Source organism: Lipophrys pholis (genome assembly GCF_963383615.2).
Source record: "Lipophrys pholis genome assembly, chromosome: 14".
Classification (NCBI taxonomy): domain Eukaryota; kingdom Metazoa; phylum Chordata; class Actinopteri; order Blenniiformes; family Blenniidae; genus Lipophrys; species Lipophrys pholis.
This window is the reverse complement of record NC_137633.1, coordinates 20,127,893-20,415,080: the sequence shown is the minus strand read 5'-3', so window position 1 is coordinate 20,415,080 and position 287,188 is coordinate 20,127,893. Positions and strand designations below refer to the sequence as shown.

At 42.8% G+C, this 287,188-nt stretch overlaps 16 protein-coding genes across 26 annotated transcripts; 8 read left to right on the top strand and 8 right to left on the bottom strand.

Annotated features, from left to right (window-relative positions):
• Positions 1–38,529: 38,529 nt before the first annotated feature.
• Positions 38,530–59,653, top strand: cUnh14orf180 (chromosome Un C14orf180 homolog). Its single transcript, XM_080480540.1, has 9 exons — positions 38,530–38,963; positions 39,700–39,730; positions 46,078–46,164; positions 48,646–48,766; positions 51,805–51,835; positions 51,964–52,072; positions 54,605–54,768; positions 54,845–54,977; positions 57,712–59,653. Exons 1-9 carry the CDS (start codon positions 38,811–38,813, stop codon positions 57,915–57,917), a joined length of 1,035 nt encoding a protein of 344 aa, XP_080336666.1. The 5' UTR covers positions 38,530–38,810; the 3' UTR covers positions 57,918–59,653.
• Positions 59,031–64,522, bottom strand: tmem179ab (transmembrane protein 179a-B). Its single transcript, XM_080480541.1, has 4 exons — positions 64,145–64,522; positions 63,661–63,798; positions 63,497–63,575; positions 59,031–60,679 (listed from the first exon to the last, which is right to left on the bottom strand). The coding sequence occupies exons 1-4, from the start codon at positions 64,444–64,446 to the stop codon at positions 60,506–60,508; spliced, it is 693 nt and encodes a 230-aa protein (XP_080336667.1). The 5' UTR covers positions 64,447–64,522; the 3' UTR covers positions 59,031–60,505.
• Positions 64,523–70,195: 5,673 nt separating this feature from the next.
• On the bottom strand, positions 70,196–81,509 carry LOC308119369 (uncharacterized protein). The gene is made up of 20 exons (XM_080479326.1): positions 81,385–81,509; positions 81,030–81,141; positions 80,859–80,948; positions 80,578–80,721; positions 79,930–80,088; positions 79,764–79,845; positions 79,472–79,658; positions 79,233–79,376; positions 78,743–78,933; positions 78,518–78,653; positions 78,391–78,442; positions 77,189–77,330; positions 76,948–77,104; positions 76,516–76,867; positions 76,012–76,096; positions 75,875–75,939; positions 75,665–75,789; positions 75,308–75,593; positions 73,916–74,022; positions 70,196–71,545 (listed from the first exon to the last, which is right to left on the bottom strand). Exons 2-20 carry the CDS (start codon positions 81,118–81,120, stop codon positions 71,447–71,449), a joined length of 2,694 nt encoding a protein of 897 aa, XP_080335452.1. The 5' UTR covers positions 81,121–81,141; positions 81,385–81,509; the 3' UTR covers positions 70,196–71,446.
• A 1,872-nt stretch (positions 81,510–83,381) lies between these two features.
• prph2la (peripherin 2-like a) lies at positions 83,382–89,578 on the top strand. Its single transcript, XM_080479418.1, has 4 exons — positions 83,382–83,569; positions 83,873–84,659; positions 86,100–86,346; positions 87,331–89,578. The coding sequence occupies exons 2-4, from the start codon at positions 84,079–84,081 to the stop codon at positions 87,601–87,603; spliced, it is 1,101 nt and encodes a 366-aa protein (XP_080335544.1). The 5' UTR covers positions 83,382–83,569; positions 83,873–84,078; the 3' UTR covers positions 87,604–89,578.
• Positions 89,579–93,193: 3,615 nt separating this feature from the next.
• Positions 93,194–120,033, bottom strand: ubr1 (ubiquitin protein ligase E3 component n-recognin 1; the record flags this gene model as incomplete). Its single annotated transcript, XM_080479636.1, has 47 exons — positions 93,194–94,421; positions 95,449–95,550; positions 95,658–95,828; positions 95,916–95,993; positions 96,930–96,986; positions 97,064–97,172; positions 97,314–97,450; positions 97,654–97,741; positions 97,838–97,985; positions 98,985–99,052; positions 99,132–99,228; positions 99,311–99,366; positions 99,447–99,595; positions 100,672–100,771; positions 101,749–101,849; positions 101,941–102,093; positions 102,211–102,310; positions 102,399–102,607; positions 102,695–102,876; positions 103,720–103,800; positions 103,876–103,979; positions 104,057–104,156; positions 104,243–104,397; positions 104,468–104,516; positions 104,597–104,699; positions 105,555–105,607; positions 105,714–105,838; positions 106,150–106,213; positions 106,292–106,393; positions 106,485–106,550; positions 106,644–106,754; positions 107,764–107,816; positions 107,899–108,079; positions 108,242–108,370; positions 108,461–108,560; positions 108,643–108,800; positions 109,950–110,048; positions 110,143–110,231; positions 110,322–110,429; positions 110,921–111,044; positions 111,552–111,614; positions 111,719–111,857; positions 111,944–112,071; positions 115,083–115,193; positions 115,426–115,504; positions 116,361–116,620; positions 119,989–120,033. 47 exons carry the CDS (start codon positions 120,031–120,033, stop codon positions 94,280–94,282), a joined length of 5,226 nt encoding a protein of 1,741 aa, XP_080335762.1. The 3' UTR covers positions 93,194–94,279.
• A 1,751-nt stretch (positions 120,034–121,784) lies between these two features.
• atxn3 (ataxin 3) lies at positions 121,785–128,195 on the top strand. Its single transcript, XM_080479529.1, has 11 exons — positions 121,785–121,864; positions 124,072–124,236; positions 124,345–124,389; positions 124,501–124,586; positions 124,674–124,740; positions 124,819–124,906; positions 124,977–125,106; positions 125,203–125,366; positions 125,464–125,608; positions 126,247–126,308; positions 126,397–128,195. Exons 1-11 carry the CDS (start codon positions 121,838–121,840, stop codon positions 126,447–126,449), a joined length of 1,032 nt encoding a protein of 343 aa, XP_080335655.1. The 5' UTR covers positions 121,785–121,837; the 3' UTR covers positions 126,450–128,195.
• Positions 126,397–133,051, top strand: serpina10b (serpin peptidase inhibitor, clade A (alpha-1 antiproteinase, antitrypsin), member 10b). 3 transcript variants are annotated; one of them, XM_080479526.1, is made up of 5 exons: positions 126,397–126,698; positions 130,523–131,155; positions 131,241–131,514; positions 132,158–132,305; positions 132,376–133,051. In XM_080479526.1, exons 2-5 carry the CDS (start codon positions 130,555–130,557, stop codon positions 132,562–132,564), a joined length of 1,212 nt encoding a protein of 403 aa, XP_080335652.1. In that variant the 5' UTR covers positions 126,397–126,698; positions 130,523–130,554; the 3' UTR covers positions 132,565–133,051. The 3 variants fall into 3 exon arrangements, with proteins under 3 accessions (XP_080335652.1, XP_080335654.1, XP_080335653.1); XM_080479528.1 differs by having other exon boundaries at positions 126,397–126,841; positions 132,376–133,046; XM_080479527.1 differs by lacking the exon at positions 126,397–126,698 and adding an exon at positions 130,388–130,423 and having other exon boundaries at positions 132,376–133,046.
• An 805-nt stretch (positions 133,052–133,856) lies between these two features.
• On the top strand, positions 133,857–141,810 carry ddx24 (DEAD (Asp-Glu-Ala-Asp) box helicase 24). Of its 2 annotated transcripts, XM_080479959.1 has the most exons (9): positions 133,857–133,920; positions 134,134–134,994; positions 135,083–135,481; positions 135,572–135,725; positions 136,764–137,273; positions 138,606–138,681; positions 139,330–139,518; positions 139,602–139,731; positions 141,418–141,810. In XM_080479959.1, exons 2-9 carry the CDS (start codon positions 134,139–134,141, stop codon positions 141,675–141,677), a joined length of 2,574 nt encoding a protein of 857 aa, XP_080336085.1. In that variant the 5' UTR covers positions 133,857–133,920; positions 134,134–134,138; the 3' UTR covers positions 141,678–141,810. The 2 variants fall into 2 exon arrangements, with proteins under 2 accessions (XP_080336085.1, XP_080336084.1); XM_080479958.1 differs by having other exon boundaries at positions 133,858–134,994.
• Positions 140,684–144,613, bottom strand: LOC308119774 (ubiquitin thioesterase OTUB2-like). Its single transcript, XM_080479962.1, has 6 exons — positions 144,595–144,613; positions 144,339–144,425; positions 142,981–143,099; positions 142,802–142,886; positions 142,141–142,332; positions 140,684–142,055 (listed from the first exon to the last, which is right to left on the bottom strand). Exons 2-6 carry the CDS (start codon positions 144,423–144,425, stop codon positions 141,846–141,848), a joined length of 693 nt encoding a protein of 230 aa, XP_080336088.1. The 5' UTR covers positions 144,595–144,613; the 3' UTR covers positions 140,684–141,845.
• Positions 144,614–145,532: 919 nt separating this feature from the next.
• Positions 145,533–148,746, bottom strand: ccdc197 (coiled-coil domain containing 197; the record flags this gene model as incomplete). The annotated part of the gene is made up of 8 exons (XM_080479871.1): positions 145,533–146,505; positions 146,582–146,698; positions 146,768–146,878; positions 147,697–147,869; positions 147,969–148,051; positions 148,136–148,293; positions 148,403–148,579; positions 148,741–148,746. 8 exons carry the CDS (start codon positions 148,744–148,746, stop codon positions 146,326–146,328), a joined length of 1,005 nt encoding a protein of 334 aa, XP_080335997.1. The 3' UTR covers positions 145,533–146,325.
• Positions 148,747–156,539: 7,793 nt separating this feature from the next.
• On the top strand, positions 156,540–163,628 carry LOC308119897 (ankyrin repeat and SOCS box protein 2-like; the record flags this gene model as incomplete). 7 transcript variants are annotated; one of them, XM_080480173.1, is made up of 10 exons in its annotated part: positions 156,556–156,654; positions 157,141–157,252; positions 160,145–160,242; positions 160,510–160,679; positions 160,825–160,980; positions 161,088–161,333; positions 161,427–161,598; positions 162,176–162,767; positions 162,855–163,008; positions 163,136–163,628. In XM_080480173.1, the coding sequence occupies 10 exons, from the start codon at positions 156,635–156,637 to the stop codon at positions 163,264–163,266; spliced, it is 1,851 nt and encodes a 616-aa protein (XP_080336299.1). In that variant the 3' UTR covers positions 163,267–163,628. The 7 variants fall into 7 exon arrangements, with proteins under 7 accessions (XP_080336301.1, XP_080336305.1, XP_080336304.1 ...); XM_080480175.1 differs by lacking the exon at positions 160,145–160,242 and having other exon boundaries at positions 156,540–156,596; positions 157,082–157,252; positions 163,136–163,626; XM_080480179.1 differs by lacking the exon at positions 160,145–160,242 and having other exon boundaries at positions 156,541–156,596; positions 157,082–157,252; positions 160,591–160,679; positions 163,136–163,626.
• A 335-nt stretch (positions 163,629–163,963) lies between these two features.
• Positions 163,964–164,743, bottom strand: LOC308119896 (protein FAM181A-like; the record flags this gene model as incomplete). The annotated part of the gene is made up of 1 exon (XM_080480172.1): positions 163,964–164,743. One exon carries the CDS (start codon positions 164,741–164,743, stop codon positions 163,964–163,966), a length of 780 nt encoding a protein of 259 aa, XP_080336298.1.
• Positions 164,744–170,487: 5,744 nt separating this feature from the next.
• Positions 170,488–184,438, top strand: prima1 (proline rich membrane anchor 1). The gene is made up of 4 exons (XM_080480297.1): positions 170,488–170,975; positions 171,833–171,974; positions 174,362–174,494; positions 184,082–184,438. Exons 1-4 carry the CDS (start codon positions 170,694–170,696, stop codon positions 184,179–184,181), a joined length of 657 nt encoding a protein of 218 aa, XP_080336423.1. The 5' UTR covers positions 170,488–170,693; the 3' UTR covers positions 184,182–184,438.
• Positions 184,439–189,389: 4,951 nt separating this feature from the next.
• Positions 189,390–232,941, bottom strand: unc79 (unc-79 homolog, NALCN channel complex subunit; the record flags this gene model as incomplete). The annotated part of the gene is made up of 50 exons (XM_080479870.1): positions 189,390–190,023; positions 190,973–191,014; positions 191,098–191,175; positions 191,264–191,467; positions 191,546–191,729; positions 192,509–192,684; positions 192,794–192,883; positions 193,005–193,082; positions 193,193–193,297; positions 194,510–194,620; positions 194,700–194,768; positions 195,068–195,241; positions 195,633–195,718; positions 196,114–196,226; positions 196,338–196,376; positions 196,501–196,641; positions 197,243–197,345; positions 197,786–197,971; positions 198,193–198,294; positions 199,275–200,576; positions 200,719–200,868; positions 201,056–201,218; positions 201,300–201,482; positions 202,633–202,922; positions 203,958–204,140; positions 204,222–204,423; positions 205,219–205,400; positions 207,523–207,680; positions 207,809–207,957; positions 208,064–208,143; positions 209,390–209,531; positions 210,278–210,505; positions 211,325–211,540; positions 211,826–211,966; positions 213,719–213,842; positions 213,980–214,170; positions 215,671–215,901; positions 216,019–216,190; positions 216,351–216,580; positions 218,267–218,295; positions 219,764–219,804; positions 220,123–220,211; positions 222,452–222,516; positions 222,614–222,743; positions 224,498–224,553; positions 224,646–224,741; positions 224,880–225,050; positions 225,834–226,147; positions 229,484–229,604; positions 232,920–232,941. The coding sequence occupies 50 exons, from the start codon at positions 232,939–232,941 to the stop codon at positions 189,835–189,837; spliced, it is 8,121 nt and encodes a 2,706-aa protein (XP_080335996.1). The 3' UTR covers positions 189,390–189,834.
• Positions 232,942–248,331: 15,390 nt separating this feature from the next.
• On the top strand, positions 248,332–275,713 carry btbd7 (BTB (POZ) domain containing 7). Of its 2 annotated transcripts, none has more exons than XM_080480418.1 (11): positions 248,332–248,638; positions 257,886–258,113; positions 261,763–262,905; positions 268,708–268,916; positions 269,435–269,510; positions 270,713–270,873; positions 270,964–271,107; positions 271,468–271,657; positions 273,200–273,378; positions 273,585–273,989; positions 274,076–275,713. In XM_080480418.1, exons 2-11 carry the CDS (start codon positions 258,032–258,034, stop codon positions 274,862–274,864), a joined length of 3,378 nt encoding a protein of 1,125 aa, XP_080336544.1. In that variant the 5' UTR covers positions 248,332–248,638; positions 257,886–258,031; the 3' UTR covers positions 274,865–275,713. The 2 variants fall into 2 exon arrangements, with proteins under 2 accessions (XP_080336544.1, XP_080336545.1); XM_080480419.1 differs by lacking the exon at positions 248,332–248,638 and adding an exon at positions 255,593–255,606.
• A 1,492-nt stretch (positions 275,714–277,205) lies between these two features.
• On the bottom strand, positions 277,206–284,675 carry LOC308120044 (putative E3 ubiquitin-protein ligase UBR7). The gene is given in 12 exon segments (XM_080480420.1): positions 277,206–277,961; positions 278,509–278,570; positions 278,685–278,841; positions 279,485–279,546; positions 279,548–279,680; positions 281,360–281,523; positions 281,612–281,717; positions 281,797–281,850; positions 282,894–282,989; positions 283,062–283,122; positions 283,200–283,336; positions 284,471–284,675. Coding segments are annotated over 12 exon segments (1,233 nt in total). The 5' UTR covers positions 284,588–284,675; the 3' UTR covers positions 277,206–277,877.
• Between the last annotated feature and the right edge of the window lie 2,513 nt (positions 284,676–287,188).

Genomic DNA, 287,188 nt, shown 5'->3' with positions numbered 1-287,188 from the left:
AAACCTGCTTTAATAATTTTACATGAAGTGGTCAGGCACATAAGCTGGACTGGACACTTCTTGTTAACACCACGAGCATTTCTCATTTAACTCAACATGTTTGCTCTATTCTAGATTTCATAGGAAGCCAATGAAGAGAAACTAATATTGGCGAGAATTGATCTTTCCTCTCTTATTGATACTCTTCCTGTCTATTAAAGCAATCATTCTGATGGACTACTACCATGTGTTGAATATAAAAACTAAAAAATGACTGCGATTAAGGTTTTTCCTGATAAGGTTTCAGCAATAAAATCAATGTGTGTGCCTTAGAAATTATATTTAAACTTTACTTTTAAACAGCTGTTCCTGCTTTGACAAATTTCTACAGAAATCTCTTGGTTAAATCAAATCTGTGAGGGGATCTTGAACCCGATGAGTTCATAAGTCTTAAATACCTGCCTCCTGGGGCATAACAGGCTTTTTAAAGGTCTATGAATATAAATTGCAGCTTTGGCGAAATTTACAATGCAGGTCACGGTTGTGAAAGTTATCGGATCTTACTCATGTAAAACATGACGGCAAAGTATTTCATCCATGCTCTACATTATTTTAAAGATCCCCATTACAAAAAGTGACAATTATCAGCTTCCTAATCAAACACTGGCTGCTCTTCTCGAGTGTTTCAGCTCACTGCTAAAAAAAAGAAGGTGGCTTGTCCTCATTGTATGTTTCTTTCCTCGCCTGTGACATTTAAAAGAGCCGCTGAGGCCCATCTGGGCGAGGTTATGTGTAGCTCCCTTCTGCCACTTCCCCGCAGACCTTAATAAAGTGTTGCCTCCAGAGACAAACAGTGAAACAACTGCAGACATCTGGGGACATGAGGAGAAATCTGATTGCTCGAGGTTCTGAATGGAGGAGCATGGCGGGATGGCGATTCCCCTCCACGGTGTCCTGTTGACTCCTTCTTTTTAGTTGCACTCAGTGTTTTGTGTGTCTAAATGTTTGACAGCTGGCTTCTGGTTGCTTCTCATTAGGGATACTTTGTCCTCACCATTGTTAGTTCATAGTGTTCTCTGTGTGCATGTGTGTGTGGTTTCATCGCAAAAATGAACAGCAGCACCCACTAGTGGCCCATCATGAAAACGACATCGTTTTCAGCCTTTAAGCCATTTCTGTGTAAAAGGACATCGTTTTCAAACTAATAACGTGTAAACACAAAACTTTCTGAAACAAAAACTCCAAAAACGAACATGCACTCGGTACAGCACATACCTTCGCCACCGCCACATTTCTTGGCGGAACTGAGTTAGCATAGCTAAGTCTGTGTGTGTGTGTGTGTGTGTGTGTGTGTGTGTGTGTGTGTGTGTGTGTGTGTGTGTGTGTGTCTGTGAAAATGCATCGCTTTGCATTTTGCTTTAAAAAATGATGTTCCTTTATACAGAAATGGCAAAAACACTGAAAACGATGTTTTCAAATAAAGCAAAGTGAAGACACAGTTTTTCTCGTCTATATGCAAAATATTAGAGTTTCACTCCTCATTTCCTGTGGAGTGGGACGTGATGTTTAGGAAAACAAAAGCATGCAAATACCAGCAACTGTACTTGCTATATACATTTAAATTAGAAAATTGTAGACGTGAACTACCAAAGTCACTGGGTTTTACACCGGTAACAAAGAGAAGCTATCGCGTGGACACAAGCTTCTTCTTTCAGGAGGAAAACCAAACAGACAGTGTGAAACCTCGTCCTTATTTTGCACATTATTTTCCGGTTCTTTGCAATGCACATCTACAGTAAGCGAGCTGCCGAATGTAATGGCGGAGACAATGTTATCTGAAATTGAACTCAGGTTCAGTGCATGAAAGTTCCTGCTATCGTCAGGTGGAGATGGGATTGACCCACAGAGATAAATGGAGCGGCGTAATTATGTGTCTTTATCAGGTCCAGGCAGCCCTGGTGCTGGAAGAAGTCATTTGGGCTGTGTCCTTGTCATCTTCTCATGAATGGCACGTTGGCTGGGAAGCGCATGCCCAGCATGGCCCCCTTGGCAGTACAACAAGAAAGGTGCCTTTTAGGGTAGCTTCTCTTTTTATTGGGCATTAAATCACTGATGCGTGCTGGATGGGGCACCGGCTTCCAGAGGTTACACCAGCTTTCTTCACATCTCTGAAGCACCGTTTTTATTGCACAATGTACAATATAAATTTCCACAAAAGGAAACAGCATTTCACTCGCGATAAATAACATTTTATCCCTTAAGATGCCGAGAGATGTATTTTAAAACACTTATGTGGGCATTATCTTATGCAGTGCTGTCTGTGAGCTGCAGGGCACTCAGACATAAACATGGAGATATGTGCTGTACCTGCGATCCCTAATGGAGCCGCGGTCCTCCCAAAAAGGGTATTGCAGCTGATTAAACCCATTACCACTGGGCTTTTGTGCCCAGTCAGAGACGCACAGGAAGCAGTCATCACCCAGGAAGCATGTGATGTGAGCTGACAGCGAAACACTTACTGATGGCAGGAATATTCAGGCCAGTGAACCTCTCTGGCTGTCAGTGGGGCAACGGAACAGTGCGTTAGTGCACCGTCCTGGAAGACGGGGAAATGCCACCTGCTCCTTAAGTACAGCAGGTTGGGTTTGTGGAAACAAATGACATCATTGATGTTGAAATCTTTTTGAAATTTCTTATTATTATTGAGCTCAAAATCTGATCCACATTAAAAGAAAAAAAGGAGTGAAAAAGAGTCCCAAACAATGCCGTGGCAAGTTGTTTTTTGAATTTTTTCATAAACCCCACAACTAGTAAAACACAGCTGAGTGTGCTTAGGTAAGGCAACTCAGTACACCCCCTAGTGACTCCTGCTGGTAATGCAACTTCACACACTTTAAGCACGCGTGTCTAAAATACATACAATTCTGATTTGATTTAAATGTAATATTTAAAAGCAATATTCATAGATGATACCATTTCTAAGTACTTAAGATTTAAATGTGTATGTTTGGTATTAATGAACTGATTAATCTGCTTGATTTTGTGTAACAAAATAATACCATGTAACACATAACTTAAAGCAATTTAAATGCTCAAAAGAGTTTCAAAAAATACCATAAGATCAAATGATTTTGACAGAACACAAAATACCAGATGAGTTTTCATCTTTAAAAATAATAATACATCTCATTGTTTTACACATTTTGCAATTCCTACATAAGGTACTCACAACTCAATGTTTAGCACAGACATTTAGTCCTTTATTCTGGGTTAATTATCACCCTGTAGTTGTTACCTAACACTTAACTGAATTATTTTCTTTCATAAAATGATATCGGTCCTGTATGGACATGGAAAGAAGTTCACAGACGACATCAGAGCCACTGACCAGGATTCTGAGGAATCTACACTTTCAATCTACAGTTGAAAGTGTGTTGTAAGTTCAGTGGGTTGGGGAAGGAGAAGCACGTGTCCTTCATCGCTGCCGGTCGTATTCCTTGGTCTTCATGATGTTAATGTCCATGTTATTATCAGAACACTGTGTTGTTAAATGCTGTATTTCTTCTCTGCAGGCTGTTTCATATGAGTCACATACAGAGACACTTAATCAAACACTAAACAGAACAAATCAATAAAAGATAAGAATAACATAAGATTATGTAGGAAACCAGCAGCAAAGTTTAATGCGATGGACTTTACAGGTGATGAAGAAGACTTTAGGAGTAAAATCTTCTGCTGTTACAGGTTTTTCATGGTATTGTAGTGAAAGACACTTGTTATGGTTCAGATTTGCTTTATCTGACCCTGACTAAAGACTGCTGAAGACAGTGAAGTAAATACTCTATATGCAGGCTTGTGTGTGAAAGATGCTCTCGCCGGGTGACGGCACTGTGTAAAGATGAAAAGCGTTGATGAAGAACATGAATGTGAAGATCAGAGAGCAAACAAAGGCCAATTTAGACCATGTTCATTTCCCATCAAATGCCGCAAACCACTTGGGTTTTATCTCGTGCAAAGTAGCACTTCTTAAAATTACCAATAAATTAGTAGGGGAAAAAACAAAACCATTGTCTTGGATAGATAAGCTGTGTAATAACCCAGCTTTATCCCCGAGTATCAGCTGAGTGCATAGACGCCAATGAGATCAACATAAGCATGATTAGGCAATGAGCAGCTAGTCTTTTTCATAACTCGTTTAAGGGCCTCATTCCACTCTGGCTTGTCTTTGAGATAATGTCCTATTTAATTAGAAATTGGAGATATCACATTGTTTTTTAATGAGAGAAGCACTTTACCAGAGCGTATGAGGCATCAGAGAATCATACACAAGAAGGATAATGGCTGCATGTGAGGACTTGAGGGATTCGAATGCGATGCATTTTCACTCAGCTGCTCTTTATTCCCTCTTCTCTATTCTCACAATGGCGTCCTCCAATATACCTTAACATGAAGAAAGGGAGCACTTAGGGTGAAATATTCTGGAGAGGATGTGCAACACAAACAACCCAGATTTACCCATTACCTGACTTATTTTAATCTTTTTTTCTTCATTTTTTTTTTTTTAATCTGAACTGTTCAAACACTCAACACTTCTGTCTACTGTTTGATCCGTGTTCTCTTCAGCACGGTGGGGATGACATGCAAATGGATTTGGACATGCAAACAAAGTGTCGAGCCGTGAAAGGTTTTCAGCAGGCCTCTAATTTCTGTCCTAGCCCGGTGGTCCGTTCAGGGGCTTTGACCTTTTACTGTGTCGGTGTCATGGGGTGAGTGGATTTAGAATACAGTATATGCTTTTTTTTTTTCAACTAGGTTGTACAAAAAAAAAATGCCACTAAGTATTTTCCTTTCCTTGTATGTCCTGCCCCCGGTGGAGCTCATGAAACGGACCCTTAAGGAGCTGAAGGTATATTGGAATTTAAAGGTTGGTAAACGCTCCTCCGACCGCCGATGCATCTCAGTTAGCCAGAGCAGTTAATGACTTGTCAGCTGGCAAAGGTTAATGTATGATGTATCAGTGGAGCAAAGGGTAATTTATAATAGATATACCTTCTTAGGGGAAAGGCATGCTTTGGTTTCATATTCGATTAGCAGCACTGTCGAGGTGGAATTTGCTCCAAGAAGGTTAGCACGTCTCAGGGTGTAAGCACAATGAGGCTCCTTCGTGGCGTCCTGATTGCACAAGGGGAATCAAACCCACAGAGGAGAACTCCTTGCAGACAATTAAAAACGTTCCCTCTTTCCCGTGTTTTTCCTCACGCTAATCACTTTTGTCATCCGTCTTTCGTCCCCCATCAAGAGTTTATCTGGGACAACAGCTGTGCGCTCTAATCTGGGAAATGTGTCCTCGTTTTAGACTAAAAACATTAAAAAAAACATCCATTCTAAATGTGACACGTTGCGACGCCAAAGTCAACAACGATAGTTTTCCTTCTCTTTCATGATCCAAGAAGCAAGACAGTTTCGCAGAATAATTCATTCAACTGCTCCTTCGATGTGCGAAACCTGACCCAGCTGTTTCCATTAATGACAAGAGGAAAACTTTAAAATCCTCACATGTCGCTTCAATGTGTGGCGTTTTCGCTCGTCTTGTTCCGTCAAAACTAACCTGTTAGCACCTTTTTGTCAAATCTATACCTGATTTTGTACAAAGTAATGACGTGTGCATGCAGCTGTTGCAGATCTCGTTGTGTACATTGTTCCTGTAACAACAACAAAGCCACAAGTAACAGCAACATGGCCGCCCCCGCCACACATTGAACAAAGGAGGGGGTCAAATACAGCTCTGGCACATCAAAACAATCAAACTGTTCCTTCGAAAGCGTCATGATTTAATTTCCTTTAAAAGCTCCATAAGGTTTAACCTGATTTCACGAGTGTCAGAATGAACCAAGTCAGCATTTTATACCTCCTTCCAGTTTTAATACTTCTCTCATTTTTGCTTATAACAGCCTTGTTTCACAGCTGTTGCTGGCTTTTCTTTTAACATACCTCATAGATAAAAATATGAGATACTGAAGCTCACTTCCATCTGTCAGCATAAAACTAATGATCTCCATATGTGGACACTTGAAGACTAGTTGTTGCCGGCAGTTTTGAGAAGACAGTAGAACCTCTGGCAAAGTGGCCCGATAAGAGCGCACACCCTGTACTGAGTGGACGAATTGGCCTGCATGGACAGGTTTTTAACTGTTAACACACCCAAATGAGTGGAAAGCATGACAAATGTGGACAACAAACAGATATTCCTGGCACATTTCAAGCCAAGTTGACACTAAAATGGACAAAATACTACAGGTTTCAATGTCTGTCTTCCCGGTGTCCGCCATTTTGGATTTCTCTACCTGGCTGACAAGTGCATGCGGGGAGCGATGTGATGTTATTTTTTTTTTTTGACAAAGATTACCGAATGCAAAGAAAAAGTGCCGAGTCATTACAGTACATTGTTGTTCACAATTTCTGTTTTGGTTGTTATCAGATTCACAGGAAAGCACACACTCACATGACACAATGTCATGAAGTGAATCTTTCTGGGAGTATTGAATGTGAAGCGAGCGTTGTGAGTGAAACTCTGGACGGCTGCATGTATTCCCCAAGTGCAGCGAGGTTCCTCACGTATGATTTGTATTGCAGATGTGAGATATCGATGCTGTCGAGTTAATGATAAGAATTCTGTCAGCATGTCAGGAAGCCGGCTGCTAATGGGAGCTGTGCTATCATCACCGCGGCGCCCCGCAGGCTCTAAAACGTCAATGGCTGCATTGTGACTTGAATAAGAAATGTCCCTGTGCGGGGCGAGGCTCCAGCCATCAAACTGTGATCACTTGTAGTTGCAGGCAGAGGAAAGATAAAGCAGGGCAGCAGCTTCTGACAAGCTGCTGACAGATACCGTGCTTCGGCCGGCACTTCATCCCTGTGATTTGTCACCTCGCTGACACCATTGTGTCACGGCTTAACGGGGGGAAGAAATATGATTGACACGCGTCCCGGACAAAGAAACAAGGACCTCACCTGAGGATCCTCCGACTGCCCATTGCTCATTATGCTGTCTCTATTTCCTTCCTCTGTTCCTTCCGGCTGAAGGCAGAAATATGATGATTGGCAGGAATGAAACAGCTTTTCTTTGTATTTTCTTTTTTTTTTGCTTCTTTGTGAGCAGGTAAAATTTAATACTGGTAATGATACATTTTCACAAGTAGAGTCGTGTTTCAATAAATGTATCAATAAGCATGTATTTATGATTAAATTAATATTCTAAACTATGGAATTAAACAGTGTACAGAAATTTGTTAAAAAACAAAAAACGTGAGATGTACAGATGATACAATCCTATATCATTCTAATAATAATAGTAATAATAACAATAACAACAATAATACTAATAATAGCACTTTTAGCACTTAATTAAATAGAAGTTCAGTAAATATAATGAAAATCAATTATTATAAAAAGAGATTGAGTGCAAAACCATAAGTATAAGTAGTTTATTAATAAAGATGTAGGAGATATTTCCCAAAAAGCATCTTATTAAATAGAGAAGAGTCATTTTATCCGCCCATAAATAAAACATTTAATATCCTATCATGTAAAAAGCATTCAAAAGTATGCATGTGTGTGTCCTCCCACACATCTCTGGCCTAAAGTGAGAACATGACATGATGGAAATGACCATAAGACCTTTTGAAATTGTACTTTGGTGCAACACAACAACAAATAACAGCTTAAATGCATGACGTTTAAATCATTAAATCAAAACCTCTAAGGAAGGTGACAGTGAGTGCAGAGATCTTCAAAGATAAGTTAATTAAGCATTTGAGTAATGGACTTAAATTTAGATGATGAGAGTTGCTGTGATAGAGTTTGTGAAGAAGTCCGGGTGCAGACTGAAGACTGAGTCAGTGATGGTTTGAACTTTGACCGTTCAGGACACAGTGCAAGAGGCCCCTGACCAGTGGACTTATCGGAGGCCATGGAGAGCTTTAAAAGTTAATAACACTCCTGGAGTGTGTTTCCTGTGTGACAGTGAGCCGGTGTAATTGAAAGGCAGAGGGGAGAGGAGACATGTTCGGTGGACTTTGTTTGTGTATCGATCCGTGCCGCTGAGTTCAGAGTGAGCTGGACAGTGTGATGTGAGGACTGCGGTGCAGTCATCAAGCCGATGAGTCACCAGGGTGTTGACAAGGCTAAGTAAGAGATAAAAACCAGCGTACCTATTGATATGTAGCGTTTACGCTCACTCAGGCCACTTTATAGTCTTTGGTCTTCATCATTAAACCAATGAAAAGACCAACACACAAAATAAACAAATAAACAATAGAAATGTAGGTACAATATAGACAAACTCAAATGATATTGGCTCATGATTACATTATCTACAACACTGATGCAGCCTTATGTCCTTGTGACTAGAAATGGGGCGAGCTCCCAGTTGGGAAGGTCCCATTTCCCAGCTTACATCGACAAACAAGCGATATGGCCGCCTCCAACAGTGCTGCTTTATTGCTGCTGTCAGAGGCCAGAGAAGAAATGAACAAGCTCCTCATCTCACATGTCAACCAACAGGAGGATGAACTGAAAGTCAGGAGGTTTTGACCTTGTGTCAGGTGAAGGTTTCAAGGAGCAAGTAATCAAATGGACAAAAAAATAGTGATATAATAACATAAAATGAAGATGTAATGACCAAATTCTTCTATTGAAATTTGGTTTTGACTTTCTGGAAATCCTTTTGTCTTGTATTTGAGCTATTTGGATGTGCCAGAGTGGAGCACTGCAGCCAGTCTAGGAGTTTGACTAAACCTAGATGAGTCCGACTCAAGACTCAAACTCAATGATGAGTGAATGATGTATCGGATTCTTTGGTCACTGAGACTCAGACTCAATGACAAATATGATTTCCAGAGTCCAAACCAAATTTTTTCTCCATTTGCTCCTTTGTTTATAGCACATGTGTCGAACTCCAGGCCTCGAGGGCTGCAGCCCTGCACGTTTTGCATGTCTCCCAGCTTCAACACAGCTGATTGCAATGAGCAGCTCGTTATCTGGCTTTGTGCTGAATATGGTGATGAACCATCAGGACATTCAGGGGAGGGAGACATTGAAAACGTGCAGGGCTGCGGCCCACGAGGATCTGAGTTTGACACCCCTGGCTTATAGGTTTCACTCTAATTGACACAAGGGCTGGTTCTCCGAGGGTGAAAAGTAAAACCATGTCAAAAGACTAAACCATATGCATCATCTGAAAGGTCTTGATAAGTGGATTAGTGTCATAGAGGTTTGGTTGTTTTATATTGCTCCTGTTTTTAAATGTTGACTTTTGAACTTTTAATATAGGTACATATTGTCAGTCCTATAACTCTCTAACTAAATGAGATACAAGCATGAAATGAAGTGTTATGCGAAGCTCCTGGCCGATTCTACCGAGTGGGCTGTGGTTTGCAATGCTCACCCATAGGGGCCGCCACAAAACATGATAAAAATTTGATTTCCCATAATTGTCAATGCCAATTTTAAATTCTAACAAAACAGCTGTATTTCTTTCCCAGCAAAACCCTTCAGGGCCTCCCAACTTGTATATTCCACATCCCCATTTATGGGGAACAGTCTTTTTTTTTTTTTAAAGAACGACAATTCCCTAAAGCCGCTCTTCACTTTGTGATGGAAGAGGCTGTGAAATATGTAGTTCTTCTGGTTTATAAACCAGCAGATAATTTCTTACCAAGCGTTATAGTGTAAAAGCAAACTATGACAAAACACATGAATGTAGAGCAAAATAGCATCCTGTGTTATGATTTACGATTACACAAAATATTTTTAGAGCATTTGAGCGCGTTGCCTTGGGTAACCGTGATGACGCCTCGAGCGCTTTTCCTGCACACACAGAAGAAAGACAAAAGTTGAGATTGTCTGTTGTCAATAGCTGATTTACAACAACTCACAGACTCAACTCGGTTACAATAATAACAGCAATAATAACATAATAACAGCGTCACCTTCAACAACCTCAAAGAGCAGTTTCTCAACCTCCACACAGAAGTGAGCCAGAAGAACGAGGAAGTCACAAAGTTAAACCCCGTCATGGAGACCACTAAGGCCGAACAGGAGAAAGCGGTGGCCACTGTGTTGGAGGAGGAGGCTGCAGCTAAAGACGCTTTCCCAAATACCCATGAGAGGACTGTCGTGAGGCGAGAGAAAGAGAGGGGAAAACCATGAATTACGGGATACAAAGGAGACGCACAAAAAAAGAAAAGAAGTGGTGAGCACTGTTGCCTCGCAGGAAGCTTCCAGCCTGAAGGAATCAAATATAATAGAAAGGAAAAGAATACGATAGAAGAGACAGTGTCATTGTCACCAGTACAAAGAGATTAAAAAGTACCAACCCATCTGTGCATCATAAAATCAATAAACGTACATGAATGAGTGAATAACTGAATGTTTTTATGCACATATGTGCCCAGCCCACATGGGCTTATATATTACTGCCAGTGGTGTTTCTAGATGTAAATACTTGGTGGGACAAAATTTTTATTTCAGGTCTTGTGAAACCACTGAATTCCAAAGTAAAGTGGGTGCACAACGTTTTAGCCACAACATTATAATAACCATATAGGCACTGATCCCGTGAAAATGTTGAGTCTTTGAGATATTCGATCAAAGAAATGATTCAATTTAAAAAAAATTAAAAATCTTAGTTGTTGGAAGAATTGAACCAGGTCAAGTTATTTGTAAGAAAGAAGCCAAACCACCCAACCACTGGTGAAACTATGACTTCAAGAGATTTACCATGTATTTGAGTTTGCCACTAGTTACCTTTGCAAGTAAGAGTTTCAAACTCGTAAATAAGCCACCTATTTGGATTATTAACTGTTTGTTCGCTCTCGCTGGTCACGACTCGCTCCGGTTCATTGAAGCAGTGCCTCTATCAGCGCCAGCCAATCAGCTCTGAGCATCTAAATGACGTTGTCAGTGGGGCTTCAGGCTTCAAGCCCCACTCTGCATCAAAATCACGTGATCTGAATGAATGGAGCCACAGCCTGAGCATGCGCACTTACAGTTAACTGCCAGCAATACACATTGGATGGTGAGGGAGGGGCGAGCCCCACTAATGCAATCAGTGCAAATCAGGAGGAAACAGCCTGAAACAGAAAGAGGAGACCAATAACCAGGGAGTCCAGACCTCAAACAGTAATTATGTGCTATAAAAGAGGTTTTATTCACAGAAAAGAAAATATTGTAGATAATCTTAAAGAATCCTTTCTGACGACACCAGGTGGAGCTCATCAGTGGTCTGAAAGATCAAAACCTGAAATTAGTTTTGGAATTCTTGGGTGTCTGATTAGGACTGCCTTGGTTGCCTCCTCTTAGATGTTTATCGTGCACGTCCGACTGGGTTGCGCAAGCGTCACGTTCATGTATACGTTGCTAAGGGGGACAGTGGAAACAGTGTGTGATCAACCCAGTGCTGTGAGTGAGCTCCGCCCCCGCAGCCCAGACGTCAGACCAGCCCACCGGCAATTGTCCCCGTCCTCCCGATTAGCCACTCCGGGCCTGTCTTCCATTGCCGTGTAAACAGACATTGTTTTGAAAATGTTGCTGTCTAAACACGGAGCTTTTCTGTCATGAAAATACAAAATCCATGCATTTTACACTTGAAGCGATGTAAACGCAGCATCTCATCTACCTTTTGCAAAGAAATCAAACCTCCTTTTATGCTCTGACTCTGTGTTTTCAACTTATCTGAGAAGCCTGAATGTGGACATTTCCTCCTGCGGCCAGCCTCTCCTCACTAAAGTCCGTCTCTGCTGGCCAACACTGCTGGCTCTGTTAAGATTAGATTTGAATTTATGAAGATTGCCTCACCTGGCACACTGCTGTAATCTATGCTTCTGTAGTAATTCACGTTTAGGCCCTCATTTCCAATGCAGTCAAGAGGAATCGTATTTCACCATGACAATGTAATCACAGGTCCACATTAAAAAGTCATTATTGTTTAAAATCGTAGGCCTGACTGGAAAAACACTGACTATACTATATCTGTCTTTCCCATTCACGTGGATGTTTACCCAGGAAGAGAGGGCGCCGTGATTTAAGCACATGCTTACAACTTTATTGATCACAGGGGGGCTCGAACACACACACCACAGAGTAATATCATTGTCTGCTGGATCCACTTGTGCTTTTTGTGCTGATTAGCAGGTAATCTCAGTAACAAGCTTTGATCCCTGCAGATTAGTAGGAGGATAAGTGCACAACATGTTTGTTCTGATAGCTTAGACATGCTATAATCCGTCTCTGCTTGCTCGCCCAGTGGTCTTAGATGGCAAGTTTTTGTGTAATTTTCACTATTTAGATGCAGTAAAACCCGGCTTCGCTTAATGCTTCCGCTAAGATTATGTGGTTTATGAAGTAATGGGTCCAATTAGGCGATTTGTATCCTGTTAAAACCGTTTGTTTTAAAGTTTCCTGCTTAAAAATTGTGCTTCATTTTAAGCCCTTAACTTTCATTTCATAGTGAAAGTGATTTCGTAGTGTTGAGCTTCCCATCTTGACTTGATTGCAGTGCGTGGGGGGGTGGGGGTCCTTTCTTCGCTGTGTAAGTCCTCGGGCGCAGTGTTTTACAGTTGACGGCTCAACACATGAGACCGGCTTTGATCCCGAGCCTGGAGGTCCGCGTGCCTGGCTCTCCTTCAGTAACAAGGTACTAGTAAAGAACAAAGGAACGTTACTCTCATCTTATATGATCTTTCATGTTGTCTGCATGTCTTGGGGTGGTGACTTAAAGAGATTACGTGCTGGTGAGCATGTGAAGAGAAGAGCGCGCTTTCTTCTGAATGGTATACATGCACATTCAAACAAATGAGAGGTTGCTGTCGCTTCTTTTTGTAATATTGATCTACTTATAAAAAAAAATAAATGGTTGCAAACGTGATAATGAGCGCACACAGTGTGGAAGCTGACCTACTATCTGAATCAGCAAAATAAGACACAATGCATTTAGTGCCTCTATGAATATGGAATATCAGGTTTTTGCTAATTGATTAATGTGCAGCCTGCAATGTGATTTACTACTTCTGGAAACACTTGCGTTGCTTATGATTGCATCACAAACGTGGATATATACTGTGTAGGTCTACAGCAGCGGTGTCAAAATTCATTTTAGTTCAGGGACCACACACAGCCGAGTCGGCCAGGCCGGTAAAATAGTCCCATAAAAAGCTTTGAACTTTAAAGGTTTTTCTTTTTGTTGTTGTGGTGGCACAGAGTATACATGATGAAAATGTCTACAAAAATTACTACAACCTCAACATAAAGCCAATTTTAATGAAATCTGGTGCAAAATACAGTGAAATGTGCTATAGTTGTTGCATTACTCATGATTTTACTAACTGACCCTGGCAGCATGGCTTTGACGCGAGTTTGATAGCAACGCGCTAGCTAACGCTCATGCCGATATCTCAGCTGGAGTCTCAGTGTTGTGTTGTGTCTGTTACTCTTGAGAAATGTTAAAAAAAATCGAAGTTTTTTCTAATATTTTACTGTTTGGTTGGTGGTTTGGCGGCTGGATTTGGATTCTCTTTGGGCTGGTTTTGTCCCACGGGCCTCATGTATGACACACCCGGTCTAAAGCATGCAAACGCTGAATGAAATGTTCCTGTTTGATGTGACTCATGGAGTTATTCTTAATGAGTTGACATCAAAACGCAGGATCTTAGTAAATCAGGCCAATAGGATAGTATTGTCCCACTTCACTCTGACCTTATCAGGATGCATTCATTGGTGGGCCATTATTGACCTCGCACTCCACTCAGACTTTAATCAGCATGATTTCAGTAAGGATCGATAACTTCCTTTCATGTCTCGCTCTATTCACTTTTTTTTCCCCTTCTTACAAATCAATACAGCAGTTGGTGTATTGTTCTGTTACCACCTTCCCGTTCCGTGTTCTGGATGAACAGTCTTCATTGAGCTTTTACTCCTTCCTGTCAAAATGTCAAATAGCAATGTCTTTCCTTTTTTCCTGGTTTTTCCCCTCAACAATAAAGATAGAAAGTAGTACAGTTCAGGACAATAACAATGGTGTTCAATCTGAGATTGTCCTTGTAGTCTTATACAGAAGGTTTTACTGTGAAACGGAGGCCATCTTTCATGCTCCCTGATACTTAGAGTAAAACCAGATCCTCGATCTTCCAGATGTGGTTTCTATGAAATGCATATCCAAGCTGGAATCAATGGGAGCTGCAGAGCCTTTTGTTAGAGCTGCAGCTTTGTTTTCTTCTAGATTTATGATGGTTGTGGGAAGCTGGCAGGAGCCTGTGTGATTACTGCTTACACGCTGATTTATACCTCACTTTTAATTATCTGAGGGGGTCTGCAGCTTGCCGGTGCCAATGCGTGCTCTCTTTTGGGACCGGGGGGCGGGGAGGGGGGGGGCTGAGCCCTCTCTGGTTTCCGTCCCACCCATTCTGTCTTAAACAGGGATCGGCTGCACTTCTGGCAGAGCCCCGCTCCTCCCCAGAGCCTGCAGACAGATGCCGGTGACATTCATACCCAGTGTGGGATCTGCTGTCCACTGGACATGTAACTCTAGCTAACACTCCCCAACGGCCTGTGAATTATGTGGCCGTGGGAGCCCCACAAATCACCTCCGTAATCCCGTCTTCTACAGTTACTCTCCACTTCTTCTTTTTTTAAAGTAGTCCTCCACTGTGAAATTACAATTGGCAGGTCTCATTTCTGCACCAGGCCATAGATTTTCCTTAAGTCATTTAGTATTCAGTTTTCATCCATGGGTGTATGCAGAATTTGAAAATCCTATTAGTGCCCTAACACTGCTCCTAATTCTCAGAGTTAATTGGATGAGGACGCAACAAGTGACTGGTTCCGTCGTTTCAAACATCATTCCCATAATTCACTGCTCAAGTGTCATACAATCTCAATGTAATATATTGTTTACTGCATTGGGGGGAACCATTAAATCTTTGCTAACAAGATGTGCCTAATGAAATTAAACATGAAACTCGGCGCTCACACTGGTCAGCAGTTTCTTCTTTAACCACCTTCTGGAAAAAAACAAATATGTATGCAAAACACAAAACAGTGTACTTAGTGTTAAAAGTCCCTTAAGCAAAGTAAAGCCTCATTAATGCTGCAATTTAAGATGAACAATTAAGTGATGCTGTGCATGTTTATTCTTAAACATCTTTCTTCAGTCTTTATTACATTTGTTCTTCTCCATAAAAGTTATGAAGCCGCGTTATAGAGACAGCCATTAATTTGTGGTATGTTGAGTTTGAGGATTTACAGAACCTATAAACTATAAATCCACTTGATGATTTAAGTCTATAGAGTATAAAGTTTAATTAAATACTTTTACTAGTCAATACAGAATCCACACTCTGCAACATAGAATAACATTAAATGATGTTTAAAGTAATCGGGATGTCTCTGGATTTAAGGAGGGCTGATTTCAGCTGGACTGTTTATTCTTTCTTAATTGTTTTTAATGTCTCTCATTAGGGCGTCCAGTGGGAGAGGAAATCCAGTCATCTGTCTGTGTGAACTTCATATCAGCAGCCCGGCCGACTTCCTATTAATCCACCCGTTGTCTCAGAGAGCCGCTCTGTGTCTTCCCCACCGATCATCGGCACAAGGCCGGCGACAGTGAGGCCCGTTAATGAGCTGCGCGACAAGAGAGTCACACTGACAATGTAATCAGTGCTTATCGCTCCTCCATGTGCCGTTACACATATTTAAAATCTCTGAGGATGTGTGAAAGCTCCACTGAAGGTCTTTCTGTGGTGTCACGAGGTGAGTTCACAAATTAACCTCTAATGCATGCTCGCTCAGGGAGAACATGCAAGCTCCTCACAAAAAAGTATGCTCCCACGACCCCACGGCGAGGCTCTACAGGGAGTTCACTTCTGAGTGTGTTGTAAAATATTGAGTCACAGTTTTATCATGACCTCTTGTGATGATAAAAGATTGTTCCTGCTGCTGCTCTCCCTCTGAGCGATGATCTGCTGAAGGTTATTCCTGGATGGACGACTGTTTTTCCCATTAATTGGCACAATATGAGTGCGACTGAACTGAAATTAAAAAATCCCGCAAGATTACTAAGGATGACGCAGAATCGTGGATTTCTGCGCTGTCATGCACATTATGGTCTCATTTATTCTCTCATCTACTCGCCTCATTCCACTCCAATCCCAGTCGAAGTTCCAGAGCTGAAAATCAATAATGTGTGTGTCAGTCGGTGACATCAGTGTGCAGCCAGCGTCCACAGTGCTCAATCTGCACCTCCTCCACATGGAGACCTGTCGGAAGATCTGTGAAGATGAATTTATGAGGGGGAAGGACGCTTCAACTTGTGGAGAGACTTTCCACAGTCTCGCAGGAGTTACAGTTACAGGGAAAAGTGGCATCACAGTGATATAAATTCTCCACACTGGTGAATAAGTGAGAAGGAATGGAACTTGTTTTTAACAATGTATTTAGTAGTGACGTGTCGGTCGGGAGCGAATCGACTCTTTGAGACAAATCTTTGAAGAGAATGACGAGAGCCGACTTCCATCTATGTGTCACCACTGATTTTATTTTCATTTTCGCTGTTTAAGCAACTTGTTATTGGTCAGTTAAACAATTTACAGTGTCCCTGTGTATGCACATTTAAAAATGGATTTATTCATTTGTATTTATGTGACATATGTGGCAATGCAATGCATATAAAGTATAAATAAGACTTTATGGCATTTAATCAGAACTCGTATAGGTACTGTGTATCGGCAAATAGCAAAAGTGGTGAACTTGCCCTTTAAAAAAGTGTTATCGGTGCATCCCTAATTCTTTCAACGATATTTCAGTGTTGAGTCATTGTGAAACCATGTCAGTGTTAGGTCAAAGGCTTAATGATAAATATATGATAGAAGCCAGATAGAAAATAAACATTCACACAGCATACATATCTTGTGCATTAGTAGCTGTTTTCACACATGACATCACAATACTTGCGAGGAGCCGATCCAAAAGAACCGACTCACCCCGTGTTTGGATTTCGCCTCCTGGTGAATCCGTTCCTCGCGTCCACTCGTAGAGGTGTGTAAAGGTGTGTGCTGGGGGCGGTGGACACAGGTGGGGGTGGTGGGGGGGGGGATGGCCTGCTGCTGTCACAGTGATGGATTAGTCCTCTCATTGCTCGCTCCAGCGATTAGGTCAGCAGCCCAGGAGACAGCAACACATCCGCTGTGAAATGCTGATGCTAGACTTACTTACTGATTATAAGTCACTGCATCACTGCCAGGCGGCGCCGCACACGCTGAGTAATACCACCGTGCCCCCTCGGAGGGAAGGGCAGCAGACTCCACAGGGCCAGAGCAGTTTATTCAGTCAAATGTGCCCTCTCCGAGGAAGGCCTGAGGAGGACTCCTCTGTTTACAAAGCCGCATGCACGCCTCCGTTTTCTCTCCGTTAGAGAGAAAGTGCAGAGCGGCAACAAAGACACACATAAAACTGCTCAGCTTGGTTGTTTTGGGTTGGGTTTTTTTTACCACAATAATGCTATTCCCCTCCTCCCAGCAGCCCACTTTCATTTGTTCAGCAGTGAATTCTCTGGCTGTTAAACTGAAGGATTGACTGTGGTGCTTGTCAGGCTTTTATCTTTTGCCCTGATTCATTTTCATTTCCACAACGAAGGGGAGGACGAAGCGGCATCCGCTGCCATTATTTTGTCTGGGATAAGGCGATCTCGCCGCAGAATCCTGAGACAGATCATCTTGTGTGAGTCACACCATTGTTTATCAAAGACATTGCAACATCACAGCACTAAGAGAGATGATTACACTAGATTTTTATGGACTATTATAGTAAGAGCGATGGAGCGGGTGACCACAGTGTACAGACATCCATCTAGCCCTCGCCACTGCATTTAACAATACAGAAATGTGATTACAGTAAGAAAAAGTGTGGCTGAGATTACATTTCACTTTTTTAATCTTAACAATACATTTTCTCTGAAAGCACCATTCCATAAGTTAAGTTAAGGAGCTTGTCTCCCTCAATTTAAGAGCGGATTTCTTTCCCACTGATGGGCCGTTTCTTGTTTCTGCTGCTTCCAGCAAGTTCCCTAATGAAAGAGTCTGTTGGATTTCCTGAGATGTCCAATTGCCTTATTAGATTCTTTGTCATCAGCAGAATTTGTACTTTATGAGCAGAGGATTCTTGCAGTTCATTGCTCCCATTGGTGCAGACGACTGCTGTGGCCTCACAATAAAAATCGGACTATTTTTTTTCTGTTTCCATTGAGTGAAAATAATCCTGAAATGACCTATACATCAGGTTTTATTGTTCTATTAACATAATCACACACAGTGGATGTGTTTCACTGCATATTTAAAAGTAACACTATGGATATTCCTGTATATGTTGGCTGAAAAAAACTTAACAAAGGATGTGTGTGAGGGGAACTCCTGCAGTAGTAAACGTCTCAGCTCCAGCGCTGCAGCATCATAAAGATAAGGAGACAGGTGTTTTCTCTGCTCTCCAGCCATGTGCCACAGTGTGAACACACACACACACACACACACACACACACACACACACACACACACACACACACACACACACACACACACACACACACACACACACACACACACACACACACACTTTGGATGGATGCTTTTTATGGCTCACGTCACAGAGAAATACACTTCTATTTCGCCTGATTGCTGTTGCCTGCCGGGCAGTTGTCGCGCTATTGTCACTGTTACATTGGTGGAACTAATAGATCTGATAAGAGTGTGTTTTCCAAGCTCTATACATTTAGATAAAATGCTGTTATTGTAATGCAATGCGGCTACAGTGTCGAGCTCCGTGTTCAATTCTCTAAATAAATGTTGACAAATTACAGGGCAGATGCTGCATTCTGGGTCCGTCATAAACTAGGTGATTAAAGTGAATGAAGAATGGAGATGAGTGCGTCATAATGGGTAGAAACAGATTGTATTAGTGTTACTGTTGCATAAATACGCTCCAAATGAGCCGATTTTTCTGCCTCGTCCCGGAACGGCACACTGTGGGTTTGAAAAAGATTCTGCATGTGTAAGAATAGACTCGTCTGCCCTCTTCAGGCCTGGAAAATCCTTTGAACATTTCATTTAATGATACCGATTTAATGTCGATGATCAGATCCACCGCTGCGTTTTCTAAATGTCAGAAAATGCTATTAACCCAACAGGTGTGGCAGGTGCAGGACTGGGTGTTGCACAGCAGGTGTACTTTTATTTTTCTTCTTTCTGATACCCCGAAGGAGAATAGCTCAACTTATTTGCAATTAGATTGTTTTATTTGCCCCCATTTTTAGCCCACCAGCCTCTGTAGCTGCTGCAGGAGCCAATTACTCTTTTTTTTTTCTTTTTTTTTTTAAAGAGGAAAAGATCTGTTTTTTTGCTGTGTGTCTTCAACGAGGATCAGCAATACAGTGTGTGTGCGCACACGTGTGGCATCGACAATTTGTGACAATTCCCATCGGCAGGCCGGGATTCTCGGGGGGAGTCCCTGGAAATTACACCTTGCTCTCATATCATTCCATCTTCCCCGAGCCAGTTGAGCCGCCCACTTCCTCTCCACCCCCTCCTCCCCTCCACCCCCCACCTGACATACTTCCTCCTCCGCCGCGCGCCCGCCGAACGTTACCGCGGCCCAGTTTTTTGAAAAGCCATTTCATTCCTCACTGCTGTCTGGGACTTTGCGGTAATGGGCTCTTCTCACTCCGCACAGTTTCATCAGTGACACACATTCAGAGCAATAGTTGCCGGCCTCCTCTGACCTCAGATGGGGGGATGCAATTATGACACTGCCCTGCTGAACCGCACTGCCAGACGGCTTTTAGCAAGGCAGAGCTCTGTGCTGCACAGCACGTTGCACTGTGGAGTTAAAGCTCTCCAGGCCCAGCAAATTGAATTCTAAAATGGCATCATCATAAGTCAGAGGGACATTTTTGGCTGTGAAAATCAAGAAGAAATACAATACATTGCATGGGTATTGAGTCTTGGAAATGATGCAGTTTTTTTTTTTGTTTTTTTTGCAAGGGTTTAATCAGAATAAGAAAGATTATTGAATTATACACAAATTAGAATGTGTTAACTGAGAAATATATGAGAGTATAAAGCAAAATCTTTCAGCTGGAAGAGGATGAAAGCTGGGATCAGACCCCCCCCCCCACCCACCCTTTTTTCTTTTTTTTTACTTCCAAGCCAGAAATCAAGCAAATGTTAGCAGTGGGTAATGAGCAGGAAGTGACTTGACAGATGGATGTTTGGCTCTAGTGAACCACATGTGGCCTCAGATACGATTCCCTCTGTGACTCACCGGTGTCTCCTGGCACTAAATAAACTCAGTGTGAGACACAGACAATAGCCCAGTGGTTGTTTTGTTTTTTTCTTTTTTCTAAAGCCTCTTAATCTTGTGTGAGGAGGTGGAAGAGGTGCGTCTTCTGTTAGTGGATCAGTGTGAGGCTGGAGGTGGCATCAGTTGTTAACACTTGGATGCTTGTATTCGCTTGAACTTAAGAAACACAACGACTAAATTTGAGGGTCCAGCTCATACAGGAATGCATGTACACAAATGGCAAAGATAAAAATAAAAATAAATCCAAGCATTTTTAATTTTATGAGAGTTAGAATGTACAGGAGTTAGATATACAGTGCAACATAAAATAGATAGTAAATATCCAGCAAAAGTTTTCCATCTTTACTTGAAAACATGTAAACGGTGCTTGACTAAGATCCTGGATGAAACAAACTGAACAAACTGCTTTAGATTTCAGTGATCGCCTCTGACCACAATTAACAGCAGTGTCTCATTTGCACTTCCTCGTCAAACACGTCAAGACGAGGCTGTAAGTCACATTGATGACATATCCTCATGGTGACATATATAGTAATTGCATTACTCCAGAAAGCACTGGTGTTACCACAAAGTGTTACTTTAGAATACATTTCTCCACTCACAGTAGTTTGGTGATTCAGAAATGTGAAAGTGGCAGAAATAACTGAACACTGTTGCTATGAGCTCATCTCTTCCTTCGGTTCATTATTGTTCAGGCCGGTACTTTGTTAGTTCAGTCCGCTCTCGCTACACTCCCCCCTCTGTGATGCTGCACTGAGGCCCTGGAATTAAACCAGAAAGCAGCATGTGGTTGTGATACATCCTCCAGTAATAAAACCAATATTGCAAGATAATTATCATTGGTTTTTTTCTTTTTAATTTATTTATTTATTTTACAGTATGCCCAGCGCTCTTCTCCTGGAGGGGAAAACTGTCAAGCGTTTGCAGATGAATTTTGCTTTTTATTAGCTCACAGTAAAACACTGCCTTACTATCACAATAACCTCACTTTATTGTCAAGGGAAGGTGCAATAAAAGAGTAAATGCATCAGTGGTTGCATACTAATGTAATCTGCAACATAATGCATTTCATACAGTCTGCGGCCGTGTTGTTTGGATGTTTCGCGCCATATGGGAAATATAACTTGAGATGTTGACCTGAGAGGATCAATATAAAGACGGTCTGTACTCTCTCTGCAATGAGCTCACTTTGTGTGAGGTGTTCAACCATGGATCAATAGCAAGGCTGAATGATAGGCAGCACTAACACCAGAAAAAGACAAAAACAGGACAAGACGTGTTAATTTTCAGCCGACAAGAGGAACAAAGTGAACCACCTTCAATATGTTTCAGAACCTTTCCGAGAACATAACTTAACTTCAACGCCCCACAAGAGCTGGAGCTTTCGACACGATCCGTCCCACTCGTTCAGCCTTGATAAATTGGTCTTTGTTAAACTCAAATCTTTTCAAATCTTTATATTTACTGCTTTTGACACATCAACTTTAAGCACAAAATGTTAAGTTGCTGCCGAATGGGTCACACTCACTAATAGATTCAATCTTCGTGGTTGTAATGATTTGGCTGATCAGTGAATATTAACTGTTTGAATGGCTCTCATTGGGTGTTGGAAAATAATTAGTAGTCACTCATAAAACAGAAATATATGTTATTCATACATAATGACATATGTTGGAAGGTGTAAAATGGAAAACATTGCATTTCACAACTTAAGAGCCCATTTTCAAGTGAAAATGCAAATATTGCATTCTGACTGAAAACACAACTTACACACACAACTGTAATAACAATCAAACTATATTAATAGCGTATTGTTCTCTGGGCATGTGTGGTTTCATTACAAAAACAAGCAACAGCACCTACTAGTGGCCCTAGTGAGAACTACATAATTTTTAATGTTTCTGCCAATTCCGTGGAAAAGGACGTTGTTTTCAAAACGTTGCTGTGTAAACACAAAAATGATGCGTTTTCACTTGAAACATTGTCGCGTGAAGTAGAGAAGCTTATACCGGTGCTATTGTCCTGTAAAAAAAAAGTTTTTTTATCAGAAAAGTGTTGTGCTCTTATCGTAGTTCTAATACATTTATTTGTAAAAAAGAGGCCCAGATTCTTCCTGCAGCACCCGAAGCTCTCTGCTGCCCCATGTGGCATTAAAGGGTAATGTGAGACTTCGACTCTCCTTCTGAGAGAAGTCACATGAAACAAACTCCAACAGCTGTAGCTCTTCACTGTTCAGCCTTCCACATGTTTTCATGAATTTACTGAGTAGATTGTAGCTCAGTGTTGTGTGACACCGGAGCAGCGATACAGACCGACACTCAGATCACTTCTCCGACTGTCAGAATGAGCCACGACTGAGCAGGTGGGATCGTCCCACCTCAGAGACGTATGCGCCGGGAAGCTGTAAATCCTCCACTGCCCTCCATTTGTTTACGCCTCCTGTTTCCTGCCAAACAAACTACTAGATTTCCCTGGAGAGCGAACGACCCCCACACGGCGTCCTCATCGGGCCTGTAGTTTACGGGGCCTCGCGGCCAGATGAAGACTGTTAAAACACCATTTTTAAAAAAAGGTGCAGGGAGGCGGGAGAGAGGCTTATATTCAACTCAATTATCCCTACAAAACCAGAAGATGTGCCATAAATCGCCGTGCCGATCATCGCCGTCGCTCCCTTTTGAATAAACGCCCTGATTCATTTGGACGACAAAGCAATTACGCTCAAATTTTATTTTAATCCATTTCCTAATTCATGCATCAGAACCTGCAGTGCTGCAGGTGGCGGGGGAGCGGGAGCCACTGTAGTGTGGAAATAGTCTCACCTGCTATTACAGCTTGAATAACATTCAAACAATGTTTATTCAGCACGCCGCTTCACCCTGGAAACACTTTGCGGGGATAATTTGATGCACCAGCCGTGCGTTTTGCATGTAAGTTGTTGCTCTGGTGTACTTGATTATTTGTGATATGTTCAGGGTGCAGGGTGGAAGGTGTTTCAAGTCAAAACAAAAAACTTGCGTTGTGTTTTTGGGTGTCCGTTTAGACTCGCAGCTCGGAGCCACTGCTGGGTTTCCTCTGCAAAAGTGCCTCGAAATGACTGTGTTGTATTTGGCACATTATAAATACATTGGAATTTAATTTAATTGAAAATGCTTCTTTTCTTTTTTCGTTTTTTTTAAAAACCTGAGGCTCCCGTGGAAATGCTGCTACTATGCATCTTAACCTTGGCCGTACTAAATAGTTGTTCTGAACATGAGCGTGTAGACGGACAATAACAACAGTGTCATGACTCCCAGTCCATGTTCTCCTGGGACTTGGTAGTTTCATCATGAAGATTCTCTGGATTAACAATCCAACTTGGTCATCTGTCCATATGAATGTCCATGTACTCCCAATTGTCAATGCTTAACAGCACCCACTTCAGCATTTTTGCTGTTTCATGTAAACGTACTTAATTTGCAAAATGTTGCCGTGTAATCACAAAACCCGTCTAAAACAAAAACGTCAACATGACGGGGCTTTCATTTTAGGATTTCAAACTTCTCCAGTCAAACTGATGCATTTCAGTCTGAAGTCACTCCTGAGCTGGAGATCCAGAGTGAAATCTATCATTTTTTATGACTGAGCAACAAGCAATAAGTAATGTTTGTTGACAGCTGAGAACTAGTTACATTGAAATTAGACGCTGTAGGACATACTGTAGGTGTCAAACAAAAAAAACAAACCCAAGACGCTGTAATCCGGCCAAACCACCAAGCAAATTCTAAAAAATATTTAACTAAAAAATAAAATAAAAATTCTTGAGAGGTGGACACGTCACATTTATTGTTTAAGTGACACTAAAGCATTGAGTTGTTATTTTGGTCAAAAAGTTTTCTTTTTCATGGAAACCCTTCCCTCTTCTACTTTCTAAAGCTCTTCATTCACAGAATTCAAAATTATTTTTAACCTAATAATCATATGGACATTATTTAAATATTTTTTAAATCACATGCAGTTATTTGGACTCTGTCTTCATAGTTGTGGGTTCAAATCCAGACTGGTACTTCTGTACCTGTGTAGAGTTCAATTCAATTCATTTTTATTTATGTGTGTAAAGAGTTAAGTCCAGCTTCCTCCCACAATCCAAAAACATGCATTTGAGGTTATTCTGTCACTCTAAATTGCCCGTAGGTATGAATATGTGTGTTTGCCTCTCGTGTGTTGGACCGACGACCTGTACAGAAGATGGACGGACGAATTTATATGTAAAGCACCGTGACTATTGTCTGTGAGAATTTCCATTTAAATCCGTCGCTACAAAACATGAAATGTGTCATTTCAGCCATCTTTTTGTGAGTCAGGCGCAGAAAAACAAGCATCAACATCTTGTTATTTTTCCTGATTTGAGTCCAAGTGGAGCCAAACAGTCCGAACCTTGTTAGACTGTGTTTGTGTGTGCTTGTGCACCTAATATTTGAGTTTTATGTCTCGGTGCCAGAGTGTTTTATTAACGCGGGGCCTCGCGGACGAGTTGACATATTTCACCCAGTGAAGGACGTGACCCTGGTTGTTTATTTCCCATGATGAAATTGTCCAGAGGTTGATGACTCCGTAAATAAACAGTTCATGGAGCTGCAGCTCTCGGCTCCTGGTGACCAACACAATAATGACTGTGTGTAATCTTCACCGGCAGAACGCGGTAGAACGCGGCTGCTCCGGCGGAAGACAACTGGAGAATCCAACCTGTGTCCATTCAAGGGTTAATGTCTTTAATACAGCTTCATCACAGGCTTCGTTTTCTGAGTGTTTTCCTTTGAAGTTGACTTATTTATTTAGAAAGCGCCGATATACCGCTTTTTTAAATGACAAGTACAAGTATGAATGCTAACCTTTAGCCACTCGCCGATACCGAGTACCGGTAGTACTTATTAAATGCCATTAAGCCTAACTCATATTCCATTCGCAAATAATACACGAAGGCTATAGGTTGAAACGAAGCACTTTAATCATGCGTAAAGCATGTGTGAGCAAGCCCCGAAAGTCTTTAGCATGTAGCATGTAGCATGTAGCTCGGCTCGGAGTAAAATCCTCCTTGATTCACCGAGCAGTAAACTAAATGTCTCAGGTAAACTTTTACAAGTACGAGTACTCCATGCAGTATCGGGGCCCAATTCTGCTATCAGTATCATTGCATCCCTGTTGATACGTTATCACAGTTTGACATTAACTGATTTCAGAATTGAGAATAACTTTAATACTTTTTTATGATCTGAATCATCGCGAACAATGAAGCTACATTGATGCAATCATGTTATCAACACGTTATTACATTAAAAATACAGAAAACTATAACTTCATTGGCGGGTGCTACATTATCGGTTGCTTCACATCCTTACCTACAGGATATTTTATGAAGTTGAATTTTTTTTGGTGAGATAATATTTCATTGCGACATTGCTGTTTTTGTGTGAAACCTTCCTCAAGGTTTTTAAAGACATCCCATTCTGCCGTCCTCAGAAAACTGTTTTTGTCATTAGTTATTGTGTAATAACATTGTACACACCAGATCATTAAAAAATAGGTTTTTCATTTATACAAACCTGCAACAAAACCTGTTTAAGAGCTACTATCAGCACGCCAAACCTCAAGGCGGCAGTGTAACAGGAAGCGTAACGCCTCTGCGCCTCAACATAATGGAGGCTTTTTGATTCTAAATGCAAACAAGCGTAAAGAGTTTAACGTGAAAACAAACATTGATTTAACAACATCCACTGTCAGTCGTCAAACTGGAAACACACGCCGCGCACTTATATACTGTGACATTAAACTCCGTCTCCCCCCTGAGTAGCTTCTTCCAAAATCTCCACTTTGGCTGGAGTTTTCATATTAAAATCATTTTCAGTGGTTTCATTGTTTTTCACACTGACAATAAACACTCTTGTGATCCCTGTCGATTGTTCATACACTCAAAAAAACAGCAGAAAGTCTTTTCACTGCGTGTCATGAAAACAACACATCATTACTGCAGCCCAAACGGGATTAGTGTCCATAAGCAGACCTGTTCTCGGAGAATTAAATCAAATGTTTACAGTGAATGCACAACATGCGGCGGAGTCGACCTGCTAATCCCACAGCAGCTGAAAAAGAGGAAGTCTGGCTTCCAAAGCTGCAATTAGTGATTTCCATCTTGTTTCTCTATATATTGAGGAAATTAGTTTCCAGCATGACCTCATCCCCGGCCCTGTTATATGGAAATCTCTTAATTAGTACATCAAATGATGGATTCACAGGATTTATCTCGGAGCCGTGGTACCACTCCCCACACGTTGCCGTCTTAATTAAGCTCCGTTTCTGTAAGTCGACACTTTCTACATCAGCCACCTCACCGCGCTTTGTCAGCACAATTTACTGCCTATAGATCCACGGCATGGACAATCTATAAAGACCTCCCTCGTCACGCCCATGCAGCTGTTAGAAACTGTGTTGCAGCGGGAGAAATTAAAGGGCCACGAAAACACGGATCTATAAACATATTATAGCCTGTTGTTAATGGAAATGTCATCAGCAGAACTCTCACGGCTCTATTGAGTGATGAGCCAATTTTCCCCGAGTCTCTCCGAACCAGTCGCATGTAAAACTGCCCCCCCCCCCCCCCCCAAAAAAAATAAAAAAAATCCCTGGGATGAAGTGTGTACAGTAGCAGCAGTTTGCCACCAAAAACAAAATGACCAAATTTTCCAACCAATTAAATTTAAATGCCTCTTATCCCAGGTTTGAATGGACCGCCGTAAAATTGAGTTTGAGAATAAAAGTGGAGCGCTTCTCTTGGAGGACGAATAATGACACATAAACATTTACTGTGTGTGGTCACTCCCTGGTGGTCACTGGCCTTCTCTGCCCCTCCATTATAATAACTCTCACACACACACAGACACACAAATACACACACACACACACACTCACACTCACACACACACAAACACTCAATCCAGTTATCATAAAGGGAGGCGTGTGTCTCGGAAGTCTGAATCAGTGGTTGATTGACCGTGACGTGGTCGTATTTGTTGGTCAGGAAATGTGCTTAACCCTTTATTTTACGCGTCTCTGTTTATCATCATGGAATCAATCATGCAGGAACCAAACTGATCCACGCTTCCTCCGCCTTCCTTCAAATCCAGATTGAGTTTTTAGAGCTGTAATGATTGGCAGGACTGAGGACAAAACTGCTAATCTGATGGTGTTCAGTTACTGTTTACAGGCGGGGGAAGTTCAGCTGAAGTTAACGGAAGTGTCCCAGTTGTCGTGGAGAAGCTGAGATTTTTCCACCCGGGGAAAAGTCACAGATCAGAACTAGTTTTTGGTGGAGAATCCCAATCAGAACTGGATTCATTTTGCCAACTGGGTTCACAACTGCTCCTTATTTGTTTCGGTGCAATGGTTGCATGAATAACAGTATCAATAGCTGGTCTCAGATTTGTACTTGTTGCATAAATAACTTACAACTTGGAGAGGAAATCTTTTTTTTTTTTCTGTCATTATGGTGCCTTAATAATATGATGATGGTTGTATTATTGTGGCTCATTAGAAGGAAAAACAGCACAGTTTGGGTCGTTCTATTGCAGCGGTGTCAAACACATTTTATGTCGGGGGCCACATGCCGTCTCGTTCCACCCTGAGCAGGTCGGACCAGTAAAACAGTGTCAAAATAACTTTAGAATTTAACCTGGAATGTTTTTCTTTGTTGTGGCACAGAGTGTACGTAATGAAAAAGGACTTTATTGTTCGCAAATAACCAACGATCCGAGGGAAAGCAACACACTGTGCAATCAAAGTGTTTTGTGCAGCTGAAAGGAAGTGACTTCTGCATGTGAATGTCGACGGCAGCCGTGTTGATAAAACAGCACATTGTGTCCTTGTTGTGACTTTTCAGTGGATTAATAGAGAAAACACACCAGGGACTCATAGCAGCGAGGGGACAAACCCTGGGGTCCCTTTAGGGGGGGGGGGGGACGTCGTAAACATTTACATCAATAATGTTTTTAAAGTTAGAGACAGGTCATGATCGGGGTTGCGCACGCAGGCTAAAGTCAGGCTGAGGGACTTTGGAGGGCATCGTGTCAACATCATGTGCAACATACGCCGCACTTCTGACTCACTCAAGCAAGATTGGGATTATCCTAATTTCAAAGCTTGAATGTGTTTTTCACCTCCAGAGAAGTTACACCTGATCTGTAGAGTTAAAAACCGCTCTCTTTATCTAAAAGCTGTGCAGACATGTGCTCTGGTGAGAGTTATGGTAATTATCAGATAAAAACAAGATGCTGCTGTTAGAGTGAGGAAGTGCTCCAATCTGACCAAAGCACCAAGAAAATGATAAAAAAATTTTTTTACAGAAAACATTGATTTTTTTTTTTTTAAACACATTTTACTAGGATAGTGACCGTAAACAACACTGACACCTGAGCCCTAACCCGAGATATTGGCGACCGCTGCCATGAAAGCTTATTACTATCAGACCAGTACAAACATGCTGTGAAGTGCTCCTCACTTCTGTGAGGTTTCATTCTGCAGTTTCCCCGACTTGAAAGGGAAGCTTGCTTCGGGAGACACTGAATGGAATTCACTTAATGAACACTTTGTTTCATTCCTTTCTTTTAATTTGAAAGTTGTCCCGGCCAAACAGGTGAAAAACCTTTAAATACAAACAGACTTAAAAATAACTAAATTAACTTTTAAATTAAGTAGAAAATGGGTAATAAGTAGACATTTTCCATACTTAAAATGTTCAAATAAATGAAATACATTTTAAATCACTGCTCAATATTGATTTGAACTTTTAGCAGATTTTAACTCCTATAAATCCACGTTAAATTACTTTTAATTTTCCTCTTTAAAGATACAGTTGTTTTTTTTTTAAATGTCCTTCCCACCAACATGTTAACTTATAACATTTTAATGGCCTTTTAAACACATGGCTAACAACAGCTCATGGCAATCCAAATGCAAGAAACACACACCATGACCAAAGCTCACTGGCTCCTTGTTTTTAATGCACGCTTTTTCTCTCACAGCCTCTTTTGCCTCTTGGTTTTGCGGTCCAGAACTCCCTGCTCACTGCTCACTGCCTTCTGAGTGAACGCCTCCAAAGTCTTTCGCAGATCACCTCCACCTGATGTGATGGAGCTGCTGCCTTCAGCCTGGAAGCCACAGTCGGGCAGAGAGAGGGCACTGCAGCTCAGCTCAACACATATACAGCTATAGGAGGAGTTATTTCTGGACATTTCACTGTATTTCTCAACAGACAGTTTTATAAAAATTGGTTTTATGTTGAGAGATAGTAATTGTTTGGTTTTGTGAAAATATGGACATTTTCATTATGTAGATTCTGCACCACAATTAACAAAAAAAAAAAAAAAAGATAAAATTGAAAGGTTATTATAGCACTATTTTACTGGTTTGGTTCACTCAAGATGAAATTGAGATGAAACTAAAATACATTTGAGTCCCCGGAGTTAGATCATCAGTCTCCATGAGGACACTCCACAAAGATAGAGCCTGTATGCATTTATCTTTATTTTCATCTTCATCCTGAAGATCCTGTTGTTATGAAAGCCTCTCGGTTCTCATTGTTGTTTTCCCAGTCAGTCACTCTGAAGGAGGGGAATCATCCAAATGCAGCCACTTGGATGGATTGACCCACACCTGTATGATTACACAGAAGGAGAGCCAACGCGGGAGAACGAAGATGATGAAATGAGCAGAAACGAGTCCCTGCGAGGCTTCGATGTCTCATCAACACAGGTTCGGCGTTGGACCACACGGCCCAGAGAGGAGCTCGTGTTAATGGACGACCCAGATCGTCTGCATCATGACGTCTCAGTTAACATGAGTAAGCGGTGGGTGTTCGCGCCGCCGTCTCACTCCTCCGACATCGTGTTGCATTTAAAAGAGCCGAGACAAACATCAGGAAGACAAGAGAGAGAGAGAAGCACTTTGTGCTTTGAGGAGATGAGATTCATGCTCATATCTGTGATAGATTGCAGACTTTGAGCCGACAGAAGGAGTGGGAGTTGGTGACAATCTCAAAGAGCCAGCAGTCACGGCTGAGTGACTGTCACATGTGGTTTTCACCGTAGAAACGTCAGATTACTTTATTAAGAAATAAATTCACTGCTCTGACACTTGCTGTTGTGTCTTCGTTTACCTCCCACACAGGAACAACAAAGCTCCTCTCTTCTTCTTCTGTGTACCGTCTACCTCTGAGCGAGGAAGGCTGAATGGATTTCCAACAAACATTTCTTTCAGGCCATTACTTGTTTACCTCCCCAATTTAACCCTCTGCTGGGAAAGTGACCACGCCTGGTACCTTCCTCATGTCTTCCTGTTTCTTCCAAACTAACCTTGATGTGTTTCATGACCATCGCAGAAGACAAACAACAGATATGTGACGCGTTAGAAGTTTGTAGAATTTGTGTAAATAATAACAAAATGTGACTTTAAAGTTCTCGTGAAGTGACATGTTTTGCCCCTGTGCCTCAGAAATACTTATCTTATTCCCAGCAAGTACACAAGTTCATCTGCTTGGAACTAAAAGGATCAATGTGTAAAAATCAAACAAAATATGTCTCCTAACATATTACACTATAACACATCAACAGATATGAGAACAGAAATTAGAAGAAGAAAAAATCCTGAAGAAACATCATCAAATATTTCAAAATTTGAACAAGTTCATTGTTTAAGTTTTAAAAAGTATGCGGGATTTTCAGACATCACACTTTATTGTTAATTTCATATAATTTGATCAAATTTAATCAAATTGTATTTTATTCTATTTCATTTTATCATTAATATTTAAATTATTATTTATTATATTGTTATTAATCTTTATTTCATTAGTTACATTTAATTTTTAATTGATTATTATTTGTATTTACTTGTATCTTACTTTTGTGACTTAAAACAAATTACCCTTCAGATTATTTATTTATTTATTTATTTATTTATTTATTTATTTATTTATTTATTTATTTATTTATTTGTTTGTTTGTTTATTTATTTGTTTATTTATTTGTTTATACTTCCTCCGTGTTAAACATTTCCACTTTTTGAGAAAATTATCCCATTTAGAGATTTTTTCTAATGATAATTTTTAACATTTCTGTTGTGTGTTGCACCATATTTTCATTTCTTGCTTTATTGACTGAAACCTCATTCATCATGTATACATGTAGCATCGTGCTGCAGGGCAGACCTGAGCTGTTCGGCCACATGCGGCTCTGTGCTTGTCCCTGACCGGCCTGCTGAAGGTCAACAAGAAATCATGAATGTAAATTAGCAGAGCAAAGAAAATCAGCATCCATGATGCATGAAGTGCAGCTTTTATTGATGTGGTTCGTAGAAGTATATGTAGTTCATTTGTGGGCATAGATTTACCTGCCGTGTGTGTCCCGTGTGTGTCCCGTGTGTGTCCCGTGTGTACCCTATGTCACCGTGGTTGCTCGCAGGTCGAACCGCTTATATGTGTTTTAAAAGGAAGATTTTTCTAGACGACATTTTTAACATGACTTGGACCTCAAAGCACTAAAATTGTGGTGTATATTTGTGTTCAATTATCAGAAACTAAATCTCAAATACACACAGAAAGTGGGGAAAGTATCTTCACAAATATATATGAATGGTGCACAGTGGAGTAGTGGTTAGTACTCTCATCTCATCGTGAAAAGTCTCCGGTTTGAGTCCAGGCTGGGCTTTGGGGTCTTTCTATGCAGTTTGCCTGTGTGGTTTTCCTCCACCAATCCAAAAACCATGTATTTAAAGTTAACTGGTGAATCTGGAAATGAGTAGAATACACAACATGCTGCTGCTCTGTATATATAGCAGACCAAACACAGGACTGATTGTAACATTACAACCATTACATGTACAAATACATGGAAGTGTTAATCTAATTGAACACATGAGCGATGATTAACATTGAAAATATACATTGAAAGTTTTGTCTTTCCTTCCCTTCAGCCCTCATTCACACGTGTTTCCTCTGTTCAGGAAAGCTTTATTATAAAACTAAACTCAGACACTTCAACATCAAGAGTGTCCACTAGGGGGAGCAAGAGTAGAGCAAGAGACGAAGAGTGAGCGAGAGCTTTGTTTTAATTAATAATTCCCAATGAATGGATTTGAACAGACGCAAAGAGCGCTATAGACCAGCAAACATTATGTTTTCGTGAAGAGGTTTTAATCTAAACTTTGCAGTTTCATGCTGCCTGTCCCACGTGACCTTTGCACAAACACTCATTGATGAGGTTTGTAGTAATAATGCCTCCAGTGCTGTAATTGTACAGAGCGGTTGGCGATAACATCCCCAAGAAATGCCTGCTCCTACCTGAAGGATGAAATTTTTACTACAGAACACTGCTGGAATGAGAGCTGATCGAAAAGAAATGATGCGGCGTGAGATGATGTATGGACGTGTCATAATCTTAGCCGGGAGATTTGCGTTACTGTGTTTACCTGGACGGTGTTTGTCGGTAAAAGTCACTGGGTCAGATAATTGAGTAAAAAGAGACAGATGGTGGCAGCATTTACTGCTGATTACATGGAGGTCATAAAGTGCCTTTCAGTAGCTGGGGGTGTCAGGAGGACCGGGCCTATTAAACTGCCAGAGCCTGAATCTTCGAGGGCTGGAGCTGCACCAGCAGGAGAGACCAAGGTCTGGACACGCAGACACAAACGTCTCGCATCCGGACGGACTGCGTGCGCAGTAGAACGTTGACAAAACCCCGCCACGTTTCATATCGCGTGGGACGTTTTTGTGAACCCTCTGCCGCTTGAACTTGTCCTCATATCATTAGACGTTGCGTTCTGTACGTTGCTGTCGCTCACAGTGAGAAGAATGTTGCGTACCAGAGACCTGGTTGTGCACAATGCAGGAAATATAAATAGTATATGCTGATGTAGGGCCATGCGCAGTGTTGAGAAATGACACAAGAGAAGCAATGTTCCTTTGCAAACCGGGTGCACAGAGTTCACTCAGTTCTTAAGACATGATGCACCCGCAAGTGACGTACAGAAGAGAACAAATACGCTGCTGATAATTCACTACAACATTTTACATCTATCTTGAGTTTATTTATGAACTGAGGGGCCCTGTGCTATTTACACCAGCTCCAGGACACTGTAAATGTGCGTTACACAAAGCGGTAGCACTAATCCAGCATATTGAGGTTTACTGCCCCATAATAACCTGCTGAAGTTGGATTTATATCTGTAAGTGACATCCTTTTATTTCACTCTGCAATGTTCAACATTCATTTGTATTAGCCCGACGCGTCGGTGTCCCTGGGAATGTGTGTTTACTGATCACACTGATGTATTTGTCTGGCGACTCCACGGGACAGACGATCAATATTCCAATTACAGGTAGATTTCCATTCCTGCTCTGTAGAATATCGAGCCTCAGTCAATGTCTTTGTCAAAATGACCGCCAGCACATGTGAGGAAAGTTGTCGGGACCAAATGATGGACGGCCCGGCGAAGCATCCTACAGATCATTATTTTAAATTTATAAATTATTCCCATTGTTGAGAAGCAGCTGCGGCAACAGTTTTGTTTTTTGTTTTTTGTTTTTCACAGCGGATGTTTGGCCGGTCCCAGCAGGAATGGTACAGTTGTTACGAATGACATTATCAATGTTGTGCTTCTCTCTCGTCTGTCACAGTTTGGCATTGTGGCGCTAAACCGAAACGAGGACCCGAAACATAATCAGCCTTATTGAATCCACACATTACTACTGGTCTACTTACACAAGTGGAGAGAAAAATAAAACTCCTCCCACTGGGATCCAGTAAACCTTTAACAGGGCTCATTACAATATCCACCAATGAGAGAATATCAATATTTAACGTGCTGCTAAAGAACATTCTGATTCTTCGGGGTCAGATTTAAAAAGTCCTACTAAATAATCTTTAAGAATGCTTGCAAACATGTTACACACACCAGACACACTGATTATTGACAGATGTGAAAAATCACACACACTGTGTGAAGTGATTGAGCCTTCATGTATGTAGAAAATCAGATGTGTTGAAGACGTTATTCTGTTGCATAGTTTTCCCCATAACTTTGGCTTTGTGACCGATCATCTCTCCATTTATGTTTTTAATTTTCAGCCAAATCCCGATTTATTTGCTTTCATTTGTTTGATAACGTCCAACTCCGTCATATCATTTTGTTCTTGCGTTGACTCATCGGTCCGTCTTCTCACTGCATCCCGAACTCAAGCAAACAAACTCTTCATCCAGTTTCCATCAGACCTGCCTTGTGTAAACGAGGCCTCGCGAAGGCAAAACTTTCATTTGCATTTTACTCGTGGTGTTATCCTCAGTTGATCACACATGCAAAGGTAAAATCTGCTGACTGGTTTTCTGAATAACCCTAACCCTAACCCTAACCCCCCCCCCCCCCCCCCCCCCCCCCACACCCCCCCAGACCCCCCCAATGGAGGGTGACCACCATCGTTGGGTGGGGTTATGGTATGGGCGACGAACACAGGTGCATTTTATTGACCTCGCTGTCTCCAACACTGACAAAGAACGTCGTGTTTTGGCTGCAGAAGGGTGGGCTTGCAGCGTTTGACTCGATCTGGTGGAATGCGATCGCTTCCGGGTGCTTTGCCGCACGCCAGGCATGCTCACCCACACAGCAAGAAGAGCTGGAGTTCAAATCCAGGTTAGGGAGTTATTGCATGTTCTCCCAATGTGTGGTCGGGGATTCCTATGAATATTTCTCCAGCGTTCAAAGACATGCTGAGGTGAATTATTGTCTGTAAACTGATGGTAAAAGAGAAGGTGAGACTAGGGGCACAATTTCAAGTGAAAATGCGAAACGTTTGTCACGTTTTTTGTGTCGGTTACACCATGACAGTGGTCAGAGTAACTGAAAACGGGCGAAAACTTCACCTTCAGAAAACGCTTGGGGCCCATCTCCTTGTGGTAGTTTACACGGCACCAGTTTGTGGATGCACTGTATCCACAAGGTTTTTAATCTGGCTCCCAAGGTGGAAAGATTCTTTCAAGGCACAAATCCCTCCTGCAGAGACTGCCTGGAGGCAACAGAGCCTGTTACTGCGCATGCATATCTCTCCCCCTCCCTCCTGCTCATCCAGTTGTAAACAAACATGGCGGCCGCGTAGTGGTACGAACCGCGGTCTATATTCTAGTTTTACCCTCCAGATCAGTAGTTTAACAGTTGAGACTCTCCCCTGATAGCATCCGATGTGTCATCAGTCCATGCGGATGTCGGGTGCTCTCCATTTTCGTCACGTTTATAGTGTATTATTCTCTGCACACACGTCTGTGTAGTTTCATAACAAAATCAATTAACAGCGCCCTCCAGTGACCCGGCATACTAACTTCATCTTTGTCTCTGTGTCCGCTGCTGCAGTGTAAACACCCCCACTTTTTTTTTGCGGATTAGGTGTTGTCACGTGATGCGTTGGCGTGTGAACAGGGCCTGAAACTGAACATTTGAAAATTATTCGATTTCACGTCACAGCGAGACTGACACCAGATCTGCAGACCTGATTTGGATAAAGAAGCATACATTAGTTGCTATCAGTGTTTTAAAATGCTCAATGCTGCCAAGATATTCTCCTGGATAATGTTCGATGTGGTGAAGTGCTCAGCCCTCATCTCAAATCATCATCTCCGGGAGTTTGCATGTTCTCCCGGTGCATGTGTGGGTTTCCCTCACGCACCAACTCCACTGTTTTCTCACAAGAGTAGAAGATGTTTCAGTGGAGAATAAATTTCAAACTTTAGACCTCAAAGTTGTTGTTTTTTTTTCCCATGCCGGTGTGAATCCAGCTCCTCTTATTTATCGGCGAGTGTTCCACATCCCTGCCTCTGCAGGTTTCCTGTCGCGCCGTTGTCACATGTCGTTACCATGAAGAGGAGGAGGAGGACAACACGCGGCGCCGTCTCCTCACAGCTGAGTGTGTCTCTTCAGCTCGTCTGGCCGTAACGAGGAGATGGAGCTCACACTTTTTCAATTAAGGTTGGGCGCTGAGACTGAGCCGGTGGCCCTCCAACTCAATCACATCACAAGCTTTGCTCACCGTCCCGCCGCATACCGACGCCATTCTATTGGCAGCGGGCTAAGGCGAGCACAATTACCCGTCTGCTTTGCGCCAGCGTTTGGAGGGGATAAGATGGCCCGCATCGGCATAATCAAGTCTCGCGGCTGGACGCTGTTAGTCCAGAATAAGCACTCTTCACAGCTCCCCGAGTCTAACCTGCAAGTGCAACTTTATTGCCCTCTGATCTCCCGTCCACTAGCATCCACCATTAAAATCCCTCCTCGCTTTGCCCGGTGCATCGGACACTAATGCAGACTGACTCTGCCCATTTGCTTTGTGTTATCCCATTCATTACACCGCCCAGGCCTGTGTCCAAAAGCAGCGCGGGTGGCTGAGAGTGCAGCTCTCAGAGTCAAGACTCATTCCTGATCCTCTGGATCATTCCTAGATCAAGTGCTGAGGTCATATCTCTTCAGCTCCTCGCTGTCCCACCTCCCCACCTTCCCCAGGCACCGACCGGCCTCACATTAATGTTGATTAGCAGAGTGAGCAAACATCCAGAGGTACACCTCTTAAATAAATATTTATTGTCCTTGCTTGGACCGTACGGGTTCACACACACACACACACACACACACACACACACACACACACACACACACACACACACACACACACACACACACACACACACACACACACACACACACACACACACACACTTGAGATGACTGTGTCGCATGTGCCGTCTGGCTTTCTTACTACGGCAGCAAGCTGCGATTTTAACAATCTTATAAGTTTATAACTTTGGGCACGATGAAAGCACAGGCTGAATCACAGCCTACGATGTACATGAGTCAATGGATGTACGTGAGTCAATGTGATTGCAGAAGAATAAAACGTTATAAGTGTGCGCCATTCCATTCGGGAAAAAGAAAATAGCAATACATGAACGGAGCCCTTTTATGTTTGGAGAGAATTGATAAAGATGTACGAGATCTACTTAAGTAAATAAGGCGACTTTTCTTTTTATGTATGTTGATCAAGCAAGATTGTTCTTTGTTTAAACTCCTTGTTGTTTTTGACATGAAAAATAAAATCAATCCAAAGTGAATTGAGTGATTTTCCTGTCTAAGGATCCTGAGATCATCGGTATAAACTAGAGTCTCTGTTTCAAATATTGCTCGGAGTTTGTAGGTCTTCATTCTATTCGTCTGTGATGCTTGGGATCCCTGATGGCTTATTGGTTTTCTAGTATTCTGTGTTTTGAAATACCAAATAAAACACAGTAAAGATAACATTTTGTTGTGTTGATGAATTTAAAAAGATGTGCTTACATCACTTAAATTATTCATGTTCGCTATTTTTAACTTCAGTACAAGATATATTAGTGTGAATCAGTGTAAACTTTTTTTTTATTTTTTTTATTTTACTGATTCAAGTAAGTTCAATTTATTCCTCAGGTTTATTTTTCTCAGAGTGCTGACACTGTGTGAGTTTTATTGCAGGTTGTCATGACAACAGCCGTCCTCAAACTCCCTTAATGTGACGTTTAGCCACCGATTTAGAGGCAAGACTGAAGATTTCACCACGATTCTCTAATCATTGTTATTTTTCATCCGGGACGGCCAAAAATCGCACAGTGTGCAGCCGCTTGTACTAGATTTTGAAAAGCTTGTGTGCAATGTGGCAAAGTGAAGCATGCTTACTTGGCATTTAAACCTCTTATGCACTCCTCATCCATTAATCACAAGTGAGCAGTCAGATTCCAAAGGATTTTGTCAGAGACTATAAATCAGCATAATGCACTGCACTGTGATTAACAGTCGCAGAGATGAAAGGTTCAATCGCAAGATGAATTATGACTCTTGTTTGGTTTGTTTGGGTAAACTTCACAGAGCATGTGCCACTGTATTTGCCTCCCATCATCATAACATGCATCTTTGCAAATTCCCTGCGTGAGGATTGGAGGGAGAGCCAGTGTGCCGAGCACGCTCTGGCACAGCTACTGTATGTGATCCGAGCAGGGATTGGTCCACAGCTCTGCCACTCACAGAGGAAACACTCGCTGACTTCCTCTGTCCTCCTTTCCTGGTGCAGCCCAGGAGGAGGGAGGGGAATGGCTCTCTTCTGTGTGAGTCGCCGGCGCTCCCTCAGCCTGCTCCTTGCCACCTGTCCTTGACTCGCTGAGCACAGACGAGGCTTGAGAGGAGGCTCTGCTGCTCAGCTCTCCTGGCTGCCTTCACGTGAGCAGAGTCTTCCACACTGTGGCTGTTTCTCTCTACCTGTGGTGCTTCAGAGGAGTGGTGACTGGGGGGGGGGAAGGATCGTCCTCGGCCGGTGGGGCTCTGATGGGCTCGGGCTGGGACTGGGGATGCTGAACGGAGGGAGGGAGGGCCTGTTTGAGCTGGGACAGCAGCTCCAGCAGCAGGGGGAGTACCAGGCCGCCCTCCACTGCTTCCTCAGCTGCCTGCTGGGACTGACCCATGTGCAGAGCTTCACCTCTCTGCCCAACTGCTTACACCAGGTGAGCCACATGGGGATTGGGCTCTCACACTCACACACACTCACATATCTACATCAACGCACATTCTCACACGTGCTTTGTTGCTCTATTTCTTTTAATTTCACACACATGTTCAGCACATACATCCATAAAATCTGCAGTCTCATGTATTGGCACAGCAATGCAGACACATTTGCTTCACCTGCTCTTCTTGAGTGTCAAATAAATCATCCCACAGGACACGTTCAACCTTGATATCTTCAACACCAATGTCAAATCTAACAGCCCAGTCCATCATGTGGAGCTGTGTTGACTCTGGCGGAGCGACGGTGTGCATGCTGCTAAGTGAGGTTCAGGATGCTGCACTAATATACAGTAACAGTGTTACTCACAGTGTAGTATCCAGCGTATGACGGCTCTATTGTGTGCGAGCTGCGCCTGGCTATTTCCGAGGGCTTTATGTTTTGGCAGTGTGTCGCCAGGATTACATACGTAAGCCCGTCGACAAAGCCAGGTCATTTTGAATCTCTGTAGTAGTACCTAAAGGAATGTCCCTGATGTCAACACACAGCCGTTACTCCAGAAGTTTGGAGCGTACGGCATGACGCTGACCAGACCGACGGGCCGGGAGGAGAGCAGCGTTGCTTGTTTTGACAGCTCATGACATCATGCCTAAACACACCGGGGGGATGATGCTGGACATGTATTATTTAATGCCTAACCATGTGCCTTGGTTTGTTTTCTCTCTGCTCCACAGATTGCAGAAATCTTCATCACTGAAAAGAATTGTATCCTTTACCCACAAACTCAGGATTAAAAAGAAAGTCCACCTTAGATCTCGCTTGAGACACATTCCCCTTTTTTCCCGGAAGCCTTTTCTTTTTTATCAACTCTGAAGCTCGCCTTTAGCCGTGCGAGCTGAATTGTGTAAGGGATTGTGAGAGGAGGCAGGCGTAGCGAATTCCAGCACAAAGGAGGATGAGGCTCGTTTATAGAAAGCAGTGTAAACTGAAGGGGATGAGATGATGTCTTTGGCCGAGTTCATAATAACACGTTTGTCCCCCGAGTGCCACATGTTCCGTGTGCGGCCCAGGCTGTGTGTCTGTCTCTTAAGAGGATTTGTCGGCTCTTATCTCTGCACAACAGAGCGGAAGAGCACTAATTAACCTGTATCTGCAGCGGCTCGCCAGTGCACCGCCACTTCACTGCTCCTATAAACTATGGCTGTATAGGACATAGAGATAATGGAGAGGTGTTGCGTTTCGAGATATATTACCTCCACGGCTCCTCTGCCCCGTCACTGAGACACTCCAACACTTAACTTGCCAGCTCAGGTTATCCACCTCAGCAAAGATCTGCCTCTCACTGTCCTTTTTCCAAAATAGGTCGATTTGCTGAGCTTCACTTCATCAATAGCCTCGGCCGTCTGCCGCCCTCAGCAGGAAAACTTATCTACTTAAGAGGGCTCCCGACCATAACGCAGTCAAATCTTTTGACATGGCCGACCCTGTTACATAAGCTCATTAATAGTAACGCGGTCGCATCATGTCTAATTGTGGTTTTTGAGCTACTGTGGAGTTACATTGGTTTACTTTTACTGTTGGAGTTAAAAGATATTCCACTGTTTTCTATAAAAGTGGTCAGTGGGCCCAGATCCTTCTCAGTCTATTTTCCGCCTATTAAAAAGTGTGAGAAAAAAATAAAAATGGGCTTTTATTTTGTCTGGCTGGGCTTTTTCCAGGATGCTGTCCTCATCCAGCAGAATCTTTCACTTCTTTATGAGCTCATTTCTACTGAATTATTGCAGTCCTGTAAAAAAATAAATACATTTAAAAACACTATATGCTCAAACATTTTAAAGACATTGATACACTAATTGAAACATTGATTTTTATATCAAATTTCTTATGAGTAGCAGACACATTGCAACACTGAGACCAGAGCTGAGATATCGGTGCTGCTGCCATGAACGCTAACATAACTAGCTGCAGCCCTAAAGCCATGCTGTCTGGGTGAGTTTGTGAAAACATGCCTGCAAAAGGTTGGAAATGCAATAGTTATTGAAGTTTTATTCATTGTATTTTGTGTCAATAAAATTGGCTTTATGTTGAGCTTGCACCCTTTTTTTGGGACTAATTGTTCAGATTTGGAAAAATATTAGAATTTTAATGACGTATACTCTGCGACACAATAAAGAAAAAACATTAAAGTTTAAATTTAAAGGTTATTATGGCAGTATTTCACCAGTCCGACCCAGTCAAGATGAAATTGGGCTGCATGTGGCCCCTGAACTGAAATGGTAAATGGTAAATGGTAAATGGTAAATAGACTCACTTATAAAGCGCCTTTTCACTGACAGCAGCCCCAAAGCGCTTTACATGGTTCATCACATTCACACATTCACACACCATTGAAATGACATCCCTCCTCTGGCAAATATCGTATAAATGTGTTGAACTGTCAACTTGAGAGGAAAAACTCAATTTCACGTAAAGTCAGTGCAACTTTCTTAGAACTGATTCAGGGTGATTCAAGGTGGAAATTGTCACCAATTCACATCTTTTATCACACTTTTTGTATTTTCAGTTAGTGCCAAATACTCACAGATTGGTGAAAAACCGAATAAATAGGCTCAGTTCAATAAAATTTTCATTCTAAAGCATCAAATACAATACAGTTGTAGGAGGTTCAGACCACAAACTTGCGGTTCCACTGTCAGAAATCCTCCACGTGTATTTTTCTCTACTTCGGCGCTCTAAAGTGTTTTACACTGTCACATTCACCCATTCACACACAAACAGTGACCGCTCCACTGGGATCAATTCTGGGTTCAGTGTCCTGCACAAAGACATGTTGACTTATTTTGGGTAACCTTGAGTTTGGAAGATGGGAACCAACAACCATCCTCTGAAGTGGCTTTAGCAGGTCGGCATTAGATCAGAGCAACTAAACGCTGAAAGAAACATTCCGTTTCCTCTTCCAAGAGTCTTAAAATATGCAAACAGCATTTCCCTTTCGCATCATGGAGCTGAAGCAGCGATGTTGCGGTGCATTAGCAGCTCTCCTCCGGGGAGCGAGGCGAGAGGTCAGCCATGCTGGGAGCAGGATGTGGGAACTGGAGAGTTTCACACACACTTTTTAACAGAATTGGTAGGATCCCTGCACTAGTCGTCTCGTAGTCTAACCCTGCGCGCCGTAAAGAGGCAGAGCGAACTTTGCCCATTCAAAGCAAAGTATACAAAGTGGTCCACGCGGATGGATTGTATTAAGTGCAGTTGATAGTGATATTGGCAGCGCAATGGCCGCTTAAGGGCTGATGTCTCGTTATCAGAGCTGGCAGTATCCGAGAGTGACCTTTACTCAAAGCCAAAAGCTCTTTTGGCTTTCTGAGTGCTTGCTGATATGTGTTTCTTGGAAAGAATAACAACCCGCACATGTCGACTTTAATATGGAGTAAAAAGGAAGTGCTGCATTGTATTCACATTTCCATGTTGTGTGAAGAAAAAACTAAACTGATTAATTACAGTGCCGTAGTGGTATCACATGGAGGTGCTTCTCCAGTGGAGCCCAGTTTCCTGCCAGGCCAGAGATATTTGTTTACACCTTCTGGAGGTCATCTCAGTGCGTTCTGCAGTCACTTGGCACGTGAGAGCAGATGTATGTTTCAGGGAGTCAATGCAAGATGTTGTTGACTTTTTGAGTGAAGTCCAATTACCAGCTCTGTGTGTGTGCGTGTGCGTGTGCGTGTGCGTGTGCGTGTGCGTGTGCGTGTGCGTGTGTGTCTGTGCAGCCGTTCCCAGGAGGAGATTGTCTGAGGTTCTTGTTGCATTGTTGTGGTCCAGGCTGACTAAAAATAGCAGGTAGAAGTCGCACTGTGACCTTTAGTGATCGCTGCTTCACAGATGGCTCATACTCTTATTCCCAGCGGCCGGTCCGGCGGCTCCCAGGAGCCCGAGGCAGGAACAATACATCCAGGACCACTGGTTCAAAAGAATCTAACAAAAATGTAGGGGCAATGTCAAACATATGTTGTTACTTTTATAATTGTCCATTCTGTTCATAAACACATTCTTACCTTCTTAAAGACTTATAAGGTCAGTGATGAAAACAACATCATCTTAACGCATTTAAACTTCTCTTTAGGTGAACAGCTAACTTGACAAAGATGCTCTGGACCACTCGCGCTCAGTCTCCATGTGGCTGCGACTGTGCATGTGCACCATGGCCTTAGTAAATAGTTCTTCGAGTAGATGGACAATAACAACAACGTTTGCCTCCAGAGTGTCATGACTCCCGGTCCATATTCTCCTGGGACTTGGTAGTTGATCGTTTTCTTCCACGTGAACGTCCACGTCCTCCCATCGTCAATGTTTATAGCGGATTGTTCTCTGCTGCATGTGTGTGTGGCTTCATTACAAATTGCAATTTCGCTTGAAGCAATGAGTGACAAAACCCTCAATGACACTTATAAACAGGGTGAAAAAGTGAAATTTCTAAAAAGGTATTTGTATTGAAAATTGCGGCTGTTCGGAACAACTTCACCATCTACAACTGGACTGCACATCACAATATATTCAGTTATATCAGAGATGCCAAAAAACTGTTAAAATCAGTTTCCAAAATCATAAACACTTTGAATAATGTTTTTTGGTGTCCAGTTGTCACTGTTCTATAGAGCCCTTAAAGGGACAGGCAAAAAAAATAAACATTTAAAGGAAGAAAAAAACAACTATTGCGGGAGTTATAATGAAACACTGAGATCCAGAACTGAACAGCAAAAGACAACGATACTCGCAGTAATATAGCAGTAATAAATAACGCGACAGCCACCCTGATGGAAAACATGAAAGAAACAGGCTTTTGCCAACTTTAGTTTGAAGAGAAACACTATTGGACAAGAGTTCAGTAAAAAAAAAAAAAAGCTTAATTCAACAGCTATAAGAGATATTTTAGGGATATTTCCCTGTATTTTGCACCAGAATGTTTCATAAAAATTGGCTTCATGTTAAGATTGTTGTCATTTTCAGTAGTAATTGTTTGGTTTTTGTAAAAATAGAGACATTTTCATCACTCTGCACCACAACAAAGATAAAACTTTTTTTTTTTTTTATTCAAAGGTTATTATGGCATTATTTTACCAGTCCGGGCCACTACAAGTTGATCTTGCGCTGTTTGTGGCCCCTGCTGTAGATGTTGACCAACATGTTAACTTCCGTAGCAAAGTTCAACCTCAGTGAATTGACCTCGTGGCTAACACAGCCAAAACAACGTCACCAACCTTATCAAACCTGTTTGTCCAAGCTGTAGTTAGAGACGAAGCAGATGGGGTCTCTCCAACTACCACATTTGCCTAACAGGGCATGAAGAAGATAGAACCTGGTTGTTTAAGATCCTCCATGAAGCCTGCTGGGTTGAGCTTGAAGACTGCGTGTGTGGTTTTGCCGGTGATCTGCTAAGAATAACATCACATCCAGACAGGAGGGTTTTGCATTGTGGCCAGTTTATAGAGGAACAATCTGTGTTCATTTCAGTTCTTCATGGAGCGAGTATGTGGAGGGCGTATGAATATGTCAGTGCGGGTAAGATAACGAACGTATCAAAGCATTACAGCAATTTGGATTAAAAAAAGAAAAGGAATGAAGTTGTGTTTCCGTCCAATTACTCGACGGCTGGGGAGGAGCGCTTTTCTAATCTAACATAGTTAGTCAATGTTCTAGATGCGCCTGATATTCCATATTCATGCAACAAAACCAATAGTACATGTTATTTTGGAATCCCTGATAGTAAATCAGTTTGTATACATGTTAACTAGAGGATCAGGCCCTGAGGCTCATTTTACACAAAAACATTTTCACAAGTGAAAATGCCAAAAATTTATTGTTTTTTTAGGTGTTCATTTACACAAAAGCGGAACTTTTTTAAAATGCGCAATTTTGGAAAATCCTCCATCTCAGTGGAAATGGGGGAAACGCAAGTCTTCAGGAATGCTGCTACTGCGCACGTGCACGGTATGCATGCGCCGTAGTAAATAGCTCTTCCGCACATGCTCAGTAGATGGACAATAACAAAAATGTTTTCCTCCAGAGTGTCATGCCTCCCAGTGGATATTCTCCTGGGTCTTGGTAGTTTTAGAGTTGTGAGTCAATCCAACTCCATCGTTTGTCCATACGAATGTCCGTGGACTCCCATTGTTAACGGTTATGGTCCTTGGCTTAATCACAAAAACAAACAACAGCACCCACTAGGGGCCCAACATGAAAATTACATTGTTTTCAGCATTCATTTCTGTGTAAGCATTTTAGTGTAAACATGAATCTTTTCTAACGCAAAAATGCAAAAACAATGCGTTTTCACTTGAAACGTTGCCGTGTAAACGGGGCCTTAATGTCCAGGACTGGTTAGTTATAGTTATAACTCTCCTCTGTGGACTGCAGTGATAATCAGGCTGTTGATAAAGTAGAATAAATTCCCTTTGTTCAGAATCACATATAAAGTTGAATTCCCCAGGTCACAAAAGTTCTATCTCCGACATAAATGTTCCAGATACTGTGTGTCGCTTATATTAGAGGTTAATAGGCTGGTATTGTCAGGGCTGAGATGAAACGTGAAATACCCAGGATGGAATCTCAGTTAAGTAGGACATCGACACAGGCCCAGCTGTGTTTATTTTAAGCATCCTCCAGCTCATTGGTCTTTAAATGCACCTGACAAGAATCGGCGGTGTCAGTTTACAGTGGGACCAACACTAAAGCGATGGGAATGCTTTCACAAAGGAGACTATTTATAGGGGCGTTTTAAATAGAGACTCTTTTCATGGAAACAAAACACAGTGGCGCTTGGAATAATCAAAAGGAGAAAACACAGAAAGAGCCAGACATTGGTAGCAGGAATATGATATGTGAGACATACGAGACGTAATCTGGTGGATCTGCTGTGAAGCAAAGTATCTGAAACACACACATGACTAGACAAACAGTGACACACACACTGACGATTTCACAATCCATACAAGAGGGGTTGCTCCACTTTCTGTTTGCGTACAGTTCTCAGCCCGCATGCAAATAAAACGTGAGCAACACGGCAACTGACTAATCCTGCTGACAAACCGAGCCTGATCCTTCACCCATATAAACAGATGGGAAGGCCCTCCAGTTCATCCAGGCCGAGAAGATGTTCTACGAGGTGGCATTGATCGAGCTCACGGCTCTTCAGGGGAGCGCAGGCAAGTTCTTCTCACATCACACTGTCTGTCTGTACCTCCGGGGGATAAAAGGGCGAATGAAGATCTTGTGCTCCGACTTTGAGTCTGCATGTGGTTTTATCTTCTTGATAAGGGGAGTGGGATTTCTTTAAATCCAGTGATTTTTAGTGTTGAATGTGTGCCTGTGTAATTCAGCATGGAGGTTTTTAATCATGTGAAAGTTATCGGTCGGCATGAAACTTGATCATTTTCAGTAAAAGTGAGAGATTAGAAAGTCTCACATTACTCGTTCTTTTCACTGTTAAGCACAATTTACAGGTTTCTCACAATTCAAATGAACCCTTCATAGCTTTACATTGAGTGTTTTCATTCTTGTTAAAGGAATTTTAAGATTTTGAAATTGTTTGAAAAAAAAAGCTTTCACCTGAACGTGTTATTTTTTCATAAAATCAATGTTTGTTTGTTTGGGTTTTTTTTGTAATTGTCATGAATTTGTTATGGTTAGTACAGTAGTCACCCTGTTTGTTTATTGTTTATTGTTTATTAGGATCCCTATTTGCTGCCACAAAGTGGTTGCTTAGTCTTCCTGGGGTCCAATGATAAAAAGAAATATTACATTTTACCAAACATTAAAAACACATTAGAGTAATAATAATAATAGTACAAATAATAATAAATACAAATCTTTACACAGAGTGCAGTAGTACAAAGCAGTTAATGATTACATTTTATATAGAAGTTCTTTCTGTAAAGAGTTAATAATAAAACCTTTACATTTCTTTTTAGCTCATACATTCATTATTCTAACAGAGAAATGCCCTTCTTTATAATTAAATCTGATTACAAGATAAATAACCAGCACTTAATTTGACATATTTTGTGTTTGAAATATGGTTCGAAAGAAAGTAAGTTTAACTGGTCAGTTGAAACTCGGTGCTTGACAATGCAGTTAAATGCAGTAAAAAGTATTTTCCTCATGAGTACTCAATATTACTTTCAACTGAGTAAAATACAGAAAATGGACCAGTAGTTGTACTTGTGTTTTGGGTACTTTTCCCGCTTTATAGTTGACTTTGGCTCAACAGATCAATTAAACATGTTCCAGTCAAGACATCTAAATATTTAGTCTCGTTAAATACAAAGTCATGCAACAACTTTTCATAACACTGGTGGGGGAAAAGAAAATACATCAGTTCAATGTTCAAACAGAAAAGGCTTTAAAAGTAGATGAAAAATAGTAAATCAGAAAACAGATCTGCAGAAAAATGTGACGATAATTGATCACAATTGAAAATAAAGTTTAAAAATCAATCAAATGAACCACATTTTGAATTGTTGTGCGTTTTACCGCGACAAAGGAAAGAGTACTGAAATAGTTTTATATATAAGTACATCTACTTATATTTGGTGATTGGATCGTCAATTGCAGTTTGGCTCAGTTTACAAAACGATAAAGGATGTAACAGTTACACTTTGGCTTTATTTCTGGTAAAAGAATAAACTTGTTGGCTACAAAACTGCCTGTCCAGGAATCAGCTCCTTTCAGTCGTTGGGCTAATGTGAGCTGACTCCTCATTCTGCTGGACTCCATCTTTGTTTACAACGTACCTGCTGGAGCCCCATGCGGCACGGCCTCTCATCCATCACCCGCCGCTCCAGACGTCGGCTGCTTCCTCTCCGTCTGCTGCTGAGGCAGCACTGCGGTGGAGCCCGGGCTCCGCGGAGGGGATCGGGGGACGGACACGGTCCAAGACAAATGGCCACCAGTTCTCATTAGGAGCTGAGTGTCACCGGCGAACGGCCGGGCCCCCGACTCAGCACTCGCTCAGATTGAACGGTGGACTCCTCCGGGGGGCCGAGCTGCTGCCACTGGAGCTGCGAGCTCACATGCTTTCCTTCTTTCCCATCGATTTCCTCCCCTGGCAGAAGACATAATTGGCATTTTGTGGGAATTTGACGTGCAGATATGATTCTTTACTTTTTTGCAGTCGTGCATGTTTGCCTTTGTTTTGCATCTTGAGCCAAAGTCTTTCTTGTCTGAAGTGTACACAGTGTGTGCGTGTGTGTGTGTGTGTGTGTGTGTGTGTGTGTGTGTGTGTGTGTGTGTGTGTGTGTGTGTGTGTGTGTGTGTGTGTGTGTGTGTGTGTGTGTGTGTGTGTGTGTGTGTGTGTGTGTGTGTGTGTGTGTGTGTGTACAGTGTGCTTGCACAGTGCGTACTGTTTGTGGTTTTGTTACGGTCTCAGTGCTCTGGTGGTGGGTGTGGCGAGCGTGTTGTTTGACTCCCTTATCCGCTCTCTCCTGCCCTTATCTCTGCTCTCTCGTCCTCCCGTCCTCACTCGACTCCTCTGTAGCATTCAGGCGGAGAGTCGGCAGCAGTGGCAGACAGGTGGAGAGCCAGAGACTGCGCTTCATTTTTCCTGAAACGCTAGACGAGACGGACAGAGGCGAAAAGGACGGAGAGCGTCACTGACTGTGATTCCATGCCCTGTGTGTGTGTGACAGGGCCTCAGGAGGAGGCCACGCTGGGCTCGGTGGGATGGACGACCCCAGAGGAGCTCTCGGAGCAGGCCTCCCAGGCACAGCACCTCGAGCGGCTGGCTCAGCTCTGCATCATGAGCAAACAGTAGGTAAAACTGTGTCCCGTGAAGCTTCCACTGTGCAGTAATTAATGGGCTGTTTCATGTTCTGCGAGTTTAAAGGCTCAGTGGGACCATCATCAGAGGATTTATGGTTAAATAAATCCACTTCGCCAGCTTGCTTTATCACCCACACCATACTGTATGCATGTAAATGTATGTTTCTGCCGCATCGTGACTCTCACACGACCATAAATTGGTGCTGGTTGAGGTGAAACAGAGCAAACAATGAATCTGAAAGTTGTTTCTTTTAGCAGTTTATTAAAGCAGCAGCAGATTCACCTGTGTATCAAGTCAAACTCTCAGCTATTCGCAGAATGAATATTTTGCTGACAGTTAAATTGATGTTTTGCCATTTTGATACCCACTTTAAGGAAATATTCACTTTTATCTCTGCCTGCGCAAACATTTCGCTCTGTTTTTGGACGTTTCCATAAACACTCTTTATGAAATATGTGAATTTGGCCGGGCCTCCGGTCCTCCTACACGTACGCGCATTCACAGTCCTGCAGTGGAAATTCTCTTGCACCACATAAACCCGAACTCCGAGGCTTTTCAGCCCGAGTTGAATTTCCCCGTAGAAGCGGGGAAAAGAGACACCACACTCTATCTGAGTGTCACAGGAGGAACGCCTTCACTGGATCCGCTGTCTCCTGTTGCAGGGGTACTTTGTTAGGCCACGGCGTGCATCCATTCGCCGTGCCTCTGTTGTCATTGTTGGGATTAGGCCATTTAACCTGATTGCCGGAGAGGGTGACGGTCGGTGGAAGGTGTGCATGAAGGGCTGCTTCATGGATGCACGTTACATACAGTAGTTAAACTTAAATGAGCCGGTGCTGATGGTGCATGTCTGCACCCGGAGGCTTGGGTTCCCAGCTAAATACGTACGAGCAGGAATCTGATTCTGATCTTTGAGCTTTTCCTATACAGACTGGAGAAATGAAGCCTGCAAAGACTACAAAGGCTGAGGAAAAGGAAGAGAAACTGAACATTTGTCTTAGAAATAGTTGAGCGGCAGAAGCGCCTCCCTCAGGGCAGGAAGTCAGGATGCTTCCTAAATCTTTCAGCAATGTCGTAGGAAGTCTTTTGGGCTTTTCTGTGCCGATCAGATGTCCTCTGCGAAGGACCTTCTCAAGCAGAGCAAACTGACACCTGGCCATTACTAATTGAAAGGAAGTGTGGCTTTTGGACGAGCGAAGCTGACATCTGTCACACTAAACAGGGCTTGCTCTACATCTATATGCACACATGAGGGTGTGAAGGGGATGAATGTCCTCGCCGGGCTTTTCACGGAAGATATGACAGAAACAGCTGGCGGGTCTCGAATGAGACACATTGGCCCTGCTTAGCGCTAAACACGAGAGCGGCGGGGTGGCAGGAGACAGTAAGCCAAGCTGGAAGCACCGTGCCCTCTGTAAACTCACCCTGGAGGGGCCGGCGGGGCTGGCAGAAATAGAAGGTTTCCACTTCCACCAAGAGGCGCCCGACGTCCGGCTGTCCAATCACAGCAAATGTTTAGATTTGTGCCGCTGCAGTTTTCCACACGATGAAACAGATACTTTCAGCTCACAGTGAGGATCATGCTTTGTTATCATCTTTGTAACTACGATCGATTTGCTGGGAGGGATGGGAGGGATGAACGGCTTCCGGGTGGCTTGTCTTTACTAAATAAATGTGATTAAGACGCGAAGACGCGACAATGTTTGGCAAAAAATAGTGTTGCGTTTCGGGTGTCTGTTTACATGACAAAGGTGCTCGAAGCCACTGCAAATGCCCCGCCTCCGTCTCCGAGTGTGAGTAGACGAAACAATAAGAACAATCTTTACCTCTGGAGTGTCACGACTCTGAGTCCATATTCTTCTGGGACTTTTATAGTCGCCCGTGATCCAACTTGGTCGTCCGTCCATACGAACGCCCATGTACTCCCATTGTTAATGTTTATAGCGTATTATTGCAAAAACGAACAACGGCACCAACTCGTGGTCCAACATGAAAACAACATTGTTTTAAACATTAAAGTGCTGGAGGTGTGCTACTCAGAGGCTTTAGGAAAGCAAAAATCTTGCGGTTTATTATATCGTAGCTACTTATTGTTTTTTTCACGACAGTATCTGTACTGCAGTCGTCTAGATTCTCAACTGGTCGGTCGAGACCCAAAAGTGGGTCGTGGTCCATTTCCTGGGTAAAACATTTTTTTAAAGTTAACATGTAAATTAATGTAGTGCATCTTATCACACTGCTTGAGAGTAGCAGGTTGCAGATTACAGAATACTCTCCTGTAATCAGAGTTGATGACCATTTCACATTCAAAAAGACCCCAAAGTTTGTTTATATGTGCTAATTGAGCAAACGCTTAACAGAATATCAGACATGGATTTTATTATATTGAGGACAAAGTAGATGAAAATGTTTTGCGCAGCAAAGTGGAGAGTTTTAATCAAAATGCTACTAATGTAATATTTTCCTTTATATGGTCATTTGGTCAATTATTGATAAAAAAAAAAAAATTGTTTTGTTTCCTGCATCAGAATCAAAATTTATCCGATGAATTTGTACATTTGAACATGGTTCTTAAGTTTTGGTTGCCACACAAATCTCGCAGTTATGAAAGCAGATTTAAATCTCGCAGCTGACGTGTCACAACTGTGGCTCCTCGAGCAAGGCTCTTAAATCTCTACTGCTTTGCTTCATTCAGGAAGGACATGAAAACTTCTGCCTGATCAAATATGCAGATCACATGATCTCGAGACTCTGAGAAGCAAGACCACGTTATCACTGCTTATTTATAATCCTTTGTGGGAAACTTTTCTCCCTTTGGTTTCTACCAATTGAACAATGGTTCCTGTCATATTGAAAAAAGAAAGTCTGTTGATCAGGATGTATGCAATCACTGTATTGGAAAAATCAACAGTTCACACATATTTCAGTTCCTTCCTCCTTGTTCATTCATATTTTAGATGTACCGTCTATTCTTTTTTCAACTAGCATAGCGGCTTCATCCTTCTCTCTCTCTCTTCCTCCCCAGACCTCATCTTGCCCTAGAATACAGTGGTAAGGTATGTACGTTTCCATCCCTGCTGGGATTCCCTATGCAGACTTTAGAAGCATGTACATTATTATGACTCTTGTGAAGCCCGCGAGATGACAATGCTGTAAATTAAATCACATGACTGAAACATTTCAGGCAACAAAGATTCACCAGAGGGCCTTCGGTAACGACCATCCAATCACAGCCAGAAGCCTGGAGCTCATGGCAACAGTCTACGCGGAGATTGGCAAGACTGAATACTCAGGTAAACGATCACCTGGAAAAAAGAAAAAAAAACCTTGTTCGCTCTGATGCAACGACATGAAATGGAGGCCGAGTGCGTTTGGCTCATTAGCGGGAGGAAAACAAAGGCCAGTGTCTACTGCCTCTCTGCAGTCTGTCATCCACTGCTGTTAACATGCGGCCTGAAGCATGAGGGCGGAGGGAGGAGGGCGGAGGCCTGGTGATGCTGATCTTAGGAGAAGTTACCCCGCCTCTGCACCGCGAGCGTGCGCTCCAAAGCACTCCGGTTAGCCTGCACATGAAAATGTTGAATTAGTAAACACTGGCAGTCGTGTTGGACACAGCGGCGGCTTCACGTGGCGCAATAAAAGGAGAAAGTCTCTCTGTGACAGTTTGAGGCCGGGCTTTTGTTGCACACCGTGTATGCTTGGCTTGCATTTAGTTGCTCTCTGCCCAATTGTGAACTCTGCATTTTATTTATATATATTTTTTTGCTCGGGCTGCTCTAACGTCAAAATCAGCATTGTTGTTGAGTCAGCTTCCAGAGGCAACGATGCTGAACACAAGCTGCAACACTGATCCAGACGCACAGACCAGAGAGAGAGAAATACCTCTACAACTAATGTGAAGTTCCTTGCTCGGCTCAGATGGCCTCAAACACACCAGGACATTAGAGAAATGCTAATTCACATGAAAACGGATACATGCAATTCAGCAGATTACTTCTATTGTTATTGTGGACTTATATTTTGCTTGTGGTGTACATTAATCCATCTTTACTGACTGAATAAATGAGCAAAGAAATACAAGACGTTAAGAATAAGTAGCTCATGAGAACCCTGTAAGATGAAAAACACTTTATAATAGAAGGTACCTTCATCTTCATGTTGATATTTGAGTGAAACTTATTTAGGTTGAATGACTTTTTGAAACAAGATAGTACAGAAGTATAAAGAAATACAAAAAAAGGTAAAACTAGATCATGTAATATTGCACTGATATGAAATGCCACCTTTCCTCATCTGATTGATGACTGTGTGTCGAGAAGTTCATCCCTAGTTGTACTGAAATAAATACAAGTGAAAGTATGTGGTAATATTTAGTTAAGTGAGTCAAAGAATAATCGCTGTAAATCATATAAACTCGGGCTTTGTTGCTGAATCTGTTTTGATCGGTCTTGATATTTAAGGCGAAGTGAAGAAAACAGTTGTGTATCGCTGCACGCTGGAATAACCGACAGATAGCTCGAGAAAGGAGGAGAACAGTTCTGAAAAGAAAATTGAAGAAAGCAGTTATCAGCATTTATGTCTATAAGGAATAAGAAATTAAATTGCATCTATTTTGATTTCATACAAAGCTCCAGGGCATTTTGGTTTTTGCTGGGTTTGGGGGTTTTTTTGCTCTGGTTTTGGTTGTGAACGTCTCTATATTGGTAAATATTTATGTTTCTGGATCTTTTGAGTGGAAATTAATGATGTATTACTTTTCTGGATTAAGCAGTATCGAGAATTTAACTAATACGACCTTCTAGTGGGTCACTGTACTTTACTTTTCCTGAGTTTCCGTCTCAGTTTTGGTTGTTTGTTTTCAAGTTAGTGTTTACCATGACCTCCCGTCCCTGTATTTACTATTCAATGTGACATTTTTCTAGACTAGGTGCTGGATTGATGATAAAACTGGACATGTTATTCAGAACTGGTCAGCTGGATAACTTCATTGCCTTTAGGCGACATCATTTCAATTAATTCTTAATTTTGACATAGTTTATACTCTAATTCTCTATATATTTATAGTCATAAGTCACACTCACACAGTATTTTCCTTCTAAGCCCCACTTGCTGTAAATACCAAAGTCTGAAACCTTCATTTGTTAGTCTTGAGGCAGAGCCGGCCCTCAGGCTCTGTTGACAGGGGAAACATTCAGTAGGCAAAAGGGCAACTTCTGACACAGCAAACAATGTGTGCAGGCTGCGGTGTGTGTTTACCTCCGGGGAGCAGTCGTAGTCTAAAGCGCTGCGTTAGGATCAGCTGGCGTTGGATTTCATGAGTATCAACAGAATTATTTAGAATCAATATCCAGGGCAAAGACTCTGGGAAAAAAGAAAACTGATAACTTCATCCTGCTGCTCTGGAGGGGTAAACCTTCTGGGGCATTGTGGGGCAGCCCAGTGTAATCAGATTACACCTAAATTATCTTTGGTTTAAAGTGATATTGATCATTGTGTTAAGATGCAAACCCTCATTGTATTATAGAAATAACATAAAACCTTAACCCTGGAAGTAATGTCAAGAAATCAATGTCCTGCATTCTGTTTGTTTTTCACGTTGAGGAATATTAAATAAAACTTACTCTGTGGTAAAAGGCAGTAAAGTTTTGTAGTACTCAAGACGTTTGTAACCACCAGAATGCATCTATTCCATACATATGTCAAACATAATCAAACTCGATGGGTGGGTGGGCTCAGTCCCAGTCTTCCTGGCCTTTATCCTACTTGGTTTGTAACAACGAGAAACGGCTCTGGATGTGTCCTCATGTCCTTGTTTCTCTCTCCAGACTCTCTGGGTCAGTGTGTGTCTGCACTGTCCAAACGCTTCGCTGCTGCAGAGTCCCTCAGAGACACCGTCAACTGTCTTCCTCATTCCCACCGGGAGAAGCACTCAGAGGTACGCCACAGAAAGGACGGCCACCACCAACAGGACGACACGCTGAGACCGAAGGTAGTAGCCAGAGATCTGCTGTTTGTCTCCAGCTGGACGGGAGGAGGGTGCTCAGTCTGATTTGTGTCTGACGTAGGTAACCAACGGCAAAGTTCCCACCTCCATCCTCAAGAGGCCAAGTCCCAACTATGGGTCCGACACAGAGCCCATGCACAGACGGAAAGGCGAGCGGAGGGTTCGATTCAGGGAGCCAGAGACCACAGTACACGGTAAGAAAACGTGCCAGTCGCAAGGTTAGATGGATAAAGATGTTGTGTTTATAATCCACAAAAATCAAAGTGATTCACCAGAAAACAATTGTGAGATTTATTCAACTTTTTTATTTTAACAATTTCGAGTTTTAATCATATAAAATGCCCACATTTTACAGTGTGTGGGCAGCTCATGAATGACAAGAAATGATTTAAACAGCTCTGAGAAAGACTGAAAATGAATTGTGGTTTAGCTGGGTGTTAAATCAACATGCAAGACACTGTGATGGCTCATATGGTGATTTGGTTTGACATTCTGGTTTATCCAGGCCACTTGTTCTGATGGATGTGTTGATAAAATCCCCTCCTCTTGTTTACGTATCCTCTCTTCCACAAAAACATTTTGACAGCGTGCAGGGATGAAATGTGGCTGCATTCAGCTACTTTACCAGCAAACTGGTTAAAAAAAAACTTAAATAGATGTATTTTAAAGTCTAAATGAAGCAGTGCTCCTATCACTCATGAATCAAACCTGGTTAATTCTGAAGTCTAGATATAGTTTGACTCAAGTTGTCATTTTTGGTTAAATGTTGGACTTCCTGTTGTTTCACAAAGCTGAAAAAAATAAAAAAGATGTTAGCAGCTTTTGAGATCCATTAAGAATAAGGGCCCGTTTACATGACGAGGTTTCAGGTGAAAACGCATCGTTTCTGCAGTTTTGAAAACAAACTCTGTTTACACGGAAACGGCAGAAACACTGAAAACCATGTAGTTTTCACGTTGGGTCACTAGAGGTGGTTGTTGCTTATTTTTGTAATGAAACCACACACACATGCAGCAGAGAACAATACGCTATAAGCACTAACAATGGGAGAACGCTGACATTCGTATGGACAGACGATCAAGTTGGGTTGTTACTACGGTGACTGTCAACTATAAAACTACCAAGTGACGGGATAATATGGACTGACAGTCACGACACTCTGGAGGCGAAGATTGTTATTGTCCGTCAACTCACACATGTGCTGAAGATCTATTTGCTACGGCCGTGGTTTGCATTCGCAGTAGCAGCATTAACGGCGTTTTCAGCACAGTTGTCTTGTAAACAGACACCCAGAATATTAACTAAAGTTTAGCATTTTCACTTGAAAATGCCAAAAAGGGATCTCTGGAAGCCTGCTGGGAAATGTCATATGACTGTCACGCAAAGCTCCACAACCATTACAATTGTTACTCTTCCTGTTTTGTTCTAAAGTTTCTGGTCTCCCATAAATTCATTTTACATTCCGTTTGAAAAAGTGATTTTCAATTTTAAACTTCAATTATTCAAATTTTTTTATAATTTCTCCTCAGAAATGGAATGCAGGAAAAAACCTTTTGACTTCAAAATGGCTCCCTTCAAGTTTACTTTTCAAACTTTAACATGAAAATTGATTTTAAAACGGAATAATTTTGCATCTGCAACACCGAGAAATGGGATTCCAGGTTTTCTTCTCGTAACATGTTGCCCTCTGGTGTTTCATTTTACCGCTCACCATCAAATTCATGTTTTTGGAGTTTGTAGAACCTGTGCTTGTAAAAACAAAAACAAAAAAAAACAACTCATGCCCACACATTTAGAACATGCAAATTGCAGAGAAGGTCTAAACTTGTCAACCCAAGTGAACTCTGCATTTGCAGAAACATGAATGATTGAAAGCATTATCTGGAAATAATGAGGTCATTTCAATTGTTTATTAACATTATCTTTAATGTTACTCCACACAACCGAGCTCATTTGTAGCGGCTGCTCATGACGAAATCCAAAAACAAGCCCAAAATTGCATCGTAAACTATTTTCCTTTGGGGATTGTGCTCTATTTAAAAAAATAATGTAATGCTAAGAGATGTCCAAACACGAGCAAGTGATTTACTCCTTGTAATCAATTATGCATGCAAATGAGGCGGGGAGTGTGTTCCAGAGAGATAGTGGAGTGTGAGGCCACGGCAGCAGCTGCCGCGGCTGCTTTGTAGCCGCTGAGCATCACAGAGGTTGCCTCCGATTGACTGACTGGCCTCTTTCTGTCGGCTTCACAGAGATTCCTTACTGTGACTTTATAGACGGTAAGTCCGTCTGATGGAATCACTGCTTTGATATGCATGATGGAGTGTCTGCAGCACTGCACTGTGGAGCAGCAAAAAAAATAACTGAATAAAATCAGTTGGATCTAATTGCAGAGAAGCTTTGTGAAATGTATGACTTTTTACTGTCACGCCATTTTTAACAGTGTTTCACACCAAAAAAAAAAATCGCAGACTGTGTGACGATTTCTCAATTGAACTATACTGTATATATAGTGTATGTAATAGGCCAAAAGGTCAGTCAGTACAAAACCAAGTAGGGGAGAGATTCCATTCATCCATTCATCCATTCATCTTCTATACCGATTTATCCTGTCCAGGGTTCATCACAGGAAAAACACACACACACTCACACACACACACACACACACACACACACACACACACACACACACACACACACACACTCACACTCACTCCTCAGGGTCACTAATTAACCTCACATGCATGTTTCTGGACTGTGGGAGGAAGGAAACCCATGGACACACAGAAAGAACATGCAAACTCCACACAGAAAGGCCCCAGCTGGTATTTGAACCCACGACCTTCTTGGGAAAGATTTGTTCATTCAAATACGCAGCATTTACAAAACAAACTCAGGGGGAAAAAATGTGTTTTCTTTATCTCGCAGCCTACGACACGACGACGTCCCGCCCTCACCTCGCCCTCTTCACCTGCCTCTTCCTGCTCATGTCATTCCTGGGCGTGGCCATGTACTGCACGGACCGCCGGCGCCCGCAGCGGGTGTGCGAGGAGCTGGAGGCCGCTCTGGCCGTCTACCTGCTGCACGTCAAACAGCTTCTGTGGGGCTGCTGGATATGGCTGACCATGCAGTGACTGTGACTGACCACAGGGGGAGACAAGGAGCCTCTTTTATTCATACTTTCAAAACCCCTACCTCCCCTTTCTTCTTTTACCCTGAAGGGGCCCCACCCCCACCCCATCCCCCCACCCCCGAACGCCTCAGCCCTTCAGCACGGCTCTGTACGCTGTCTGTGGCATCGCACCACTGTCGCAGTGAGAACAGGAAAATGTGTAATCCCAGAAATATGTAGCTTCCATGTCTGTATGTATATACGTACGTACTCAGTGTGGCGGGCATGCCGCCACACGTTTAAGTTGTACTGATATTTTGCACATGTGCGTTGTTGATGCCCACACATGACGCTGACATAATCTCCACAGACTCTTCAGTTCCTGTCTGTGAGCGGATGTTTCCATGGAATGCTCAACTTTCTTTATTTCTTTTTTTTATTTTGTTACTGAACCTGACTTGTGTATATCAGATACTACACACAACTGAATGTGTATATATGGATCAATATACTAAGGACTATCACAGTATTTAGCCTTGTAATTGCACATAAATGAATGTAGAGATGTTTCGTAAAAAGGCTTTGATCAGCACGTTGCACATCTGAGAGATGTGACTGTTCATAACTAATCGGCGAGGAGGTAAACACAGGGCTGCGTCACTTCACAAGTACCGGGACGAATGAGGTGGAGGCGAAGAACACATGGTTATTTTTTCTCGGCCGGTCCGTGTGGATGAGTCTCATCTCATTCCCTGTTCCGCCGAGGAGGAACTCCGCAGCACAATATTATCCATCACCGAAGAGAATAATACTCAAGCTGAATGAACGCTGATCCTCTTTGTACCGGCTTGAATCTACCAAAAAAGAAACAAAAAAAAACCCTCAAAGCTATTTATCGCTCTATATTGTATTTCTGCATCTGCATTCAACTTTTCTTTATTAATTTTCTAAATAAGAAAAAAAAAAAACTTATTTTGTTACCTAGCATTTCTATTTAAAACAAGTCAGGTTTTAATTGTGATGTCAAATTCACAGTCTTTGAACGAGAGTGCGGAAGATAAAAGACAAAAAAAAAAAAACCTACTTTACTGCTATTTTTGAGGCCAAAAACAGAAATAGAGCAGACGCAGATATCGTATGAGTCCCTTTATCAAACGAAGCAATTAAAAGTCACACACAAGAGACGTAGCCGTGGTTTTCAAAGTGTGGATTTCGCTCTCACGCTGCTCGTTCTGTCTCTTTTTAGTTTAAGGTTCGACTTCCTGAAGTTTTTTTTATATAGATTATTATCATTATTACCCAAAAACAAGCTCCGCACTTTGAGAGCCGGCGGAACCAGAGGGGTCAAAGGGCACAGAGATCCACATACCTCTCACCGTGAGCAATAACACACATCACATAGTTTCCATTCAGACACAGTTCTTTATATAACAGGTTTCAGGGAACTCAGAAAACGAGACGCGTCAGGTTTTCCGGTGGATCGCGACACGCGAAAGTCGAAGCAAGAAACGACTCTGCACTGTCAAAACTAAACTGTCATCAGCAATAAAAACGATACCTGGTCAACTCGTTGTGCACATCCAGCTTCAAGCTGCATTTCACCGCTGTCCAAAACATTTACGGTCACTTTGAAAGAAGTGCCTTTATGGAGGGGTTATTTTTTTATTTTCTTTTTTTTTCTTTTCTTTGTTTCTATACGTTTTTATGATTTCAACTTGTTTAAAAATAAAACTGTCATTGCCTATCAAAGTCAAACCCACCATCTGCTTCCTTCTTGTAAACTCTTGAGTGCGGGGGGGGGAGCGACGCATGCAGGTACGTTGGAGTGTCTCTATTCACAGTAATGCAGTATATTGGTTTGTAGCCTATACAGTGTGTCGAGGAAGCCTGAGATCCTATTATGGCACGAGAGAGAGAGAGAGAGAGAGAGAGAGAGAGAGAGAGAGAGAGAGAGAGAGAGAGAGAGAGAGAGACTCGGGTGATTTAATCTCACGGATTGCTAAAAGCATTTTTGGACCGGCTGCCAAACGCACGAACGCTCCGAGCTGCGATTGATCATTTGTGAAACACCTTTTTTGTAGCTTGTTGATAAATGTGCGAATGACACCGCGAAAGCACACGTCAGTCTATTTTGCAGCAGCATGCAGAGGATTGCCACTTCACGGAAAGGCAGTGCGCATTCTGCCTGGACAAAAAAATTTTTTTAAAAAATAAAAGCCTACCTCAGGAATACATTTATTGGTGTAAAAAAAAAAAAAAAAAAAAAGCATCCCTTTAAATCTAAATATCACCCTATTAATTTGTCATGCATTAGATCCATGCAAGAGTTTCACCCACACAACATGATCCGTTGTTCAAATCGGACTATTAATACTGTGTACACTAAATATAGTTTGAATAGTTTTAATACGATCGCCGTTTGGCTGGAGTTGTGTTTGATTTAAGGGGGAATCCATTATCTCTGAGGAACAAAGGTGAATTAGTCCATTTCATTCAATCCATCGTCAAAAGGAGATTGTCTACACAAATACTGGAGGGTTTTTTTCATGGCAGGCAGGAGGGCCGTACGGTTAAGAGTGAACGAGTGTGCTCGGCTGCATCTTCCGGTTTCTAGATCAGGCCGGTCTTGATGTCGGAGCCCCGGCGCGAGGAGCGGCCCAGCAGCAGGTCCTTCTCGTGGATCAGGGTGTCCAGCAGGTCCTCTTGTCTGTAGTTGTGGTAGACCTTGAGGAAGGCCATCACGGCGATCCCCAGCCAGGTGAGCCAGGCAGCCCACAGGCCGAACTGAAAGTCAAGCAGCACATTGAGAAGTCAGACTCGGAAATGATCACAGTCACAGAGACTTTACTGAGGTGGAAAAACAGACTTATATAAAAGATACAGAGAATAAAAATGAGACTTTCAGGCTCATTATTCGTTTGGAAAAACGTCATAGTGTGGTTCATAACAGCTTTTCAAAAGAATTTCAGGACCAAATCTTTCAACTGCTGGAGACTCCTCATCATCAGTCATCATCGGGATTGAGCACGCTGTTTAATAAACAAAGTTAAAAGAGGATTCGCTTCCTAACTGGGGGGGGGGTAACCGCTATCTGTAGCAACACAGGTCAGCCTGCAGATTCATTTTCTAGTGGTTGTTAAATACGAGCCGACAAAATCTAGACAACATGACGAGGGAAAGAAGGAGAATGAGGAAAAAAGAGAGAGCACAGCTTTTAGCAGCTTTTAGCTTATCGTGACGTCAGTCACACGCCGATGACGAAGCGGTCGCATGGAGAAAAATATCCGAATCGGTCCCACATAGGGACCGATTGTTGGGTCTGGTGTGAAAAAAACATCACAATCGGAGCTTTCACACGGCCACAAATCAGGTGGGATATGGGTCACTTGTGAGTAAACAATGTGAATTGGGTCACATTTCCCTGCAGTGTGAACGAGGCCTAAATTGCCCCGAGGTGTGAATCTGAGCGTGTGGTCGTCTCTCTGCGCTCAGCCCGGTGAGCCGCCAGACGTGAAGCGGAGCTGCGCTTCTCCAGATCGGATTCCTCAACCAGCTCACAACCTGTGTCCTTGTGTTTGAACCACGACACAAAGGGAACGTTTTCACAAACACTGATGTTTTCACACGTGGTTTCGGGGTTTAGCCTTAAAGTGACGATGTGTACTTAACTTCTTATATAATTGCTGGGATTTTACCAAAATTCCACAATCATATATTTAATGTAGTTCGGCTTCAGGTCATATTCTTTAAACCTCCTGACAAAGTTTTCAACACCGGCTGCTTTCATTGTTAATCAAACAACAACAATCGTATCGTCTACGTACTTTAAATCAATATTTTCCGAAACCAGCTCTGACATAAAGCAACACTGGGCCAGACACGTAAATAATAACATTATAACCTATAAATAACTAGATCTCTAAATTTCTGTCTGTGTTTCAGTGCAACAAAGTATTAATATCATTAAAAACACATTTAATGAAGTATCCTTTTGCGACACATGACAAACCTGAAATTTAAAAAACAAACAAACAGTAATTTAAAAAAATATTCTGCCTCAGTTCACCAGCCGCTTCACACATCATAGTGGATTTTTACGTCATTTACATCTTTAAATTCATACAACCTTTGGCCACACGGAGCGGGAATATAATTGGCAAGTTCGTATTATAATCACAATAACTTGTCAAATTCTAGAAATGATCCTAATGCTGATCACCTGAACTGAATAGATACACTGCAGTCAATGTCGTCGTTTCTCGCAGCCGGAAAACTACATTTTGGAAGGATTGGACTCTCTGGCTCGTCGGTTCTGGTTCCTGTCTGCTGTACGTTTGACATCCCTGCTTTAACGGGACGCATCGAGGATTAAGTCTGACAGAATGGCAAAAAGACACACAATCGATTCAGCACGTTTGCCTTCAGGAATATGAAATATCAGCCACATTTTCCAGCGAATTACCCAGAGGAATATGTTAATATATTAAAGTACAACGCACAATGTCAATTCCACCAAAGATGTTAGTGTTGATTATTTATTCTAGTGAGAGACATTTCCTCAGCCGGCCCTCCATGACTTTTGTTGCCAAACTTTATTTTAAGATTATTAGAATTACTTTCTTTGTTGTTCCTCAGGTTTTCAACAGGTCATCATCTCCTGCAGCAGGGGTGTCAGACATTTCAGTGGGCCGGGCTGGAAAAAGAACCTTAATGACCTTTCAATTTAAACTTGAAACTTTTTCTTTGTTGTGGCGCAGATGTATACGCGATGGAAACGTTGATATTTTCCACAAAACCAAACAATAACAACCAACAGTGACTACAATCTCAACTTTTATACCAATTTTAATGAAACCTTGTGGTGCAACTTACAGCCAAATGTCAAAAAACGTCTTTGTTGCATTATGGGTGTTTGTGACCGCATGGCTTTGAGGCGAAGTCCAGTTTTCTATCTGTCGTGGCAGCATCACTGATATCGCAGCTCGTGTTGTGTTGTGTCCACTAGTCTTCAGAAGTTCAGTGTTTTCGTAGACATTTTTATTTATTTAGACTATTCCTTATGTTTGACACCCCTGTAGACCAATTTGTCTTTCTTTCTACAGAAAAGTACGATTCATTTGCGGCAACGCTTTCATTTGTTTGATAACTTTCTCCTCAGCGCTCCGCGTGAACACAAGCGAACAAGAACGGAGGCAAAACTATTTCAAACAGATTATTGTTATGTAAAGAAGCTCTAAATCACACGATGACTGGCAAAACTCACACAACCCGAAAGCATCTATTACCTTGAGCATCCAAATCACACATGACCTGATGATTTAGCTGTTATTAACTGAGTCTGGTTACTTTGGAGGAAACAGGAAGAAAGGTAGAAGGGTTGATTTCATCAGTCCAAAACCATTTGAGGTTAATTGGTGATTCTAAATTCTCTAAATCATTCCACATCCCGATAAAAACCTGGAAGGTAGATGGAAGAAACTGACTATCAACACCTTCTGTCATGGACTACCTGCAGAGGAGCTGAAATGGACAGAGAGAGACAATGTCCTGCTTTGAATAAGCCTGCAGGTGTTAACACAGACTGAATGGGACTGTCCTTACCTGAGCTATAGCGAACTGATCGTAGAAGGCAGAGTTGTTCACGCCGAGTTCCAGGTCGGTGTCCTGCAGGTCCTCGCAGCTGCACAGACAAACAGGAGGGAATTTAGGAGGATTCTCCCCACAGCTTCGTGTGGATCTTCAGTTTCGGAGGCTCTTCGCTTTACCTGCTGGGCATCGTCCCTCCCTCGGTGACGGCGTCGCACCACAGGTTGAAGCCCACGCTGATGATGGTGCTGGAGAGGAAGACTGTGAACACCACCAGCGAGCTGATCAGCAGGTTGAGGAAGGCGTTAAAGATGGAGCTGCAGGGGGATCAGACAAGAGAGCTGGAGGATTGAACCCAGCGACCTTTGAGAGACGACCAAACCGAGCCACAGCCGCCTACGCTCAACATTCCTTTCTGGACTTTTCTTCCCTTCAGCTTGCAGACCTGTACAGTAAAAACCTACATCACCATGCAGATGTGAGCAAATGACAGATGTGCTTCTTATATTCATCTTGGAGGATGACAGTGAATAGAGGTTCACATGATGCATGCAGGCTATGCTTCAGATTGCACATCATCATCAGGGGCGTGGGAGAGACGCACAGGAAAAGGCACATTTACATTAAGACCCCCGACAGGCGCGTGCATTATTTCCCACTCACTCGTCGTGTCCTTTGCACAGGAAGAAGAGCAGCCTCCACGCCTGCACTGCGGACAGGATGAGGGACGCGATGCCCACGAAGGTGATGAAGCTGCAGGAGGACTCGGGTCCCCACTCCTCCACGATGAAGCGCTGCTTCGACACCGTGATGTTCTCGTTCTGCCACATGCCGCGCGTGAACAGGAGGCATTTCCCGCCGAAGTCCTCCGTGTTCTCGGACAGCGGCACCACGGCGATGAAGCCGAACACGAAGGCTAAGAAATACAGGATGCACTGGGCGAAAATTAAATTGTCGAGGGCCATTTTTATTTATTTTTTTCTCCTTCTCGCCCTGCTCTGCTCTGCTCGCGGCGTCCTGGAGACAGTGCGCATGCGCAGTGGAGCCCGAGCGGCGCGGAGGCGCAACATCCGACGACGCGCTGCGCTGCAAGTTAATGAGCGAGGCTGAGGCCTTCGGGGCCAGGAGAGCATCTCCATCTTATCTCCATCTGAGCTCTGGACATGGTCCTCCCCGCTGGACATCCCTTCTGCAACAGCTTCGATATCTAACAGCCAATTAGGACGTTTTAAGTCTTCACCATGCAGCGATCTGGCTTCGCAACACATCTCTCTATCAATTGAATTCAATTGAATTCAGTTAAATTTTATTTACACAGTTCCAAATAGAACACAGTCATTTCAAGGCACTTTTACAGAGAAATACAAAACAATTCCACATGAACAGGAAGCGAAAAGGAAAATCTCCCTTAAACAGGAAAAAAAACCCTGCAGAACCAGACTCAGAGGAGAACTTATGCAGAACCAGACTCAGTCTCTCTACAATCTTTAAAAAGCAAATTTCATATTTTACTGGAGCTACCATATTTGGACACAGTGAAGTACTAAAATGATTGTAATTTTCTTTGCAATACTGACACATGGCTGCCGATTTCAGGTCTGTTTCATTTGATTTATTCATCTCATAGCACTTTATTTCCATAGACTGTATAAAGAGGAATCCAACATGAACAGAACAAGCAGCAGTCAATGGAGGAAGCTCCAGTCAGGTGCACAGTAGTGTCGTGGACTCTATAAAAATCATGGGTGCAGGTCTGGGCAGGGTCTATTTAAGATATTTACAAGAGTCATTTCCAAAAATTCAACTGGACAATATTAAGACTATCCTTTGTAATGTATGTGGGCGAGGGAACGGGAAAATCTGGGCGTCTCTAGGGTATTTGTATGCCTTTGGACCATGTAGGTGGAGTCTTCTTCTCTTCTCCAGATGTTCCACTCTTGCTGAAGCTTCATGGATTCTGATCTTAAGACCAGCAGGAGATGCAGCAAGGCAGGAGGGGTGAAGATGCTAGAGTGGTGTTTCACTTCACACACAGAACCCTGATACCACTAGAGTCTGGTCCACATTCTCTCTTGTGTGTGTGTGTGTGTGTGTGTGTGTGTGTGTGTGTGTGTGTGTGTGTGTGTGTGTGTGTGTGTGTGTGTGTGTGTGTGTGTGTGTGTGTGTGTGTGTGTGTGTGTGTGTGTGTGTGTGTGTTTTCATTTTTAATTTACTTTGCCCTTTGTGCCACAACCTTTTGTATGAAAATTGCTGTATAAATAAAGTTTGATCTGATTTGATTTGATATCTGCTTCGATTGTAGGACAACTCATCCACGGATTTCAGAATTACTTTGAGAAAATAAATCCTGTACAATATACTTTCACATATTGTTATTTCTAATTGATATTGTATAGATTTTTCATATAGCTAGTATATGTCCATATATTTAGTGTAGTATCACATAGCTTTGTTTCTCTTTGTTTACCATTCTCTTAATGCTAAACACATTTTTAGGAATTACTTTTGATGAAAAGCTCAGTTGGAAACCGCATTTAAAAATCCTGAAGTCAAAATTAGCAAAACAATATCGGCATAATCTGTAAAATGAGATCAGTATTAGATTATTATTCACTCAACTTATTGTATAACTCCCTCATTCCTCCATATCTGAGTTATGGTGTGGAAATATGGGGAAATAATCATAAAACAAACATGGATCCTATTTCTTTTTCAGAAGAAAGCCATTAGACGCATAAATCAAGCTGATTATTATGCTGCAACAGATCCTCTGTTTGCCATATCAAAGAAGCTAAAAGATACACAATATTGTCAACCTTAATTCACTAGCATGTTTTTGTGTCAAATATACTTGATAATCCTTCCAAATGTGTCAAAATATACTTTGAAATCCAATAATAGCATATTCTGATTTGTTATATATGATACATAAAATACACGCACACACTATGATGGAGACTCAGAAGCAGATTGGGCACTACACAGATATTTTGATACACACAAAAGACCGGTTTCTCTCAAATATGAAAATGGCGAATGTGTGTGACTGCCTATTGGTTAACACGAGAACTTCCACGACCCTGGACTGGGTAAAGACCGATTGTTGATTTGTCAACAATGTTTGTCTGTTTGTCTGATTGGACTGACTGATGTCCATCCTGTCCAACATGTTGTCCGCTGGTTCGAATGAATAGGACGTCATCAAGCTTTGCAGACGCTTGATAAGTGAGGGGCAAAAGAACAGAGAGCAACAATCAAATGGTGACTCTGCCTTGTGTCCCTGTTAAAAACCGTGTGTGAGCATCAGGTCATGAGCAATACAACCACACACTCACATTGACGCCTATTGGGGACATTTAGGGCCAGTTAACCTCCACAAATGCATATTTTTTTGGACTGTGGGAGGAAACCAGCGCTCACACGTGGGAAACATGCAAACTCCACACATAAAATAAAAATTCTCAAACGTTAGATGGATTCCTGATTTCCAGATCAGGGGGGTTCAGCTCCACGGCTCCTGCAGGAAGCAGGACAGTTACATAAATTGGTGACATATACAGTAAATGTCTAGACAGCCAAGTGAGGAGAGATGAACGCATTAAAGAAAGTCTCTCAGCAGTCTGAACAAACAGCTGAATACTGGCCAAGAGGTTCATGATGAGCTGTTCTGCGTGTTTTAATATCTCGTTTCTGCTGTAAAGAAAATCCAACACATGAAGCTCAAAGAACCTTATTTACAGACCTTCTCTGGTTTTTAAGTTTTTTGTTTTGTCTTTGAATTTAGAAATTTATTTAATGTCATTTTTGATTGTAAATTGCTACTCTTATTTCAGGAATGCTCGAGGAAGAAAATAATTGCTGTCCTAACAAACTAATTTTGAAGGTGTTAGAATACAATATATAATGTTTGCATGTCGCATATCTATCTATCTATCAATCTATCTATCTATCTATCTATCTATCTATCTATCTATCTATCTATCTATCTATCTATCTATCTATCTATCTATCTATCTATATCTAAAGAAAGAACGAAAGAAAGAAATTTGTGATGAGCGTTTAAAACAACATTTTGGACTTGATTCATGATTTATTTATCATATAAACAAAGACACACACGCACACTCGCACGCACACGCACGCACACACACGCACACACACACGGTGCGCTCACAGAATAGAGTAATGGTTTGTTTATACATGGTGACAGTCCTTAAGGAAGGGCAGGTAGCTGTCACAGCCATCTGACACGCTCCACTGAGTCCATCTGCTGAGCTGGCCAAGGTGTCCCCGACTCCCTGCACCTCCTGTGTGCTGCTCACAGCGCCCCCCAGCGGACAGGCACGCACCTGCACCCCTCTCTTCCCTCACCTTCATCCAATATCCTCATCACGTGATCACAGGCCTTGACAGGAAACTCTGCTCAAGCACACTGTTGCATATAATCACACAAGCGCTGTGGCTTTTTTTCAAAATATGTTGTAATAAACATTGGAAATGTGCAACCTGGGCGATGAAGCATCATCCCTGGTGAAATATTAATAATGCTGCACTTTTTCTCCGAGATGTTCTTGACTTGAGATGGCTATTTGTACCCATCATGCAAACTGCAGTATTCTGCATCGTGTCCCTGGCTCATGATTTATGTGTCGTTTTACGGCGCCGCGGCACACACACACATTTCCATGATGGTATCAGTGTGTGTGCGTGTGCGTGTGCGTGTGCGTGTGCGTGTGCGTGTGCGTGCGTGCGTGCGTGCGTGCGTGCGTGTGTGTGTGCGTGTGTGCGTGTGCGTGCGTGTGCGTGCGTGTGAGTGTGTGTGAGAGTGTGTGTGTGTGTGTGTGTGTGTGTGTGTGTGTGTGTGTGTGTGTGTGTGTGTGTGTGTGTGTGTGTGTGTGTGTGTGTGTGTGTGAGGCAGGTAGCATCATTAGACATTGTTTCCCATGTTTGATGTTCATTTCCTACATTTTTAACAGCACATCTTTTTCTCCTGTGAACATGATAAACAAGGGAAAGCAACTCTCCCTCTGATGAATCACTTTGCCCTTTATTTCTTCCACTGCTGCGCCGTCGTGCTGCTCCGAAGAAACATCTTCTACCACTGCACGTCCACTGAAATATTCAGCGAACAATAACAGCGCTAACTGGCTTATGTCCTGTTTGGCTGAACGCGAGACGTCATCTGGCATCGCGGGTGCCGCCGCAGACTGGACGGTCCTGGAGAAAAGGCTTGACAAGACGCTTTCGCTCACACAAAGAGGGAGGAGGCTGCAGGCGCACAACTCCAAACCTCACTTCTAAATAATACAGCATGTGTGGGCTCGTGAACTGGCCGCCCAGGGGAGACCCCGAGCAGAAGTGTGTCAAACTGAAATATGTGTTAAGTTATTCACCCCCCACCTCCTCCAACAAGCCAAGTGGTGGTCGGGGGGGGGATGCTAACCCAGATGCAATCCCTGGGCTCTGTGCAAATATGGGCTGCGATGGGCAGAGGAAAGCACTGGGAGGTCATCCATTTTTCATGAGCTTCAATGGCAGCAAAGCAAACATCCTTTTTTTTCTTTTTCTTTTTTTTTCCTCCAAGTGGAGGCAACCAGTAAAGAATCTAAAGTGCCGAATCATTTTCAGGGACACACTCGGTGAACTGTAAATGTGCTGCATTTATGCTTCAACCGCAACAACATGCATCGCCGTTGCTATACAACTGTTGACAGGAAGATTATAAAGCAACATCATGTCATTTCACTTTAATTTGCTGTATATTGAAGAGTTCATGTCACATCCATCCTTTCTGAAATATTTATTATTCCACGTAATTCCACTGTCTCTAAAAAAAACCAAAAAAACAACAACAAATGAAGTCACAATATTTTATCAACCAATTGTGCTTCATTAACTTTTATTTCTTTCACTATTTCTTTTTTATCTGCACTGAGATCATTTGAATACTTTACTTGAAGAGAAAACCTTCTGGGAACCACTCAGACATTTCAAATGCAACAAAGGTTCCGTTTTCCACAACGTTTCAAATGGAACACATCGTTTCAGAACGTTTTGCGTTTATATGGCAATGTTTTGAAAATGACCTCCGTTTAAATGGAAACAGAAGAAATTATGAAATCATGTAGTTTTCATGTTGGGCCATTAGTGGGTGCTGTTGTTTTTTTTTTTGCTTGTTTGTTTTTTGTAATGAAACCACACACCCATGCAGAGAACTATACTCTATAAACATTAACAATAGGAGCACACAGACATTTGTATTGGTAAAAAGTTGCATTTTCAGTGACTCTGAACACCGTTACCATGTAAACAGACATTTTGTGTTTTCATGCATTTTCACAAGTTGTAAACAAGGCTTAAAAAGATAAAATAAGAGAAGGGTGTTTTTTTTTATTATGCAATCTGTTGTATTACTAAAACCAGGTATACAATTTGTACATAGTGTAAACATTTCTCCGAAAGCTACATAATAAATGCGTTAAAGCCTAACATTGGTAGTGAAGGTAGCAAATTATTTCATTGAGGCACTATCACCTTCACTGCATCTACCGAGCTCCTCTCCGAATATTCAGCGGCATTCATCATTCCTGCAGGTTCTGTCCAACAGCTTCATTTCACAACACATTTCAGGCTTCGTTTGAAGGTAAAAAAGATTTAAAAACACACATTAATTGCAGTTTCACAATGTAACATCTTTTTTTTTTTTTCTTTTTTGTGGCTCACACTACTTCAGTAAGAGTAGCAGAAATTGAAAAGTAATGCGATTCAGTACTAAACCGGCGATCACAGCAGGTGATGCAGAAAAAAAATCACATCAGCGTCAAATCCAAACTGTGAGGGCGAATTTCTGAACGCCTCCGTGATGAACGCTGCAGAAATCATCCAGCCCGACAAGTGAGAAACACTTAATTTAACACTGTTTATTGGAAAGAAATTTATGGTTTCTACATTACAGTTTTTGTTAAAAAAAAAAAAAAGGTGCTTTTTATTTTCTGTGTACTTGGAATTCTTCGCAACAAATCTAAGGGAAATCTGTCGTCTTTTAAAGGTTTTCATGCAGTCATTCTGCAGATCTGGATAAGTGAGGTCCACCTGGGCTTTATGTATGCTCCAAATATTCATTTTTAACATCTATGCATAGATTGTTGAAGAACTTCAAGAGAAATGTGGGACACTATATTAAGAAGTGATGAGAAAACATGGAAAACTGAGTAGTGAAACTGTGTGATAATCAAGAGCACAGCTTGGAGTCATGTGCAGAGAAATAATTAACTAAAAACAGCAAGATGAAGAAATAAACACACAATATACAGTATTTTCTCGACTATAAACCACACTTTTTTAGTCTTCTCCTGCTCATTCGACTTATGTATGAAAATTTACCGTCTTTGACCACTAGATGTCACTGTATGACAACAGAAAGCTGCTACAGTATCATAGAAAAACATATTTTCTTCTATATTTGACTGACAGAGCAACAGAGAATTGATAAAAAAATGCATCAGAAAGAGTTCAACATGTGTGATAAACTTGTGAACGACTCGAGAAAAGAAACTGTTCCTGTGATGATGAAAACAAAGAAGACTAAAAGGTGGTTCTGGAGATTACATCTGGACACGGAAGGTAAATGTGTCTTATGCTGCAGTGAAACTTACATGTTGCATTATTTGACAGATGTGACTTACAGTCTACAAAATTCTGTATTTTCATCAGTAGACATTAGCAGCAGCACCCGTGAAGCTTTAATTCTAATGACCCCCTGCTGTCCTGCTCCGTCAATATTCCCAGGGGATCATTCCATATGGATTTACTTTATTTGGTGTTTCAGTGCATTATCAGGACGTGGCTGGTCAACATGGCCCAGCTGCTGCCATTCATACAGGTGAAAAAGAAAACAGATTTTTTTTTTCTCTCCCTAATTGTCTTATTCTATGTAAGAAATGATTCCGATGAAAGAATCCGTCTTCATGTCCTCTTCAATCGCTTCCCCTTTCTTCCACTCCTGATGGCTCCCTGTGAAGCTTTCCCCGAGCCACTCCAACCTGCAGCCTCGTCCTTCTCTGCCTGTGACACCAAAACACAAACAGACACAATTACAGCCTCATATCCTGGGCAGTGATGTGGAGGGCCTGATGAAATATCCTGTAGCCATTAATCTTTCCCCGGGGGGGCGGGGGGGGGGGGGGGGGGGGGGGGGGGACTGGGAGCACTGGGCCAGCCACTGATTAAATGCTCCTAATAGAGGCCATTCATCTCTCCTTGAATCTTCAACGTTTCAACATGCAACACGACCGCTCCCCACCTCTCACTGTGCAAATATTGGGATTTTAATAAAGACAGTAAAGGAGAGGGTTTTTAATTTCCTCATATCTTCCTGAACATGATCTCTCTGTAACGATTTGACTGATGACTTTGGCTCCGCGACTGTGTGAAGATCTTGTTCATAACTGTGGCAATAATCCTCATAAACACTCAGATCACGTGGGACAAGATCAAAACTCACATTTTGCACTAATAGCTACGTTTAATATCCAGACTTTATTATCTTCAGCTATTCTAACCCAGAGTAGATGGTAGTTTGATCAGTCTCTGAGGGTTTGTGTTACAATCATTTTCACACATTAATCTCTCCATCTGCCAGTTAACAAATCCTACAAGGACTTTTTCAGGTCTGGAGCATGTGCTGAGGTAAATTGTATTTTTTGCAGAAAATCAGAGACACGTATGAGATAAGATACGATACTGTCTTAGATATATGGCACACTTTATTGGATTGGGTGACATAAAGGTGTGAGTGTGTGTGTTGGGTTTCTCGATTTTGTGCCTTTTGTTGATAAATGAAATATTCCAGAAATGGCCGTAAGGTACACATTTTAGTTCAGGGGACACAAACAACTCAATTTCATTTTGAGTGGACCAGACAAGTAAAATAGTGCCATAATAACCTTTAAAATTAAACTTTTAAAGTTTTTCTTTGTTGTGGCATAGAGTATACGTGATGAAAATGTCTGTATTTTTGCTAAAAAACAAACATTTTGCTACATAAAATGACTACAATTCCAATATAAAGCCAATTTTAATGAAACCCTTTTGTGCAAAATACAGTGAAATGTCCAAACAACTTCTTCTATCGCTGACATTACATTATGCATGTTTTTATAGATTCCCCCTGACAGCATGGCTTTGAGGCTATAGAGCTAGTTAGCGTTCATGGCAGCATTACTGATATCTCAGCTCGGGTCTCAGTGTTTTGTTGCGTCTGCGAAATTTGTGAGAGGAAAAACAAAAGATGTTTTTTTTAAATTGTTTACTATTTGCTTGGTGGTTTGGCCGGATTGGAGCCTCTTGCGGCCCGGTTTGGCCCACAGGCTTTATGTTTGACACCTCCGGTGTAGAGTCTATATATTCTCCCTGTGCATGAATTTGAGCTTTTTGTTGTCTCTGCACGATGAGATCAAAACACTTTTACATGAGAAACCATTCTACCATTAAGAATCTGCGTTATATTAATTTTCACTCATTATGAATGAATCCCCCCCTCAATCTGCTAATTAAGCAAATCCTACAAGCATTTATTTTTCTAGCCCGTGCGAGCGATTAAATAACACTAACAACCCTCCTCGTGAAACGCAACGACAGTAAGGTAATGAATTTAACAACATCACTGCAAACATGCTCTGTACAACTAAAGGAGGCTGTGATAGACACACACAGTTTGTACAGTGCGGCCTGCTTAGGCATGCTCAGGTATAATCATCATAAATTAACACAGGCCTAATTATGTTTCACCTGTCAAACTCCATATGGTCCCCAATTCTCTACGAAATAATTAGGTGAGTAAAACCCAATCAAACAATTACCCAGTGAAACCTCAGTAAAACAATTACAGTGTCATATCCTCACAATGATATTAGACTGCTTAGCAGAGGAGCGCTCAGGCCAGCGCGCAGTAATTCACAAGCATGTAGGCAAAATGTGCTACTACAAAGAAAAGGTGACCATTTCATGTCTGACAAAGAAATACAAAGCTTTTCGTCATGCATAATTCAGCTTGTGCGCCAGAAAAGCATAAAATTGATACATCCCACTTTCGTGTGAGGAGAATGACATCAGCGTTCGGCGGAGACGTCGAGAGCAGTGATGTTTATGCTCGAGGACAGCAGAGAGAGGGATGGAGGGGAGGGGAGAGGGATGGAGGGGAGGGGAGAGGGGTGGAGGGGAAGGGAGAGGGATGGATGGGAGGGGAGAGGGATGGAGGGGAGGAGAGAGGGCACCTGCTGGGTTGTGATGTGGTAAAATCCTCCGGGACTCAAAATGACATCATTGAAACACCATCAAGTATCTGAAGTGGAACAATAGCGACCCCTACTGACCACTCTCACCACAACCTCTTTGTGATAAACCCTCCACAGATGCATGTGACAGTGTGTTTACCTGTTTCGCATCTCTGTTGTCTCCTTTCTGCTTTGCATTAAAGTCCATGAAGTGACCCAGGCTGTAGCTGTACGGCTGGCTCTGGACAAAAGAGGATCTCCTGTTGTCTGTAAAAGAAATGAGAAAGCAGCGTCAATCTCATCTGGACATCATTTAAACTGCATGCCAGCCCCTCTGACACAATGCTTTTAATCACAATGCACTGTTTAACCCTTGTCTCGGGGACAAGGTTGGGGCATCAGTGTGGGGCAACAGGCCACAGATCCCCGAGGCCCAGCGGTGATCAGCACAGCCCGGCAGATGGAGGGCAGTCTTCCTGCAGCGGTGCACAAGTGCGCCCCCCACACAGAAACCGTGGAGGAGAGAGGGGGGGGGTGGAGAGGGGGTAGTTTTATGGATGACTGACTGCTGCAGCAAGGTTAAAGGAACCAATCTCTGACACTTGACTTTCTCCCCCATTCTGCGTCTTCCAGCAGCCGGGCCCCCTGCCTGCCTTCAGTACATGTACCTGCATCCTGCATCCTGCACCCTGCAGAGGAAAACAGCTCCTCTCACAAATCAGTATATCTGCGCACACAAGGCCACTGCAGGAAAACAAGTATATCTAATTGTTTTTAGTGTGCAATTGATTGTGTTTTGTTTCTTATATCTTCATCCATCTTTTCACTGTCTATACCTTTTCATCAGAAATTAGGGTTAAATGTGTGGTAGAACCTGGACAGATCACCTGTCAATCCAGGGAGGCGGACATCCATGCACACGTTGTCATTCACACATATTGTCCATTTAAAATAGGGGTGTCAAACATAAAGCCCATGGACCAAAACCGGTCCCCATGAGGTTCCGATCCTGCCAAACCACCAAGCAAATAGTAAACGTTTCAAAGAAAACCTTGATTTTTACATACATTTCTTATCTAGCGGACACAACACAACACTGAGACCTGAGCTGAGATGTCAGCGATGCTGCCATGATGTGGTAGCGACCATGTTGCTCTCAAACTAGCCTCAAAGAAATGCTGTCAGGAGGAGTTTGCAAAAAAGAAAAATGCATTATGCAACAGCTAAAGGAGAAGTTTTTGGGACATTTCACTGTATTTTGGCATAATTAAAATTGGCTTCAAGAAGAGATTGTCATTTTCTGTAGTAATTGCTCTTTTTTTTGTAAAAGTATGGACATTTTCATCAGGTATACGCCACGCCACAACAAAGAAAAACTCACTCAAGATGTCATTGGGCTGTTTAGTATGTGGCCACTGAACTAGAATGTGTCTGACACCCCTGATTTAAAGTCACCTATTTATCTAATTCAACCCAGAAACTGGAGAACATGCATGCTAACCACTACAGCACTCTGTGTCGTACTATTTACACGTATGAAATCCATATCCACCTGACGACGCTCCTCCGGCGCTCGGTTTTATCAGGTTGTCCACTTTGCTGTGGTGGTCAGTTTTCACTTTGATTTCCGAGACACTCTCATTGGTGATGTTGGTGATGTGGAGAGGAGTAGGGAAGATGAAGGAGAGGAAGGAGTCATCCTGGTCGCCCGTCCTGAGTGCCGGCTCCTTCAGGCCCTGGTGGAGGTCAGTGAGCGGGTCCCGGTGGGTCTCAGTGGGGTCACACAGTGGCTCGTCACTGGAGGACAGCTTCTCCTGTCTGCGAAGCTCACGAGCTTTCTGAGCACATATGAAGTCAAATATCAAAGTACATACTCTACAGCAGTAATTCTTTATTTCTAAGTAGCTACCTGTAGAATTTCTCTTCCCGGGACACGATCAGATGTGGAAGTTCTGTTGAAGCTGAATATTTGTGAAGTGATGCATTCTGCTTGAAGCTGCTGCTTGACCGACACTGATGCTCCTTCACCCGTTTCTGCATAAAACCATTAAATTAATTCGTAGAGTGACATAAACCTCCAGTCATCATATTTTTGAGACTTAACCAGCAGAACACTCACCGCTGTCAGGAGGAATGAAGTCAGGCTCTGATTGGCTGTCTGCAGACTGGACATACAACCTGAGACTGGAGAAAAAAGACAAATGTTTTTAAAGTTGCTCACCATGGAGGGATGTGATGAATCGAATGAAGTCTGACCGTGTGTCTGGGAGATTTTCATCAGTGGAGGGTCCTGATGAAAGTGATTGAAAGCTGAAGGGATCCCCTCCTTGGAAAACATCCTCTAAACATAAACAGTTATTCATTTCTTAATAATCTTTTGATATACATGAGATGTAAACAGCTGGAAATCCCACGAGGAAGGTTGGCTATGGTGACAAGTGCAGCAAGAAAAACAATCATTTCTGTCCAACCTTTTGACTAACTTTTAATTTTCAGTTGGATCTAATTCGTGAGCACACAACCAGGTCACAATTTCATCACTTTATTAGTGAAGTTCAACACATTTTCAGTGTAAAAACTTGATAAATTACCACAATTTATTCACATTTGATTCTGAGAAAACTGGGTTTTACCCTACAATCCAACATCATGCCTTTTAAATCAATCGTCACACGGAGACTGTATTTTTGTTAATGTTTTTTCCCCCATGTTACCATTAATAAGATGGGATTTCCTCCATTGTGAATTCAAAACGCTCACCCTCTGCTAAAAGGCCTTTCTTGACCTGGTTGTCTTCATCCAGTCTGTGTGTGACTGAGTCTGTAGCGTCATCTGGTGTCTGCAGCAGCTCATAGCGGTCTGTCGAGCTGTCAGTGGATGACGTGATTTCACTCTCCTCCTCCTCTTCCTCCTCCTCCTCCTCTCCTTCACTGCTTTGGTTCTCTCCATCGGTGAGCAGAGAGGAAATCCTCTGCAGGGTCAAAGTTCTCTCGTACACGTAGGAGTGGTCCCGTTTCGGCAGAAGCAGGGATGACGCTGAGGTGAAGGACGAGGCAGAGTCAGATCCCAGGTCCTCAGAAGAAGACACAAGGTCCTGACTGTCAAACTGCAGCTGCAGCAAAAACACACAAAAGTGATTATTTACAAACTGCCCCTTCATGATGTCATCATTAATACTATAATAATAAGTACATTCTGAATAGCAGGCGGCTGCTCCTCTGTGTGCTGTGTTTTCTCGGCCATGTCCATGGGCGCAGGGCTGATGGACAGATGATGCAGTGCCTGGGTGGACAGAGACATCTCTCTGCTGTTTGGTTTTTCCTCTGCAAGCTCCGGCCACGCCACACGGCTGGAAACAAGCACACAGCTCTGCAATCTCCCAGGCATGGTTCATCCACATTTAGCCACCTCGATTATGCCGTCCGCTCACTACCTCATCTCGGGATTCGGTCTGCTCACTTCCATCACGGCCTTTCTCACGAGTTTGACAAGGTCGTCCGAGGACAGCGCTCTGACTTTCTGAGCCTGATACAGGCTGGCAGACAGCGGACAGGGCGGCCTCTCTGCATCACAGTCTGGGGAAATGAGTCATAATCAATGAGTTCTCACTCCCATTGAGCACCTCGGTGTCTTCAGAAACTCAAAAGTTAGTGACTATCATCATCAAGGTCATATTCATATCATGGAGTAAAACTTGATTTTAGAAAAAACATCTAATAATGCGAATAAAAACAAAAAGATAGAAAAGGTTTTTTAGGGAGGTAGCAATAGATAAAGAGCATTACTTTTGCAATAAAGCAACCAGTCTGTGATATGTAATGTAAATAAAATCCCTTATGTGTTGTCTATGTATGATAAAACACAGTGAAAATAATCAAACGGATTAAAATCACACATTTCTTTCGACCTGTACATTCAAAATTCTCTAAATTGAAGAAATATTCCAATGAATTTTGGTAAACCATCATCTCTACCAGTGGTGCCAAGCTTAAGGCCTAAACCGGCCCACAAGAGGCTCCAATCCAAACCACCAAGCAAATTGTAAAAATTGCAAAGAAAACAATGAATGTTTAACAAAGCTCTCACAAGAGTAGCGGCTATAACGCAACACTGATCTATCAGTTATGCTGCCATGATACCTGGCAACCTTGTAAAAACATGCATGTGAAATGCTGCAAAATGCAACTGTTCTAGATATTGTTTTGAACATTTGACTGTAATCTGCATAATTAAGATTTTGTTAAGAGTCCAGTGATTGTTTGTATGAATGGCTCAGATTTACAAAAATGTAGACCTTTTCCAAATGTATACTCTGTATATTTAAAGACTATTATGGCACTATTTTACCAATCCAGCTGTATCTAGCCCCTGAATTGAAATGTGTTTGACGCCCTTGACCTATACATCTATTACACTGTCCCACCATAAAAAGTATTATTTTCCACATATATGACTTCCATATTAGATGCACGGGGTGTGTGGGGATTTAACAGAGAACCCTGATCGCCGTGACTTTAGATGGAAGAAACATCAGATAACAATTAAAACACAAGACAAGTTTTATCACCTCACAACCTTCAGGATTGAAAAAAAATCCACTGCTGGATCTATTTCTGGAACTGATCAGTGTCTCACCTGTTTTTCTCTGCAGCAATTCTTTGGTCTCGACTGCGTAGTTTTCTTTACCCTGAAAGAGATTTTTGACAGCATCGTATTTTGTCGGTCTTCACAGTGGATGTTGCTGCCTGTGTGTTTCACTCACATTGTATCCCGCAGGAATGTACTTTAAAGCCTCTGCACACAAACTAAATCCCTCACAAGCCTGGATGAAGTACATGACCATGTCCTGACTTTCTGTGTGGCCTTTCTTCAACAGAGCCCAGGCTTCAGAAACGCAGCTGCTGGTTGTTGGACACATAGAACGAATTAACAGGTCAAAATCAATCATGAAGTATGTAGAAAATTTGCATTGGGTAACAAAAACCACCTGCTCTGGAGAAACACGTCAGCACAGAGCTTGGCATCTCCGGGGGTCTGTATTGTCGGTCTGGTCCACTGAAGGTATTTTAACGCAACGTGAGGCTGTTTCCTCTTCAGGAGAGAGTGAATGATGCAGCGATGCTGCCAGGAGAGGCAGGGAACCGTGGATCTGGGACTCAGAAGGATCTCCATCGAGGCCTAATGCAAGAGACAAGAATGGATGGATGGATGGATGGATGGATGGATGGATGGATGGATGGATGGATGGATGGATGGATGGATGGATGGACTACAGGTGAAGGCAGGTTATACCTGAACAGGTCACCAGTCTATCACAGGACAAACACTCACACATTCACTTTTATAGACAATTTAACCTCAGACAGTGAGGTTTTCTCACTGTGAAGGAAGAACGCCAACCACTCCTCCACCCTCTGGTCCTGAGAGCCCATCATTCACCCAATACATAAAACATGTTCCCCTTCTCGGGTACAGACCTTGATGTGTCCATGATCAAACATCCAGAAGGCTCTGATTTGCTGGGAAAAGCTGGAGGGGATGGTGAAGGCGAGGCAGAAGGACTGCAGAAGGTCGTCTTTACACTGAAGGAAATTTGCTACGTCCTGGATAAAGTACATGAGCTGAAACGTGGGAGTTAAGAGCCATAGAACCTGGATTGACTGCAGGAGCCAGGACTGAGCAGCATGCCCGAGAGATACGAGGTTGGAGAGGATACAATGGCCTGGACTGACGTGTTGTCGATACGAGGCACCAGCACAAGCTTCAGCAGGCCCTGCAGATTAGGTGGAGGATAACACTGATCTGCGCCGTCTTCAGAAGTCCAAATGCAGCCATGTTGTCTGTTGAGATGCATCACCATGCCCTGTATTAGAGAGCTAAATCTCTCTTTTTCTCTCTCATCTCTACCCGGAGTGGATGGGAAAGGAAGGGAAACAAGTTTAGAGAGAAAAGAAACAGTAGAATATCTATAAAACATTCTGGATTTAATGATATCCTGTCAGAGGTACCCGTGTGATTCAAGACTAGCTTTCCGGTGGCTGTGCTCCATGTCCCTCCACATCTGGGCGATCCGCTTCACCTCCTGGGCCTCTGACCGAAACAGGAGCGAGCATCACTTAGAGATATGACAAACCTTCCTCACGCCAGTTCTTCGGTGTGCGACGACAATCATACCAGGAAACTTGGGCAGAAGCCCCATGATGCCCCACCACTGAACCAGCTGCCCCAGCCAGATGTGCTGCCTCAGAGTCCAGTGTGCTCGGGTCCAGCAGCCCCGTCGGGCCTCGGAGGAGCCACACGAGTCCCTGCAGACCACACAGGGGACCCCGACTCCTGCACAGAAAACACTCAACCAATCACATTCTGAAAGAGAAATAAACAGGTGTGTGGTTGGAAGAAGCTTCAATATCAAGTTATTCTTCAGAACTTTGCACACGTGGAGCGCCAATGGGCGCAATTATTAAATGATAAACCTGATATGACATCTTTAATGCCATCTTGAATGTCGTTTCTACCCTTTATTGTTTTATCGAAAGGAAATAAAACTGTACCTGGTTAGAATTTGAACATGGACTAGAATTTAATTGAAAAGTTTAAGTATGTCTTTTACGGTTAAAAGGGCACACACACACATACACACAATGTTTTGTTTATATCTGTATTTTTTTATGTTTTGACATTTCTGCAAAGTATTAATCATTTAAAAATATATATATAACAATAATTGCACTGTTGACTGTGAAAAATGAAGACATTGTCTGCTATTTCTTTACAAATAGAAATAAACTGGACAGTTAAAAAGGTTTCATCTGCTCACGGTACCATGCCAAAGATGAGCAGAACAGAGCCGCCGTCGTGCCCACTGGGCCAATGTCAGCAGATTCCTCAGTCGCTGGAGCAACATGTGAACTCTGGTGAAAGAGTTCCGCTCCAGAAACATCCAGAGACCCTGACAGCGGCTGAAGCCTGTCAGAACGAACAAGAAGACCTGCAACATATCATGTAACTAAAACAGATACTGTAGTGATTCTACACATCCAGGCCAGACTTTCATTTCATCTACAAATCAGTGGTGTGCTAATTCATGTCTGATTCATACTTACATAAGGTTAATAACTCCTTTTTGGTAAACTCTGAGGTCCTCTGAACCCAGCAGCTGAATGCAGGCAGATTTCTATCCACATGCACATCACCTTGGACATACAACACAGAAGCCAACAATGAGTCCCTCACTTGTGTGAGACAATTATCCAGTGTGATGTTTCCTGTGGTACCTTCAGCTGTGCGACTCTCCAGCCAGCAGATGATGGATCTGATGTTGTTGCTGGCCAAAGCCTCTGACCAACAACCTTCAGTATCCAGCATGATGCTTGAATCAAGGAACCACTACAGAAAAAAAACCCGTTGCTTTGCTCATTAGAGGAAAGGAGCTGCGTATGTAGGCCAATGCCTTCTACAGATGTTTTTTTTTTTTTTACCAGAGCACTTCCGTTTCCTAATGAGTGGTTAAATAACTTGCACACTTAATCTCAGAGAACCTCTCTTCCACAAGGTTTCATGCATTTCCCGATCAAAGCACGCTGCTTGTGGTAATGACCGTAAAGCCAGCGCTGGATGTTCAGTACTTACTGGGTGCAGTGATAGTGGTTTACTCTGGTAGTGGTTGAAGTGTCCGTCTCGGTCTGTGCAGTGGCGAGCTCCGTCTGCTCCCTGGATTTGCTGACTGGCCTGGTGGCTAAGGTAACATTCTCTTCTTACACAAGCTACTTTCGTACACGTTAATCCTATAATCTCGCCCTCAGTTAACGTTTCATTGGCTGATTTGCAGCATGGCCGGGAGAGTGTATTTGTGTGTGTGTTTATGTACTGGGAACTGGGAACAGAATAGGGTCGAACCAGCAGACGATAGTCGGAGGTGAAAATTAACTTCTCAGATGACCGAGGCAGGAAATCGAGCCGGCTCATTACAATTTGAAACTCTCAGACATTTGGCATTTTTGGCGACATCCCAGTCTCTGATGTCAAGTTCATTTCTCACCGTTTGACTCCTGCTACGTTACCGAGAAGGTGTAACTGGAGAGGGGAGGTGTGTCTGATTCTGGTAAAACTTACACCAAGAAACCAGAGGGGGTTAGTAAAGGTGGAGCCTGTTTGTCTTCTGCAGACATCCACACACAGACAGACTGAAACCTGACGACACCGAGATGGTTAGAATCCTCATCACAAATGAACCATTTTTACATTTATTCACATGTTTATAGGTCAACTTTGTCTCAAGCTGTTCCAAATATTGTGAAATCCCTCCCTATTCTCCTTCTCTACAAACCATCATGTAGAGGGATTTACTTTTATGGAGAAATTCTGGCTATCCCTTCGCATTTGTCTAATTTTCAGTCGTACAAAATAAGGGGATTTCTTTAAACAAACTCTTCGATTCTCAGCATGTTTTTCTTCAAGCAAACTGGTGATCAAGTGTAATTGGTGAGAAACCTCGGGAAGCAAACTTTTTGGATGTTTCTTTGATATCTGCAAGTTACTGTCGACAGATAATCACGTGTACGTTCATAGAAAAACGTACAGGGTCCCAAAGAGGTGCATCACAGTTGAAAAACTTGAGGAAGGTATTTGCAACCCTATTACTTGCGAAAGCTATCAACTGCATAGCGACGGTTTCAAGTAATAATGTAAAACTTTTGTTGGGTTTTGGGTGTTCGTATACACAACAGTGGTGGTCGGCGCCACTGGAAACGCAACGTTTTGACTCCGTTGTGTAAACGGAGGAAACGCTGCAACTGTGCATGCACACCGCAGCCATGGTAAATAGTTGTTCTGCACATATTCAGTAGATTAATAATTACAACAGTGGCGGCCTCCAGAGTGTCATGACTCTCAGTCCATGTTCTCCTGGGACTTGGTAGTTTTAGATTTGTCAGTCACCTTAATAACAATCCAACTTTGTTGTCTGTCCATACGAATGCCCGTAAACTACCATTGTTAATGTTTATCGCGTTTTGTTCTCTGTATGCATGTGTGTGTGGTTTCATTACCCGCTAGTGGCCAAACAGGAAAATGACACCATTTTCAGCATTTCTGCCATTTCTGTGTTAACAAACATAATTTTCATAAGGTTATTGTGAAAACACAAAACTTTTCTGAAACAAAAACGTTTTCACTTGAAGTGTCGGGTAAATAGTGTCTTAGCATACAAAACTTAGCCTATAAACGAACGTTGTATAATCAAAATGTTTATACCATCTTAGTGGTTTGAATTACGAAGTGTCATCTTCACATTTCTGTAGTTTCCTTCTTTTTTTTTTATAATTATTATTATACCTGCAAGTCTCAGTCCAGTTCTAACCCGCTGACACGTCTCATTTTATTTGGTGTTACACATCTGAAGTTAATCTAAGAATCTAACCGGTTGAATTGATAAGGTGGAAATCACTTTTACCTTTAACACAAATCAAAACACACAAATCCACAGACCCACACAAACACACACACACACACACACACACAGGCCGTCTCGCCTGCTGTTACTTTCACAGTGCGGCCAGATTTGCGTAGGTGGCAGAAGGTACAAATCCCTTGTGGGGCCCAGGGCTGATTAATGATTAAAAGGGATTAGGAGGAGGGTTAGGACTTGGCCACTCGACTCACTCCGATGCTACTGCGGCTGCCTTCATGCTATCTGTGTCACCGCGACCACCCGGCTCCTCCAGGAATAAATCTGAGGATGTGATCGAGTCAACAAACTGAGAGTAAGGGAAGACGGATGTTAGATGTTGAAGGTGTAATTCCTGTACACACCGAGGTGAGTACACTCAACTGCTTGACTAGATTTCCACTGTGTCGGATAAGTCATTATTGATCATCTATTGGTTTTAAGAATTAAGCAGCTGATTGATTCACAGTAGTCTAGGATTATTGGTTTTAAAAAAGCGAGAGACGGATGCTTTATATTCTTAAACAAAGTTGTATGTCGACGATCTTGTTTTCTTCTGTCCTGTATGGTCATTTGGCAAATCCTCCTTGAGCTCACCTGATTAGCCATCACAGTGTCACACCGTTGCTTTTCAACTTTCTTTTTCACATTCTCAACATTATATTCTCACAGAGACGCTGCAGGACATAATGCAGCATCCCCACACTATCGATCATGAGCACCAGGCTAAGCTGCTTATAGGAGGACCTTCAGAGAGCCGCAGAACCTGCCCCCCACACCCCCTGCAGGATAACCTGTTCCCCTCCCCTCCGCTACCTGTGTCCCACCCTTAATCCCACCCTGGACTAATAAGAAGAAAAAAAACAACAGCATACCTGATGGCAGTATTGAAATTTAAGTTCACCAAGACCAAGAGGGACAAGTTGGCCCAGGTGCTATGGATCCTCAACTGGATCTCAGTGGTTACAGGGGTCATCCTCTTCAGCCTGGGCCTCTTCCTCAAAGTGGAGATCAACAAGCGAGGAGAGCTGATGGCCGAGAGAGACATCCAGTACGTGCCCAACATGCTCATCACCGTGGGCCTCATCGCGTGTGCCATCAACTTCCTGGGCGGGAAGATCTGCTACGACTGCGTGGACACGACCAAGTTCCTGCGCTGGAAGCTGATCATGCTGCCGTACATCATATGCACCTTCTTCTTCACCTTCTGCGTGCTGGTGGGGGCCGTGATGTGCTACAGCATGCACGGGGAGCTGGAGGAGGCCCTGAGGCTTGGGCTGACCGAGGCCATGAAGTTCTACAAGGACACGGACACGCCGGGACGCTGCTTCCTGAAGCGCACCGTGGACATGCTGCAGATACAGTTCCAGTGCTGTGGGAACAGTGGCTACAGGGACTGGTTTCATATCCAGTGGATAAGCAACCGATACCTGGATATGTCCCATAAGGAGGTCATGGAGTAAGTACACTGTTCAGTCATATTACAAGTATACTCATCAGTATTTTATTCAATGGTTATCACCATAGGGGGGTGAAACTGAAAGCGTCAATGTCTTCCATACTCATTGTTCACTTCCTCTCTATAAAGGTCTGATTAGATTATGATTGGAAAAGATTAGTCAGGTTTCCAGTGACATCCACCCCATGAATGCATCTTATGAGGTTTTAATTATCAAAGGTCTTGTATTGAAGGTTTTTCTGTAAATATTGTATTGACTTCATGAGAACCTGTTCAGATTTTGGCAGCATTCACTTTTGATGAATGAAGAAATAATAATATTGGATACTTTCGAGTACTCACTAAAGAGCAGATAGATCCTTCAGTTATCCTTCAATCGACTCTTTTCACATCATGGCACCTGTTAGTTAGTGGAAAGTAGGGATTTTATCCACAAAGTTAGAAGATATGTCATGGATGGTTTGAACGGGCGACAGGGCTATGCTGATCCAAATTTCATTGACGTTGATGGAGAGAAAAGGTGCAGATTCAGCAGACGAGCTACTGCTTGGGTCAATAAGTCAAGGTTCTCATGATGAGACTTTTCCACCACTGAAGCGCTGCGAGCAACAGAACTGCTCCACATGGCAATAAAACAAGGTGGTCTGCTCTGGTGAATCATGATGGCCGGCTGCGGGCTTGCGGAGGTCAGTCATGACACCCGGATGAAAAGATGGCGAGTCACTGGAGGCTGCCTGAGGCTTCGGATAATGTTTTAGGAGAAACACCTTTGGTCAGTTCTCCCATGTCGATGCTTCTTTGACACATCATGTCTACCCATCCATAGAAGTTTTGCTCCCGGGCACCAGTGGAAAATTCATCCTGCCATTCAAGCATATTGAAGATGAACTTTGCAGTACTCATGCACTGGGGTTTTTATTTAAAACGTACTTCTGTCTGGTTTTGTCTTCTTTTAGATGTGTATTTTTGATTGTATTTGAGATTGGTGACAAAGCAAGGATGGCTCAAAACATAACCAGTTTGATGTGCTGAATTAATCTCCAAATTCACCACATCTCAATCCAGTCTAGCTGTTGGAAGTCTGATCCATGGACGCCCCACCTCCCAGCCTTCAGGACTTAAAGGGTCTGTTGCTAACATCGTGGTGCTAGGTAGGACAGGTATGAGGTTATGGTTGAATGGTGCTTGATGAAGCTAACAGGAGAAGGCTGAGGTTAAAATGTGAATGCAAACGGTCAAAGACTATCAGCTGTTCTCATTAGGTCAGAAAGAAAATGGACACTAGACCAGAGAGTTAAAAATGAGACAGACAATCAAGAGTCAAAGTCTGCATAGTCTTAATTTCTCAAAACTAATCTGTATATAATCCCCAAAATTCTCACAATGTCTCAGCCCATTCGGTTCAAAACCCATTTAGACCGAATGTGTTTTGTTTTCCAGCCGATTGAGGAGTAACGTGGAGGGCAAGTACCTGATGAACGGAGTCCCGTTCAGCTGCTGCAACATCGACTCCCCGCGGCCCTGCATCCAGCAGCAGATCACCAACAACTCTGCTCACTTCAACTACGAGCATCAGACCGAGGAGCTGAACCTGTGGATGAAGGGCTGCCGGCAGGCGCTGTTGGAGTACTACACCCACATCGTGCAGTCGATCGGCCTCACGGTGCTCATCACCTGGCTGTTTGAGGTCAGTGACTAACCAGTTGACTAGTGAGGATTGAGAAGAGCTCAACTATTTATGGACGTTATGATTAGATTTAGTTGTATTGGTTACCAGAGAGAAGGTGTGAAACATTATGGCTCAGAGACTTAAAGTCTGATACGTTACCTTACAAGGGACAGTTCAGGGTGTTTGGAAACCATTTGCAATGTGAGAAACTTGGAGCATAGTGTCTTGTCCGAGGACACTGAGGACATATTTAAAGGGGTCAAATGAGAATTCAAACCATCGTGTTTGAGATTCTGACTCTACCAACTGAGCCACAGCCGACCCGTGTAGAGTATTTGTCTCTCATTCAGAAGATTGCAGGTTTGATTTCCCAACTCCCCCTGTCTTTGAGGAAGACACTAAACCCCAAAATGCTCCCATCGGATGGTTTGAGCACCTTGAATGGAAACCACATCCTTTGTTTGGGGCAGCGGTGGCCGAGAAACTAGAGAAGCAGATTTGGGATCACAAGTTTAAATTCCATAGTGAACAACTTACCACTGTGGGTCCCTGAGTATGACCCTTGGCCTCCATCAGCTCCCTGGACCGGGCCAACATGGCTGCCGACTGAGTCCCAGGAATAGGATTGGTCAATGTGGAAAAAGGATAGTTAAAGTGTGATTAGTTACTGAGTTAGTGAGTTAGTTAGTTATGCAAAAAAATGATGCCATCTATTAAAACGTATGTGAAGGTGTACCTCTGGGAACCATTCTGGATCTCCTCAAGGTTAAAGTCAATATTGCTTTCTAATTTTCCTCTGGCCTTTCATGATGTAAATCTTTGTATCTCTCAGGAACTTATGTAACTTAAGTAATTCAAGCCTTTATGCTGTTAGTTCACGTTCTGTGCTGATACTTGAGACTTTGGAGTCATTTATGCACCAACCATTAGCACTGTTTAAAATGTTTTTTGTTTTTTTGGTGTGTGATCCTCTCAGTAATCTGGACTCATTGTTTGTTTCAGCTGTCGGTGTTGACGGGGGTACGCTACCTTCAGACCTCTCTGGAAAACGTGCTAAGACAGGGAGACCCCAACTCAGAGTCGGAAGGCTGGCTACTGGAAAACAGCTTCATGGAAACGGCTCGCATCAACCTGAACATCATCAAGAACCTCGGGAAGAGCAACCAGATAGACACAGCCAACAACGGCGATCCCAACATTGATGTTCCCTGCACCTCCAAAGCTCAATACGGACCGGACAACGTTCCCCTCAAGCAAATAGCCGAGGGCAGCTGAGAAGCATCTATAGTCACTGTCAGTGAGAGTGTGCAGATTCTGGAACAGCAGCAAGTGGACGTACATTTTAATTTCAGGCGTGCGCAACGGACACAACTGCTGGAGGATGGAGTACAATGAATGTGTGTGATGAATAATCTACAACGGCGTATCAGGACCACGGTTTAAAAATGAGTCTGTCACTGATCTATTCTCCTGAACCACAGGGTCAATTTTCTGCTAAAGATGCCTTGTACGCAACCACAAGTGAGCCAGAATCTCTCTGTATTCGAAATCTCTGGTACAAACATCTTGTCTTTTTGTACACACTTACGAACTTCACTGTCATGTACTGTTTACAAATCATTTCTTGTTGCCTGATTGTTGTGTGGTCTTGCAACAAGTGGCCTGAACAGCTCCAATACATCCATTCATTACAGGACTTAAGTTATAGATAAGATACTTTTCATTAAAACAAATGAATGAAATGGGTCAGAAAATTAACTTTACAACTGTGCTTATTAGTACATCCACCGGAAGGAGAATAGAAGCAGGAATTTGCAGTGTTTATAGTTATTTTTGATTAGATTCTGGAATATTTAGAAAAACGTTTTCAGATTCTGAGTGTGTATTTTCCTAACATGCCTCGCTGCGTCACTGGTAGAAAGCATTGTGTCATTAATTGTGTCGCTTAAATCCAAATAAGCCCCCAAAAAGAGAAAACTGTGACTGATTGTGTGGACTGGAGGTTTTCAAAGTGTGGGGGGAGGACTCTCTTCTCTCCAAACTCTCCCGCTGTTGTCATTAAGAGTGTTTGGGATCCATAGGTGACATGTATGTTACATGTATGGGTCTGCCCTGAAGCTTACTTTGAATTAACACTTCTGATAAATTCTGCTTCATAAAGTGAGAGTTTTAATAAAATATCTAGACATTTTACCAGAAAATATTCATTATTTTCATTAGCAGTCAAAAAAGCCATGAAGGAAAAGGGCATCCCCCCCCCCTTGACCCTGCTACTTGAAGCTCTCTAGCTCCCCCTATAGGCGCTCTGCCCCACACTTTGAAGACCCTGCAGGAGAATATTAAAGCTCCAATGAATGTCAATGTGCCTCAGCACTGCCACCACTTCAAGAGAAATCTCTCCGCTGGGACAATAAACCATTTTAAACCTTTCTGTGTTTGTCTCTTTTAGCCTACAAAGCCTTTTTTTAAGCTTCTTGTGCATTTTTTAATTCATGATTATAAACTAATATGTGGTTTTGCAGTCCTGCTCACCTCTTCAGTTTTTTGCAATACCTGTATAATATCTGCAGAAATAAATGGACATGTACCAAATTTACATCATTGGGATCTTTTTATTGGAGGTCCAAAGTAATTTACCAAAGAATTTACTTATACATTTTCATTTCAAAGAAGAAAGAGAAATTAAGGCTGCAAGCAGCCTTGATCGGGACCTCGCACTCTGGCCTCTGGCCCCTGGCCCATCGGGTTCAGCCTTATCATGCCTCTGCCCCGTTTAAATATTGATCAAATAAAACTTTTTAAGGTATTAACAAAAAAGGGCTTTTATTAAGAAAGCCAACTCAACTCTCATGTAGCTCGTGGCATATAGGCCACCACCTAACCCCAACCCTCAACCCTAAATTATCAGTAATATTGTCTCTATCGATCTATCTATCTATCTATCTATCTATCTATCTATCTATCTATCGATCTATCTATCTATCTATCTATCTATCTATCTCTTTCAATGAGTACAATTAATACTGGAGTTGTCGGCGGGTACGCTCTGAACCTATACTGATTTTCTGATAATAAATTGTATTGTTATATTTATTTGTCTTGTCTGTCATTGAAGAGTTTTTCAAGGATTTTTTCAAATGAGCCATTTTGCTCAACGGGTCCCAATTGTTGTTTCTCATTTTGTTTTTACACTCAGGAGAACTGTTACTGAGTTCACGCACCAAATAAAGAGTTTTGCTCATTATTACTCAATTGTGACTTTATGCTTTTCTATTGAAATGTGAAATGAATGTCCTCATATGTGGACATAATTTTCTTTGGGTTGTCTGTTCCCTGGAGCGAGGTGGCGTCCACGGCTCTTAATCTTCATTCTTCCTCTTTCTGCCATGGAAGATAGTACACACACTTACTAGCTGTTGTCGCTCTGTTGATTGTGGTGGCTCATTGTGATGAACGGCTGGGAAAGGATCCCTGCAGGTGTGATCCTTTCCGAAGCATTCGGGTGGAGCATTTTTTCCACCAGGTCAATGAGCCGCATCCGGTCACAGTCCACAGCTGGGTCATCTTCTTTTGGGTTGACAGCAAGGGGCCTTGAAGGGACCGAAAAATAAAGCCGAGACAATTTAGCGAAAGTTCAGAAACACAGACGTTTTCCAAGAAATTTCACAAACTTTCAAAAGATTGGCCAGGCTGGTGTGCGGGCCCTGGCTGCATTGGGAGGCTGAAGACTTTTGAGGAGTACCTCCACCTGGTGCCTGAAGAGAGGAATGAATTGCTTTACTACAGATCCAGATGACAGTAGAAAAAAACTAAATACACAACTTTCTGGGATCAAACACTGTTAAAAGAGAGACGGCAAATTGTACCTTTAAAGTCCAACCCCGGGTCGGATCGCTTGAGCTTCTCTCTTGGAAGAAATCCTCAGTATTCAAGCCGAGCTGCAATACGTCGTCTGGAGGTTGTCCAACAGTGGATACGATGCGTCTCATAACAACTAAGTGCTTTAAATCACTGACTACAAACTGTTACACAGATTTCTGTCAAAGAGGTTGAAATGATTATTTGTGTTCCGTCTGAGTTGTATTACTGACCATGTCATTTTCGTCATGGCAGTGAAACCGTGGCGTTCCCAAGGAGCATTTCTGCAGTGACGCACCCTAACGACCACACGTCAATAGAGTGGCTGAAAGGAGCTCCCAGCAGAACCTCAGGCGCTCTGAAAAAGACAAACACAGGGGGGCGATGACGAGGTGGTCTGATGAAGAAACTGAGAAGTCAGCTCACAGTGCAGATCCAGATGTGTTCCAGGTGTGCAGAACAGGTTTGGTTTACGTACCTGTACCGCAGAGTCTGCAAGATTTGCCCCAACCTTTCTTCAGGATTGCAATGTGCAAAGCCAAAGTCAATCACTTGGACTTTTAATGGCTGTCGCCAGCGTTCTACCAGCATGATGCTTTCTGGCTTCAGGTCGCCGTGCAAAACTCCTGCATTCTCCAAGAGCCACAGGGCCACAGCAATCTGAAACAAGAGACACAACAACACAAACAATTTAGTGCATTTCAAACACTCCAATATGTTTACTGTGTTTTTAAAGAACTGAGGATACGCGTGATTCTACAACCCCTAAACACTACGCAAATACTTTACTCTAGATTTCATCCTTTCTTTTCGCTGACTTTAAAATGGAAACTATCATATAATGGAAGTTGCAACTGGGGATTTTTAGTCAACCAAAACATGGAATCAAGAGATATAAAACAAGATGAAAAGAAGAAAAGAGAATGAACAGAAGAAGGTGAAACCTGATGGAGGAATGGACGAATCTCTTCCAGAGGAAGAACCCCCTGGCCCCTGATGTAGTCGGACAGACTGATGTCCAGCTCCTCGAATTCAACAGACAAATGTCCATCACACATGAAGGCCTCATTGCAGCTCCCGATGTAAAGATACCATGAAATCTAATGGTTTATACACACATATGGTTTAGAGTGAAATGGTAATGAGTGTTATATTGTGTCACCTCCTGCAGAGCCAAATCGATGAAGCGTGTGTCTTTGATCATTTTTAAAGCCACACTTTCATTGGATGGTGTCTTACAACACTGGACCACGACTCCACTGGCACCACTGCCCAGTACAGCCTGAAGCTCATACTCTGAAGTGGAGGAGCGGATTGTCTTTTTGATCCAGGAGTTCGTGTGGGTCCATCGGTAGTTCGTCTACCTGAGAGATCACAAAGTAATTAGACGAGCAATGTACAGCCAGAGAGCCAAACATCAGGGATATTTGAAGAAGTAATAGACGCACGATTTTGCTCGCTTGAAATGGCTGGAACCAAAACAATGACGTTGTTCTCTCTCGTCAAAAAGGTCATGTTTTATGATATTTCCCCCACATGCGTTACATCGTCTTGTTCGGCAGCTTCTTGTCGTGCTTCTGATCTGCTCGTTTTGTTTATCACAGTCATAGTTTAGCCACAGTCGCCACTTGTTCGCGGTGTTCTGTCACGGCTGTTTTTGAGGAGACATTTTGGTTTTCCCATGTATTTGAATGAGAGGAGGAGGAGGAGGAAGGAGGAAGGAGGAGGAGGGATTCGGCATTCGGCATTCGGAACTTTGACAGTTAATAAACACGAAACCGCTCGACTAAAGATAAAGTTGAACTGAATTATTGAGCGGGAGAGTCTCCTCTGTTGTTTAATAGTGTTTTGAAGCCGATACAATATTCGCCCTCAGAGAAGATAGCGGTTGTAAATCTTGCTTTGAAAGGCAGATTGCAGACTTCCTGTTGGATTTAGGCCCGGGGTGTCAGGGGTTTTTTAGGTCTTGATGAGAAGAACAACTGAGTTTTGGTTTGATCTCTCTATGACATTCCTCCAGGCCGTGGTGGCCATTTTAGTGTTTCTAGGTGGCGCTAGAGAGCACATTTTGGCACTCTGGTGTTATTTTTTACATTTCCTTACTTTTTTCCGCAGTCTTGATGAGCGTGCCAAATTTGATCAACATTTGAGCGTGTGTAGTGGCTCCAATTTGGGCTCAAAGCTGTGTCAGGAGAGGGGATAAAACAATATCAAGAAATACAATAGGGTCCTGGCCTCTCAGGCTCGGTCCCTAAAAAAATACCATGTGCAGCAATAACTTTGATTATATATCCTCCAGATGTTTCTTGCAACCATCAATAAGCGTCTTGCACATTCTCCCACTTGTCCCATTTTCCCAGAATTGTCCAGGGACAAAGATCAGTCGTTCCTTTTTATGTCTTTTCTTCAGAAACGTCGTCTTCCTTGTCCTTTGCCTATAAAGCCGTTTGGTTTAGGTTGCAGTGTTTAGTACCTGTTGAAACCACGACCCCAGACTGTTCCAGGTTGTTTTTTTAACCACCATTCACACCAACCGTCAAACACGTCTCTCATCAATTAGTCTCTTTCTCCCACATCCAGAGAGGCTGTTGACAGTTTCAAGCTCGGCAATATTAGTAAGTTTACACACTGTTGAAACAAGGATAACGAGGTCTTAGCAGATGGTATTAGAAACTGTGGAGACGTTCTAAAAACACAGAAGTCATCATTCATTGGCTGATTCATGTCACATGGGTACAAAGTATCACAGGTGATTCTGATTTATGATTTACCACAGGTGGGTCATAACGTGTTTCCATATTGATTGTTTGTTGTTTGCTCTTTTGTATCAAACACAAGTTCTCTAAAGCTAAATTTTGTTTCTTGATTCATTTTTTTCAGGATATCAGGACATTATGTAAACTTCAGGACTGTGTGTGTGTGCAAAACCTCCAAAACAATGAGCATTCTTCATTCTCCTCAGTCATAAGGGACTAATCATCTTTAAAATAATTGAGACACACCGTCTGAGGGTTTGTTGGCTTTTGTATTTATTTCCATGGCTGAAAATCTGCAGCAGTGTCATACAACAAACAAACAAAAAGCAAATAGCTTAAAAATATTGAACTAAAAAGATATGCCATTTTCTTTCATGTACATTTTTTTTTTTTTTAAGGAATACTGCAGCATCTTCTTTGAGTTGTGTTGAAGTGAATTAACTCCAGACCGGCCTCACCATGGTCCCTCCATCAGGATTTCATCATTACAAGCGTACATCAGAGAAACACTTTGGCCTCAGAGTTACTTCTCAAAAAGTGGCTTTATATAGTGTATTTTACTGGAAATGCTTATATATAGAATTCAATCAATAATTCTGAAGGTCAGTGAGGTCTTTTTACTATATATATGGATAAATTTAATATAATTTGACAAATATGGCAAATTCTCTCAGGGTAGTGAAACCGTTTCAATGCAAACTTAAAAATAATGTTGATCCTTTATATGTTATGTTAAATAAATGCTGTTATAGGAGTGAAGGGTCAGCAGGTTATGGGTCAATTAGGACCATTTCCATAGTTGCAGAGGAAAACAAAATTAAAAAAAAAAGGTGAACGAATGTGGGACACCCCTAAAAACACATACAACTATAACTTAAAATTCTCATTTCTAGCAGAAAGAGAGAAAACGCAGCAAATTCACAGCATCACTGAGAAGAATCTAATCCAGGAAGTGATAACAGAAACGTCTTCCGTTGCGTTTGCCTTTATTTGAAGGAGTCTCTTTGTGACATTACTGAAGGAGAAACTCATTCTCACGGCACACAATCAAATCCAAACAAGGCGACTTGTGTTTTAATCATCATCCATCGGCCTCCCTTGTTTTTACCTCTTTCTCTCTGCACTCCAGCAGGGATTCATCTGGGGGGGGGTTCCGCTGATTGCAGGGAAGGTTGATTGCTCGTGTGTGTGTGTGTGTGTGTGTGTGTGTGTGTGTGTGTGTGTGTGTGTGTGTGTGTGTGTGTGTGTGTGTGTGTGTGTGTGTGTGTGTGTGTGTGTGTTGAGCACTGGACTCGGTCGTGCTCTGTAATAGTCAGTCAGCACAGCTGGAGCGATCATCACAACATCTGCCACTCGAAGGCGAACATGACGTTGACCACCTCCAGGCTGCGGGCGATCTCCTCCAGGATGCAGTGCTGCTGCCACAGCTGGTTCAGCTTCCTGTAGCGCTCGGGGCAGAGGTGCAGCGGATTGCCCCTCCTACAAACAACAATCCAGAGGAGCCTGATTTATGAAACAGTTCACAGAATCCACAATGAAATCCACAAGTGTCTGCATCCTTTTACTATCCTTAAATAAGGGAAATTTTTATTAAAGTTTCTATTTTATGCAGTTTTAGCCGGTAAGGTTTTAACTGTTTTAGGCGTTTGTTTGTTTTTTTGGCAGTATTGCCTGTTTTAGCCATTTTCACTCATCTTCAATCATTTTAGCTGATTTTTGCCTTTTGGGCTGTCTTTAGTAAACTGACAATTTAATAATGGCCAATAATGTAACATCTGCCAATAATGTAACAATTTTAGCCATTTTAAATTAAATAATTTCCCAATATTATAATACAAAATGTTGGGGGGAAAAAGAATAAAGGCAATTTACTTATTGTAACAATATTCAGAAAGAGTTGCACTGTACGTGTAGGATGTACATTTATTTATCGCAGGTCTACGGTGGATGTCACAAAATGTCACCTTCTGGTGCAAAATACCATAAATTGTCCAAAAACTTCTTCTACAGCTGTTGCATTATGGGTGGTTTTACAAACTCACCCTGGCAGCTTGGCTTTGAGGCCAAATTTGATATTAATGAGGCCGCTCGCTTTCATGGCTGCATCACTGATATTTCAGCTCGGGTCTCAAGTGTTTTGTTGTGTCACTACTTTTTAGTAATTTGTGAAAGAAAATCAATGAGTTCTTTGAAATTTAGACAATTTACTTGGTGGTTTGGCAGCTGGATTGGAGCTTTTGCGGGACGGTTTTGGCCCACGGGCCCTATGTTTGACACCCCTGGTACAGAGGATGGCTGGATTATTATTTTATATATTCTGCCTCTCTCTTCCTGTCTGAACTGCTTCACACTTTCCCGTTTTCACATGAAATTAAGATTCGGCATGTGTTTTGGTATTACTGTTTATGTCTGGTCTTGTAAAGCATTTAGCTGTGTCTGAATAATTTGACAAAAGATCCAATGTGGTTTATATTTAGAAGGATTCAAAATGCAGCGAAGTTCTTACCCAAGGTGAGGATCAGTCTCTCCATAATCATCCAAGTAAGGAGACGGATACGTGCTTCCCCGAGTCTTACTGGCCATCAGCACGATCTCACACTCTCTTATCCTGTCAACCAAGAATGAGACTTTGTCTTATATTGGACACAAACAGAACGACACACAAAGCTCTTGTACAGTTGGTCGGAATGTTCTCCCGAGCTGCAGGCGACTGACCGGAGGAACATTCCCACTCCGGCCCCGCAGGTGGCGGCGTGCGCCGTGCACGCCCCCACGTCCTCCCCGTCCAGCTGGCTGAGGCAGCAGGAGCTGTGCGAGCACAGCATCGCGCCACAGATCAGGCACAGCGTCGGATGCTTCCTCTCGTCGTCTGCCGACTTGGGACACCTGAGGACAGAGTGCGGAGGAGTCAGGGCGGCGGCACGCCGCGAGCAGAGTGAGACACGGCGAATTCAACGCGTTTCATCTGCTCACTGAAAGTGGCTGGCTTGATTGAGGAGCACGCTGTAATCCTCGGGGAGGTCAATCAACCGATTCCTTCTCCTGGGGTACCTGTGGAAGCAGAGGGGTTATTAACCCTTCACAGGTCAACCAGAAACTGAAAATACTATTACATAATGGTGGACAGATAGAGGAAAGGGTCTAAACACCACTAGTATGTATCTGTTGGAAAGTGCAAAACTGACTGAAACCACACGTTTTGTTATCATTAAGAGATTAAAATAGATCTATATTTCTCAGTGGAAACCCATCAATGTTACTGAGAGTTAGTGTCCAACATCTGTTTGTGTTAGAAATCTAAAATTTAGATCATATAAATATTCAAAATAAGAACTACTCGTCACACTGCGAGTCTGTTTAGCACAACCAAGCTAATCTTAGTCTGAAATAAATGTTGAAGTTACCAAATATGGTTACTTGCTCAATAGAGAGTAAACAGAATCACTATATTGCCAAAAGTATTCACTCAGTCCTCCAACTCGTTGACTTCAGGTGTTCCAATAACTTCCATGGCCACAGGTGTATAAAATCAATCACCTCGGTTTGCAGACTATTTCTACAAACATTGGTGAAGGAATGTGTCGCTCTCAGGAGCTCAGTGAATTCCAGCGTGGTTCCGTGATAAGGATGCTGACGGGCACCGTCTGCAGAGGTGGCCAACTTTCTGCTGAGTCAACAGCTACAGATCTCCAAACTTCATGTGATCTACAGATTAGCTGCAGAACAGAGCGTAGAGAGCTTCATGGACCTCACAAATAGTCTGAAAAAACAAATCAACACTCCTGAACCTTGTGGAAAGACTTCCTGGGAGAGTTGAAGCTGTTTTAGCTGCAAAGGATGAACGAACTTCATATTACATCCTCTGGTTTAAAAATGGGACGTCACTCAAGTTCATAAGCAGGTGAAGGCAGCTGAGCAAATACGTTTGACAATATAGTAGATATCGAACAGATATAAACTACGATTAAAATACTGTGTGAGCTGTACCGGACTGGTTGTGTTTTTCCTTTCAGGACTTTGGTTACAGCGGGGCTCCCACACCACCTGAAGGAGGAACAACATTACGTTACAGCTGCAGCTCCATGGTGAAGAACAAGAGGAGACTCCTGTATTTCCAGCACCTCTGCAGCAGTGGAGTCACAGTGTCTCTGTGCTCCTGGAAGAGCTGGAACAAGTTGGAGGGAAGTGCCAAATAACTGCATAGTGCCTCCGTCTGTCCGTGAGAGGTAACTGCAACGGACAGGAAGCTTCAGCATCTTTATCCGTATGTTTATATACACACACACACACACACACACACACACACACACACACACACACACACACACACACACACACACACACACAAAAACACACAACAACTTGACGTACCAGAAGAGGCGAAGAGCTCCTCGGGAGGTTGCACTCCGGTAAGGCAATTAAAAAAAAGAGCAGCACAGCGAAGGAACGGTTCGATTCCCGACTTCACTTTTTCTGACACAGAGCTGCCGCTCACCTCTGGAAGCAGCCTGACGAGCAAACAACAGCAACATCTGTTAGATCGACTGGAAAATGTCTATTTCATTTAAAACTTGTCATTTCCATGTGCGTGAAGTTAACTGGTGTCTCTGAACTGCAGATATGTGTGAGTGATTGTATCTCTTTGTTTGATCTGTGACAGACTGGTGAGCTGGACTCAGCCTTTCAATCATCTGGAATCAATCATTTGTACCTTCCAGTGTGTTGTGACACTGTAGCGTACAACTCCGCAGCCGCTCTCGCCTCCTCCGTCTCTTCCCCGCCTGCCGCTGCTGGGAAATCTGCACACATCAAATGCAAACCCACTTTGTTACCCATCAAAGTTGTAGGTTTCCGGGCGTTCAGCTTTCAAATCGGATCATATCAAAGGTTTTTACCTGTAGAAGACAAAAGGATCTGCAGCACGTGAGCCATGGTGACCAGGTGTAAAATGTGCAGGTGGTTGTAGGCGGAGCTGACAGCGGACGGCTGCAGGTCCACAGCCTCCTCCTGATACAGCGACGGTATGGACAGCACCAGTCCCACCTGACAAGACGCAAAGGCATTACACACACTGGAACTACATGTCACTGAGCTTTAATGTCTTCATCTAGAGCAGTGATTCCCAATGCGGGTGGGAGCCAAAGATTCATGGGGGGGGGTCACAAAGCTGTCTTGATTTAAAGCCATAAAAGGCCTGTGGGCCAAAACCGGCACCGAGATGAAAACAACGAGCTCCTTCATTGCTTTCAAACTAGCCTCAAAGTCCTGCTGACAGGGTGAGTTTGTAAAAATATGCATCAGCTATGGGAGATGTTTTTTGAACATTTCACTGCATTTTGCACCAGAAGATTTCATTAAAATTAAATTTGTGTTAAGATTGGAGTCAATTTTGAAAAGGTATTGACATTCTCATCAAGTAAACTCAGCATCAAAACAAAGAAGAACTTTAAAGTTTAAATTTAAAGGTTATTATGTCACTGTTTTACCAGTTCAGCTCACTCGAGATAAAACTGGGCTGTTTCTGGGCCATGAACTAAAATGTGTTTGACTCCCCCCTTTCATTTAAGTCCTTAAAAATAAGTCGGTCTGCATTTAATTAATTTATGGAACCAAACTTTTACATTTAAGCATTGAAAGTGTAAGCAGTGGGAGGAAAAAATGGCGGCAGATCAAGGCTAAAGAGAAAGCCTAATCGGACAAAAAGAAAAAAAGACATGACTAGAGAGTAACTTAGAAGATGGCTTCATAGAAACAACAAGCGGAATTAGAACTTAACGACTCTTTTGTGGTGAAAACTGGAGAATGGTGGTTTGAAACTGTTCAAGTTGAAGCAGATCCAGTCCACCAAACACCCCGAGACAGTGTCAACCCAAAGAGTTCATCCTTAGAGAAAAGTCATGGTTACAGATTATACCAAAGAATCTGAATTTCACAAGTACTGCGTTTGTGAAGTTCTTTAATTTCCTTTCCCACAAGAAAAGGGTTGGGAACCACTGCTCCAGAGGACAGTTTCTGTTTTTGTTCATTCTGAGTGAGACCAACCATAAGATGGAAGCAGTCCACCTCCAGAAGAGACGGCGTGTTCTTCCTGCTCATGACGGGCAGCAACACTGAAGAGGGACATCACAGGCATGACCACGAGAAATGAAGCAGCCAACACATTCAGGGGGAGTTTGTTGGACTACGTACCCCCCAGCAAGTAGGTGAAGTGCCTTTGGATCACCGCCTGCGAGCTCTTCAGTCTCTGCGACGCTGAAAACTGAACTATGGCCTTCAGACCTGCCAGCTGAAGCACCGACATCAACGCAGGTTAGTCACAAAGACAAACATTCATTGTTTATGCTGTTTACTGGTCAGCGGCGCCGTACCTGTCTGTTCTGTAGGGAACCAAACAGCGGCTTGTCCTCCTCCTGCAGTATGTTTTCTGTAAACATTTGCACACATGCTTTAAAAGCTGCAACATGAAGACATGAAAGATGAACCTCTAGACGACTCCGGCTGTACCTATGGCCTGAATAGTGAAGGCACATGTGTCCCAGGCCATGAGGGGCACGAGGGGAGACAGCTCGTTGGGGGCCGTCTTCAGCCCCACCCGGTGAACCGTGACGGCGCACACAACCAGCATCTCTGCGATGCTGTCCGAGAACTTCCTCCTGGCAGGAAACAAAACGCAGAAGAGCACTGTTATTCCGGGTGATTGTTAATTATAAAACTACCAAGTCCCAGGAGAATATCCAACTGGAAGTCAAGACACTCTGGAGGCAAATGTTATTGTTAGTGTCCATCTGCCCGTGCACGTTCAGAAAATGATTATGACAGCTGTGGTGCGCATTAGCGTCATTTCAACCTTCAACTCAGGACTAAGCCAGAGAATTTCCAGAAAATGTCCTTTCTGCCCGTTCGCATGAAGACAGAGTTAGAGTGTTTTCAAAAGTTGCATTTTCAGAGGCTCCGAGCACCATTGTCTTGTAACAGATATGCAAAACGCAACGAAAGGTGCCGTCCTGCAACAAAGAGACTCGAGTCATCCTGGAGGAGTGATACCAAGTTCACACATCAGACATGTGACCCAGTTTCCAAAAACTCCTCTGTGACTGATTTCACAGGGGATTTTTCCCATTCTGTGCATATCTAATCCAGGTATCATTTGAAATGAACCCAAATTACTTCATTACTGTTCATGCATGTTGATTAAATCTTTGTTTGGCACTCACTAACAGTTTTTTAATTCTCTTAAAACTTTTTAGAGTCACAAATGTTAGACAGTTACACAGTTAAAATGTGTCTAAAAGAGAAATATTTCATATTGTGTCTCTGTAAAAGCTTATAAACTTGCAGTGAAGAGAAAAGTTACAATAACAACAGTTCACAAACATAATGAGTCTATTGTCATCATCGATAACTATGAAGTGAAAGTTAAGATTTTATTGTATTTAACCCATTGACTTACAGGAAGACACCAGTGCTTATGAGAATATATAAAAAGTGGAAGGTAAAATTATATTTACACAACCTTTACATATCCTACACAAAACTTAAATACAGATCCTCAGTCTCCTTCCGATTATGCTTTTACAACATTATTGTTTATTTTATCAAATCCACTTTGTAAAATGTAACTTATAAGGTTGTTGAATGTTCCTCTGTGGTCAAACTGAATGTTAAACCACAACTTCCTCCCACAAGAGGTACATAAAGAGCCTAAAACACAGTTCACAGTTTGACTCACGGTTCTTGTACGCCGTAGCTCAGAATGGATCTGAAGTCCGGTTGGCTTTCTCCACACAGCCCAGTGTGACCTTCAGCACTGCCACTCTCGGAGTTGCAATCTGTCAGACAGAGAAATTGACATTTTATTGACGAGTAACAACATTTGGAAAATATAGCAAACAACCAACTGGGATGGATGATTTATTTATTTTTTTTTTAAAAGAAGGAAATAGGAAGTGAATCAAATATTCAATACTGGATCAGGAGCTGCCACTGTTTTAGTGAAGGACACGATGACTGCAGTACACCAATCAGCCACAATTCAGGAAAAATAAAGAAAAGCCCTCCAGCAGATGTGGGCGTCATAAAGCCGGGGGGCCACATGTGGCCGTTTAGCTCTACTTGACCGGGTTTCAGGGTGTCACTGGGAAATCCTCAGTCAAATGAAAACGACCATTTTGGGCTTTATTACATCTAAAATGGTCAAAATGTTCCTGTCATTGGCTATCATTACAACACTCGTTTTGTCCAATACCTTGGCTAGCAGAGCTGGCATTTGGCCTGGTTGTCTCGTGAAATTGGTGTTGCACAGTGGAAAATAAAGACTGTTAATGGGAAAATATAGATTTTATTGACTGAACTCAAAATTTAGAACAATTTAATCATGATTTTCCAACAAAGACTGGGAAAGACAAAGTGACGCAGAGCAATAGTGGCTCCTAAAAATCATGTTAAGAACTGCTTTTTATCAAGAGATTCGTATTGAGCGAGACTAAAGTCAACTTAAGTCTCAGCTTTCAATAGAATGGAGAATTGTTCATGTCTATATGGCTGAAAGGCAGAATGGAAATTGGAAAACCCCTCAGGAGGTGTTCGGACACATTTGATTATTGCACATCTTGGTTTTTAATATGATTCTTAACATGGGCAAAGAGCTGTCAATGACATAACAGCACCATGTTATAATATTCTATCTATTTTATGACATATTAAAACCATCTTCTACAATAAAAATCAGAATTCTGTGATTTTTGCCCACTGTTATGCACATGTAGAGAATGGACAAAAGCCCAACCCAACCCTAACTCTTTCTCACCGTTATCCTGAGTGACTGACTTGAGTCCTTTAACCCTGGCTGACAGGATCTGGATCCAGCGAGTCAGTGTCAAATGCTGTCCAATTATTTCGGCATTTTCACTACAGACAGGGGGGGAAAAAAATCATTTGATTAGTTTCTTAACCTAAGTACAATAAACAGGCTGATTTAAGGTTTGCGTGAGGGACTTACTAGTTAAACGTCAGTGGTTCTAACGGGATGAGTGGGACCACCGTGTTGCACAGAGACTTGCACAGGGGACACAAATACTCTCCATTCTCCAGGTCGATGATCAGCTCAGTGTGGAGCCGGTTCCTGGTGGAATTTTGGACCGCCTCAAAATATCTTGAAAACAAAAAGAATGAATATTATCTAAATGTTTAAACTGCTGATAGTACTTATAATGGTCATCTGCACAATCAAAATGATCATTAATCTAACTGGTGCTCCTTTGTGACTCACTTCTGCCAACATGTGGCGTGCATTACGTGTCCACAGCTGCCAGTGTGCGTCCCCACGGCCAATTCAGGAGGCATGAAGAGAGGATACAACGCCGCTGGATCTTTAACAGATGAACATAACAAACCACGTTGAGCTTTGAACAGAATTTTGGACAAATAAGACGCTGTGATGGGTGATTGAAGGCTGACCATCTGCTTTGCTGGCTGGCATCTTCCCCCTGCACTGCGTCAGCACTGTGGACCTTTGGACACACGCGGTCAGAACCATGGCTGGAGCCTGAGCCACCACCTCCTGCTCCTCCTGACACAGGATGCAGGTCAGCACCTCCCTCTCAGCCGGCGTGGAGCCCCGGTGAGGACCCACAGCTATGCACAGCTCCCTCTGCTCATTGGCACTACTGCAAAAACAAACACCACTCCCTTTAAATCGACAGAAATAATACTTTCTCTCAAGTTCTTGTAGCAGAGCGACAGGGTGCACGTACCTCTCAGTACACATCACGGGCTCTCCCTGTGTCCCGCTCTCGGGCATATTGTCGTACAGCATCTTGTTGGACTCGATAAAGTTCTTCTGCATTGCCGACATCTGAGCCATGATCTTCTGTCGGTGGAGTTTGGCTGCTTCGGCCTTTCTTTTCCGCTCAGCTTTCTCTTTGTCCTGAACACTCTGGGTCGAGCAGAAAAAGAGTGATAAAGAGGTTGGATCAGGCTGTATTCACAAGGGACAGGTTTTGAGGTGTTACGGTGTCATGACCCTCATTGATGTTGAAATTGCAAAATATAAATGCTGTAAAAGAAAAAGAAAAGCTTGGAAACACAGTTTTCAGTCTTCATCTGCTCAGGGAAAATAATCTTACTGCACCGGTGCAACTAGATTGAAAACAATAACAAAAGAGCTGGTTCAGGCCACAGTGGACCATTTTCTAGTGAAGTTGCTATTGGTTTAGACTGCTGGAGGACCTACACTGAGCTTCTTTCCTTTCTCACTCACCATGTTTCCCTATTACAGGTCACAAACATTTACCTCTCTCCTGTAGCCTGTGCTCTCTCTCCCTCTCTCTCCCTTTACCTCCCTGTAGGATCTCTGACAGTGGAAATGGAAGTTCGAGGTCTGAGCCTCAATCACTTCTGCAGCGAGTGGCTTTATGTCTGTTTGCTTGTTGCTCTCGGTCTCTGTCCTGCCCTTTTCTCTTGTTCTATCCTCTAACCACAAATGGAACAGCAGAGTCTGGTCCTGCAGGTTTCCTCCTGTTAAAAGGGAGTTTCTATTTTCCACTGTCTCCTATACTTGCTCATGTTGAATTGTTGGTATTCCCTTGAAATGACTGTGTTGTATTTGACACTGTAGAAATAAAATTGAATTGAATTGCTGTTACACTAATGGTTTTTGTCTACTTCTTATTTTCTAGTTGTGGTTTGTCTTGTTTTTTATTTTATTTACATATTTTCTTCTAAAAATGGGTCACATGCCACTCATTTCTTTCTATCAGGATCTCTTCCCATGATTTACCTCTTCTGGCTTCGTTGTTTCCATGTTCATGGACGCTGTTGGGCAGGACTTCTCTCTAAGGCACTTCACAATCTCAAACATCTGCAAGAAAGACATGAACGTAAGAGTCTGTAGAAAATAAACATGCCAGTCTGTTTAGTGAACAGAGCCGCTCACCTGCAGGACCCATTTGATCATGTCTTTCTGAGCTTCAAGGGAAGGCAGAGCCTTGATCTTGGACAGCAGGAGGAACACTGACTTGCCTTGTTCTGAACCCGTCACTGGAAGAGCAGAAAAAACTGTTACCTACAAAAGAAAAAGAGGCAATGCATAGATTTATCGAATGTCTTCCACTTACTGCGTGCCTTCAGGCTGAAATCAAAGGTGACTTCCTCCTCAGTGCTGTCCTCCAGCTGGGTTTTCTCCTCCAGCAGTGCTTGACCAATCAGGTGCAAGGCCTGTTCAACAGAGGTTTGATTTTCCTGGTTACATTAGAAAAGATCAGGATGGATCTATCAAAGAGCATTATCAATACAACACGCACCCTCTGGATCATGGCTTCTGTCCAACAGGTGGGCCGGTCCTCTGCTGCTCTCTGCAGGACATGTCTCAGGACGTGGATGAGGATGTCACAGCAGAGGAGATTCATGATGCTGGAGAAAGCCGGGCAGAAGGCGGGAGGCAGGGGAGGACGCAGAGCTGACAAAGAGCAGAAGTTTAGTGCCGCTTATTGAGGAGAAAACAGAGTAGAGTAAACAGTGACAGTCACCTTTATCGTTTCCGTCCTGAGATCGCCTCTTCTTCTGAGACTCCTCCGCCTGCAACAAGTCAGAAAATAAGTAATTAATTTAAAGGAACTCAAAACAAACTGTTAAGTTCTTTTAAAAGACTGAACTACCTTGCTGTGCTGGGACCGTGAGTAATGGTAGAAAAAGGGGTTGAATTCTACCAGACGCTCTTTTTTCACTTCATATAATCCATGTCCCGACACTCCTGGTTTTCTAAAAGAAACAGAAATTTTTACATAGGAAAACACGTTTTTTCCAAGTATCTTAAACTATTTTAGGAAAGAAATCAAGCCAGATTCTTCCAGAGAATTAAATGTGATTTCGATGATAAGTAAAGCATATAATGAAATAAATACAAGAATAGTATCACTTGATGGAGGACCGAAGTCGTACAACAAACACACAACTAAATATATTGCATTATTATAAGCAAAATGGGAAAATGAGATTCAAGTGTTGAAGATTGGTTCAATATGTGGGAAACACACCATTCCACCACCATCTTACTAATCTGGAGGAAATTCTTCTGGAAGAATCCATTTCGCTTCTTTATTACATCGAAAATAAAAAGCAAGCAATTTCATGTCCGACAGGTCTGCTGGACAAGCTGTGGACGTTCTGATGAGGCTCATTCGCATGTTTTCTTTCTGGGAAATCTCAAAAAACAACAAATATTTGGATATAAATTCCCCCAAGAGCTGTTTAGTCCTACATAAGATCCCTGAAGGAGTCGTCCCACAGAATAACTGTTATCTGTTAAAAAAATACTGCTGGTTACCAGCAAGAAAGCAATCACGAGAAAGTGAGTGGCTAAAGATGGAGGAAGAATCTTCTTAAAGGAAACATGAACACATCTGCTGCAAACTAAAAAGAAAAAAAACGGAAAAGGAAGTACTGAATTACAAACAATGAGCAATATATAAATAACATGAAGGTATTTCTGAAGAGGCTTTGGTTCTTTAGTTCTTTATGTATGAAAATGTGTTTTCTAATGAAGATTTGTGAAGAAAAAAACTCACAAACTTGCAAAGAGAAAAACTCAGAAGTTATTTTTCAGTCTCTACTTACTTGAAAGTGGCAACTTTGGTGATTACGGCCTCGAGGCCTGTTTCATGGCTTTCCTATAATTGAAAAAAGAGGAAGTACAACAAGTGTAAAAGTTTCCTGCTTGCCGAGTTACAGGAAAGTGTATTCAGGAGTTTAGAAACGTGGCGTCGTGAAGCTTACATTCTCTGGCAGGCCTCTGGCCAGGCTACTATGAGCCATGGGCTCAATGCACAGCAGGTGAATCACCTCCCTCATTGTCACGTCCTCTTTGGTCACCCGACTGACTCCGGGGACATAACGCTCACCTGTAGACGAAGGAAAAAGTTGGAGACTTTCAGAGTGAGGTAAGACGAGTCAGGGATTACGGTGGTGGCATGGTGAGCACACACTCCTCACAGTAAGACAATCCCACTTTTGGCTTTTGGGCCTTTATGTGTAGAGTTTGAAATGTCTCTGGTGTGACTGACTGCATCTCTTTGTTTGTCCTGTGATAGACTGAGAATTCCCCTTTGACCCCCAGATTTTTCCTCCCCCCAGGAGAAGCCCATCCCACATTTAAAAAACTACTGATTAATAGATAATTCATAAAGTTGATCAATAAAGTCTGATACTGTACCAACAATGATGATCAGCAGGTAAAGCATCTCTTCAGTCAAACGATTCCACTGCACCAGCTCATCCTGTAAATGTACTTATTTTAATAATGTCAGTAGTAATTTGAGTAGTAATACTTCATGAAAGACTAACTCAGTTTTTACCTGGTCTTTGCTTGAGCAACTTCCATTAAAATATTCAAAGAGCTCAAATCTCAACAAGACGAGCATGAGGAAGTGGTTGGGCTCCATTTTCGATGCAGCAATCTGTAAAACAACATGAAGGGGATGAATCTTTTTTTATTTTTTCCCCCCAAAAAGTAGGCTGACAAATGAGTGATATTTGATTGAAACCAACCTGAAGCATGAGAATGTCCTTATCGTACATTTCTTCCCTGCATTTCACATCCGTGTAATAGTACACCTGAAGGCGGGAAAGAAACATGTATCTTTTTGAAAAGGGAGCATGAAGCTTGTACAACAACAAACACAAACACCTTGTGCATCCAAACGTTACCTGGCTGACCATTGAAAGTCCATTTCTTCTCCACATCTCCGCAGAGACCTGAGCTGCCAGGACCACACAGCGCAGAGGAAGTTCAGCCAGCAGGGTCAGGTCGTAGCTCTCCTGCAAGACACATAAGTAAAAACAGCAAGTGATGTTCAATTGATTCAGATAGCAACGAAAACAGGACAAAACAAACATTTGGTGGTTGATTTACGCAAGGCTCAGTTAGAGCGTAATTTTTGTCTGTGGAATTAAAACTGGTGCCAAGCATGTTTGTTTTTTGTTGCGTTTTAGCTGAAGTGGGCGAAGCAGCTATAATTAGAGCTGTCAAAATTAACGCGTTAACATGGTAATCAATCATTGTGATTAATCTAGTTAAATTTTTTTAATGTAATCAACCCATCTGCAGTGCAGAGTGAAGGTATGTATCCATGGGATCGGTCAATTTCTGGCATCCCGTTCATCGTCGATGTGAAAACGCACAGCAGTGCATGCTGGGTGCAGTGTGTCGTCTCGGAGCTCCCTTGCATAAAGCAGTTTGAGGCGTGGGGATCGCAAAGCTTTCGTAAAAGGTCTATGCTACCTGTAGTGAAACCAAATCGAGGACAGATTAAACAACTGCACAACATCGCCTCAAACATTTTCAGGAATACTTTTCGCTGAACTGTTTTAGTAATAAAAGTTTGTGACCAAGCTGCCATGTTGGTCCGGTTTGAGCTCCAGGAGTACACAGAGTGTGTCGCGTCTCCTCGCGGACAATGTCGACATAGATAAAAGTTTCTTGTGAAAATTTTTTGGTTTTTGTTAACATGAACTGTTAAAGGTGTTTATTAAACATGTTATTATTCCCTTCTTTCTTGAGTGTGTTTGCTCATGCAAAACGAAATGTGACTAATATAAATAAAAAATTTATGATATTTGTGATTAATCGAATGAATCCACAGCAACCCTGCGATTAATCTGATTAAAAACAACATTAAAAAAACATTAATCATTCAACAGCTCTTGCCATAATGCGATAATGTCTGTCATTGATTATGCTACGTAGTTGCTCCCATACAGATAAATATTAGAGAAAAAAAACAATCACATTGGGAAGAATAAATACTGCTTTTCTCATTTTACTTACAGGATTATCAAGACGTTCGATCATCCCATTCGAACAGAGAAGTACATACAGACCTACAAATCAAAGAAGACATAGTATTAAGATCGTAGCTTTCAAAACCATATTAATATGATTTTGACTTATTAGTCCTCCTACCAGCCAACATCCTGGAAATGGGCAGATGTATGCTGACGGGCTCCTGTGAGACTTTATACGGACGGACGTAGAGAATGTGCTTGCTCATGTAGAAGTCGGTGGCCTCCTTGTGGAAGGGCTGGTTGTTGCACTGCATCAGGGCTGTGTGGCATTCCTTAAACGCCAGCAGCAGGATCTCTTCCTGAGGGGGGCAGAAACGAGCAGTAACTGAGCACTGCGATCAACATTATTTACACATGTTCTGGCTGCTCTGAGTCCCGGCAATCTCCATTTCTACACTGATGTTTGTAACGTACTAAAAGTGGCGTATAAAGGACAAATATGTTCATGAAAGCTAACTCACATCTGACGAGCACCAGTCCTGAAACATTGCCAGGATGTGGCGCAGCTGGATCTGCAGAGTGAAGCCAGCTTCCCATTCTGGCTCCACTGCAATGTGCTGGCCGAGCTGCCGCTTCACCTCCTCCATACCCTGAGAGAGAAATAAGAGGCCATTAGAAAGGTTCATCTACTATTTGGTTTGTTCAGTTACATAACTCATATTAATCGCATTATTTTGTACCTGCATGCATTTCAGAAGCCCAAGAAAGACTCTGAAACCCTCTAGAAACTGTTCCCGCAGCTCTCCAGTCCAAACCGAGGGTTTACTGATCAGAATATACCTGAGAGTGACAGGATAGTCGCAGATTAGATAAAAGTCAAGTGTAAGAGAGGGAGGATTGCCGAGTTTCCTCGCTTCATCACCTGAGGTCATGGAAGATGACCTGGATGCGGGAGAACTCGTCTGAGTTGTAGCCCAGGAAGAAGAAGCGGTTGTTGTCATCCAGATGTTCACACAGCAGTTCCATGACTGTGCCCACGATGACTTTAATAACATTGCCCTCCTCGATCAGCTGCCTGGCCTATAGTGGGAAATATGTATATGTAATATAATATAATAACGATGGATGATATATTCTAGTGTGAGGCTGCATCAACTGTACTACACAGATGGAGGCGCCGGCTCATGTTGCGTGATGAATTAGTTCTTCCGGCAGCAGTAAGTCGATATTCAATCATGTTTATTGGCTCAATGAGAGATCCATAGAGGATCCTCTTGTGTGGTATATAAACAAACACAACCTAATGAGTTTTTAATTTGTTTGCATGCAAAGGCAAAGCCTTTAATGGCATCTACTGAAGCCCAAAAACATGAGACATTAAGAAACTACTCCAAATGTTGAAACAAACCTGACATTATGGAGGAAAAAAACTTTTTCGGTGTGAACAAAACTATCAGCAGATGTCACGACTAGAAACACTATAAGATGAACAAAAAAAACGCATTTTTAAGGTACTCCTAGTTCATCATAGCTTTGTAGTATATTAATAATCTAAAATTATAAGTACAAAATGTTTTTTGCCCATATCGCATCCATCTTTCTATTTGAAAAAGAGGTTGTATCAGGGATGATTCAATCGGGTTTTATGCTGCTGATTCTGATAGGCCATGAGTGCCGATCACTGCCAATCACCAATACCGACCACATGGATCACGGATTGGCTGTCAATTCTTCTATATAGTTATGATGAAGTAGCTAAAAGTTAGTATTTGTACTTCAAAGAAGCAGTAACGGTGCACTCCTTCTTTGATGCATCACATTTCTATAAATTGTCAATAGCAGGAGTTTGTGTTGGGAAAATAAGTGCTTGTAACAGTGTGTTGTGCTAATAAGACTCCCACTGACACAGTGGCAGCACCGGAATCTGGAGGGGGGTGTCATCACTATACCCGTCTCGTCCACAGATAGAAGGAATAAGGTTTTTGAACTGCAGATGAAGTTTTATCAAAGTCTAATATCTTGATCCAATCTGTTATACATGGATTTAGGGGTACTGTGAAGTAATAATTACTGCTTTCACTCAGGACACAAAGGATTATGACCTATTCTTTATTATCTTGAGGTAAGTTTGTCAATGATTAGATCAAAACATCTGATCAGATTTAACATAAATTGAAATGGTTCACATCCATCTTCCTTACCACCGTACAAACACTACAAGTAACTCACCAGTGTGGGGACGGTGAAGATCTGAACAGACAGAGCCGTGATGGATATACTCCTCTCATGGTCGTCACTGATGAAGTCCTTCTGCAGCTGCTTGTAGTGCTGAGAGTGCAAAGACAGAAAGTATATTATGTGGGTTAAAAAAAAAAAAAAAAGGCATTTGCCAAAAGTATTATAATCATTTATGTTTGATTACCTTCGTAAACTCGATCGCAAAAAGCCTCTTGAATTCTGTTTCCATCAGCAGGCTGCAGAAAATCAGCTCATGCACGATCTTGCGAGCTCCTTGAGGAGATAAAAACATTTTTCTTCATGTTAGCCACATGTGGCCAAACTCAGCTCTGTTATGATAAAAGCAAAGTTTAATCAGCTTGCCTTTGAACATCCTGGCATCGTGCAACATGAGTCTGCTGATGAGACACGGCCGATCTCTGTCGGGGTTCGGCTCCAGTGCCACCTGACAGAAGGCCTGCCTGAAGCCCACTGCACTCCACACAGCACATATACCACTCAGCACAATATAAATATGTACAAATACACAAATATACTCATTGGCCACTTTATTAGCTACATCTGTTTAACTACTGGGAGTTAATCAAACAAACATGGTTCATTTACTCATGAGGACACGGTGAAGCTGAGCTGCTGAAGTTCTCAAAAGGTGGAAATAAAAGCTGGTGTGAAAAGGTGAAAATCTTCAGTGAGCATCAGTTCTCTGGGTCAAAATGCCTTTTGATGTAAACAACTGGTGATATGACTGGATATTCACACAATGGATGTTTAAATCTGCAGCAAATGTATGACGTTATCATGTTAATATTAGCCAAAATGTGAGAAATGTTTCCAAAAACGTGTTGAATCAATGCCACAAAGATTTATGCAGTTTTTATACCAAAAGCAGGTTGGACCCTGTACTAGCAAGGTGTAGCTAACAAAGAGGCCAGTGAGTGTAAAGTCAGTAACGGCAGCAGCACCTGAGTAGCCAATGATCTTCTGGAACCAGGAGCCAAGGCGGAGCACAAAGGTTTGATGAGCCATCACAGCAGAGTGAAGAATCTCCACACGCAGCGGCTGCAGTGAAATGTGCTCCGAGTTGGACTGCAAAGCAGCAGAGAAACACAATTTCTAAAGTTTTCTTTTGAAATGCAAATGAAAATTGAACAAAGCTGTAGGAGCCATTTTATGTTTTATTGTTTATTGGTGTTTCTGTGTTCACCTGTAAACTGAGTTTATGTGCAAGGTTTCTGTTCATCCACTAGGGGGAGTTTGGAAAATGTAAGGAGGTTATAAAGCCTCCAGGTAACTGATGCCAGGTGTGCAGGACTTTGAGTGAAATCAATTTCTATCCAGACCATGTCAGGGAGACAGGTGAGGGTGAGTGGCAGAGCCTGGAGGAGCAGTTTATTTGGTTATGACACTTTGGACCTTGATCATTGTTTCCCCAGTACACGCGTCGAAAGCAGTTACCCGTCCTCACCAGAGCAGCACTTTGAATAAGTTAAACGATGAATTAGTCTCTATTATGAAATTACCATCAATCTACCTACGGGTATCAATAAGGTTACCTTGACTTAACCAGTTATAAAAGCAGAAGCTGGTGTTTACCTTGATGAGATCTTTAGCCTGTTGGCAGGAACGAAGGGTTCCTCTCTTCACTGCCCTCCGACCCTGGGCACAATGAGCAATAATCACATGTGGTGACAATTCAATTGAGGTTTGTTTGCACAAGTTATTCAATGGGAAACTCAAAAGCAGCTGGATAGATGAAGTACCTCCTTGTCGATAAGCGCTGTGTGCGTCTGCGCTTCAGCCTGATCGCAGTTAACAGATCTCTGCAGCGTGTAGATGACATGGTCGTACGAGTGGTGCTCGTCATTGTACAGCACACAGTAGTATGCGTTGTCTTTCATCCTACGCGGGGGGAGAAATACAGGGTCAAAGCCGGGTTGAGTGCTTTATGTACAGAGTGTGTTCACACGTGGAGAGACGGGCCGTACCGAGGCAGCAGCTCTTCTGACAGCTCGAAGGTTTCCTCCCACACTAAGAAGTCTGTGACGTAGCGCAACAGGATCCGGAAGAGCTTCTCAGCGCGACGGTAGAGCTCCGGCTCCAGGATGCACTCGTCCTGCACGGGGACAATAATGGAGGATCCACATGTCACTAACATGAGGCATTACCTTAACACAGTAGCTCTCTAACTTTTCTACTATGGACACAGAAGAACCTATTTATTCCTAATATGGGGGATTAGTAATTGATCATTTTTGCCAGAAACGGCCACACTGTAGAAAGCAGGAGCATCGTAACAGGAACTTAAACTCATCCTAACAAGCTTCAGCATTTTATTATCTCTTATAAACACAGCAAGCCAGACAATGAAGAATAATGATCCTCTTTCATCATATATAGGATGGTTTTTACTTAAAATGTTATTATTTATTCACTTTCGATAAAGGCAGGTTACACTTTAAACAGGTGAACAAAGAGACTGGTCAGACCCACTCACTTTTACACCTTTGGGCAATTAATAGTCACCAATTATACCTAAAAGGCCTGTTTTTAGACTCAAAACCATGACTTTCTTTCTATTACACCACTATAGAACCAGTCATTTATTTCCTAAATAAGTCATTATCAAATTGCATTTCTCCTTGGGGTAATTATCAATTTTGTTTTTGTATTCAGGTGGAGGAAAGCAGGCACAAAAAACATGCCTGCTTGCTAATGATAAAATTACCTGCATGGAAATACAGTCTATTAGGCAGACAAGGGACAACAATCCACTCACCAATGTGCCTTAATTGGTGGTTTTCTTTTTACTGTTTTCATTTCACGTGGAGGAGAATTGTAACACGGCACATTGCCGTTGGTCTGGTTCAGGTTCAAACGCTGCTAACTGGTGGAGCATCGTGTTTACATGTCTACTGAGCCCCACATTTATGTAGATACCAGCATCTCTGTCAGTGAATAAACCCTGAATGAGACCATAAAAACAATCTTCACTACAAATTATTCACTTCACAAAATCTGAAGATAGTTTCCATTATTAATTCTCTTCCTGTATCATCATGTGACCAGTGGCCCCTGAAAGCAAACATTCCACAGATCCAGAGCAACACAATACTTCATATGAATGTCTGACAACTAATACACAAACCAAAATAAAACACACATACACAATGTTTGTTCACACGAATCTCCACATCACATCCCTCTGTGGGAGCAATCGCTGGAATCCACCAGAGTTTAAACAACCAGAGGCCTCAAATGGCAGGACGGGTGTTCAGATTTAAAGATACAGGAAGTTTTTAAATGTTTAGAATACGCCCAAAATAAAAGAAAACAACAGCCATGATCGATTATAAAAGCTACTGAATATATCAACCTATCTAGCTACCCGCAGCCTTTCCAGTGTTGTAAATCCAGCATATGGTGCAGGGTTGTTAAACAGAGGGAACATAGGCCACAGTGCAAATTTACTGGATTATTTACCAGACAAGTAGCTGCTGTTTTAATTTACTTTCTGGGGATGGCAATGTTGTCGACAGAGTACTGGCCATAACATAGTCACCTGATCAGATAATTATAGCATTTATTGACTTTGTTGAAGCAGAATAAGCATTAAAAGACACACAGTGAGGGAGAATTTGTAAATAAATGCATGTGAAATGCTGCAAAAAACAAAAGAAAAAAAAACATGATTTCAGGACACTTTACTGTATTTTTAACTATCGGGCATCAATATATAAAAAACTATTTTACCATTTTCTATTAATTTCTTGAAACTTAAGATATTTAATGCTTTTTTTCCCCTCCAAAAAGTGCACTCATCCCAAACATACTGAATCGAGGGGAAACATATGGAAATGTTTTTTTTCTGCTATTACTTTACAGGTTCATCGCATTCATGTCTTGAGTGGGCCAGACTGATAAAATAGTGCCATTATACACTTTAAATTTAGACTTCAAAAGTTTTTTTTCTCCTGTATTGGTAATGACAATGTCTATATTTTAACAAAACCAAACAATTTGTACGGAAAATGACTACAATCACTACATAAAGTCAATTTTAATGAAACTTTGTGATGCAAAATGCAGTGAAATGTCCAAAAAACTTCTCCTGTAGTTGTTGCATTCTGCATGTTTTTACAAACTCACCCTGACAGCATGGCTTTGAGGCGAGTTTGATAGCAATGAGGTAGTTAGCTTTCATGGCAGCATCAGCGATAATTCAGCTCGGGTCTGTGTTGTGTTGTGTGCCCCATTCTTAAGACATTCATTTAAAAATAATGTTGTCCTTGAAAGTTTTTACAATTTGCTTGCTGGTTTTGCCGGATTGGAACATTATGCAGGTTGATTTTGGCCCACGGGCCTTATGTTAGAGTCAGACACCCATAATCTGACTAAAAGGAGCACAACTTTAACTCACTACTGCCACCTAATAAACTTAAAGTAGTGACATATAATCAGTAATGTGACGTGTGAATGGCTGTTGAGTGGTGTCGTGGGGAGCTGAGCAGACTGCGATCAGGGTGGACTGTGTAGCTCAAAGCACCTGCTGCTTATGGAAAAAGGCGGAGAGCTGTCGGGCTTCACGTGTGCACACAGCCTGCATGATCTTATCAGAGGTAAACTCAAACACTGATCAGCAATGAAAGGCCAGCTGAAAGATCAGCTGCCTTTAGAAGAGAAACACTGATCAAAACACCACATGACCTTGCAGGGCTCAAAGATGCAATATGGATTGTTTCTAAATTGCAAATCTTTCTAAAATACCAGAAACTGAGGAAACAAAAAACTTGGAGTTGTGCTGCAGAGAGCTGAAGTTACTTAGATTTGGCACACGGCACCTTTAAAACAGAAATGTTAGTTTCATGCGAGTGTCACCCACAAATGTTTTCCACCATCGCATTAGCACTCAAGTCAACCGCACGATCACCTAACCCAGATTCTGCTCTTTGAGCTGATGCAGGTCGACAAAGTGCCTTTCTGTCTTACTTCCGGAGCCAAAGCTGCAGCCAAGAGAGCAGCTTCCAGGACTAAGATGGGAAAATAAGCATTGCGGGGTTCACTGACACAGAATGGGACACGCACGCTCCTCCCACGTCCCTCTTTCCGCTGGGTTACGTAACTCACCGTTACCATGGCAGTGGCTGCCCCTGGGTCGTGTTTGGAGCAATAAGGCCCGATCTTCCAGGCTTCCACATCGCCGCAGTCACAGAAGCCACCGCCCGATGACGCATGCATCTGGAAATAAACGCACACACTGGATGTCACCGAGGGCGAGTGATGGATACACACAACAATAATTAAACTGGACGTCGTTTCCTTTGGCTGTGGGAAAGTATTATAGTGTGGCCACAACATGAGCGCACGGATGAATGAGAGCACATCATGCTCCGAGGGTTTGGGGATTTTATGGAAAATGAGAAGTCGTTCATAATTCGTTGGAAAAATCAACAAGTGTGAGGACACCAACCTTGTAACGATGGCCTTTGTGCACACTCTCCTGGAAGCAGTCCATGCACAGGACACACGTGGGATCTATTGCACAATCCCTGTTGCAGAATGAACAACATCAGAGTTTTAAATGATCAAAATGGATGGATGTGATCGCTCCTTCTCCGTACTATTCTTTATAACAATATTTGATGGTATTCGCTAAAACATGACTACTTCTTTTCTTTGTGATGTTGCACTTATTTAGAAACAAATACCATCAATTCCCATCGCGCACTCATTTTCAAAACATAACTTTAGATATTGAAACTGATGAACTGACTCACACAGTGCACACTACAGAAACCTGATCATGTCAGCTCATCAACTATTCATTTCTGACACTCTGCCTAAATACTCTAAAGAGCATTGGACCAAAACTCCGTCGAGGTCAAACTCTTCTCACTTCGTGGCCCTAAGATGTGTTTGTTTGAGCTTTTCAAACTCTTATCCTTTAATCTCAGTTTCCACTTAAGGTCCGCATTCTCTCCCATTGTACTTTACTTTTAACTTCAAATATGAACCAAAAGTAACTCAAAGTTACTGTTTTTGTGCATTGAGATTTAAACAGTGCTCAATCTTCTTTTATCAGACTGAACTGGCTGTATTTGCTCGTTTTTTGTGATCACATGTCTGGAGTTATGTCCTGTTTTCACCAGGTCTGACGTAATGTTGATACAATGAAGTGAAACAATCTCAGGCAGTCGGGCTCCATCTGATTTCCAAATATGTTGACAGACATGGTAAAAGAAGGGCTGACCTGCAGTGAATTCTGTTTGCATGTGTATGTTATATAATGTGATATGATAATTATAATTAATTAGCAATATATCGCGCAGCCCTAGAAGCAGAAGAATGCGTATTCCACCTCAGCACAATAAGGTAATTGCAGAGGATCAGAAGGTCTGTTCAGACCTGCAGGAGTAAACGGTCTCGCCCGACTTGAAGACGCGTCCGCAGAGCTGGGACGAGGTGCTGCCCTGTTGGAGCTTCTCCAGCCCCTCCTGAGGCTCCTCTCCGAACAGAAAGCACTCCAGAGGGTGAAGGAGGCGGTTCTGCAGGAGCTCCTCTTCCTCCTGGGGGCTGAACTCCTTCTTCTGACAGAAGATCTGAGGTACCTGCTCCTTCAGGTAGCGGAGGATCTCCGCTCGGCTGTCTACAGCCTCCAGCCATTCCTGTAGGAACAACGGACGGCAGAGAGTGACTTCCCGATGCCTGTGTCCAACCTGCAGACACAAAACTGCAGGGATACATACAATATACACTCCAGCTATCAATCTTTCAGGAAAAACTATAATCGTAGATTAAGGCAGAAGACTCGCAATTTCTCTCCTCTTTCAGAACGTATGAAGTGACACAAAGCGCTTTGAAAGTGATCGACAACCAACATTAAATGGACAAACAAAAGAACTTTATTCACTTATAATAAGTTAACAATGTATTATAATCAGCACATTAACAATACTAGCCAATAACTAATAGTTATTAAGGACACTATTAATTCATGTTGACTGAAAAAGTGCATCACAATTTAAAGGTAAAGTAAAAAAGAGTATATATAAACTGTGTTTGCCTTTCAAGGCCCTGATACATGACAATGTTTCCAGAAAGGTTTTGCATTCACATAGCAGCGTTTACACAGTAACGGCAGAAACACTGTAATTGTAACTGATATATAAATGTGTCCCACTGTCTCCTGAGACACACAAAGCAGCACAAGCAGCCATCCTCACTCTGAGGAAAGTTTCACTTCTGGAAGATTTTTGTAATTTGGAGAATTATGAAAATTCGCCACTCACCTCACAATAACAAACACTGTTGTGTTTTGCCTCTTTGCTTTGGCAAAGCACCGCTTACAACCAGACAGTTCCCCTGAGTGAGGCGACTTCACTGAAACTACGACCGCATGCTTCAACATTTACACAGCAGACTTAAAAAAAAAGTATGCATTTGGTGAGTCATATTCAGGGATTCCTGTGGTGTATAGCGTGACCATTTAAACCTAGTACAAAGTCAGAAAAAGAAAACTATCGAAACCTAGATCTAAACTAGAAGGAACCAGTCTAAAACCTGTACAAACTCCAAAAATATCTTAAATCTGGTCTAAAATACAAAGAATCAATTTTAATCCAGTCAAAACACCAGAAAAACTATTTAAACCCAGGGCAAACTACAGGAAACCAGTATAAACCTAGACAAATGTACACAAAACCAGCCTGAAACCTGTACAAACTCCAAAAATATAAAAAATATATATAAAAATATAAAAATCTGGTCCAAATTAGAGAAAGCCCATTTTAAATGCATCCCAACTCCCAAAGACCAAACTAAACCCAGTCTAAACTATGGAAAATCTATCTAAACCTAGTACAGCATACAGGAAACCAGCCTAAAACCTGTACAAACTCAAAAAATACCATTTCAAATCTAGTTCAATAACAGAAAAACAATTTTAACCAGGTCCAAACTCCCAAAAATGCAATCAGAATCCAGGCGACAGCACAGAAAACCAGTGTAAACCAGAGCTGCATGATATCAGCTAGATTTTCAAACGCAATAAATCAAGTCGAGAAAATAACGAGATGATCTGTGATCTTTGCTCTTTGATATCTGTTGTTCCAAATGACAGTGCTCTCTCTCTTGCCCCTACTTTCCACCAGCTGTGACAGCACCATGTTTGTTTTTTTTCATGTCGTCCATCTGCACTTTACACCACCAGCGTTGATAAGCGAAGCTGGTTGTTGACTTTTTTTGGTAACTTCTCCTCATTTTTGTGCTTCTGACTCCTGCCATGTGGCCAACAGAGCTAGAATAAATAGGGCCATCAATTGATTCAAATTTTTAATTTGCCAATCGCATATTTTTTTAATTAATTGCAAACAATCAAGCTTTTCTTTGATATTAATATCTTATTTTTTTTATGTAATTGTATGTATTCAATGTGCACTGTTGCTGCTCTGTGTCGTTATTATATTTAATGGATCCCTTCTCCGAGTGTCTGCTTTTTCAACACTCGATCTGCCGGCTATAATTTACAACTGTGAGTCTGTGCCTTGTAGGATTCCTACTCAGTTCTTCTAAAACGTCTCCCAACTTTTGGGGCACACCCGGTTAGGGCACTGTGTGTGCCTGGGTAGGGTCAGAGATAATGCATGTGGTGAAGGTTAAACTACCTAGTTTATACACTTCTCTCCCCTCAATAATAACTAGTATTACTAATAATAATGGCTGCGTGGTGGAGGAGTGGTGCAGAACAAGAATGTTGTGCACGAGGTGTTTCCTCCGAGTTACTCTGGCTTCCCCAAAAAACAAGCAGGTTAAAAAGTGGCCACAGCTTGAGCATGTGCAACAACAAACCAGAAAAGAACATCACAGATCATGAATGAATGGATAAAAAATAATAATGACAGAAAGGGAAATCAGTGTTATACAAAGATGTGATTTGGTTAAAGGATGCAATTAAACGGATTGGGCGGTCTCACAACTCTATCAAGGGATTATACATGGAAGGTGGACGATTCCAAACTATATCAAAGAGAGATGGGAGAAATAAATAAAGGAGAAAATATCAAACCGACAGTTGGGGGATATGTGAAACTGTTCTCCGCATCCTGCTCAATGTACTGACGTGAACTTGGCTGCAATAATTTGTGTGTGCTTAGTTCTCTACCTGCTGCTGGATGGAACTTTATTTATGAATAGATTTTTGTTGATTTGTTGCAACCTGATGTGAATTTAGTTCCCCCGCTGATCCAGGATTTGGATGAAAATGTAAGTGTCTGCTTTAAAGTTCACGTGCTGTAACTCTTTTTGGGTTCTTTTGGACAGATATTCCAATAAAACTAAATATAAAAGAATAGGACATGGAGCATGCTGATTCAGTGGAGGCTTATTCGTACACCTGCAGCATATAAAGGTAGTAAATAATAATGATAATAAAAAATAGAAAATAAAAAAGCAGCTCACATGCTGAAGTTACATCAAATACGAAAGTTCTTTTAATTTGAACGCGCTGACAGGCCACTTCTCTAGGCCAATCCAAATTGGAGCTCAGCAGAAATCCCAGTTTCACTTTCACATAGTAAACACCATAAACAGAGATCTATAGCACTCGTAAATTGACAAACTTTGAAACGTAAAGACCGATTCATCCCAGATGCATCTGAACTCGTAGCAACTCGCATCAGGCAAAAAAAACAACGGTCATCAAGATATCAGTGCAAAAATATGCCAATTAAATCCAGGCTTTCAAACACTGCGGAGTATATTGAAAGCAGCCGTAAAGTCAGATCATCTCTGTCATGTTTGGAGGAAGAAAATAAACATCTCGGAGCTCCCTCAGGGGCATTTTTATCGTTTTCACGCCAGTTGTGGAGCTAGCAGCTAGCCTGCTAACAGCGCTCGCGTAGTCACAGTCCGGTTTCCTCTCCCCGCGGCGTCAAACCGAATAGTAACCGACAAACCCCACTGCTCCACTCTGTTCCCGACACCCACACCCTACTGTCAGGGCCCGCAGAGCTCGAAACACCGTACAAATCGTTACCTTGCTGAGCTCCAGACCGTCTGGGGATTTCTCTCTCGCCGCCATGTTCCATTTGCCGTAAAGGAGGAGCTGTCGCTAGGAGACGACGGAGTTCTACGCTGTCGTGACGCCGGAGGCCGGCCGCGAGGGGGCAATGTTGTTTACGACTAAAATAACGTAAACCCTCACGAATACATTTATAGTCATGGACATATACACATATCTATTCTATATGTATATGTTTATAGTATACAGCATCTCTCCTTGTTGAGGCCCAGATTGGAATTTAAAAACTACGACACTCATTCCTCAAAACATGATTTGATTTGATTAGAAAACAGTTGAAGAACATGTTAATTATTAATCATGAAACTATGTAATGGAGTAATAAAGCACAAATGGAAAATAATCTGCAAATAAATGAAAGGACAAAACAAACAAGTGTTAAACAATTCTATTATTGTAAGTGTGTGCTAGTCAGGATATTCACCTTCGCCCACTAAATTTGGACGATCAACGAAGTTGACCGAGAAGGTCATGTTTTCGTCTGTGTGTATTTATTTATTGGTATGTATGTATGTATGTATGTATGTATGTATGTATGTATGTATGTATGTATGTATGTATGTATGTATGTATGTATGTATGTATGTATGTATGTATGTATGTATTTTACCAACTTTTCGCAAAAACTACTCACTCGAATTGCATGAAATTTTCATGGATGAAATGTCACCATCCAAGGATCCATCATCGATTACATTTTGGGATGTTAACAGCAAACTGTTTCCAAAAATATTTCCCATACAAAGTGGATAAGATAGCCACCTCATGGAGATCAGAGGAGATCAGTGTCTGTAGAAATGGAGATGCTTTGATATTTTTGAAATTGATATATTTGATTGGAATACCATTCTGGGATTCTGGATAGGGCCAGATCCAATCTGATCCTCGACATAAGAATAGAAAGTCTAAAATTTACCAAAAAAAAACCGGTAAACACTAATTACATGAAGGTGTTACAGAGTCTTATTGTCACATGAATGAAGGCTCTCCCGTGATTCTGTAGTGAACTTTAATGGTATTAGTCTGCTGCTGAAGGTGCTCCTACTGCTGAGGACACAATGAAGGGCTGAGCGTCATTGTTCAGGATGGACCTCCAGGACATGGAGGACATGAGAGACATGGTTCAGGACCAGTGATACACGGTGAGGCTCATGCTGGTGAGGCTCATGCTGGCGAAGGTACTGGCGACGAGGTACTGATTCCATCAGAATCAGATTTACAAATACCGTCCCCCGGCAAAGTAGATTATTCATATATTCATCAACAGCAGCTAAAGGGTTATGTTTTGATCTCAGTATCTTACCACCACAAACGCATAGAAGACTGTCAACATATTGTGGCAGAAGTTGAAGGACCTGAGGAGCTTCAAACAGTAGAGATGACTTTGGCCCTTGTACAGCTTCATCGTTCCGCACCCGGCCTAGTTAATTGTATATGCACACCCCCGGATATTTTACTCTCCCACAATGTCCACACTGACCCCCTGAATGAAAACAGGGGACACGGACAATCCTTTCCTCCTCAGGTCCAGCGCCAACTCTTTGTTCTACTGTTATATGTTATTTTGTCTTATTGATATTTTAACGCCTGTTCTATTTATTCTGTGTTTTAGGATGGGTGGAGCAACGCTCCAAAGAATTTTCCTCGGGGATTAAGATCATGTTTGAAAAACAGTGGACAGTACCAACCAGAGGGGGCGCTAATGTAACTCAGAAGATGGTTCACGGCTGTTTGACTCCAAAGAAGAGGAAGAAGAAGAAAGAGGCGGGGCCAAAGGTCAGAGGTCAATGTTTGACAGAAGCTGATGATGGATTCCATATTTCACGAGAAAGTGAGTCAAAACATTTCATCTAGATTTGTCCGCCCTCTGAATTAATTCGGCCGGTGTTTAGGCTCGTCTTGCTGCTCGGCTCGTCGCCCTCACGGAGCCGGTTGCTAAGAGATCTGGAGTGTTGTGTGTCTGTTTTGTTGTTCACAAAGCTAACATGCTAACTCAGCTGCTAACCAGACATGGAGAAAAGTTTATTTATTAACAAGAGCAAGTACGCAGAAACGTTTTTTAGGCGCGCAGTTTTGTCTTTTTTGTCAAGAAAAGGTTCGTGTGTTGTCAAAGAGGAGACATGAAACTAGTTTGTGTTGTTTACGTAGTTTAGCTCGCTGCTTGTCGCTCTGAACGGCTGAGTGATGAACCAACTGGAGAGTTTACCACAGCTGGAGCTTATCTTAAATGTCTCAACAAATCCCAGAACGGGAAATGGGTGAATGTATAGCTGACTAATGACTGGGTGACTTTATGCCCAGGGAGACACGCTTTTATTCATACACCTTTATTTTAGCAGGCAGGTCCATTAAGAATCAGTTATACGATGACTTGCTGCCCTAGAAACAAATAGATACAATACAATTGTCACGCAATCTTAAAATAAAGGAAGTAGTATGTACAGTGTTTATAGTTCTATAAAGTGGAGTGATCTTTCATTATGGTTGTATGGTATTTGTGGAATAAATGTAGGAAGTTTTGTTCAGAAGTATGTTCAGATTCCAGTCATTTGCAACAGGAAACTGAAATGATGAGCGACCAATGGCGGTACAGACTTTAAGGATGACCAGGTTGATGAATCTACTAGAATGTAGACTGCGATTTGTGTCTTGAATATTGAGACGGGACTGTAGATGATGTCGAGGAGTTTTGTAAATAAAATGTAAGCAGTGAGTTTGTCTGTCTGCCCAGTTTATCATGGGATACTAGCAGCAATGGTGAGTCCTGAATGGAGTTCTCGCCACGAAGCAGATAGTAGCATGGGAAATACCATCCAGCTTGTGAAGGAGAGTTTTTGAGGCAGATTTGTAGATTACATTGCCGTAACCTAAGATTAAGAGAACTGCCATTTTAACCAGCAATTGTTTGGTGGGATGTGTGAAGGAGGATTTGTTTTGGTAAAGAAAAGTAATACAGGATTCGACCTTCGTGAGCGGCACATTTTTGTGGGTTTCAAATGTGAGTTTACTGTCAAGGCAGATACCGAGATACGTAGCTTTCAACATACATTTGGAAACCATACATTAAGTTTTATTTGGATGCAATTGAAGCTGGACTGTAATGAAGACGTTGCAGTAGTCAGCGAGGGACTGGGTGTATAAATAATGGCGTCACCAGCATAGATGTACATGAGTCACTTGCACCAAGGACAATGTTATTGACATTAAACACCTGGATGCCAAATGCCTGCAACGTAATGAGATTATAAACAAAGCACAAGATGTAACCTGTGAAACTATCACTTCAGAAATCAAAGTCTTGCACAGTTATGTAGGCTGAAGTATGCAATCCTTAGACATTACTTTGTGTACGATGGCATATTTTCAGCAGAAGTCATGAGGATGTTCACTGAGAGGCTGTACGTTTGTGAGCACATGATGATGTTGCACACAAGCAGCTCATGAATTCATACGTCATGTAAAAATATCACAAGAAGTCGAGGGGTTTGAGGATCTTTGAGGATGTTTAAAAAATAGGAAAATAATTTATCTTCTGGTCTCCTTTTCACAGTTAGGAGTCACAGAGCGCCTTACGCAACATTTTCCTACAAAATAATGAGATGAATTTGTAGACGCCACGCCGTGATGTTCAGTGTGACGGTACACGACGTAGACCCATTGTATAAACTAACTCCAGACGTCTCCATGCACCCAGATTGAGGAGACAATTTGTTAAGACAGATTCTAACTAAATTCTAAACTAGCTTTGTGTTTACCTGCCATCGCAACCATAACTAGCCTGGTCTGTCACAGAACCACTTTCGTGAAACAAATATTTAGCACAAAATGAACATTACAGCTTTGTACTGCTCATCTCCTGCTATTTTTATTGTGGCAGAGTAAATTTCGAAACTGGTGATTCCCAACCAGGGGGCACCGACCCCCATAGGAGAGCGCCAAAGATAGGAAACAACATTTGCGCTCCTCAAGTAAAAAGTTGGGGAACGTTGATCTAAACTTTAGTCACTTCTTAAACAGCTGCAACATTTCTGTTTGCAGCAAGAGGGCTCCCTCTGCGCTCAGCACTGCCTCAACAACCTTCTGCAGGGCGAGTACTTCACCCCCGTGGATCTATCCTCCATTGCACATCAGCTTGATGAAGAGGAGAGGATGAGGATGGCAGAGGGAGGCATGGCCAGCGAGGAGTACAGGACCTTTTTACAGGTGAAGACACTTGAGACACTAATATCGTTCCAGCACGATACTTGATGTGTGATCGGACCATTTACTCTTTTTTTGTTTTGGTTTGTTTTCGTCTAAATGTGTTTACAGCAACCATCTGGGAACATGGACGACAGTGGCTTCTTCTCGATACAAGTGAGTGTGAGATATTTAGAGAGACCTGTAAACACACTGTTGCAATAATCTAGAACACTGAAATATTAAAAAATCCTTTCCTATTTTTTTTTTTTTTTTTTTTTTTTCTAGGTAATTAGCAATGCTCTGCGAGTGTGGGGCTTGGAGCTGATCCTCTTCAACAGTCGGGAGTACCAAAGCCTGATGATCAATCCAATGTGGGGTTTCCTTTAAGTGTTTCGTTCATGATTGTTCGTGTACATGCAGGCTAATAGTTTAAGATGATGGTGACTTTCTTGTTTCAGAAATGAAAAGGCCTTCATCTGCAACTACAAAGAGCACTGGTTCACTATACGCAAACTCGGACAACAGGTAGGAAATTAACTCTTCTCTTCTTGAAATATAATGATGCTACTTGATGGACTAAAGGCACTTTTTTTTTCGCTGCAGTGGTTTAACTTGAATTCTCTGCTGACGGGACCAGAACTGATATCAGACACTTATCTAGCTCTCTTCCTGGCACAGTTACAACAAGAAGGTACTATATTCAGATGCATTATTGAGATGTTTTACTGAGGAAAAGCCTCTAAAAGTTGTCATGTTTGTAGGCTACTCTATATTTGTGATCCGTGGAAACCTTCCCGAGTGTGAAGCTGAGCAGATTCTGGCCATCATGAGGGTTCAGCAGCAGCAGCGGCCGAGGCTCATCGGAGAGGAGGAGGCTCAGACAAGTGCAGGGTGTGTGTCTGTGTCTGTGTCTGTGTCTGTGTCTGTGTCTGTGTCTGTGTCTGTGTCTGTGTCTGTGTCTGACTGAAGCTGTTTGGTTCCGAGCAGCAGGTCAGCCGCTCTGGGCCACACAGAGGTGGGCTTCGGCGTGGAGGAGGAGGTCGTGGATGAAGACGAAGAGCTGAAGAAAGCTCTGGCTCTCAGCAGGCAGGATATCGATGTTGAAGACGAGGAGGCCGATCTCCGCAGAGCCATTCAGCTCAGCATGCAAGGTGGAGGACGAGCCATTCCAAAAGAATTCATGTGGCATTCAGTGTAAATATTGGATAATATTGTAAAAATTTGCTCTTTTTTTTGTGTGTGTCACAGGAGCAGTGATGAGCAATAAAGCCTCAGAGTGTGTGGTGAGGAACGTGAAATCAGGGGGTCAGGCAGCCGGAGGACAAAGGGAGAGTCAGAATGAAACTCTTACAGCCGAGGAGCTGAGGAAGAGGAGACAAGCCTACTTTGATCGGTAAGTTGAGATGAACACAATAAAACTGAAGTATTCATATGAGCGTGACATATTGCACCACCTCCTCCAGAGAGTTCAGGCTTTCTAATCACCTATTATTCTACATTTATTACACATACACAGATCTTTTTTATTTTATTTTATCAGGATCATTCTATAAGATGAAATGTTTTCCCTTTTTTTTTTTTATAGACGCTTGAAACGTTTTAGTTTATTATTGTTGAATAAATGTCTGATAAAGTTGATTGATTCACCTTTATTTCAAACATGTGAAAAGAACAAGACAAACATGTAAATAAGACAAATGTAGAGAAACAACTTAATCTGTCTACGTGCTAGTTTACGTGATCAAAAAGGAGTGGGAAGAAGTATGAACTTCTTTAATCCTACCCCTTCACATAGCCTTGTTCTTTAAATCTTTCTAAATTTGACATCAACCTACACCTGTTACATCGTACAGTAATGGAATTCTGAACCATTTCATAGGCACAACAGTGTTTTCATGTGTTATTACTTTCATCCTCTCAGACATCAGCGGCTATTTTCTCCAGCAGTTACAGTTGATGATCAGTTGTTTTGAGATGCGTCCGTATGAGTGAATAGAAACCTCAGAATTCAGATCTCCTCTGTGTGTTTAGGCAGCAGCAACAAGCTCAGCCCAACATTCCTCAACATGACGCACAATCGACAGGCGGCTCAGGTGAGCAAAGAAAACAGTTTCCAACATGAAATCAATCTCGGGAGTGTGATTGAGCGTGTTGATATGAGAGCACTTCTCTTCCCTCCAGGCTCGGCAAACACTGGCTCCAAGGAGAACCAACAACAGAAGCCGAGTCAGTGAAGCAGTGGCAGGTTTCCTCGCGCTGTTAAACAGCGGTCCAAATCCACAACCCCGTACAGCGGTAGCTTTTTGCTCCCTCTTCTAACCTTTTGCACACGCGAGGACAGTCGGAAGGCGGACGCGTTTCCCCTGGTTAGTTCGCTGACAGGCTGCAGAGGAAGAGAACGGCGAGAAAGAAAGAAACGGCAGCACTTAGTCTCACGAGGACTCGGTGAAGCTCCCAGGCTGGGAAAAGGGCGACCACAGGACGTAAGATGCAGTTTATCCAAGTTTGCTATTGCCTTTTTACCATGGCGCCTTCTATTTCTATTGTAAACACCTTTTTCTATTCACTTTTTTTCCCCTCTTTTTTTTTTTTTCTTTTTTTTTTCTTTTGCTGGAAAACACAGAAGGTAATAACATTGAAAGGGTGTGTTTAAATGTTTGGAGAGGACACACACACACACACACACACACACACACACACTCTCACACACACTCTGTTCTGGGTGTTCTCCGAAAGCCATATGAGACCACAGATGAAAGCTTTATAGGTAATCACGGCCTCCTGACTTGGTATTGGACTTGGGTTTGTAGACCGCCGTGTAATCAGGACCAGCGTGAAGTTTTCCCGTTTGCGACGGACCGACTCCTTCTCCTCCTCCTCCTCCTCCTCCTCCTCCCAGCAGCCCTGTAACACGCGCCGGGTGGTTGTCGCTGCAAATTGTTAGTCATTTTACTTGAATGTTCACAAGTGGTCCGCTTTCTGTACTCAAGCAGCACGTTTGTGACGATGAGTTTAGCTTTGTTAGGCATAATGACATATCAGATTAGGCGGCTCGCGGCATACATTTGTCCACTTTGGATGAATTGTGAGCAAAAAGGAGCAAATCTGACGAAGACGTGCTGATGTTAAGATGCTAGCGTATCGTGCATATTTCCATAGCTCACCCAGAAAACGCTGTCAGGTAACAGGGAACAATTTATAAACAGCTCATCGGTGCAGCGTTCAGTTCACCACCACGGTGTGATCCGATCTGAAGTATACAGCCAGTCATCCCAGTATTGATTTTTTTTTTTTTTTTTTTTTTTTATCAGTATTCATCACAAAGCAAACAGGGGAGATTTTAAATAGTTATTTAACTGAATCCAGATGCCCCCCGAGCTGCTGGTTTAATTGCACTTATCAGACGTGTCTTCTAATAAAGATCAGAGCAGTCGCGTATAAGACATTGTTCTGCTTTGAGAGAGTTAAAATAATGCAAATCATTTGATGATTGATGACTTCCAGAGACGTTCAACAACAAAAAAAAAGAAAAGAAGATTAAACTGATATTTTTCTTAGAATCAAAAGTCACAACAAAACACTTTAAAGAGTCGCATGTAAATAAATTGACTCTTCACTCCTGAAATCCAGCTCAGCTTCTTAGTGATCCAGATCAACGCACTCAGTTTGTTTACTTTTTCTTTTTCCGTGTAAATTCAACTTGACCTCCACAAACATTGTCAAACGTCATGCAGAGTTTGATTCATTCTGCAGGATGAGCTATTGTTTTCTCTGTATCTCTATCTTAATTGCACTTGTAAACGAGTGTGACATGTTGGTAGTTGGGTTTTTCTTTTTTTTTTTAAATTCAATTACATAATTTACATTCACTACATTCTTACAATAATGACTAATTCATCTTTTCTTTTTCCATGTTAGCACGACACATCTTTTTAATGTATTGATTTGTGTTTCAGGATTAAAGTGAAATTCAATCCTCCACCCCAACGTCTCTTGTCTTTTTCTCTGTTTCTGTTTAAAGATGGCTATATCCAGGGTGAGCCACCTTGGTGAAAAGTCTTTTATTTTATTCCAGTTCTACTTAATTTCGCTCACTGGACAAGGCATTTTATTACCCCATTCAGTCACAAAGGGCTTTACAAGAACATGGAAATACATTAATGGTGATATAAGACATTAGATCTTGTAACACACTGTGTTAAATAACATATAATTCTAGATTAGACTCTTTCATTCTCCTTCACACTTGTTTTATGTTCATTTTTAAGCACTTTGTCACTTTAACTGTGTTGTAAAGTCCTTGAAGCTGCTTTTCCTGCAGGAAACAAATGGTATTATGGAACTATGATATTGAAGGATCAAAATTCCCTCCATCCATCTTCTGTATTGTTTTATCCGACTCAGGATCACTGGGAGCCAATCTCAGCGGGCGGTGTGAAGGTGGGATACACTTTGATATGGACTCCTCCCCATCAATAAACATTTTTTTTATTTTCTATAATGGAAATATAACAAAAGATGAAGGAACAAACGAGCAGAAAAAACATAAGTGTTGATACAGACATTCACCTGAACCACACTAACATAGAATCAATGACATCCTATTCGGGCAACAGCGGATTTAGTAATTTAGCCTTAAAGACCAAAGCGGGAAGCATTTTAAGGGATTTATTGAGAGAAGTCCAGAGTTTGGGCTTTGAACTTTGACAGAAAGTTAATGTTTGAAGGTTCGACATGTGTTTGGCACATCTTCTATAGTAATAACGAATTTATACATAAATGTGCACATTTGTAAAGTATTAATAGATGAAAATCATAGAAGTTTAAACTTTCTGACCAGAGATGTAGTTGACTATTGACTTCTGGAACATGAGATCATTGTTAATAATTCAAACTTTGAGTTGGGAGTACAAAACACTGCACTCCATTTGGATTGCTACAGTGGAGACATATCACCAAAAAAAAGAAATAGAGAATATAGACTAAATATATCACTAAAATAGAATCAAGATAAGAAAATAGGCAAGAAAGACATACAGTGTAACTTCAGATTAAGCTGTGATTGTCCATGGACCTCACTGAGATCAGATGATCAGGGCTGAAATAAATGCATCCGCTGGCTGTATGGTGAAGAGTGGCACAGTGGTGAAGTGGTTTAACACTCCCGCCTTAAACAGAGAATATCAGTGGATCAACTCCAGCATGCTATGAGGCTGTGTTTAGTGAAACGTGATAGGAAAGGGAAGTTGAGCTGCAGTAATTAGTCTTGATTTCAGAGAGCGAAACTATACTCTGCTTTTATTCCCGGAGACACTGAGGGGTCAGAGTTCTTTATAATTATTCAGTTCGTCCAAGATGTTTTCAGGCCTGTGACCACTGATTGTTTTTTATGTACCATGAGCAGAAAGTGGAGTGTTGTGCTCCACACTGAAAGAACATACAACCTCTATAACGGCTCAAACCCATTATGAGGTCAGAGCGCTAACACCGTGTCCATCCACCAGGAAATAGAATTATTTCTTTTCTGTCTTGTCTTTTGTCTGAATTCCCTGATTTCTTGCTGTTTTAAGGGGGCAGAAAACTGATTTAATAATTGTTTTCATGTGATTTCATAAAAATACACCCAAATGTCTGACTCCACTCTGTGATTTTTCGTGACGTACCACCTTGGCTGAGTTCCTGTCGTCCCCAATCACTTCCACTTTGTTCCAGTTCAACTAACTGGAATTCACTGAGCTCCTGAGAGCAACATATTCTTTCACTAACCTCTGTAGAAATACTCTGAGGTGCTTGATTTTATACGCCTGTGGCCATTGAAGTGATAGGAACACCTGAACTCAATGATGTGGACAACTGAGCAAATTCTTTTCGCTTAATAAAAGGTTCAAATTTAAACAAAGTTCTTGTTTTATCTGATAATATTGATTTAAACCCACAAACATGAACACACTGGACACTAGTGGCCAACAAATCATGTGCACTGATTTGTTGTTGAGTCCGAATTTCCCATCAGTTCCCCGTGGGCCGGTCGGAGAAGGTCAAAGGGCCATTGTGTGAGACAGCCCCTCAGGAAAAGAGGCCCTGAATACAAACAGGCATGACTCTGTCTGTATGTCGTGGTTAATCTGTAACAAGCAGAGCACACTTGCACTTTGTCTCCCCAAATAAAAGATGGAGTTTTCCAACACACGTTTGCTCAGGCTGAAAGGTAAGCGTGGTGAAAAGCGTAGCTCAGCCACGACAATCAAAACTCTTAATTTCGTCTCACTCTGGTGCTTTCTTACTTTCTGACTTCTTCCGGTTTCAGGTTGTGCTCCCACGGCTCTACAGATTCAAACGATGTTGGTGCCAAACACCAAGATGGGATTTACTCTCATCCTCGCTTACCTGTGCTTCCTCGCTCCTCTCCGGGCAGAGCACCCAAATGCCACCATCTCAGACCTCTCCCTCAAAAATATGGACTTCGCCATCAACCTTTACAGGAAAATAGCCAGCTACCACGACAAGAACATCTTCTTTTCCCCTCTGAGCATCTCCACCAGCTTCACCGCCCTCCTGATGGCCTCTGACGGCTTCACGCACGATGAGATCCTGAAGGGATTGAACCTGGAGCAGCTGGAGAAGGCCGACCGGCCCGAACTGATCCCCGAGCTCTTCCAGCTCCTCCACGAGAACATCACACGGAACGGCTCGCTGAAGCTGGAGCAGAGCATGGCCATCTTCGTGCGGCAGCAGTTTCAGATCGAGAAGACGTTTGAGGAAGACGTGAGGAGGTTTTTCAATGCTGAGATCAAAACTGTAGATTTTGCCAACACGGAGGAGAGCGTCAGCTTCATCAACGACTACGTCAAACAGCAGACTGCGGACAAAGTCGCAGACATGGTTTCTAACCTGCATGAGCTGACACAACTCCTGTTTGTCAACACGATCTTCTTCCAGGGTAAGTACGGTAGCAGTAATCTGGTGTATGTATGGTTCTGACTATATGAGGAGAAGAAAGAGAAATATCCCCTCTGGTCCTGCAGGCGGCTGGCAGATACCCTTCAATTCCGACCTGACAAACAACGCTCCCTTCCACATTGACAACTACAACATAGTGCAAGTACCGATGATGTTTCTGGAGGACAAGTTCTACACGATGGAGGACGTCCTGCTGGGTGCCAGAGTCCTGAAGCTGCCGTACCAGGAAGGCGTTTCCATGCTCATCCTGCTGCCCAACAAAGGCATGGACTACACCGAGATCGATGACGGGATCAGCGCTGAGAAGTTCCAGAGCTGGATCAGAAAGCTGCACAAAACGTACGTGCACCGTCCATTTTCAAAGTTTTCAGATCAGTCCAAAGCACTGTGTGGTGCCACGTCTTTGTTAGATAAAATGATGGACAGATGAGAATGAAGCCATCTATTATCCTATTTAATCTCCATTACATTTACAATAATTTATATGAATATACATATTCAAAATATTTTTAATACATAAAATGCTATTCTTATCAATAATAATAACAATAATAATAAAGATAAGAATAGTGTTGTTACAGACATCACAATCTAAGGTAACATTATGTGAATAAACATAAAATAAAATGTGCATATCTGAAAAGGAGTGAGAATAAATATAACTTATTTAATCTCAACCCTCCTGTATTAAACTGACTGACAATAGCACAATCCTTGGAGTTCATATCTATTTATAAATAAAGTTGTATTATGGAAACACTGGATGCTAAAACAGTGCAAGCTCAGCCATGCTTTTTTAGCGTGCATTAATTTCTTTTATATTAAAAAGAAAGAAAGAAAGAAAGGAAAATAATTCAAGTTTTTCTGTGACTCGCTGGCGGTCGCCACAGGAGTCGTGACCTCTGACCTGTATTGCGCAGTCATGAACATCCAGCATTAAAAGAGAATAAATAATGAGCGAAAAATGTTTTCTCCTCCACAGAAAGCTGGAGGTCAACATGCCCAAATTCAAGCTGGAGCAGTCCTATTCCCTGCAAAATATCCTCCAAGACATGGGCATGTCCAGGGTCTTCACTGACACAGCCGACCTGTCCAAGCTGAGTAAAGGCAGCGGCCTGAAGGTGTCAGAGGTCAGTTCTCATTCTGTAATTTCATTCTACAATCTGACAGTGTCCAGCTGAAGACAGTCTATCTGTTCAGGTGCTGCACAAAGCCGTGATCGAGGTGGACGAGACCGGGACCACCGCGGCCGCTGCCACCACGATCGGCATCACTCCGTACTCTCTACCGAGGACCTTCACCGTCAACCGGCCGTTCTTCTTCTTCATCTACCATGAGGACACAAACTGCCTGCTGTTCATGGGCAGAGTGATCGACCCCACCAAATAGTAACAGTGTCCAGTCAGAGATCTGATGAAGAGAGAGGGAGATTCGTTTTGTGTATAGTCAGGCTGTTTTTAATCTCAGATTGCCGTGAAATGCTTGTTTTTGTTTGTTCTGTTAAAGTCTGCCTGTGAAGGGTCGAAACAATAACAATAAAAAAAAACAGTTATTTGGGTTTAGTTTGGAATTTTTCTATCAAATTTGTGATTATGAGCTTAAAAGCCTCACTGAATAGAACCAGTGTGCAATAATACCGCATATATATATATAATGATAAAAAATACCGCAGTCATTTGCCTAGTTTGTAGAATATACAGTAATTATAATTGTTAGGGCATCTGACATCAATATATAATAGAACCACCTCACTTCCCAGTTTGTTTGTTTTCCACAGGCCTTTAAATAATAATCTATAAATGTGTTTCTTCAGCAACCTACAGCAGTTTTGACAGAAAACATCGAGAATAAATTGTAGATTGTCAAGCTGTAAATGATAAATGTGTCATATGTTGATTCCTCTACAGAAACATATACTCTATGGTTTTCAATCATATCTTTTCAGCTAGGTTATTGGTGGATCCCTTCTTGAAACACACACACGCATGCACACATGCACGCACGCTCAATTTTAGCAGCAGGACTCACAAACTTGTAAGTAACTTAGCTTGAGAATTAAAATAAAAAAAACTCAGTTTTATTTTTTGGACTGATAATAACTTGAACTGCAGAGTTGAAGCCTTTTTGCCAGTAAAATGAATTTTTTTGTTAACTAATGACTCACCCGCAATAAATTTCTATCCATTCAACTTTTATACCTACTTTAATTATACCAGAGAGGCATCTCGTATCATTGTGGAAAATATCATGTGGACACATTGAGACTGACAATCTCCATCACATTCTAATTTAACGACAAAATCGTAGTTATAAAACTTACAAATACAGTAGTTTTTGAGGAATGCCCATTGAAAACTGATTCAAATGTATTCAAAATCACTATCCTTCTGCTACAACCCATAGAATCAATGATTTCTTTGAGTTTTTGGAAAGCAGCTTGTGGGCTGAAAGTATCAGTATTGTCTTTCGTTATCAATATTAAATTTTAGAACATAAATCATTTGCATAATGTTACAAGTGTTATCTAAGAGATGCACCGCGGACAAAATTCTCCTCTTGAACTCATTTTTGTTGGAAAAGTAATACCTACAGTTCCACGGTGGAGTGTGTTCACTGTTTGTGTTGGCTGAGCAATAAAGTTTTTGCAAACCACGTGACCGGAACTGTCATGGCGGCGCCCTGCGCTCATGTGTGGTTGTCATCAGACGGGATAATATTTTGATGCTTTTAAAACACTCGGTCGAGGTAAGACGCTTTGTCGTGTGTGGTTTTTTCCCCCACGGATATTTACATTATTCGTGAACTTTATTCGTTGCTTCATGTTTATATGATGAAGCTTCTGTAGTTTACTGCTGGCTAACTTTACACATTGAAAGCACACGTGCGTCTAAATCTCGACGTTAGCAGCCGTTTCATTGCGTCCTGATCGAGCTGGTTTTCGATTTTCTTAATTTGTAGACAAAATGAAAACTAAGAATGGCAAAGCGAAGAAGAGGTTTGTGTGCCCCAGAGAGCAGAAGTCCAACAAACGGGGCATCAACGTTAAAGGGAAATGGAAAGCGGTGGAGCTCGATCCCAGCCTCTTCTCCGAGGAGGGTCTGGAGGGTTTGGTGTGTTTTGAGGAGCTGACAAACTACAGTCTGATTGACACCGAAAAAGCTGCAGCCAACGCTGAAAAGGCCTTGAAGCAGGAGGAGAAAAGGGCAAAGAAGAGAAAAGCCAGTGAGGGAGAGGAGGCTGGAGGTGAGAGCACAGCTGAGCCAGCAAAGAAGAAACCCAAGAAGAAGAAAAAGAAGAAGAAAGTAACTGCAAATCAGTCAGATAATGTGTCACCTGAAGAGGAAAAGCAGGAGAGTAAAGCTTCAGATGAAGTGGTCAATGATGATGCAGCTAAAGATTCAACCCCGGTATCTGATCTGAAGGTGAAATCAAAAAACAAAAACAAAAAGAAGAAAAAGAAACCAAAGCAAGAGAAAGACAAGAGTGCAGAGCCAGAAAAGCAGGTAAATGTGGAGCCTTCATCGGAGCAGGTAACTGTGGAGTCTCCATCAGAGCAGATGGCTCCAGGTGATGAAAAATCAAATGAGGTTGTAATTTCCAAACCTCCCATGAAGCAAGTGAAGAACTGGACAAATGCAGCTCTTTGTGGCTCCACTGACAAAAACGCTGACGTGAGTGCGTGGAAGGAGCTGTTTGTTCCCCCTCTGGTACTAAAAGCGCTGGGAAGTCTTGGATTTGCTTCACCCACACCGATTCAAGCCCTGGCTCTGCCGTCTGCCATCAGAGATCGTATGGACATACTGGGTGCAGCAGAAACAGGTGACATGCAGTTCAGTTTCTCAAATGTTTTTTTATTTCACAACCTTTTGTTTGTCACCAGATTTTCATGTCTACTCCTTTTTTTCAGGCAGTGGAAAGACTCTGGCTTTTGGCATTCCTATGATCCACAGCATCCTTGAGTGGAAGAAATGCCCGGAAAAAACAGCCGATGGCGACGGTGAGCCTTCTGTAAAGGTGGAGAGTTTGTATTTGCCTTCTGTAGAGAAGGCCACTATAGACGCAGAGCAGGAGGACGAGATGGAGGCTTCAGAACAAGAGGATGGAAATGCTGGCGATCAGATTCAAGACGACGTGACGGAAGAAAGAGACGACGACGAGCAGCTTGATTCTGCAAAAGTGGAGTTTGATTTCAAGGAGAATGATGCTGGTGATCACAATCAGCCTCTTCTTGGACTTGTTCTGACTCCCACCAGAGAGCTGGCTGTTCAGGTCAAACACCACATCGACGCTATCGCAAAGTTCACAGGTGAGTCTACGTCAGTCGGCGTTTGACAAACTGATCGCCTCTTCGCGCTTTTGCTGATGTCAAGGTATTCGATGTGTCACCGTTGTGCAGGGATTAAAACGGCCATCGTGGTGGGAGGAATGGCACAGCAGAAGCAGAGGAGGATGCTGAAGCGCAGGCCAGAGATCATTATTGCTACTCCGGGACGTCTGTGGGATTTAGTCAAAGAGAAAGATCCACATCTGGTCAACCTCAGACAGCTCAGGTAAGTCACAGATATCAGTGGAGTGAAGCTGTAGACTCCATTATCTAAATTCAGGTGCTTCTAATGTCAGAAATACGGGCACATTTGGAAAAAAATTAATTGTGGATAAAATTAGACGAGATGAAGCCTGACTGTCCTGCATCATTACGTCAAAAGAAGCTAATGTGCAGTCAGGCTCATAAATATTTGACACAGTTTTCAGACTTTCAGCTCTGGAACTCATCACACTGGATTTGAAGTGAAATGACTCAGATTTTTCACAGAGCTGAAACTCTAAAAATACAAAATAGGCTAAATTATTTACTTTGGTACAGTTGCAAATTAATAAAAAAAAAAAAAAAGAATTGTCAACTGCATGTAGATTGTTGTTTCTGACTGGGAGACCTGTGCAATTGTTTAAAAAAGGAAAAAGTAAGTAGAGAAGCACAATCAGAACTTTTGACCCTGAGACAGTGAGTATCAGCAAAAGCCGAGACTTTCCCAGTCTGGTACTTAGATTTTCTTGATATACTGATCTGCAAAGAGGTTTTATGGAGTCCATTAGAACTTAAACTTGTTCTTGGTTTATTCCTGAATTGATCCCCTGCTGGATTCCCTGTGTCACAGCTCGGCTGTATGAGGTGCAGTGAAGTAAAAACCAACATGGGTCACTTCTTGTCCTAAGTGATCTCGGTGTAACATACTTTACGGTACCTCTCTGATACGTCCGTGTCTGAAATATAATGTGGAGACTTCAGGATATACTGCAGATTAAAAAGCTTTTAGATTTTTAGATTAATATAATGTGGAGTGAAACTGGTTGCCTTGGAAGAAGCTGTGAAACGCTGCCGATATTACAAATGGCTGTGGTATTTCCACATGGTTGACATTTTCGCCGCTGCGGTGGAGCTCAGTTTACTGATCAGCTCCATTTTCATCTTCTACGGGTCGGTTAAGTGGGGAAGCAGCTTCTTCTTTCAGGAGCTTTTCTGAAACGGTGTGTTTCCACAGGGCACGTCCTGTGAGCCGGGTCTTATCTTAACCGTGTTTGTGTTCAAGGTGTCTGGTCATCGACGAAGCCGACCGCATGGTGGAGAGAGGACACTTTGCAGAGCTGGAGAATCTGCTGGAGATGCTGAACAGCACGCACTTCAACCCCACCAGGCAGATGTTCGTGTTCTCCGCCACGCTGACGATGACCCACAGCCTGCCGTCGCGCCTGATGAAGAAGAAGAGGAGCGTGGACCAGAGGAACAAGCTGGAGGTCCTCATGGAGAAGGTGGGGATCAAATCCAAGCCCAAAGTCATCGACCTCACCAGGAAGGAGGCCACCGTGGAGTCGCTGACGGAGACGCAGATCCACTGCCAGAAGGAGGAGAAGGACTTCTACCTCTACTACTTCCTGCTGCAGTACCCGGGGCGCACCATGGTGTTCGCCAACAGCATCGACTGCATCAAGAGACTCAACTCCCTGCTGGTGATCCTGGACTGCACGCCGCTGCCGCTGCACGCCAACATGCACCAGAAGCAGCGCCTCAAAAACCTGGAGCGCTTCGCCGAGAGGGGGAGGTGAGTTCACAGGCGCCGTGTGCTCATGATGATGCCGAAAGGGTTGAACCGCAGCCGAGAGCCTCTGGGTTTTCTCCGGCGGGTGCAGAGAAGACGAGCTTCTGTTTCTGGTGACGCCGTTTCAACCACAACTGTTTCACAACTGTCAGGCTCAGTCGTGTCTGCACACGTCCTGCACGGCTCCCACTCTGGTTCAATGACACAGCTGGAACAGACTAGTACGCTCTCCTTTCCAAAAAAGTTGGGACATTGTGTTGAGTTTAAGTAAAAACAGAATGCAAACATGAATCAACACAAACAACATATCAGATGAATTTTTTTTATTTATTTTTTTTACAATTACATGGAAAATAGCTCATTTCTAATTTGTTGGCAGTGACACAGCTCAAAAGAGTTGGAACAGGATCTTGTCTCGCCCCTGAAGGTTGAATGATTCCGACAGTTGATGCTTTATGTGATTTGTTACAGTATAGTGTAGTTAAATATAAACAATTTGAAGTGAGAGTGGTGAAGTGAATCCATCGTTGACAAAAGCGACGAAATGCTCAGTAACTTCTGGTCCAATACGTATGGCTGTCTTTCATCGTGAACTTTCTGTTGGTAAAGGGAGATGTATTATCAAAGTGTTTATTGGTCAGCATTTCTATAACGGTTCATTTCTATATGTTGCAGTTGCAATATGAAGCTTCCTCGTCCACGTAAACCCCGGTGTGGTCATATACAAACAATAGTTTTCTGTTATTCTTCCACCATTTTTAGACACAGTTCAGTGATTGTCTTTACATACGAGAGGCTCCACCTCTCCGGAATACACTTCTCATGCTCCGTCACTGACCTGTAGCTCGGAGCTCTTCCTGATTTGTGCCAATAATCTTTCCAGCGTTTATTTGATTTGTTGGGTTTCTCTCAGTTAAAAGCACCAAGAAATGACTGTGTTGTATTTGGTGCTATATAAATAAAGTTGAATTGAATTGAATGAGCTCCTGTCCCAGCTTTTTCAATTTCAATGTTTTAATATCTGACACTTTGAGTGTAATAAAGTGGGTTTGTAGGATTTATAAAGCACTGCATTGTGTTTGAATCACAATATTAAATCTAAAAGTTGATATGTTCAGTCCTTCAGTTCATTGTTTTTCATAATCGGGGTTCCATGGGGGATTTTTTGAATCAAAGTGAAACACCTGATCTTTTCTTCTGTGGTTGTTTCTTGTGAGATGTTAGTTTTTTGGGGTTTTTTTTTTCAAGAAAGAATGCAGAATTTAGGAAATTCCCACTTAATACCAAATACTCTGCACGACCACTGATTTGACCAACTTTTCCTTTCACTCCCAGTTGTGTTCTTCTGACCACCGACGTGGCGGCGCGAGGTCTGGACATCCCCGACGTTCAGCATGTCATTCACTACCAGGTAAACCCTCTGAAAGCTGATGGCAGCTTCTCCTGCTGTCAGACGGACCCCGAAACTGAGATTATAGAGCTTTATTCAGAGAGAAGACGTCAATTTTATTGCCTTGTGTGTGAAGCTCCATAACTCCCATGACATTAGAAAACTGGCTCTCGCTGCACGTTGCACTTTTGTGCATCACCAGCGCATCACATTTCTTTATTTCCAGTTTATTTCTTGATACATCTGAACTTTGTCGTGGGGGGAAAAAAAGCGTACGCCATGTTTTTGTGCGTTTGTCCCCTTTGTACACGAGGCACCTGCATCCCACGTGTGACCGGTGTAGCTCCAGACGCACTGTTTAAGTAAACTTTATTGCACTGTTCTTACAAGACACGCAATTTAGTTTTGCTTGCCCTCCAACAGAATAGGCATATATTGAATTTGAAAGTTATGAACTCCAGTTAAAAGAATAAACAAATCCTGTTAGAGATTCTGTGGGATATTGATTTTCATGACTTGTCAGAGAAAATTATTAAGAATAAAATGTTTTCAAAATCTATGATTTAGGGAAATTTCAGTGTGAAATAAATTACGTTAAAATGAGCTCTTGTTTTGTAGGTTCACCTGTACCTGCACACTTTCTGTAAATCTCTGCACCTCTGCCCGCAGGTTCCTCGAACGTCTGAGACGTACGTCCACCGGAGCGGCCGGACGGCCCGGGCCACCAAGGAGGGGCTCAGTCTGCTGCTCATCGGCCCCGACGACATGATGAACTTCCAGAAGATCTACAAGACGCTGGGAAAGGACGAGGAGCTGCCCATGTTCCCCGTGGAGACCAAGTGCATGAAGGCCATCGAGGTGAGGCCCACTCCCATCAGGACCTGCTTTCAGGGGGCCCGTTTGGGTGCGATTTGATTATGTGACCGGTGTTCCCGCCGCAGGAGCGAGTGAAGCTGGCCCACAGCATCGAGAAGATGGAATACTTCAACAGCAGGGAGAAGAAGCACAACTCGTGGTTCAAGCGTGCAGCCGAGGCGCTGGAGCTCGACCTGGACGACGATCTTTTGCTCGGTGAGGGAAACATTGTCACACCAGTAAAAATACAAATCTCATCATGTGCTTCATATCAACACACACACCGTGTGGGCTGGGCATGGCCTCTTTTTGCTTTGATTTACATATCCCCCCCCCCACACACACCGCCGACATGCTTTTATTTTGAATAGATTCATGCTTTGAGCTATGGATCCTCGTCTCCTCTGCAGCCTGTAGGAGTAGAAAGGATTTATTTGGTTGAGGCTGAGCGCATTGAGCTGCTGTCTCTTTAATTGCCCCGACACACCAAGAAACAACATTTTGTAAAAAAATAGGAAATAGAATTTGTCCCACTGTGATTGAATCTCTCCTCCTCCCTTCAGTGTGAAGCACACCAGACCCAGTTGGGTAAAAGATGTTTTTGTCTTATTTATTTTTTAATATTTCTGCTTTAGATTCTGGGCCCGTTTACAAGACAATGATTCCAAGTTGAAACACGAAACGTTTGAAGTGTTGTAGGTGTCTGTTTACATGACAACATTGCCGGAGAGGCTGAAAACGCAACTTTTTGTAAAGGGCTCCCAAGATGGAACTTCTTGACAATGCTCTAAACTCCGTCTCTGTGGAAACCACAACTATTTGGAAACGCTCGGGCCCCATCTCCCTGGAGACAGCAGAAACGCTGCTCCTCCTCATGTGCACCACGGCCGTAGTAAATACTTCTTTTGCACACGTGCGACTCGTTGGACAATAACAATGTTTCGTCCAGAGTGTCATGACTCCCAGTCCATATTCTATGGCGAGTTAACTTGTTCGTCTATCCATATGAATGTCCATGAACTCCCATCGGTAAAGTTTACAGTGTATTGTTCTCTGCGCGCTGGTGTGTGATTTCATTACAAAAACAACCAACAGCACCCACTAGTGGCCCAACATGAAAACGACATCATTTTTGGAAACACAAAAAACACCAAGGCAAACAGAAACTAGAGAAAAGGGTATTTAATATGGAACTGAACACCCTCCATTTCTTGGCATGCATGTGGTTGTGTAGTACTCATGTGTGTAACGTACGGAGGAAAAGTAAAGGCAGCGCTATGTCTTCGGTGCCGGTGTGTATCATGTCTGCCGGTTCTATCCTCAAACGCTGTAACAGTTAAAAAAAAAAAAAAAAAAGAAAGAATATGGAACTGAACATATAGGTAGTGGTCTTTAACGTTTTCTTTTTCATACATGTTTACTAAGTTTGTGAAGTAGAAGTCTGACCTGTGTGGTTTATATTTTAATTCATTTTCCCCAGCATGACACAATCTTTATCTCACTGACATCTTATGAGTCTAAAAAATAAAGTTTTATCTTACAGATTCAGGTGACGTCTAAAAACGTCCTGTACTTGTGCTGTGTCTTCACTTCCAGTAGGTTTTAATAGCCTGACAGATAAAAGACAACATGTCGATGATTTGCGTGATTATTTCCACATTTCAATATCGGGCAGTTCTTTAACATCAGTGTGTGTGCAGTCACAGTGAAAAGCATCTAAAGTTATTAATCACTTCGTTTGATCTGGAGTTTTTCTGTTAAAAGGTGTCGGTGGTCACAAGTTTTAAAAACTGATGAATCAAGAATTCAATGTTTTGAGTTTTTCTCGTTTTTCTGTGAAGTACTTTGGATTTGTATTAACCCGTGTTGAAAGGTACAAGTCAAGTTTGTTTGTGTGTGCAGGCGGAGAAAAGGACGAGGTTGCCGACAGGGAGCAGCAGAAGAAAGTCAAAGGGATGAAGAAGCATTTGAAGCATTTGATCTCGCAGCCCATCTTCAAGAACATGTTAAAGACCAAGTACCCCACTCAGATGGGGAAGCTCCCGCTGCCCAGCATCCCTCTGTCCAAGAAGGAGAGCGCTCTGACCAGCGTTTCAAAGGAGGGGAAGAAAAAGAAGTTCAAGAAAAGTGTGAAACCACAGCAGAAAAAGCAGCAGAAATAAAAGCAGCAGTGATAAAGTTTGTAAAAAAAAAAGGTATTTTTAACTCTCCTAAATACTGAATGTGCAGTGTGCCCCTGTACTTTCCACGTTAGGTTGCTGTAAACTGTAAGATTTTATAAAAAGCTGTTCCCACAAGTGTCTCGGTGAGTTCATGTTCCTGAGTGGAGGTCAGCGCCGCGGCGACCGCGGGTACAGGATGTTATAATGCGACGTCTGGTAGAGGAGGTGAAGTGACGGTTCGCCTCCCTCTGGAATGACGTGATGAGCCAGCTGCTGCTCGTCGCCCTCCATCGAAACGATGTGGATGCAGACGCCCAGAGCCTGCGACAGCGCCAGGATGTCCACGTGGTCGCACTCCATCGCCATGGCCTCCACTTCCTGAGTGAAGAGAGCACGGAGCTCACGCGTCATCTGACAGGCGTTTCTCACTTAAGGTCGGCGGCGGCGGCACGCTCTCACTGACCTGACGGCAGTAGGCTCGGAGGTCCGGGGCCTCCACGAAGCTGCCGAAGAAGTCGGCGTGCTTCTGCAGGTGTGCCGACGTGAGCAGCCGGAGGTACTGCACCACGCCGTCCGAGGTCGGCCGGCGGTTGAAGAGCCTGAGCAGCGTGTCGTCGTGCTCGTCGGCCTGACACTGCTCCACGACGCTCAGCACCTTCAGGACGACCGACTGTTTACTGTCTGCTCCCGTTCAGGAGAACAGGCGGAGTCAAAGTTCTTCACAATCTTAACGCGGTAACACGCCATGGGCAGTTCTTCCAAGTCTGCTCTAGATTTTTTTAAAACAGAGTTGATAAAAAGCCTGTGGTCTAAAAGCAGTCCTCGCACACAACTAGGGCCACCATTTAACCTCACATGCATGTGTTTTGGATCGTGAGAGGAAACCGGACGATCCAAAAAATGTCGACCAAATGTTTATCAAAGACGGCTGCATGTTCAGGTTGAAGATAACTGAATACTTGTTGACTTTCCGAACTTTGACGTTAATTGTAACTCAACTTAAATAGTATTTTGAATAGAAATCATGAATAAAGTTGAAGGTTAAAACTGCTACTTTAGACTTTTTTTTTAAACGTATTTATACTTGGTACAAATGATCAAAAGCAATGAAATTCCCCATTTACTGTGTTCAGGTGGTGCTTGAAGGAGTTTTCATCAAACCCTGCAGAAAGCAGCGCCTCGCTGCTCGCGGTCATCGTCTCCTTGAATCTGAGAATGAAAACCAGCGAGACGAGACTATAAAACATTTAACCAACAGGGTTCTATTTTCTGTGACCTCAGGTGGAGTGTCGTGACGACCGACCTCTGCAAAGCTCTGGCGTTATGCAGGACGGACTCCAAGTGTGCGAAGCAGAAAGCTCGGTAGAAGCAGTTCCCATCACCGCGCACTTTTCTCACTGCACAGAACTGGCTGCCTAATTCCTAAAAAGAAATTTAATAAATCAAAAATAAATCTGGTTATTGTGCAATCACAGTTGGAAAACAATAATCTACATTTCTACTCAAGAACTACTTTTGCATTGTTTAAATGTACAGAAGTTTTTATTCCATTGATATCTACTTAAAACTTAAAATGTTACTTACTTTTTAAAATCAAATCTAGATTCAAACTGTATTTCTCAGTCAAACATATAAAAAACTACACCGTGCATTTGTTTAGAAAGGAAATGTAGAAACAAAGCTGGTGATTTCTCTCTTAAAATAAGAAAATACTGGTGACAAAATAGCAGATTAAAAAAAGTATTATTTGAAGTTGTGGGCATAGTACATATTACATCCCCCCCCCCCCCCCCCCCCCCCCCCAAGTATGTAATCTGAGTATAACTGAAATTAAATTTTCTACCTTTGGAATCCTAAATTGCTACCATGTCTGGCCACAATTAGAATGAGTAATGAAGCTTTTTAATCGACATTCTGAAGCCATTCATTTATCCATTATTAACACTTTGTTTATCTCCTTTCATTTACTAAAAAAAACTCACCATGGTGTCATTTTATACGCTTTGTCTGGGAAATGTGCTTTGAATGTATCGAACTCACACATGTCAACTGGATGAACAAAGAAAATATACAAGTGAAAGGTTTTTGATACAAATATTAAGCAGAGTAATTTTACTTAAACAGCCCGTAATTTATTTTTGTGGAAACTGACAGAGTTTTCTAAACATTGCCACGTAAACGTAATACTTTTCTGAAAAAATAACACAAAAATGATGTGTTTTGACTTGTCAGGGCGAGCTTGTAAAAACGCCCATAATGCAACAGCTACAGGAGAAGTTTGTTGGACATTTCATTGTATTTTTAACCAGAAGATTTCATTAAAATTAGCTTTATGATTAGATTGTAGTCATTTTCCATTGTAATTCTTTGGTTTTGTGAAAACATGGGAGTTTTTCATCACATATATGCTGCACCGCAACAAAGAAAAGCTCTAAACTTTAGAGTCTAAAGTTTAAATTTAAAGGTTATTGTGGCATTCTTTTACCAGTCCGGCTCACTCAAGATGAAACTGGGCCTTCAAACAAAATGTGTGTCACAGCCCTGCCCCAAACCTCCCCCTGCTTTTCAGTGATCCTAATAAAAGCGACCTAACATTCACGTTACATGCAGTAACGCAGGGAGTAAATGTAATAAGTTACTGTAGTGGATCATCCAGGTTACTTTGTGTTTGGTGCTGGTGGGTTCCTCAGTGAAGAGTGAAGAAATGTCCTCTGTGCAGTGAACACAGCAGCCGCCTTCAGGCTCCATCTGTCAGGGAAACAAGGGGTGAGAACCAGCTGGGCTGGAGCCCCCCTGTGACCCCCCCTTCCAGCCCCCTTGACACCCCCAGTGAGAACAGGACCACACCGGGCACGGCCCCCCCTGTGACCCCCCCTTACCCACACAAACCTTCCACCACACATCTGAAACATCTTACGTGTAATAAACTCACCTGCGTCAAAGACGTGCGTCAAAACATTGCAGCAACATTGTTTCCGTTTTCTGTAACCCGGATGTTTGGCAATACCACGTGGTTGCGTTAAAGGGCCAGTGTGTGTGTGTGTGTGTGTGTGTGTGTGTGTGTGTGTGTGTGTGTGTGTGTGTGTGTGTGTGGTGTGTTTCTTTCTTTCTTTCTTTCTTTCTTTCTTTCTTTCTTTCTTTCTTTCTTTCTTTCTTTCTGGTGTTCGTATCTTGAAATCAAGTTTAAAATAGATTTGGGGTTTGCATTAGTTTTGGTTTAATAAACAAATTATAATTGTGTAATTTCTATATACGTACATACTGTTTTTGGTTCAAAATAAATAAATACTGGCGATAGATGTTATGTACTTTTACTGAATTATTTACATCAATTTTATGACAATTATAATTACAATTACAATACCAGAACGGGCACTCCGTAGTACGCAGACCTTCGCCAACCCCACGTTTGTTTGCGGAACCGAGTTAGCATCATTAGCATGATAGCCGTTAGCTCATGTCGATGCTATCTCGGTAGATACTGTGTGAAACACTGATCTCCTCCATGAGGTGCCTCTCTCATACGCTTTGTATGGGACATTTTTTCACCGTTTCTTGCGATTTATTCGGAAACGGTTAGCCGTTAACGTTCCACAATCTAGTCAATTGGTGTTTGGATAATGACAAGTCATCCCTGAAAATTTCATGCAATTCGGGTGAGTAGATTTTGCAAAAAAGTTGGTAAAATACATACATATTACAGACTACATACATACATACATACATACAAAGCAATAATTAACATGAATTATTAGGATTTAAGTAGACAGTAATATTCATTTCATGATGTGCGACATGAAATCAGTGACACCTACAAAGTATTTCACCAAAAATAATTGAACAACCACAAAAGGTCACAACCTCATGTTAAATACTTTTTTATTTGACTCATTTAATGATCTTTATACAAAATGAAACCGCAATCACGTCACTGTGCACTTGGTAATAATACATATACATAACATTCAACAAGGATTACACACTTCTCACACCTAATAAACATGTTTTTTGTCATGAAGTTCTTTAGCATTTAGAGCATGTGACAATATCGATAATATATACTCTCATGTCAATTTACCTTAACTAAGAATTTGTTTAAGGAATTGGGAAGTCAGAAAGTAATTAATTACAACTAGAGGTTTGTGGGAAAGTGTGAACGCTGAAGCTGAATGAAGCTGAATGAAGCTGACATCACTGACGCTACTGTAAATAAGTAGCATGTTGGTACTTCTACAGACATTTTTCAGGTCTGTAATTTCATTCATACTTTTACTCGTATGTAAAGATTACATCATGTAATCCGATTTTGAAATCTTGAGTCCGCAGCTTTTTAATATTCATTTTTGTAGCTATCAAGTCCATTTCAAGTAAATTCTATGATTTATTTCAAAATATGTTAGCAATGCAGTGTTTTGTTTTTTTCTGTCAATGAGAAATGTAATTTAACTACAAATGCTAGAAATTGAAATATCTGTTTTTGACATGCAATACCCAATGGTTACAAGTTACTAATATGCCTAGTAGTCCCTGAGAAGAATACTTTTACTTGTTCATGATTAAAGAATGACGTTGATTAATATTTATTTTTAAATGCATAGAGGAGCGCTCTCATTTCCCAGTTATACATGAACACATCATAACCTCAGCCTCAACTCAACGCCTCACTCTTTTTGCTCACTTTACTTGAGCTTTTGATTTGTGTTTTGCTTCCGAGGCTTTTCATGGACGCCTTCCTTGTGGCCTTTTCTGCAGCTGCCGTCATGGCCGACCCCGCCACCATCAGCCTCCTCGCTCTCCTCTCAGTGTCCACCTTGTCCAAGATGTACTCCTGAAATTCAAAATAAAAAGTTGGGTAAACTTGGATTGTGGATTGCTGGAGAAAGGCTCATCCCTCAGGATATTACCTTCACCATGTCCATCATTGTCATCACATTCATGTCCTCCAGTGGTCCGTATCCAGGCAGATAACACTGCTCTGCCAGGTTGTTGACAGCCAGGAGCAGCCTCCCCTCCTCCCCCACCTGAGACACGAGAGTCCCATTGGTAATTCTTCTACCTGAGAGTCACGTCTTTAGACTTCCAGCACTTACCCTCTCTCTGGAGAGTCTTTGTTCCTTCTCCAAGTTCACCTCCGCCTGCTTGTTCTTCTCTTCGAGGGTTTCTAACTCAGTCTGCAGTTCAGACAGCTCTTTTATGGACATCTGCAGCACGACACAAGAAACACCTGAGCACGGACTATTAACTGAGTGATACAGACTACAATATGTTCCAATGTGTTGGATAAATGGAATGCCTTATTCCATTGTGTACGGCAGAGGTCTGCAACCTGCGGCTCTGTGTTGCTGTTCTGTAGTGGCTCCTTGAAGCTTTCACAAAATGATACCTGAACAAGAATTTCTATCTTGTTTTCATTTTTTTTCATGCTCACAAAGTCATTATCAAAAGGACTTTCAACCTTTGGCTGAAAACAGCTTGAAGAAACTAAAATGATTAAACTAAAATGAAAACAGCTTGAAGAAACTAAAATGAGTAGGATTTTTTTCAAAAAAAAATGTAAAAAGGTTTGTTAAATAGTAAAAAAATCTAAATTATTTTGAGAAAAATGCTGAAAAAGAAGGTTGAAACCACTGAAATCAGGTACAAAAACGGTTGAAAATGTATTGAAATGTTTGCCAACCTAAAGTTCACAAATGTAACATAAGACACAGTTTATGTTCATATATCAAAACTATATATGAAACTTTAAAAGCTGCCTTAGCCTCATTTTGAAGGTTAGACGTGTGCTGCGGCCCCCCAGTAAATTACATTTTGGAGCAAAGTGATAAAAACAGTTCTTTTGGTCATAAAGGTTGCAGAGCCCTGGTCTATGGGAATGTGATCGTAGTGATGCAGGGCAATAAAAGCATACATGCCACTTTGTAAGGTTGTTGTTACTGTTCATGATTGTTTGTTGGGGGAAGGGTGAAAAGAAAATGACGATAAACATGTGAGAGTAAGCACGTGGACATGCGGCGCCGACCCGTGTCCTGGTGCTGTGCTCCTGCGTCAGGCGGTGCAGGCGTCTGCGGCCGAGCTCCGCCTCCTCCTCCATAAACCTCAGACGCTGCAGCAGCTGCCGGTGGGTGATGGCCAGGCTCTCGTGGTGTTGAATGATGGGTATAACCAAAGATTCAAACCCATTATCAAGGTCGTCTGGAAAAAAATACATTCAGTTTATTCCATTTGACAGTCATACAACTGAATGATGTTTTCCAGGCCCAGCAAGGCAACAACAGTCACATTTAAACTTACTACGAGGGAAGAAATCCAGTGTTTTCAGTAAATAGTCTTCATAGATTTTATACTTTTCAACTCTCTTCTTTAAAACTTGCTTTCTGTAAGAAGAGATGATGGATTTTCGAGTTAGAGAATGAGTAATCTTCTGTTTATCCGACGAGTAAAAGGTTAGTAGCTTGTACCTGGCTCCCAGCTGTTGCAGCCGCTCTGTCAAGTCTTTTATCTCTCTGCATTTCACAATGTTCTCTTCCCGCGTGGCTTCACACTTCTTGAGCGCTCTGTGTCGCTTCGATTCATTTTCGGCCACAAACTTCTCAAATTTCATGACCCTTTCTTTAGTCTGGTGGAAGATACAAGCCAGGAGGACTTCCTTATTAGGACAGTGTCGGTGGTGGTGTCATACGAAGGTCAGCGACCAAGGCAGACAGCTATTTCCTCATTGAACTCGCCTGTTTGTGTTTTTCTTCCAGTTCCGACCTCCTCTGATTGAGAATCTCCACGCAGCTCTTGAACTCTTGTCGTTTGAGCGCCAGACGCTTGTCCACCTCGTCCAAGTCTGCCTGCTTGTTCACGACCAGGGTCTTTTGGAAAGTGTTCACCCCTCCCTCCCAGGCCCTGCCTGAAGTCTAAATGTGAAAAAAAAAAAAAAGATAAAAGAAAGTAAATATAGCAGAAGTACACAGCTGCATGAGATGCTTTCAGGTTGTTGAATTATGAAGAATTCTTGTAAACCTTCTTTTAAAGCAGTGGAGTTCAAGCCATTTTTTTTATTTCCGGTGCTACCCACGACCATGGTTGATCTGAACACAAGTGAAGTAACACTCTGGAAACATAAATAACAACAACTTCCCCAGCAGATGAACTTCCTGAAGTGAAACGTCTTTGTCACAGTGACTCACTGCAGCTTAATGATTGGACTGATGCGTCGAGCTTTCCGTGCAGCGCCTCGCTGCAATACGCCGTGCCTGCACGGCAACCCACAGTCGACAAAATGGAAAAATCTGCTTATTTTAATGAAAAACTGCCATCCTATGGACTATTCAGCTGTCTTCTACAAAGTCCCCGAGAGACAAAACAACCACACACACACTCATGAACAACCGGACCAACACACCTCAGGCTCATGTGTCTTGCGAGAGGAAACCAGAGTATACCTGCCATGCACACACAAGGAGGAACATGCAAACTCTGCACAGGAAGGCCACTACAAATCTGTGCAGCCGTGCGGAGAAGTTCTGCTTCGTCATTTTATTCCTCGCCGGGTCATTCCACAGGTCAGATTAGATTGTCTGGTGAACCGTTGTTGGCCTCATGTTTAACACCCCAAAATAGAACGAGAAGGGGAGAGTTGAGTTTTCAAAGCTTGAAACTCAGTTGACTGACTTAACAGAGTCACTATCATGAGTTGGATGTTTTCACAAGCAACAGCGTTGAAGTTAACATTAACAATCTTCAGATATTGTCCAAACATCATGTTCACCCATATTAAAACTCAACACATGGATTAAATTATGTGTGTGAAGTCAATATTACGTATAAAGATGTCACCTCAACACATACTGCTCTGTTTTGTCGCGATAATGAAAGGCTACCATGCAGCTCTTCAGCTCCTCTGTAGCTTTAAAAAAAAAAAACTTACTTTATTGTTGTTTTTTTTTTTTATTTTGTTGCACAGCAAACACACTCTTAGAGTGTTATATTAAGTGAGGATTGACACACACTTTTCTTAGTTCCTCTTTTCTTTGGTCTTCAATTATAAGGATGCAATGTAAAACTTCAGTTTTGGCTTAGGATGTGTTGGAAAAATAAATTCCGTAAATTCATTTTAAAAGTCAGATAGGTATTGTCTCTCTATAAAATGGTACATTTGATTACTAGAAGGAAAAAAAAAGGCCCCATGTGTAAAAGGTGCAACCATCTGGACTAGTAAATTCAGTTTTTCTGCAGAAAGTTTATCATTAGAAGATACTATTTCTCATGTAGATTACATCACATCAGCGAGTTGGTTCCCCCAAACTTCCCACCTTCCAAGTGGAAAGTTCCCAGTTTGACAGCATGTACTGTATAAGTATTTCTCCCATGAACGCACCATGGGAAATTAACAGAAGAATATAAATGAAATATGCAGGATTAGTTTTTACAAACAAGACACGTGCAAAGTCAGAGAGGAAATTGGCTTTAAAACAAACACAAACCCAAATATAACATGTTGGTCTTACCTTGACAGATGTGTAGTTAACATTTCCATCCTTTCTATGTCTAAACAGGGAAAACAACACGGAGTAACAATCAAACACAGTACACGCTTTGTTAATGGTATTTAATGACCTTTAAAGGAACAGGCCTACCTGCTGTCCTCCGACTGAGTCACAAAAACGTTTCTTGTTGTGTCCTTGTGCTGAGGAAGAGGATGGCTGCTGTTTAAGAGAGGAAGATGAAAAGTGGTCATTGTTTATGTTGGTGTTGCGTTCAGGTGCTCTGCTCCGTCTCTCGATCAAACTTCCTCTGCTCCGGATGTGTCCCTGGATTTGTGTCACTGTTGCCTGGCAACCGCGAGCGGCGTGTCAACGGAGAACGAGCCCGGATCGTTTCTCTGTTGTCATGGTGAGTACAAAAGGGGGCGGAGTTTTTTTCTCCACTTGAATGAGAAGTGGACGGACAAAGATCGTCTGACATGGGGAACTGGGGAGGGCCCACTCTGACCTGATTCTCCAATGTGTGGAACTTTATTTGAACTCAGGGGCCAAAAACAACACAATATGTTCCTCTTTTCCCTGCTAGAATCAACATTATTTCAGCTACTGTTAGGTTTCAGCATTTACAACCAAGGTACCATTAAAAGATTCAGAGGATACAGAGAAATCTCAGAATGTAGATGGCAAGGCTGAAAATCAACACTGAATGGCTGTGACCTTTGACCCCTCAGGCAACAGTGCATTAAGAAGTGCATTAAAAACCCACTTCATTATATAAAGGATGCCACATAGGCTCATGAGCACTTTGGAAAATAGTTTAACAAATGGAAGTTTTTTCAATTCATTTCAAAATATTTCTTTATAGCGTTCCATCTGAGGCACTTTCACAGAGAAAAACCCAATTCCATGTGAGCAAGCATAAGAAACAGTGGAACGGAAAAACTCCCCTTTAAAAGGAAACCTGAAAAAAAAAACCTCAGCCGAACCAGGTTCAGAGGAGGAGACTTTCTGCTGTTCCAGTTAGAGGATAGAAGTGAAGACTCTTTCATGCAGAGTGAAAGCCACATAACGTTCAAAAATGCTACCAACTTCTCTGGGGACCGTGCTCATCTCATCAATTGAATCCAAAGAAATAATGGACGTTATGACATGACATCTAAGCTGAAGAGGGAAAAGACCATCAGAATTTCACTGCCAAAACTTCAACAAATAGTGGTATACCTGTTCCTGTCCCAACTGCTTTGGCAAAATAAATTTGGAACTAGTGTATATTTACAAAGCCCACTAAAGTGAATCATAAAACATAAAATATCTTGTCTTTGTACTTTATTTACTCGATGATACATTGAAAGTAAGTTACAAATCACAACATTGTTGTTCAGGAAATCTTAAATCACTTTCCCTCTGGCCAGGACAACCTCTGCTTTTGATGATGACCTGAAAAACTGATAAATGTTCCATTCATCCCTTGTGGTGCCTCCAGGTAGTGCACCGGTTTACTGAGTTTGTAATGGTTTTCTGAAGGAGTGAAATATTGACCACATTAACCTTATAATTTCTATAGTTTTTGGACGTCTTCCTGAAAATTTGCACATACGTCAGAAGTGGCTAAACATCTTGAAATTTTACGGTCATTGCGCAAGTGTCAGACGAAATGGATCCATAGCGCCCCCTACATTGTTTTCACAATCGAAACATCTACTGCGAGCAATACGTTTAACACGTTTCACCTATGTCCGAGAAATTTGGTCGACATATGCAGTGCGTCAAGCACAACAAAAGGTTCACTGACACCCAAACTCTAGACCCAACAGGAAGTTAGGTGTGAAATGCGTGAAACACAAGCCTCCTAGAAGATGGATTTAATCGGGACAATAATAAAGTATCCAAGATGGATGTCATTCAGTTACCTGAGAGGTTACAAAGAATCCAGCAGGTAACAGCTACGTTTGAGAGCCTGCAAAAACTTCCTGATCAGCAGGTTTTAAAACATTACCGTGGAACTTTAACCACACAGCAAATTCAATCATCTTATTTTCATAGCTTCAAATTATGCAGAAATGCAGAAATGCACTCCTGCACGTTTGGATATTAGACTGGTCAGAATTGGATAAAAACTGTAGGAAAAGAAGACTGAAAAGGAATTGTGTGTTTTCTTCCAACGTTAAGAGACTGAAGCTGAGGTGATCCGTTTCTTTTTCCGTTCTGGCTGGGGGTGTGCCGTCATTTGTATATGACCAAGCAATATGTTGCTTAGTTTGCATAGGACATCACTTCACATCAACTCGACACAGTAAATCAGCTTTTGTCTGTTTGTGACAATTTCATCACAAACATCTCAACCCTGCAGATATAATGACATAAGGTAGAAACCTGCTGACACAGAAGCAACAAGGTTAGTATTTTTTTAACCCTAAAACACTAACGTTGGGTGATTGTCACCCAGGCAATTGTTGACATTTGATTGTGTGAATGCTGATCCTGACAATCATTTGCATTTTTTGACTCGCACAGAGAGAAACACAGAGAAAATCTGTACGACAGAGTAATTGAACACTGATTGAGGAATGAAATGAAGATAGAGTTTGTGTTCAAATAATCAGGACTTTTGGTGAGTAAAATTATGTCATTACAATTTTATGAGGTTATTATTGAGCCATTTTTTATTTCTAAAGTAAAAGCATTTATTCTGGCCACACGAGTATCTGTCTGTGATGCAACGGCTCTTTATACTGCATTTCTGCATCATAATGTGGTTTTCATGGTCATAAAAAGTTTCTGAGGGGTGGATTGATTCAGACTGAGCACTACTGAAGCTGATGAAGCCACGTGGACAAGAAGCAAAATGCCTTTCAAGACATATGACCAAGTCCAGGTGGCCTGATTCACTTTGCTTGGAGATGCTTCCCACCCAGACAAATCAGAATTGAGGTTTTTTAACATGATGTCAGACGTCTCGCGGTACTACTGGGCCCGCCATTTTGGATTTCCCCCTGACTGCAAACAACACGCTAAACAGTCCCACTTTAGGTATAATTTGATCGTATATCAAAGAAGAAGGGCATCTTTTGTGTGGCTGTAGGCGGCACTAACAGGCAGGAAATCTGCCCATACCTCTCATTTTATGGTTTCCCTGCTGACCCTGAGAGAAGGGAGAGATGGATTGCAGTTGTGAGGAGGGAATTCTGGGAGACAACTAAGTCCTCCAGACTCTGCAGTGCCCATTTCATATCAGGCTGGTATTTTGTTTATGTGTGGACAGTTTTTATGGTTCAATTCCAGAAGTTAGTCTTCTGCTCCGGGGTGAAGCTGTCCTCAGCTTCAAGGTTAACTCCCTCGCTTCACAGCAGGTCGGGAAGCAGGACACGGGACTCGGTTTCATGCTCAGCACCTGTAGCATTTGTTTTCCATAAACTCTGTACATGTACAGCTCTTTGTACCTGGACCTGCTGCGATCGCCCGCCTCTCTCACCGTTCCTTCCTCCAACACACACACTTGCTCGCTCAAGCACGCCGCTGAAACAACCTGCGCACCCAGCATCTGTTAAAAGGACGACACCCACACACACACACACACATCACTGAATGTCCACTCACATCACTGAATGACCAGCAGAGTTGCAGAGACGGTGATACTCAAACTCGGGGACACTTGGCAGATCACACTTCACAACATCAGTAAACAAACCAGGAGGGAACAGATATGAGGCATCTATCCCCAACTGTGTCAGTTTATCCCATATCTCTGCTTCCTTCCTCTGTCCAGACGACTCACAGCTGTCAAGAGCTTTACTGTGTGGCTTGGTGACATACCTGAACACTTAAAAATTCATATATCACTCCTGTTGACTGCTGTTTGGCGTTTACATGGTATTGAAAATGATGTCTGTTTACATGAAAATGGCAGAAACTCTGAAAACAATGTAGTGTTTGGCTGCAATGAAACCACTCACACATGCACAATACGCTATAAACGTTAACAATGGGAGTACACGGACATTCGTATGAACAGACCACATAGTTGGATTGATAATACGGAGACTCTGAAGTGTCAGGAGAATACAGACTGAGAGTCATGACACTCTGGAGGCCGCCATTGTTGTTACTGTCCATCTCCTGAGCATGTGCAGAAGAGCTCTTCACGACATTGTGCGTATGAGCAGTAGCAGAGTAGACAGAGACGACGTCCCAGTGTTTCGTTTCCCCTTTTACACGGAGACAGAGTCGGATCGTTTTTGGAAGTTCCACCTTGGGAGCCATTTCCAAAAAGTTGCATTTTCAGTGGTTCCGAGCAACTTTTTGTAAAAACTGACCCCTTAAATGCAGCGACAGTTTTGCACTTTGCACTTGAAGACGTTGTTGTGTAAACGAGGCCTTAGTTATGACTCTTTACTAAAAAACTCTTTGATCACCAGTGGATAAGTTAGAAACAGATGTCATTTCAATGCTAAATTGCAGTTTATGTCATCCTTAACAGTTTTCCATTTTTCCACTGACCACATTGAATCCACTTGCTTGAAGGCGTCATGTTTGACACCCCTGCTCTATACCGCCACCTGAGTTTGACTACCAAAGTCTAAGGCTCTGACATTTAGCAATTCTATTTGTGACTATAAGAGGAGGGAAGAGTTGTTACATAGAATGTGTGAAGTACAACCCCGGCTGTTTCTAGACACTCGTGGTTCGCCAAGACGTTCCACTGGAGATCCTGAAACCTCCAAAAAGGTCTTTATTTCTTTTTTGAAAAATTCTTTAATTGATTTACCTCAAGTTACCTTTAGTGTATGTCCTTGTGCTGCGACGCTTTCGGGTTTCTTTTTTCGTCTTCTTGATTGAATTTGCCAAAAAAGGGTCGATAAACATCCTTTCAATCCAGTCTAATCTGATTGGATCTAGTCTAGTCTAACCAGTAAGATCAGGAAGAAGGAGGAAAACAAATCAGAGAAATACCACAGACTAAAAGAAGATTGCAGCTTTATTAATGTAATTTATAATTTTTTTAAATATTAAAACAATTAAAAAAAAAAAATAGGAGTTTAAATATAAATGTAATGCAGGATTTGTTCTAATAATAATAATAATGAATATAAAATCTGCCTCAATGCTTGTTTGGTTTGTGTTGATAGTGTGCCCAGCTTCACTCCCACCAGAACCAGAGGCGTCGCTACAAGGAAGACAAGGTACAGCAGGAGCTGCCTGGAAGAAGTGCAGCTGCTCCAGTGTTGATATGATAGAGCCTCTTCACTGAGCCACACCGTCTGCGACAGTGACGGCATGTCAGGACCAACACATGTTGCCACAGGGTAGAAGCTCAAAGGAGGCCTCGCATAGACGGCTTCCCTTTGGCTTGTAAAGTCAATATGAACCACGGGTGGAATCCCTCCCTACTATCTGTCATAGCCTTTCCTCTCCTTCGATCCCCTAAGTGAGTTAAATATCAGTGACACAACTTGAAACCTCCCATATTGCAATCTTGTTGTGAATCTCCTCAATGGTTGAGAAGCGTAGATAACTAAAACGCCCTCATCCATCTGTGAATGCAAACACTGAGGTGGAAAGTGAGAATGTCTTACTTTAGGAATTAATTGTGTCACTTTGTCACATTTTCACAATTTTCCACCAAATACAATTATTCTGGAACCGCAAAACATGTCAATCTTATCCTAAAATATATATTTTGTGTTGGATTCATGACATGATTGAGTCATATTTTACCACTTTATTTTGCTTTTGTAACCAGTTTTAATCATTATTCCTCTTTTATTCCCCGCAATAGATTTTTTCAGCATCAACCGTTTTCAATGTTTTAGCCATTTTAACCATTTGAGCTATTTATAGCCCCTGTGGAGTTCCTGTTAGAACAGCTTTAGCTATGTCAGCAATTTTAACTGTTTTTAGTGACTTCACCATCATCATCTTAGCAGTGTTTCCTGTATTATTATTCTTTTTTTTCTTTTTTAAAGTAATTTTGGTTATCCTGTCCATTTTAGCAAGCCAAGCTGTTTTAGCTATTTTGCCTTAATTAGGTATTTTTTAGCAAGGACATTAGATAATTTCTTTAAAATAGTGTGGTATGTGTATAGAATGAAAAATGTACATAGAATTAAACTTTTCAGGGAGCCACTATAAAACATGCTGTGTCTCCTCTTTACCCTTTCTGTAAGAGTAAAGGGTGAAGGGTTTGTCTTCAGAAATGTACCTCTGAGCTATTGTACTCAACAATCCAGTTCCTCCGGCTGTAAATAGACACGTTAAAGCGGCTTGTTTGTTTCTGAGAAAAACCAGAGACCACTTCCAGTCTAGTTTTAGGAAGAATTTCACAAGCACTTCTGACGAAGTGGTTGCGAAAGAGAAATCAGCTGTCACTGCTGCATTTCTTCAAGTACATCTTCACACGTCACCACGTCACAGTAAGAAGTGACACGGCAGTGGAGTGCAGCGTCCTGTGGTAAACATGCTTGTTATGTTATAGAAGCTTCTGTGAGGATGAGCAACACTGTCGTGTGGTGAGTCTTTGGAATGGAAAAAAACAAAGCTTTCAGAGACGATTAATTATCTGGACGGATCGTTATTGCTTATCTGTGTTGTTGTTAATGATGGGAACACAGTGATTTCTTTCTCCGAAAATAGGCTGTAATTTCAGCTTGATGTGACACTGTGATTAAATCTAAACTGAAACATTACACGCATCAACTTTGGCTTTTGGAGCAGCAGAATCAAGGGGAACCAAACACAGTCGAACATGCCCTTAAAAGGCATCTGGTCTCAATGCCTGAGCTCAAGCACTCTCCTATCTGCTGGTGCACCATTCAGCTTTCATGAGTTTGCAGTATGTGTGTGTTATGAGGTGTTTGTTCTGGTTTTAAGAACTGTTAACTCACCTTTTTATTTTTTTATTTTCTGCTGTTAATTGTTGTCCTCCTCTGGATGAAGACAGTTGTTGGATCTCCTGGTCCTCAGACTGGATAACTCTCCTTCTGTGATGCCTGCAGTCAGCAGATCCAGGTCTCTCTACCAGAGGCTGCACAGCGACGTCAAACGCAGCCTGTCTGTGTTCTCACTGGCTCTACACACATCACCCAACGCCACAACAGCCTCGCTCAGGTGAGAACATGTGACTCCACTCAGTCAGCGGCATGACAGACAAACTGCACTGCATTGCATGATAATGCTGTTCTTATTAGGGGTGTAATAAACAGACCATAGGACATTTGGATGTGCTTGACTCTTTCACCTCCCATCCGAAAGTCTTCAGTTATAACCAAGTCTTCAGGATATTGATGAAGTTATACTGTGAGGTGAAGCCAGTGACATCAAAATGAAAACAAACAATAAATACAAAGTGCTTTAGCCTGTGAAGCATATTTGTTTTTATGAAATGTGCTTGTGCAAGGAAGAGAAAAACCATCAGCATCATTAGAGGACATATAAATCAGTAGTCCATGGTGTGTTTTCACAATGTAGAAGGGAATAAAGCAGCTTGATAAAGAATCCAAATATAAATAAGTTGAGGAGATTGGTCTCAAAATGTCAAACATAGTCAAGATCCTCCATATTTTCCACAACAGGAAGTAACTAAATGATTATGAGAGCTTCTGTAACAGTAGTTCTTAACATTTCTACATTGAAGCCCCTCCAGATTCCAACAATTCCACATCAGCAAGCAGAGGAGTCAGTGGAAAGGAAAAAGTTCCCCTCTAAACAGGAAGAAACCTGCAGAACCGGAGTCAGAGGAAGAAACTGTCCTGCTGTTCTGGTTGGAGTTTAGCTGACAGAAGAAGATTTATCTTTTATATGTGCCTCCACATGCCGAAAAGTGTAATCTCATTTAACTGATGATCGAGTCATTCCGCCTGGTACTTGATGAATAATTAAATAAACAAACTTCCATTTCCACTGTTTCATATTTGAGCTGAAGTGTTGTAGAAGCACTGAAGAAAACCTAGAAAGCGCACAAAGAACGTGCAGCTGGCGCTTGAATCCATACAGTATAAATCCATATACTGCCTGCAGGTGGCCGGCTGCCACAAGTTGGAAGTGTCTGTCAATCACAAGACGCCTCCCTCTGGCGGAGATGCTGCAGCTTGCTCAGTGTGAATCAGTGAGATGTGAGTAAGTCACAAGCCAATGCGAGGTGATTTTCATCCAACAATGTGAGACAGATTAAGCTAATGAGGGCGACTCAGAGGTCACGGACGTGAGTAATCGAGTCTCTGCGGTCCTGCCACCCAGCAGTGTCGGCTCACTGTTTTCCCTTCCAGTCTTCTTCTGACACACTCTTTTGGCGAGCTTATCAGACATAAAACAACACTGAGATCCAGAAATAAACAGCTGGAGTGAAAGTTATGAACCTTTCCAGATGGCATTAGCATTTGATCCGGTGTGAGTCTCTGGCACACCATGATGGAGGGAGCAGAAATCATTTAGTGACATAAGTGACACGCAACCATTAAAACCATAATAATAATTAGAATTACTGTTACAAAAAAGGATCGAGATTCTACTTTTTATGAAGAAACTTGGGATTATTCACATTTTGGTATAAATAGATAAATAAATAAATGTCAAGATTTCCAGAATCCCGACTGATTTACTGATATACTGAAGGCACAGTTGACTAAATACAAGATATTTCTCAGTGTCGCTAAAATTGAACTCAATTACAAGTAAAAATGTTGATGACAAAGTGTGCAAGTATGAACACAAAGTACTTTTCTCAGAAGCTACTTTAAAGAATGTGTTACTTTTTACCACATTGTCAAGAGAAGGTGTTTGACTAATTTTACATATGTACATGTTCTATGTTCAAAGGTCAAGTTTTCCAGTCTGTATTTTGTTTATACGAATGACACATTGGTAATTTGTTTGTTTAAAAAAAAAAAAAAAATATATATATATATATATATATATAAAGAAAACTAGCAAACTATGCAATTTTCTCTTTCTTAATCGAAAACATCAAACAAAAAACTACCCAAACTCTGGTCTGGGCGCTCCACCGACTCACTACTGCCACCTATAGCCCTGAAGAGGGATTCGTTTGTTTTTCCATACAAATACCTTGGACTGTACTCAAGTTGTAAAAACAATATGCCAATAAAAGTGACTTATTAAAGTTTTCTTAATTGCATTTTCAATAGCTGTGATTTGATCAAATTTAGCTAAAATTAAATATATTAGTTCTAAACTCGTCTCAGGAAACTGAAAATAACACTATGGTGAATGAATTAGATATAAAGCAGGAATTTTGTTTCTTTAAAAAAATAGAATTACCGGCTACGAGAATGCAAATCAATATGCTTCAATATGATTGGTCTGAACCTAACCATTTTTGTTTGTTTGTTTGTTTGTTTGTTTGTTTGTTTGTTTGTCGTTATGTGACTTTCTATCAGTCTGTACTTCTTCTTATCTAATGACACTTTAAATCCCAATCACTCATAAATAAACAAAAGTACAACTTAATTATAATATGGTGAGTATTTGTAAATCTTGAACTCTATTAATTTCTGCAATTTTCTTCTGATGTTTATGTTTGAAGTGTTTTTAAAGGAAATCAAGCAGTAAAATACTAAATACGCACAAACGATTCAAAACCAATAAATATAAATGAATAGATGTTCCAGGGTTCCCAGACAGATGAGCACAGTTTCCTGTAAGAATGAAGACATGATTTTATCCACTGTAGCTGTAATCGATCAATCTGATCAGATAGTTCATTTGGAAACCATCCAGTGAAATAAAAGCTGCAAGAAGAGCGCGCGGACTACATTATCTCCAGCGCTGCTCTCCTTATCGCTGCACGCCGCAGTCCTCTGACATATATGGATAAACCGTCAGTCCGCCGCCTGACAATCACTCCCCAAAATAATCTGCGAGCGCACAGCTGAGCCGCGCACCGCGCCGCGCGCACGCACCGTGAGGGGGGGGAAAGACCGCCGCACGAACCTGCCGAATAGAGACATGACCAAATTCAGATATTCTGACTATTTATCTCAGTTCCGTCACGCTGGACGGAAGCATGTTAACGTCCAGCCGCGGCTGCGGGAGGATTTGCGGGATGGAGCGCGTGAGAGCGCCGGGACGTCAGAGCCGGAGTGAGTTCCTTTGTTGTTGCGGGGCTCCGCGTGACGCGGAAGCTGCGTGTGTGTTCACGCGCGCGTGTGTTTGTATGAGTGCTTGGGGTCTGAACTGTGTGGGCTGAGAAGTAAAAAAAAAAAAAAAAAAAAAAAAAATAGTTGTTAAAGAAACAAATCAGTCCTATAAATATCATATTAGAGATTTAACATGCTTGAATTAAGAAAAACATCTTCTTACAATCACGTGTAAGTCATTTAACGTGATTTTTCCATCCTTCTTTCAAGGGATGTTGACCCAGTGCTCTTGGCCATCAGAAGAGGGGATGTCGAGGCTGTTAATGTTCTGGCTTCATCCTCCTCTCACAGCCTGCTGAAGGAGAACAAAGATGGCTGGATACCTTTGCATGATGCTGCCCACTGTGGACAGCCGGAGTGCCTGAAGGCCCTGCTGAGGGGTATGCTATCCTGAAAGCACCAAGCACAATGCTTTTTCTCTGTTTGAATCACAACAGCCCGGGTGTATTCAGCGAGGACTTCTATGCACAGATTTTCTAAATGCTAAATGAGTCATTTGTGTTACATGTGGACTTTGTGCTCCAGCTCATCCAGGTTCAGTGGACAAGCGTACATTGCAGGAGCAGACGGCGTTGCTGATCGCCGTATCTGGTGAACACTTGTCATGTGCGCGATGCCTTCTGGAAGCCGCCGCTGACCCCGACATCAGCAGCAACAACAAAGGGACTCCTTTGTACAAAGGTATGGCCGTGAAATCAAATGTTTACAATGGCGCTATTGAGGGACCACAACATACATGGAGCCAGGTATAGAATAGAAGTGACTGTGTCTTGTTTGTGTGTTTGCAGCATGTGAACTGGAGAATGTAGAGATGGTGAGAATGATCCTCTCATATGGCGCCACGGTGAACCAGCGGTGTGGTCAAGGCTGGACAGCTCTGCACGAGGCCGTGTCCAGAAACAACACAGACATCTGTGACATACTATTAAGAGCCAGAGCCACAATCAACCCACCCAATACCTACAGCATCACACCTCTTATTGTAGCAGCTCAGAGAGGCCAGACGAGGGCAGTGCGCTACCTTATTGAGAAAGGTACTTTAAATACTAAACCTGCCCCAACCCTTTAAAAAAAAAACCAACAACGACAAACTGTTCCTGATGTCTTTTCAAATGGCGTGTTTTCAGGTGCAGATGTGAACATGCAGACGTGCGATGGCGTCACCGCTCTGCATGAGGCCAGCAAAAACGGCCACAAGGAAGTTGTGGCTTTACTGTTGACTAAGAACGCAGACGCCAACAAAGCCACTAACTCGGGACTGCTGCCTCTGCATATTGCTGCCCAGTATGGACACCATGAGTGAGTGAAGACACTGAACTAACAATCTGCACCGTGCAGGACCAAATGTTCCTTTTTTTTTTTTTTTGCATTTATCTGGAGCTGCAAAACATCTTCAGCATTCAACACATCTTATAAACTCTTAAATACAGTTAGAAATAGCAGCTTATCAAAGACTTAAAATCAAGAATCTCTTCCAAATATTTTAGTTGTATTGGCTGTTTGGTTCTTATAATATCACCAGATATTCCAGCATTGAAAGATTCTGTCCTCTTTTGAATGAACTCGCCCCTGAGACTTTTCTTTTTTTTGTAGATTACATGTCACATTTATTGCCTTTAACTCCAAAGTAGTAATCATATTGTGAGATAATGTTCTGTGCAACAGAATAAAGGTACGTTTATTTACATGTAATGTTGTAAAAGCTACAGGGAGCCACTACATGCAGGCTGCAGAGCCTCATGCAGCTCCAGAGTCATAGTTTACAGACCCCTGTATTGACGTCGTGTAACAGAAACACTGGTCAAGATCTGATGTTTTGGCTTTCATATGCATTACAAAGCCTCCCCTCTTCACATAGTAGTTACTCTGTGTCCAGGATCGTGTCTCTGCTCGTGTCGGTGACGAGCCGGGCCAGGCTCCGGCACAGTGTGATCAGCCCCCTCCACCTGGCAGCCCAGCACAACAGACACGCGGCGGCAGCTGTGCTTCTGAAGACAGGTGCAGACGTAAACGCCACACTGGCCGGCAGTCGCTCTGCCGGGTATGCTGACCGACGCGCCACAGCCCTCTACTTTGCCGTCGCAAATGGCAGCACGGAAACAGCAGAAGTGTTACTGAAGGCCGGTGCGAGTCTCAGCCTGGATCCGGTCAGTCCTCTACTGATGGCAGTACGTCGGGGCTGCGTCAGCACCGTGTCCTTACTGCTGGAGAAGGGAGCCGACGTCAATGCCACCATCCCGTCTATCGCTGTGACGTTCCCGGCTCTCATTGCACTTTGTGTGAATAATCTGCCTCTACTCAAGTGCCTTTTGGCAAACGGCTGTGATGCCCCGTCCTGTTTCACCTGCACTTACGGTGGCAGCACTCACCCGACTGCCGCAGCATCCCAGACAAGAATGGCATTGATCTTCCAGAGTGACAGTATGCTTCATTTAAACTACAGTGAACCAGCAGAAAGAGCGACGCAGGTGCACACAGGACAACAAACATCATCAATCATTTAAAATGTGTGTGTTCTTGTCAGATAATGTCGGTTTCCTTATGTTTTTCTTTAGTTTTGTGAGTGGATCTCATCACCGGTCATGTGTGAATGGGCAGGGCCGATCGTGGACCTGCTGCTGGAGCACGTTGGTCAAGTTCAGCTGTGCAGAAAGCTCAGTGAACTCCTGGACAGCCGCGAAGAATGGCACGCCGTCAAGAGGACGTCATGTAAGCACTTCTGTCTTTTTTTAACATGTCTTTCTCACTTCCTCACACATGCAAAAAAAGAAAATACAAGTTTGCTTGACAAAGTGGCCATCTGCTTTATCTTCTGTCTTTGTTTTTTTCTGTACAGTGTCACCACGTCCACTGCTGCACCTCTGTAGATTAAGGATTCGGAGCCAGATGGGAAGAGGCAGACTGAGCTCTATCTCAAGCTTGCCTCTGCCCAAGAGACTGATCACATACCTGAGTCTGTCTGAGTGACTTTAAGATGAACTCCGAGCGGTATAGTCCTCAGAGACGGGACTAATTTTATCTGCCTGTGCTTCTTTTTTTAGCTGCATCCGATGTTCTCGAATCTGTAAATGGTCCTCTCAAAGAAATCCTCTATAAATATCTATTTATAATGTATGTGATGTGACAGCAGGGTGCTTTAATCTGAATGTTTTGGGTTTTTTTGCCACATAAACCTCCAGTGAAATGATCCAGTCCCCAAAGAAGTCCTTGAAGAAGTTGAATCATTTATTTAAAAATAAAATCATTGTTTCAAATATCTCCATCAAACATTACTTTGACAAAGAAAGGCGATTCTCATAGGTGAAAATAAAAAGAAGCCAATACAGCATGTTTGGATTCATTTGTGGGATTTTTTTTTCTTCTTTTTTTTTTTTGTACTCAAAAAAGAACAGTCAATCTCTGTAGACAACTAAAAGCAGAAGCTTTTAAACTTACTGTTAATTCTCAGATAGGAGCCACAAGACTGGCATGAAAGTGAGGCTGATGAAGTTATTCAGCAAGTGCAATTTAGTCCTTAGCTTTAAACAACAAAAATAGATGAAGCATTCCATTAAGTGCTCGAAGAAGTGTCTCGGTTTTACACGCTGAAGGAGAAAGAGGAGAAAAATTAAAATCCTTAGTCCCTTTTCCCCAGTTTTGCGTTGCAGGTTCATTAATGTTTGTGTTAAATGAATCCAAACACGCTGAAGATGGGTGACTGAGCAGTGGGCTTGGTCGGTATGGGTTTGACCACAACGTGCGTGTGAATTTTGGGTCCATAAGGATGCTCAGCCCTCTCTGTGTCAGTCCCGGCTGCCTTGCTCCACAGTCCAAGGGGCGGATGGGGGACCACGATGTGACTGTGGAAGACCTGGTGTCCGTGGTACTGGAAGGGGCAGCAGCCGCACACACTCACACAGTGGTGAGAGGTCAGGTCCAGTTTCAGAGCCTCTTTCTCCACAGAGCTGCGTCGGCTGGACGCAGACATCGTGGCCTTTGCGTCATCGTCATAACTCCTTTTACTCTTTTCACTTTCACTGCCCACAGATGCAGCCGCAGGGCTCCTTTTCAGTCCTAAAAACGCGTGATCCCTCTTAGTTTGGGTCAACTTGGGTTCCTCCCAAAAAGAGGCTGGGAGCTGGCGTTTTCTCATGGGCACCTGCTCCACTGCGTCCCCCACATTGTCCGCGCCTTGCGCAGCAGCGGTGGCCTTTTCTGACACCGACACGCTCTGAAGGGCGGCCCCCACCGGCTTGGGGCACCTGTACTCCGCAGACCTGTGCGTGTGGCACCGGGGACCTCTGGAGTACTTCTGAGAAAAGCGCTTGAGTTGTTTTTGCAGATATTTCCTGTGATCCACGGAGCGTCTGCACGGTGCGGACTTATCCAGAGCCGCCTTGATGTCGCTGGATGCCAAGTTTACAAAGTTGAGCAAAGTTTTGACCTCACTGTCTGCATTTGCCATAATTGTTTTTTGCCAAAACTTAAAAAAAATAAAAATAAATCAGTCCATGTTATAATCCACCTCGACGAGCTGAGGAAATAATTAGAAAAGACATTAAGATTTTTGCGTAATTGCGCGCTTTAATCGCATATGCTGGAGGGAATAACCCTTTACTCACCACTGTTGGATGAATCCCGATTATCTTGCAGCCACAGTCCAAGTACAAACTTCTCTCCAGGATGCAGTACGAGCACTTCAACAAGTTGAATGAATATAAACTCCTTGTAGTTATGGTGCTTCCCTTGAACCAATCAGCGACCCCAGGCCCCTCACAATGCACCCCAATCAGCCTCCAAGCGCCCTGGTATCAAATTCTTCACCATTGCAAATTGTTGTCATGGAGATCTGGAAAAAAGCCGCTGAGGGGATGCGATATTTCTCCAAGACGACCTTTTTTTTTTGGCGAACAGACCACATGTATTTAGGAAAAGAAAAAAAAAAGGTGCTCAACACATCCCATGCTAAATAATTGTGTTAAAAATGTATTTCATACCAGAGAGGTTACAGAGGAGTTTTTGGAACACAAATTCCCTTCCAGAGTGATGTCAGCTGTAGGATTTGGTGGTGGTGGTGGTGGTGCTGATGGAGGGGGGGGGATCTAAAGACTGCATAACCATGGAAAGGGGCTTGAACGCTCAAGAATCTTGTCTTTCTGTTTGCCCCCTCAATCGAGCGACACAAAGGCTGAATTACTCATTCAAACCTCGCGGGACAAAGGAAAAGGAGCTGGATAGCACTCCTGCATTTGTAGTCAAACATTTAGAGACTTAAATCGAGTCGTCATGAAGGAGAAAGAGTCGGACAAAGCCCATAGAATTGCCATCAGCAAACATTTTCCTGTGTCATATTATGGGGTCTCCATGGCTCCCTCTGGCCTGCGGACAATAGCACAAGTTTGCACACTCGAATACTGTCACCCTGCCAACGGCAACAAGGGCCCAAAACAGGACAATCCCCCAGAGAAAGCATGGGCTCTGCAGGGAAGGTTGCAATAGAGGAAGAAAATGGGACTTGTGAAATGCTAATTGAGCTTCATCCCCTTATTGAAGTGGGAAAAGAGCACCTACCGTCCCACTGGAGAACAGCAGCAGAGGAATGAGATGTGAGGAAACAGTTTGTCTGCTCTGGTAAGTAACACCTCATCCCTCACACCCTGAACTAGTATTACACCGGGAGAGTGGATCTTTTTTTTTTTTTTTTAAATGATCTGCAGTCTATTTCAAGGCTACAGGCCATTTATTCTGAGGGAACTGGAGGCCACATGATTGATTGCCTCATTCACTTAGTTTTGGGGTTGTGTGAGGACACCCCTGCAGGTCTATATGTGCTCTGGCTGGTCTATCTTTTCAGCCCTCTTGTTATGGAGAGGCAATGGGACCCCATTGTCCTCGTCTCTTCTTCCCTTCACCTCTCTGTTCATCTGAAAAGGCCAATTAACAATGGGGCTCCCCCTCCCCAGGCCTGTCACCCCACTCCTGTGCTTTTGAAGTGAGTTAGAATGAGAAGGAAAATGAGGAAGCACATTCATAAATGATAGGTGGTGGGAGATGGGATGCTTGTCTATCATTTTAGATGTCTGGATAGCAGTTTCCACTCATTTCGATATTTACACATCAACTTTTATGTATCCAAGAGTGCAAGACAATTCATTGTTATTAAACTGAACATTTGATTTAAGAGGAAGGTTCGGTGGGCTTCGCTCATGATGTATTGGAAGGGCACTTATCTCTATGAATGGGGAGGATGTTGCAGAAATCTCTTCCCACTCGGTGATTTCCGCCTATGTGTGTACCAACAATCCATCACAGGAAGACAGAAAGCTGCCCCTTAAGAATCCAAAATGTACACCAAAGCGCTCTGCATGCAAACTACTCTTACCAGAGGTTGGCTCAGGTCAGCAGTGTGACGTTTAAAACTAAAAGAAACCTTATTCTGTGCAATGTTTGCACAAATACATTCAGTGGAGCCTCATTACAGCTGGAGTCTTACTGTATGTTCAAATTCTGTGCAGAAACTGTCACCAATAAAACCATCAGTTAGACCTACTGGATCAAAACAAACCCATTCCTTTCTCTTGAATTACTTCACTTGCACAAAAGGATAACACTTTTTTGATCACTGCTGCTGAATGTTGCCAGCCCATAAATCCCCAGGAGGGAAATAAGTTGTACAGAAACACAACCAACAGACACAGACAGATTAAAAAAGGGGAAGGGAAATGAAAAAAGTGAAGAAAGCAAAACCATAAATCAAATTGATAGCTATATAACTATAGAAATGCGCCAGAGTTCACAGATTGATAAAGTTAATAGCTCTCTGTAATGGCACAAAGCCAAATGAGAACTGGAACAAAACTGGAGAAACATCAGTGAAGGACTAGCACAGTCGATATGGGAGCAATAATTCATAAATCCGAGGAGAGGTGTAAACATTTGGGAAGGAAAATGAAATGCAAGGAAATCATACATGCAATTGATTCAAGTCAAGAAAAAAGTGCACCTGGATCTGAACAATGAGCAATAATGTGACTTTATCTCAACTTATTTAGAGTAGATATCATCTTTTCATGTTCTATGCGAGTGTTTACAATGGGGTTTTATTCCAGAGGCTTTTCCTATGTTCATCTATTGTGGATGATTTCCTTTTATCAAGTGTATTGACTTTATTATAGGATATGAAGAGACGCTGCTCAAACTTATCATTTTCCTGTCTGCACAGGTGACTTGAATGTTAATGTGGCACATTTTCTACCTGTGGGGCGAGACCGCTACCACTACATCATCTCTTCATAGAAATAAGAGGTGCACCTTACAGTTATGTGTTGCTATTCTTTCCCACTAGATGGCAATCTACCTCCGTTGTGCTGCAGCCCAGCATGCATACATAAGCATTAATACACAAACACACTGACACAATAAAGGATAAACTCACATTGTCAAGATAAATGCATTGAGCTCATCTTAACATTAATATCCCTTCAATGGCTGAGGGTTTTAAGATCTATTTTGGGATTGATGTAAATGGTATTTTGGGGTTGCGTTTCCTTACACAGATGCCAATTAAGTACCTTGGCAGGAATAATAATGCCAAAAGACCACAGTAATTTTATTAAGAGGTTTTCTTATCTGAGTTTAAAAGGGCCGTGATGTATGTTGTGGCAGATTGCTGGTTGTTGGAATGAGGTGAGGTAGCAGGAAGGAAACAACAGGATGTAGTGCTTTTCTCTTGTCAGATAATCAATACTGGGACAGACTGTAGGAGAGGATGGACAGGCTGAACCTCTGGGCAGACTATATGCCAATTCCAGGTTTGTTGTATCCTTTTAAAAAAAAAAAAAAAAAAAAGCAGAAGAAGTTGCTTTGTATTGTACTGTATGTGCAAACGCAGTTTAACAGCTACGGGTCTTCCACTTCAAAAGTCATCCACAGCTCTTTGTTTGAACTCACCCCATTACTCTCTGTGAAGAGCTTTTTGATAGGCAAGACATGTGATAAACACACAGCCACAACAAAGAGCTTTAGGGCTTCAAGCTGAATCCACTGATCTTTATCCAAAGTTGTTTGAATAGTCAGCTTAGATGTTATTTGTGTTATTTGGAATGAGCAGGCTGTGACACAATTGGCTGTCACTTCTGTGATTTAAACCACGAGCAGTTCTTTCAAACACAAGACAGAGTCACATGGATACAAAGAGTGATTGTAGATTTATGAAACATGAATAAGCTATGAGAGAGACACACAGGGCTCAGCGGCAGGTTTGTGCACAAAGCAGAGACACAGCTGACATCTTCGGGTTCGAGCATAAACCTGTTTGAGAGGTTTTGGAAAGACGGTGGAGCTCATAAGTTTGAGTGGGGAAGACGATGATGGTAAATATCTCTGTGCACAGAGGCCAAAATGACCGAGAAGGAACATTAAACTGTAGATTTCGTTAGAGCAGCACAGTGGGGTCGTGGTTCTGAGTTTTGAGGGTTTGTCTGTTCACAGTTTGCACGTTCTCCCTGTGGAAGTGTGGGTTTTTAAAGGGAAATCCAAAAACATGCATGAGGATGGATGCATGCAATGGATGGCTGGATGGATGGCTGGGTGGATGGCTGGGTGGATGGACGGATGGATGGACGGATGGATGGACGGATGGATGGATGGATGGATGGATGGATGGATGGATGGATGGATGGATGGATGGATGGACGGACGGACGGACGGATGGACGGATGGATGGATGGATCTGGTGTGAATGCATGTGACCTTTGCTTAAAGTCAACGGGGATCAACATCCAGTACTCTGCAGCCCCGATGGGCATAAAGTGAGATAGATGATTTATTGTGTGATTGTTCTATCTGTAACTCTTTGAGTAAATCCACTTTCCAAATGCTTAAAAAGCATAAAGATGTTAGTGCTTGTAGAAAGATTCAATTATTATTCATATTTGCAGGTTAAAAAACAAAACGCAGCTGAAACTGTTAAGTGTTTGCATTTATCTCTTCAAATATAGTCAAAAGTAAACTGCCAAGTTGGTCAGTTTGATATGGTCCAAATGTCTCCTGCTTTGTGTGTTTTTATGTTTCCAAGAGACGCACAAATAAGGTTTTTATTACCGCTGTCAATCACCGTGCATGTCACGTTGACTCTCTGCACATAACTGTGGGCTCTGGGGTAATTTCATAACCGTGTCTGCTGAAGACCACCAACAACATTATGCAACTCTGCTCTTAAAAAAAAAAAAAAGAAAGAAAAGAAAAACTACTACTCATTGTTGTCTGATTCTTTTGCTCTCTGCCCTACAGCATCACCTCTCACAAAGTACCTCGGATCACGAAGAAAAGCAAGAGTTACGGGTTGCAAAACAAACAAACAAACAAAATGTAATAATTGTCTTTAGTGTTGAGCATTGGGGCTTGGCAAGTAAAGTGCCAGGTTACATCAGGATTGTTTATCCCAGCCTACTTTGGGACGTTGGACCAGAGAGCGCGCGCACGCACACACACGCACACACACACACGCACGCACGCACACACACACACACACACACACATACACACACACACACACACACACACACACACACACACACACACACACACACACACACGCACGCACACATCAAACATGGGTATGGCCGTGTTTTCAGTCGGTAGGCGTCTTGCGCTCTCTCCACTTGACTTTAATTCGCGTCATCCTCGCGGACTCGCCTCCACGCGTTGTGGGCTTTACTTTCAGCCTGGACCACTCCGTTGATGCTGATCATGATGATATATATATATATTGCAAAATAATAATAATAATAAAAAAAAATCCAACACAAACATAAACAAACAAAGGCCGGTTGACATTAAGCGACGCCTCCTCGGTGCGCCTCCCCTCCCTCCCCTCCCTCCCCTCGCTGTTTTGGGGGCACTTTTTGGAGAGATGCTGTCAGGATGAGCTGCTGCTGCTGCATCAAGTGAGAAAACAGCAAACAGTATTTTGGCACAGAATGGGGGGGGGGAATGCATCACTTTAACCCTCGGCTCTGCCCTCCGGACTCGCCCATACAGTCTTCAGCCTAGATAAGTTGAGAGATGTGTGATGCCATTGCGAGGAATCCTGCCGCACGATCATCCTGAGGATCTCTCTCCCCCGTGCGTTTTTTTTTTTTTTTTTTTCTTTTTTTTTTTTTTTTTTTTTTTTCCTCCTTCAACTTCGATGGCTTGAGTGGCCCATTTGCACTCATGTTTGCAGCCGAGGAGGGATGTAAAGGTTCGGGCCGTCCACCGCCCTCACATTGCGCGGAGTAAGCGGCGTGATTCAGGTCGAGAGAATCTGAGGGGGGAAAGAAGAAGAAGAAGAAGATTTTAAAGATAAAAAAAAAACTACTTTCGAGATGTGAGTGATCGAGATTTGCTACTCATTCCGCCGGCTCGCCTGTCCTATGCGATCGACAACGGGATTTCTAGAGGAAAATGATTGTGGCATAAACTATTTGTGGAGACGCCTGTCACAGAGCTCGCCGCTGAACCGGATCGGGTGGATGGTTCTCTCCCAAACACTCCAAGCCTATGTATACTGCATCCGTGTGTTGGAAACGCTGCCTAGTGTCTTCGAGAACAGCGCAAGAGGAATGCTGGTCCAAGATCTAATGCCATTTACTTTAAGTTTCTGGCCTTTTTTCTTCGGTCATTGCCTTCTTTCACTGTTTTTACTCTCATGCCAGGTAAGAATCACGTCCAGGGAGCGTCCACTTTCCAGATGCATGCCCCTGCTGCAACTTCATCTGATTGCATTTTCTAACTCGAACTTGTGTGTGCTCACTGAATCCATCATCTTTTTATGCAGATGTTTTGGGTCAGTGCCACTCCAGGGCACACACACACACACACACACACACACACACACACACACACACACACACACACACCTGCACCCAGGGCACACATGCATGAAGCAGAGTTTTCTGTAAAAGCAGGTTTTTTTTTTTTTTTTTTACACACACAGCTCTCTTGTAGTGGGAACATGGAGAAGCCAACAGTTTTTTTTTTCTTTTCTTTTATGATAACAACATTGAGTTATCCCACCAGGATCCCTGCAGCAGGCATATGTTAGTGATGAGTATTCTAACCTCTGCCCTGTGCTGCTGCCTACAGATAGTGGTGAGCTGTTGTTCACACGCACACGCAGTGTTGCCAGGGTTCATGTGTAATGTGATCTGCTTGAGTTTCCAAGTCCACCCACGCACACTCCTCGGGGCAGCCTGCTGCCCACTCTGCTGGTGGGTGGTTTTCTTCCAGGGAGCGGGCTGCAGCCATCGACGTGATACTATTCTGCATGTACTACATACACAGCAGCAACCCGGTGACAACAACAGCGGAGCCGTGATGTGAAAAGAGAAAGCTGAGAGGATATCCACGGTGCTGATAACTAAGAGGCCGCTGAGTGTTGAAGCATCTCCATTTGTGCAGCGCGGTGTTGTGCTGATGGTACTTCTGAGTAATGCACTGAAGGACAGAGCCTCAGTCATTTCAATCTCTCTCTCGCCCTCCCTGTCTCTGTCTCTCTCCCTCACACCATAAGGGAGAGCTCCAGAGGTCATGCTCACGGACTGTGGCGGAGAAAGTTAGTGAACAGTGCCAGTTGGCATGTCACTGTAGAAGATACCCCCCCCTGCCTCCACCGCCGCCTCCCCCACCTCCCCCGCGGCTACTGGGTACCACAGGTAAGACTCACCTGTCTCCCTCAAGCTCTGAATCTCTCTCAACACAGGTGTCAAGCAGCCGGCTAGTCTGACGAAACTGCTCAAGTATTTCCACAGAAAGTATTATTAATAACACCATGGAACCCCCTGAGATTTGTGTGTGAGTGCCCGTGCATGGATGCAGTTTTTGCACGTGCGCATCTGGAGCCGGCAGGATGTTGACAGCTGAACACAGGACTAATTTATGCCGGGTCTGACCTCGGGGAGTACCCAGCTGCCTGTGAAATCCATGCCTGCTGGGCTGCCAAGCTCAGTGGTTCAGTGGTAGGGTTTCCCCCGGAGGACCCCTGATTAAAACACAGATGACTTAATTAAATTAGCTCTAACTTGATCGAGATAAGGGGCTAATGAACCGGCGTAGTAGCTCCAGCTTCGTTTTGAAGTCGAGCTGGCGGCAATAAGTGTGTAAGTGTGTCAATGTCTTGTATACAACGAGCGTGAATATCTGTGCTGATCTGTTGGGGCAGTGGTTTCCCTCCACACACACACACACACACACACACACACACACACACACACACACACACTCATTGGTCTCGCTCTTAGACAGTGAGACCACTGACAGATAGGCACACATATATCAGCGGCCTGCTTTGCTGAAAGTTGATATGATTTGTACGTCGTCTCAAGCACCTTAATGAACAGCGCGCTGAAATATGGGACAGGCATTGCTGATGATGCAGCCATTCGCTGCTATTACCGCGACTCTTTAGAATCACTCTCCCCGAGCCTTTAATATCATGAGTACAGAGGAGTACTTCATCAACAGGCATCGGAAAGCTTTTAATCAATCGGTTCCAGGGTGGTCAATGTAGATGGACCTTCCTTTTTCTCCTGACTCACCATGTGAGTTAACTATGAAGCCAGAGTTATAGACCCTTCTGTGGTTGTTGTCAAGGTCACTGCATGAAGGCTGCCAGGACCATCTGACTAAGCTAAAGGTAGGTGGGGGGGGGGGGGGAGTGCCCAATTATGACCAAGGCTCAATGAAAAGTCTCTACTCTGCATCTACAAGGTCTGATGCCTCCTGACACAGCAGTATGCCATGATAAATATGATAAGCAGGCTCATTTTTACTCCTTTTTAACTGTTCACTGAAATGTTTTCAGAGAGTGGAGTTACCATGAATAATCCATTTAAAGGGAGGTTGTTGTTTTTTTTCCTCCTGCAATTTTCAATTGAATCTATAGAGACGCATAATTATCTTGATTTTCCTTCAGTAGCCCAATTTGCAGGGCTCTTAGGGCTCAAATTTAGCTTTAAACTGTAGTCTTTAAAAACGTAATGAATATGCATGGCGAATGTGGAAAAAAAAACTGGGACAATGACTGAAGATCTTATCGGTCTCCTGAAAGTCTCTAAAAAAAAGAGCAAACTGGCAGTGTAAAGTCAGTGTCTGCGTGCTCAAAATGATATCCGAGGCCCCTTTAAAGCAGTGTGCTTTATCACAATAAAGTAGATCCTTACCACTGACTGAATTAAATCCCACAGCCGGTGACAAAACGCAGGATTAAAATGGAAGTTTGGCTGAGAGGAGCTTTCAAATTCATAGTGACTTATGACGTGGTGTGCTGTACCAGGAAGAGCCGTTTGCTCTGTCGAAATGTGCTGTGTTGGAAAATAGTCCACAGCATTACTAAGGCGTATTTGTTGCTATGGTGTCAAGTCTTCTTCTCATTCATAACAAAACATCACTACGCGCAGGAGTGATGAGCTTGCTGTTGCATATACAGTACGGGGTATTTTCTCAGGAGCACTAAGCTGGAACAAACATGCCTCCACAGATAGATGCATGCGTAGATATGCACATGACTAAACTGATTTATGGATGGTGGAAGAGCCTGGTTTGCCACAAAAAAAACAAAAAACAAAGAGAGGAGAGAAGTTCTGCATTACAGACACAAAGTTGCTGATGCACATAATGTTATACAACATTCCTGGTGAGTGTTCCTACTCCACAGATCTAATGTGGAAAAGAGCAGGAAGGTTCCTGCAACAGTAATTGGTGTGGACACGAGTGCTGGTGTAAGGAAGGCTGACGGGACCTTAAATGATTCATGGTGTCGGGTTGAATATCTTTGAACGTTGAACCTAAGACCTACAGAACGGGCGAGGAGACGGCTGCATCCCAACTCCCTGAGCTGGGAAGAAAATCACCTCCACGCCACTCTGTTGTGTTGTGTAAGGAGTCGAGCCACTCACTCGGCATCGAGTAACAAGACTCCAGTCTGCGCCGTGGCTCGGGCTGGAGTTGAAGCAAATATTTGATTTGTTTTAATATGTTTCTCTTTCTTTCTTTTGTATTTGCACCTCTCTCCTCCCGCCCCCCTCTTTTCTCCGTCTCTCAGCGGCAGAGCCCATGGTGCCCCTGTTGAGGCCCTGGTGGATGGAGATGGACATTATAGTGCTCGGGACGGTGGGCTGCGCCTCGGTCGTCCTCCTCCTCTCAGCCATCATCATCTGCTACAAGGCTATCAAGAGGTCAGATGTCGCTCGGCTCATTTCTATTCTGCTCTCATAATATTTAAGTGAGATTCTCATTCTCAAGTGGCCCTGAAATATTTTAAACTAATGACATATTGAAATAGAAATCTGTCACTGGCAGCCCGCTCTGCATATCACATGTAACTCGACCCGTCGGGAGTCTATTTCTTTCGTGTTGGAGTCATGCGGGAGGCTAGGATGACCCTGTCATCACCTTTCTGGGTCACGCCGGGGTCAGGGGTCAGGTAATAGAAGGGGTTGTAAATGTCACCGAGGAGGATCCAGTACACTGAGTCATGCAGACGCATCTTACACCATCAATTAATTTATTGTAAGTGCACGATGACTTCACAATACTGTGCTGATTTTAATTTACATAAGTGTCTGAGGCTCACCAGAGTGGCAGCTGGATTCATGAATGTAAAAGCAGGAGGGAAGCAGAGGAATCCCAAGACACTGCTGTTGCAGCATTTCCCCCCATTTGGCTTATTAGAGAAAAGGCTGCGTGGGGTTTTAGCCCGGAGCACAACCAGACCCAATTCTCTTTGTGACATTCAGGCTGCGTGGTGTCACACATGCACTCCGACATCCATGGAAATGTTCGCAGACATTCAACAAACACGCACTGCTGTCTGCGGCGTGCCAAGCCTGCACGGCATACGAACGCACAACATCTTTACATACGTACATACATCACGTTGGCATATTTACACACGGTATAGAATACGCCGTCACACGTGTGCTAAATTAGGCAGCCGCTTCTATGTTTTATTTATATGCATTGAAATAGATTTAGTATCACACTTTGTTATGTTTATGGAACTATATGACATGCCTGCATGCCAGATATGGCTTTCCTCAGCAGAACTCTATTCCTCCTTTCTTTAAACAACAAATAGGCAAAGTCAGGCAGCGGAAGTAATGGGTGGTTGGCTCAGGAATTCATTATGGCAATTCTCCAGCCCCCTGTGTAGCCAAGGGGCACCTTTTTTAATGCAGCAGTGGTAGAAAGTGTTGTTGCAATACAGGCTCTAGCCCCAAACCCAAGTCATTATTTATGAATTAATTTGCGCAGTCATTCAGTCGCAGGCAACATCTTTTATACATGCAAGCAGGTCGTGTCCTGAAGCTCTGTGGGCTCAGGACTGCAGACTTTGTGCCACGCCGAGCTGCCCTCCACTCTGAATGAGGAGAGGAAAACACACAGGTCCAGACTGGGCTCATTAGACATTCATTAGTCACCAGCCAGTAGGAGAGCAGTCCAAGAAAAGAAAAAAAAAAACCAAAACAAAACCAGTGACTCCTTTAACATTTGTCATGGACGCTCTAATGATCCATCGCTCCTGCGAGGCGGCGAGAGGAAACAGCACAACGCGAAGGGCAGATAAAACCTTGTCTACCAAAGCAAGCAAAGGCAGTAATTGAGCATCTTAGTCAATAACAATGTGAGAAAGGATCCGTCAGTGAGAAAAACACAGTTATATATAGCCCTTCGAGCCCCTCCGTGCTCCGGGCTTTCCCAATGAAAATCAGCTGGCCGAGGGCCAAAGCCTGAGCGCCACAGACAGTGGAGGAGCTCGCTCTGCAGGTCCCAGCCCTCCTGGCCTTTTGCTATTTTTTATAATCTTTGTCTGCCAGTCATCTGTCAGAAGCACATGGGACTGAAAAGAGGAAGAGGAGGAAAACACACACTTCCATACAGTTCTATTCAGAGTCCACCGCGTCAGGGAGGCTGGTGTGTGCAAGCAGAGGGAAGAGGATTCAGACACACGCTGGGTTTCAGTGTTGCTGTGCCATCCGAAGCAAAAGACATGATGCTGCAGTCCAGGCTGTCAGCCGTCCAAGGAGCCAAAACAAATAAAAGCCCAAACCAAGCCACTAATGAAGCGAGATGCTTTTCCCAATCGCTCTCCGCTCTGGGAGGCTTGTCTAAAGACGGATAATACAGCACAGCTGGTCCCGTCCAATGGGTTAGACAAAATATCCAAAAATGCTCAAAAAGAAAAAAGAAAAAGATTTAAAATCCATTATTCATCTCCTCCTGTTATTTTCGAAATTGCCAAAATAGCTGCATCAAAACTGTCGACAGATATTTGCAGTCTGTTTTTAATACTTTTTCTTTGAACCATAGTGTGTCACTCTCATTTCCAGATGGCTGGAGTAATTGTAAACAGCTCAACACATGTCCCAATTTTTGCCATGATCCATTCCCCAAACTTCAAAAAGGAACGTGCGCTGTGATTGCACAGCTTTGATATGAAATATTCATCCAACCTGTGAAGTGTTGTGTTGCCACCTGCCATGTGTCAACAGCATGGCATCTATTATTGAAGGCCTGGGTAGAGGTCGGTTTGGGGCCCCGGCGCTCTGCCCTGTGTGGCGGCCCGAAGCGACACGGTCAGTCTGAGTGGAGATTACATCCCGGGAGAAATAATGAGGGCCGGAGCCGCTTCCAGCGGGCCGTAGATCACCAGTGTCAAACTGTATTTCACCGCAGAGCAGATGAACGATCACCTGAACGGCTGAATGCTTTTATACCTGTTGCCCCCTTTCAGTGGCAGATATGAAAAACTGAGACTTCGGAAACACTGCAGCAGACAGAAATATGTGTACCCCTCCTGAATGCTCTGCTTTGCTACGTTTATTCCGTAAAACCAAAATCAATCCATTCACTTTCACTGCAAAGCTGCTGTTTGCCCCCAATGTCTTCGTATTGTTGGTGTTTACTGCCAGAGTGTGTGTGGAAATACACATACTACATGCTTGTTTTCCTGATAAAGTAATCTTCACAGTCCTTCACAGAACTGAAACAGAGTAAAGACTCGGTCAATATAATATAGACAGTTTTTGAGAAAACCAGTGATGTAATGAATACAAATTGCAAAGATAATCAAAGCTCCAATATAAATCCACAAGTTTTTAATAGTTTGCTTCATGTGAAAGCGGCTTTTTGCAGGCGCCACAAATTCCACACACAAAAAATAAAGTATTCAGCAAAAATTACTACATAAGATGAGGAAAAATACGCCAACCGTTATTATGGTGGGTATCGCTCTTGTAAATTTAAGTAAAGCCCCATTTCACTTGGCTTTTAGAAGACATCCTTATTTATGTGGTTACATAGTGAGGAAGCTTTAGTTGCAATAAAAGGGGGATATAAAGTGATTTAAGAGAAGTTGAAGATATATTTCTCCACATCCCTCCTCGTATTCTCAACCAGAATGAACCATATAATCCTTTAATCCAAACATCCAAATTATATACGCAACGCTCCAGATTTTAAGTTCCTTAAAAAAACTTCATATATCTAAATAAAGTCAACAGGTTTACTGCTTGTTAATTCCTTTACATTTCATTTTCACCGTCCGCTTCCAGCTGCAGGCAAAGTAAAGGCCAAATCTTTCATTGTTAAAATCTGATGATATTTTTACTGAAATGGACTCAGGAATTGCCTCAGTCTTTTGGTGTTCCAGAGTCTGGGCCGGCTGGGCTACGGGGAGTTTCCTCCTCGGCCCTCCTTCGGGAGGATATCAATTATCTCTGTTATCTTGTCTTTACAAGGTCAGTTGATCCGTGCTTGTCAGAGTTGTTGTTTCGTGTGGCTCGATCGCCAGGCCGCATATCAAACGTTCCCCTCGGGGACGACAGGAATGGGCCGACTGAAATCCTAACTTTCATGTTGGAATCATTAAAAGCCCCGGAAATCTGAACCTCAGAGTGCGATTTCTACACTTTAAAGCCTGTGCAGACAAACGTGCCATTTATATTTAATGAAGGGTGTTAAACGGCATTAAACTGACTTTCTACTTTAGAAATAGTAAAATTTCACAGTGGCTTCACACTTTTCATGGCCTATAAGTGCGTCAATTAAAGATCGAATATCATGACTGGAAGTGAGAGATGCTTTTCCTAAACAAGAATACAGAAGCTCCAATTCCACCCACAGACTTTTTATTCTAAGTGGACGAATTCCCAAGCTGCCGGTAAACAATGCCGTCCCTCAGAGAAAACTTTGGTCTATCCCAAACCCCCTCCACTGCATCACCAAGCCCCTCAGCGCCGAGTGTTTTCCAGCCCCGGGCTGCAGAAGCTCCTCTTCTCAGGCTTTCCCCCGGCCCCACGGGGACACATCCAGCAGCATCTGTCCTGCACGGACAGCATCAAGTCCCCGGCGGGTTTAGTCATACGACCCCTCCCAGACGACACGGTCCCGCAGGAAGGCTTAGTCATCGCTACAGTTTTTTTTTTTTTTATAGCTCTTGTCTGGAGCCGTGGGGTCGACTTGCGTGACCCTCCAATGAGCTCATAACCCCATTAAACACAACGTGTGCACTCATCACCTGAAAGCTTGTCATTACTTAATACAGGAGTCACAATTAATAGTCTCAGTCACACCTTAGCCATAAAACACACCCTCAGTTAATCAAGCCCGCAAAAGCTGGAGTAGACTCTTAGGATTCAATTAAAAGTGAAATGTAGTTTTAATTACGCCTTTTCTTTGTCATACGTACAACTTTATTGCAGGATGAAGAAATCACATCCGCACTCGCAGCTCTGTGAAAGTGAGATATCAGCAAGTTAACATGCTGACAATGGCAACGCTAACATGCTGATGCTAAGTGAGTGTAACGTTTACCACAATCGTCAGCTAAAGTCAGCAGGCACGCAAGCTAGCATCTGCTAATTAGTACCAAACACAAAGTACAGCCGCGGGAAGTCGTTTGTCCTCAGTGAATCGCTGACTTCAACTGAAAGTTAAAGGTTTAACCATAAACATGACACTTTATTTTAGGGAGGAAACTTCATTAGTTGTAATACATCTATACGAGTTGTTGAGAAGTATTAGCAAAACTCATATACTTCAGATTTAATGTGGCAAGCGAAGTGATATTCCTCACTTTGGACCGATTATAATATTAATATATTATAATATAATATATTAATTTATCTTCTATATTCCTAATAAAGTTTGGGTTCTATGTAAATTGTTAATAAAAAAAAAAACTGATTACAAGGATTTGCAAATCTCAGCATTTACACATCTCAACAACACATCTCAACAATGTTGAAACAGAGTCTTTTATACATATATACTCAACCACAAAAACGTTTGGACACTGTGTGTATTGTTATTGAAAGCAGACTACAAGTATTTGCAAATCTCCTCTGTTAGTAATAGAAACAAATTTATTCAAATACAACACAGATGAAAACCCAACAATTCCACGCAAGCAGCGGAGACATACAATGAAAAAACTCCCTTTTAACAGAAAGAAAAAGACAACAGAAATTAAAAACTTGGGCATTTTACCATTTTATGGAAAATGCATAGTATCTATAAACCTCAAAAATGTTTGAACAGAGTCAATAAAATGCTGGAAAAGTGAATGGCACAAATCAGATAGATTCAGGGGTTTACATTGGTTTAAAGAAGATGAGATGAAGTTTTTACCATCAAATTCAAATTGAGCAAAAATGACTTTAATGGAATGTCTCTGTTTCAGTATGAGATATGATGTTGATGTTGTATTTGGGTTTATGAGCTTTACATGTCGATGCAGTCTGAAAAAATACAACCAGAAAGAGAATTGCTCAATTAAATATAAAGACTTTAGAAATGTTTTAGTGCTTATGAAGTGTACAACTCATTAGTACTAAACATGGTTTGGATTCAATTCTCTTTTAGTTGTATAGATATTGAAAGAGATGGTGATAAGTCATTCAGTAGCAGATATTAATAGATCAATCAATGTTTCATTTTTTGACCTTTTCTCCCTGCTGATCGCTGTGATGCGATAATATCTGTACACATTTTGATCATCTACTCATCAGTGGGTGAGACGTGTCAGTGTGCGGCTGAAGGAAAGTGTTTGTTTCTCGGATCCTAATTGTGATTCCCGTCATGTGAAAACGTCTTGGATTATTTTGATGGCAGACAAAACTTGTCCCGCGTGTCTCTTCGGCTGAGGGAGCTGGATGGAGGGCGAGGGGCTCCGGGGGGGGGCACTGATGAGTGCAGAAGGTGAAGGGGTGGCGGGCGCTCAGATGACAGCTGGAAACAGCCCAGACAGGAAGAGTTTTCCAGCTTGACAGCAGCGAGACGCTTGTTTAGCAGGTGTGGCGAGGTCTGATTGGCTGACGTGTGTGGGCGCCGCCGACAGAGACAGCTGACAAATAGAGATGGCAGCTCCAGATTTATGAATTAATATTAAGAGAGGGCGCGAGGAAAAAGGCCCTGATTGTAAATTCACTCGACTGACACACTGTCAAGAAGTGTTTCCGACAAACGCTGCCAGTATTCTGGAAAAACAAACGTTTCTGATGAGCCCGTGATAAATATATGATCTATTGCTGTTTTTTTCTTTGCTTTTGCACCACTCTGTTCATTCTGATAGCGCCATAAAGGAACCAAGTGTCCTAAACTGTTGTTGGTTTTGAATTAGATCTGTTAATGTTTAACTCCATTAGCCGGAGATGTATCTTACATCATCAAACTATACATTCATCCACCTGTCTGCACTTTAATTAACTGAAGAGATGGTGGACGCCACACCGTCACACACTCTCATATTCATTTGCTTTGAATTCATTTAAAGACATTAATTCACCTCATACACACCAGAACAACCTGAGAATCAAACCCAAGACTTCTCCATGTGAGGCGACAGTACTAACCACTAACCGGCCACCCATGATCAAACCCTGAAGCCCTAAATTCAGCTGTTGACATCTATTTAAAGTGTTTTAATCAGTAAAAGTAGGATAGTTAAAGATTTCAACAGATCGAAGCATTTTATTTGACTAGTTAGATAAAGTGTCCTCTTTTTACGTCTTATATGCTTTACAATGAACTATTATTTAAATTGCCTGCCGCTTTGCACGGAATACTGCGATGCTTCAGATGTAAGTTAAGTAAAATAATTATATTTTGAATTTGGATTATCTCCTTTTTAATGAGAAGAAGGTGAAACTAATGAAAACCAATCAGAATCTACACAAAATAAACTAAAATGAAAAGCCTCAACCTATTTAAAGCAACGAGTCCATATTAAATACACTTTAAACTTAAAGCACAGTCATCGTAGCTCAGTAATGTTAACTTGAAGAAGCTGCGTTCGTGTCGTCGTCCCTCCGCGTTTCTATGTTGAAGTCAGTCTGTTAAAATGCAAAACATGCAGATACAAGATAACTTGTTGAATTATGTCAGGTTTTTACATTGAAATGCACAAACGTTTAGGATTCCTTCCTTCAAAATGTTTTAACTTTACTGTCTCTACAGAATTATAACAACCCTAGTTTCTTTATGTTAGATGAACGTCAATTACTTGTCTCTTTTTACATTATTTGTGCCATTTTAATCTCCACCTGATCCTTACATTTGAACATATGTGACTATATGAATCGTTTTTTCCATTGTGATGATCCTACTGGCTCTGTTTGAAGTGTGCGCTGTGGTTTTAGTTTGGTTTTTTAAGTATTTCCTTATCGTTCTGCACAGTAATTAAACTGCAGAAGATCAAATGATAAAGAGTCTGCTCATCAAAATGGATCAAAATTAATCTTCTCGGCACTCCCATGCACCGAGCCGCCGCATATTATATTCCTGGTTTACAGCAGATCTGAATGTACATTATCACAAATATTTACTTGTTAGTTAACTTCAGGATATCTAAACAAAATCTGTTTAGTTTTAGTGGAATGTAAGTCCCAAGCCTCTTTCCAAAAATGATTAAATATGAGTTTTTCAGGGAATAAATGGTAGGATGAAGTCATTTTAAGAGCATTTGAAGAAAGTAACTGATGTAATTTAATTTTAATATCTTTATAAAAGTTTCTTTTGGTGCTGAAACGATCTATTTAGAGACGTATAAGTAATTATTTCTTGCAACCGTCCACAAGTTGGCTCTTTGGTACAGAGGAGAGTATTTTTAGAGCCCTTTTGATGATCAAAAATGAAAAGTTCATTTTCACACATTTCATTCAGAAAATTGCAAATACACAGGAAATACATTTATACACAAATTGTGTATTTATACACATTTAACTGAACATGCAGACACATGCATATAACCCCACAACTGTGCAGTGTGTATCTCCACCTGCGCAAACATTATATAATAGTGTATTAAAAAGAGTAGGAGGAATTTATTTAATCCCTCTGCTTCTCCTATAATCCCTAATTACTGTTAAAAACCCACCTGAGAGCCACTGAGCTGCAACACAATACAACAAACACACACACGTATATACTTGCATACACACTGTACATAGAAACTTACATTACTAGATATTTGTATCCTTATGTCTACTAAGTGGCACTGTCTTTGTTTATATTGTGTGAAGCGCTTTTGTCACATTGTATTTTCTATTAAAAGTGCTATAAATAATCCATATGAAGGTGGATTGATTGAATGTAAACAGTAGCTACATTCACATCCTCAGGAGCAAAAAGGTTTTGGTTTTTTTTTTTTCTCATAAAGCGTCTGTGTTGACTCGCAAGATGTCATCTATGAACTCTGACATCAGCTTGTTTAATGCGGGTTATTTGTGGTTACCCTCATGGCCGAGATAATAAACTTTATGTGTTTTGTTTATGGATTGTTGGTAGAAACCAGGGTGCAAGTTTTTTTTACTGCTTGGGGCGATTGAAAGTATTCCCGTCTAGTAGCGGTTCACTGTTACAGACAAAACACATTGAAGTAAAATCGAAGTAAAGCAGATTGACTCTCACACGCTGATACTCATGCAGACAAATCAGCCCTGCTCATTTAACCCTGTAAAGACTTTCTGTCTGCAACAATTCCACTGAGCAGGGCAAAAGGTTTGTGGACTGAGAATGACCGTCCGTCAGAGTTGGGCCGGGCAGCCCGGCTTTCAGAGCAGGAGAGTGAGGAGACACTGAACTAAGATGTCGCTCAAGGGTCCTCTGTGCCAGTGAAGCACTGTACAGTGTTGAGTGGGACAATGACTGTACTCACTGTATTCAGATCTGTCTCCGGCTTACATAAGCCCGAGCAGGGGAGAGCAGCTGAGGGGGTCGATGCAGAAGCCACAGTACACTGGACAAATATAATAACCAGAAAGGCATCAAGGAGTGCATGAAAAGGGCTTCATTGAATGATACTGCTCTTCACAGGAAAGTAGCAGCGAGGGGATCATGGGTTGCAGCTTTCTTTGCCGTGCACACAGAAAGGAAAGAGTATTGCAGCACCACCAATGTTGGGGAGGAATTTCACAGGAGGTTATGTATTGATGCCATTCCCAACTTGTTTTGACAGCCACACATACTCATTACTTAGGGGAGAAGATTGCATCCACCAGTCCGAGCAGGTAATTGCCTTATCCCCTGTGTTGCGATGTATCTTTCCCTCCTGTCTCCTTGCAAAATTGACCTTTGAACATTGAGCTTATTAGAAAGGATAGCTGAGAGCGGCGTGCCCACCCGGAGCAGATGCAGAAATCAAATCATCTTGAAGGTTAACAGCTCAGAAACTCTGTTTAATGACGCGGCCTTTAGCCGCTGGATGAATGTAACCTCGAGTCACGGAATCCGTCCTCACTTTCTAAAAATTCTCCGTCCGCAGGAAACCACTACGGAAGGAGGAGAACGGCACGAGTCGCGGGGAGTACGCCATGAGCATCCGCAACAAGAAGGCCATGGGTACAAACAACACTGTGGTATAGACTGTCTCCTGGCGCGCGCAGGAAGTGACATCACCATTTTGGCTCACCTCACCCTGAATACAACCATCCCCTCTCACCCAGAATGCAACAGGGTTTTACCCTGATAGGTAAACCTTCCCTCTTTTGCTTGGCATGTTGCCCAGACTGAAGACGCCGCTCAGCTCAAAGGAGAGCTTGAAAAGATGGAAGGAGGAAGAAAAAAAAAATTAAGATAGAAAGGACGGAGAGAAAGATCCACAACCCCCCTCCCCCCCAACGGTGTCGAAAGTGGCACAGCAGGCTGGACATTATGCTCTTAGTAACAGCAAGTGTTGCTGACAGGCTGGTTGGCTGCTGGCTGGAGAGGGACTGTCTGCCAGTCTGCCGCAGATCCAGTCCTCACACACACACACACACACACACACACACACACACACACACACACACACACACACACACACACACACACACACACGCACACACACGCACACACGCGCACACACGCACACACGCACACACACACAGTTGACATCTGCAACGGAGCAACAGACACTCCAGCAGCCCTGCAGTCCCACGGGCAGCCAGACGGGACAGCATCATCACACGTGACAAATACCATGCATGCAGTTTTTACAGAGAATGCAACATTTTTTTATATTCCAGTCCTCACACTGTCCATCTTTTGTTCTCCATTTTTGAGACAGATGCTTTGTGAGCGGCATGATGTTACTGCCGGTCCTGGCTTTTGAGATGTGGATTCATCTGACTATGCAATTTAAAGAAATCCATGTTTTAGGGGGGAAAAAAAGAAAAAAGAAAAAGAAAAAAATAAGCGCAGCAGCGACATCGACATGGGACGTTCTGGTTATTTTACCATGCCAAACAAAATAATAAAGCCACCGAAGACTTAGGTTCAATGTAATATATTTCAGCCATTCATGTATTTATTTGCTCTATTTATTTACTCAACTATCTTTAAATTTATTTTTCTACTTAAGAGACTGTCTTGTAAGTTACTCACATCTTGACAAATTCATTTTATTTCTTCATAGCTGTTTTATAGGTGAATAATTTATAAACCATATAATTCATTTGTGATGCTCCGATGCTTGAAGCCTGCTGTCAGTTTGTTGAGACACTGATGCAGAAAACGCGCTTGCTCTGCAAAGAGTTTTGTTATCAGTTGTTTCGTCTCTGGTTGTTTGATATGCTTTTTTTTTCTTTCTGTTTTCCTGAGACTTCAGCTACAAAAGCCAGCGGTCTCTATGATGTGCTATGTGAATATGTGTTTTCCCCCCCAACATTATTTCTGTTTGTTCACTTACTGCAAGCACCCCTCAAAAGTTTGAAACTCACTATCACGACTCATCTGGTTGAATATTGCGACAGAGTCTGGGGGCGGGGGGGTCAGCTTATATGCCTTTGGCCATGTTTTGTCTGGAATTTGACAATCTTCATTTTTCTATCTGTCAAGAAGGGCTTAGCCCATCACTATAGAAACTGGGGACATGAGCCCAGAGCTGACCTTGTGACTGGTGACAGACAGGAGACTTAGCCAATAGCCGGAGATCAGGTTGCACAGAGGATGGCCTCGGCAGGGATGTGTGACTCAGTGCTGTCACAGGCGTCGTCCACGTCCCCGCCGGAGAAACACAACTGAGCTGAACTGGAGCATCACTCAATGCTGCTCTGTTATTTCATTAAATTTTTTACATTAAATCTGCGTGTGTGTGTGTGTGTGTGTGTGTGTGTGTGTGTGTGTGTGTGTGTGTGTGTGTGTGTGTGTGTGTGCGTGTGTGTGTGTGCGTGTGTGTGTGTGTGTGTGTGTGTGTGTGTGTGTGTGTGTGTGTGTGTGTGTGTGTGTGTGTGTGTGTGTGTGTGTGTGTGTGTGGTCCCAGGGGCCTCACCTACCTTGTGGGCGGTTCTCCATGCTATAGGGTTAAGGTTTTTAGGGCTGGGGTTACAATCAGGTGAAGTTAGATGTTTAGGTTAACGGGCTTGGGAATGCATTGCTGTACAAACAGGCGTGCGTGTGAGTGTGTGTGTGTGTGTGTGTGTGCGTGCGTGCGTGCGTGCGTGCGTGTGCGTGTGCGCGAGTGCGAGTGCGAGAGGGTATATGCGAGTGTGTGTTTGTGCGTGTGCATGCAGATGAGCGTACTCAGTGAACCTGGGCTCGACTCTGTGGCTGTCCGTTAAAAATAGATATTGGCTAAACTGTGGAAAATTGGTTAAAAAAAAGAAACATGTGCTTGCATTTGAACATGCACAGTTATTAGCTAACAGTATACCCCACCATGTACCTATATGAGAGAAATGATGGATGCATGAATGTAAATATTGATATTTAAATATCTGCCTTCTGGACTGTTAATTCATGTACAGTGTAACAGAACATATGTTTATACATAGTAAAATCTAAACAATGTGCTACCATTTAGAATTATGTCAATGTTGTCATGTTGATGGAGCAAGCCATTAATGTATATATGGCAATCAATAGTACATACACAATTTATGCATTATACCAAACAGATAAAAAGATGTGCATAAGTTGATTTCATTGCTGAGTTTTTCAGTTGTAAATAAAACTGTACATAACAACAGACCTACAGTCTATTGTGTTTACAGAGACGCAGAGAGAAAAGCCTTGTCACACGTGGGCAGACGGACTGGCCTGAATGTGGCGAAGGTGGTAAAAGTGCGACTGTTATATTTATCCTGTGTTGTGCTGGCGGTGTCCCCCGGCGGAGGACATGTTTTCAGTCTGTCTCACACAGTGCATCTTTAATGAACTGCTATTATCCACTCTATGGGGCTTAATGACGCAAACAAGGAAACTTTGAGGTAGCATATTGTGCCGGCTCCGAGCTCGATCAATAACACTGTGACAACAACAACAACAAAAAAGTCTTGAGCATGTGTTAAAGATTTCTGCAGCTGAAGCAGGAACAGAAGTTGCAGGAACAGAAGTTGCAGGAACAGAATTACGAAGGCAGGTAATAGATTGGAAACACCTCTTAGAGGCCTCATTCTTACATTAACTCACACAGACAGAGCCCCCTTTCTGTATTAATTTGCACATTATATATTATCAGCAGACAGCTAATGATGTGAAACAAACAAGGGCACTAAACCTGTACTATGCAGGCTGAGGCAGAAGAGCACTGAAGAGGAACGTCAATGAATTATAATGTGAATGAGAGACCATAGAGTACTGTGCCTTCCCTGCTTTAGATGTGCCACTTGATGCTAATGCCGATGGACACTCTGAGCAATTTAAACATTCATGCATTGTCCAGCCAGGGCGCTGTGGATTTCACTGTAATAAAAGCAAAGTGACAGCACTACCAGGGATTGTCACTGTCTCAACAAGTTATACGAGGCTCTCAAAAGGTATTTGCAGGGAGCAAACAGCACACTGTTACACAGATTCTTTCAAATTCGGTTTCTCGTAGTTGTGACTCTGCAAAAAAAAAAAAAAAAAAAAAAACCTGGTTAGTTTGATCTAATCTGAGGCTGTCAGTGATCACACCCACCTGGTGATACATGGTGCTGGTGCACACGGGTGCACAATCCTTTGAAAGCTGACCTTCACACGGTCTCTGAGGAGCCACTCACGCCCTCTCTGCCTGAGAGGCCTATGGTCAGTGTTAATTACCCTCAGCATCTCCAGCTGCCTGCTCATCAGGTCAGCACTCCCAGATGGTCCTGCAGGAGGCAGGCAGGCAGGCAGGGGCGGGGAAAGCGCTGGATACCTGTGGGACACTGATTACATAAGCTGCTGCTAATGAGAGAGGCTCTCTCGAAGAGGGCTGCGAGTTCAAACGATCACAACGGTGGCAGTGGCTGACAGATGCAACCCCAGAGCAAGCGGGACTTGATTAAACTCACACACACACCTATGCACATGCGGGCACACATGCACGTACACACCTGCATCCACCATCACTTTAACACAAACTCTCTCTCACACACACACACACACACACACACACACACACACACACACACACACACACACACACACACACACACACACACACACACACACACACACACACACACGCACACACACACGCACACACACACACACACACACACACACACACACACACACACACACACACACACACACATAGGCGCAGCAGGAGAGGGGCTCTTTGATGAGCCAAGACTAGAGGTTGATGAGAAGGGGCACTGCAGCCTGATTCAGCTCCCTTGAGGTCACCGGGGAGTGTGTGTGCCTGTGTGTGTGCCTGTGTGTGTGTGTGTGTGTGTGTGTGTGTGTGTGTGTGTGTGTGTGTGTGTGTGTGTGTGTGTGTGTGTGTGTGTGTGTGTGTGTTCATTAGTAACATTGTGGGATATCATTATACTTGTGACTCATTTGGCACACACCTCTCAACATGGGACCTTTTAAACATGCAGCGACTCTAAACTAATATTTAACAAATTAATAATATGCAAATCAAATTGGGCTTATTTTGGTCCAATAAGCTGATTTCTCCTCGCGGAATACATTTACATCGTCAAATCTAATTCATCCTAAAGCTTGATAATGAAATCCTTGCAGCAGCGAAGATCAAAACAAAGATTAATGTGCTGTTCAGCGTTCTAGCCCTGCTGTCATGTCATCTGTTATTCTCAGACAAGAGCTTCGTGGTAATACAGTTAGACCTCACAACAATGCTTAATCACAACAAACCACATTAGGCCAAAGGTAATTGTGTTTGCTTGGTATATGCGTGGGCCAATCTGTTTCACTGTGTGCCAATGAGGGGAGGGATGGAGTGAGGAAGGGGGGGGCGGGGTTGTGGGGTGGGGTTGTGGGGGGGCTTTCCACTTTGGGGCAAGACGGGGTGGGGAGGTGGGGGCACAACCGAAATAGTCTTGTTTACCTCCAATGTCTGGCTCCACGTTATCGAGTTACGGAGCTGCTGGTGCAACTCAGATTGGCCTCTGATCGATCGGAGCTCCGATGGCAGAAGGCAGCGTGACTGACAGTCTGACAAGGATCTCAGACGAGAGCCGGGTAATGCACGTCATGTCATTTTCCCGTAGACACCTGAGCTTCTCGTCCAGAAGAGTCGGAAAACAGAGCTGATTTTATCGCTCTGCCATCTGCCATTATGATAAACTGGACATTTTCCACATCAAAGGGCAGTTAAATGTCACATTTGAATGTTGAAGTGGGGGGGGGGGCGGCAATTCATACGAAATGACAAAGTGGCTCGGTGTTTACAAAAAAACTGGTACTTTAATTATCAAGCTTGCAACCAAGCAACTTAAAAAGTGATAGGATATGAATATCACAGAGTGAGCGTATCTAAGATCCAGCAAGCATTTGTTTTTCAGACCCTCGCTATTACTAACACGGATCTATAGATATTCTCTTCAGATCTGTTGAATACAACAGTGAGGCACCTGACACAATCATCCCACAAAGGCTTGACAAACCTTTAAATATCACTTCCAGTGCTAATACTTTAAAATAGCATAGATTTACTCTCCATATACGTCTATTTTATATACTAAAGGTGCAGAAAACATTTCAGTTCGGGGACATCCTGCACAGCGTCACTTTCTCGAAGAGTCCTTTTGGTTTTCTTGCGGTCGCAGAGGCCAGCCGGAGCAGGTGCGTGCAGGTCTAAGGACCCAGGCGGGACCACGCGGCAGGTCACATGGGGTAGAACTGAGAGGCGGCCTCCGACGACTGGATCTCAACCTGAGCCATCTTGAACTGGGTGCACTGGAGCCATTTGCGGAGGGCGAACGGCGGCGTCCCCGACGTCTGGCCCTGCAGACACTGATGGTTCACCCGGTTCTGAATGGCCTGGAGACGCAGCTGCAGCCCCGCGGACAAGTGCTGGTGGAGAGAAGAGGACACGTTCTAGAAACATCATCTCTGGCTGCGGCCTTACAAGTGTGGGGACGGCAAAAATCTGGGGGGGTCAAAGGGAAACTGCTCCCTAGCGCATTAATGTAAATGTTTTATTTAGAAAAATCATGGAAAAAAGAAATAGCTGGAGGCAACACTAAAAACAAATTGTTTTATTAAAACATATGGAGCCGCTGACATGACAGCTGAGATAAAACGTTATATTGTGCCCACAAATTACTATTTTGGAGCCACTAACTTGTATTTTGAGGCCACAAATTCAAATTGTGTCTCAAATTAGTATTTTGTGGCCTCATTAATATTTCATGGCCACAAATTAATATTTCATGGTCTCAAATTACTATTTTGTGGTGTCATATTATTATTTCATGGCCTGAAATGAGTGTTTTGTGGTCTAGAATTAGCATTTTAAGGCTACAACACACTAACTTATAGCAACAAAATCCTAATTTGTGGGCATGATTTAAGGTTTTATATCAGATGTCATGTCTGGGGCACTGGAAAAACATACAATTAGAACAGAATTTATTGGAACTATATATATGTGTGTATGTATGTATGTATGTATGTATGTATGTATGTATGTATGTATGTATGTATGTATGTATGTATGTATGTGTATATATCAGATATTTCTATTTGAATGGTGTTTACTGGTGCGAGAAGAGTTGTACTTTTCATTGTACACGGAACTCAATAACAGAAATATTTTGTAATGAGAAGAACAATAAGGAGTTTGGTATTTATCTGAAAAACACCACTTGGCATGATAAAAAAGAGGGAGTTGGGGGGGGGGGGCTTTGGTGGGTTGTAACTGTGAGGAGAGCTCATCCTCCCACATTTCCTCTTATCTAAAGACTCTGTAGTTATTCTATAGAATTACTCATCATTGTGCATTTTGTTAAAAAGACCTTACCTTGAGGTTTGACTGAATCATAGGCAGCCACATGGGAATCAACTGAAAGACAGAATGAGGATTAATAGGGTTTCAGGCTTCACATTCAGATGCTCGTATGTTGTAAGAAACAGTGTGTAGCAAACCTTGACAAATATGGTTGAGTTGCATTCCTGCAGGGCTTCCATTAAACTAATGACGTGAAGACACACCATCTCCACCATCTGAGAGGAACACACCGATCGTAAACGATCAGATTTCTCTTTGTGAGCAGGTACAGCCCCCTACGCCAGCTCAGAGAAGGACACTCACCACTTTATTGTGGGCCATAAGCTGCAGGATGCTGGGTGTAACTCGACTCCAGAACTCCAAACCGGTGAGGATGGCACTGGAGGAGAACTCGGTCTGGTTCTGGTTCTGCAGAGACGGAGCAGCAGCCGCCTGCTCGCAGTAGATGGTCCACAACTGGGCGAACATGAAGGCGTGGAACAGGGAGCACATGTGCAGCACAGACGTCTGGTGGGCAGAGATCAAAACTCGGCAAACTGCTGGTGGTTAACATTAACTCAGCCTTAATCACAGTGTTTGACAGACCTTTGACTGCTCTGGGAAGCCGATGAGGATGACGATAAGATGGTCCGCGATGTGGGAGCCGGCGTCTAGAGGGATGGGCATGCAGGAGGTGGAGCCCTGGTGGAGGGCGCAGTGAGTCAGGGAGCCCAGCAGGAGCCAGGACAGCTGGCGGATGTGGGACACACACTCAATGAATTCCTTTGGCCTGCAAAAAGAGAAATTTATATATACATGATCCCAAATCACATGCAATCTTCCTCCATCCAGCTTTCATGCAGCTTCATTCAACTTAGAAGTGCGTGAGCCACGACACACCACCAGGAGTTATTCTTCCAACGAGCTTAAGTTGAAGACGGATGTCAAACATAAGGCCTGTGGACCAAAGCCAGCCTGCAAGAGGCTCCAATCCAGCCAAACCACCGGGCAAAATTTAAAAATTTCAAAGAAAATATAATCATTATTATGTATGAATTTGTATTTTGCACCAGAAGATTTCAATAAAATTGGCTTCATGTTGAGATTGTAATTGTTGTAGTTGTAATTGTTTGATTTTTGCAGGAAAAAAAATTAAGATTTTTTATCATGTATACTCTGTGCCACAACAATAAAAAAAAATCTCGAAGTTTGAATTTAAAGGTTATTGTGTCACTATTTTATCGGTCCAGCCCAGTTAAGATGAAATTGGACTGTTTGTGGAGTTTGACACCCCTGGTTTAGGACTGTGCAACATGTTTTTGTTGGTGTTTGTATTGATTTTATTAGCAGCATGAGCTTCCATTATTCAGTAATTTTATGGTTTGGTTCTTATTTTTTAGTTAACTTTTCAATCCTATAAAGGCTCCAGCCAAATTACAGACAATCCAAATCCATGGTAACCCCTGATTTAAATTTAAAATAAAGATAGAAGCTACATTTGGAGACAGATTTTTAAGTAGATATGTTCACTTCCCATTCAAAATGATGAAACACGACTGAGCTCCTCACCCTTGTTGCATGGTGGATGGTGGGTGATAAAGCCAGGGTAGATACCGAACCACCGCTTTGTTATCTCGGTGATTGCCTTTGGTGATCTCCATGGCTGCGACTTGTGCCAAGCCCACTTTCAGGTTGCCCCCAAAAGTGTCTTCATGCAGCGGCTGACAGCAAGCCTTCATATGGCTCTGGGGAAGAAAGGAAAAAGGTGAGGAGACTTAACGGGATGTGATACTGTGCGAGCTGTGTGGAAAGAAAAAAAAAAGAGGAGGGGGGGGGGGGGGGGGGGGGGCTTACTTTAAGTTTGGTTAGCGTGTGCATGTCTGCAATAAAGTCCAGGAGCTCACTTATGTATTGCCTCATGCACTCCATTGCCGCTGTTGTGCCCTGTTGAGAAGAGAAGCAGTTTATCCTTAGGAGGAATCACAGCGGGGGATATCGCTATTTCCTGCTGTTTTATGAGGCCGATTTTAATAAGATGGCAACGCAGAGCGATTTAAAGTCTCACCCCCGGCAGAGTGGAGATCATGTGCTTCTGAATGATGGTGGATTCTGCGAGCCGCGTGCCAATATCTGCACAAACAAACTGGGAAAAACCCTCGGTAAGCTCTCCACCAATATCCAAGACGGAACGCTGTGATTTATCGGCTCTCGCAAAGTGAAGTACACAAAAAGAATTGTAGTTTTTTTCTTTACCTGAACCAGCAGTAACAAGTTTGTGTCGGGCAGAGGAGACTTGAACTTGAGAGCCTGCAGAAGCTCCAGCACCACAATGCGGGACATGTAGAACTTATCTCTCTCCTGGATGCGAGGAGATAGAAAGTGGAGTAAATGTACTGATGCAGCAAGACTGCCTTTTTCTATTATCACACTCCCTTACTCATGCTGCGAGGGGAGCATAAACTGTGTAGCTTGAATAGAGGGGGAAGGACAGGCAGCAAGAGAGGAGAGCGGGAGGGAGGGGAGCCAGGGAGACAGAGAATAGTGAAGCCGAGGAGTAGATTTAGGCCAGTCCAGATCTCTCCTCCCAGAGTCCCAGGCAGCTCAGATGAGGCTGTCAGGCTGCCTTCCTCCTCCCCGAGGACAGGCTGCTCTCTTTGTTCATCCCTTCCACACAAAGCCCAGCTGCCTGTTTACAAACCACACTGTCATCTTCTGGCTTCCAGTTTGCCTCCCTCTTTCTCTTTGCAGTCATGTTTGCTTACGTTCGGAGCCGGCACATGCTCTTCTTGCTCATGCAGAATGCAGAGCCGCGTCTGACATTTCTCACAGTGTGGCTCGTTAATGTGCATACCTGTACGCAGCACTCTCATAATTAAAAGTTAATGGAGCATATCCGTTTGGTAAATAGCAATTTGAAAAGGCTCCAAGACCCGCGCGCACAGAGTGCAGTGGCAAACTTTAGCAGGTCCAACAGAGCCCGACTTTGTGTCCTTAAAAACTGACCTCCAAATCGGAGAAAATGACTGAAAAATCCCCCTCTGTGCCTCACACGGCCATAAAACAACCGCACAGGACAGGATCCAAAAGCAATTGCTCAGAGCAAGTCTAGGATTTGAGATGCGGATATTATAAGGTGAGGAATTAAAGCGGGTGAGGAAAATCAATACTGCAGGAGACATAAAGCACGCAGCGCTGACAGTGGTGGAGGACTGAGGATCCATCTGGCCAAACAGTGCAGACAGCCCTGGCTCCATCTCTGTCTGAGGCAGCCACTGAGAAACGCACCATACATCCTCAGCCCGGGCACACCAACTAATCATGTTAATCAATACGGGCTGATTGCCTACTTAATCATCCGTGACACATAGCCACATTTCTGGCTGACTGGAGAGTCAGGGAAGTCGGCGTAGCACCAAAAAAAAAAAAAGAAAAAAAAAAGTGATGAGCGAGGAGCCGGAAAACATGAGCTCAACATATTTAACCCTGCCGATTAGTCTAAGAGGTTTAACTCCTACGAGACTCTTTTAATTACTTCAAAACCGAGTGCTTGTCCCACACAAACATGAATACCTTGTTGAAGGCTTTGTAACACAGTCCACAGAGCTCCACAAGGTAGGACAGGCTGAATATGCCGTACTGGATGACGAAGCTCAGCAGCTTGGAGAACGGCTCCAGGAGACTCTGTGGGATGGAGAGACGGTCAGATGTTGAAGTACTGGATTCCAGAAAAGTGGTCGTTAATGTTCAGTTTCAAACCTACCCGGGTTGCATTGGTGGTCGGGATTTTCAGCAAACAAATGATGATCCTCAAACTGGAATCCATGGGGCACTGATAAGACAGAAAGAGTTGGCCTATCTTAAATGCAGAGACACTTTAAGGGGGCAGAAGTTGGGCATCGTTGCGTAGCCATATTCCTGGATTTGGTGTTTGCCCACGGAGATGATTTGATTAGAGCATACATTAATTCGACCTTCAAGGTTGGAGATATCAGATCCGAGCCAATTACAGTTTGGAGACTCCGTCCTATTGAACCCGACAAGGGCACTGCAAAATGCTTTTTCCAGGAGCCATAATCACATTAAACCATATCAGGCCATGACTAAGTGAGCGGAAGAGTTGATATCTACCTTGAGAGGAAGCACGCAGGGCAGTTTTGTGAGGAAGGTCTGGAACTGGTTGCAGATGGTTGTCCACAGGTTGCTGGGAGAGTCCATGGGAAGAGCCTCCATGAAGGTGGCAATGTTGTCCAGGCAGTGCAGCATTGTGCCCCCTGCTGGCAGATTCTTCTTGTTGTTCAGGCCCTGGAGCACAGGAGGCATAAACCATGACCGGGTTATATAATTGCATTTCTATAAGCGAAGATATTTCCATTTAACTGATCGTTCAGTCCTGATCAATCACAATGCTCTCGATGAGAACAGAGGATTTAGGACACTAAAGTACAGATGACTGCTTGGATGAGCTCGTGCATCAGTGGCTTCTTATCTGTGCCATTTATTCACCCCAACAATAACCATAAACTGGCACAGTGGTGCAGGGTAAGCCAGGTTTTCTTGCAATGCTCTGATGGTTTGTTGTTTTAGATGGGCTTATGCTGTACATGGCGCTGGAGCCACACAAGCGTTTGCTTTGACAAGAGCTCCTCCTGCTGGTAACAGACTCCACACACACGGACACGAGGACAAATCCCACCTCCAGCAGCATGTTGAGAGCAGCTACTGAGCTCAGCTCATTGAAATCTATCAGCGAGGATGCAAGTGTTCGCAGAAAACTCCCATCTGTTGAAGAAAGGAGAGGAAACGGTCATTCAAAGAATGAAGGTGAAAACATGCACTGTGGGGGACGGCTGGGTTAAAATACTGACACACTGGAAAAAACTAAATGGGAACGACGTGGAACGATGTGATAAGATATGGTAAGATGCAAAAAGATTCAACAAGACAAAACATTAGAATATCATGGGGAAATTAGCGTTTCCATACATTTGTTTTGATGCACCAGTAGCTTTATCACAAAAATAAAATGTGGATGTACAAGAGGCTACCAGTAGAAAAGCTATTATAAAATTGTCAAACTTTCCAGAGGAGATCAGCTCGTTGTAAGTCTCTACATAAAAGCAGCTTTTGACTCATTTATTGGATTTTTGAATTGGTCTTCAGTGTGCTGGACCGACCTTTGATGTTACTCTGGAAGAGCTGAGGTAAAATGCCGTTGGGGGCCAACTGGTGAAACATACAGCGCAGGAACTGCTTGGCTACACCTGCTACGTTCCCGGGGATCAACATGCTGCAAAACACCACAGGATGTGGCAGTCACACTTCACATCTATTATTAAACTCGTCCATAAGCACAGTGACTCTCTCAACACGCCGGTGTGTCGGCTTTAATGTCTCCTACCTCTCAGCTTGTCCCGAGAAATTGGCACTGGATGCCAACCTGAAAGAAGCCAAAGCAGCGGATTAGGACTCGGGGATGAATTATGCATGAGCTTTAAGAGCGAGTTATGAAACTTCATTTAACGGTGGAGTGCTGTGTGGATGGTTACTGGGAGCTGCTGTACCTGCCCACAGACTGCATGATGTCCAGCAGCATCGGAGCGGCCAAATCGGGACTGAGGTGGATGAACATGGAGAGGACGACCACGGCGAGGCCCAGGGTCTCCTCGTCGTACTCCTCCAGGACCGCGGCGCAGTCCCGACACCTGAGAACCACGCAAAGGCCTTTCTCATGAACAGAGTTACTTTCCTAAGAAATTAGGTCATTTCATAATATCACTACAAATAAAGGAAACTTAATTACAATTTAACACATTAATCAGGTACAATCAAGCACTGATTTCTTGTAACTCGAGTAATCAAGTACTAATCTTGGGTTTGTAGCCGCTCACAACTATTTATAGCAGTAACTATAGTTCTTTCTTTTTTTATTTGGCCTTTATTTTACCGGGTTAGTTAACTGATTCTCATTGATAATAATGACCTGGTGAAGAAGCGACATACAACTAACTACTCACTATAAATGTAATCAATTACAAATTCTAAGGTGCACATGCAGGTACAAGCAAATTTACAGGTACAGATAAATGTACAGGTGAGAGCTACAGTACAGGTACAGGTACAGGTGCAGGCACAGATGCAGGTACAGGTACAGGTGCAGGTGCAGGTGCAGGTGCAGTTGAAAGTACAGGTGCAGGTGCAGGTGCAGGTGCAGGTGCAGGTACAGGTACAGGTACAGGTGCAGGTGCAGGTGCAGGTGCAGTAGAAAGTAACTTTCCAGATGCAGGTGGTGAGTGAACCACTGACCTGTCAGACATGGTGGTCGGCTGCTCGTCAATAAACTCCTCGGGCGCGGGGACGAACATGCTGACGGTGCTCGGGGCCGAAAGCAGGCTGGTCTTTGTCGGACCTGCCGATCAGAAAAAAACTCGTCTGCTGTGCTTTGTTTTCTTTACGTTTGCTGAGTTGACAGGACGAGTCAGTCCTATCAGGTTGCAACTATTGAAAAGAGGAGCTACGAGGCGAATTGTTAATTCTCAAAAGTATATTATTCATCAATTGTCTTAGTTTCAGAGATGACTGAAGCAAATAAATCCATAGAAAATGTGAGAAAAGTCCGGAGGAGACGTTTGCATTCGAGGAGTAAAGCAGGTCTGCTTTGCCTGTATGACTGTGCGACATGTACAATTTAAGTAATACCACTTTTGGTGCATTGGGTGGCAGTAGTGAGTCAGTAGAGATCTCTTATCAAGGATGAACAGTCTGTATTTAAGCAATGTATATTTATTCGTAGATTCTTGTGTGTTCATTCACATTTATTTATCTGCAGAGATTTTGATGTCAGTTAACAGTGACGAAGAGGCTTCGTTTCTTTTAACGAAATAAAACGAAAGGAATTGTATTTGTAAAGAGACGAACCTGTCTCCCATGTGCAGATGTTGTGAGGTGCACTGGACTGATGCTCCAGCTGCCTCTTCATCAGCTGACTCATGGTCAACGCTCCGAGAGAGCCTCGCTTCACCTGCCGGTACTGAGCTGCAGGTCAGACACACAAAACAACAGCCTGGACTGACCTCAGCTCAACCAGGTGTGTGTGCTGCAACAACAAACGAGGAACTACACAGGAAGCACAACGGCAAGAGGTTTTTATACACTGATTTCAAACAAAATCCCTTCACGTGCAAAGAGAAAGATGTAGAAACTACATGTGCTACCATCAGTTCCCTCACAGAGAGATTTTAGCGTCTGAGCCCTACTTGATACTGAAGAGCGATGGCTCGTTTCAGGTACGGCGGCTTCGAGAGTCGGTGCCGAGGCAGATTCTCGTGGCTTTTCCAGAGTGGACATCACTTTGTGATCTGCGGTTTGGGCAAATCAAGTCATAAGACACTCAATCGTATGCCAGTATCTAACAAACAACAAAAATCCACGGTGCATCTACTAACAGGAGAAGAACACAGTGATGGTTTAACTATCAAGTTGTTGGGTTTAATACTTTATTATATACTCTCACGACTCAGAAATCCTTTCTTTTCTTTCTTGTTTGTGAAACATTTTGAGCTGTCTTTTATTTATATATGAAAGATGTTGCATGAATGAAGCGCATATCATTTTATTATCTAAGTATAAACTCTCTCCAACATTGCTGGTGAAATGGTATATAAAAGTAAAACCACACACAGAAATCACCCTGTAAAACTATACATGGAAATTCAAACAGTTCCAATTAGTGTTTTACATGTTTTTAGACTGATGTTGACACTGAAAATAGAAAACTAGATAAAATTCTACTGAAATGTGCAATACACTATAAAAGCAGCTCACAAATGATCAAAGTACAGTTTCTTAAAGTCTTGGTGTGCATAAACTTAATATATTACTGTTGAGTTCACATCTTTGTAGGTTTTCTGATCTGAAGTGAAGACAGTCTAAAGAACAACGTCTTAATTCAGAAACATATTAAATGCTCACATAGTTTCAATTCAACACAGATTAATTAGTTTTCTGCGTCTCTGCAGCAGTTTTCAGCAGGTACGACCCTCAAAAGAGCATTTTTAAGGAAACTACATAACATGAGCACAACAGACTGGTTGAAAGTTCCAACAATAAATAATAAGACATAATGCGAGACAAATAGGAAAAGATTACTTAAAAAAAAAAATCTAATCTGTCTCTCTATCTTGCTGAAAATGCAAATGAAACGAGGGCGTCTGGGGTCACCTCTTCTGGTTTTGTTCCAAACTGAATTAATTCCCACTTCCATAAATGTATTTGTGTTACTTGTTAAGGTACCAGACACCTATAAATGAAATATTGAGACGCTCTTCGTGATCCTTACCGGTTTCTGTGGCCTGCTCGCCTCCCAGTTTGTCCAGCGTTGTGAATGAGATGTCCAGATACTCCCTCTGGATGGCGCTAACGGCGATCTTCCTCTCTTTACGCTGCCGTGGGACGATCTGGATCTTGAACTCAGCTTCATCGTTGTCTTCTGAGTTTTCGGGTTTGAGGTCGCTGTCGGCCTCGTCGCCCATGTCGTCGCCCATGTCGTCGCCCATGTCGTCGTCCTCTTCGTCGTCTCCGTCCTCCTCCTCCTCGTCGTTGCTGTTGTTCTTGCTTTTCTCCGGCGAGGACAGAGGCTCCGCTTGGTCCTCCGGGATGTCCAGGAAGATGGTCCGGCCCGAGGGACTGGAGCTGGGTCCGGTCCCGGCCCTGCCTTCTTCGGCGGTGACCGACGTGTCGTCCAGTGATGAGTCGGGGACGTGCGGCGTCTTCCTGAGCAGGTCTCTCTTCTGCTTCAGGGTCATGAAGGATTCATGGCAGATGTTCTCCAGTCGTTCGGGGAGATCCAGGGAGATGCTGTGAGGGACGACGTCGGGCTTCTTCTCTCGTTCCGAGAGCCCCTCTCCTCCCAAGAGATCCGGGGTCTTTCTGTCACTGGAGCAGTCCTCCACGCTCACCTGAACCACAGGAGACAACCTCAAAGTGCTGCTGCTCGCAGGGGAAGCCGAGATCTTTGGGCTGCTGTTGAACCGAGAGCCCATGATGGTGTTGAGGTCGAATTCCTCGTCGCTCTCCACAATTCTCAGAGGAGGCAGCGCTTCGAACACCAAGGAGTCGCTGTCGGACATGGAGAGCAGGGAGTGTTTCTCAGGGATGGAGGTACAGTCGGAGGAGAGATCAATGAGGTCTTGATCTTCCTTCCCCTGCGCTGAGCTCACTGACGAGCTCTGATCGACTCTGTCCTCAAAGGTCTCCATGCAGCTGAGGCGAACCTCCGGGATGACAGGTTTGGACGTGTCAGACTGACCTCCTCTGGAGCCACGTCGGTCCACGGGATCGTTCCCCTCTACGCGCACCGAGGAGCCGTCTGAGGAGCATTTACCGTGTCGCCTGCTGCGGGACGTGCTGGACGACGGGGGCAGGACCACAGGGGGGGCCTGCAGGTCACAGCGATCGATGCAGGACTTCCGTCGATGCTCGTCCAGACTAAAGAGGATGGAGTCTGTGTTAGAAATGTCCAGGGACTTCTGCTTGTGCATGGCCTGGAGGCGTTTCTTCCTGGTGCTCTCCTCTCTCACACAGTGCAGGATGCTGTCCTGCAGGGCGCTCGCCTCGCGGTACTCTGACAGCTCGATCTCACCTGAGACACAGACAGAAACACACTTCATTGCAGTGGAAGCACCGAACAAGCCTCCTGCAGTCACACAGAGACACGCCGCTGAGAAAGAGTCAATCGATGTGCTGTAACATTGCACTTGACTGTGAAAGCCTCTGCTTCTTACTTTTCTTGGCATTCAGCTCCACCGGCTGGTACTTCACAGACTTGCTGCCACCGATCCTCTTCAGACGGGCAAAGAAGGTCTGTGACTCCTTGTTAGCAGCACCAGTCGGTGTGTCATGGACGTCTGACTCATCGAATACACTGTCCTCCTCTAACATGGAGCGAAAAATATGGAAACAAGCATCAACACTGCAGTTCTGCAGCAGGCAGTATAACAGGAGATATTATTATAAATATTAAAATAATGCAGCTGGAATTAGATTAAACCAGAGCAAAAAACTGATTATTCACTAGCTGCACATTATTCTTCATGTGCATTATAAAAATGTTTGCTCTACCTTTCTCTTTCTCACTGTAGCGGCTCATGTTGGAGTTGTCGCTGTACAGTGGTCCGGCTGTCGCATGGGGTCGACAGCTGTGGTACTGTGCATTAAGTGTGTTGATGGTGATGTGAATCAGATGGAGGACCACTTTACTGCCATCCATGTCTCTGTAGGGGTACTACAGGGAAATAAAAAAAAAAAAGAATAAGTAATAATGTAAATAAAATAACCTGCACTTTAAAACAATGATGGAAAGTACCTTGTAGAGGATAACCAGCAGAGCTTTGAGCCACATCTGTCGGATGTGTGGCTTCAGCGCCCACAGAGAGCACCGAGGTGGCTGCTGGAAGTAGTGCCTCAGCTGGGGGCATGTGCAGTACTTCAACACCTGGACCACCAGGGGGAGCAGCTGCTTCCCCAGGCCGATGTTGTAGTCCATCACCTGGAGGAAACAACAGGGACATTCTCAAATCTTAAACCAGAAAACCCCGAAAAGAAATGAAACACATGTGTTTATAAATACAAGTCAAGCAGAGCTGCCTGATCCGTATCCTATAACAAGCAATGATGGAGGCTTATACTTGAAGGTATAATACACAACATGCTGGTCCTTATGCACTATGTTGGTCTGTAGTGTAATCCGTGTTACACTCATGGCTGCCCAGTATAGTAGGTTATGAGATTTTCATTTGTTTTCTCGGCATTTACATTGAATCCATCCATCATTCACTTAATTCTACTTAATCCTGATACATCCTGAAAAGGTCGCCAGTCCATCAAAGAGAAAGAAAACCACACACACTCACATTCACACACTGACATTTTAGGGTCACCAATTATCCTCAGAGGCATGTTTTTGGACTGTGAGAGAAAACTGGAGTACCCGGAGGAATTCAATTGTAAAATGTGTGTTTTAATAAATAAATACGATTCCATTATAAATAAAAGAAAAAAAAGAGGAAACCGGGCATGTTGAGGGGAAAATACCCACTGAAATAGTGATGTGTGACACTAATGATGTCCTTTCTGGTCAAATACCAAATAAAACTAAAGCTGGTATTGTAAACACCAACACATTACTGATATTTTGAAGAAAACTTGGGCCATGATAGAATGAAAGAGTTTTTGTTTTTTTCCAAATTATAGTTAATAAACGGAAACCAAGGCAAACTGTATCGTTCTTGATACCAGCAGTAAACAGGGCAGTTATTTATCAACCATCAACTGAATACATAATAATAAAAAGAGGAAGCAGGTATGAGTTTATATTTGATTAAAAATAATTTAATAAAATCATCAAATGTATCCGCAATGTATTTGTCAATATTTTACCATGCGAACAGACATGTAAGTATCAGTATTTTAACCTGCACCAGGAACATTACTGCTCTGGTTTCTCCTCAAACTGCACCTTTACACAACAATGAAAGCCTATTAAAGTCTATAAGTCTCTTCCTGTTGCAAGAGCAAAAAGTGTTCTGACACCGGAAGGCTCTCAATCACATCAGTCTAAGCTGCTGAACAGGACAAGGGGACGAAGAAAAACACAAAATAAAACAAAAAACAATGAAAGCCTATTCTCCACCAGTTACCTGTGCGATGCCAGCGATGAAAGCGTTGAAACAGGTGGAGGTTCTCATCTTCTGCGGGGCGATCATGAAGCAGCCCTCCTGCTGGTCGTAGCCCAGCAGCACGTAGAGGTGACGCTTCACCGTGTTGAAGGCCTTGGCGCTGCCGATGTCGGCCTCGGCGCTGCTCTGGTCCTTGGCCATGAACTTCATGAGCACCATGATGAGCTGGTGAACCGTCTGGTGGTCGATGCCGGCGTCCTCGGGCAGCAGGTCCCTGATGACGGAGTCGTCCTCCGGGGACGGCGTCTGGCCTGCAAGAGGGGCTGGAGCGTCAGGGTTAGAGTGCGAGAGGAGGCATGCTGCAGACGGGGAGGCAGACAGGCAGAGGGAGTGGGGGTGGGGGGGTGCAGAGCAGAAGCAGGGATGCGGGTGGCAGCACAGAGGTGGGGGGGGGGGGGGGGTCAACACATCCTGATCTTCATCATGCATCACACATACGTTGCTCCAATGTACAGTATTTATGTATCTGGAACTGTAGTTTTCCTCCAACATGATGCGATTATAAAGAGAAACGCTGCGTATTTATAGTCTGGATTGTTGTTATTTACCTGGCAGGACTTTTTCTATCATATCTCCGAGTGTGGGGGCAGACTGTTCTTGCCTCGTAAGCCTTAGAGCTAAAAACCACATATGAAGAACACGATTTAGGAGAGTGTCCAGGGGAGGCAGCACACAACAAACAGTACGTGTAAGCTTCATGATCATCAGTCATGTGCACACACGACCACACATGCACCACATGGCCTCAAGACGGTTTAAAATCCGGCATTTTTAAGACATTTGGACCAAGCCCAAATATCCAAAACCCCAGTGTGTTTGAAGCCGTCACACGAAATATGTCCCACAGACTCAGTGCAAAGCCACAGATAAAATGAAAGACAGAGTGGGAAATTAAGCTCTTTTTTTTTTTTTCAGACATTTTGTTTTTAGTGGATTTTTAGAACAAATGAGTGTAAATAAAAATATTTGCAGGGAAACTATCTGATATTTTTTTCATTTATAATGTACTCAAAATAGGCAGACATGACTAAGAAATTAAAAAAAGGAAGAAATTAGCAAATAGCAATATAAACTATAAACAATGGGCATTAAGTTGCCATTAAGTGAATTTGCTGTGATGAAAAAAACAAAAAGAAAACCACTATTGGTCCATTGCTGGTCCCTGCTGGTGAGACTAAAACCGCATCAGACCAGCATGAAGTGCTGTCTGCAGACCAGCTGATGCATCTAATCACATCTCCAGATCTTGTTGCAATCAGACATCCAGACTGATCTCTGCTACTCACGGAGTCTGTTGCTTAATGACTCGGGGAGCGAGAAGGCCCGTTTGGACTCCGACTGGCCTCCCTTCACGCTGTCGCGCAGGGATCGGACGCTCTTCTGCTGATTCCTGGCGAAACGGGCCCGCCGGATCTTCCACATGGCCGCGTCGCTGAGGTTGGCCACGTTCGTTCGTACAGCTGTGATGGCTGTCAACAAGAAGATCGCAACGGTGAACCTGGAGCGTCGGCGCGGAGGTCAAACACTGAAGCGGCGGCGACCGTTCGTACTCGTGGGGAAAGGGAACTCCTTGTTGCAGTCCAGGTGGAGCTGAGCCTCCAGAGATAACGTTTCAAAGCGGTTGACGAAAAACTCCCAGCTCAGCGCCGGGATGTCCTGCTTCAGAAAGTGCAGCAGGAGGAGTTTGCTGAGGATGACGGGACGATCCCTCACCACTGTGTCAAACTGGAAGTCCAGACACAGACACAAACCCTGGGAACACACGCACACACACACACACACACACACACACACACACACACACACACACACAACTGAATTGTCAAATTAATCTGTATGAAATATTCACATTAAAGCACATCAGTCAAACAAATATTAAGGTGTGTATACAAATATACTTTCCCAAAGAAATGTAGCTATAAAGCAAGAATTTAATAGTACAATTAGGAGCTACAGTATCAAATTGCCAACTTGATCATTTGAAAAGTATCAGATTACATGGTCCACATTGTGGTGTAAAGAATTATGTGAGGTGAGTAAAATCACAGAAATGCACATAGAAGCATTCAGAAAGATGACCAAAGTAAATTAATGTGAGTATTTATTACATGGATGAACTTAAAAACTGCAAAATTACTTCAACGTGTAGTGTCATTATAATCTCAGTTGTCTCTGGAGATACTTTAATCTTTTTGTTACTTCACATTTTCAGAAAATATTAAAATGCTAAAATATGCATTCACTTCAGTGTTTATGGCATTAATCTGTCACCCAGTGGAAAAAGTAATGACACATCTTACTTAAATACAAATACTGTCACATTAGTTGAATTAAACTGAATCACAAGAGAAAGTATCTTTTAAAGATATTTAAGCAAAAGCACGAAAAGTATTATTAAGTTACTTAATTGTATTACAATAATAAAGTATGTATAAATGACACAATATCAAAGAAATATAGACATAAAGCAGGAATTGGCTTATTTCATAACAAGTGATTTACGTGCATGCGTGCATGCGTGTGTGTGTGTGTGTGCGTGCGCGTCACCTGCAGGGCCGGCCTCTTGATGGTGTCCAGCAGCAGGCGGGCCCTGGTGGCCACGGCCGGGTTGACGTCCTCCACGGAGGCGAGGAAGCAGCAGAAGGCGTGGGCCAGCGAGTACTTGAGCAGGTGGTTTTTAGTCACCGCGCCGATGTCCAGGAACCGGCACAGCACGGCCACCTTCTCCACTGGGAGGACGACAGGAGAATCAGCAGCAGCAGCAGCAGGAACACACACAACGAGAAGAAGAAGCAAATGAGCCGCCAGATGCCCCAATGTGATTATCGGGATTCAATAAGCGGCCGTGAGGTCAGAGATGAAGGTAAAGATGGAAAGTTAAAGTCTTCGCCTGCTGCTGTCTAGTGTCAACGTCTTCAACTGAGGATTGCACTGATGAGACGAAATGCATCGTTTTGTTTGTTGAAGTCGCAGCTAAAGTCAAGAGATTAACATACTACATATTAATACAGAGCTGATGGGGTTAGTATTGCCCCACCCCTCAGGCCTGGGGTACTTTCTTTGGTGGAGTTTGCATGTTTTACCTGCACGTGTCATTTCTCCACACAGTCCCAAAACGAGTCGAGTTGGTGTTTGTTGGTATAAAAAAGGATGTAGTCCTGGGTTATTGTGGTGACAGCAATGCATTCACATTGACTTTGTGAATAATATTGAATTGATAAATATTCTGGAACTACTGACGTCTGTTTGTATGAACGTACTGACAAATGAAAACACTGTTAATTCAATGACTGCATTATGTATCAGATGTGGGTTGATGCGATATTAGAAAAAAACGTATTGTTTCATTTATGAATGAAGTTTTTGGCAAAGATGCAAAAGTACTTGAAAGGTAGGAGTAAATAAAAAAGTTGGTACTTCTTTCCACTCGTGTTTGATCACGTAACCTCAGACTTGTATGTACTGACTTGTATCGAAGACAGATTCTGTGGTCCTTTCTACATTTGTTTGATTCGTTTAAATGTTTTTTTAATTTTCTTTTTCCATGTTTGAAGTAAAAATATCAATCAATCAATCAATCATATCATATCATAAAAAGCCAGACCATGAGAGTCATTTAATACCAGTGGAGCTGCCTGAGAAAAGTTTGGAGATTCCGTCTCAATGCATAGGTTTGTATTTTAAAGACGGTTATTTGTTGTGGTTAACATAATCAAGCAGTGTGGGTTATGTAGATTTGAGGGTGTGGCCATCATCCCTCATTCCGTCTTTTTTTCTTTCACTTGATAACCTTTGTATGCCGTGATCAATAAAGTTTATCTTCTACATCTGATGAAAACAGGATCCTTCCAGTAATTTGTTGGCTCTATTCATCATTACTCAGATTGAAATCCATAAATAGATGTTTTATTCTGAGATGCAGAAAAATCTCACCCACGGTGGGCTGATGTGTAATGCCTCTGACTGGACACTAGGTGTCAGTGTGTGAGAGCGTATGGGGCTGTAGTGTTGCTTCTGGTTATGTTGCTTGTTTCTCAACAATTTTAGCCTACAGTGGTACAGATCTGTGTCTCTGCAGGGCTAATCAAGTAAATGGAGTCATATAATAATTGCTGCTGGTCATTATATGTGCTTCAAGGTGTGACATTTCACAGTGAAAGAATAAATGTGCATTGATGTTCACATTTCCTGCAGAATTTCAATACTCAGTCAGCTACTTGAAACCCTTTTTTGTGTGTTTGGATGTTCATGTCCTGCCATGGATCCACTGTTTCCTCATCTCCTCCATACACGGAGTCAGACGACCCGTCCTCTGCATCTCTCTCAAGGTCACAGAGCTCCTCTCTGCCAATCACAATGCCGGAGGAACCTTATTAATCCCACACTTCCTCTTTGCAGCCTGTTTGAGCCACACGGTAACCATGGCAACACAGAGGGGAGATGTAGGCGGGCCGTGGTTTAGGAAGAATATTATATAAGCAGTTGGGGGCGCTCCCTATGTGAGCTTGTTCACTCGGAGCCTCCGCCAGGAAGATAATCATATGTGGAGCAACAAAGTGCTAATTAACATCCTGAATTCTAGATTCTATAAAAGATTACTATTACATGTTACATGTCTGAGTTTGACTGCAGCTTTAATGAAAATCCATCAATCAATCAATCAATCAATCACTCAAGCAGGTTTCACCTGGACAGGTCTACAGTCCATTACAGGTCACACACACATTCACAGCTTCAAATTCAAGTCCTTTGACTGCACGAATACTAAAAAATGGAAAAGCCCAAGAGCTCAGCTCCGAACTGGGACTCCCTAAATAATCAAATAAATAAAAGGAGTACTCTGCCTCTCACCAGCTTCAAAACGAATCTTCCAGTCTTTGCTGTTGAAGTTTGAGTTGATGAGGTTCCAGAAGATGTCTGCGCCGTGGGACAGGGACAGAGCATGGAGGAGCTGTGGCACGGCCAGCGAGGCCAGCTGGCAGAACTCCGACTTCAGCATGGACCACAGGCTGCGACACAAACACAACAATAGACACGCGCACGCACGCAACAAATCAACATATGCACGCTAATATTTCCATGAGGAGAGGCCTCCTTCTACTGCACGTCTCATGCGACAGATGCTGCCTGCACACACCTCGGGATGAGCATCTTCTCCTGGACGTAGGCCAGAAACTGGGGGTGATCCTTGCGGGCGAGGTACAAACACTCTCCGTGGAGACACAGGATCTTCAGACAGTTCAGCATGTTGAACAAGATGTCCGGCTCCTCGAACTTGGACATTTCCTGACGAGACAGAGGAGACGCGTGACTCACAGCACGTACACTCAAATAAATCACAAGGTATGTCTTTGTGTGCCTGCAGTCTCTTCGATATTCAGCGATTCCGTACCTGCAGGATGGTGTAAATCAGCTTCAGAGACACGGGGAGCTGCTGATACGAGAACTTCTTATCAGAGTTATTCTTCATGGCTGGAGGGAAGAAAACCGTTAATAACCATTCAGCACCAGTTGAGCAGGAATCCTCCGGGGGGCGCCAGAGAGATTCACAAAAGGCACAACTACACAAATAAAAAATGTAAAGCCATATGCAAAAACATTTTTTTTTTGATTTTTCCTTTTGATTATTTTGTGTAATAAGTATATTGAAAGGTTTAATAGTTAAAGACTAAGTACGAAAACTTACCAACTTACCAAAATATTTGAAACCATCTCACGAGTTACGATATTTATTGTTTAATGATCCAGTCAGCCAATAAAAATAGTGTTTGGCGAAAGCAGAGGTCTGGGTCTCTTTCGTCCCTTTCTATTGTCTCCTTAAGCTTTTAGATAATTTTATGTAAATAAACATGTTATCCTTTTTCATTTTAGTTTATTTGCTCACACAATTTTTCTAAAAGGCGTCTCATCTACGGACTAAAATAAAAGACTAAAAACTACATTTGAGAAACATGGTAAAAATGCTACTATGGCCCCCCAAAAATGGCTTAAACCATTTTAAAAACCCAACCTTTGGGGTCGGGCCCCCTTCATTGGAAATGGCTGGCTTAAACCATTAAAAAAAGGAAATATAAACAAAACACCTCAAAACAGCTAACAAAACCAACTGCAACAACTAATTTCGCTAAAATGGCTTAAAAACATGAAACTGGGCTACAAGAGGTGAAAATCTAATAAAATGTCTTAAGTTTTAAAATGTGGGTTGTTAAATGCAACTTAAGATTTTTAAACTGTTTATAGATTTTTATGATCGGAGTCATATTCAGTTAAAAAGTTAAACATGTTTTGTGCATTCGGATGAATTTCATTTGGAGGAAAATGGCAAAATGGTTCCTTCAGTCATAACAGACCCCGGGTCTATGGGTTAGGGAAGCGCGGTTGTCTTTGGAAGTTTGCCGGTTCAAATCTCACAGCCGACAGGCCTGCGGGTCACTGAAAAAGGTCCGTGCCCCGAACTAACTCCCTGCAATGCAGAAGCCCACTACCACTGGGTTAATCATGAATAGTATGGGTTAAATTCAGACTAACAATTTCCCCAAGGGGATCAATAAATTTAAAAACCAATCAAAGTTACAGCTTGATTTGACACAATACACGTAGGGTATAAGTGTTTGGGGGAACAGTCATATTTCTCAAGCAGCCGTTCTCAGATCCTATTTCATCTCAAGGCAGGTGAACTCGTATGACATGACGTTTCTCGTTCGGCGTTGATACACACAGGGGTTTTCCGGGGATTGGTTGCTGGGGTTGTCGGTCTGCGTGCCACTCGGGTTGTTGCCTTGCTCACTCCCAGTTTCTGTTCCCAGAGAGAAATCCAGCAGAGGTGAGAGCAGCGTTTCCTCTAAACTATCTGTAGGCTCCTGCAGGTGAAAAATAAATAAATAAAGCAGGTCATTGTACTCAAGTTTCTTTGTTTCACTGGGTGTTGGTGCAGGCAGATGTGGCAGGTAATCAGTCAGGTGATCTATGGGTGACTTTCATTCAGGTTTTATCAGGGTTTTTCAGGATGATATTTGAACAATTTTTTTCCAATAAATGAGAACATTACCTGATATTTACTATTGTGTGGATCTGAGTTGTTGAGAGTGCATAAACAGGATTTTCTCTCACATCCAGTAGAGTGGATAAGTGTGGGCTACTTATGAAGGAAAAATATATGATATTTTAACATTGTGCTATATAAATGGTGTCGTTTTGGTGCAAAAACCAAATTACAGAAAACTATCTAACTGTTTTCCAGTTGAGGCATGTGTTTCCTCTTTGAATTTTTCTTTGAATTTTTAAAAACATGCGATAATTACTTGACCTTTCTGTTTTATTTTTAAAAAGAATCTGAAACCCTGTCTACTGCACTGCTTCTCAGACCATCACAGTATGATGTTCAATGGTACTAGATAGCTATAAATGCTACATTACCTAAAACGGTGTGTTTCCCCAAGAACATATTTAAAGAAAAAACAAAAAAACTAGTTCCTCTTATCAAAACCAAGCCTGATGGACCCTCTGATGTGCCATACGTTTGATACCCCAGCATTCATTTTCCCGGCACCCCTGCCTAATGCACAGGCATCTTTACCATGAGGTGCAGATAAACTGCGTGTCTCACCACCAGACGTATCTCTTCCCGGGGGGTCAGCCTCTCCAGGAGCTCACAGCCCAGCTGGTAGCACAGGATGCTGGATTGGCATAGGCTACACTCCAGGGCTTTCTCATCCTTCTGGCAGGTGTGTGAGCCCCCCCACGGTGCCTGGAAGACGTTGTTGATGATGCCCACGATGTCCTTCCCCAGGCAGCTGTCTAGACCCAACATCACCCCGTCGTCCTGGAGCTCCATCTGGGACAGTGTTGGGGGGGGACCACATGAATGTAGGAGGAAACAGTAGTGTGACATGCAAATCTCAAGATCAAAATTCCACTGTGATTTCCTTAGTGTGTCACATCTACTAAAATAATGATTGGTGTTGAATGATTAAGAAAACTTCAATACATTTTAGACATTCGTACCCAAATTACTTCTATCATACGAGTCTTCTTGAGACCTCAGGTAGAATAAAAGAAAAATGTCATTACTCTGTCCTGTTTCTGAGGATGGCTGCATGGTGGAGAAGTGGTTAGCGCTCCTACCCCACAGTGAGAAAGTCACAGGTTCAAATGCCAGTCGGTATTTTCTGTGTGTATATGAACCCAGACCTGCTCATTGTGAGGCAAAAGCTCTAACCACTGGTCCACTGTGCAGTCTCCCTCATTACATGTGTTTTTTATATAAATGGCCATATTCAGAAATTCTTTATCTTTGTTTTTAATCTTTATTTATTTGTCCTTTAAATTTCTCACTGTTGCTCTTATTCATTTTTAGTTTAATTAGTGATAGTGTGTGTTTGGGAGTGAGAGTTTCTTCTATCTATCTATCTATCTATCTATCTATCTATCTATCTATCTATCTATGCCGTTTAAGCAGCATTATGCTGTAGAACTAAAGACCCATTGGTTGTTTAAGATGTTATGGAGAGCGGAACACACAGTTAGTATGTCACTGGGTGGAATCATGGCCGTTCTGTGTGGAGTTTGCATGTTCTCCCCGTGCGTCCTTGTGATTTTTCCAGAAACGGTGGCCTCAGATGTATGAACGGACAGACGGGTGTTGTCTCTCCACCTGCTTCAGGATGAGGTCAAACATGAGGATGAAGCAGCCCAGGTTCATGTCGTCGTCGTCACAGTCCAGGTCCAGGGCGCAGTGGCCAGTGGCGTGACCCAGGTTCTTAAAGGGGCTGCAGCGCAGCGGGCTGCGGAACGGGCTCCTGAAGGGGCTCGGGAAAGGGCTGAGGGTGTTGTGCTGGCCACGACGTCCTGGGTCCGACACCACGCTCACCTTTGAGACAAAAGTACATCACTTCAAATACGTATAAAACTCCTCAGACTATTAAAATTTCACATTTGCTGAGGCTGAACAATTTCTCTGATAAATCTTCATCACAGTCAAGTTCAATTAAGCCCTTTAAGCCAGCTATATTTAGACACTGGTGGTTACCATGGCAACATTCATTCAATCCCAATAGTGGAAAATAGCCTAGAAGAGCAGAAAAACATTAAATCCAGATTGCTCAGTACAGAATATATATTTCAATAATTTTTGTGACATCACAGCCCTCCTCACCCTGCGAGCCCCGGTGTTTCCAGTGAGATCTGAAGCGCGTGCCTTTCTCTGATTGGCCAGCTCCTTCAGAGAGTTGACTCCGTCGGAGAACATGCCGATCAGCAGCTGTAGAGGAACCACGATGTCCAGCTCCGACAGCACCTACCACCAGAAAGGAAACGCTGAACATCAACAGGTCCTGTCACAATACCTGCTGCATTGTGATACTTCCTGTCGGGAAATTAAGGAAAAGCTGTTTGACAAAAATGATTTGGCAAATAGTTATTGAAAAATCTAAATACTCAGTAAACACCCTCATTACACATGTGGCTCAATTCAGAAGGTAAATAAACTTTATTATTAATAGTATAACATATATTGACAAGAAACAATTTTTTTTGTATGCAGTTTCGATTTAGTTTAACTTCTTTTGCAGATTTTTTTACTACATTTCTTCCAATTACATTTCTATATTCCAAGTATTTAATATTGTCAATATTTAGGCTGAGACTGCATAGAATATTGCATTGAATATTCCTTACTTATATTCACTATTATGAATGTTTAATATCAAGGTCGAGGTGTTTTGTCCTGCTAAAAAAGTATTTTTTTTTATTAACTTCTATTAAGAGGGCAATTTTTTTTTATTGCAAAAACCTCTGTTTTGCTGGCACAGTGAATAGATCTCACAAGTAATATAAAAAGCTATATATAAAAATGGCCAAAAACACAAAACTTCTTTTTGTTTTATTCTCACTCAACCACTCTGACCTATGGCGTACCGCAAGGTTCCATTCTGGTTCCACTGTTGTTTTTGTTATGCATGTCCACTCTGTCAGCAATCTTTAAAAGACTTGTTCAACAATGACACAACAATAAATCTGTCAAACCCAACACTCACATCTACATTGATTCTTTACCACTCCCTTGTTTGGTTCATGTAAAAAAATTGCTCCCCCAGAACTTCCTCAATGTCAGTGAGCCAGAAATTAAAACATTGGAGCTTAGATGTGTTCTAACTCCATCACTCAATATCATGTGCCAGTGTTTTGGTCGCATTCAGCATTATAACAAACTGCATGCAAGAAATAGCCGCTGTTACAATTTGATAATCAAATTAAGTAAGTGTTTAAATCCTCTCTTTCATGAAATAATCTAGAGGAAGAAGTCACTCATGTATTTATTGGCTCAAGCTTGATCCAGGTTTTAAAATCTATTGTTTGTTTTTAATGAGAACGAGAGAACACCAGTTAAAGCCACTTTGCACTGAGTATTGATTTTAAAATGTTACAGTTCTAAGGTGCAGTGACTTGCTGTGGCGACCCCCCACCCCTACGCCCCCACCCCTACGCCCCCACCCTTTGTAACACGGAGCAGCTGAATAGACTCATTGTCATTGCTTGTGTACATATGTTTGAACTGCTCCACCCCTTCATCCCTTTTCTACTTGACCGTCAGTTGAAGCTATATATAAATAAATGTCAGTTGGCCCGACTTGACCTAGTTAAAGTGGTGATGTAGCAACAAAACTTAAATCAATCACCAATATTACAATTAACTACTGCATTCAGAAGTAAAACTAGAGCACCGCCTCACTCGCTGAACATGCTGAGGCCTATTTACTGAAGGTGAATTAATGCAGGTTCCCGATCACAGTTGTGACAGAAACCTTGAAATTGATCCATGTACACAAGGCAGCAAGCTGTGAGCGCATATGGGATGAAAGGCGCCATCCCTCCAACCTCCCTCAGCCTCATTCTGTGACCCAGATCCATATTCAGCAGGGCCACCGCCCAGACTCTCGCACTCTCTGACAACCTGTCCAATTCACACGCGCTGTGGACAGAACCGCAGGACCAGAACTGGACCCCAGGACTCAGGCACGTGTGTGTGTCTGTGTGTGTGTACACTCACATGCAGCCAGAGCAGAGCCTGCTCTTGAACAGACGCCGGGTATCCAGAGAACCTGCAGCTGATGAAGCCGAACATTTCCTCCATGGAGAAGGGCAGGGGGCACAGCTCAATATCAAACATCTTGCTGTAGGGAGAGAACACAACAGGAACAGCTTGATCTCTTTCCCCTGGTGGTGAGCTCATGCATGCACACTGACAACTAACAAATATCGTTTGGAGCATGATCACATTTGAGTTGGTTTGTTCTGCAGATGCAGGTACCTGAGCACCTCCCGGAACTCTTTCAGCTGGTTGTCAGGCACCTCGGTACGGATGGCCTCCAGCCACTCGGGCATGAAACACTCCCACAGTGGCTGGCTGATGACATTGTAAGGTATCAGACACAGGATCCGGTTCAGGCCCTCCTTCAGCTGGGTCACCGTGCTACATGACTTGTCCCAGTAACCTCCCACCTGGAGAGTGGATGACATCATGACCTGCTTTGAAATCTCTTTAAACATACTTCACCTTAGGCTGTTTCATGCTTAACTTTAGATGTTTAGAGATCCTGCTAAAGGAAGCACACATTTGCAGTAACAACAAAAGGAATCATAAACATTTTCAGACTTAAGCTGCTTTCAATATTTTGTGCAATTTTGCGCACATGCCCAGATAAACTGTATTAATGAAGGCAAATGTGCTAAATGCATTGCATGTAGTCTCTTGCATGTCTGTTAAGACTCAATCCTCAATGCATCCTGGTAGTAGATGAGCTTCCACATTAAATTGCACGCTCATGCATAGAGACTGTGCATTCAGTTTGTGTTTGTTTTGCAGGTGATCTACTGAGAATAACTCTATGAGAAACCTCATGACCTCAGGTCATTTTCACATGAGAACGATCTGCCGCAAATAGAACTAACTTGACGTTCATTTGCTTGCATTCACTATGGAATTGGACAATGCATGATTAAAAAAAAAAAAGAATATTATTGGTAAGAAAATAAAAAAGCTGAGGTAAAACATAGAAAATCTCTTAATATTTAGTCTGCGAATAAAAGTTGTGGGGCGGTCCAGCTGAGGAAATCGTATTTTCAAACAAATATTTTGGTAAATTTATAAATCACATTGTACATTAAACCATTAGTATAAGGTCATCCCACTATTTTGCTTAATCTAGAAGACATTCCCAATGGATAATAGTTCATGAGGGTTATTTTGTGTATCTGACAGATTGATGCTGACATAGTTTGTTGCTGAATAGTTTGCATGGGTTTCATTGGGGTTTTCTTTTTTTCGGGGGGGTCATTTTATTTAGTCAATTTCAGAAGGACTTCTAACTCTTGACTGAAAAGGGCTTTTAATTAGGCACAACTAAAATGGCTAAAATGAGGGGAAATTGTTAAAACCACAGGAAATGGAGGGAAAACTGCTAAAAAGAGCTTTTAAAATAATCTTAAAGTCACTCGGACTTCTAAAAGAAAACAGGTTTAAAAAAATGCAAAAACAGTTGCCAAAATAGTTGAAACAGCAAACATCTCAAAATTGTCTAAATAAATGTTGATAAAGAAGGGAAAAATTAAAATCAGGTACAAAAACAGCAGATGTGTTGACATGTTTACCATCCAAAATTGTAACGGAAACTTCACAAATGCAACATAAGACACAGTTTATGTTCATAATTCAAAACTACATATGAAACTGTGAGAGCTGTGTCAGTCTCATTTTAAAGCATAAACACGTGTTCCGGCTCCAGTTAAATTTGATTTGGTGGAAAGTGACAAAAAGGGCTTTTTTGCTCATAAGGTTTGCCGATCTGTGTCTATGGCCAACACTTGATGATGCTGGCCTCTTCTGGTAAAAGATCCAAAATCATGTAAATTTACCCCCATAGTAAAATAAGTGTGTGTGAGGAGTGTGATTTAGGTATTTCTATTGGTCTAAATCACAATAGTTGTTGGTCAGGATCTTACCCTGGCAAATTCTACTGGTTTGGGCAGCAGACACATAACCATGACATCAAATCGCACTTCGCACACTGTCTTCAGCCACTTTGTGACAAACTGTGGCTTGAGCTTCTCCACCAGGCTTCCAACCTCGTCGTCCATCATGTAGGCGGTGGAGTGAAACCACTGGAAGACCATGCTGACGAGCCGGGCCAGGCTCTCGGTGGGCGTGTTCTCGTTGGGGGTGCACAGGCTCACCTGTAGACGGAGGGGGCGGAGTGACTTTGAGACGATAAGAGGCCGTGTAGTGCACACATCCTTATCTTCCCCCCTCGCTCTTATTGACAGACACAGCGTCAGCCTGCAATTACGCACCAGGAACCAGATGCCAAACTGACTGAGGAGCCGCTGGTCGTGCTGGTCGTCCTCCTTGTTATCAAACTCGATGTTGTCCAGAGAGTGGTGGGAGGCAGACAGGCCCATCTGACGACGCCTGTTCAGCTCGAACTCACGCTGCTCCGCGTGAATTTCAGCCTCCTTCAGAAGGCTGGTGGGTTTGGAGAGAGGAGGAGAGCGATGACACACAGCAGAATAAGAGATTTAAGCAGGAAATGTCTCCAAATGGATGCGGTATTATGTGTGTGTGTGTTCATCTTTGCTTCACACCGTTGCACACTCGCTGCCCTGCGTGGTGTAAATAAACACACCTGATCACAGCTTCCACCGTGCACACCAGCTCCTCGGCGCCGCACTCCCGAGTGTTGATGGGAGGGGGCGAGGTCTGGTACAGATGGGTCTCCGCCGCAGCCCCCACCTCGCTGCTGTGGTGGTTGACATGGCAACGCTTGCAGTAGCGGACAGGCCGGTTGCCATGGCGCCCGCAGCAGCCAGCTGAGAAGCAGGTGACCACGGCCCTCCTGACATGAGAGCTACAGTTCTACAGTACGAACCCAAGAGAGGAGGAGGAGGAGGAGGAAAAAATCTGTTTATTTCTGTTCTGGGCTGCAAAATCAAAACGTGCAAGAATCACAGCAATTCAGCCAGTCATGTCTGGTGACAAGCCTCTCAAAATAAACACGTCTCCATGTCTCAAGAGCAATTAACTATTCTGATTATGCCCATCACCCACTCTAATATGCATCTGTGTACATCTGCATCACCAGAAAGAGTCCTTATGTGTCCCCTCTGTGTCTCAGGTTACTAAAAATAAAAAGCACGGCACTAGAGAGCCATCCTAATCTGATCAGCCTCTAATCTTGTGCCATCAGAGGGACGCATTGGTCCATATCAAATTAACATATCTGTCCTCTGATGACGGAGAGTTCTCCCGTTCCCCCATTCAGATTTCAACTACAATTAAAGCAAAACAACACTCAAACACACAGGCTTGATGTTAGTGTGGCTGTCGTTCTGACACTGTGCTCTATCTTAGGCATCATGGTGTATTTATAAGCATCTATTCCTGGATGAAAAGTAACATCTCCTTTAGAAGTGACAGCGCTGGCAGTTGGCAGTTTAAAGAGCTTTCAGGAATGAGTGAGTCACAAAGGGAGGCGGCGGACTATAAACTGCAGGACAAATCGGGGTGAAGGCCGCCGGTTTTCGAGAGTGACGAGCGGCTGCTTCGGCCTGACGGGAATACCTGAGATCATCACGCACTCAGTTTTCCCAGCGTCTCCCTGGAAACCAGCAGGAAGCACTGGCGCCCTTGGCAGTGCATTCAGCAACAGCAAACAAACATCACGCCCCAGCAGCTCCGTTTCAAGAGAGCTGCCTTTCAGGCTCATAAATAAACGGCCTTGCTATGGATCTCAGATAACAATATATCTGATGAAACATTTTCATGAGGTTGACAGGACTGTTTTTGTGTGTAAAATGTTGATCTGTGATAACATTTGTCACTTACATTTTACAGTATAATTAAGAATTGTACCATACTGAGATTTGCGTTATGATCAATAAAAGGCACCAATGAGAGCGAAATAGTATTAAAGAAACAGAATGTAAGGCTTCAGTTAAGCCTCTGTTGTACATTAGGTGGCAGTGTTGAGTCACTTTAGCCCCAGTCTTAGGCTTTGTTTACGCTCCATTTTCAAGTGAAAATGGAAAACTTTGGCTGTGTTTTGTGAGTCCGTTTACACGACAACGGTGCTCAAAGCCTCTGAAAATGTGACATATATGAAAACAGCTACAGAGGTGTAACTTTTTGAAAATGTTCAGACTCCATTTCTGTAGAAACGGGGGAGAAGCTGCAACTTTTTGAAAACGTTCAGGCTCCGTCTTCATGTAAATGGTGGAAACGCTGCTCTGCACACCAGTGCACCATGGCCATAGTAAATAGCTTTACCTGTAAACGGACATTGTTTTCAAAACATCGTTGTGTAAACGTGACACTTATCTAAAATGAAAATCAACTAACCTGGCTGGGGCAAGTTGGATAACTTCCTGACTTCGGTAGACGTACCGCAAACACATCAGAAAATAGTTTTCAAAGCGACTGGTGTCAGCTGATTATTTGAGGTTACGTGATCGACATCCAACTAAACTGTCACGTCTTGTACCTTTGAAGCACAGACTGTTAGCGTAACTTACTCCTGGTGATGCTGAGATGTAAACTTCTTACCTTCTTTTGACAAATTGCAGATATCTCTGCTGCAAAAAATGAACAATAATGAAAAAATAATTTCCAGACAACAGATCTTTTCAAAGACAATCATGTTTGTTCATTGCTGAAACAGATTAAACTGATCATATATAACGCATACTATGAATTTCACAACCAAAAGTGAATAACTTCATTGGATGAATGCTCATAATTAACAACTATGGATAGTCTTAAGATAAATATTTATACCTGAATAGCAAACTATTACTCAAAAGAAATCTGCATATAAAATGTGGTCAGTATAGTAAATAAAGTGTTGTAATTCCAGTTTCAGAGGATCAGTCACGACTTTGTTAATGTGTGAAATCAGTTGGCAAGATGCTCAGTTAGCCACTTGTTGGCTATAGTAGTTTCTTCAGCATTATCTTTATCCATCAGACTGATTATCGTAACTTCATTGGAGTAGAAGAGTAGCATTTCCCATGTAATTCCATTTTTTAAAATGACAGACTAGAACTATTATGAAGTAATACAGTATATGCAATGGTGAGAAATTAAAATATGTAATACAGGCTATAATGAAAAATATTTACACTCTCATTGTTATTAAAGTATATTTCAAGACTTTAAAACTTTAAAGACTTTATATATTGGGATCTGATCCATTTAAGAAAAATATTCAAACTGACCACAGATACTCTTTTTTCCGCATGCACATTATATTAAATTGCTAGATTAATGACAAAGGACCCATTTACACGACAGCGTTTTGAGCTTTTACTTGAAATTGTTGTGTAAACAGGCCCTAGATTTATGTAAAGGATTGGAATTGCATCATTGAGTACCCCTGTCTTGTTATAAAATGTATCACTTACAATGTAAAGAATCTGTCTTCGCTGTGTTTTAAATAATGTTTCATGTGCTTATGTTCATATTTTTTATATACTAAATATATTTATCAGGTGCAGACTTTATAGAAGTTATATTTTACCAAAGCGAGGAGGTAAAACGAAGACAACAAATCAATGAAGCATTATAAGATTGTCATCAATTTACAATTATGAATAAAGTCTCCATATATGGTCACATGCCTAATGAAGGGTTTCGTCGTCAACTGTTTTTATGGGCTTTACGTGAATATCTTTTCATTAAAAAACTGTTTGTTCCTTGTTCTGTCTACCGGAGGAGCAGCACCTCATTCACCCTGAAGTAGTATCAGCATTAGCCCGTGACCTGTCTTCACAGCGATGCATGAGTAAAGTTTGCTTGACCTTAGAAAACCTACTTGAGTTTACATCAACTATTCAGTTACAGTTTCAGCTTGTTGCCATTTGTTCTTAAATCTATTTAAATGAGCAGTGACATTCATGTTTTTGAGCATTTCCCTCCAACTAACTGATATAAACTGAACTGAATTTAATATGTGAATCATTATTTTACTATAGATACTATAATATTTATTATTATTATTATTATTATTGGTTTTTAAACCCTTTCTAGGTTGCGGTTGCTCACCTTGGGGCAGGAGCACATCGACAAGCCACTCAGCATGATCCCTGCAAAGGTCACAGAAATGTTCAAAAAAGACTTTGAATTCCCAGCAGACACACAGAACACAACACAAATATCAATATCAGTTCAACGCCATCACCACAGAGCAATTATGATCTTCTGCATGTGGAGGAGAGTGGATGCAGGGTTTTATGATGACGATGGTGACAAAGATGATCACATTATCAGCACAAGGGAATTATGTAACCATGGCGATGTGTTTCCCCTGGGTTAAAGAGGAGTAATGAGGCAGGCGGTAGGTGATGTGCGCATGGGAGAGTGTGAGGATTGAAGGATTTAAAGAGAGTAAAGCAGATGCATACCCTGCTATCCTCTGGCTGCACTCCTCGCATATATAAAGAGGAGGAGGCTTGTCTCCCAGGGCAACGGAGAGAGTGGGATCTATACACATCTGCAAAGGTAGAATGAGCGGCGTGAGCATATGGAGGTGATATTACAAGGTGAACAATGTTCATATTGTTGTTTTATATTCACACAGAGAGAGAAGCAACATTTCCAGCTATTTAAAAGACAACGTGAAAGTTGTCTGTGTGATCAGGAGCAAACATCAAAGCAATATGCAATATATAACATTTGAGATAATAGTAAGTCAGTTCAGTTTATTTTCAGCGTTTTCAGACTTATTTCTGATGCTAAAAAGTTAAATTGCGATCAAAGCAACGACTTATTTTGTGTTTTAAAGTTCCCATATTACGCAGATTTTCTACAATTTCACATAGGTGTCAGACGTCCAAAATATTGTATTCAAAGTGTATTTTCTCAAATCCAGCCTTCGTCCTGCTTTTCAGCCAGTGCATCTGGTGAGCTCTACTGAGAACAGGCTGTTTCTGTGTTGGTACCTTTAAATGCTAATGAGCTGAGTCTGTCCACACCTACTTAATGTGGTTTTTTTAAGGGAAGCATTTGCGCTGAGTAAAATGTGGCCTCCGCGAGCTCATCTACCTGTGGGAGGGTCAAATTTACCCAGTTGACGTCATGAAGGGAGAATCTCTGAATTGCCTGTATGAGCACAAGTTTGCTCAAAAGTGAAGCAAGCACGTGAAGGAGATGACAGACTTTCTTCTTCACTTCTGGGGCCTCATACACAGGCTATGGGGACACATGTTACCAGGAAACCAGTAGAAAGTGAGTTTTGCCTAATATGGGACCTTTGAAATAGACATAATAAGACATATTGCATGTTTAATGTATTCAAACAATGCAAACTCTTGAGTGAATATTGAATACTAAAACACAGAAAGCAATTAAATGAAATTATGCTTGTTGTTATATTTAACTGGAAATTATACACTGCGTCTTTAAAAACAGCACATTACAAGGATATTCTTGCAATTTAATCAATATTTTTTATTTATAATCGATTAAGAAATGTCTTTTTCTTTAGAAGATTTTAAATGCTGCAGGCAAGCTTATTCATAATAGCTTTAAATATTGAAAACCAATCATCTTCAATCTTTATTATTTTAATGCCTACAAATGCAGTAAACCTATTAACAATAGAGGTTTAAAAGTGTTATGAAAAAAACAGAACAACTAATTCAACATACTTCAAACACTGTACTGGATAATATCATTTCAGCCCAAAAGCCCAGGCCAAAAATGTTAAATATTGCACTATTTATTATTTGTAAAAACCATAAAATATGCATCCTTTACAACAAATAAAGCAACTCTGAACCCAATCCTGTCATTTCAAAACACATTCACCTCTACTGCAATGTGTTCTTCTGTAAGGATGCAGAATAAAGTCACTCTCTGGGCTATTTTTAAAAATAAGGCTTTCTGAAGAGATAAATGTTGAAATGCTGGACACCCTCCCCCACGCTGTCAAAAGATTTCGACGACCCTTCATTCAGCAAAAAGAAGAATATCGAAGCCTCCAGCTCTGCTGAGTCTTTCTGTGCAGTTTACTGAAAGTATAGCCTTTCCCCTAATACACACACACACACACACACACACACACACACACACACACACACACACACTGCACTCTCCAGTGATGATATATCGTGATCCCCACAAGAAGTCATGTGACACTTTTTTACCTGTCTCCACACGTCTCCGTGTGCATGAGTGCCTGCATATGTTGCGAACATCACCGCTCGTGGCCTCCACGTTCATATGGTGCACTGTAATTTACTGCACTCACTTGATGCCCCCCCCCCCATCCTCAAGGGCTGCACAGGGTCACTGGTTTCAATTAAGGACCAACCCCCCTCCCTTCCTCCACCTCTTTACCCCTCCCTGCTCCTGGTAATTGAAATCCAGGCCCTGTCCGTGGCCCTGTTCCTGCTCCATTTGTCAGTTTTGAGCACGGCTGAGTAAAGGCAGGCCTTGTTGATGAAGGCGGGAAGGCACCGGTGGAGACTGACTCAAAGTAGCCCCGAAGTTGATATCATTACCCCGCTCGCACAGCTGCTGCAGATTTATTTACCGAGGGGCTCGTGTAAGCGAACGACACGCCTGGATGAGCTCAGCGGGACGACCTGACACACGGCCCAGACGCTCCCGGTGAACTTCTCGAGGGAAGAAACTTTTAAACACAGCCGGCGGAGCTAATCTGCTCCGTTACAGTAACCAGCCATCGAGATGCTGGCTTTATTCACTACGTCTTTCTGAGACGGTAATCACCTTGACAGCAGGTTTATTGATGGCGTTGTGGCACTCGATGTGTTGACAGTGGATGGGATTCCAGGCTGAGGCAGTAAAAAGAAGAGAGTCACGGGTTTGGGTGAAAGGCAGGAGAACAGGAGAAAAAAAAGAGGAAGGGATCGATGGGTTTAAAGAGCTGACCTGTGTACTGCAGCCCTCGGTATTCACTGATGGCTCCCGGAGGCTTTAGGTTGGGCCAGTAATGGAACAGCATCTGCACAGCTGGAGGTTTTACTTGGGACGGTCCATAGGATATAACATAGAGCAAGTCCTGCAACAGGAAGTGTGCAAAATGAGATGTGATATTTAAAAGGCCCATATTATGTAGTTTTCCAACAATTTCATATCAGTGTTAGCGGTCCAACAGCATTGTATTCAAAGTGCATTGCCCCAAATCCAGCCTTCGTTCTGCATTTCCGCATTTCTGTGTCTGTCCACACCGACTCCAGACTCGTCTCCAGGAGAGGATCTTGCTGGTGTTTCACTTTAAGTGGTTTCTCTGTTATCTGGTGACCGTTTAGCATCCCTTGTCGCTGCTAAAAACAGATGTTAAAAACCCGACAGAAAATCCGCAGCTGTTCTGGCGAGCGCCGTTTAATAGCAATTATATTGAAATTTCACTGTTTTGTTCCTTTTGTGAGTCTTATTTTAATATATGCTGTTACTAACATCAACGATGGACGCTAAAGGAAGTCGGTCACCATTTAACAGGGAAACCAGTTAATCCGAAGCACCGGTACCATGCTCTAACATTTACAGTGGATTCATCGCTTTGGCTTGTATAAATATTCACGTTCAACCAGTTAGGACCAGAATCTCAGCCAGAAGGAGAGGCTACTAAAGTTGGTCAGTTAAAAATATTATGTGTCTGAATATTTTACATAGTTTGGTTGTGTGTGTTGTCACAGTTACTGCCAAGTAGCCAAAGTTAGCTGCCGCTAAGTGTAAGGGGAACTGTCTTTCATATTATACTATATTTATTCCGTATATCAATAATGTAGAGCACCACTAGTAGAGGGAGTGACAATTTCCCTGCATGATGTCATGAAGGGAAAATCTCTGAATCGCCTGTATGAGCACACATTCACTAAAAAGTGGAGCAAGCAAGTGAGGGAGATGACAGATTTTCTTGAGTTCTGGAGGCTCATACACAGGATATAGGGACATATGTTATGTTAGAAAACCAAGAAAGTGTATTTTGCATAATATGGGACCTTTAAGGTCTTTGAATTTATTTCTACTGAAGCGCACATGTCACTGTTAAAAATGAATCCTTCTCATTTTTAGAGCAGAAATTCTGATGAAAAAAACGAGACAATCTTTATTTATAAATCATCAAATTTTAAACCAAAATTGTTTTTTAAAAGAGAGGAATTAGAATTACAAATGAGCTCATGGTGGTCAAGATGATATGTGCAGCATTTACAATAATTATAGACTTACCTGTTATTTCAATTCAAAAGCCTAATGTGTGCAGGAAGAGGAGTTTTGTGCTTTTTATATGGATCCCAACAGCCATTAATAATAATAATAATAATAATAACAATAATAAAACATAATTATGAAAAAGTTCTGCATTCAACCACAAACTGGTCATCATCATTACACTTTGAAAACCCCTGATCTAAGAAGTTTATTCACTTGCATTTGTACAGAGTTTATAAAAGACTGGTTCACTTTCCTGTCTTCATTTTTTATTAAGAATGTGTTCCCTGAAACAATAATGTTAGTAAGAAAATCTCTCAGAGTGAATCAAACAGCTGGTCTTCAATGCAAAAACTTCTGTGCTGTAATTTTATACAAAATAGAAAACACAAAAAGCTGCTATTTTAACCAGTTTCTGCTTTTCTCACTAAGCTAAATTTAAACCTTTGTTACTTCATAGAGTATTTAAGCATAAAAGTAAAGAGATATATTTTCAATCAAACAATATCATATTCAAATAATATCAAGTCAAAGGAATTTGACATAAAACGCAGTGAAGCTCTCTGCCCTATCTACATAATGTATAAAACAGAGAAATACCTTCCACACTTCTTGTTTGTGCTTCATTAGACACTCCAGCAATTGACAGTGATAAACTGGAAGGAAGCAGAGTGCAGGCTCAGTAGAGATCGATAGCTGCAATTACATTTGAAGGAATGCCGGGAGAGCTGTAAGCATGACGGTTTACCTGGATTTGAGGTGTATTGCATTGCGATCATGAGCATAGACGAGGCAGACAGATTCACGTAGGCTGGGACGCCCCCCTCTCTCCGAGTGGAGCCCACTACGGGGAGGAAAAAAAAAACGTTAAACTGGTATGAAGCTGCTGAGGAAAACTGTTGTATTCAAATGTTTGCAGTTGTTTCACCATGTAGGTTGACTTTGAAAACTGTGGTACTGTCCTTTAAAGAGTCGTACTTACATATGGCCATGGGGAGGAAAGAGGTGCTCAGGTACTCAATGATGTCTTTGTGGAGAAAAGGGGGAAATGTGGCTAAAGTGGAGATCATAGTATAGGGCAAAGTGCTGAGAATATCATCACTGAGAAAGGGCAGGAGGCAAGTTGTTGTGTAAAATATGGACTGTCCCAGATCTGATGAGAAAGGGGAAAGGCAAAAAAAGACAAAGAGAGATACACAGACACTCATTCAATCAAGTGCACATACAGTATGCACATACTGTATGCAGCTACAGACATCACAGTTACATCAGATTTCAGTCATTTAACAGGATAACAGTGTAGAAAAAACAAAAAAACAACAACAACAGAAAATGTGATACTTTTGAGGGGCTTGAGCTTTCTTTAAAAGCCACCTAAGTAAAAATCACCCTCAGGAAAGGTAAAAGGTAAAGCAGTCTAGTCAAGAGAGATGGGTATTCATGCTTTTGTGCTTTTCTTTTCTTTTCTTTTCTTTTCTTTTTTTTACACAATGGTCAAATATTCAAGAAAACAAAAGGAGCACTGACTGTGATGCAGCCTTGGGCCCATAAACAACAGCGAGGGTATATAAGTCAAGCTCAGATAACCTTCTTAATATGCTAAACAAAGATAAGGTACATTTGCATTTTAGCTGTATAATATTAGCACATGACAACAGAAGTAAAACATTTTTCTCCCACTTTGCATAACAAACATGCAGTCAGAGTATGATACACAGAAGAGAAGGCCTATATCTGGTGTATCCAATGGCTTATGAACGATTAGGTTGACAGAGTCCAGCGTGCTCCCAATCACCCCCATGCAACTCTCAAGATCCTCTGCAGGACTTCTCTCCTCCCGTTACAAAAGAGGCCAAAAAAGCAGCAGTGGCTTCATGCAGGCCAGACGGCTCGGGGATGATGATGACAAACAGTGGTGCACTGGGCCTTGACTCACCATGCTGACCGTGCTGCAGCAGGGGCACCAGGTCAAGCAGGGTCACGAGGGTCACATAGAGGCCCTGATAGTCCAGAGAGGGGTACTCTGAGAGCTGAGCGTCCCGACTCTGCTGCCCCTGCCCCCCGCGGTCTGACGGGGCATCGCGCAGAACGCTGTAAAGGAGGGAGCGAGTAACTGTAGGGTTGATGGAACTGACTTGTGGTCTTAGAGATGGGGTGAGTGGGAATGGCACAGGAAAAAGACACATGGTCATGGGCACGGCCAAATTGGAAGCTTCCTGGTTCTCCTTCCTGCCTGTGCGGGACAGAATGCTGCTCCGGGGCGGGAGGGGAGGGGAGGGAGGGTAGGAGAGGGGAACAAGGGAAAAAAAGAGACAACAAAGACACAAAAAAACAGCACATTACATTGAAATGGCACTACAGAGACAGCGTAAATAGAAAAAAACAAACCCAGATAAACCCCACATAGGATGCAGTGTCTCACTATGTATCACTGAAAGGCACGGGCAATTTTTCCCTGCTCCGTCTGTTCAGAGTGACTTTTTAAGATTCAATTTATCTCATTTTGTCGCTCTTTGCACTTGGAAAAAAAACAACCAAAAAAAAAACCAAAAAAAAAAACATGAGCACAAACTGCAATGATCACTGCATCTCATGCGTATCTGGTGACAAGGAGCAAAAATATAAAAAATGGCATGTTTTCAGTGGCAACCCCATACTTCTCCAGAAAGGGACAGCGCAAATGGCTGTCCCTCCATGGCTGCCGTCTTCCAATCAGCAAAGGTCGGTGGCTAACATGCAAAAGGGCCAATGAGCCGTGGCGAAGGTTTCAAAAAAGAAATTTCCTTGTCTTTAGTGGGGCTGTCAAGGATGGGAGTGACACCAAATTGGTTCGGGAAAATACAGAGGTGACACTTTTGAAACATGCTTCAGCCAGTAATAAACATGTGTGTGAGGTTAGATCAAGTGCTCCTAGGTCACAGCACATGTTTATTGCACCAGAGAAATAATGTCTGTATGCATACGTTATGATACTGTATCAGTATCATCAGGAGAAATAATGAGATCCAACAGGCACATGGATTCAGGTATCTTAAATAAATGTAACAACTAATCTACGGTAGAGGAGAAACTATAATGACAAAGGAATAGGTTGTATCAGGGGGGAGATGACTGGTAGCATTATGTTTGTGAGCTAATGCAGGATGGACAATTGTGTTTGCTGTCCCCTGGGGAAGGTGGTGGATATATTCAATTTTAGGGAAAGAAGGGGGGAAAAAAACAAAAGCAAAAACTAGTCGGGTTGAGTGCGGAGCATCTAGGGTGGAGGGGGGAGGAGGAGGGGGGTGGCCAGAGAGCATTGCTCTTTTTACTGCACATTATTAAAGAGCTAAGCTGTTCTATCGGGCGAATGATTCGGGATTTATCGTGAGGGCCCAGATTAATAATGCTAATGTATTGCCTTTTTTGGGTGTTGGTGGTGCTTTGTCTTGTGAAAGGTCACTCAGAAAAGTTACATCAGTCGGCGAGCGAGAAAGGGGATTTCAGGTTAAACACACACTATATATGCACAATATTATTCTATGTCAGCAGCAGAACGTACCATTACGTGACTGATCCCCTCAAAGTTATACTCTGCAAGACTCCAGTCGCTGTGTGTTCATTTACAAACCAAGATTTACGAAAAAACCAACAGACTGTGTCTCAGAGTATGACTTTTTCGCTGCCCATTTTGTCATATAGAAAAACATCATTAGATTAAACAGTGAACATAGACATCAACAGACGCACTCACGCGCACACGCTGAACATCCACCCTCAGAGACACACACATATGTACACACGGGACGACACGAGAACGCCACAAACATATACGACACATAAAACACATGTAGAAATGCACTGGTACAAACACATGACATACAATTACTGTCCTGAGCCTTGACTGGACTGTGTGTGTGTGTATCAGTAACCATCTTCCTCGCCTCCTGTCTACAGCTCCATCCTCTTCACCACCAAATCCACTATCTCTCCTCGCTCTCACTTCATCTCCAAACTGCTCAACCTGAGCCGGTCTCTTCATTTTGAGGCCCTTCTTATGAAAAGCTTCATATCTGCCACCTCCACCTCGTCTTCTACACCGTGACACCGCTTCCAGACCAAAACAATGGCCAAACAAGCCCTGAACGCTGTCTGTTAACGACAGTCATCCTTATGAGTGATACAGTTTGGCACAAAGTCAGCGACGCTCACTGACGCAGAGATTCAGTCTGACTAAGCTCGTCTCTCAGTGTCCACTCGTCGTTAAACAGGGGAAGAAAAAAAATGCAAACCTTCTTTTATAATCTGGCCTGCATCTGACCTCCCTGCACCTAGAAACCGCTGCATGAATCAGCCGCCACCTCCTTTGGCCAATTTGGTGGGTTTTTTTCGTTTTCTTTCCCGGAGCATGACACATACCTGCTCCATTCGCTACGGCTCACTACTCCCACTTTCCTCGCTCTTTTCATCTCTCCTTTCACCCACATGTTTTTCCCTCAGCTTGGCCTCAGAAGGCACAGGTGCGTGTGTGAGTTCCCACACCACTCTAATGGTTTGTTCTGCATATCTGAGGCAAAAAAGGCCGTCCTTCCAGAGAAGAGAATGTGGCGTCATACTGAGTGATTCTTTTCTCACTCTGATAATACTCCCCTCGGAGACCAAGTTGTCACTTGAGTTGACGCAGATTCCCACAGTTGCAGCCTCTGTCACGCTCAATCTGTGCCAGGAAAGGCCACGTTTAAAAGCAGTGAAATGGCTGCTAGTGCTGGGCGGTCCCCTTCGGCATCACATGAAGTATCCAGGATACTGTGAGCGCCGCTCGGCAGAGGAATAATCCTTCTGGGGCTGAGGAGTGAAGTGTAAAATTGAGGCCAGCTGCCAATCGCAAACAGATTGCACCCTAAGCTGATAATAACGGAAAAAGTGGGACATACAAGTTCAGCCACCAGTAATCTAACCCTTTTCTCTAAATTAGCTAATATGAACGGACATCGCGGCTGTTTTCTGTGACACCACACCAGCCCATCACTGCAGTGTGTTGCTGATGTGGACAGAGCGATGGAGGGGGGCGGACGCGGGGTCGCACAAGGCAACTTATGAAATTAGATTTGTCCAAAATGGCCGCCTACTTGACCTGTGCTGAAGGAGGAAATAACATGCTGTTCCTTCCTCGGGCTTTCACAGCACTCGGGGGAACAGGCTGACCCCGCAACTGCATAGCTGGAGGAGATGCACCCCCTCCACTGTCGGCCCCTCTGGGAAGGACGCAGTGAGACGGCCCCCGTGAGGCGTCCGTCTAGCAACCAACCACTGAATCAATAAACATCACTGAGCTGTCTATCTCTAAAACATCTCCATAACTCTACTGCCCTGTCCTCTACTCTGTCTCTCTTTCTCTCTCTCTGAACAACAAACCCACCTCCCTCGCAGACTTTCTCATGTTGTGAATTCATGTGAGAGACGTCTAATGGTGTCACTGTCGTCCCTCTCAGGAAGTGTGTCAGAACAATCTGCTGTGGTTCACCTCAACTGAGTCTAAAAAAGCTAAAATATCACACAGTCTACAGTCTGTTACTTCACCTGATGGAGCCAAAGCAGGGTACTTACCTGAGCAGGGTCTGGGAAAAGTATTTCAGTGTGTTTGCAATGTCTGTCCCGGAGGGCACGGGGTAAATATTGTGTTGCACACGGTTGTGATACTCTTGCAAGTATCGTATCTTAGAGGCAACTAGACAAAAATGAAGAGCAGAGTAACAAGCGCATCAAAACCAGTGAGATAGGAAGGAGGATGTAGAATGTGTCACATAAAAGAATAACTGGCACAAGTGCGGCGGCAGTGTTTGCTCCCACTGCTGCTGGCCGGCGTCCATATTCGTCATTATACAGCACGGATGCTCCAATTATCAAGTTAAACAAAGAGTCCGTGTTCCCATGGCTCTCTGGCCTCCACCAGGTGACCTTTTCGGTACAGCAGCGAGGTCACAGGAAGCCCCGGAGGAGGGAGCAACCGACTGCTCGCAGAAACACGTGTACAAAAGGTTGCCAGTTCAAGTCCCAAGACAAGCTGGGAAAATGTGGCCGGCGTGAAGACGAGAGAGGGTTTACCCGTCGCTCAACAAACGACGCCGAGGGACGTTTCATCTGCTCGCTGCTGAGGACGGAGCGGTTTGAGACGTGTCCCTCGTTTACGAGAGGACTAATGAGAGCTGAAATAAGTTAGAGCGGGTGATCGTTGACCCATTTTCTGTGACTTTGGGCGGCGGAGTTTAGCTTCCTCTCTGACCTGTAAATGACAAACCCCAAAATAAAAAACAACAGCTGCGGGCTTGGAGCATGTGTGGCTCGGATACACGCTTCTCCCTGCATCAAGTCGGACATATCGAGAAAATAAATTATATTTTTAAATGCTGAAACAGCGTGAGAAACTGTCAGTCTCATCAGAGAGGATTGCATCTAAAATGCAAGATAAACCCACAGAAACACTCAAACTTTTAACCAATTGAGACGTCGGCTTCGGCCATTTCTTTTTAATACTTGTTGACTTTTCCAAATGTGGAGCAGGACCTTCATCAGGAGCACTAGAGAGCAGCAGGGGAAATAGGAGAGTCGGAGGAACATCTTTTCCCAGAATGACGCTCTTCTTTTAATACATGGTGAGGAATTTCACTAAAAGAACTCAGTGGAGGGTAAAACTGAATGTTTGACCAAAGCAAACGCCAAAACGGAAGGATGTTTGTTATTTGGAAGAGAGTAGTGAAGCTGAAATATTCTGTATTGTCACAATGTCTAACATATTCTAGAAACTACAAGTTAACTACACTTATCTCCATGTTTAATGCATCCAATTGTGTATTCTGTGACTTATTAAAATATAATCATTAGAAGAAAGGGAAATACAAAATAGTCACTTGCCTGATGAATGACTTTTATCTGCTCTTCTAACTCAAATTTCTTTATCTATGCAATTTTTCACATAATTTAAAACTATATAGTCACAGATACACTGAGGAAAGTGTTAAAATACAGTTAATGGACGTCCACTCAGTTTAAACTGGTTGCTTTTCCATTCATGTTCTAAAGCTGAGTCATACTTGAATTTATTTTTCTTTGCTTAAAGGGGACATATCATGCTAAATCCACTTTTTTAGCCCTTAAATGCATTTTGGTGTATATTTAGAGTGTTTAGAAGTACAGAAAAGTTCAAAGTAGTCTCTTCAGGTGCTCCGTTGATATCTTTATATTCTGTTTTGGTCATATTTTGCGATCGGTTTCGATTTTTCTATTCTCTATTACGTTTTTTGAACAATGACGTCACAGTATTCTCAGCGGAACTGCCAAATTAGGACATCGACGTTTCGAGCAATCCGCCATTTTTGTTTCTCGCTGCGATTTTGTAGTCCAACCGAAGTTACGAGAGGATAAGTCGAAATGTTCGGTTGTTGGATGTAGTAACCCACAAGCTTCGTTACACCGTCTCCCAGCATCAGAACCTTTTCGAAGTTTTGTGTGCGCGAATCACTTTAAGGACGACTGCTTCAGCAACCTCCGCCAGTATAAAGAAGGATTTGCCGAAAGACTTGGTCTGATTGAGCGGTCAGTTCCTTCTATCTATGGAGACGACGAACAGAGCACTTCGGTAAGCTGTATATAACGCTAAAAAGTGTGATGATAAGACGTCCCTGTCATTGTTTTGTTAGCATTAGCAGTTGCACCGTCTTCATATGTTAGCGCTGTGTGCTCGTTTTAGCTTATAATGTAACTTCTGTGTTAAATAGTCGTTGTAATACAGGCAGTATTGTAGTAGTGGGCATGGATGGAGAAGTTAGTGTAAATATAGTAACACACTATTGCGTTACATCCATATGAAGACGTTGTTCTTCAGGTGCATCATCGTCATTTTCATCTGGCTCCGCCGGGTCCGACTCTGGCTCCAACATGTATGGCTGGATGGACAAATCTTCCGTTGTTGACATTTTGTAAATAATGTGTGAATATAAAGTTTCTGCGCCGCTAGATAATTGTATCTGTTCTATCAAACTACAAAGATGGCCGAACAGGGTGACGTTGAACCGAGTGTGACCTCTGCAACCTGGAGAGGAGGCGGGGTATGAAGTGTCTCATTTGCATTTGAAGAGACCGCCCCAAAACGAGTTGCTCTCAGAAGCACATCAGAAAAGGGGTTGAAAAGGGGCCTGTGGAGCTCTAATAATGAGGAATTCAGACCCAAGCATTGCAGTTTCGCGTTGTATAGACCACAACTGTATGATTTATATGTAAAAAGGAAGGATTTAAAAGCATGATATGTCTCCTTTAAGTGGGCATGTTTGGAATAAAGCCACGTTTAATTGAGGCACATGTAAAGTATGACATAAGCTTTAGTGCAAACCCACGTTAGAGGACAACATAGAAAGATCTCACAGATTTAAAATGTTTTTAAAAAGCAGGTTTATGCTTCTTAATGGACTCGAGAGTTGGGGGGGGGGGGGGGGCAATGTGACTCTAAGCAACAATTCAAAGTGTGCAGATCACTCAAGAAATATGCAAGACAAGGTGAGGACAACAGCTGGTTTCCACCTGTATGGAGGCGGATTAACGAGGGGCTGTGACAGCGTGATCGGAGCGCGTGATTGATCCAACTGTACCCCCACCAGATTGGTCAATCCAGAATCTGTCAGGCCGACCTTGAGAGCAAACGTCACACCTCCTCCAGCCACGCCAATCATCTAATCCTGATTATAATGCTGATGATAGAAACGGGTGCAGAGCAGCAGCCGCCGCGGCTCCCATGCGCTGTGCACGCGGCCGCGCGCGGCGGCTGCTGTGCGCACTGACTCCTCTGCAGTGAGGGGACGTGTTGCAGCCGCCACCAAGGACAGCTCCCCTTCTTTTAAAATCCAAAATCACATTTCCAGTTTACAACCCCCTCCTCCTCCTCCTCCTCCTCCTCCTCCTCTTCCTCCTCCTCCTTTAAGATATCTCTCTCACACACACACACAGACACACACACACACAGTCAGAAACACACACATTGAGCGGTACTTACATTGCTCTGCCTTCGTAGACATTTCGCAGACACTTGGGGAAACATAAAACCCAGACTGTCAGTTGTTGTAGTGGGTGTTTTCCCCTCCCCGGTGCCGTGTTTCCCTCTGAGAAAGTGTGGATGTGTATGTGTGTATGTGTGTGTGTGTGTCCCCTCTCTCTCTCTCTCTCTCTCTCTCTCTCTCTCTCTCTCTCTCTCTCTCAGAGTCCTGGTTGTACCACTGTGCGCGATGGATCCACAGTGTGGCCGTTGCGCCGAGACGCGCCGCTCTGCTCCCCGCTGCGCTGCGGTCCTTTTCCCCCTGATCCTCCGCACAAAAACCAAAAAAAAGCCAGGAGCCGCTCCGAGGATCACCTCACATCCGCAACGTTTGGTTTGTCCTTTCTGTCTTTTTTTTATATTTTTTCCTTCTCCTCAGAATGAAGGCGTGTCGGTGTTCGCCTGGCTCGCTGCACACCTTTCAGAATGGACTGATCCGGCTTTGACAAATTGTCATTCAAGAAATCCAACAAACCCCATCAGCGCCCCAATCGGTTCATTATAGGAGGGAAACACCCGCAGATCTGCCTCCCCCCGCAAAAAAAAAAAAAAAATACCCCAAATGAATGTATGTGTGGCGTAAAGTGAACATGCAACAGATGTGACATTTTTATAATAATTGAAATAAATAAGTTATGAAAACAAAAAATCTTGTTTTAAGTCTGTAGTTCTCAAAGTACGGGGCGGGATCCTCTTGGGGGCGCCAGAGAGCAACCGGAGAAATCCGTGGGTCAGTCGGAAGTATTTTCCTGGTGTGTAAAGGTGTCAAACACATTTTTTTTCAGGGGCCCCAGTCCAGTTTCATCTGGAGTGGACCGGTAAAATAGTGCCATAATAACCTTTGAATTTAAAGTTTAAAGTTTCTCCTTGTTGTGGCGCAGAGTATACGTGATGAAAATGTCTGTATTTTCACAAAACCATTCAATTTCAATGGAAAATGACTCCAATCTCAACATACAGCCAATTTTAATTATGCTTAATACCGTGAAATGTCCAGTAAACTTCTACAGCTGTTGGATTTTGGGTGTTCTTACATGACAACACGGCTTTGAGGCTAGTTTGATAGCAACGAGGTAGTTCGCGTTCATCACGGCATCAGTGGTATCACAGCTCGGTTCTCAGCGTTGTGTTGTGTCTGCTACTTTTAAGAGATTTATTTAAAAAGTCAACTTTTTCTTTGAATTTTTTTCCATTTGCTTGGTGGTTTTTTGTGACCCTAAAATATACCAAAGAAATAACCATAAGGTCAATGTATTAAACCCTTTGGTCTTCTTTGCATATTTGTTGTGTTTTAGCTGCTTGTGAGACTATGCACTTTTCAAAACCAGCTTTGAGGGTCCGTTTATATGAAAACGTTTTCAAGTGAAAACGTAAAACGTTTGTTGTGTTTTGGGTGTCTGTTTACAAGACAACGGTGCCTGGAGCCACTGAAAATGCAACTTTTTGAAAACTGCTCCCGAGGAGGAACTTTTTCAAAACATTTCAACTCGAAACGTGTGAAAACACAACTTTCTGAAAATGTTTTGGCTCTACCTGTAGACAGCAGAAACACTGCTACTGTGCATGAACAATACAGCGGTAGTAGATAGTTCTTCTGCATATATGCATGAAGATGGGCTATAACAACAGTGTTTTATCCAGGATGTCATGACTCCCAGTCCATATTCTCCTGGGACTTGGTAGTTTTATAGTTGATAGTCAACAATCCAACTTTGTCGTCTGTCCATCCATACGAATGTCCGTGTACTCCCATTGTTATTGTTTATAGAATATTGTTCTCTGTATGTGTGTGGTTTCATTACAAAAACAAACAACCGCACCCACTAGTGGCCCAACATGAAAACTACATCCTGAGCAATTTGCAAACAAGTGGCCAGTGCATCTAAAATGTCATATTTTGACTTTTGCTTTCTTGAGAAAACAAATGCAGAGACATTTTGAGTATTTCAGGCTATGATATGTGTGATTTATAGAACTTTTCATTAAATACAAATCAAATCTAATGATGTGGATTTTTTTTCCAACTTTAGTACACTGTTACAGTTGTAATATTTTAAAGGATTTTATTATTCTAAGGTACCAAAGTCACGTTTTCCCATTACAAAGTATTTCAGTGAGTGCCCTAGAAAAGGTCGACACATGAATAAAACACATTTTTACAATGGAGTTTGTTGTGAGTGTATTGGAGACGTGTTCGGATAGCTTCATTGCGTAACCATGGAAGTGACAGATGTGACAGAGGCAGAGCCAAAGAATTTTTAGGGTGTATTTAAACTTGAGGTACCAAAAGTGTTGGAAGATGGATAGATGGAACGATGGCAGTTGGAAACTGCACTCATTAGTATTAATCACTGTAAAACCAATGACAACCGGGGAGGCACATCAGGTTACAGGAGGCAAAGATATAACTTATTCAAATGGCTGAACCCTTAACCTGTTCCTGGTCAAATCTTTATTTTTCTCAGTAAGAATTTACCCAAAATTATGACGATGTTAGATATGAACCGAATGTCCTTCCATCTTCTATACTGCTACTATCCTGAGGTATTTGAACCCATAACCTTCTCACTGTGAGGTGAGGGCAGATGGATGAATACGTCTGATTTCATCTTATTTCAGCCTGAGATTGAACGTTTTTCCATTTTTCAAATAAAGTCTGACTCAGTTCCAAACATAGCCTAACCTAACCCTTGAAGGGACGCCACAGATCACAGGTGGGACCCAAAGCTTTTCCTGCTCCGTCAGTATTGCTTTTGTATGTTTGTTGATAGTGATCGTCCATCAGTGTTTGGCTTCGCCGTGATGTTCGAGCTGATTGGAGGTCAGAAAGGAGTTCGCTGCCTTTCTGAGAGGAAACCTTTCTACTGCTACCCTGTGAGCACGAGTAAACAAATCTCAGGGTCCAAGGCGCTGACGGACCCTCCCAACATGTCATCAGCCACAAGCTGTGTTTGCTTTTTTTTTATTATCGCGCTTCCATCTGATGTGGAACCAAATCCTCCCACTGCGGTGTGTTAATCTGACCAATGTTGTTCCTTTCAGTGTCTCTCAACAGGAAACAAAGCTCAGGAAGTCTTCAGATTCAAAGAGTTTAATTCAGTGAGATTGTACACAGTGGAAATAGGTTTTCACGCAAACAGTTTTTTCTCTGGGTGTCTGTGTGAATTTTTTCCAGCGGGTTTCAGGGATGTGGAGGAGACTTCTGTCGATACTCTGGGATGTGGTGCATGATCCATCCAGCCGGGGCCAGGAGAGTCACGGCGAAGACACACAAGGCAAAGATCGATTGCTGTAAAACATACATGGAAACAAAATGCTTTACGAAGATTCGACACTTTCCTTCCTCTAAGATTAAACGGCAACATTAATGGATCCCGACGTCAGCCGCCTTCTGAGGTGGTGATTGTAATTACAACCCACATTTATGTCTCCTTCCCATGATATTCCCTCTGCCCCGCTTCACTGTGTGATTCCTAACCTAAGACCGACTTTGTAAAAGCACTTGTGCATGTCCCCGAGGACAGATCAACAGATTTATAGTGGCATAAACACTGGCTGCTACATCATAGGATCCCTTTACAGAGGCCAGAGCTTCCCACTGCCTTATGGAGAACAAATAAATAAAACATTTCTCCCACTCTTCAAGCACAGTTCGCTTGAGTTCCTCGCATTACGGCCTATACAGAGAAGAATTGGAGCTGCTGACCTCGGAAGATTGACATGGTTGTGCTTGTCTGTATCAATCTGCTTAATCTCAAAGGAAGCTCAATGCTGCAGTTAGAAAAAGGGTGTCTGGTCCTACCACCGGTCCGATCTTGTCCTTGGGTGGCTTGCTGTAGATGGTTGACCTGTGATTCTGCTGAGCGGCTCTCCTGAGCAGCAGGATCCTCAGCGAGTGTCTCCTGACGACGGAGAACATCCTTCCTGGGTCAGAACGGTTTCTACAAGAGGGAAAATGCTTCTCTGGGATTTTTCCTCTCACATCCTGTGAGATGCTGACAAGATAGCCTGTACTTCCATCTGATTCCCATCACTCTTCCTGGGAGGAGTCACTTCCACAGGCCACAGACACTCGTGTAAACATACACACTCAGTTCCCATCGCACTGACGGAAAAGCTCTCAACAAAAGCTGAACCGTTGGCTTCATGGTTCTGCCTACTCAGGCTTTGAGCAAGTGTTCAAACATGTTGGAAAGCAGAATATGGAATGAATTTATACATAGTTCACCATTTCAAGCTTAAAAAGCTCTGAATTGGTTCAAATTCTCATTGAATTTCTGTATAAGATCAGCCTCATGCTATTAAACTCCACTGCCCTGATATATAATCGACTATTTGAGAAAAAAAAAAAACAGAGTTCTCTAAATGTGTATGTCTAAAGACAATGGACGTGTTTTGCTTTGATAAAGCGCAATTTTCATTGTTTGTAATATTTTCAGGTTAAATGCATCAATGAAGTAAAAGCATGGAAACAAAAGATGCTTCACCAAACACATTTTGCATAATATATCAGCAGCAGCATGTACCATTATTCCATTTTACATGTACAGTCATTGCAGGAAAGAGATAAAAATGATTCATATTTGGATTACTCAGACGAAACAAACTCCTCGATAAGTCAGATTGTTTAGATTATTTGTCTTTATATGAGAATATACAACTGCTCTATATCCACTGTCAATATTAATCTGGATCTTTCTTCTTCTTCACTGGGGCTCCGTGTTAAAATGTTCAACAGAAAATTCTAAATATAACATATAATAATATATCAAAATCAACGTTACCACATTACTCAGTGCAAATTTAAAAGAATATTCATATTTCTGTAATCAAGCAGTATTTGATTTGATTAGAGACAATTTTATTCAAACTTTATATATTTATTCAAACTTATATACAACAAAGTAATAGATATATTTGTATGTAAATATTTTATAAAGTTTCAACAAATTCCTGATTCTGGAGATGCAAATAGATGTGTTTGGTCTTTTTTTCTTTTAAAAAACTGTGTTTTCACTTGTAATTAAGTTCAATTGAAGCAATATAGTAATAGGTGTACTTGAGAACACAATAAAGTGTATGATGTCGCCCTCTAGGGGACGAGAAGGACACTTCAACAATTCATCCATTTAAAATACTTTTTATTCAAAATTTCTATACATTTAAAAAAAAAAGACTCAAAATATAATTTTCATACAACGTGGCACCTTAGTAGTGAGGGAAGAGGTTTTGTGCCTCTCAAATAAATTAAAATGGCCTGTTTCTGTATTATAACATCTAACCAACAATGTAGTGGGGATTGATACAATTTCACTAAATCCAATTAAAAATAAATACATTGGAATAACAAAAAGAAATATCAGTTCTATTGTTAATCCTCGGGATCCTCGGATCCCATAAACATGACAATATACAAGTTGATATTCCATTTTAAGATAAGTAAGTCATATTCATATTGAATATTTCCATTGTTGTTCAAGCTACTTCAGAAAAACTTGACCAAAATAAAATAAATATCAAATTAGTTTTCAGATTATTCAAAACAAAGGTAAAAGTATGACAGCTGAATTGAATTCCCGAATACAAAACCCTTATTTGGATCTGAAGACACTGAGATCAGCAATGTATATTGGAAAATATCCATAAAACAAACATGTTCTCATTTGTGGTTATTTAAACTCATATACTGAAACTTTCCGGAAAAATGTGAAGACATCATTAATAAAACTGAGGACTGAAAATAAAGTTCACAGCCAGCACAATAGTAGCAGCACAAATCACTCATCACTCAATCTCAATTTGGAAATCAGGAAAGAGTATAAAGGAAAATATATTGGAAGATGCAGAAGAAAGAAGAAACTACCTTGGACTACCAGGTATCAGGTTGAAAAAAAATAAAAATTCAAAGTGTGAAATTCTGCAATAAAAGGAGCTTTTGTCATATTGTTTTTTTATTAAAGTAAGCTCTAACACAACACTGTGGCCTGAGCTGAAAGATCAGTGACATTTGTGAAAGCCAGCAACTTCATTGTTATGAGAAGTAACATTGGGGTTAAAGTAATAAAGAAACCCCACTGAGTTTTCTCAAAGAAAACTTAAGTTTAGCCTTCAGCTGCAGCAACATCCAAAGAGAAAACAAGTCAGGGGCATCGACAGTTCACTGCATCAATAAACATTGTGGAACGCATTTCACTCTTGCTTTTGAAGATTTAACTTGTACAGGTTTTGTTTTAAATGAATGTAGACTTTCTCACAATGCACTTTATTGCACTAGAACAAATAAGAAAAAGTTGGAGTTGTCTTTATTTTTAGGTTAGTATGTTATTATTCCACAGAAATGACACGCAAAACAGAAATGTAAACACTGCAAACTGGTGCATTTAATCAAAAGTTGCTTCTTTTTTTTTATTCAATTACTTTTTGGTTCAACAATAAAGAAGAAAATAAACTATTTTTTATCTTTGGTCTGAATCTACAGTGTTTAATGACGTAATGGGCAATAATGAGCGGCTAAAGTTGACAGGTAGACGTCCTCAGGTGGTGGCCAAATCAGAAGGGCGAGGACGGGACAGATGATGCAGGAATGAAGTTGATGGTCCTTCGTCGTTCACTGTTCACAACTAATAATCAAGTTACTTTAGTTTTGTCTCACGTGCTACATCAGACAAGCTGAGTATAAATAAAACAGATCAAATACACAGATCAGATACCATCTGATTTACATAAAGACATGAAAATAATGATGAGAGACAAACAAATAAAGTGAGAAATAAGGGAAAAAATGAAGTTGTCATCCAGTTTTAAGGATAAATTACAGATGATTGATGAGTTGAAGTTGCAAAATTCTCTGTTGCGCTCCAGAAAAGGATTGTCATATCATAAGAATCAAATGAAAAATGAGTTTTACAATGTATTGTACAATTGTTTTGCTTATTTATCCCCTTGATTTCACATTGGGGATGTTTTTGCATGTTATTCATTGTAATAAATTGAAAGAAAAACATTATTTCCAATTAAGAGTCTAAATATTAAAGTCAAAAATAAATGAAAGCCTTAATTTTTGTCTGGATCTGCTCATGTTAGACCAATAAAACCGCATTTTTTTGTCAACTCTGTGAATTGTGGAGTATTTATTTCTATTTTTGTATATGTATATTTATATTTATTTTTATTACATTTTGATCTGTCGAGGCAAAAGTTGGTTTATTCGTGTTCGTGTAGACCAGGGGTAGGGAACCCTGGTCCTCAAGAGCCGCAGCCCTGCCTGTTTTCCATGTCTCCCTGCTCAAACACACCTGAGTTATCATGATGAACCCTGCAGAAAGCTTGATAACGAGCCAATAATTGCTGTCAGCTGTGTTGATGCAAGGACACATTGAAAACGTGCAGGACTGCGGCTCTTGAGGACCAGGGTTCCCCACCCCTGGTGTAGACAGTGTTCCATATGCAATTAATTCATACATTTATTAACGTGCCACACCACATGTCTGTCTTTGTTAAAGAGCGTAACTCAAAGTGTTTTTAATGAGTGAAAATTCGTGGAGTTTTGATCAATGTAGTTGGACAACAGTTTCATCAGTAGAAATAAATGCACTTAGTGAGCGCGGGAGACCCATCTAAGATGGCTGATGCAGCACGTCTTGTGCGTGATGACGTCACATATGTAGCGCTCTTTGACACTGCAGGTACTCAGGGCCACTCCGCGTTCAACGTCTCGTTGTCTAGCACTCCTCCCCGCGATCTCTGGTGAACATCAGAACTGCAGCATAAATTCAAGATTTTTTCAGCCAAACAAGTCATCAAATCATCACTGTAGGTATTTGTCTCTTTATAACAGCAGGATTAAACTCAGAAACGTGGGAAAAAAAAAAAAAAAAAAGGTCCCGTTAAACAGTAAAAATAACTAGACTTACGATTATAAGTACCAAAACTGTAAAACAACAACAATAAAAGTCTTCAATCGCAGTGGTAAAACTATAAAATGACAGAGCTTCTGATGTGATTATCACGATTTATAAATTAAGTTATAAATGCGTCAGTAAGGTTTGATCATATGCAATATTATAATTGTTCCTGTCAAAATAACACGGATTAATCGTCGTCATGATTAATGTGATCAAGAATTCTAAAGCAATGAACTAATATCCAGAAAAAAATCCCATAAAAGTCTGTGGTTTTGGAACAATTTGTCCAAATTGACAAAATGTTTTTTTCTTGTTTTTTTTCAAAGAGAGCGGTTAACTGTAGAGCTGTTGCAGGTGTTTGATAAAGATGCTGAAGGCTGATATATTCTCCTCTTTCTTGAGTTTTTGCTCATGCAAAATGAAACGTGATTAACATTGTTCAAATATAAATTATATTTAATTGTGATTAATCGAAATAATATTTGTTAAAAATTTGTTTTCCAGCAGCACTTGTACTGTTGTCTTTTTACCCACCATCAAAGTGTGTTTACTAGAATGAAGTTCCTATAATATCACGGAGATAAGAGCAAAATTAACAAAAAATCAATCGATTGATTGATTAATTAATTAAATAATCATTTATTAGGATGTCCCAAAGAGTCTGATCTTTGTCATATTTTATAAAATGATCAAATCAAAGCAGAAAATGTAAATGTTTTGCACGTCTGCTCACATATTTATTGTCGTTTGACTTTATATAAGGAATAATATAAGATGTTACCACAGTATCAGTCAGACTCAATGATATTTCTTTATCAACAGGATACCAGACGTCAGTCTTCTGTACAGGATGGATTGGACTGAGGCACTGCTGAGGGACTCCCCTCCACCTCCACCTACACCTCCGCCTACACCTCCGCCTGCACCTGCGCCTGCACCTCCACCTGGTCTTGGACCAGGTGTGTTCGGTGGAGGATACGGTGGTTGGTGTTTTGCAGCAGTGGCTCCTGGGTTGCAGCAGATGCCCCTTTTCACTGGCCAGTGGAACTGTGCACCAGTGAGCCACTTGGCATCGAACATGGTGCAGAACCTGAGACCTGCCGGGTTCCTGTGAGTACATCAAACCCATGACAACACAGCTTCTGTATCAAACACTTGCAGGATCTAAACGTGTGTGTTTTCTTGAGTGTGTAGGAACGGACAGCCTGTCTGGATGATCCCAGCGCCGCAAATTCCCACCGTCTCCAAACCAAAGTAAGTTTTCTTCAGCCGGTTCTGGGCTCAATGTGCTTTCCTCCACGCTCACTTGTGCTTGGTCTGGATTGAAGTGGATCAGGTGTCTGCTGACTTACTCTAGCGTCACGATGATGAGAATCACTTTGTGCTTCTATGTTTTCTTGTATCTAAAGTGCTTCTTTCCTCTCGTGGTGGCTCTGCAAGGTGTTAACACACCGTGTTTTTCTGATGTGTCTTGGAAGGAAGAGAAAGCGTCAGAACCAGCAGAATGGCGAGCAGCCGCCCACCAAGAAGCCCCTCAACGCCTTCATGCTCTTCCTCAGAGAGCAAAGGAAAACCATCTCGGGGACGGGCAGCGCGGCTGTAAACAAAATCCTGGGAGAGAGGGTGAGTGTCTCTTCTCCTCTGTGTTTCAGAGAACTTCATCAAAATTGGTTTGTTTCAGGATTCATTTCATGTTTGTGTTTAGCTGGCTTGTAGTTGAGCACCAGGGGGTGTCCTGACAGAGTGTTGTCGTTGTTCCACAGTGGCAACAATTATCTGACGACCAGCAGGCTCAGTATTTTGAGCAGGCGAGAAGAGAGGCGAGGCTCCACAACCACCAAGAACATTTGCAGCCTCCAGCATTCAAGGGCCCCAGCCTCTCAGATACTTCGTCTGACACCCCCAGCCTCCCAGAATGGTCTCAATCCACACATTGTGACGGGGAGAGCTACACTTTTGATGACCTTGACCAGCTGGCGTCTGTTTTCGACGGTGGTAAGTTAAGAATCCATTATGATTTTTAAATGACTTTAAACCAAATGTTAATTAAAGCTACTAACTCATACATGTATAATTTCCTAACCTAACAGAGTTGGCAGAGGAGGATCCCAACATCCCAGACTGTGTTCTGGAGGCTCTTCAAACACCCTGCCTCCCAGACTCCATAGTGGTAACACCCAGCATTGTGGAGCCTGAAGTCCTGCCGCCCAGCCTCCCGCTGTTTTCGCCGTCCACCGAGTTGGAGCTGCAGGACTACAGCTCTGCTGACGTGGACCTGCTGGTGTTGACTTTTGAAAGTGGTAAGTGAAGAACTCCTTTATGATTCTTAAATGACTTTTAACCAAATGATGACTGATTATACTAATTAATATATTTATTCATTCCAAACCTCACACAGATTTGGCAGCAGTGATTCCCGGTGTCTCCGACTGAACCGTGGCGCCATCGGCCGTGAAGCAGCGACTCCCAGCTCCCCATCCTGCTCCACGTCAACTAGTCACTTTAAAACTCTTGATGTCAATCAGCATATCTATGATTGACATGGACACTGTATATATATTTGTAAATATATTTTTGTCAAATTGAATTGTAAATAGTCAAATGTATATAAATGTATTTTTTTCTTCTCTATTTATCTATATGTTATCTATTTTTTTACTACATGTCTGAAATGAATGAATTGAAAAAAACATAACTAAGGAAATGCTTCCTTGAGCTCCAGGAACAAGTTGAAAAGCCATCCTACAAGCTTCTTCAAGAAGTGAGGACGAGATGGAATTAGATTTAATGTGTCAGTGTCTCCAGGAGCAGGTCAATCAGCAGCTTTGGCTTCACTTGATCCAGCGACATATACATATTTACAGCAAAACATTGTTGGATGTTGGATGGACTAAACAATATCTCACTGTAAATGTGTCTCATATTAGGCCACAGTAATTCTGTGTTTAAATTGACATGGTTTATCATGGCGCACCCATCGAAGAATATCAAGAAAATGTAGAACATTACAAACAAACAGGAAACATTTCAAATCTTTTCTGTTTAATACTTTAACCATGAACATCTAAAAGTGTCTCAAAATATTTTGTTTTTCAATTTTTTTTTAAAATTCATAAACACAAATGCAGCTCAACAGTTCAAATGGTGATTTAAATGGAACTCATGTCCAAGGGCCTCATTTATAAAGGTTCCTGACGCACAAAGCGGGTCCTGAAATATGCGGACGCCACTTCCCACGCAAAGTTTGTGATCTGAAAAAATCTACTTTGCGGGAGAATGTGCGTACGGGTACGCCAACTGTGGCCCTTGAGCGCGCACATTTTGGAGACGGGGAACCTGGCGGCGCTGATGGTGAGGTGGAGAATTGAAGCCAGATTCATCTCATACATTTAATGTCTTCACATATCACACCGGGGAGGCGGAGTTCGGTTGGTAGAGCGGTCGTCTCCCAACAGGAAGGTTGCAGGTTTGATTCCCATCTCTGCCTGTCCACATGCCGAAGTGACCTTGAGTAAGACACTGAACCCCAAACTGCCTGGGTGAATGCAAAGTGAGAATGAGTAGTTGGTGGTGGTCGGAGGGGTCGGTGGCGCAGATTGGCGGCCTTGCTTCCATCAGTCTGCCCCAGAGCAGCTGTGGTTAGGCTACATACCACTATCGAGTATGAAATGTAAAGCGCTTTGAGTCTCCTAGAAAAAAGCGCTCTATAATACCCATGTATTACTTATTGATCCACATGATCATAAACAACCAAGTTCCTTTAGTGAGACGTTACTACTGAATCAGCAGCACACATGTTCATACATCATACGTTCATCTTCAAATATTAGAGAGCGGCGCAGCACTGATTGACTATTTATTGTGACAAGGTGTGGAAACAATCAGTGTAATTTGGGAATAAGCATAAATAGCGCAGTGACAAGCCGTGCGCAAAGCTGCACTGTGGATGCGCTGGTACGGCCATGCGCCCAGGACGCAGTGGTGCGGAGCGCACTGGTGGTGGAGACAGACGACCTCCTCGTCACCGCCTCCAACTCGAGTGACTGAGGATAAAACGCAAAGTCACTGGTCTCCACCAAAATGTCTCCTTCCCTCTCCGACACTCTGACGCACACGGTGGCCGTCACTGCCATGGGACAGTTTTTCTGTCCAGCAGTGTGCTCGGGTGCTGCCCCCATGACGTCACTCTCCTCCAAGTGACGTGCGGTGACGTTGGTGGCTGGTGAAGCACTGACTCCTCTGGAGTCACATTTACAATTTTAAGAACTGAAAAGAGCATCTTATTTCACTATTGATCCAACAGCATGCGACTGGTAATGCTTCATGTGTGGGATATAAATAAGAAAACTTTGCATGATGAGCTGTGACTGGTGTTTTTGTGGCAATATGAAGTCATATTTGTTGGACCGCTCTGTCACGTTGGCCGTTTCTCAATAACCCTACTTGTCCATACTTGTGTTCTCTTGTACCCGTGAAACGTCACCAGTTGGAGACTAAGTACTGATCCAATCATAGTTTGTAAAGGTACCGAGACCGAGGTTTTCAAGGGGACCAGAGATCTTTTGTTTGCTCAGGTTCACGGTTCGTGGGCGTGTTTTCATCGTCCATAGGGAAGGGATTTTCTCTTCAGAGAACTGCGGTTGTGACCAACCAGGAATTGTGAACACATCCTTAATCTCAGGGCTGCGGGTTCAAGCCCCGCGTTGGATGCATTTTCTCACGTTTTAGAATATCCATATAGTCCAGAAAATATGCAAATTAAATCAGATAGGTTTGTTACTGCATGGTTTTGTTTTTCACTTCCATGAAGTCTACACAGACACATTCCTCACACTTCTTACGTTTCTGTGCCTGTAAACAGTCCTCCTGTGTTCTCATTATCTTAGACTGCATGCTCATTGGGTACAGTTCACCTATCATCACCACCTTATGAGAGTATGTGTAGGAGCCATTTTATGTTTTATACTGTACGTTTTCTTCCTGTTTCTGTGTTCACCTGTCGACCTGCCTCGTGTGCAAGTACTACGTTCAACCACTAGGGGGAGCTTGGGTAACGTGAGGTGCAAATAAATCCTCCAGGTGATTGTGGCCAGGTGTGCAGGACAGGGGAGCACACAGTTTTTGTACAGTGTCAGGGAGAAGTGTCAGGTTGGCTGATATGCAACGTTTATTTGTTGTTTGTTGGAAAATAGGAATTTAGGAACCGAGTATTGGGCTGAGTAGAACAAAGATGATATAGATCAACTGTTCGACTGCTGGAAACTGAATGCCAATAAATGGATTAATATATCCAAGGCCAAACAGTGCATTGGACCTTGATCATTGTTGCTCTGTACACGCGTTCTCAATCAAGTTACACATCCTCACCAGAGCAGCACTTTGAATAGGTTAACGTACAGTACGGTTTATTTGATCATTATAGAAAGTAATGTGTATATAGTTTACACATTAGCAGGTCACCTGATGTTGCATCAGTTAGTTTTGAGTCAAATGTTGGTACACACATGTCATATTGGTGTCAATGACTTGATTAGTTATGTGTACATATGGTCAAATACAAAAATATTTGAAAGATGTTGTCATTACGCGTCCTGTGAAATACTAGATGTGTAATGACTCCTACTCACCGCTAGAGAGAGCTCACGAACATGATATTGCACAACCTGCTCAGCAGGGACTCAGGTCAAATCAACTTTAATGCAGGAAAAACTCCAATTCACTCCAGAATTATTTCATCTGTTTCAACATTTCAACAATATTTTGAATATATTCTGTGAAAGGCTGTGAGATGATCACAAGATCGCAAGATCGCAAGATCACAAACACAATGCTAAGTTTCTAAAAATTGAATTAATGTCATGATCATGTTTGTTTTTAATCATTCTAGCCATACTATCTTTCCACTAAAGGTAGTGTTTTCCTTTCATTTCTGTGCTTTAATGGGTCTAGGGTGTAATTTCTCTGGATTATTTTCATCCCACTGTGTAAAGCACTGTGTTCTGAGGTTGTGTGTAAAAAGTATGAGTCACTGTTGTTTCTGATTGATTCAGTGAGGATCAAACAGTTGGAGGAACAATAGAAGATGTAACACATTGAGAGCCAATAAGCCTAGATGTCAGTGATGCAAAATTAAAGGCATCAGCACCCAAAAAAACCCCACATCTTCTTTTATCACATAAAGTACAAAGTTGAGTCTTTATTTTATGAAACATAAATTCAAGGAAACAATAGAAGCCACAAATATAAGGCACGATTATTCAAAAGGCATGATTTTACAACAGCATTGGGTTGAAACTGCTTGGGTTTGGGAAACTGTAATACAATAAATGCTGACATTCTGATACTATTTTTAATAACTTAATAATTATTATTTAACGATTATTAAATATTTATTAATAATTGTATAATGTTTAAAAGGTTTGACCTGTGACCCTGTGTTAAATAAAAGTATTGTATTGATAATCTAATGGTATGTAAATCAAATTGAACCAAAACAAGGAATTAAAATGGAATAAAAAAAACTTTCTAAGAGGGAGAAACATGTCTTTTAATTGAGATTTGTCGGTTTCTAAAGTGTGTGTCAAAGAAAATTCTAGATGATTCTTGAGGAACAAATCACAATAGAGCAAATGATCGTTTTAATGAAACTATGAGTAGTTTCATTAAAACACACATTTAAAACTCTAAAACATGTCTTTTAATTTGGATGTGTGTGAAAGGATCTAAAAAAAATTCTTAAAAAAAATTACATGTCTGAAATGAATTAATAAATAAAATAAAGGATAGGTCTGAAAGCCTTCTTCCACCAGGATTTCTTTCTCTTGAAAGTTATTATATCTGGGGAAAGAAATACTTATAAAACCAGTGATCATGAAGATGGTTTAGATGGTTTTCAAGTTATGTGAAGTCTGGATGAATTTTTCAAGCACATTTTCTTTCTATTTACTCTGGAGAAAGAAAATCCTAATATAATAACATTTCCGTCTCTGAAACATGCCTTTAACTTGGTGCGGTTGTGTGTATAGAACAAGTATGGACGAATTTCTTTCTCTTCATTTCCGAGGAAGAAATATTATTAAAACTAATGATAAATTGTTAAAAACACACTTTTTAATCTGTGAAATACGCGTTTCAAACATCCAGTGTAGCAACGGCATCAGATTATATGCAAAGATTTACACATTTCAAACTAAAAGCACCTTCCGTAGGAGGAGAACCGTTGCGATAATTCAAGAAATTCATGAGCGACTATAAGCCTTTGAAAATGTCCAAAAATAAAATATTACCAAACATGAAGAGATGAGGCATTTAAAAACAGCTCTGCGTGAAGATATTGTTTACAGTAAAAACCAAGTCCGCGAGAGCACGCTTTTATTCTGACAGCGCATCTTCAGGAAGTGAGCTGCCTGCGTTCAGTTTGCAGCGCAGCGCTGGGATAGGCCACAACAACCACCCAACAAGGCGTTATGGGGAAACACCGAACCGAGCCCAGAACCAAACCCGCCTCGCTTTTAGTTCATATTCCAGTTTAAAGCTGGGGAAAAAAAGTCCCCCCGGAAAAGTCGACGCGAGTGTGAATCCCTGCGTTTTTTGGGGGCCGGATGGTGGACGTTGACGTCGAGCCGTGCGTAATGAGCAGAGTTGGAAAAAGAAGGTGTTGAGCTGCAGTTTTTTTTCTTCTTCTTCTTCTTCTGCCTTCTGCCACAGACAAGTTGGATCGGAGTACAGCTCAAACTACGAGGGGGAAATAATGCCCACGAAGCCCCTCGCTTCCAGGTGAGTGTGTGTGTTTTTTTTTTTTTAGGAGCCGCTGGCTTTTCAACAGTTGAATCCTGGAAGTGTTTAAAAAATAAATAAAAATGTGTCGTTTGGGAAAGTGGAAGCGACGCGGTGGAGGTAGCTAGCCTCTCTGGATATGCTACTAATTACAGGGCTGTGCTCGATGCGACTCCCCTCTCCAGCCTGGCGACTGTTATTAGGACTTTACGCCACGGTTTTCATTTAGAATCCGGGACACACGATCGGCTGGATTCCCGTCGCTTTGCGGCGACTTTTAGTGAAGCAGCTCGGTAGCCGGAGAGCAACAATAGCTCGGCGATAACGACGGGCTAACAAAGCCATCGCTGGTGATTGATTCCAGGGTGACACACACACAGGGAGAGAAGCCTCGGGGGCTCAGAGAGGTCAGATCGATGGAAAAGTTCAGGACAGGTGTGGATCGTCACTTTGCCGATCGACCTACATGTTGCTGGGGGTTTGCTTCGGTGTGGAGAACAGTTGTTGATGGGGTGTGCTATGGCAACAATACAGACTGTCACTGCAATGTGTGCCTGCGCGTCACACAACCCGATCATTTCCACACACATCACGCCAATCTGGACACTTTTAGGTGGAGGATACCTCATTTGACATTATTTGACTCGTCTGACATTGCTGTGTCCATTTATTTGAGTGCCGAGGAGCCATATGCAGGCTGTGGTAATCCTGTGGTAATCTCGCTCAAACTGTGTGTGGACTCAGCAGTCCTCTAGCCCCCTTCCTCCTTAGAGAAGCAGGCTGAGACCATCCTGTCCTATCATTACCAAAAAGGTGTGTATTCACAAATGCTCCTCCACTGTCTCATTTAACCACGTTAAGTATTTGTGTGAGTGCTCTTGGCCTGGCAAATGATATGTAATTATCTGAGGTGCAATGCTCACAAGTTCACTGTGAGGCTGTGAGCTTAAAAATGCTTTCCACAGAGTAAAGGAGGGAGCCGGACTTTGGCCCGGATGCTGATTGGGTGAATGGAGAGCTGATCAAGGAACATTAGTCTTTGCTTTATCCTCAGTTGCACATGCTGTACCCTGTTACAGCTGGCAAAAAGACGGGCTTCATTCGTACACGCACACGCTTCTATTTGTGAACAGTTGTTTTATATAAACTCAACATGCACGTCATGAAAGCTGGGAGGAATCGAGAGGACGTGGATGAAGCAAAAGCCAGGGGAAGAACATGCAAACTTCAAACGGGAAACCTTCCAGATATGAGGCAGCAGTGCAGCAGATACTTTAAGCATTCTTTGCTTACGAGGGAATGATGAACCGATCCATAATGGCAATGGTTTGCCGGCAAAGGCCGCACATCATCTTCATTCACTCGGTGTGTAACCACACGTGAACCCTGATGAAACAGTATACAGGATGTTAATGGGTGTTTTGTGTATTTCGAGCCAAACGTAATGAGCTGACAACACAGTTGGTGAAATGTCAAACATTGCGGCACCGCACTTCATATTGTTGGTTGACACGGGATAATCCAGAGACTGCTCACCATGAGTCATCACTGTGGGCACTTTTGTTCCCTCTACGCGTTTCTGTCGTTTTTTTTTTTTTTTTTTTTTTGGTTTTTTTTTTAGTGTGTCGTCTGTTTTCCAGCCTGTTCTGATTCCTCTCCCTGCAGAGTCTTGTGATCACCTGATGTTATGATACGCCGGTTTATCTGATTGGCCAAACACTGCAGAGGTAAACACACCACTCTGCCTTCAAATGTCTCCCTAATCGTCGTCCGTTATGAAGGATTGATGCTGGTTTCCATCTACCTGCGGTCTGTTCTGGTGCTTGTGTGGCTGTGCAATGGCCACTTCAGCTCTGTGGAGGTCACTCCGTGTTAGAAAGTTCTGGTTTATGCGCTCCGCAGCATTCCTTTTAATGACCCTTTTAGAGCACCTCCGATTGTATCAAATATCCAGAGTCAAACAGTCTTTAATTACCGACTGAAAGCCAACCTTCATCACAGGTCATTCAACAGGTTTTGTGACAGCGAAGCCTTTTTTTTTCTCAATATTTTTATTGTATGCATGTCAGAAAAGTAAACCGTCTATTTCTTCTGTGGTCACTTTGACGAGACTCCACACCAAAGCAGCAATAGACTAATAAAAGTCCCTGTTTGGAACCAATAAATTGAAGAGCTGTGTATATGACAGCTTGGAGACATAATGAGCACTGTGGAGGAGCTGCTGTGTAATTGCAGACGCCAATGTGTTTGAGTAAAGTATTTCAGTGTTTGTGGCTGTTTGTACCATTTGATGCGGGCCTGCCTTTCTCTGGCTGATTGCTCCCCTTCAGGAGATTAGGGCCTGTGCCACTGAGGCTGACATCGATGTCGTTTAAGATGTGAGCATAATTTAATTCATAGGATTCACAGCGGACCAGGAGAGTCCAGTCGGTGCACAGCAGTGTGTGTCTCTTTAGAATGATCAACTATTGTGTACATACCAGACAGCAAAGAAATGGAAGTTTCTTAATCATCTACAGCGTCGCCTCAGCAGTTCTTCACATCACTTTCTATTGTCAAGTCATCCCAGCTGCTGGTAGGATGTTCCTTACAACGGAGCTCTGTCTTGACTGAGTTACATTTCTAATTAGGACGACATGCCTTCATGCTGCCTTTTTTGGCAAACGCTAATTTTTCTGATGCCAACTAGTTACGGTGGAAGTTTTGTTGCTTAACCAACAAGTTACATCTGTCAAGGAAACATTAATGCAGTTTGTTACTGGTGCTTCTCCGAGCTCCGACGGTTGTAGAGCTGCTAACTGAGTAATTTCAGCTGTCATCGAGATCATAGAGCATCTTCCTCCCACTAATGTCTGGATTATGTAGGATCCTACTCCTACTACCATACAGTTCGTAGAGCATCTCATCTTCCTCTCACTAACATCAAGTTTATAGAGCATTTTTCTCCCCCTAACATCCAGATAAGAGGCTCTTATTCCCACTAACATCCAGATTATAGAAGATCTTACTTCTACTGCCTGGTGTATTGTCTGAACGTACTGAGTGAACCAGTCATTAAACTGACCCACACAGAGCTGACACCTCAGGTACTGTGTGACAGCAGCACTACAATAACACAACTATGTGCCCAATATAAAAGAAAACTTGGAATCGAGTGGGAAAATGAAATGACATTTTCAACCAACTACTCATTTTTATATTAAAAATCAGCAGGCAAACTACACTTTAATCCTGAAATAACCAAGTCGTTGGGGTTTATTTATATTTTCATGGCAGGAGAATTGCCAAAGAAATGTACAGTGACTGGGAGCTTTTGGCCATTTTTCAAGATAAACTCTCAGTCTGTTTATGATGATACTTGGAAGCTTATGTTACACATGTGACACACTGACACATCTTGTGATTGGGCAGTCGTATTTAAAAGTCTTGAGTGGGGTATTTGGGCATGAAGCTTCATTTCACATCTTTATAGAAGCTTTTGTGTTTTCAAATATAATAAACATGGGAGAGGTTTTTGATTCTAAGAAGTCTGCAGGACAAATGTCAGGAGCAAGAGGGTAGGAATTAAAGGGTTAAACAATAAGTAACTAGCAGGAGTAATGGAGTACACTTTTCACCTGGAAGTGTGTGTGTTTAGTGGAAGGGCTTTAGTTAACAGGTTAAAACCAGGAAAAGGCTGACCGGAAATCACCTGAAATTCGGGGTTTTGCACAACGGAACAAGGCTCCTCCACAGCCGTGATGAGGAAATCCACATGAATGATTGATAAAGTGCCCCGACTATCATTTGAATAATACATCGGTCCTGCTCTTGTGCCACCTATTTTTTTGTATGGTAATGTTCAGCGGGAGGCCGGGCTCAGGTCTTTCAAACCTCTGCAAGTGGCAGATTTAAATAAAACAAAAAGATCCGTGTGTGTGTGTGTGTATATAGGTGGGGGGCAGGGAGTGTCTGCTGTCACCTCTCATTAGGGACGCATAGTCCAGCTCGGCCAGCGTCTGCCCCCCAATCCCTCCTCCTCCTCCCTCTGTCTGTGGCACTGCCCGAGCCCAACGGAGCGGCACACAGTTTCAGTCTTAACTGCAGAGAAGTGTCCTAATGGCTGGGCATCAGAGAGATTATGGCCAAGATGCTTCCTATTGAACAGTGTGAGTCAGGTCTCAGGGAAATAGCTGTCCTAAATTATGCTTTTAGAATCCTGCATTGCAGCCGAAGTTAAATTTGGTTCACGCATTTCGAAGGAGTTAATGCTGCCTGGTTGGGAAGTCAGCATGTCGTTCAATTAATGTTTTGGGTTACTTTTTTTTTTTAGTTTTCCCTCTGCTGTACTCCTTTTGAGGAGCCTCAGACACCCCACCACCATCACACACCCCACAACTGCTGCCTTTTGTAAACACAACAGTATATATCTCAAGGGCTTTTCTCCTTCTCTCTATCTCTCTCCAACATATTCAAATTCAATTTCTAATTTTGTCCAAATGAATTCCCTGTGAAGATGGGGCCTATTTAAAGCAGTCTAATGAAATAAAGATCAACCAACATTTTTATTGGCGTGCTCCAGTGCGACTGCTTGGTGACTGTTTGTCTGTGTGGAGTAAGAGGCTGTGGTTTTCCATTGAACCCTTGGGAGGCTGTGGAGTGCTGCTCTACAGGGGCAGACACAATGATTTATTAGTATGGTAGGCAGGAGGAGAGAAAAAAACTAGCAGGCTGAGATAAAACAGATCTCCCATCACACTCCAGTTCTCAGTCTGGCCTCGCAGAGAAAATACATGTGTATGTATACATTGGACTATTTTTATGTTGGCTGTTTAAAGGGTAAATAAAGTGGTAAATATGTATAAATATCATGTAAGATGGTAAGACTGTGAGGCCCTGGAAAATCAAGAAGCCGACCGTCTGCTTTTAAAAATAGACATGAATCTGTCATAACATTATGACTGTGCTTAATTTTGTATAATTCTTTTTTTTTTCTGGGAGTAGTGGACTCCACAAGACATCTGATGTGCTGTCTGGCACTAAGATTTTAGCAGCAGGTCCGTTTGTGTCCGGTTTAATGTCGAAGGGAGTGTTGAGTTTGTTCTCAACAGCTCGATCCTGGTCCACCTGTTCTTCAGTCCGACCCCACGTTGTTGCCTCAGCTCCTACTCTATCAGCTGCAGCCCTGCTTGTTACTCATAGTTACTCAATAAAAGCTGGAACTTCTGCTTCAGCCTCTTGGTCAAGCTCCATATTACTGAACCATACAGGAGCACCGCATTCATATTTGATACAAAGATGCTCAACTTAGCTCTTGTTGCTGGTGTCGTAGATGTTCTTATTAGCTTTTGAAGAGTGTATCTCCCCTTACCAATACGTGCCCTTAAGTCCTCATGAGCTCCTCCCTTCTGGTTCGCAGTACTCTTGAATTAATCTGATAGCCTCCAGGCGGATACAAACGGTACCTCTTTATGGACCAATCAGAGTAATCCCACTGGGAACCTGTGGGGGCAGTGTTGAGCAGTGTAGCTCATATGGGACTCGCGAAAGGAGCAAAGAAGACAACAGAAATCACAAACCCTTCGAGAAAAGATACAAGCACATTAAGACATTACCTCACCTGGACATCAGGACAAAGAAGCTTCAGATGACTTGCGCAAACAATTTAGAAACGTCTTTATGAGCATTGTTGAAAACATAAAGTAACAAATTATCTCCAAGACCAAATTTTAAACACTTTTATCTCCACAGATACTTATTTTAGCAGTTTGATTGATGTTAAGATTAGAAACATTGTCCCACATGAAACCAACAACATGCACCGCCCTCTACTGGACGTATTGTTTAACAACCACAACAACGCAAAGGATCCATGACTACCTTTGAACGCACACAAAGCAATTTGAATGCCTCACTGCAGCACCGCCACGTTTGGTGTCAATGCGCCACCTTTTTGTTGTAAACGGACGTCTTTCTGTCGTGCAGTAGACACCATCTACGAAGGACACCACTGGACACCACGCCTCTTTACGAAAGCTCTTTTTCTTCTTCTTCTTTTTTTTCAACCAAATCTGGGGAAAAACAAGTGATAGAGCAGGCAGCTTTTCTGACCCCACTCCGACTTGGACTTTTGCCCATCGTGATCCACTCAAGGAGAAAAACCGTCACTGAGACTCTGGTAATGGTTAATGAAAAAAGTTAATATCATTATCTTGTGGTTGATCCTTGTATCCGAGCTTTCTGTTGCTTCCGCTGACGACATGAACAACTGAGAGCACTGTGTTGAGATTGACATGATTATATATATCATAATCAGAGATTAAACAGTTTAATCTCTTTAAAGTGATGAATTGTTTCCCCTTTAAACCTTTAAAATGGTAGAAAATGATGCAAACTATTGATCACTTAAATCTTGTGATGGAGTCTCAATGTCTTGTTATTATAATGACTCACGGTCCACAGCCAAGAGATATTAAGTTTAAATTTATCGTGTATTGATTTCCACATTAATATTCATGAAGCTGGAATCTGAGAGTTTTTGCTTTTAAAAGAATAAAACTTGAGTCTCGTATTGATTATCAATGTTAATTCTGGTATATTTATAGACTTGATAAACTCTCTGGAGACTGTAGGCATTTTAATAGCTGGAATTTCACTCTGTGGGAAAACAGGGGTCACAAGTAACATTAACAATGGCTATTTAAAATTTTTATTTATATATTTCTTTTCCAGTAAGTCATGACACTGAGAATAAGTCAGGAGCAAACTGAAGCGGGCAAGTGGAGTGCAGCCTTGTTTTATTTGATTATTTCACTCATGGAGAAAATGAACTGTAAAAAAGTGTTGAGTTGATCTATTGATCCGTCCATCAATCTTCTCTTCCAGGCTGGGGTCACGGGGGCACCGAGCCAACAGCTCCTGCAGACTGTGTCCGATTGTAGAAGTTTATTAGCTGCCACACTCTGGGACACGGATTTCTCAAACTTTGGGTGAGAGTCTTAAGCGAGAACCACGACGATGTGCTTCAATACACCCGAGGCGACACGTATTAGGTATAACCGGTGTCTTCGGGAGAGAAATACATGGAGCTGTTGGAGAGGGTTTTCCCTCGGTGGGATTCTTCAAAGTATTTTTTGGATGTAGTGCTGGTGTCCCATTGATTGTTGGGGAATTTTTCTGCTGCATTTCTCATGATTGTTAGAAGCAGATTGAGAAGCGTAGCGTGACAGCAGCTTTTAGGTTTCTAACACCATCACAAGATTATCCCAGGATATTTGTGGTTCCGCGGCCGTCTGTGAGCTCCTCTCGTGAAGAGATGGAATGTCGGAAAGAAGGCACGTACACTGATAAGTCATGGAAAAAAAAAGATTTTTCTTAGTACATTTTAACTTGCTACTCCTGCTTCATGGTAGTAAACACAAAAACATTTTGACTTTTGATTATTCATATATTAAATGCCACCATCAAAATTGTCTGCCTCTGGTCCTCCAATAAGTTCGATCCCCCTGATTTAAAGTTACTCTTCCAGATTCACACAGGAAAAATGAAAGATTTAGGACCCAGTTTAAGTTGTTGATGTTCATCTCTAATACTTTGTCAATACCTTTCTGAAGGAAATTCATTATTACACTCATACAAACATGTATTTCCAGCATTTAAATGTTGCAGGATGTTTGTTGACATCTTGTCGTCACGGAAACTACAGAAGATTCCCGAGACAATGTGTCTTAAGATCCTGTTTGTAGACTCGATCTCGCGAGATCTCGATTCACACTGGCAAAACGATTAACGATCACTTTCACAACATTCAAGACTATGCTCGTGGCTTGAAAACTCTTTCTTTGAGAAAGTCTGTCTTTTTTCAGGTTGAATCGGTCAAATGTTGATATTTTCGCCGGAGCTGCCGCAACACCATCTTTGATATCCCAGAATCCCTTGTGCGCAGGCTTCCGAAGATGTCCGTTAACGAAAGAAACACAGTTTGGTGGCGACAAATTCCGGTTTATGTGTAAACATATCAGCTTTGTTGTGATCGGGTTGGAAATGAGTGGTAATGGTCTTGTTTTCATGGATTGGTTTATTCTCTGCGCAGAAGTGATACATTTTATGGGAAGTATATTTTCTGGTACAGTAACCTTTAACAATCGTTTTTTAAAATTCTTAAAATAGCCTCGAATAGCAACAATAAAAATGGCATTTGACCAAATAAAAGGGTTTTATTCTGCCTCTCTCAGTGCACGACGTGCAAGTCTTGGAATCAACATTTACCTGCATGTCTTTGGACTGTGTGCCAAAGCTGGAGCTGCCAAAAAAAAAAACCTTCTGTGCTGTGATGCAACACTGATTCCTAAGTTAAAATTTTCCATCTCATTGATGTGAGAATAATTCTAATAAAAAAAAAACCTCTCTGTCTAATAACTCCCTGAAGCTCCACGGATCGTTTCTGCATCTCCCACATGACTGATGGCTCCCAGAAATATTGAACATGGAGCCTCTGCTGTCCATCACAGCTGCTGATGGAAGATGGAATTTTTATTGTCTCGTGTTGTATATTGATTTCAGTGTGACACTCTGGGCCGGAGTTTTAAATTAACCCTGTTGTTGAGGCTGAAATGAGTTTTCATTGAAGAGTGTGAGCGTGTTAACCTGAAACTAAAATTCATTAATGGGAAAGTTATACAATCGGTCTCACATCTACTTGATATGGATGAGCTGTTTTCACTTAAACTGCACCCTGTACATCCCAATCATTCACCACCAGACTGTTTAACCTGGTGGAATGTGCAGAAGCGGCCTGTTGTGCCGTGTTCTGAGGATCTTCCTACATCTGCCTTAGATTTGCAGATGACTGCCAGGCGGCTTCCTGAGGGGAGGAAGAGGAAGTCTCTGTTAACCAAAGCCGCTGTTGAAGATTATAGATAGAAGCCTGAACACACAGTGTCCAGATGAAGACCCTCTAACTAAAACCTTCATCACTTTCTCAGCCTTACGGGCCTGTAGAACAGCTGAGACAGCCGCGATTCATCACCACGCTGAAATCAATGCGGCTCAAACAGTGTGATGGATAGGAATATATGTCCCCTCTGTTCAGGGTCCTTAACACTGAGGCCCCTGCTCATTTGTAATCTTTTACAGAGTGCTAATAGTCCAAATGCATTCTGTAATCTACATAAGACGTTAGTCAGCTATGTTTCAAGCCCAATAACTCCTAAATGTCTCTCTCTCTGTGTGTTCACTCTGTCGCCTTTCATGCCGTCTCTCCCTCCAGGCATGGCAGCCAGGGCCTGCGGCTCTGAGACTCCTTCGCAGGATCCTCGCCTGACCCACGACTGAGGATCCAGAGGAATACATTGCCTGAGCAGAATGACTCAGCAAGAGGGGGGACCCCCGAATAGCAAGTGAAGAGAAGTGAGGATGGGTGCCAATGGATCCAGCTATCCACACTCATGCTCCCCGCGCATCGGGGGAAATGCCCAGCCGCAGCAGACTTTCATAGGTGGGTAATTAACCGCGTCACGCTCAATTGCACAGCCACCTCTGATCGATGGTTTTGCATTTTCACTTGAGGTACTGTTCAGTATCTCTACATTACATGAACCTTTAGTTAAACAAATGACTTCCCACACAGTCGGTGTCAAAATGTAAGTGTTCAGCCTCATTTATTATCCACCTCTGCTGCAAACAAACGCATTATGTGGATTCAATCCCGGTCAAACTCACACTTTAGACTACATTAACCTGCTTCCATGGCAACTAATGGTACAGGAGGTGACTGTTTTTGTGTGAGTGCTCTTGAACTGTGTCATTGACTTGTACTATGATACAAAAGTGGCAGTTTTTTCTTCTTTTTTTTTTTTCCTTTTCTTTTTTTTAAACAACCCATATAGATTTATTAACCAGTGTATCTTGTAGAAACAATGAGGGACTCGGATGTGATGCTTTTGGTCCCTATGAGCATGTGTAGGTTGCCGCTGCAGTCTGGGTCTTTCATGTGAAGATGTTTTATGTATTTCTGTTCCAGCTCATGTCTGCGTTGTGGATGTCACTGTCGAAAAACAAGAGAAAAGCTGCCTCTGCAGAGTATAAGGCCCCGTCTACATGACAATATATTAAAATGAACATGTATCGATTTTGCATTTTATTTCAGAAAGGTTTTGCACTTACATGGCAACGTTTTGAAAACGATGTCCGTTTTCATGGTGACGGCTCCCAAAACTTGAAAACAAAGTTGTGAAAAGAAGGCCTTAGTTGTGTGAGTTTGTACGTTGACAATCTTTTCCAGTGCGTTTTCGATTGGCTGCGAGAGAGCAGGACAGTTTATGGCCTTTGAATCATTTCCTGCTGTTTACAGTGGCAGAGAGTTTGAAAAACTGTTTAAAAGATCAATTTGGATAAATTCTTCCCTTTTCAGTCTCCAGAGGACTTTTCCCTGAGCTTTCTTTCAAAGTACAAGCATTGTTACAGGAGCCAGACTCTCCCGAGTTGCTCCTGAGACCTTTTGGGTCCGCTCCGAGCTCGGTTGCTGCATGGTTGAGCTGGCCGGGGCCACAGATGATTCACACTATTAGAATGATTACTATTTGGGTCACTCTGATGTGCTGGGGGGAGAGAGAGGATCTCCTTGGCAGGGCTTCCTCTGACGTACACTCAAGCCAAAGATAACTGCCATTTAGTGTAATTGATTGGGCTTAAATATGTGAATGGGCAGAAGCTCACAGAGGGGAACAAAGTAGTACAAAGTTCTAATTGGTTCTGAGTCTGCGGTAGACTCTGGTTTGTACTCAAACAAACATAATAGAGGATGCCGTCTGTGCTTTCTGCTGCTGTTGAACTGGATCCAGATGTCCTGCTGGCTGGGTCAGGGGAGCATGTATTTGGTCTGGAAGAGCTGGACAATCGGGTCGAGCCTCCAGAAATCTGGCCTGCAACGGAAAAGTAGATTTTAGGTTGGGAAATGTTATTTTTCTTTACAAAAAGCAAATTTGCTGCAAAGCAACAAATTCATTTTTATTTTAAAATTTTTTTATTTTTGTAAACCTTGGATATCTGTTAATTGAACTTTTACACTTTTATCTTACTCCACTTGTAAATACTCTGTATTTTCACAGATCCACCTTTTGTCAAAGGCCTAATTCAGGAACCAGACAACTTGGAAAAAAAACATTTCCTTTAAAACCTTAATTTTGTATAAACAGTAACAGGAAGTCTTGATGTAATTGTTAAATTTATGAGATTCGTCATCTTCAGTCCCTGCGACAAAAATGAATCACATTATCGTGAGGAGGTAGAAAATGAAATTCAGTGGACTAAGGTAAACAACTTGCTTTTGAGCACATCAAAAATATGTGAACTTGTTTTCGACTTTTGTCGCAATAGGAATCAGGTGCCTATTACTAAATTCTTGGGCGTGACTCTTTCTCATGACTTGAATTGGAGCTCTTATACCAGTAACATTGCTAAGAAAGCAAGACTACGCAAGCGCCGTGATTTTACTCAAAATGCTAAGATTTTTTGAAACTTCTACTATTGCGTAATCAAGGGTGTTTTAACCAATTGTATTACTGTGTGTTTTGAAAATCTCACTCTGAAAGAAAGAAATACTTTGAACAAAGTGGTTCGCTCAGCCAGCAGGACCATTGGCTGTACTTTGCTGCTCCTGGAGGCCACACATAAAGCTAGACTCTTGAATCGGGCTTTACAAATTGTGAACGACGCCTCAGGCCACCCTGCCAGGGCCATTTTTGAAATGCTTCCTTCAGGGAAAAGATATCGCTCCATCAAATGTTCCACTGCTCGCCATGCGAACCGTTTCTTTCCACAAGCTGTGATGACTTTAAACAAGCCACTTTAATTTTGTATGGGCTTTTTATTGTACAGTATTTTACCCTATAGATTTTATGTGGCATTGATTGATTGATTTTTTTTATCGTGAAATGTCTTCTTGAATGTTGACAGTGCACTTTGAGCTCTTTGCACATTTTTTTCCAATGTGGTTTTCAATGGCTAATAAACTGAAACTGTTATGTGATTCTCTTGATGTAACCCTGAAAAACTCCCAACTACCGGTAAACTGTTGATGGAGTTATGATGATGATGATGATGATGTGCGGATCAAGAAGGAATCTGAGTTTACACATTTTTAAGTGCAAATGCAAAACTCGTGTTTTGAGGATCCATTTGCACGACAACGGTGCTCGGAACCACTGAAGGCGCTACTTTTTAAAAATGTGGAACTTTTCAGAAACACAGCCGTGGTAATTGGTTCTTCTCTGCACACGTGTATGGTTTTATTACGTGTATGGTAATGCCTACTTGTGGCATTGCATGAAAACATCATTTTCGAAATATTATAGTTCTTTTCCGAACAACAACGCAGAAATGATGCGTTTTAACTTGAAGCGCTGTCGTGTTAACAGAGCCTTTATATGAATCCCTCTGCGGTTGACTTTCCCTCTCTGTTGTTCCGACTCCTCCGTCATCTGTAGCGGTTCAAACAAGTAGCCAGCCAGTTGTAGTTTGTTACTTCCCACCTCGAGGATCTGAGAATGACACAAACCGCCGTCCGATTAGTCAGACAAAGGCTATAAAAAGACACCGGAGCGCTTATAGCTTCCAGATTTCGCCACCCAGACTGGAATTAAAGAGTTGGCTGCAAAGAGGAACTGTGAAAAAGTCATGACGAGGTCTGCAGGACGAAATGAACCTTCAGCTAAAACTACATGTCTGCTGTGCAGAAAGTCAGAGTGAAAGTGATCCGACTCCAGAGGAGCTGCACGAAGGTTTGGCCAACGCAGCTCTATTAGCTGGCTGCAGAAAAGGTGTTTACAAGCTGTGATATCTACTGAAGGGGGGCTCCTTTGTCGGATACCCAGACTTAACACATGCTGCACATACTGTTTTTTTTTTTTTTTTTTTAATAGCAATACATAAATATCAACATAACCTGAGGAAAGTCTAGAAAAAAAATCCTTTTTATTCCTTTTCCCTTCAGTCATGTTCAGATTGAGTTTATGCGGATTAAAAACATGATTGTTTTTCAGTGATTTATTTTTTAATTTTTAATACATATAACCTCAAACTGGATCTTATTTGAAGCTAACTTGCATGTTTTTGTTTTGTCTGTTTTTCGTTTATTTTTGTTTCAGGGACGTCCTCGTACTCCCAGCAGGGGTATGGCTGGGAGTCGAAGCTGTACAGCCTGGAGCACAGCCATGAGCGGCCCGCAGACAGGAAGAAGAAGAGCCTCGGTCTGGCCACCCTCAAACGGAGGTTCATCAAAAGGAGGAAGTCCAGCCGCTCGGCGGATCACGCGCGACAGATGCGCGAGCTTCTGTCCGGGTGGGACGTCCGCGACACCAACGCCCTGGTGGAGGAGTACGAGGGCACGGCGGCCCTGAAGGAGCTGAGCTTCCAGGCCAGCCTGGCGAGGGCGGAGGCTCCCAGCCTGCAGCGTGACCTGGCCGCCCTCTACCAGCACAAGTACTGTACTGATGTGGACCTCATCTTCCAGGGGACTTGTTTCCCGGCCCACCGGGCCATCCTGGCTGCCCGCTGCCCCTTTTTCAAGACCCTGCTGTCCTCGTCTCCCGGCTACGGCGCCGAGGTCCTCATGGACATCGAGACAGCCGGCATCGACGTGCCCATGTTCTCTGCATTGCTGCACTACCTGTACACCGGGGAGTTTGGGGTGGGCGGAGCAGAAGACACCAGACTGCAAAATGTGGATGTACTAGTGCAGCTGAGCGAGGAGTTTGGCACGCCCAACTCCCTGGAGGCGGACATGAAGGGCTTGTTTGACTACATGTGCTACTACGACGCTCTGCTCAGCTTCTCGTCCGACTCCGAGATGATCGAGAGCTGTAACGAGAGAGGGGCCGTGGCTGCAGCATCGGCGGCGGGCTCAGGGGGCGGGGGAGTCCCGGCCACCCCGGACGAAGACCTGAGGGCTCACAAGGCCATCCTCTCGGCACGCTCCCCTTTCTTTAGGAACCTCTTGCAGAGACGTATTCGCACGGGAGAAGAAATGACGGAGCGCACGCTCCAGACGCCCACCCGCATCGTGCTGGACGAGTCCATAATCCCCCGAAAATACGTGCAGGTCATCCTCCACTGCATGTACACGGATGCGGTGGAGCTCGGGCTGGTGCTGCGGGGAAGCCCCTCGGCGGGCAGCCTGGGGGAGGTGCAGGCCCTGGTGTCGGGGGGCCGCGGGGCCAGCACACGGACTGAGGAGGCCATGGAGCTGTACCACATCGCTCTGTTCCTGGAGTTCAGCATGCTGGCTCAAGGTAGATCAACACCACACTGGAGATGAAGTCATTTATTTAGCCGTTTGTATAAAGCGGCCCCATTTACACAATGTTTTCAAATGAAAATTCGAAACTTTCTTTGCTCTTTGGGGGGGGGGGGGGGGGAGTTAGTCCACCTGCCTGGTTGGTGCAGGTTAACATACAAAGTGTTGGCTTGATGTGTGTAAGCAAAGCTCAGGTCATGAAAACAGTGTGAAAGCACAATTACATCATTGTTGAGGCAATTATTTAAAATGTTATTTGCAACCACATCACAATCTAACCTCACTTTCAGTTTGATTGTTTTCACTTCCTGTTTCTTTTCAGACCACCACACAAGTCAAAGTGGCACTAATGCCTCTTCCACAAATTACCCAAAAACCCGAGTACCTGCTGTGATAATGTAGTTAAACAGCCATGATCGTCAATTTGCCAGTCCATTCTGTCCTGATAGCTATGTGTGTTTCGATGGATTGAATAAGATGAGCAAGATTTTGTAATTACTGGTTTATTCTTTTTTGAATGAATGAAGAAATCGAGTCTACTCTCCCCCCCTTCGTGCATTTATGTCATTTGTGTCTCTGTGTGAGACGTGATGTGTGCTGTAGGCGTGTCGGTGCAGATCAGGCTGCCGTTAAACAGCTCGTCTGACTGCCATGACTGTTGGAGCTGTGGCTGGCACCAGCAGATTGATAAAGGCTGGAGGGCTCGTCTGTGTCTCTGGGGCCAGACAGCTTACTGTCTGATACACACAGCGTGTCGGGGCTCCCGTCAGCACTTCCTCACTGCTGTCATCCATGTTGACTCAGATTACACCGCCTCTTGGACTCGCTGCTGGTTCATACTGACCCCAGTAACATGCCAAAAGTTAGATCCATGCTCCCACATCAACAAGTCGCTCATTTTTACAGAGTGAAACACCCAGTTTAAAGAATTTAGGTTCACAAACTCTGTCTTTCTAAATTACGTTTTATATCAGCAAACATACGGCTTGTGGGCCGAAAGTGGCCTGCCGTGCGGCATGTTCAGGCCCACAGGACGAGCCTGCACCGTTTCCAGCATGTGGAAATGTTCACAGCTCAAGGTCATTATAATAATAATAAGATAAGTGAGTGAATTTCACATAAACACTAACTTGGTTAAAATAGCTAAATATGCCATCATGTGTTTTTTTTGCTACTTAATTATAGCATAATAGCTCAGTTCAATATAACATGATCGTGGTAGAGTCGGTCGTCCAATAACCGGAGTGTTGGCGGTTCGAATCCCAATCTATCAAAGTCATTGTCGTTGTGTCTTTGGGCAAGGCACTTTACCCACATTGCCTCGTATGAATGGGTATGAATGTTGGTGGTGGTCGGAAGAGCCGTTGGCGCAACATGGCAGCCATACCTCTGTCAGCATGCCCCAGGGCAGCTGTGGCTACAACGTAGCTTACCATCACTAGTGGGACTGGTGTGAATGAATAATGGTCTCTGTACGCACTTTGAGTCAGCTAGAAAAAAGCACTATATAAAGCCATTATTATTATTACACAACATGAACCTATTTTGGCTAAATAAATATGATTCTTTTCTGAATTAGCTAATTGAAGCATATTGATTATTTCAGTTAGAATAGTTGGTTATTGATTTGGCTAAAATTGTCATAATTACATCACATGGCTTATAGCATAATATTTTGCCCTAGCACAATAATTACTTATAATTATAGTATACTATAGATTCAATTGTGCTATATGTGCTCCTGAATTGAAACTGAATAAACTCATAAGAACCTCTGTGATTATGGTGAATGTCCACGTACTCCCCATTGTTAATGTTTATAGCACATTGTTGTCTGGACACGTGTTTGTAGTTTCATTACAAAAACAAACAGGACTCCCTAAAGTTCCTACAGGAAAACTACATTGTTTTCAGTGTTTCAGCCATTTCCATGTAAACAGACATTGATTTCTGAACCGTGTAAACGTGAAAATCTTCTGAAACGGAAGCGCAGACCGATGCCTCTGCACTTGAACCGTTGTCATGTAAACGGGGCTTAAAACTACTTAAACGAAACGGGACAGAATGAATGTATTTTTAAGTGAAACGCATGCTGAAATATCAGAAGGAGCATCCGATTTCCCAAGGAAATTCACACAATTTACACAAAACACACAAGAGATTTTGTTGTTTTCTCCAGAACTTAAATGGACGCCGTCCCCCCCTGACCCCCAGATCCTTCCTGCAGCCCCCCTCCCCCAGATTAAAGTTGTGCACTGCAGAACTGACTGTGACTCAACAGTCTTTTTTAAATAACACCATCATCATATCCTGTGATGGTGTTATCTTTCATCGAGCCACCGTAATGCCATTTAATTTGCCAAATATTGAAACGTTGATATGAGACACTTTAAGCGATCAAAGCGTACAGTTTCACCGCCTCATGCCACCTAACGCAATTAAATCCAAATTATATTCAATTTGAGAACCGAGTTGCAGCTTCATTCAGCGGCTCTTAATGTGCTCTCGATAATACTTCATCGCACACACGCACACACACATTATTTCTTAGCGTTTGATATTTTGAAGTATTTCCGAGCGCAACTGGTGGCAGTCAGACCTGCTGTTTCCAGCACATTGATTGACTGGCTCAGTATGGAGTGAGTGGGTCAGCTTCAGTGTGAAATCTATACATATATATGAATAAATTCATTTGATGTATTTAAATCATAGAAAGTCGACCGGTTTATTTCTGCTCCCTGGCTCCTTCCTTGCAGCGCCGTTAAGTTTTGGCCCGTCGACCTTTCAGGAGAGCTTTCTGTCATTCTTCCCTATTAATTTTCGAGATGTGCATCATTTTATGGCTTCATCGCACTCAAATGCTAACCAGTATTAAAAGCCTTATTAATTTTTCAAGTGGCCGGTTGGTGCGGTTTGAGCGCGCAGCACGATTTCTTCTACCGAGTTCGCTGCCTCCAGGTCCGCGCGCTCGGCTTCCACTGCACTGACCTTTGGATTTAATCAAATAGATTGCAAAAGACTGGCTTGATCACAAGAAGAAGGAGAAGAAATTCATACATATTTTCTCCATTCATACTGGTCATGCCAACATTTGACCTTTGGGAAGGAGTTCTGGACTTCTGCCGTCGCATCGTTTCTATTTAAAGGCCTTGAAAACTATGATACTCGCTGTGATTTATGAAGTTGTGCTGTTTCCAAGAGGGACTACTGTTCCCCAGCTTAAGATGATAAATAGGGTGTTTAAAACTGATATTTGTTTTAATTAAAACTTGTAATTGTGATGAAAACAAGTACGACTATGAAATGAGATCTATACAGGCAACGTGGGGATGTTGAAATGACTAAAAAGGGCCGAAGAGATTGCTAATAACATTAAAATTAAAAAAACTGATTTTAAAATGGCAAAAATTAGGGATACCCCAATACCACTTTTTTAGAGGACGAGTAAAAGCATGAGTACTAACCTTTATCTATTTGCCAATACCGAGTACCGATACCAGTTCTTATTAAAGACCATACAGCCTAATTAATACTAATTTATACTCCATTACAGTCTGTCTTACTTTTATCATTTTCATTACTGCGGGCGACGTTTCTGGAGCATGACCTCACAAAATTCTCGCTGAGTTGTATCAAGGATCTGTAACAACTACAAGTATTTCAGACTGAGATGTCTAAAGAATTGAAATGGCTCAAATGGTTATAGAAAGTTAAGGCATAAAATAACTGCTACTTTGCTTTTTTTTAAAAAAAAATTGAAACAGCTGAACTTTCTAAAACGGCTAAATTCACTGCAAAAGATTAAAAAAGAAAACACACAACAGGTGTTGTGAAAAATGGTATTCAAGATACTTTTTTTCTTTTCGGTTTTATTGGTAAAGTATTTTGATTTTCACAGTGAATCGTCCTACTGTGTCTTATCCTGTAATCTCACAGCTGTTTCGTTGTCATAAAAACACAGGCTGTCCAGCTTTCAGTCGGTTCTTACCGTTCGGGAATGTGAACTAAAACATTAATATGAGGCAGAGGATGTGGAGTGTGCGTTTGGAGCTAATTTGGGCGAAACAGTGACAGAAAATGATCATTCTCTATCTGTCTCAGTTTGCTCTTGCATGCCTTTAGAAATGATCGTCACACTGAGCAGATCTCTCTGTGGCCTCGTGTTCCTCTCCTTCACTGATCGTCAGACCTGATTTCAATGTTTCCGGACGGCTGAGAGCAGCGGATGTTTTCAGGAGTAAACACACAGCTCCAAATAAAAAACACAAACGCCCTCCACAGTCGCTGCGCCTCCCGCTGCTGCGTTGATATTCCTGTCAGTCGGCTGAGCTCCAGTGAGCGTGGCGCGCCCCCCGCGGAGAGCAGGGGAGGAGGGTTAGTATTAGATATAATGCTGATTCTAATCTGCTCCTCATAATAAAAGTGCTGCGTTTTAAAAGGCTGCCGGTGGCCGTGAATTCTAATGCGCTAACACAGAGCAGAGCTGTTTGCCCTCCTGCTCCCGGGTGGTGGTGGTGGTGGTGGTGGTGGGGTGGGGGGCTGCTCCACTGGATGTATGGAGTGTGTGTGTGTGTGTGTGTGTGTGGAAAGGGGGAAACAGCAAAAGGTGAAAGGCTGACGTGAGCTGAGGCGCTTTCGTCAAAGCACATGTTCAGAAACTCCATCCACTCGAGGTGCCTTTCAGGTATAAGATGTAAGCACAAGTCTCCTCATACACGTATCTGGCATGTTCTTCATACATTCGTGTTGTTTGTACACTTGAGGTTTTCTTTATTACTGCTGAGACGTGTGCAGGATTTCTGCAGTACTTTGGGGCGGATGTGAAGCCCAGCATTTAAGATCAGTGCTCTCGTCTCGTCCTGGCGTCCGACGTCCCGCGGCGTTCGTTTGATGTGGTGGTCGGAGGCCAGACAGGAAGCTGGGATTTTCTAAAGCGAGATAAGATTTCACCGGAGGAGTGACCCAGCCCTGAACTGATGGACAGATCGGCGTGGAGTGAGAGAGTCGGCGAGGCTCGTCTTTGTAGACGCCCATTAGTCCAGCCTGATGTCCACCGATACCCATGTGGTATTAAACCTTAATGATGAGCGCTGGTGCCTGGCATGGATAGCTTGACCAAACCAATCATATGTTAAGCTGAGTGGATGTAATGGGGTTTAGCTCTGCCTAAAAGGTTCCCTCTAGATTAAGAGTCTTGAGTGCCACTGTGGGCTGAATGTGCAAAAACTTACTACTTTCTAAAAAAAAAAAAAAAAAGCTGGAGCAGCAGGTACATAATTCCCTGAGCCTTCTGCGGCTTTTTAATGCATTTTTGATTTATGCACACAAGCATGTGTACACATTTGCAAAGTGTGTGTGTGTGTGTGAGCTGGCAGCCCATTTCCGCGGGCTGCTGTGTTTACTTATCACAGTTAAGAGAAGGCAGCTTGAGACTGAAACACATCAAGGTATCAAAGGCATTTCTGTGGGTTGGTGTGTTACGGAGTAAAGCCACTGCCTGCTGTTCTGGTATGTGCTCTGATTGAGGAAACGCGGCATGGAGGAAGTGGGGGCTACTAGAAGGAGACTCCCTGTGTTTGTGAATACAAGTCCGAGCTGCTGACGGTTTGGCAGCGGCTCCAGAATCACTTCCTTCGCTGTAATGTTTGTTTTTCCTGATGATTTTGAGCCGCGCCGACTTTCTCGTGACATTTCTGCTCCAGTGTGTGTCTTCCCCTTCAGAGTGTGCTATATTCGTACTCCAGAAGTGACCTAATTGGAGGCGTGAACCGTTTGTCTGGCTCGTCTCCCCCCTCAGGCTGCGAGGACATCGTGGTGGAGAGCTTGTCTCTGGACTCCCTGGTGCCCATCCTGAAGTGGAGCTCGCAGCCGTACGGCTCCAAGTGGGTCCACAGGCAGGCCATGCACTTCCTCTGCGAGGAGTTCAGCCAGGTCGTCACGTCCGACGTCCTCTACGAGCTCGGCAAAGAGCACCTTCTCGGCGCAATCCAGTCCGACTACCTGCAGGTGAGCGGACAAACTGCCGCTCTGTCTGGGACGAGTAGTGATAGCTGCAGTGCACACGCAGACACACACACACACACACACACACACACACACACACACACACACACACACACACACACACACACACACACACACACACACACACACACACACACACACACACACACACACACACACACACACACACACACAATGAGTCTCTGGAGTTTTCAAAGTAGAGAGACACAATTCTCAAGAGGGGAATATCTTCAAACCCGAAAGCTAATCAAAGCTGAGCTGTCGTCTGCAGCACCAAACAAGTCGGGCATCGCACCAGATGGGCGAGGTGAAATGTTGTCATCCAAGTACACGCACAACCAGAAGCATATTGCATTTTCACCTCGTCGCGATTTTACAGCTTCCCAGGACTGTTCTCCATGATGTCTCACCTCGTCCTAATAATACTTTGACATATCCCCCCCCCCCCCCTCCCTCTCTCTCTGTCTCTCTCTGTCTCCATGCTTTGGTCTCATTCACAGGCGAGCGAACAGGACATTCTCAAGTATGTTGTTAAGTGGGGCGAGCAGCAGCTTATTAAGAGGATGGCAGACAGGGGTAAGATAATACGCTCTATAATTACCCTCTGAGCAGCCCCCCTAATTGCTCCAAGGAAATTACCCACTCACCAGAGCCTCAAAAATACAGTCAAAAGCAAAGAAAGGAGACAAACTGCAGCAGAAATGAAGGAAGCGTCTCGTATAGATTACTCTTGTTTTCTCTGATCACACAGCAAGAAATTATGTTTTCTGTGTGGAAGAACTGAAAGGCTTTCTCCTTCAGGACCCCGGATTACCTTCAAACTGGCTTTTTGTAGCATAAACAGTGTTTTCATGTTGCTTTAACGGCACTGCAACGTTGCGCTGACTCATACATACAGCTGTGTATGAAGTGAGAGTGTGTACGGGGCAATCCTGTTTCAATCAACACTCATTAAAAAACACAAACCACAATCGGCAGCAATCAACACACGTCAGAGACAACAAATCAATTTCGGCAACTAAAGTATTAAAATATCGAACACACAAGATGTCCTCAGGATTATAGTATCTGACGAAGGTCATGAGCAGCATTATGAAACCTGAAGTCTTTTTTTTGTTTTGTTTTGTTCCCAGTGGGGATCTCCGGTTGATTGCTGCAGTGTCGACATTTTAGAGCAGATTGTTGATGCAGTTTTTAGCCTTTTACTGATCAACAGATAAAGAAGGAGACGCTCCCATTTTTATTTATACTTACAAAGTGATCGTACAGCTTTACTGGAAGCATTAATACAGTAGGAGTCGTTTCCACAGAAAGAATCGCCTCCCACTTTGGCAATTCCTCGTTTTGAGACTGGAAACCGGAAAGCCTCATTTAGTTGTAGATTTGTTGTTAAACCAGCTTTAAAGATGAGCACACAGCAGACGGTGACATATCGATGGATGATTGTAACGTGTCTGATGTAAATTTTGACAGTCATGCTGTCTTAAAATGAGATGTTTTTCCTATTTCATCCGAATTTTACATCATTGAAGTGAGGTATTAATACACACGTCAGCATGAAGCGCGAGTGACTCATCAGTTTTTACTCCTTCGGTTTACAGAGCTTAACAGTTTTCCTCAAACCAAATCGTCTTTCTAAGAAGATGTGACTTTGACTTTCTGAAATAAAGATAATAAAACAAAACCTTCAGTACATGAAAGCACAGTGCTCGTAGGGTCAAAGGTCACGGTCCTCGGCACGATGTTAACGACTGCCGTTCATGTCCCGATGCCTCCAGAACCCAACCTGCTGAGCGGCACGGCACACAGCGTGAACAAGAGAGGAGTGAAGAGGAGAGACCTGGACGTGGAGGAGCTGAAGGAGATCCTGTCCCCCCTCCTGCCCTTCGTCCGCACCGAGCACATCTTACCCCCCAACAGCGACGTCCTCGCTGACGCGGTGCGTGCCGCTGCTCCGCCCGCCGCGTTCGTCTGAGTCACTGACCTTCATGAATCGAGCATTGATCCGCAATCTTCACACTGTCCACAGCTCAAAAGAGGCCTGATAAGCACTCCGCCTTCAGACATGCTGCCCACAGCCGAGGGGGGGAAAGCAAACGCCTGGCTGCGGCAGAAGAACGCCGGAATCTACGTGCGCCCTCGTCTCTTCTCCCCGTACGTGGAGGAGGCCAAGGTAAGGCTCATTCGTTTAGGATTAATGAGGCTCCGAGACGGAGTCTTGGTTGTTGCTTTAGGAGAATTGGTGTCCCTGTTTATTGCCCAGACATGCTGAAACCAGCCGTGACCTGCGGCCGCTCTGCATACTCATCATGAGCTGCTCAGAAGTGGCTCCATCATCTCGACTGAAATTCATTTTATGTCAATTTTCAAACTTTCCTAATAACTTCCCATGAATATTTATGAACATATCCATAGACCAGCGAGAGTCATTATTAGATGAAGTGTCAATCAAGTGGAACTAATTTGCAAAATGTTCAGCATGTCCTTGAATTGCACACGGTGCTCTTTTTTCCCCCTCTCTCTTTTTGCTCAGTCCGTGCTTGGCGATATGATGGAGGAGCAGACCGACCTGGTGCGTCTGCGACTCGTCCGCATGTCCAACGTCCCCGACACGCTCTACATGGTCAACAACGCCGTGCCTCAGTGCTGCCACATGATCAACCACCAGCAAATAGCGAGCAACACTGCCACAGCGCCCTCTGTGGTGGCCAATGAAATCCCAGGTAGAGTTGGCGTTTTGCTCGTGAGGCTTTTTATCCAGGAACGCACCGATACGAATACTGGGTGTCGGCGTAGATCGACGCTACGCACTGAACTATGCGTACGGTAACACCAGAAGCCCAACCACCGGGCCACAGACCGGGTCATTTGGTAACGGGTCCTAAATAGAGAATAAAAAGGTTTATTTTCAAAATGTTCTTTTAAATTTCTCCTAACCTGCAATGACTTTTATTTTGAAAATGCTTCACTTCCGTCAGCGCTCCGTCAATAATTTTTTCCAGACACTGTCCTGCTCGTCCGCGGAAAAATTATGTTGTGACGCTCGTCCACCCTGGCTGTTGGAAGGTGCGCATAGCATTGATGGCTGTCCTGAGATGCTTCGCAGCAAAGCATAGCCTTCGTGTATCACAGCGTATGGACACTGAATTAGGCTTAATGGCCATTTAATAAAAACTCATTATCAGCCAGTAGATGGATTTCCTTTTTAAGAAATGCAATTAAAGCAAATGTGTGGTTTTAAACAAATGTATTCTAGTCATGGACACATTTTGAGACCCTGACGTAACGAAGACAAACGACCAGCAGTGTAACTTCTGCAACAGCTACAAGCCTTTATATAATGAACTACCCACCTTCTTTTGCTTTCAAGGTAAAAATCCTCTAATGCGCCTCCAATGATGCTTTTTTTTTTTTTTAATTTCCTGTGGATTCCAACAAAATCTTTTAATATGAAATAATCCAAAAATCTGACGCCAGCCACATTTTGGAGTCAGAGTAAGTCCATGAGTGAGTTTCACCCAATACAGTTAATATTGTACACGAGCATTTTCAGGTGATGTTACATGTATTACCTGTAAAAATTATTTTTATTATTACTGCTGTAGTTAACAATGATATATTTTAAAATCTAGCTTGTTATTCTTTCCATTCTTGTTAGATTCAGATAATATTCTGATCGACTTTCTTTATTGGAAGGAAGAAGCAAGAATAAAAGGGAAAAAGTCAAGGGAGGGTGCAATGGTTTCTTTTTTCTTAGTTTTTTGTCCTCCGACAGTCTCATGCCACACAAATGAAAAAAGGGGTCAAATTAAAAACAAATGGCGAGCAGGTTCAGTCGTCACAGACAGAAAGTCAAAGACTCAGTATGATTTAACAAAGATCTGCAGGTTTGTTCAAATGAGTTCAAGAAGCTATTGTGGGAGAATCTGAGGCCTAATAATGAAGTTCAGGTCTGATCTACCCACCAGATTAAATTGACCTAGTCTTTCTAATTAAACTTGATGATCTGTGTGTCTCATTGTGTGTTCAGTTGCACCAGACAGCTTCTACCATTCAATAAATGACATTATATTTTGACACATTTCAATGTACAAATGTCCTAAATCTGTGTATTTTATAAAAGAAAAACAGTTTGAGTGTCTTCCGTTGGCTGTCTGCTGCGAGCGCCCTGAGTGGAGCTCAATCGATAGAGCAAAACCTCTGAAAGTAGTATGATGGAAATAAAGTAATTCAATATATGTGTGTGTGTCCGTTGTGTTTTCCAGTGCCTCAGCTGCCGGTGGTGAAGGAGATGATCCGGCGGCTGCATGAACTGAGACACACGGAGCAGGTCCAGAGAGCTTACGCCCTCAACTGTGGCGAGGGAGCCACCGTCAGCTACGAGCTGCAGCTGCGGGTGCTGCGGGAGTTCGGCCTGGCAGACGGAGCCACGGAGCTGCTGCAGGTCAGTGTGACGCCAAGTGTTTGTCCCCGGGGACGAGAGACAGAGACTCTCAGACTCTCAGACTCGCACATTAACAGCCTGAGGCAGAGATAGCTTAGAAGAAGGCAGCATGAGAAGAATAGAAAAACAGAAAAAAGAAGGAAAAAAACACTTGGAGTTTGTACAATGGATGGGGAGTTATTTGGCTCGTGTTTTTGTTTTTGCAGAACCCGTACAAGTTCTTCCCGGACGAGCGCTTCGGAGACGAGAGTCCGATTCTGGCCCTGCGCCAGGTGGGTCGTTGTCGGGTAAACAGCAGCCCGGCGATGGACAGCATGTTCACAGACCTGGAAGGAGTCGCGGGCTTCCACCCTCCCCTGCCTCCCCCGCCTCCCCCGTACCACCCACCCGCAACCCCCAGCCACGCCCAGCTCAAGGGCGCCTGGCGGCCTCGCGTGCCCATGCCGACCCCCACCCGCTCCTTCTCCTACCCCTGCAACCGCACGCTGATCCAACGCCACGCGGCCACCAAGCATGGCAGCTCAGACTACTCCTCTGCGCCGCGGCCGCAGCCCCCCGACTGCACCAACCCGCAGGCCATGGGCCGAGCTTTGCTCTCAGAACAGCAGGCGGTGAGTGTGTTTCTGTGTGTTTGTGTGCTGAGTCAGTTTCCTTCCGGTCAGAGAATCTCACACGTTGTGTCGGTCTTCTCCTACAGATGAGCATGGAGCCCGTGATGAGGGAGTTCATGCCTGATATCGCGCTGGGCGTGTCGGTTATGTCTCTGAGGGAGCAGCACATGGCGGAGATGGACAGGGAGGGCCCTCACAGCCCCATGGGCCCCCCGGGCCACCATCTGCCCCACGGCCCCTGCCCCTCCGCCCGCCACAGTCACAGTCACAGCCACGGCCACGGGCCCGGACACGGCCACTCCTGCAAGAGACACGCCCCCGAACCCAAGCTGGAGGCCCAGGCGGAGTTCCCCGACCTGTACGACTTCTCCTGTCGACCAGCCACGCCGACCTCCTCGCACCCTCTGCCCCCGTTCGCCGGCCCCGACCTCTACAGCCACAGCTGTAACCCCCCCAGCACCTACCCCCCCTCTTATGTTTCTGACTCTCAGCCCCCGGGCCACATGCAGGGAAGGACTGCCCCAGACCCGTTGCGGCTGGACGTCCTCAGCATCACCTCTCAGAGGCACGACGGCGTCATCGCCACCCCCTCCGGCGCCCAGCCGAGGATGGGACACATCTCGAAGGGCCGATCGAACGAGACGGACCTGACTCACGGCTTAGGCCATTTACGCTCCCCCAGTGGAAATATCGACAGCTACGAGGAGCGGCACATGGGGCCGCGAGACATCCCGGAAGACATGGTTCTGTCTGGAGAGTCGCCGGGGCCGGGGCCCCTCCAGCAGCCTCACAGGAACAGTGTCGGCGAGGAGATTGTCAGAGACCGCAGGTCACCCAGCAAGCCTGACTACCCTTATAAGAAATCTGCACTTTAACCCCCCCTTCAGGACCCGGGGTTGAGTTGGGAAAAGGGAAAAAGTGATGAGTGGCTGTCCCCCGTAACGGATGGCGAAGCACTAAACGTGTGCCTGCGTGTGTGTGTGTGTGTGTCTGAGAGGAGCAGGGGAAAGGTGGTCGATTGTTGCTATTTATAGTGTGTCCTTTTGTCCTACCTCTATCACACTGTGCTATCCATCACACAGTCAGAGTACGGGAAGAGTGAGGGCGGTAGGTTCCGCCCGGTCCTGCTGGTGTGGGACGCAGTTTGTTCCAGACGAACAAAGACTGCTGGTTAGCTCTTTCATAGAAAGGGAAGACCACAGGACAGAAATCTCAGTTTACATACCTGAACAAAGGCACACACAGTCTGGGACGGAGTATTGTGATAAATCACGTGTAAATATGTCCGGCTGTATTATTTTTATTTTTTTTTCTTCCCATGAGTTGTATTTCCATTTCCTCCTCTTGCATGAGTATAGTGACCCACCTGACTAGCCGCCGCCGGCCCCGCCATGCTGCGGCGAGCCGAGGCTCCGGCGCACAGCGCGGGAATCAGATCCGACGGGAAGTAGGTCATCAGAGCTCGTCACTCTCCAGTAACCCAGTCTGGTAATTGTCCCTGGTGTTAACTATCGCAGCGTCTCCATGTTGCCCGGAGGCAAAAGCCTGCTGTTCTCAGATGAAGGGAGACGTTTTGGGGGGGGGGGGGCGACGACAAGGGAGCAGGAGCATCACGGGCAGGTTCATTACTGAGATACAGCAGCGAATATAAGGGTGCCATGGCAACTGACATATGGGGATCCGACAGAGTGTGTATGGGGAAGAGGGGGGGGGGTTGCTGGTTTTTGCTGCTGGAGCAGGTGTGTGTCCGCGTGTGTCTGTGCAATCTCAGTACTGTACACTCCCATCTCTGGTCAGGTCTGTTTGTACATATCAGTCAGCGTGTCGGAGCTTCTTCTGTTCGGCGATTCAATCCGAAGCCTTAACTAGCGCTTTGAATATTCTGTTCTAGCTAACTTTATTCAATTCAGTATGATGATGTCATTATATCGCAACTGCTCGTCGGACTGTTCTCTGCTCTACACACCCCGACGCCAACACCACGCCTCCGTCACGCAGGAGGTCGTGTATGCTGTTTGAATATACTGTTAAAGAGCCACTGTAGCTCCACGACCCTGCAAGTACACACACACACACACACACACACACACACACACACACGAGAATCGTTGCACTGTAGGAGCCCGTTTATTCGTGGAAGGCAAAAGGAATCTTATATTGAAGAAAAGTTGGCGATTGCTGGCTCAGATCTCCAATATAAAAATAACAATGTATATAATGAATTGAGTTCCACACGTTCTGATGACTTTTCTTTTAATGGTCTCTTATCACATTTTAGTGGTCGTTGGAAGGTGTGTGTTTTTACTGTAGTGGACAAACACTGTGTTCTCGTCTCTCGTCATCTCACTAAGAATGTGTGGTCTAAAAACCTAAAGATTGTGTCCCAGAATCTATTCTGTTCTTACATGTGATGCATTTCAGGCCGTCGTTGAATATTGTAGGTGGTGTGGATTACCATGTTTGTAGAAATGTTTGCCCCTGGTCTTTTCTTCCCACCCCCCCCTCCCTTTACTTCAAGAGGAATATGTGGAGGATCTGAGGAGATTCACTCTCTACTCAGCAGCGATGGCCAAGCAGAAAAAAATTTAATAAAAAAAAAAATCATTTTTCCATCGATGTTGCCTCATGGGGAAAAAATGCAAAACTCCAGATTCCTCCCCATGTTCATGTCGGGTAGTTGTTTTATTTTCCGGGACAATGTTCCATTGAATAAACGTCCTTGTTTTGCTCTTCGCTGTAGAGAAGTCAGTGCCTTCCCCCGCCTGCGGCTGGGCTTTCATTGGAGAAGTGACTTTGATGTCTATGCAAGCTCTTTTCTACCAGCTTACCAGCCTGCGTCAAGTAGTTCTTTGGATTCTCATGTAGCTCGTTGTGTGTACATAGTGTCAAGCACCTTTTGGAAAAAGAACCATCTGAAAAGTGTTGATTGCTTGTGTTGAATCTTAGCAGGTACTCTGTACTTGTTCAGCGTCATGGAAACCATGTTTGTAGATTGATTAAGTTGCATTTAGTTTCACTGAATCTATTTTTCTACTGTCACCTCAGAAGGTGCATAACAGTGGTCAACTAGGGGAACCTCAAAATAAACTGGTTTGATATTATGGTCTTAATCTGCTGCCGTTTGTCTCGTTTGTTTTCATATAACATCTGAACTGATAAGTCACAGTATTTAATTCTGGTTGTTAAGAAGTACAAATCTCAAACGACACACATCATCTACTTGACTGTTTATTTGTCGTCATTATTATTATTGCATCTCGAAGTCAAAACATTAAACTCACAACGTGGTGACATTCGTAAGATTACAACCAATTCCAAATAAGACCAGAATACTCTGATCTGTGAGACATTTTAAGACTTCGTGGTAACTTATCAGCTCAAAATAGTCCAGGCGGGGTCATCGTGAAGAGACGCCAGTGCTGAAAATTACATTCTGTCTCTTTCATGAGGTTGTATTTCATGAGCACACTGCATCCATCACAGCAGAGGACTAAAGTGGACGTGGGAAAATAAAAAAATACTACATAATGGTAAACAAAGGCCTTGGCCCAACTGTTTTGAGAAAATCTATCGGGTTTGTTCAGAGATTTATTCTTTCATATGACACGCCGTCTCACCTTTTTGTGGAACTGCGGCTTTGGTGTGATCACTGATAGCACCCGACATAACGTGACCTCCAGTGTGCAACATTCATGAACATTTCAAGTAATACATCTTCAGGAGCTTCACAGTTAAGGCATCATCATGAACTAATTAAAACAAATGGACGTGGAACTATAACAAAGAAACTGGCTGCGGCTAGGAGAGCTGCACGTTTAAGACGGAGGATCCTGATCCGTGCGATGAAAGCGAGAGAAGAGCTCCTCGTAACGGAGGGATCAGGATTCCTCACTGGTATCCTGCGTTGGTGCGACGTCTTTTTCTGGCTCGCAGCTCTTCGAAGAACTGATGCACCGCTTCCTCGGTCACCATCTGGTGGGTGCAGTAATACACCATTTTCCAATAAGTTCACATCGTTGTGAGAGGTCCAACAACACTGTATTTAAAAGTGTATTTTCCTTAATCCCAGTCAGTCTAAAAGTCCCTCTAGGAGCTCTGAGAACAGGCTGTTGCTGTGTCTGTACCTTTAAATGCTAAAGAGCTGGGCCTGTTTCCTGTAGTGCTTGCAAAAACAAGAAAAGAAAAAAAACAAAACAGCGCCCACTCTTAATTTTAGAACGCAGAGCTCATCTACCTTTGGGAGGGTCAAAGAGAGTACCCACTACCAGAGGGAGGGGTTATTTCCCCGCATGATGTCATGAAGGGAAAATCTTGAATCGCCTGTTTGACATATTCACTAAAAAGTGGAGCACATGAGGTAGACGACAGTCTCTTCACTTCTGGGGCCTCAGACACAGGCTAACGGGACACATATTACTGTTAGAAAAACATTACAAAGTAGATTCTTTCTTAATATATGAGACCTTGAAGCGAGAAAGGAAAAATACACTTTTAAAAAAAAGTGTCCACTATTTCTCACCTTTCCCTCGGAAACACACTGCTCAAAAAAAGCAGTGATGGACGTTGTCAGCTCGTTGAAACCTGAGGGAAGGACACAGATAATTAGTCCACGTCAGTCCTGAGATTTCACGTCGTCATTCGAGGGGGAAGATGACAGCCTGCCGAGGGAGGGGGGGAGAAGGGGGGGGGGCTCACCATAAATGACCTCCAGCTGCTGCACGCGGTTCATGGCGCCCGTCAGAGCCATCAGAGGATGCTGACCGAACGGCTCGTCCAGGCCTTTCTTCTCGTAGGCCAGGACGGTGTCGGACTGATCCATCAGGAAAGGCACGTCTGCAGCCACGTAGGCCTTCTGCTCGCCGGGGCAACACCGGGGGCAGATAATCAAAATGCATCACAGATGAAGCTGTGCAATCAAAATAGCTACAAATACTCGCATTACTGTAGTAATATGTTGGCACACTTCTAGTTTTAACAACTCGTTATTTTACTTTTATCATCTAATCGGCATTTTTCAGTTTCATCTTTGAACAGAAAGTTCCAGCTTTATATCAACATTTGTTCACAAACCAAATCTATATTTAATGAACTCAAACTTTAATGATAATTCCATTCCTTTGAGTATTTTAACAAATAAAGTACAAAACAATAAATACAAACAGATAAGTTGATGATTTTCATGTGTTTGTGCTTAATGTCTTGGCTCTAATTCACCTCCACTGTGACTGGTTTTCATTCACCTGCACTTCCAAGGTGGAAATTTGTTGGGATTTCTTTCCTGAATTCTTCAGTTTCTTCTTTTATCTACATTTTGCACCTGTTAATATCATGATAATGCTTTATAAAGCTCTGAGGTTGATATATATTTTTAAAAAGGGTGTGTGTCCAGCAGCATTTGGCTTCACTGTAATGTTTTGTCCCATTCAGAGGCCAGAGGTCATGGGTCCACAGCCTCTCTCAATGGTTTCCTGTTGCGCCAGGTATCTGTGACGTACCTTGCAGCTGGTGCAGGTGCACAGCTCGGAGCGCCAGCTGTAGGGCCAGAAGACGGCCCCCTGCCTGGACCTCCGCGGCCCCCCCCCCCTGCAGCTCCTTCAGCCGGCAGCCCTCAGCCTTCCCCTCAGCCTTGGTGGGGCTGCCATTCATTTCCTCGTGGGTCCGTTTGCAGGGGGAACTCCTGTTTACCACTTCCTGTCATCAGAACAAAACAACCAGAGGGGCGAGTTACTGCAAGGAGTCTGGGGAAGTCTCCGGGCGGCTCACGCCAGACGGCCGGGCGATGAAAGTCGGAAGTTTACAGTAAGCTGTCCTGTGCTGCTCGGGGAAGCAGAGCCTCATGGGTCATTTCTCCTCTAATTACCCGGGGGGGGGGGGGGGGGGGGGGGGGGGGGGGGGGTACCAAGATGACACAGGCTGCAGGATCTGCCTTGCAATCTGCTAATTTACCCTCTGCTGCCACCTAGTGGACACACTGAGCTGCATTCTAACTCCCAACCACTTTAACCAGCGATTCCCAACACACTGTCTCGAGCTGTTTGGTGGAATGACGCTCCGCCATTTTTCCTCTCGCTGCTGACTTTGCGTGTTCATATTCAACCCTCACAATACTTTAAAGGTCCCATATTATACAGTTTTTCAACAATTTCACATCGGTGTCAGGGGTCTGACAACATTGTATTCAAAGTGTATTTCCCCAAATCCAGCCGTGGTCCTGAATTTCAGTCTAAAAGTCCCTCTAGTGAACTCAAATGAGAACAGGCTATTGTTGTATATGTTACTTTACTTTTTTCTTTGTTTATTCAGTAGAGTTGTGTATTTATGACATGTTCTTTATTGAACATATAATAGTTTTATAGTTTTAACATGAGTTTCTACAGAGATTGAGATTTGAGCTGGGGTTGTTTTTTTTTTGAGGTGGCAGGGTTTAACGTTGTGTTGGGCTGGAAACACCGAGTCAGATCTGGCAACCCTGGAGAAGACTCAGTTTAATGTTTTACCAGGCGCTAATGTTTACGGTGGATTTATCGCTGTGGATCGTAGAAACACTGTTGTTCAACCAGAATCTGACTCAGAAGGAGAGGCTCCTGAAGATGATGAATTAAAAATATAGTGCGCCTGAATACTTTACTTTAGTTTTGTTGTGTGTGTCGCTACCAAGTAGCTAACGCTAGCTCCCGCTAACTGTTAAGGCTTTTCAAATAATACTCAGTTTATTAAATATATCAGTAATCTTTGTAAGTTTTCATCTACCTGTAGGAGGCTCAAAGTGAGTATCCACTACCAGAGGGAGTACTCATTTCCCTGCATGATGCCATGAAGGGAAAATCAGATTCTCCTGAGCAAACGTTCACTGAACAAATGGAGCAAGTGAGGGAGAGACTTTCTTCACTTCTGGAGAATCATACACAGGAAATGGGGACACGAATCACAGTTAGAAAACCATTGGAAATTTTGCAAAAAATGGGAACTTTAAAAAAATATACATATACTTTTGAATACATGATAGAATTTTTAAGTCTTCTTGTGACATAACTGAATTAAATGCAGTCACTTATTTCGAAGACAGAAAAAATGTTATAACCCTTAAAATCAGGAGGGCTTTGTAACCCCCCCAGATGAATTGTGAATCTTTGGCGCCCCCTCGTGGAGAATCACTGATTTAAGCGACGGATGGATGAATTGAGATGTAACTTTGATTTTTTGATTTATAAAAAACAAAACAGAAAACAAATACAAAGATACATGGTCTCGGGGTCCTGGATTGTTAGTCCAGATGTAAAACAAGTTGAATCAAACTAATATTTTAATCATTTCCTACATGTGGCACAATTAAAAAGCCAGTGTAACAGTAAATTGAGACACCCTCTCACCTGCTGCGTCCCGCGCTCCTCGCTGGTGGATGGTTCTTCATTTGTACTCTGGCTGGACTCTTCTTTCTCTACATCCTCCTCCTCCACGTCCACGTCCTCCTGCTGCTGCTCCTCCTCCTCCTCCTCCTCCTCCTCGGGGCGGCTGATGGTCACCACAGGTGGAACTGTGCAGGTCAAAGTCACATATTAGTCATTTCTGCAGAGTTTTTCCTCGATTTAGTTTCCTCTATTTATGCCAAACGTTCGGTTTACCAGCGAAGTGAGCAGCGTACGTCCAGAGGAAAGGAGCCTTGTCCATGCAGGCCTCGCACACCATCTCCTGCAGCTCCTCCGGCTCCTCCACCGAGCAGCCCAGGTGCTGGTGGACAAGAGCAGAGAGAGTCCATGAAGGAAGGAGAAGCTTACAGCGGAGACCAAGAGGTGAAGGACAGTCTTACCCTGCCGTGGAGCCAGTCCTCACACACCACGCACTGAATCATCTCGTCGTCGTCCTGCAGGAGACGCCACACATCAATCTTACAGCTCCCCTCATGCAGATGATCTGGATCTGCCCATGTCTCGACTATCACTGCCCACGTCTCGACTATCACTGCCCACGTCTCGACTATCACTGCCCACGTCTCGACTATCACTGCCCACGTCTCGACTATCACTGCCCACGTCTCGACTATCACTGCCCACAGACTGTCGACACCTCGTCCATTTCTGGAGTTCAAAGGATGAATCCCTGCCGATTTCTCTCTGAGGATTGTTTGGGTAATAGTGCTGTGTAACACTAATGCTGTGTAACACTAATGCTGTGTAACACTAATGCTGTGTAACACTAATGCTGTGAAATGCTACTGCTATGTAACACTAATGCTGGAAACACTAATGCCGTGTCATGCTACTGCAGCTTAACAACAATGCTGTGCAAAGCGAATGCTGCGTAACGCTAATGCTAAATAACAATTATGACTCGTGGGTCAAAGTGTGTCTGCAATGACGGGATACAACGAAGACCTAATGTTGTCTGGCTGTGAGTTTATTCACTTCACTTTCATATATCTAGATCTAATTTCTTTAGTTTGTCATTTTTTCTATTTCTAATCATTGACCTTTGTTAATATTGATAATATTTTAGTGCCCCCCCCCCCCTCCGCGATTATTACAATTTTTTTGTTGATTAGGCAATTTGTGGCTAATGCCGTTCATTGTTTACATCACCTTGGACAATAACTGCTTTTATTTCATTTGTGTGATTTTATATCCCAGAAAAAATTTAAAAAATCAATAAACAAAGTATGCATTAAAAAAACTGACTATTTTGTACGCTGCTCTATAGCGACTACCTGCAGGAAGTTATTCTGGAGTATGACGATGGGAGGAAACTGCATCATCTTTTACTGCTGTTGTTACAATAACTGTTCTATATTGATGTATGTGCAGGGTTAAATGTGTCAGCACTCCTGTCTGTGAAATTTCATGTTGTTATTATATTCTATGGATTTCTTTTAGTTTCGTTGTTAATGCTGCTCACCAACCGCAGACGTACCTGATCCTCGGTGTCTGGGTAAGGCCGATCACATGTGCAGTAGCAGCCTCTGAAGTTGTGATTGTACTGATTTCTGACATTTCGCTTATCCTTGACCTTTGGATGCAAGAGGCTGAATTACTACAGGTACCAGAATACGATCAGCAAACGAAATGAAAAAGTACTTACAGGGTTTAACTGGCACTGCAAACCAGCAAACTTCTCATTCCCACAGTCACAGCGGAAGTTTCTTTGCAGGAGAGAGAGGAGAGCATTCAGCGAACGCTGCGGAGGATAGAATGGAGCCGCGCGGTGAACGTGTTTTACCTTTTGGTGTAGAGTTCGAAGATATCGTGACCGTCGTGACACTTGTTGGCGCAGGCCAGACAGACGCCGGCGGGCTCTGCAGCGCTGCTCGGAGTGCAGGTGTTGCAGGCGAACACCGCCTGTCTCTTCACGTATCCCTGCAATGCAACAGAAGGGAGGCACGGAGACGTCAGGGCGGCGGCGGAAGCTCAGGAGCATCGAGAAGCTCGAGGAGCGGCGTGCCAGAGGCACTCAAACTCTTCTTCTTAAAAGATTCATGCAACTGATCTGGGAGGAATAGCTGGAGTTTATTTTACAAGTGAAACAAATCTGATGTACAATAGTAGAATCAGTCTGTTGTTGGAACTACATTTTTCACTGAATAGATGAAAAAATTATGTGAACATGCTGAAACATTGAGATGCACACCACACAGAGGAGAGGGGCATTACACAGAGGAGAGGGGCATCACACAGAGGAGAGGGGCATTACACAGAGGAGAGGGGGCATCACACAGAGGAGAGGGGCATCACACAGAGGAGAGGGGGCATCACACAGAGGAGACGGGCATCACACAGAGGAGAGGGGGCATCACACAGAGGAGAGGGGCATCACACAGAGGAGAGGGGCATCACACAGTGGAGAGGGGCATCACACAGAGGAGAGGGGCATCACACAGTGGAGAGGGGCATCACACAGTGGAGAGGGGCATCACACAGAGGAGAGGGGCATTACACAGAGGAGAGGGGGCATCACACAGAGGAGAGGGGCATCACACAGAGGAGAGGGGCATTACACAGAGGAGAGGGGCATCACACAGAGGAGAGGGGCATCACACAGAGGAGAGGGGCATCACACAGAGGAGAGGGGCATCACACAGTGGAGAGGGGCATCACACAGAGGAGAGGGGCATCACACAGAGGAGAGGGGCATTACACAGAGGAGAGGGGCATTAGATAGAGAGGAGGGCATTACACAAAGGAGAGGGTCATCACACAGAGGAGAGGAGGGCATTACACAAAGGAGAGGGGCATCACATAGAGGAGAGGAGGGCTTTACACAAAGGAGAGGGGCATCACACAGAGGAGAGGGGCATCACATAGAGGAGAGGAGGGCATTACACAAAGGAGAGGGGCATCACACAGAGGAGAGGGGCATCACACAGAGGAGAGGGGCATCACACAAAGGAGAGGGGGGCATTACACAGAGGAGAGGGGCATTAGATAGAGAGGGGGGCATCACACAGAGGACCGGGGCATCAGGCCGGACCGGAGCCGCAGCTCGCTGCTCACCCGCGGGTAGGAGCAGTTCTCGGAGTCGCTCCCGGCCAGCACGCTCAGAGCTCGCTGCAGCTCCTCCTCGCTCACCGCGGCCTCGTCACGAGGAGACTCCCCGGGAGCTGCAGACATGGTGGATACGGAGGGAGAAGATGAAGAGGAGACGGGCAGAGAAGCACACAGCGGCTGGGAACCGGGCTGAAACACTCTGTTGATGAATGACTGTGTTTCCGGGCGGGAATTTGGACGGAGACCACGTGAAGGAAGTGACGACACATCAACGTCACACACAACAATGAACAACAGTAAAAGCAACTTAGATGATCCTTACATTTCATGTACTTTTATATTTTATTTTATTATACTATTGTTATCATAAATGCTTTTCATTATTATTGCATTGCATTATTTTCCCTTTCTTTTATTCATTATATGTTCATTATCAATCTTTAATCTCAGTTTCCTGAGAGCATTTTATATTATTTTAAATGGAAGTACGATGCTTCATCAAATTAAACAACAAATCACACTAGATAAAACCCACATTATTTTATTTTCTCTGATACTTATTGTAGATTTGTTTTTATTTTACACATGATTTTTTCCGAATGTTTCTGAATGTGTTTTAAGATTGTGTATCGCTGTATAAAGGCAAACATTGTAAATGACAGTAAATGTATATGCTGTGTATATGTTATATTACTATAAAATAGATAAAAATTAAGTTTAAATAAAACTCTATTTTATTATATTTTTAAACTCTTGTAACAGACATGAATACGTAACATGACAAGATCCAGATGAAGTAAAGGAGGGAAAGAAAAGCTCTCACTATATGGGGGGTTACATTGCGCTGTTTGTGGGCCCCTGAAGTGAAATGGGTCAGTAGACCCCTGATCTACTTCTTTGTTCATGGTTGTAAGAATCAAACAGTTTTTCAGAAGTCTGATAATGAATCTCAGATATGATGTTTCAATTTGTTATCAAGAGACTTTTACATAAAAACTAATGTTTGTGAATTTAACTAATGTAGAATTCACAAGATCTTGTGGAAGCTATTTATCACAACTATATCGTTCAACTATATACACTAAAGTAGTCATACTTTATTTCAGTATTGACCCATCCTATTTCGATGATGTGGTGGGCAGTTACATTAAGGCACCGTGGGGAACTTATTGCAGTCAAGGGTCAAGCTCAAGGAGCCACAGTGGTGACCTGTCTGCTGTGGGAATTGAACCAATGAACTCCTGATCCCAAATCTGTTTCTCTAGCCTCTGTAGGCTACCACTTTCCCTAAACTAAACACTAATATTTAGTTATTATGTACCAATCGTATTATTATTATCATTATTATTATTAGTAGTAGTAGTAGTAATAGTATTATTATTATTATTATTATTATTATTATTATTATTAGTAGTAGTAGTAGTAGTAGTAGTAGTAGTAGTAATAGTATTATTATAAATCAAATATTTAGACTTAGAAGTAAACGATAAAATCTGAATATAAAAGCATTGAAAATGTCTCTGTTAATAGAATAAATTTGCAAATATTTAAAATGCAGGTCAAAAAGTTTGAAAGCTTGTTAGTTTGTAGACTTTCTCTGAAGTGGCTCATCATTGGGAATTTTATTGAAATATTAATACATCTAGATAGTTTCAATGCAAGAAGTAACCGATAAAAAACATTTCATTGCCAAAAAAAGACAGCAGTCAGACTAATTATTTTTTTACAACATAATAAAGAAGTATTGGATATCTGTACTCAACTACTTTCACATACTAGATAGATCCATACAGATTTATTATATGCCTGTGCATCACTATGGTGATTTTAAGATTTTGCATTTAGTTTAAGACAAAAGTATATTCATACATTAGTTAGTCATAGTCCGTTATTCAAGGGTTGATTATACTTTGATCCACAAGATGGCGCCACTGCGGCATGTTTTCCCCCTTCTCTTCTGTTAAAGCCTGTCAGCCTTCCACTTAAACTGTAACTTGAGTCATGAATAATTCCTAAAAGCATTCCTCTTTCCAAAGCAGCCATTGACCCAAGTATAGTTTTCAAAGTGGGGGTCGAGCTCCTCCCGGGGGCTCCAGAGAGCTTCAGGGAGGCCAAATCAGCAGAAAAACACAAGAGGGTCAGGAGAAATGTCTTTATCCCCTGAGAGACAGAGACAGACTACCACATACACTCACATTAACAATGTAGAGTCACCAATTAACCTTAAATACATGTTTTTTCACACACCCACACACACACGCACGCACGCACACGCACGCACACACACACAAACACGAGGAAAACATGCAAACTCCACACCGAAAGGCCTCAGCCAGTATTTGAACCCATGACCTTCTCTTTGCGAGGCAAATTCGGTAACCTACATATGAAGATTTACCAGATAATTCAAATTAAAAACAAACTTTTGTGTTTTATTGTTGAACTTGTCATTTTCCTAATCGAGATCAAGGTTTGTGTGTGTGTGTGCTGTAGATGAACCCAGGACAAACACACACAATTGTACCACATTTAGAATGTCATTAAATCACACAAAATAGACACATAGATCAATAGATAAGTAAAATGTACTTGGTGTAAATTGTACTGATCACATATATGTGATCACAAATGTGATCAGTACAATGTACACTTACAAATTTACAAACGCTTATAATTCTAAGTATACAAAACACTATAAGCATTTGATTTAGGAATGTTTCCACA

Excerpts from the sequence above, each read along its gene's own strand:
- serpina10b (XM_080479526.1), top strand. The coding sequence starts at position 130,555 with ATGTTGGTGCCAAACACCAAGATGGGATTTACTCTCATCCTCGCTTAC. Across the intron at positions 131,515-132,157 it reads ATCAGAAAGCTGCACAAAAC|AAAGCTGGAGGTCAACATGC; the intron begins GTACGTGCACCG and ends TCTCCTCCACAG. Across the intron at positions 132,306-132,375 it reads GCGGCCTGAAGGTGTCAGAG|GTGCTGCACAAAGCCGTGAT; the intron begins GTCAGTTCTCAT and ends CTATCTGTTCAG.
- tmem179ab (XM_080480541.1), bottom strand. The coding sequence starts at position 64,446 with ATGGCCCTCGACAATTTAATTTTCGCCCAGTGCATCCTGTATTTCTTA. Across the intron at positions 63,799-64,144 it reads CTGTGCAAAGGACACGACGA|CTCCATCTTTAACGCCTTCC; the intron begins GTGAGTGGGAAA and ends ATCCCCCTGCAG. Across the intron at positions 60,680-63,496 it reads ATCAGTTCGCTATAGCTCAG|TTCGGCCTGTGGGCTGCCTG; the intron begins GTAAGGACAGTC and ends CTTGACTTTCAG.
- cUnh14orf180 (XM_080480540.1), top strand. The coding sequence starts at position 38,811 with ATGCTGAACGGAGGGAGGGAGGGCCTGTTTGAGCTGGGACAGCAGCTC. Across the intron at positions 38,964-39,699 it reads TGCCCAACTGCTTACACCAG|ATTGCAGAAATCTTCATCAC; the intron begins GTGAGCCACATG and ends TCTGCTCCACAG. Across the intron at positions 54,978-57,711 it reads GCCAGAGACCACAGTACACG|CCTACGACACGACGACGTCC; the intron begins GTAAGAAAACGT and ends TTTATCTCGCAG.
- prph2la (XM_080479418.1), top strand. The coding sequence starts at position 84,079 with ATGGCAGTATTGAAATTTAAGTTCACCAAGACCAAGAGGGACAAGTTG. Across the intron at positions 84,660-86,099 it reads TCCCATAAGGAGGTCATGGA|CCGATTGAGGAGTAACGTGG; the intron begins GTAAGTACACTG and ends TTTGTTTTCCAG. Across the intron at positions 86,347-87,330 it reads TCATCACCTGGCTGTTTGAG|CTGTCGGTGTTGACGGGGGT; the intron begins GTCAGTGACTAA and ends TGTTTGTTTCAG.
- ddx24 (XM_080479959.1), top strand. The coding sequence starts at position 134,139 with ATGAAAACTAAGAATGGCAAAGCGAAGAAGAGGTTTGTGTGCCCCAGA. Across the intron at positions 137,274-138,605 it reads CGCTTCGCCGAGAGGGGGAG|TTGTGTTCTTCTGACCACCG; the intron begins GTGAGTTCACAG and ends TTTCACTCCCAG. Across the intron at positions 139,732-141,417 it reads GGACGACGATCTTTTGCTCG|GCGGAGAAAAGGACGAGGTT; the intron begins GTGAGGGAAACA and ends TTGTGTGTGCAG.
- prima1 (XM_080480297.1), top strand. The coding sequence starts at position 170,694 with ATGCGATCGACAACGGGATTTCTAGAGGAAAATGATTGTGGCATAAAC. Across the intron at positions 170,976-171,832 it reads TGTTTTTACTCTCATGCCAG|GGAGAGCTCCAGAGGTCATG; the intron begins GTAAGAATCACG and ends TCACACCATAAG. Across the intron at positions 174,495-184,081 it reads TGCTACAAGGCTATCAAGAG|GAAACCACTACGGAAGGAGG; the intron begins GTCAGATGTCGC and ends CTCCGTCCGCAG.
- btbd7 (XM_080480418.1), top strand. The coding sequence starts at position 258,032 with ATGGGTGCCAATGGATCCAGCTATCCACACTCATGCTCCCCGCGCATC. Across the intron at positions 271,108-271,467 it reads CGTACGTGGAGGAGGCCAAG|TCCGTGCTTGGCGATATGAT; the intron begins GTAAGGCTCATT and ends CTTTTTGCTCAG. Across the intron at positions 271,658-273,199 it reads GGTGGCCAATGAAATCCCAG|TGCCTCAGCTGCCGGTGGTG; the intron begins GTAGAGTTGGCG and ends TGTGTTTTCCAG.
- LOC308119369 (XM_080479326.1), bottom strand. The coding sequence starts at position 81,120 with ATGCTGGATACTGAAGGTTGTTGGTCAGAGGCTTTGGCCAGCAACAAC. Across the intron at positions 79,377-79,471 it reads ACACGTCAGTCCAGGCCATT|CTCATGTACTTTATCCAGGA; the intron begins GTATCCTCTCCA and ends CCCACGTTTCAG. Across the intron at positions 78,934-79,232 it reads TTGATCATGGACACATCAAG|GCCTCGATGGAGATCCTTCT; the intron begins GTCTGTACCCGA and ends CTCTTGCATTAG.
- LOC308119774 (XM_080479962.1), bottom strand. The coding sequence starts at position 144,425 with ATGGAGCCTGAAGGCGGCTGCTGTGTTCACTGCACAGAGGACATTTCT. Across the intron at positions 142,887-142,980 it reads AACGCCAGAGCTTTGCAGAG|ATTCAAGGAGACGATGACCG; the intron begins GTCGGTCGTCAC and ends TTTCATTCTCAG. Across the intron at positions 142,056-142,140 it reads TCCGAGCCTACTGCCGTCAG|GAAGTGGAGGCCATGGCGAT; the intron begins GTCAGTGAGAGC and ends CTCTTCACTCAG.
- atxn3 (XM_080479529.1), top strand. The coding sequence starts at position 121,838 with ATGATGGATTCCATATTTCACGAGAAA. Across the intron at positions 124,741-124,818 it reads TACGCAAACTCGGACAACAG|TGGTTTAACTTGAATTCTCT; the intron begins GTAGGAAATTAA and ends TTTTCGCTGCAG. Across the intron at positions 124,907-124,976 it reads GGCACAGTTACAACAAGAAG|GCTACTCTATATTTGTGATC; the intron begins GTACTATATTCA and ends TCATGTTTGTAG.